Below are 280,631 nucleotides of genomic sequence, written 5' to 3' on the forward strand. Positions count from 1 at the left end.
ATATATTTTGTCTATTTTGGTGTTTTGACGTGTTTTGTGAGAAATGTGCATAATTGAGCCGAAAAAGGAAGCCAAAACGCAAAGTTTGGAAATCTGGAGTCAGACGGCGACCGCCGGCGCCCGGCGGGCAGAACAATGCAGCGGTCCGCCTCGGAAAAATACGCTTGGAAGAGAAGTCTCGTCCGGCGACCGCCGGAAGTCGTGCGGCGGTCCGCCGCCGAGGGAACAGACTCTCTGGACTCCAACGCGGCGACCGCCGGCCAAGGTGCGGCGGCCCGCCGGAGAAAGACGGCGAATCCGAGAAGCCCTAGATTTGCTCCAAGATTTACCATATTTTCGAGATTTTTTCCTTCTACAACAAGGATTGGCTTTCCCCTATAAATAAGACCTCAAGCTTCATCAAAAGAGAGAGCTTCTACTTGCAAAATAATTCATAGAGATCAAGAGCTAGAGTACTTCACTTGTGCAAGGAGTTGGAGAATGATTTCAAGAACATCAAGAACGACAAGGATTCAACCTACGGGTTTTATTTGCTTTAGTTTTATGTTCAAATTGTCTTCCCTTCAATCTATGTGTTTAGCTTATTTCACCATGTGTAACTGAACTCATAGGATTCAATGGATGTGTTAGTAACGACTTTGGTTATACAATTCTTTTTTTTTTTCTATTTAATATTCGTTTTGTTTTTACTTTGTTTCTTCCCTAAGTACTCTTGATGCTTCATGATTGAGTGACACAATCGTGTATGATTTAATATAGCTTGCTTCATAACTGTGACAGAGTTCTAGCGAGTTAGATCCACTTAGTAGACGCTACAGTTAGCTTCCTTTAAAACGACACTGTTAATTGAGAGTGAGGACTTTTCAAGGGTCTTAGGAGCTTTATGGAGTTACGTGTTAGGATTGACAACCCTAATCTTGTAATCAACGTTTGCATCGCATGAGCATAAGCTAGGTGACTCGTTCTATCAAAGTAAAAATTGTGCTAGAGTATTGTAGTCTGAAATTTGTATAACCATAACTGTGAACGCACATCTTTGGGATTCCCTTATCTCTATCGCTTATCTCCGTGTTTTATCTGCATTTAGTTGTTATATGTTTTTATTTGTTTTCAGTTTTCAAAAGTCTTCCAAATCCCTTTGTTTTTCCAGATAGTAATTGAGTCTTAGTAGAGGATAGACGCTTTGTGTTTGCCTTCCCCGTGTTCGATATTCCGGTACTGACCTTTAGCTATACTAGATCTACTCTGTATACTTGCAGGTATTTATAGTGCTAATAAAATTGCATCACTGAGACCTTCTCACCTGTGGCCATGATTAACACCGTATTCTCAATTGCGGCCAACAAATACTGGTCACTTCATCAGTTTGATGTGACTAATGCCTTTTTGCATGGAGAATTGCCAAAACCTGGTTACATGGAACCTCCTCCCGGGTTCACTTCAGAATTTCAAGATGGGGAAGTGTGTCAGTTGAAGAAGACATTATATGGGTTGAAACAGTCTCCAAGGGCATGGTTTTGAAGGTTCACAGAAGTAATGAAGAAATACGGGTATAGACAGAGTAATACCGACCATACTTTGTTCCTCAAGAAGAAGAATGGAAAAATCATGTGCTTGATTATATATGTGGATGATATGATTATCACTGGGGATGACGAAGAAGAAATGACCGAACTAAGACGAAATTTGTTTAGTGAATTTGAGATTTGGGACTTTGGACTTCTCAAATATTTTTTGGGAATAGAGGTGTTGAGATTGAAGAAGGGGATCTTTATAAATCAGAAGAAGTATATACTAGACCTCCTCGCTGAAGTTGGGATGCTAGATTGCAAACCAGCCGACACTCCAATGGTTCAAAATCATGGATTACAGATAAAATAAGAAGGAAAGCCGGCAGACAGAGAAAAATATTAGAGATTAGTCGGGAAGTTGATTTATCTAGCTAATATCAGACCAGACATTGCCTATGATGTAGGAGTTGTGAATCAGTTTATGCATGCTCCTCAAGAGGAACATTGGGAGGCTGCTTTGAGGATTGTTCGATATTTGAAAGGGATACATGGATACACACTGATGCTGACTGGGCGGGAAATCTGAATGACAGGAAATCGACTGCAGGGTATTTTACCTTTGTAGGAGGTAATCTCGTGACTTGGAGAAGCAAGAAACAAAAGGTGGTGGCACTCTCTAGTGCAGAAGCAGAGTTCCGTGGGATTAAGAGTGGATTGATGGAGTTGTTATGGCGAAGGAAGCTTATGAGGGAATTAGACCTTTGTGCATCTCGATCGTGCAGACTCTTTTGTGATAACAAGGCAACTATTAGTATATCAGAAAACCCGGTCCAACATGATCGAACCAAACATGTGGAGGTAGATCGACATTTTATCAAGGAGAACATTGAAGCCAAGATAATTGAAGTGTCGTTTGTCAAGTCCGAAGATCAATTGGCTGATATCTTGATGAAGGCGGTGAACTCAAAATCCTTTCGAGAAGTGTTATGCAAGTTGAGTATTGGCAACCCCGTTACTTAACTTGAGGGGGAGTGTTAGAAGAAAATCACGGAAATATTGGAAGATCACGGTAGAATAGGGAGACGATATGCTATTATTATCTTTACTAAGAATAGGAGATATGAAATTAATGTAAATGGGTTTACTTATATAGATATTACTAGTCCTATATAATAATGTACTAGCATGTATAGATATTACTAGTCCTATATAATAATGTACTAGCATGTATATTTTTGAATAGAAATACAATGAAACCTTTCCCCCAACCTTTAAATAATTTACATGGTAAAAAAATCTGCACATATAATCTGATGATAATTTTAAATATTATACTGGTATCTATTTGTAACGTAGGATTAGGTAAGAAAAATCAAATAGCATATAAAATCACATTTCTAAGTTATGTATCCATGATATAAGTATTGCACAATCACGTACGATATCGGTTTTACAATCCTTTATTCTCTTGTTATTTCAGGGTAATTTATAGTTTTATTTATGGCAAATTAGTTTCAATTGATATATACCAAAATTTCAATTTCTGATAAAAAAAATTTAATATGAGAGCCCTTTTCAATGAAATGTACATCTGAATTTATATACCCGTGAATTATTGTTGCAATCATTTATAAATTTATTAAATCACTAAAAGACCGGGATGAATTCAATCGTTAACCATATTCCAAGCTTTTGATAATCTCTATTATTAGCCTTAATTTTGTTTTAATTCATATCTCACTTGAAACATACATTACGATTGGGAAATCCGTAACCTTGAGTAATAAAATATAATTACTTCATACATCTCTTAAAATCATAAAAGTAAATAGTCTCTTAAAAATAGCTTAAAATCATAAATGCATTTCACCAATTCGTATAATGTCAAAGGTCAAAACTCTTATACTCCCTCCGTCCACGATTAAGAGTCACATTTCTAAATGGCACGGATTTTAAGAAATGTTAAGAAAAGTGGGTGGGAGAAAGTTAGTGGAATAGGGGTTCACTTGTATATATTAATTTTAAATGATACGTGAGTGGAATGAGTTAGTAGAATGTTGAGTCTCTTTACTATTTATGGTAATTATGAACCGGGACTCTTATTCGTAGACGGACCAAAATGAAAAACGGGACTCTTATTCATGGACGGAGGGAATATATGCAAAGTAAGAATTGGAAAGTAAGAAGAATGATATGATATATATCTTATATCTTATGCGAGCTCCTAATAAAATGGAGTACTCCATAAGTCCATCTAATTTATGTAACCATGATAGATAGCTTTTCTTCACTCAGTCACGCAGAATTTAAAGTATCCTTCCAACCATTTTTATGGCAAGGTAGTTTCAATCGATTTACCAATTTTCAATATTTGACAAAAAAAAATTACTACGAAGCCCTTGTTGAGAGTAAACTAATGTTGGTTGTTGCAATCACGTAAGATTGTGATATATCTGGATTATTTATTATCCGCCTCAATTATTCTTACAATCAAATACTCTAAGAAATTAAACATTCCACTTTGAGCCTAGAGTAGTGGATTTTCAGAAACATAATAAATAGATTAAAAAAATTTACTAGAACATTAGTATTATTTTTATATAGTAATATTAAGTTTATAATAAAATATTAGTAAAATGAGGTAGTAGAATGTCAAATATATTTATCAACATAAAAAAGAAATAAACGAATTTTAATGATTAACATTACAAAATTGTAATTTAAGACATTTAATAGTGAACAGAGAAAGCATATTATTGTATCCTGTCATAAAATCTTTTAGGATATATCTACTTTAAAAATTGAACTAAGATATATATAAAAATAATATTGCACCCTTCACAATATTAGTTTTGATTATGGATGATACATTTTAAGACAAAATTAGTTAAATGGAGGCGATGTAGTCTAATTAGGATAGTTTTACTTATGCCCCATTCTAAATGAAGTATTTCTTGTTCGTTAATGAGTTTTTATGTAATGTTATTTTATTAGTTAAGTGAAGAGAAAATTAAATATAAAAAAATATATTTTCACTTTAGAAAATAAATAAAGCAATTAGAATGAGATATTAGAAAAGAAAAATATGTCACTTGACTAATTGGGATAAATGGAGTATATGTTAATTCACCATTTACAAAAAGGAAAATTTGGGTATCTCAAGATTTTAATAAGCTCTATAATAAATTAATTTTGTTTGATTCATATTTTATTGAAAGATTGTGATTATAAAAATTATAATAATGAGTGTAAAATAAAAATACTCAATCACCAACAGAATTATTATTTTACTTTTATGATAAATATGAGTGCTGAAGCCATGACTCGATGGCGGGCTAAGTGCCCAATAGTACAAATGAACCACAAGTATTATTTCTTGACCAATCTTCACCACAAAGATGATGAATATACTAATATTATTTCTAATACCAAAAACCAACTATTGAGGTGAAGGAGAAGCAGGAGCGTTTGGGAGCAAGTCAATGGCCGCATATGCGGATAACCCAAATACTTTCACAAGTTGGTTACCTTGTACAATAATTTTGTCTTTAATTACTCTCGAGGCCACCACTTCTTCGCAAATGCGAATGTTGTCCGACCCAACCAGAAGTAGATCATACGTTGCCGTTTAATACTCTTTTATTTCTACTTCGCCTAGGGCACTGTTGAGCGACACTATGACCGAGTCATACGACGCCTTGCATTTTCCAAGTGCAACTTTCAAATTGGGATTCACGCCGTTCTCCTTGAGTAGGGTTTTGATGTGGTTGAGCATTGTTTTTGACTTTGTGATCCCCGATTTTATGATTTCGATGGAGAGTTCGTATAAGTTTTTCGCGGAGGCCAATCTTGGTTCGGATTGAAGAGCTTTCTCACACGTTGTGACGCTTATCAATTTTCCGCTAGCGCATACTTTCTTGATCAAAGGTGGTGGAGAGGCGGCTTGGGGTGTTGAGGATAGGAGGAAAATGGCGGATATAAAGACGATTGAAGCAATTGAAGAAGACATTGTTGTTGTTGATTTTTGTCTAAGGTGAGTTAGCTAGGTTATATAGTTTTGTTGCGAGTGATAATTTTGTAATAAGGAGGCAAATAGTGATTGGTTCTTTCTCTCGTAAAAAGTTTGCATATGATTAATTATAGAGAAATGAATTTTAGATATAATATCCCTATACCATAATGAACTTATTTTTTTCCCCATAGTTATATTCGAACTAATCATTAGATGTAGAATTAATGGAAATCAAATTTGTTATAAAATTTGAAAAATATCACTTAATGCAGAGTCATAATACTGTTTTTTATATTTAAAATTACACTATATGGATTTGAATTGTTGAAAACTCTGAGAATTTTAAATGATACTTAGTACTTAAATGATTTTCATAATCAAAGAGTCAGTATTTGGTTAGTAATAGAATAAATTAGATGGTAAAAAAATCTACACATATAATCTGATGATAATTTATTAATACTACTTAGTATCTATTTGTAACGTAGGATTAGGTAAGAAATAAATACTAGCATATAAAATCACATTTCTAATTTATGTATCCATGATACGGGTCTTGCACAATCACGTAATACAATATCGATTTTACAATCCTTTTATTTCAAGGTAAATTTTAATTTTATTTATGGCAAGTTAGTTTCAATTGATATATACCAAATTTCCAATTTTTGACAAAAAAAAATTTAATGTGAGAGAGAGCCCTTGTTCAGATAAATTATATGTAGTCCTTTGATAGGCTTGATTCATGAAGATGATACATCTATTGACTATTATTATTGCGATCAATTATGAATTTATAAAATCACTAAACGACCGGGATGAATTTGATCACTAACCCTAATTCCAAGCTTTTGATCATCACAATTATTAGCCTTAATTTTGTTTAATTCATAATCTCCTTATCTTTTGAAACATTACGATTGGAAAAGTCGTAATCTTGAGTAATAGAAAAAAAAATTACGTCATATATCTCTTAAAATCATAGAAGTAAATAGTCTCTTAAAAATTGTTTAAAATCATAAATGCATTTCACTAACTCCTATAAATACTCCCTCCGTCCCCCATTAGCAGTCACAGTTTGACCGGACACGGGTTTTAAGAAATGTAAAAAAAAGTTGGTTGAAAAAGTTAGTGTAATGTGAGACCCATTTTTTTATATTGGTTTTATAATAAAATGTGAGTGAAGTGAGTTAGTGGAATGTGGGACCTACTACTATTTATGGTAAAAATAAAGTGTGAATCTTAATTGGGGACGGACCGAAATGGAAAAGTGTTACTCTTAATCGGGGACGGAGGGAGTAGAAGAATAGGAGAAAAGGAAGTATTCTTGCAGCAAAATTGCTCTTCTGGGCCTTTTGGGCTAGATGGATACAAATCAGTCCAAGAGAAGCCCGATTCAGTTAATGGGCTCTAATCAAGTCGATTTTCTTTAATTCATACAGATAAATGCGACGTCACGTTAGTAGGAGAATTAATTATTTTTAGTGTTCGCATTTAAATTAATATTCATTATTTTGGTATCATTGGTTTTTTTAGTTCAAAGAATACATCAAACTATAAAATTTAAAGAAATTGCATTAACTTTTGTTTTTCTGTATTGACAAATTACATTAGTGGGAGAATGGACAAGAATAAGTATGTATACGTATTATACTCAAGCTAACAGGTGTCAAATTTTGATTGGTCGTGAGTGTGGAGGCCCATCTGTCACCCACTACAATGAACAACCAATCAGCTTTCGTCTTCTCCATTGACAAGAAACCTTATCTATTTAACAATAATGCGTACAAAGGCAACTATACTACAATAATTAATACTCCCTCATTTTTATAAAAAAAATTAAATAAATTACAAAGGTCGCATTGCATTCTAGATTCTAGAAGCTTCAGAGTTGCACAACAAAAGCCTATATCCTCATCTGGTTGTCCTTCTCCTTCCTTTGGCCAGTCATTCTAGGGAAAAAAAAACTTCAAAATGGCTAGCAGCCGCTGGATCAGACCTGAGGTATTCAAGATCCGTCCTTTTTTTTGCTGATTTGAGTTGATTTACTGTAAACTTCTATTCAGGTGTAAAAATTAAGGGGGATTTGCATGTGTAGGTGTACCCACTGTTTGCAGCTATGGGAGTTGCTGTTGGCATCTGCGGCTTCCAGCTGATCCGCAACATCACCATCAACCCTGAAGTCCGGTACTTTCTCTCTCTACAAATTATGTATTCTGATGAACATGTTTGATGAGGAAAAGGTTAATCGCAAATTAGATCTAACTTATCACCGGTTTTTCAAATTGAATCCTAACTTTAAAGCGTTGCAATTGTCAAAACCGTTCGATCCGTGCCAAATTCTAGTATTTTGATTTTCGATGTTTTCTATGTGTTTAAATCTCAGATTGGATGCTATTGCCATGTTTCAAAATTAGGGTTTAATTTGTTAAAATACTGAATGATTGAGATTGTATTTGCAAACTTCTTGGGCTTGGTAGTGATTCAAAGATTGGGATTGCTTTCTTCACTTAGTTTCGACTTAAGAACACAGATTCAGCCTTGAGGGTAAATTAATTGTTCAAGATGTTAGTATTCTTGCTTGAGTTGCTTCTGTCTTTTGATTGCTCTGTTATGTTATCATTGGTGTGTTTATTTGAATGGTGTTCTTCGGATTTTATCAAGAATGGTTGTATCAGTTTCTTGATTGGCATCTACATCTATAAACTGTAGTGATAAATAAAAGGCATACGATTATATCTCCGGTGCTCCAACTTCAATAGCTGAGAATTCTAATTGTGTATGTAGTGTAACTGAATTAACACAAATGTGTTGAGGGAGACATCTTGTTCATTGTTTTTTCTTATTCAAATAGATCAATCATCGTAGAAATGGGGTTATCCTGGTTGAGTTTTGTTGCCTAAAATCTTTGGTGATTGTAAATAGGGTGAACAAGCAAAACAGGGCTGCCGGAGTGTTGGAGAATTTTGAGGAGGGGCAGAAGTACTCTGAGAATTTTCTCAGAAAATTCGTTCGCAACAAGAAGCCTGAGATCATGCCGGACCTCAACAGCTTCTTTTCTGACCCACAGAAGAACTAAATGCCTTGCTTGGCTGATCGGAACGTGAAGGTTTCTATGTTCCATAGATGTGGTCGCTCATTCGTCTGTCAGAGATTTGTATGTCTTTTCTTGGCTTTGAGTGAGGATTAATGGTGTACCCTAATAAACTCATGGATCTTACTACCTTTTAACACATGTTGTGATATTTCAGATTTTAATGCTATCATTGAAATTTCATCTTTTGGTGAAGAACAATTCCAGCATTTAATAACTTTTGATATAAAGAAAGATGAAGATTTCATTTATTCCAACCTTAAAATGCACCTTCCAATAAGATCTCAATGATCAGATGAATAATTGATAAGAAGAGGATACAAGCATCTAAAAGTCGAAGATGTGTCAATAGATCACCACAACTTGTTGAAGATCTCACAGTATAATTTCTTCTTGAACACTGACATTCATAGTCTTGTTTGGAAGAACAATACTGTTGATCACCACAACTTCATCTTCCACTGTCACCGATTCACCTGGTTCAACAACTTGTTCGTAAGCTATATATGGAAAAGGAGAGGACAAAAGCCCGTTCAATGAAGAAATATGAAAGGTTGAAGTACCTAGAATGGTGACCCCAAGCTTTGCGTTATGGTCACCTGAGGCCTGCAAAATATAAGATGAACGTTATAAACATGCTGCACGGAGCAAGAGACATGTGAAGGGCCTCTTTCAATGTGGCCAGCGCAAATGAAATGAAAAAAAAGGTAGAACTTGGAAGTAGCAGCAGAGTTAGGCTGCATATTGCTGAGAAAAAATGTTGAATAAATAGGCATACCTGGACTCTAGACCACCTTCCGATGGACGATTTCCATCCAATAATCGCATGAATCACCACCGCATTTTCCTTATAGTCAATAGGATAAATGAGTTTAAATACTCAGAGATACAGATTTCATCACGAAATTTGAGTGATGAGTAGTACCTTGATTTCGACATCATCAAGAATAATGCAGTTGACAAGCCTCACACCAGCTCCGATCCTAGCATTAGCTGAGATTGAAGCGTTGGGACCGATCTGTTTCACATCAAATAACACTGAATCAGAAACGAGGGAGTATGCGTAAGTTTCACAGATAACACTATTGATTGCAGCCTACCTTAGCAGTTGGATGGACTTTTGCTGATGGATGGATGTATACGTTGCCAGAAATTGCAGCATTCTTCGTGCCGTCCCCACTAGCCATGAGATGTGGTGAGGTGCGCCTGAACTGGGCGAGGTACAAACCTGAGCATCTCAGGGACATTCTGCACGACACCATACCACGTAAGATAGGATCCAAAGGCACAAGACTCATGATAGAAGAAGAAATAATAAATACGGAGTACTATCTTTAGCTCACCCTGGAGTTTTGATTTGTTCCCAGTAATCTGTCGTTTCATACACATAAAACTGCTTTTTTCCAGCAAGTGGTGATAGAATGTCCTGATCTAGTCTTACAAAATCTGATGGGAGACTCCTGTTTATGAATCGGCCATCAGAAACGAAGATCAACTGATTTTCTAGCCAAACAATGCAAGCATTTTTCCATGAAAAAGATTCACAATACTAGATATTCTACCTGTTTGCTGGTTGAAGTGCTTCAAAACTGGATATGCGCCTAAGGGTAGCTATAAATACGAAGAACGGCCTAATTAATAAAATGAGGAACATACACCTCGTTACAATAGTTTTAATGCTACATGCAAGAAGATGAAAATAAGATTTCAAGAATCAAGAGTGCAGTGATCTACATTGTAAATCAGTAGTAAATAAGTCTAGAAGATAAAAAACACACAGATTTCAGATATTTCAAGCTTCTCATTCTATAATTAACGTGTATGTTTACATGGAGTATAAAACATTTAGAGAAAAGCGAAATTAAATAAGCCAAAATCACAACTGTCGCTAGTAAATAGCATCTGATTTTAAGGTGATACAGCATAACTAATGAAACCAAAGTAGAATGTGTACAATCCCATCCATTATAACAAAGAAGGCAGGGTATGACTCACCTCGGTCTTTTCTTTGGGATGACACGCCTTGAATGGCCGTGAATATATCAGGGGTAAATATATACACACCACAGTTGATCCGGTCGCTCACCTGTTTAATAGAGAGTTGGGTAAGTTAAGAAGTGACGAAGCACACATCAAAGGGATTAGCAAAATGTGAGCAGACACCAAGTCGATCTTAGAAATTTTACGCACAAAAGTTTCAGGCTTCTCCGTGTAATGCAACAATTCATTTGTAACGGGATCAGCTACAAGCTCCCCAAACTGGCTTGCAGACTCTGGAGAAACCTGCAGAAGACAAAAATGGAAAGCATCAGCCTCAATTGTATAGTGAATATGTAGTCAAGAATGATGAAGATTTGTTAACTATTGGCTGGACGGAAATTAGAGGTACCGACCTTGATCACCAAAATGGTCCCCATCCCACCATAGCTTGTATGGGCCTCTGTAAAATCAACCAAAAATTCAATACACAACCAAAAAACATCATCAAATGTAGACTAAATACATAAGTGATTCAGGCCTTGTGATGCACCGGATAAATAGCTAATTTAAACAAGCGAAAGAGTGAGAATTACCTAGCATCTCTGCAAGAGGAAAACTGCAGCAAACATCACAATTCAACAAAAAGATATGAGACTGCAAGGTTTAAATACACGTATATCAACAATATTGCCAAGAAAGATTTAATATCAAAAATCAAGCAACACGAGAATGGAGTTAGAATAGCAACCGGGCTCTCTTCCATGATTTGATCCCTGAAGTTATAAAGTCCGCCTGCTGAACCATGTGGCTTGTCCTCTTTCAAGTATCTATGAATTCAACACAACAACAGAAAGGTCACAATCTAACCTTTGCAAAAGAGAAAAGAGGCGATCTCATATAGCAATGGAAGTACCGGACAGGAACTCTGAGCTCATTGGATATTGATGACACAAACAATGCAAATTCACGCTCCTCATAGAAACCAATGAGGTAGATTTGAGCTAAATTCGGTATCTAACGCGAGCAACATACAATAAAAGGAATTAGTCAACCTCTTACCTTCACAATCATGAAGAAGGCAACACAATTCTTGTGCTTCCTTTCATTTTTACATGCTCTCAACTTCATTAATACCACAAATCAAAAGCAACTATAAAATGATGAAATGAATAATACGCCAACGCGCATTTGAGCATACCCTTTTACAAGCAGATATAGGATGATTAACCATTGGCTGTCCAGCCAATGGGAATAGGGGCTTTGGAGTATTAAGTGATAATGGCCTAAATCTGGTCCCTGCATTTGCAAAACCATCACCAAACAATCAAGAAAGAGGACTAAAGTTGTCATTATTGCCCAAGTTTCTCTCCTAACAAACTCACAGAATCTATAACATGGACATCAAAAGCATAAGCAATTCACAATTATACAAGACGCAAACATTGCTGATCAATCATCATTAGCCAAAGCTACCAGCATTAAGCAAGAAAGAAAAGCTGAAGATGATACCTTTAGTTGGGCCACCCACCATGATCACAGCAACAACTCTCTCTTCTGAACCCCCCATTTTCCCAAACACCAGCAAAAGAAGACAAGAATGAAAAAGGCCCTAAACAACCAGATCTCTAAACTCACTCCCAGATTAGTTCAACAACGGAACTTAGTATTTATTAAATGAAATAATCAATTTGCAATAAAACACTGCAACAGGACAAGAAATCCTTGAACCAATCTGTGAGCTGAAAAGGGTAAGAAGTGAACAATGAAAGAATGCTTCGAGATTGACTGAACAAATAAAAATCTAAACACAATTGAAGATAAAATCTGTCAGTCAGGTAATTTTCAACTGGGGTGTGGGGTGGGGTGGCATTGGCAAGCTTCCACCTTAAATTTCAAGAAAGAGAGAGAAATATGGGGTGGCACGTTGGTTGCATGTGGGGCAGAATGCATTGCCAATGACAGCTTAATACAAAGAACACATTTTTTGATAGTGAGTGAATGCTTCAGAGACAAGGGTATAATTCAGTTGGATTAAAGGCAAATCAAATTCAATTGATGGGATTTTGGGTTGCTGAATCTTGAATTATTGAAGGTAAATCTACGTCAACAATTATTGAAATTTGACGAAATTAAGAATTGGATTTAGAATTAAAAAGTGATGGATTAAAAAAATTGGAATTTGATTTGATTTGATGTGTGTATGTATTTAATTTTAATCTGTTATGAAATAGACTTTTTGTCTTTTTTTTGTTTTTCTTCTAAACAAACTTAATTTCGTTATGTCAAGAAACAGCCCTACTTAATGCTTAATTACTCTAAAATGTTCAATTGGATTTTTTTTTTTGGTTAATTAGCTGTAACACCGTTTAAGGATTCATTCGGACTAATTTTCAATAGTTGTTGACGTGATTACAAATTTACAATCATGATTTTTAAATAACAATAGTTATAAGTTGCTCTTGCTTTGTAAATCAATAGTTATAAGTTGCTCTTGCTTTGTAAATCATTTCTACTTTTTTTGAAAGCAACTCATATATCCACTTTTTGACATTACGAATTCACTAATCAATTGTCTTAATTGAGAGTAGTTAATATCAGGAATGAATCATGGAGTAGTAAAGATTTTGACGTTTTGTTTTGCATTTCAATTTTCAACTCTTTGTTGGTCTACCTATAATGTCCTGCTACAGTGACGAGCTTAATGAAATCATTTAATTCTGAAAAAGTGGCCACATTTCATAATTGAACAAAAATCTTGTGTATAGTTAATCAAGTGTTACATAATTTAGAAATTTGTTTTGAATTTATAAGTTCATAAAATTAAATAAGAAATTTAGAACGGATACATTGTACATTCCGTTACACATTATTTACAGCAACGTTTTATTGGTTTCTACTAATTTATTTTAATTTGACTAGTATTAGAGAAAATATAATGATTCCGTTACAATTATTACGACTAGGGCTGGGGAAAAATACCGAAATACCGGCCTTATCGTACCGAAAAATTACAGAAAATACCGAATTTTCAGTATACCGTGACTTTCGGTACGGTATGATACCTTACCGAAAGATTCCGGTAAGGTAACGGTATGAATTTTCAAATACCGCGGTATACCGCTGCATACCGAAATTCAGTATATACCGTAAATTAAGGTATATACCGTAAACTAAGGTATATACCACAAAAATATAAACACAATTATATATAAAATATATTTTATATATTTTTAAATTATAAAATCTATCATAAAATATAAATATAATTATGAATACATTATATTTAATTTATTTTTAAAATTATAAAATATAAATAATATTCTAGAAACTTTAATTTTTTATTTTAATTGATGTTGAAAGTCAGGTATACTGTAAAAGTAAGGTATACCGAACTTCGGTACGGTATACCGAAAATGAGATACGGTATTGGTATGGAAATTCGTCATACCGAAAATAAGGTATATCGAAGTTCGGTATACCGAAAACTTTGGTAAGGTAAAGGTATAACTTTTTCGCATACCGTATTTACGGTAAGGTATACGGTATGGTGGTTTCAGTAAGGTATACCGTACCTACCCACCCCTAATTACGACTATAGTCTATAATATGCGTGTGTTTGTATTTTAAACCAAAAAAAATAGCTTTGAAACCGATAATTTTGATCAATTTGTTAAATTAAAAAATGAAATTAAGGCTGGTCCAATTTATATTTAGATAAATATTTGATTTTATCCTATCATTTTAGTATTTCACGAAAATATCTTAACGGCTAGTTGCAACACCTACCTAGCATTTTAATTTTCGTATAAAAATGTCCTAAAAAAATTTTGGTCCACCCAAATTTGAGGTGTGAACCGAATTAAAATGTGCTTGGCTGAAATGGTGTTGATGGAAACACACACATCATTTAGAAAAGAAAAAGAAAAAGAAAAACTCATGTCTAACTAAATGTATAATCATATTTAATTAATCTCATTATAATTGATTGAACATGTATTATATTTGATTGATTAAATTAATTTCAAACTTAATTTTAAATGAATAATTATATAATAACGAGTCATAGTCACCATCTCCGACTAAAATAATCTCACAACTTAATCCTAAATAGATAATTATATTATCCTATAATGATGAATAATAACAATTGAATCATAACAACCGAACGATACCTAAATAGTCCTTTATCAACTTATTAATCATCGAAAGAGGCCCCAAATCCCTAGCACGGGCACTGTAACGCGACATTAGATCTAAACTCAAACATACAAATTCAAATGATGGTTGCAACAGACAAATAAAAGACAAAATAGAGAAGTTTTTTATTTTTTTTAAAATGATGAGAGATTCGACTTCAAACATTAGTTCTATAGACGAATTAAGGTAGTGGAACCTCTATAGAGCAATAAGGCTATAGCCGTATAGGAATCTTGCCATTTTGGAAGCTTCATTCTCCACTTTAAAGAAGCAATCACTCTTCAATCTGGGGGAAAATGCAGAAGCTTCTTCATAGCTTGGAAGGAGACTTGTACCAACCCCATGGCTCGTCCGAGATGTACTGCGTCACCTGCTTCACATTCAAGTAGTTGTCCAGTCCCCTATTACAGAAACAGATATTCAGTCATGCTAAATCAATGGGAGAATGAACGAAACGAAACGAGACGTGAGACGATAAGGATATTATGAATACCATTCCCCAAGTTCCCGGCCAAAACCGCTGCGTTTCCTGCCTCCCCAAGGTGCTTGGGAGAAGCATGGCTGTGAGCAGTTCACCCAGACAATGCCAGATTGAATTGCCTGTAAAAAAAATAATGACATTCAATATAATGCGTGGCGATCGTCGTTGTTTCTAGAGGTCCGTGTGAAGATACTCACCTTAGTCAGACGCTCACATCTTTCCAGATCTTTGGATAATACAGCAGAACCTAAGCCATATCTGAAAAGATAAATTCACACATGACAAATTTCAGATACAACAACCGAAAGAGGAAAAGTTAGTGGGTATTAGTTGCAGAGTGTGAGAGATGGCTCACTGGGTGTCATTTGCAAGTTCAATGGCTTCCTCTTCGGTTGCAAATGTTTTAACGCAAAGAACAGGTCCGAATACTTCCTCTCTCCAGATATGCATCGATGTCTTTACATCTGTTATTATAGTTGGAAGGACGAAATAGCCTTTCTTTAGATGCTGCAAGTTAACAATAAGGCTTAGTTAATTCCATTGCATGATGTTCCACAGGCACCCAAATGTTAAGGGAGTCTTGTACCTGAGGTCGTGAACCTCCATACAATATTGTGGCACCTTCCTCCTTAGCTATCGAGATGCACTTGAGCACTTTCTCATACTGTAAAATTACAAGATTTGAATACCAGAGTTATGTACTCTTTTTTCTCATGAGCACTTGAATACCAGAGGCAAGAGGGACAGACGGAGTTTTAATCCTAGACCTCATGATTCACACAATTACACAAGAGAGGTCCGCTATCGGTGACTGAAATAATTGGTCTCATGACATTACCCAATACACAAGAAATATGGATGGTTACTCACCTGTCCAGCACTAACAACAGGACCAAGCCTGCAGCCTTCCTCTAAGGGGTTAGATACTTTAATGTTCTCACACCATTTCACAAGCTTTTCCAGGAATGCTGCAGCAATGCTTTCCTGAAATATTTCCACAAAGTCGGACAAAAAGTTTATAACAAGAGCTAATTCGATATTTCGGGGGGGGGGGGGGGGGGTCTTTTTGTTGAGTGGGTGGGGTGGAGTTTGGGTTAATCAATATCATCTCCAAGCTTACATGCACTATGAGTCGAGAAGTAGCGCTGCATATCTGACCATTTGTCCAAAAGCAACCAAAGGCAGTCCACTCGGCAGCTGATTGAATAGCAAACATGGAAGAAAGAAAGTGAGCATCCTTTCTTGAAAAATCAGTGTATTAGGCCAGTTCTACTTCAAATAATATTTTTCATATAATTAAAAGGCTCAAACCTTTATCAAGATCAACATCCTCAAAGACCACAATTGGACTTTTTCCGCCAAGCTCAAGTGTTACTGGCTGAAATCAGGAATGGTTTCCATTTTCTTAGAATTCTGAGAAGAAAATCACACAATCAAAGATAAAATACTGCAATGAACATACTTTCACAAGCTGTGCTGCAGCTGTCATAATTTTGCTTCCTGTGGCAGTGCTCCCCGTGAATGCTATCTGTTATATCAAATATGAAAGCATGATCACCACATCATTGGTATTGAAACCCATGCAAACAAGTACTTAAATTCCATTATATTAACCTTGTCAACATGAGGATGAGAAGCCAAAGGAGCACCGGCTTCTGGCCCCAAACCAGTCAAGACGTTGAGAACACCAGGTGGAAGACCAACCTCCCTGCACACGTCGGCCAACTCCAAACACGTGCTGCAGTTGAAATAGTAGAGATTAATTTAGAGACGTCCAGCAACTAGTTGCTACTAGAAGAGTCTAACACTCTGCCTCAAATGTGGATCAAGAAATACAGCTACCTCGTTTAAATGTAAAAAACTTATGGTTATGGCAAAGTATATATAAAGTCATTTCCAAATAAGACTTTAAATATGTAAATACTACTGTATTACATATAGTGAAGGTATATATGTATATAGTTTAATAAATAAAGCATTGTAAATATTTTAAGTACATTCACCAGGATTACTGGAACTTATCATATCTAGATTTGGTTATTAAAATACAATAGATTCATTTTCAATACCTAAAGTGAACAGGTATGCTATATATCAACGAAGAAGGCGTACATGGATGCTAATTCGGACGGTTTGAGTATTGCAGCACATCCAGCTGCCAGGGCAGGGGCCACTTTCCATGTTGCCATCAGCATAGGGTAGTTCCTAAATGACAAAGCAGTGGTTCCAGAACAATGAGTACTATTGCTCCTCCATGTAGTATGAAATAGCCAATATAATTGGTCAAATTTAAACAATCAACACAACTGAAGAGTATTTAAAAAATTCAGAAAGTGACCTAAATGCATCTGTAGCAGTAAGAAACATAAAATTCACATTAAAAAATCATCAACACAAAGTTTATATCATTTATACAGTAAATAACATAAGTATAAATGTCAAAGTCTAAGACAAGGATTTGTACTACTTTAGAGATGAGTTTCTAAATTACTCAAATAGCTTGAATAAAATTCCATTCTGAAAACTATTGATCAAAATTCATGCTCACATAATTCACCGAGATCTTTACTTATCATCAAAAAATGATTTTTCCAGCTCTTTACCTGTCTAACCAGACAGCAATGATAATTTATATACTCATCCAGAAACATAAAAGGGGAACTTGCATGTATAAACTATCCCCTCAGCCAACTCAAAACTAAGCTAAACAACTAGTATATCTTAATCATTCAAGTGTGACCAGGAGAAGCCAAAAGATACTAAATGCTTGAAAATCATTCATAGGTCTCTCTCAAAGGGAAAATAATATAACATGAAACCAGTATTCCTTCTCTTTGTAATTTTGGAGAAATATAGCAAAATTCAACATACCATGGCGTGATCAAACCAACCACCCCAATAGGTTCTCTTATAACGTGACATTTAAATGTATCCATGGGCAAGGCAACAGGACTCTTCTGCTTTTTGTCCAAGGCCTCAGCGATGGCAGCATAGTATTCGAAACATCCAGCAACATCATCCTGAGTATGACTTTATATCAGCATATGCAGTGATACAGAAAAAACAAAGGCATTAGAAGTATACGATATCCCAAGCTGCTTCGTCAAGCGGCTTCCCAGAGTCGAGTGATTCAAGTTTTGCAAGCTCTGATTTCCTCTCCGTAACCTACATGTGACAAGATAAAGGTAAGCATCCAAACGCCTAGGGAACTTCCACAACTACCCAGAATATTGGTAAATATGTTAATTTTGAATTATAAACATCTAATACAAATCAGCAATCAGATAAAAACTCAAGGACCTTCGCAGCAATTGCTCGTAAATACTTGGCACGATGAGCACCAGTTGCAGAAGCCCAATCCTTCCCCCCATTTCGACTAAGTGCTCTGCGGGCTGCTTCCACAGCAATATTTACATCCTCCGATGTAGCTGCCGGAATATCCCCTGAAACACACAAACACCAGAGCAGAAAACATCTAAAGAATCAGACTTCAGCAGCACTACTAGACATCGATATACTGTTTGTATTCTTATTGGATCTACAGTGAATTACAAGATTTAAACTTAATTCACGCAGAAATTGTCCATCTAATGAAGCAGTAATTCACGAGATTTAAAGTTAACCGCGCAGTAAATAACCATTTGGCCGACTTCTACTGCTTCCGACTAACAAGCATATCGCTATTTCATTAAAACCGATCGGGGGTTTTAGTTTTCTGCTTAGCGCAATGCGAAAAAACCCAAAAAAAATATGCAATCTTGAACACAAATTGAGTTTAAAACAAAGAAAGAAAAGGAAGTAGAAGTAGAACTAGGAATATCAGAGCCAAAAATAGTTAGGGAAACATACCGATAATTTCTTCGGTGGCGGGATTGGTGACGGAGAGGCGTTTTCTGTTGACGGGCTCTCTCCATTCACCGTCGATGAAGAGCTGGCGGCGAGGAATTGGGATTGACATAGTTGAGCAGAGCTGTTGGATGATCACTGTAGCTGATTTTTTTAACATTGGTGTATATACTTTTATAATTTAATTTCTAAAGATAGCGACAAACAAAACATGGGAAATTGGGCAATTCGACACGTATCTCGTATTCTCAAATCTCAATCACTCCCTTAATTTTTTTAATCATATTGAAGCAGTATAATTTTTTAATTCATTTCTTACTTAAAAAATACTAACTCTGTCCCATTAAATATGCAATATTTAGAAATCAGCACGCACAGCACGAATTTTTATATAGAGTTATTTCATGAGTTAATGAAAAAAGAGGAAAATAAGAGAAATAAAAAAGTAGGGATAGAGATGTTTCCATTTGAAAAAATATTTTATTTTCAATGGAATAAACTAAAAAGGAAATCGTTTCATTTCTAATAGGACAGAGGAAGTAATATTGAAGCAGTATAAGTTTTTAATTCATTTCTTACTTAAAAAATAACGGATAGTACGGTTCAATCTACTCCATTACCCTTCCTTTTTAAGTATTTATAAATCTCATTATTATTTACTCTTTTCGTCTCATAATAAATGTTAAATTTGGGTGATGATACAAAATTTTAAGAAGATGTTAATTTATGTTAAATGATAAAAAAAAAAATAGTATATTTTATATATTGATTTGAGAATAAATTTCTTCTAAAAATAAAATATGACCTAAACTAAAAAGAACATGTTAGGAGACCGACGAAGTACTTATGCTACTCCCTCCGTATTTAAAGAATACGTAATTTGGATTCGACACGAGTTTAACGTAAAATTAGTAAATTAAGAGAAGTATGGAGAGAAAAAGTAATTAAAGTATTGTTAGTGAAGAATGAGTCCCCCTTCATTAGAGAGAAAAAAGTTTATGAAATTAGATAGTGTATATTTTTGTGGAAAAAAAAAAGATAGGAGTATATGTTTGTGTGGAATGGAGAGAGAATATTCTAACTGAACTAATTTCCTTTTAATGAAATTATGATATTCATTAACATAAATTATTGCTATAATTAGAGCCCCAGTTGTGCGGTTTGGCCCTGACTTCGGTGGTGAGTCTGAATCTTTTTTGTCATTGTTGTAGCCGAGTCTGACCTGGCCCACGACCTTGTACCCCAGCCAACACATCTCGCTAGTGTCATCTGACATGGCATCCACATTGCGAATACTATTGTCTATTTAGATAAGGACCGACAAATTTTTAAATAGCTACTCTATCAGTCTACCAATAGTCCAATTGTCCAATATTACGTTAATTTGACCGGGTATGAATTTTAAGAAATATAGTAAAAAATAAATGGAAAAGATTAGTGGAAAGTGGACCCTACTTTTATATACTTCCCTCAGTCGCACAATAGGAGTCACTTTTATTGTGGGAACGGATTTTAAGAAATGTAAATAATAGTGGAATATGAGACTCATTTTTTATTATACTAGTTTTATAATAAATGTGAGTGAAGTGAGTTAGTGAAATGTGAGACATATTTACTATTTATAGTAAAAATGAAGTATGACTCTTATTGTGGAATGACCAAAATGGTAAAGTGTGAGTCTTATTGTGGGACGGAGAGAGTATTAGTTGTAGTGAAATGTAATTAGAATAAAATTAGTAGAATATGGAATCTATTACTAAAATTAGTAAAAAAATAAATGAAATACTTTGTTATGGATGGATGAAAATAATAAAATGAAACATTTATTAATGGAAAAGGAATTGTTTAGAATTATAGAAACGTGTAATGTGTAGCTGTGTAGGCGGGTAGCGGGCCGTTGTGAGTTAATAGATTTTGACAACACAAGCCGACTTATAGAAACGTGTAATTGATGCTACATCAGTTATGTCTAAAACATCAATTATTCAATTTTTTCAAACTTAACTTTAGGATTTTCGGCACTAGTGTCATCGTCAATTTGCAGAAAATGGAAATAAATGAACTTGTTAATGGAGAATTTATTAGTAAGTACCACGTGATAAAATAAAAAACGAAATCCAGAATCAAACATTAAAAATTGGAAGGTTGTTACTCAATTATGCTAATATCCAATTCTCTTTGCTTCCATTTCCCATGTAATAAAAAATACTAGTAATAAAAATTTCATTCTGTATTCAAACTTTGAACTAATTAATTTATTTTCAAACAAATACAAATTGAGTTCTGCATGAAAGCAACATCGACATATATACGCGGCACAATCTCCCCCAATAAACACACCCACACCCACACCCACACCCACACGGCACGCCAACTTTGTTTTAGAAAAATGGCCTTGCTTTTTTACGTACTTACTAGTATAATACTAGTACTCCGTTCCAGGGAAGATAGACCCATTTATTGGGTGATATAGGAATTCATGCAACTTTATTTTATATGTAAATAAGAGAGAATAAAGTAAAATAAAGAAAATAAAAGTGTTTCCATTTTTAATAATAGATCATCTTTGATGGGATGGAGGGAATACTACAAACCGTTCTCTTTCCTTCCCATCAAAATATTAGGAGTTGTTTTCTTTTTTTTATTTTGTTCTCCCTCAAAATAATCACATCTATTCTTTCAACTTTTTAATACTAGTAGTAGTTTTCTTTTTTTATTTTGTTCTATCCCATAAAATAATCTCATCTATTAAGTCTTCTTTTTTTCTTATAAAATGACATTTATTTTTCACTAATAATTTTTCAACCATTTCTTCTTTCTATATATTTTCTATTTTACCATATTAAAATTTATGTCATTCCCAAAATTCTTATTTGTATCGGATAAAGGGAGTATTATTTGTATAAAAAAAATGATGATGCATAGTAAAGGATTGCCCAACAAGATCAAATCGTATCGATTTCGATTTTCCACCAAGATTCAGAGTGAGGTGGCCGTATGTCATCAAGATTACACAAGATCACTTTGAGCTGGCTGTAAATATTTAATACTACTAGTATATATGGAATTTATAAGAATAAAATAAACGCACTGCATAAAACTATCCTTCAGTTTTAAATCAAATCGCACCGATTTATTATCAACATAGGTTGAAATTATTGTTGAAAAAAATGTTTTATTATCAACCGCTAACGCATGATTATCATCTATGGATTAACAAAAGGCACGTGCCATTCATTTTTAAGGAAGTATCAAGGGCATCCTATTGTTCAAAGGGGCAGACACTACCGGGCTTGGAAAATTCAAAATTGTTTTAATGGGTACATGTTGAAGGGAATTTTGATAGCTTTCGAATTAAATTGATAAGCTTTTATAATAGCAAATCCAATTATTGATAAACAAATTTAAATTAAAACCTTTTAATATTTATTTTAGTAAGTGTTAAATAAAAGTTAAACTGAAAATGGGGCGGGTGTTGGGAGGCCCGCCTGAGCGAGTTCTGCAAAAGAGGCAGCGTCTACGCCTCGGCCAGCCTATAACCCCTCCATAAATTCATGCACCATTATTGGAGATGCGGCGGCCGGTTCTCACCTTCCGCTTTGTTTTCCTTACTCATTAGTTTAAGGCAATTTTCTTCCTTCTCCTTCCCTCTTTATTTATACCTCACTCACTCTTACAACACTCCTCTCCACTTTCGATGTGGGACTTAAACAACTTCTACTAATATTGTTCCTTCAAATACTTTTCATATAGCCACCTCGATATGTTGAGGGCGTCGCCGCTGCTACTGGTGGAGAACACGCCGCCGCCACTCTGCCACTCGTTTGTTAGCTTGATCCACTCCTTCCTCCACTCTCTCATCTCGAAACCCTCCCCTCTCTCCAGGCTCTGTATCATGAACTTGAAGTAGATAGCTGCTCGTGGGCCGTAGTAGCCGTGCAACATCCCGCTCCAGTACTTGTTCCCGTAGTCGCGGAGCAGGCTAGCTTCGTCGTCTGTGTTGTCGAACCACATTGTGATCTGAGTCCTTGCGTTCCACTCAAACTGCACGTTTTCGCAAGTTAAACGGACTGACTAGTTCAGGATGTAGGGGGGAGGATTCTTACCTGTCTCCTCTGTTGGTCGTCTTGTGCGAGATTCTTCGCGCTCTCCAGCCACGGCCCAAGGAGGAATCCGTCGTGGGAGGCCAAGAGAGTGTCCATGTCATCCACGAGTCCGAGGAACTTCCGGCTGAGACGCCTCACGCTGCGAAGATCACCTACCTGATAGGCTCCCACGACCTCTACGAAGAGGTGGTTTGCGTATTTGGCCAAAGCTTGTCTCGTTAGGTCCACAACGTCGTATCTGAAGTAACCGGATAAACGAGCTCACGGCCTGAAAACATTAGGAGGGTTAGGAAAGTGGAGCTACCTGTAAGTGCTGCTTTCCGAGAGCTGGTCCCCACCCACGATGAACATTTGCAGCGCACGGATTACTTCTGAAGTTGGATACCATAGATGAGGGTGAGTATAGTCGTAGCTATTTTGTTCATTGACAGCTCGGCTGAGACTTAGGCGACGCGCTACGTGTAATGACAGTAGGGATGAAGTAAAGATTGAATTAGGATCAACGTCTGGAAATGACACAATTACATCTCTGTTCTTGTCCTGTTACATAAATGAAAAAACACAAACAGTTGTTTCAGAATCATCACTCTAACAAACTCTATATTTGTGATTATGAATTGTTTATACTTACCATTAAGCCATCTGTGCAGTTATATAATGTTTGATGTAAGATTTTCCAGGCATCTTGAATCGATGGAACCAGCTTCCCATACCGTCGTTGGACATACGTGGCAATCCATGTCTGGAGGCAAGAAAAAGAAGCTGCAGTTACATTTCAATGCAAAGAGCTAATGATCTGCAGCATACAGATTAAAGTACCTTCACGTCAACTCTGTCCCATCGAAACGCCATTTCAGACATGAGATCATAAACAACGGGATTCTGCTCTATGCCTTCCATTGACATCCCAACACCAACCTAAAAGGTATGAACAAGGAAGAATCATGCTATGAAAGTGAGATTGGAAATAGGTAAGAAGAAAGAGAGGAAGCCCCAGAACAAAAGAAAACACTAGTTTGATTCGATGGACTTGCCATGGTTGAATTTTCACTAAGACGAGCATCTATAGGTCCGGATCCTACTGAGTCGACAAAACCATACATTTCAATGTTCCCAGCAAAGTTGTGCAGCATACACCTGAACACATCAACTTTCAAAGATATAGCCTCACATAACAAACGGAACATACACAAAATCATGAGGAAAGAACGTACCAGATGTAAGGTACGCCATAGAACTGTTCTGAAGTAGCCCAGACTGGTTTAACTTCCGCGAATAGATCAAGAACAACCAACTTTCCAAGAGGAACAGAATGCAAGAGTGCCTGTAAATGATAATGTTAATTGAAGGGGAAAAAAAGAACATATTATGGCGAAACCGCGAAGCCAAAGCTGCTGCATTCTATATTTTTTATTTAAGTCCTCACAGTACATGTTAAGGATTCCCACGTTTGTCCATATTACGCAATAGTGTATGTGCATGTTTTTCTGGGAAGTTAAATCAAAAGAAAAAATCTAATTAGTGAATAATTAGATTCTACCTTCATCTGTGGAGGCTTCCAAAATGGATCGTCAGTAAAAAGCCAACCCTACATAACACAAGTAAAACTTCTAGTCACGATGTATTCACTGTGGGCTCAAGGCATCGGAGTTACTTCCATCATTTTTGCTGCATTATAAAAAAGTGATAATGAGGCTTTTGTATCATACCTGCATCAGCCAAACAGCATCATCATCGCCACTTTCCATTCCCTTATAAATGGCAGCAGCTAATGAAGAGATGTATTCCGGGTCATCTACCGGAGGCGTATTCTCATCAAAGGTGTCGCTGCAATAGATATTATTGAAATTCAAGTAACCATAAAACTAGAATAGACAGGCTTATAGGAAAACACAACAAACAACAAACAACAATATAGAATCTAATGGAACTTATGTGGAGAGAATGCAGACTTCTGCTAATTTTATAACAATGAGACACAAAAGATTAAGGGAAATAAAAAGTGAGAGCGGAAAAAATAGCCTTGGCAAGTGCATGCAAACTTAAGCCTAATTTGGAGTTTACCAGTTATATATGTGACTGGTCCTTCCATATTCTGAAACAGATAAATATCCGAATAATCAGTAAGCCAGTTGATGTTACCTTTAGTTCATTTCAGACATAAATGCCCAACACAAGCTCAGATATGTAAGTAACTAGCTTGAATACCTGCCAACTGTTGTGTGATAAAAGCCCTCCCTATTTCGACAAACAAAGGATCTGTTGCATCCAGGAGATAGGTGCAGCACCATCTGGGGTCACTCCTAACAGTAAACCTGAAGAAGGTCAAGAAAAGGAACAACTGAGTTACATATAGTTCATTATTTTTGTTCAGTGTCAGGTTTCAAGAGTCATGTTGCAGGAAAATGCATTGCATGAAAATTTTCTGATCTTTTCACTTCCAGGAGAAATAAACATGAATGACTCTAGTCTATCTATTTCGAAACTAATAGTGGTGGTTTTGCTCAATATAATATGCTTTTGTTCAAATATATTACAGCAGCGTGCATTGAGATAAAAAAAAAATGCTCCGTATAAATAAAACATCCTAACAATGTACACACCAGTTCCCTAGACGAGTTATTTCTGCAGATGGATATACTCTTGTAAGAGCTGCTGGAACATTACCGGAGAAGGCTGGGAGAACTGCAATGCAACTCATATTTTCAGTTCAAAAAAGAAAAATCGTATGAAAAGTTATAACATGAATATTAAAATTCCAAATTTTTTGCAAGCATAAAAGGGGGTTGTGGTTCAGATCCTTATTGCGTAATTTCACAAGTACTCTACCATAGGTGACATATGTAGTTTGCTTGTCTACCGTATTAACATATTATTTGGGGATGGAGAGAGTATGAAATTGCATTTTGCATTCAACATTGAATGTCAACAGTAAGCATGGCTCACTCAATCACTGAAGCACCTGGATTCATTCCGAACTCGTACATTCTGTCAAGAATTCTCTTCTGCATCTCCAGTTGCTGATCCAACCAAGTTTGAGGCAATGGACCACCCCACCTGCAATTAAAGGCCAGTGAGACTAAAGTAAGATAAGTTGGCAAAAATGTCCAGAACATAAGCTCTTCTTTTAGTCAGACTACCCATGTAGATTTACAAGTTAGTTTAGGGCTGTAAGCTTACCCGTGGAGATTTCCCATACGTGACCACGCTAGAAAAGCTGGACCTCCGAAGAAATCATCCAAATCTTGAGCACTTATATTAAATTTCTGCTGAAGGATCAAAGAGTTAGTAGTAATACTAACAGAAGTCATATTTTGACTTGGCAGAAATGTTTTAAAACAGAAGACATGACTTGTAATTCAATTTTTTAAGTGTGGATTCATTATATTCTTTTTTACCAGTTTTTACTTTCCCCTATATGTTTTTATTTGCAATGTAACAGGATGCTTCATCTTGTTGGATTCATTCTATTCCTTACTACAGTGAACTTACAAGTTCATATCTCTCGTTTCTCTACGTAAGTTGTAATTTAGTTTGTTTAGTTCTTTGTCTTTTACCTTTGCCACTCTACAAGAGTGAATTCCAAAACAAAAAAAAACATTGAATTAAATAACATCATTTTAAAGAAAAAGTCATTATAACCTGGAAGACTTTCTGCCAGATGGCTTCTTGACCAGTAAACGCCAAAGGCAAATTGATACCTTGGAGTGCCATCCAATCAATTTCCTTCTCCCATCTTTCCCAGTCCCACCATGCAAACGAATCTGTAGCAGCGAATAACTGAATATGAGCATTGACTCGTCTAAGAGCATATGCAAGAACACGAAGATGAAACTATCACTTACAGCTAGATGAAACAGCATTCTGATAATAACTCCACGGAGTAGGTCTCGTTATAGTTATCTCAGAATCTTGAATACGGGGCAAAGATCCGGGTTCTGGTACTGAAGAAAGCTGTGATCCGCCAGTTTTGCTCCACGATATATGTGCACCACAGTAATACTTCAGGTACCAATGTAGACCAGACAATATCTCCACTCCAGTAGTTCCACTTATTCTGCGGGAAACAAAGCGTGCAACAGAAAATTAAAAAGATCGTTTCGCTACTTGATTTAAACACAAACTCATGTATGTGCGTATATACTGCAACAAGGGTCACAAGGCAGAAAAAAGGTAATCAATTTCAATATGATCAATTGACTATGTGTTTACTGGCATGTGAAGACAGACATTTATATAATGAAAAGAGGAATTCTACATACAAAATTTCAGGAGAACCACCATAACTGATAGCAGCATAATTGCTCAACTTAAAGCAATATTCTCCACCACAGATATCCTGCAAAATAACAAAAGGGAGGACTCAAAAAACATAGCCATATGCCAGAAGGGAAGAGAAGTTCCATAGTGAGAAATGGACACACAGAAACATCCCTTGACTAAATAAGCCTTTCTAAGTCATCATTTACACTTGCCTAAACCAGGAAGATAACTGATAAGTAAACAAGGAACTTACCAAAATGGTCTAGTCATTTCAGTTTCACATGCACAAAGAACTTTTAGAAGGCTTTAACCCAAAATATAGTCAGCCAAATAGCCAATCCAAATTAATCTATTTAACAGAAAGGGATAAAAAAAATGCAATTTTTTGGCAAGACTTGCTAATTTTGCATTAATTGCAGTAAGGGGACAAAAAGGGAAATCACCAGTCAATACCAGAATTAACTCAAAATCAGCAAAAACACATAACATAAAGAAAGATAGTGAGTGAAGTGATTTAGCTATAAAGCAAGAAAAAGAGAGGGAGGAGAGTAGAAGGGTGCCTTGGAGATGACGCGGAACTGAAAACTGGAAGAATGGGAGGGAATGAGACGGTTGAGGGCAGTGTGAGCGGCGGCGACTTGGACAGACGGCGGCGCTCTCTCGCGGTCTTGAATCTCCAGCAACCGTGAAATATACCCCACCCCGAGAGTGGAGGACTCGGCCAATGGCACGCCGTTGATAGAAACAAACAGAAAAATCAAGAGACTTATCATCATCATCGCGTTCAAATATGAAAAGGTAGTCATTGACTATTTGAGCTGCAAGGGGTTTGCGTATATATAGAAAAAGGGTGAGATTAGGCATCTTTTAGTGTGTGTAATGTGTGTATGAGTAGAGATGGAACGGGGTGAAGACAAAGTTGCCGGCCGGAGAGTGTGTGTGTGTGTGTTTTTCAGTGTCAATATTCAACTGCCTTTATTTGTCTGTTTCTTTTTAGAAGGGAAATAATTTATTTTTCTTTTTTAAAAATTGTTGACTTAGTTTCTGTCCTGTGCATGTGTCTGGTTGTTTTATTCAGTCATCTCTTAATTGTCCTAGAATCTTATATAAGAAAAAACTATGGCATAGTGTATTAGTGTTGGAAAACTAATAACTTCATTGACATAGAAAGAAAAATACAGCAGCAGCCACTTTCCATTCTAATACATTCAAATCCTCAAGAAAAATACCATACAAAATTCAATTTTTTCTCTTCTTGATTGATTAGTTGTAGCTTAGAACCGAAATTTTGGCTTGGGCTCCACCTTGAATGTAGACGAAAGAGCACTCCGAATTAGGCTGTAGTGTTTGAAGCCATTGTGGAAGCTCATAAGTATTCTTAGCCTGTGTTGGATTGAGTCCCCACAGTGATCCTGTAAGCCCCTCAAGCTGCAGCTTCAGCCCCCCTATAGGCTTCTCTGAGATGTTCTTCACCACCACTTTGTGACGGTAATACTTCTCCGTCCCAACCATCCACGAATTCGTTATGGAGTGGAGAAACTCAACTGGGACAGCTGGAGCTGATGATCCATGACGTAATTATGTTAGGATCATAATAAACTATAATATGAAATCATGTTATAGTAGTTCATGTTTGTTGATGTTACTTTACCTGCTTTGGGTTGGGGAACTGGTGCATGGTGTTGAGATGGAGAGCCTTGTGGTTTGTGGTAAGGACTGGAAGAGAGAGTGTGCAGTCTTGTGAAAACTCCAACAAGAGGGGCAGTTCCAGACAACGTAGGCTCAGTCTGGTCGTAAACAGATCTGTCATCCGTGAACTCATCGTTGGCATTAGGGCCACCCACAAGGGCTCCATGGATGACATTGGGGTTGGCCTCGTTGCGCTTGTACCAAGTCTCAAACCCCTCCACACATCCAACAGATGCGTGTAGGTGAGAGACGGGAGCGATGGAGGCGCCCCTGTGGTGGACATGGATTGGATAGCTCTGGCCATATCCCACCAAGTAGCTCAAGGACTTGGGGTTCTTGCCAAGAATGTAGTCAGCCTGCATTTGCAATGTTAGGGTTAATACAAGACAACAACCAATGATAGAAAACAGGGAAGTGGGAAAGACAGTAGTACTTGTGACTTGGCAAAGTTGAGGATTTGTTGAGGCTGGATTAGGCCATCTGGGCATTGCACGGACTTCTTGGCTGTGGTGAGGTAGTCGGAGTAGACGGTGAGGAGGAAAGAAGCTGAGGAAGAGTACTGCAAGTTGTTCCACTCACGTACATAGATAAGGCCACCTAATTAGCAATAACAACCAGTCAGTCAATAAATGCAGGAATTTTTTTAAATGGATTACGCATATAGAAGAATGAGGGCTAACCAGGAGTCAACTTCACGTTGTATCCATCGTTCTTTTGCATGCACGCGCAGGTGAAGTAGTCGGCCTTCGCCTGATACTGCTGCAGCGTGAAGGCGTAGCTTCCAGCACGGCCTTCCAGAAGGATCTGCAGGTGGATATCATAATTGTTGAATTAGTACATCATTTTTTCGTATGTGTTTGATGATCTTGGTTTACCTTTGTGAGAAGGATTTGAACTCCAGCGTACTTGTTGTCCCACGAGAATTCTTTGACGGCCCAGCCGGTTCCTCCAAAGGCAGCACAGTTGTCAACAACATATTTCAGGTAATATTCATCGTTTGTAGCTCTGTGTAGCCATGTTGCACCCCATAACAGTTCATCCTAAGAGATAGAATGTTATTAACTAATATTTTTAGAAAGTAAATGAAATACTATGTAAAAGATATGGAAAAAAAACTTACATAGTAACCAGATGATGTATAGAATTGCTTGGAGTTTCCAATTGAATCACTAAACAAGCCTCTGAATCTGTCTGCAAATGAGAAAATCTAGAGAGAAAAAAAGACACTCACTTGTCAAATATTGTATAGTTGAGTATATTTAAGTGTAGAAATTAAATAAGTACTACTACTAACTAACCTGTTTTGCATGTACTAAAAGAAGATTAGAATATGTAGAATCATAAGGCTTGAAAGCTAGAGAAGCGGCAGCCAAGGCGGCCGCGGTTTCTCCGGCTAGGTCAGACCCTGGATGCTCAGCGTCCAGCTTGTATGCGGTCCGAGACGTTGTCATGTCCTCCGCCCGTTGCCAGCAATAGTGATCCGACGCTCCATCTCCAACCTAATTAATCACATTAGTTTTACCATTGTTACACTAGCATTGTAGGCCTGCTAATAGTAGTATGTGTTTTGTTGAATGATATATATACCTGTCCCCATAGCACATTTTGTTGAGGGTGGCATTTGATGAAATAATCAGTTCCCCATTTGATTGCCTCCAAAACATGTCCCATTTGATTTAATTTAATGAAATCTTCCTTAAAATCAATAGCTGCCCATGACAACATTGTCACACTAAACGCCATTGGTAGACCAAATTTTACGTGGTCTCCTGCATCATAGTATCCTCCAACCAAATTCACCTAAAGTAAAAATATAAGTGAACACTTAACATCATCATATAATACACTATAAACCTATGAAATTAATTAATGTAGGTGAATATTAATTATTACCCCTTGCGAATAACCGTCGCCAAGGCCTGAATTACCGCGCCATTTTACGCGTTGGGTTGGAGGTAATTTACCGGATCTTTGCGCCTCCAAGAAGAGCAAGGTTTTATCGAGGGCGGCACTGTAATCGAAGGACTCGACTGCAGTGGCGCCCGTGGCAACGAGGCCGAGTAAGAGGACTAAAATGGCGTGTGCGGTTGCTGCCATTTCTTGGTTTTGGGTTTGGAAGATGTGATCATGTTTTTGTATGTCACGTCTATTTATATAATTTTAGAGGAGGGTAGGTAGAGTGACTTGTATAAATGTCTTGTGTGGAATGTGAATGAGTGGGAGGAGAACATAGGATGGTAGCCTCCACGTTCTTGTAAATTGATGCAATTAAAGATTGAGCTTCCCACGTTGGGTTTGACGATTTTAAATGATATTAATTCAATGAATTTTTTCTGTTGAATGGTTCTGAGGGGACAGGAGAATAATCTTTGTTTTGGATTTGATAGAATTATGTGTGTTGAGAATTGATCTTCTGGGCGACACTACGTGAGCGCCTGGTGAGCGATTAATGACCTGGCAATTATATTCATTAATTTTCTCTCCTCTCTCCTCTCATCGCTGGAATCTGGATCCCTCTTCCTCGCTTCCCTTTTCTTCTCCTATGGCCGTATAATATTATTGGATTTGCATCAACTCTCTCTTTCACAATCTCTCCTCTCTCACGTCATTCTCTCTCTTTTCAGTCTCAATTCTTTCTTCCCCAAATCACCTCACTTCTCGTTTTCAGTTCGTCACCCCCAAACTGGAACAGCCATAGCCGATTTCTTCCCTAGTCGCCGCCTGTTCATCGCCGGCGCGAGATAGCCTCCGTCCTCAACCTCTTTATCTATCTATCTCTTTCGTTCAACACAAAATCTCTAAATCGAGGCATCGACCATCCTCCAGCACCACCGCGCCGGTGAGCGGCGTCCAACGCCATTCGCCTGCCGAGATGGGACCACCGGTGCCGCCGGGTTCGAGCCGTAACAGCCGCCTTGTCACCAGACACCAGTTGTTTCTTCGTTGGCTGTCAAAGCTCTGGTTAGTGACTGGTTGCAGTCCGCCGCCGTCTAAAGGCGTGCATTCGTCGATGCCTTGGCGGCAATTATCCAGTTTTACATTCGAAGTTCGAAATTGTTCCTTGACGGTGTTCGAAATTCGAAATTCGAAAAAATTGTTCCGTCGATGCATCTGTAATGCCTTGGCGGCATTTCTCTAATTCTGAGAAAATTGTATAACAAAATTGATGCAGATTAGAAAATAAATCTCCACCGGGAGAGAGAAGGGGAGTGGAAGTGTTACTGGGATGAGAGAGAAGGGGAGATGGAATTACAGAGGAGGAAGAGGGAGAGAGAATTAGTGGGTAAATGAGAGGGGAGAAAGGAGAGAGGAGAGAGGAGAGAGGAAAGGAAGACAGAAATTGATGGTGATGTTGCCACGTCTTATCTCGCTCACCGGGCGCTCACCTAGTGTCGCCCAGCAGAACAATTCTCGTGTTGAGAATTGATCTCCTGGGCGACACTACGTGAGCGCCTGGTGAGCGATTAATGACCTGGCAATTATATTCATTAATTTTCTCTCCTCTCTCCTCTCATCGCTGGAATCTGGATCCCTCTTCCTCGCTTCCCTTTTCTTCTCCTATGGCCGTATAATATTATTGGATTTGCATCAACTCTCTCTTTCACAATCTCTCCTCTCTCACGTCATTCTCTCTCTTTTCAGTCTCAATTCTTTCTTCCCCAAATCACCTCACTTCTCGTTTTCAGTTCGTCACCCCCAAACTGGAACAGCCATAGCCGATTTCTTCCCTAGTCGCCGCCTGTTCATCGCCGGCGCGAGATAGCCTCCGTCCTCTACCTCTTTATCTATCTATCTTTTTCGTTCAATACAAAATCTCTAAATCGAGGCATCGACCATCCTCCAGCACCACCGCGCCGGTGAGCGGCGTCCAACGCCATTCGCCTGCCGAGATGGGACCACCGGTGCCGCCGGGTTCGAGCCGTAACAGCCGCCTTGTCACCAGACACCAGTTGTTTCTTCGTTGGCTGTCAAAGCTCTGGTTAGTGACTGGTTGCAGTCCGCCGCCGTCTAAAGGCGTGCATTCGTCGATGCCTTGGCGGCAATTATCCAGTTTTACATTCGAAGTTCGAAATTGTTCCTTGACGGTGTTCGAAATTCGAAATTCGAAAAAATTGTTCCGTCGATGCATCTGTAATGCCTTGGCGGCATTTCTCTAATTCTGAGAAAATTGTATAACAAAATTGATGCAGATTAGAAAATAAATCTCCACCGGGAGAGAGAAGGGGAGTGGAAGTGTTACTGGGATGAGAGAGAAGGGGAGATGGAATTACAGAGGAGGAAGAGGGAGAGAGAATTAGTGGGTAAATGAGAGGGGAGAAAGGAGAGAGGAGAGAGGAGAGAGGAAAGGAAGACAGAAATTGATGGTGATGTTGCCACGTCTTATCTCGCTCACCGGTCGCTCACCTAGTGTCGCCCAGCAGAACAATTCTCTATGTGTGTTATTTTACACAAGTTAGGAAACTATGGGGATATATAACGTTGGTGATTTGGTGTTTGAGTGTATTTATGGTTTTATTCAGTGATTGTCATCCTTTTTTTGCTATGGTCCTATATATATCATGGAAGATGTATCAAACTCCATTTGAATTTTGATAGTACTAAAATTTAATTTTGATTATCGTGTTACGAACGAAAATAAATCACTCCGGCTCATATTTAGTATTTCTATATGCTTTCGCATTGAATGCATCAATAAACAATAATTGTCATAATTGTGGGTAATAAATAACGTCTCCATTTATTTGACACATTAAAACTCAAATGGGATATAACATGTACTCCCTCCGTCTCACATTTGGAGTCACTTATTGTTATGACTCCGGTTTTAAAAAAGAGTTGAAGTGGTAATAAATGAAGTGAAATGATGGAGTGTGTAATAAATAAAGTGAGATGGTAGAGTCGGTTGAAGGTGGATCCCTTTTGACTTTTGATTTTTGTTTTAGTTTATTTTAATATAGATAATGACATTTTGATGTAATTTTGATGAAGAAAGGGGTAAAATTGTATGGTCAAATATGGAAAATTCTAAAAGTGACTCTTAAATTGGGACGGACTTTTATGGCAAAAAGTGACTCTTAGTCTGGGACGGAGGGAGTAGTAACAAAAAGTCACTAGTCAATTAGAACATTTCGTATAACTAGGCCTGTCAAAATGAATATCGGGTATTGGATACCCGATATCCAAACCCGAAAAAGTCGGATAATTGGATACCCAAAACCCGATTTTTCGGGTATCGGATCAGGATCGGGTAGTGAGAATTTTGGATTATCGGGTATTGGGTTACCCGATATCCGATCGGGTATACCCGAATTATCCGATTTATCCGATCTATTTTCTAAAATTAATAAATTATTTTTTATTATAATTAAATGTAATTTAATTTCTTAACTACAATTTAATTAATACTTAATAGTTAGTGTATAAGATATGTAATTTAATTTTTTTAATTATATTTTAATTTCATTGAATTGTGATATTTTGAATTTTTGATAATATTATTGTTAGATCTTGATTCTTATAAATTATTAAATTGTGAATTTATAAAGGTTGAATGTTTGAACTTATGAATTTTGATGGTTATTGACTTATTGTGGATGGATAAAAGATGTTAACATGTATAACTTACGAATTTTGTATTTTTCAAAGTTTGTAGTTATTTTCTTTTAAATTCGAACTATTACAAGAATTTTGTATTCCTATAAATTTATATAGTTATTTTCTCTTAAATTCGAACTACTATAAAATTTTGTATTTCTAAACGTTTGTAGTTATGTTTACTTGAATACTAGTACTTCAACTTTGTATTGAATTTGAATTAAATAATATTAAATAAATTCTAAAAGTTTGTAGTTAATTTTCAAAAATTAAAATCAAAATCAAAATCAAAATCACAATTGGGACTGAATACCTGATTTTTCAGGATTGGATACCCGAAATCAAATTCGGGTCGGATATCGGGTATTAGATTTTGGGAATTTCAGGATCGGGTACCCGAAAATTTCAAATCGAGTATCCGCGGATCTCCAATTTGACAGGCCTACGTATAACCATAAACTTGTTTTAGAAAAAGAGAACCCCTCATAAAAAAGGACTATATTTAGTTTTATGGGCAATTAGCAATAAAAAAATATCCGTCTAAAACACACTAATCAATGCAATAATAAAGTGCAAAATGAGAAAAGATATAAAAAAAAAGGAAGAAAACAACCCATTTAGAGTACTATTAAATTTAGAATTAAAAAAAATAAAAATAATGCAAAATCACTATTTAAATCCTATTATAAGAGACATTATTATGTCTCAAAATTATTTGAATAAAATTATATAAATATTATCAATAAATTAATGGAAGGGTAAGTAATGATGTACTACTATTATATTGTTAACTCAGAAGTGCGTTAAAATGACAACACCTTTTAAAGTGACACTGTGACACCATGTTAGACTGTAATATTATAAATGCTAGCCTGCAAATCTGCAATAGTATAAACGCTACACTGCAATCTATAGATTGCAGTCTAGTGTATTGGATATTACAGGCCTTGAAAATTTACACTTGAGCATTTTTTATGATTGCCACATGGCAGCTGATTATTCGTCCACATGTACAAATGATTGGTTAGGAATGGTGGTATGTTGTTATTTTAAGAGGTGTTGTCATTTTAACACAAACCGTTAACTCATCCTTAAATTGTTAACTACAACTAAATGATAGACATTAGATCTTCAAATCAAATGCTAAGATCATCCAATTCCGAGTATCAATACATTTAATAAAAAATATTAATTAAGGTATTTATGTCAACTAACAACAAAATAATTTTAACTAACTTTTAAATCACAAAAATTTAAATTCATATAACTATCTCAATTTAAATTATTTTTCCACACAACATATATCAAATTAAAGATTTTTTTCATTTGGATTCTAACAGAATCCCAATTGCATATGTTTGGATGTCAAAATTTAAAATATTTTAATGAATTTTTGGAATTTTTCGACAAACAGCTAAATATCAACATAATCTGTGTAGAATGTCAATATTAAATTGTGTTCACGTACACAAGACATTGTGTTAATATGTTTAATATACTCTACTTACATCAGATTCAAAACCCTATCTTTCGTAGTTATTCTTTTTTATTAATATTAAAAAATAAAAAATGAAATTACACATAAGACAATTTATAAATCATTAAATCTCTGAAATTTTATGTTCTTAAATTAGTTATATCTAGCAATTCATCGAATCTCATAAGTATATAATGAATAAAACTACTACTACTATTTTTTTTAAATCCATGAGCCCGTAATTGACATTCCTCCCCACTAAAATTTTCTTACCAACGTGAGTGAAGTTAGAAAGGGAATCCGTAGACAAGACTCAAGAGTGAATGAATGAAGAAACATCTTTTTCATCTTGGATATATGAATTAAGTCCTTCCCCAATCCCAACTAAGTTACAAAATTTTTGAGTATGAAAATAAAAAGTTATATTAAATGAATTAAATAAAATATGTATAATCACTTAATACGTAGTACTTCCCCTGTACTATAATAGTCGAGTCATTTTATTATTTTGGGACGTTTTATAGTAGTTGAGTTAAGTGTCGAAAAAAACCGAGTCCACTACCTCATATTGAGGGATATATGATAAGAATAGAAATTCGACGACGAAATTTTTTTAAGGGGATTAGAGTTTTAACTCCCAAAAAATAAAAATCAATAGATATAAATAGAAATAAGGTTAGACCAAAATTTCTATTTCGATAAAATCGTCAAATTGTGATTTATTAGTAATATATGAATTGATCATGGTAATATTGAATCTAGATGAATAGTAATATTAATATTTAGATAATATAACGTTTAATTGTTTGAATAAAAAGCTATAAAATTGAATTAGTAAAGAAGGAAGTTAGTATTTTAATTTGAGAAAATCACTCCACTAATAAAAGTTGTTGTATACTGCTCTCTCACTTTCTAGATTCTACTCTCTCCTCGCAGCTTTCTCTCTCTCTCTCTCTCTCTTCACACACACACACACACACAAAAAACAAACACATTAGAGCAACTCTCCTATACTGTGAATCAGCCCCTCCCCTGACTGTCGAACAGCCGACGTCCTCTGCAATCCCAGCAGCTTCGTGGAAATCAGCCGCCCCTGCATCTCGGTACACCTTCTTTCTCTCATCTCAATACTCTCCCTGTGCGTGAGTATTCAACCCCATTTCTCTCAAATGCTACATTTAATTTTCTGTGAATGGCCACAAATCTAGATTTGATGTTAATTAATTTAGAAGATAGCAGTAGTTATATTAGGGCATACTTGTCTATTCTCTAGATTTTAATTGGTATAGATAAAAGATGAAAAATTGTAGATGATGGCTGATTGCTTAGTGTATATGTATACATATCAGATTTGCATAATGGGTTTGGGAATTGTTGCTCGGGTACCTACATAATGAAATTAAATTCAAGGATATAATTTGATCTTTGAAATAAGCCTAAAGGTCTAAAACTGTAGACCTTGAAATTTAGATCAAGGACCCCAGACTTAGAATGTTAAGTACCGTGAATAAGATTGAAGGCTCTAGAAAAGTTAACAGTCTAATTATTCCTTAATGTATGATTTGATACTATTATCCTTATATGATTAAGGAAAAAGCTCATTGAGCGGTTCTCACAAGAATAAAGGGAAACCGAAGGAACAAAGGTCGACGAGCTTAGAAAGACGCATTTGAGGTAGTTTACTCTTTACGTTGAAGATTAATTTTAGAATAATTCTCTTAGTTAAATTATGTGTTCTTATATGCTCTTGTGTGCTAAAATGTCAATGAAAGATAAATGTTAAAACATGAAAATATACAAGAATGTTAATATATACCCATAAATTGGTAATAGGAGACTGATAATGCATATGATTATGAATACGAGTTTGATTTCATATGTGATGCCCCTAGCTTGGTCTCAATTTGACGTGACTTACCGTTTCGAGCACTTTGGTGTTCACCATTGACTAGCACTCTAATGCTTATCGTACATGTCATTGTCATGAAGTACTTACCATCTAACAGCACTAGTGCTTACCGTTTATCAGCACATCCGTAGAGATGCCCAAGGTTTACGGTTCCGCCGGTTAATGTGAAACCGAAACCGAAACCGTTGATTTTAGAACTGTAGTTGTAGTTCGGTTCAGGTTCGAAAATTTCCGAATCGAAATCGCGACCAAACTAGCAGTTCCAGACCGGAACCGCGAAAAACCGTGAAACCGAGCTGGAACCGCAAAAAGCCACCGAAAACCGGCGGTTCAGAATTGTGAAAAATCATAAAAATCGCTAGAAATCCGCCGGCAATTTTGGAACCGTAACCGTAACCGTGAAACACCCTCGTGGTTTGGTTCCGATTTGGCAATTTCCAAAATTGAAACCGGCGGTTCCGAATCGTAGATTCCGGAACCATGGGCATCTACACACATCGGTGCTTACCATTATAAGCACATCTATGCTTACCATTTACTTGCACATCAGTTCTTACCGTTATCAACACACTAGTACTTACCGTTTACCAGCACATTAGTGCTTACCGTTTATTAGCACGTTTGTGCTTACCGTATATTCGTCTATGTATCCATGTCTTGATACCGAGTTTACCATTGGGGCTTATATATGTACAAGGTTTATGTAACTTGTGTGATGCTGTGATACTAAACTGAAACACAGTATTATATGAACTAGATGGTGGTATCAGATTTACAAGAAGTGTATCTAAATGTTGACTATGTGCATAAGTTTTTTTTATTGATTTTATGCTGCCATAAAATGTTACAGGAAATTACTTGTTTGTACATGATGTTACATGAGAATATATACTGTATGTATGTAAGAATTTAGAATGACACGTTTTGCATGAAATTGTATGTATACAGAGATATAGCAATAAGAGACTTATAGACTCTATTAGTGGACTTGTGCAGAGGTACGGAAAAAACATAGAAAAGATGATGATAATAAGAATTCTGAACTAATAAATATAGTAAGATATATGAAAAGTATTAATGTAATACCATGATTAAGTGGAATAATTGAAAGTGTTTTAAATTTTATATTGGACAAATTAAATATTGAGAAGTATCATCATAAAATGATTGACATGTAGAATTTTGTACTTGCTATCTTAATTTCGGAATTAGTACTAAATGTTTAATATACTAAAGGGTCACAGGTTTATCAAATTGGAAATTCTAGTCGTCTTTCTCTATCGATCACGCTTTCTGCTACTTCCTAGTCGATCACTAATTCCAACTTTTGGCATGCGTACTGTGTTTTGTCAATGTGTAGCAGGTATAGAATTTAAACTTTTGAGATCCGAATTATGCCGTGTTGGAAATTATCCAAACTCCATAGTTTTGTTGATGTGTAAATATATAACTAATATACTTTCATATGTAAGCTTGAGTTTATTTTGTAAAAATAACAGATTTGATTTTAACATAGCTGTGATTACAAAACTTTTTGTCAGATCTTATTCGGTTGGTCGTTCGATCAGATAAGGGATGATACATTTGCAATGGAGCTCTTTAGTCGAGTTTATGGGACAAGGATGTAACAAAAAGACCGTTGGAAAGTCGTAAAGTAGACGATATAATAATAGTACCCGCCCCTCGGACTAGTGCTAAATCACCACTGGCTGTTTGGACATAGTTTTTTTTGATTGGGCAATGGTTAAAAAATCAGAGGCGTCGAAGGACATGTTATCGGTTGCCCCACAATCGAAAATCCAGTGATTATCTTTCTTTCCTACGACGGAGGTCGAGGAATTGGCTAAAGCTTCAAAAGAGTTTTTACATTCGATTGTGGGTTCAACGACTATGCTTTCATACTTGGGGTCATTAGGAATGGGGATATTGGATTTTGAGGGACTAAAATAGACATGGGTCGATTTTGAGGGCCCTGTTTGGTATATGTAGTGTGACTAGGGGTCTGTCTAGTTGGGCATTTGGGTAAGATTTGGGGTCTATTTCGAAATTGGGATAAGCTGGAGGGTGAATGGTGTGATCTTCGATATTTGGGGTTGGTTTGGGATTTATCAAAAACCAGGGGAGGGAAAAGATCTCTCCCCCCAAACCCTAGCGTTTTTGGCCGCCTCGCTTTCCACCCAAACCCTAGCTTTCTTTGCCGCCTCTCCTATCGTCGTCGTCGGCTTACCATCATTCCAAACTCGTGCTACTGAGACTGAGGCCACGGCTCTCTCCTCCTCACCATGATTTCTGGCAGGGGGCTAAGAGCTGCTTGAGACGCTGCTGCCCGTTGATTTTTCGGCAAAGGCGGTGAGGTCGCCCACCGCTACTGCCACCGCTGCTCTTCCTCCACCGCCACGATTCCGATTTTGTCTTCCCTTCTTCATTTTTTCCCACCAATCGGGATACCCGTGAATGTGGAAGCACGTTTCCTTGGTGTGTTTTCTCCCTCCACAGTGAATGCAAGAGAGACGACTTTTATCTTCCTCCCCTCTCTGTTCGGTGGTCGTGTTTCTGAATGGGATGTGTGGTCTAGGGTTGTTCCGGTTGATGGCCGCGAGACCAGTTCCGATGCACCTCATCTAGGGCATAGAGATATTGATATGTTCTGTGTCTCTGGGTTCGCTTGTACTTCTCGATTGATTTTGGATGAGTTATGTCGTTCGGATCTCTGGAGTCTTTGGAGATCCATAGGTCTTGAAATTTTTGCCTGAGTGCTTCGAGCGTCATGCTCCCTTGCTTCATTCTGCTGGCTTGTCGGTGCAGATCGAACACCTGGAGCGGGTCTCCTCCACTAGCGTATGTAATGGCTAGGCCTTCCCATAGGGCCTTGGTTGTCTCGTATTGTGAGACTTCATTCACGAGTTCTATCTCGATGTTATTGATTATCCAATTGAAACAACAGTGATCTCTTTGTTGTCATTTGTAATAATCGGGATCGGTTGTGGACAAGGGGTCCGAACCTCCAGAAATGTGAGACGTCAGACCCTTCCCTCCTATGGCTCGGTTCATGAGTTTCACTTTCGCCCAAAGGGGATTATGTTCCCCTTTAGGTTTGGCTTTGAGGTGGATTTCATCAAGGGATTCAAGTTGATTTTGGGTAGTTTTTGAGGTATTAGGTTTGGCTGATGAATTGATTTGTTTCACGAAATCAGCAAATTGAGTTGCCATTTTGATGGGGATACTGATGGAGGTTTGAGTAGTATTTGTGGTGGTTTCCGAGTCAGATTCTGACATTGCAAAAAGGGCCGAGAAAGGTATATGGGACGGTGATGAACTCTTTTCTGAGACCCCCACCTCTATATCATGCTCTGAAACCATCTTGATGATGGTTATCAAGAGAAGCTAGGTTTAGGTGGCTAGGCATATTGAAGCTAAAGGAATAGAAAGGATGTTATATTATTTTCTGATGTATTAGAATGATTTACAGCTCCTCTATATATAGGGAGAGATATTCTGTGTACATATGGAAACAAGATCATTCCTATTTTAAGAAATATCAACTAATCAATTACTGCTTCAATCATTGCTCCTCTGATTTGGGTGATTTATTTGTTTCCTTTCAATTGTTTGACAGGTTCCGTCCCAACCATCCATGTGTTCGTTATGGAGTGGAGAAACTCAACTGGGACAGCTGAAACAGATGATCATTGACCCATGATGCACCAACTTCTATTAGGATCATAATAAAATATAATATGGAATCATGTTACAGTACAAGTTTGTGATGTTACTTTACCTGCTTTGGGTTGGGGAACTGGTGCATAGTGTTGAGATGGAGGGCCTTGTGGTTTGTGGTAAGGACTGGAAGAGAGAGTGTGCAGTCTTGTGAAAACTCCAACAAGAGGGGCAGTTCCAGACAATGTAGGCTCAGTCTGTTTGTAAACAGATCTATCATCTGTGAACTCATCATTGGCATTAGGGCCTCCCACAAGGGCTCCATGGATGACATTAGGGTTGGTCTCGTTGCGCTTGTACCAAGTCTTGAACCCCTCCACACATCCAACAGACGCGTGAAGGAGAGAGACAGGAGCAATGGAGGCGCTCCTATGGTGGACATGGACTGGATAGCTCTGTCCATAGCCCACCAAGTAGCTCAAGGACTTGGGGTTCTTGCCAAGAATGTAGTCAGCCTGCATTTGCAATTTTAGGGTTAAGACAAGACAACCACCAATGTTAGAAAACAGGGAAGTGGGAAAAACAGTAGTACTTGTGATTTGGCGAAGTTGAGGATTTGTTGAGGCTGGATTAGGCCATCTGGGCATTGCACGGACTTCTTGGCTTTGGTGAGGTAGTCAGAGTAGACGGTGAGGAGGAAAGAAGCCGAGGAAGAGTACTGCAAGTTGTTCCACTCACGTACATAGATAAGGCCACCTAATTAGCAACAATAACCAATCAGTCAAAAAATGCAGCAATCTTGGAAATGGATTACATATATAGAAGAATGTGGGCTAACCAGGAGTCAACTTCACGTTGTATCCATCGTTCTTTTGCATGCACGCACAGGTGAAGTAGTCGGCTTTCGCCTGATACTTCTGCAGCGTGGAGGCATAGCTTCCAGCACGACCTTCCAGAAGCATCTGAGGTGGATATCATAATAGTTGAATAAGTACATTGTTTGTGTTCATGTGTTTGATGATCTTGGTTTACCTTTGTGAGAAGGATTTGAACTCCAGCGTACTTGTTGTCCCACGAGAATTCTTTGACAGCCCAGCCGGTTCCTCCAAAGGCGGCGCAGTTGTCAACAACATATTTCAAGTAATATTCATCGTTTGTAGCTCTGTGTAGCCATGTTGCACCCCATAACAGTTCATCCTAAGAGATAGAATGTGATTAACTAATATTTTTAGAAAATAAATGAAATACTATGTAAAAGAAATGGAATAAAAAAACTCACATAGAAACCAGATGATGTATAGAATTGCTTGGAGTTTCCAATTGAATCACTAAACAAGCCTCTGAATTTGTCTGCAAATGAGAAAATCTAGAGAGAAAAAAAGAAACTCACTTGTCAAATATTGTATATTTGAGTGTAGAAATTGAATTAGTACTAACTAACCTGTTTTGCATGTACTAAAAGAAGATTAGAATATGCAGAATCATAAGGCTTGAAAGCCAGAGAGGTGGCAGCCAAGGCGGCCGCAGTTTCTCCTGCTAGGTCGGACCCAGGATGCTCAGCGTCCAGCTTGTATGCGGTCCGGGACGTCGTCATGTCCTCCGCCCGTTGCCAGCAATAGTGATCCGACACTCCATCTCCAACCTAATTAATCACATTAGTTTCACCATGGTCACAATTAATTAACATTTTAGTATGTGTGTTAACATTAGTTTCACCATTGTTGACCTAGTATGTGTGTTTATTGCATGGCATATATACCTGTCCCCATAGCACATTTTGTTGAGGGTGGCATCTGATGAAATAATCAGTTCCCCATTTGATAGCCTCCAAAACATGTCCCATTTGATTTAATTTAATGAAATCTTCCTTAAAATCAATAGCTGCCCATGACAACATTGTCACACTAAACGCCATTGGTAGACCAAATTTTACGTGGTCTCCTGCATCATAGTATCCTCCCAGCAAATTCACCTAAAATTAAAAATATAAGTTAACATTGATTCATATGAAATAATATATAAACCTATGAAATTAATTAATGCAGGTGAATATTAGTTATTACCCCTTGCGAATAACCATCGCCAAGGCCGGAATTACCGCGCCATTTTACGCGTTGGGTTGGAGGTAATTTACCGGATCGTTGCGCCTCCAAGAAGAGCAAGGTTTTATCGAGGGCGGCGCTGTAGTCGATGGACTCGACTGCAGTGGCGCCCGTGGCAACGAGGCCGAGTAAGAGGACTAAAATGGCGTGTGTGGTTGCTGCCATTTCTTGGTTTTGGGTTTAGAAGATGTGATCATATTTTTGTATGTCACGTTTATTTGTATAATTTTGGAGGAGGGTAGGTAGGGTGACTATGTATAGATGTTTTATGAGGAATATGAATGAGTGGGAGGAGAGCATAGGATAGTGGCCTCCACATTCTTGTATATTAATGCAATTAAAGATTTAGCTTTCCACGTTGGGTTTTTAAATGATATTAAATATTAATTCAATGAAATTTTATGTTGTATGGTTCTGAGGGGACAGGAGAATAATCTTTGATTTGGATTATAGATAGAATGATTATTATTGTGATCAAACTCTATGGTCCTATATAGTAGTAAGTACTATATAATATAATGATTATTATTGTGATCAAACTCTATGGTCCTATATAGTAGTAAGTACTATATAATACTACATCCTTGTATCACAACTCTATTTAAATTTCGAAAGAATATTCAATTTTGATTTATCGTGTTACAATGACAGACTCCACTGCTGGTCCGTGAATACCTCCGAGAACCTCCTAAAATCAGTCGTCAACCCAGTGCTACACTGGCTCCGACCCCACACTATGGCTGCTTTGTCTCAATGGTAGAGAAATGAGGAAGAGAAATAGAAGAAAACATATTAGGGGATTGATGAAATAGTTTCACCGGAGAGAAAAAGCTTCATGAGAAAATTGAAAAGAAGAAAAATTGCATGAGTTTGGAAAAGACGATAACGGAGAAGAAGCGGCGCAGAGCTGTAATTTGTTTTAGTAAACCTAGGAATTTTATTTAATGAGTGTAGCATTATTTTATTTCTTTTTTTTTAAGTGTAAACGTAAATACTAATAGTAGTATCATGATTTAATATGTTTTATTAATAGTCCAAGTAAATTCTAAATGTGTATATATTTAAAACAATTGTTATTAGTATGATTCATAAATTTGATTTGATTTGACTCTTATTTTTATTTACAATTAAATAACAATAATATTTGTAAAATTACAAATAAATGTGTTTTTTTTTTTCATATTTTTAAAAATATGGATACTGGCATTAATAAATTATTGTGCTTAACAAAAAAAATGCAATATTTAACTTTTATTAATATATATTAATTATGTAAATATTATATTATGTTATTATTAATTATTTTTCGACCCATGAGTTTAATTTTCTGGATCTGTCATTGATATCATCGCCCACGTATCAATTCAGATCCAATTATCCACACTAAATACGATCTAGCATGAAAATAAAAATAAATACAATACCAAAATGAAACAAAATATAAATCACTCACCGCCTTCTCGCGAATCCCTGGCTCCACATGAAATCCACGCCTTGAGAGTGCCAGCGAATCATTTGATTTCTGTACAAATTGTCATACCAAACCCATCAAATTTTACAGCTTGATTATTTCCACATTTGAACACCACGATTAAAGTGGGGGAGAAAAAACCCAATTGAACCGGAGTGCGGAGAGAGCGGTTTTGTTGAGCAAAAGCGCCATGTTTTTCACTTCTTTTCCTCAAGGGTTCAGATTGAAGAGGCAGTTTGCTGAGATTTGTGCACAGTATATTGATGTGGGAGTTTTCTTCTCTCTATTTGCGAAATAGCCTCAATTGTTTCTGTATTATCACTTTTGACCCTTTTTAATTTGAAGTTGGGCCCGACCCGAATTCAGCGTCGCCCGCGAATCATTTGAATGAAGACGGTGGCGCCACGTAAGCACAAAACAGTTGGTAGCAACAGAAAACTCACAAGCGCACAAATATGGAAATTGAAAGCGCATTTCTCTATACGAAAGCAAGAATAATCGTTGATGGCGTTACGAGGAGCAATCTCTGTTGGAAGACGTTCAAACACCCGCCTCTTCTCCGTCCCTCGTTATTTCCCAACATCACACCATGTCTCTGCTTCAATCCCTTTGCTCAAGCCATCCCCAATTCCCCGCTATAAATTGGGTATGGACATATCATACATGTTTTCGATTTAATATTCTGTGCGGCTTTAATTTTTTGTCGATGTTGTTTTTTGGGTAAAATCTTCAATGATATGTGATAGTATGATTTTTCCTTTCTGATGACCAAGTTTGGAGTGTAAATTTGGAGAGTAGAGTTCGACAATGTTTGAATTTGAATTTTCTTTTCATTTCCAGGAGTGAAATTGTCAATTCGAGCAGTAAATGGATCAGCTATGGATAGTAAGCCTCTGGGATCATCTGAGAATTGGAAGGTTAAGATGCTTTATGATGGGGAGTGTCCTTTATGCATGAGGGAGGTAATCACAAAGTTGAAACGATATTTTTCTTGATCGTTGGATCGAATCATGATATATTATCTGATTTATTAGTGTTTTGAAAAGGAATTTTACTTGGAATCATGTTGTTATCAGGTTAATATGCTGAGAGAGAGGAATGAAGGATACAGAACTATTAAATTCGTGGACATAAGCTCGGATGAGTACAGTCCAGAGGATAATCAAGGCCTTGATTACGAAACTGTACGTTCTCCATCCTTTTTAGTTATTACTATATTGATTGGTTTTGTCAATCTTGCAAAAAGAATCTTTAGAGTTATCTGTTTTTGGCTTCAAGGGCATGAGCCAAGGTTTTCTAAAATGATGAAATGCAATGTTAGTTACAATAGACATGCTTCTTTTGATTCTGCTGTAGCTAACTTTTTCTGATTTTCCTCCAAATCCAGGTAATGGGACGAATCCACGCAATTCAGTCAGATGGAGCCGTTGTGAAAGATGTTGAGGTTAATATTTATGTGTTTTACTCTTTATAGTTCTAACTCTTAGTTTCATGTCAACTCCATTTCATTGTACATGTTCATGTTAAATCCTCCAATAATGGACTCCTAATACTCTCTGATGGTTGATATCCTGTCTAGTTTACTTGTGGCTTTAAGGTAGTTCACACGTTCCTAGATGTTTTTGAAAATGCTGTCCTGTGTATTGCCAGTCATGTGTGCAGACAAAATTTTATTTCATCAACTTAGAAACTACAAGTTGCAAAACCTCCTCAGAAACGGCATTCCCTCTTCATGACAAGTAGTACTATTAAATTTGATGAGTGTTCATATAACCTTATCAAACACTATTATGTAGTATATTTTTGTAGCTGATAGATGCATACAAACTTCTCATAGAATAGGTAGGTCCGAAAGTTAATTTTCCTGAATTTAGGTCGAGTTTGTTGAGTTACCTTTCAACTTTCAAACAGCATATAACACAAGAAATTTCACCTATGCAGGCATTCAGAAAACTTTATGAAGCAGTTGGTTTGGGATGGGTTTATGCCATTACAAAATATGAACCTGTAAGTCCATCTTCGACATCTTCAAATAATGTGTTGTTATCCTCTGTCTCTTTCCTCAACTTTCATCTATTGAGTGAACTGATGACAATGTGTGACACAGATTGCAAGCATTGCAGATGCTGTTTATGGAGTTTGGGCTAAATATCGTCTTCAAGTCACAGGTGCCTCTCCTGTCTTTCTGGACGCCTTTTCCACATCTCGATCTTCACTGATGTTGATGTCTTACAAATTCATTTGACATTGCACAGGCCGACCACCACTAGAAGAAGTTTTGAAGGCAAGGAGGAAAAAGGTATGCATGTGCTTGCATCCATAAATGATGCATCTTTTCAATCTCGTATATCATTTATTTTTCCATGCTATTTATAGTCGAATAAATGCCGCCACAGCGTGTAGGTCAGGCATACGAGAATTGAAGTGCATCACAAAAATCTGTATGTTTGAAACTACTAAACGACTGGATTTTGTTAACTTATTTTGCAGAAAGAAATGTGTGAAGACAGCAAGGTTTGTAAAATATAGATGCAAAGCATTATGATTCTCAGGCATTGGAATAACAGGGCTGCGTATTCGCTTTTGTATAAGTTAAAAGCTTTACAACATACGGATGTATATACATATAAATTAGTAACTATGTTACATCTTTTTAGTATTAAAAGGTTTCTGTTTATGTTTTTGTTTGATCTTTTTTTTCCATAAAAGTATTCCTCAAAGTGTTTTTCAAGTATATTGTGTAAGAGCATCTCTCTTGAAAGTTTTTGCAATATTCAAGAATCAATGATTTGTGTCAAATTGTGTTCAAAATTATATGTAGAATTTACTCATAGTTGCTCAAATATCATCAATGTAAACAAACAATGCATTGGCAACAAATAGAAGAATAATTCACACACATTTTGCATTGGAATACTAAAATTGGCTTGAATAAAGCATTGAAAGAAAGAATACCCTCATAACCAATCTGTTTTATACCAATAGTAGTAGAAATCTCTTCACCTTCAACCCCCTAAATAAATGAATGTCCATTTTCACCAACAATTATACATAAATGCTTCCATCAAACTTCTCTATAGATAATAACTGCGCGCAACATCTAGTCGGGCAGATCATTTTAACATTCGACAAATGAATGGTCACGACGAACATGTGTATATACCAACAACGGCATGTCATCAAGATATCAACCTAGCACCGGCTCTTCCTAGACACGATTCTTTTCACAAAGAACCGCCATCTCAATACGCACGCCAAAAAGTACCACCCTTTAGGACTTCTATCATTGGGACTCCGTAGAGAACAATCTGGCTCAAAATACTTTAAATGCTCGCTTTGGGAGAATGCCCCGGCCATGGTATCAGTGTCAGATTGAGGTGTCCATGACCTGATTAGGGAAACCTAGAGGCTGGTCATACCTGATTTCCATTGGGTCGATACCAGGAATAGTCGAAGCTATTGGAAGCTCCAAAGGGATAGAATGACTGCATAAAATCCGGGGAAGAATCTACTAGTTGAGAGTAGGTGGATCTGCTCATGTTCTGAGAAGTTGTTGAATCTTGCTGGTAACTACCCTCAGAGAGCAAGTTCGGGGAAGGTTCAGCATTGGATACGCATAGCGAGGAGGTAGGCATATTAAGGGCCGATTCGTCTATGACCACAATTTTCTCATGAAATCTAAATGCGGAGGTGACCAATCTGAACTTACGACTTCTTGTCCAGCTTGAATTATCCGTAAATGAAATATCACCCACAGATCCCATGCCATTGTTAAGGGTCAAGATCACATCTCTGGTTAAAAGAGGCTTTTTGCCTTCCCGCACTCTCACTATATTATTTGCGAATTCGTCGAGGGTCCAATTATCTCCCTCGTCACCATCAAAATCTCCTTCAAGTACTACTATTTCCACCTTTGCAGAGGACCAAGCAACATTAGAAACAACTTCCCCAGTATGAACGTCAACTATAGCAACTTCCACACTTGTGCCAGAGTTTCCCTCGATACGAGTGTTGGGGTTTGGTGCCCCTTGCACAACGGAAGACTTGTACAAAACAAATAAATCAGACGTGAGATCTATTTGACCGATTATGCGATTAATCAATTCACATGTTAAACAGATAATCGCATGCTAGAATGCATATAATTCATGCTCAAAGAAAGTAAATCCTAAAACATGAATTCTATGGTTTAGGGTTACCGATTTTGATTCTCGAAAGAATCGTCGATCGCTCGCGCCTTCTCCACGTGATGATCTTCAATACTAGACCACGGATCTTCTCTCTGGTTCCCGAACTGTTTCTCGATATCAGGGTGGGCTGATCTTATCAAAATACTAGGACTCGAATAAAGAAGACAGAAGAAATCCTTTTGGGAAAAGGAGTTGAAATCGAAATCTCCTTCAGCTGGGGGGGGGGGGGGCGAAAATTTCAAAATTTTCAAGTATGAAAATTGTGATCATTCCGTCTTCTTTATTCTCCTATTTATATTAAGTTCCTTATGGACCCAGACAGGGATCTATGAAAGGTTTTGGATATGGGCTCGCCCAATTAGCTTTTTACTAATTAAATTGAACCCACAATTTAATACAAGCTTATATTGGAATATTACGAGCAGCCACTACAGAAGTAATATTGAACTCTCCCCATCCAAATCCGAAATTATAAGTAATCCGGGTTTCCACTTTTATTATTTATTTCCCGCGCTTAAGATATAAATGTCCATTAATTAATTAATGTCTGCTATGGACTTAATTAATTAATATCTTATTAATTCTAAGAGTGGACTTAGCAAGAAACACTTATTTATTATTCATAGAGTAATAAAACTCCAACTGACCAGTTTTCCGAATAATAAAATCTTGTTCGAGCTCCTCTTGAGGACATTATCAAACGAGACTCACCTCGTGCACGTTTCAACATAATAGCAATCCTAGCACCGCTAGATATTAATCACCACTACCCAATATATCAGGATTATTGGGTTGCAAAAAACCCGCACCATGTGATAAGTCAAAGTAGTGCATAATCAATACCGTATGCTCAATGCTAACATATGTAGATTAAGAAATAACATTTTATCAAGACCTAGTCTTTCAGTAGATAGCATAAAGACACGTCTTGTTGTTAGATCCGTTCAGTGCTATACCACACCAATGTCAAAATTATTTCAGTAAGGCTTAGAAATATGCGGACTGACATTGCAACCTTTCACGATAGGTAGCCAAAGCCTATCTAGGTTGTGAAATTCTTCTTTTTCTTTTGCAAAGCATTGCATAGATCTGACCGTGTTACCTTAAAGTGGACGACGCCCACAACCGGTCTACTAAGCAAAAGACTTAGACTTTGTTTACTTCTTATGCATTTAAATGTTTGTAAAACATCTTATAAATGCACAAGCAAACACAATGTAATAATAATAGTGATTCTATTCGTGCGAGACTGCTCGAATAATACTGAATCGGGTTAAAAGTGGATTGTAGAGTTTTACGTATACAAGCAAGATTCTATTCGCGCGAAACTTGCTCGAAACATGCTTTTCAGTATACCAAACCTAACAATCTCCCACTTATACTCAAAACATGCTTTCGAGTATACCCACTGCCAAAAACTCTCCCACTTATACTCAAAGTAGGTCTTTGTACTAGATATATCGAACTGCCATTCATTTCACTAAGTGAAAGAAAAATCTACTTGGTTTTTCTCTGATAATATCTTTTTCACCATAATGTCTTTACTGCGTACTTGATCTTTAATTAATTTCATCCCCATATGTGATTGCTTAGCTTAATAAACTCGCGTGTCCCTTGAGTTAGCCTTTACTAGAGTAATCCAAAAATAATACTCGTAGGCGTACTCAAACTTACGATTAAAGCTATTAGGAAGATATTCCTAAGGTAAACACATATACAGAGGATGACTTACTCGATCACTGATTAGTCATAAAACTAAGACAGTGTAACCTCAAGGACATTACATGAATGACTGGTAAACTAGAATATAGTTACTAGTCTTTCTCAAGCACTAGGGTATATTCATTACCTCAATCAAAATCCTTTGCCATGGTTAATATGATATATTCTTGCTATGCATAAGCACAACTAATATCAAACTTAGTACACATTATAGCATATATGAGACAACTATCTCCGAAACTAGTCTCATAATTCTTGATCTCACTAGGCGTCAAACGACACTTGACTAGAGACAAGACAATTCCATCTTGAGAGGTATAAACCTTTTCATGGAATTTCTAATGCTTAAATGTTCCAAGCAATGTGTAGATATAAGATTCCTAAGAGAATGTCAACATTCTTTCTAGCATCTTAAAAGGACTTAGATGCTTAAGAATGTAATTAGTTTCTCTTAAATCATTTATCTTAAACTGGGTAGACGACCAGTTTCCTACGCCAGATGCCAATCTTAGTTGTTTGCAACTTTTATAGATTTCATCATCGTAGAGTACCAATAATACCACATTTAATGCACTTTCAACTTCCTAGTGCTTACAGCACTGCAATGGGCAAAAGCCAAATTCCAGACATTTGACAATTTTGATAAAACACATATACTCTGATTTAGATGCTTGCCTAAGACCACGAAGTTCTTTATAAGCTTCCAATCATGCGTTTCTTGCCCTTAATTACATATCCATTAGAATGTTCTAGTAGATGATTTCCTCAAGACTTCTATTTATAGAAGACTGTCTTGACAATCATAATACATACATTCTAATTTATGTAAGTTCTAAAAGACAATAGGATCAATTAAATCCTGGCACAACGATAGCGAGAAGATAATTCTCTTTGGGCATAACCCATTGTCATTGTCTAGCCTTTTGAGATCCATATTTACACTTGCAAATATACTAGCTCCCACTGACTGACACAGCCTATAGGTAGTTTTGCAAGTCTTGTAAAACATGTTGTCTATATTAGATTGTAGTTTGAAATCTATCACCTTTTCAAGGATGAATATCCAAATGAACCAATACTACATTGTAGTTAAAGGGATTATGTTCAAGTTGATCTAAGACTGAGTCTTACGACACTCTTAGACCCATGAACTTGTTGTGTTCCAGTGGAACGCTCGCACTACGATATGATTCTTACAATCTTAGATACTGAAGTTGATTTTATTAGTGCAAAAGTTTCTAATGGTATGACTTCTTGGTAATGTGGAAAATCCGATATCTCTCTCTTTATTTTGAGAGTTATCACGCTGTTAGGCTTGTAGTTCATCTCTAGATCTTCAAACAAGAATTATATCTTTGAAGATTACAGAACTTATAACCTTACATCATTTGGGAAAAACCTTAAAACATGCCTCAGTACACAACTCCAATTTCTTGGACACTTTTCCAACACGTGTTGGAACAACATTACACCTTGAGATGTGCTAGACTAGAGACGCTCTAGTCCACAACTCGTGTTTTGTAGAAGGTACTGATGTTGGTAGTTTCTTTAATGTTTATCCCATCAATGATAAGATTTTAATGAGTACAACTCATCACATAATCAAACTTGTCTTAGAAAGACTTCGATTCCTTCTTACATAACTATCCCATTCATTAGATGAATGCTTGGATTCGTTAATGGAGATTAGACTCCCACTACTGATCATAACCATTTGCTCGTCTTCTTATGGTGTAAACCATTAAGACTCGCTAGTCTTTCTATATTGCACTTCTATAAGTATTCTGAATCTCTTGAAAAATCAAATGATTGTAACTCATAGTGCATCAAATAGACTTTCTCAACTCTCAAGCTATTTAACGAAATGTTAAAATCTTGATAGTCTAGATCAGTTCGAACAATTTCTAAGTATTTTCTTGGCCTTAAGGCTAAGAGCCATAAATACTTTATCATTCAATGATTAAGAAGTTGATGTGTTGTTGAATACTCAACCTTGTCACACTTATATTATTTTAATACTATGATGCCTTAAGCATCAACCATAAAACAATAGTTGAGCATTAATAGCTCCCACTGCAACAAAAACCTAACTGGATCAAGATCTCTTACTTAGAAGTTGCATTGTCATGTAAGTCATTGTCCTTCTATAAAATAGGTCAATCCAACTCACAAAGCATCTTTTCTCGCTTTAAACAAACTTTGATGACAATCCAGGCTCTCCCATTCCATATCTAGTCTTTTGTTCAAATGAACTAGGACTTAAGAAAAATGCAGCCTTTATGAATTCGTCATCTATCATATTACTTTCCTCTAATAGTAACACAACGACTATTATTCTGAAGATTTTCTACTTTTCAGTTAAACCTTCTTATAGTCATTTCTTGTTACTTTAGGCGATGACTTGTGTCAGAAACTATTTGAGTGATCAAAAGATCCTCAAAACATTCTGTCACTCTAGGATATTTCAATCGAATCATCTTGACAAATTCTATAGATATCCATCTTTCATCTTCATTAACCAAGACTTGTCGAGCTACTTAAAGGAAAATAGCTTGACCTTATTCCTCAAAGAGCTTGTCAAGTACATGCATAATGCATTCTCGAACATTCTTCGTGGAATTATGTCGAGGAAATGGAGGACATGAATCATTGAGTATAAACTCCAAGCTTTCAGCGATGAGAATTTTATCCATTTTCGTTTCCGGTCTACATAATTTAGGCATTCGAGTTTTCTTTCTTTAAGGATCGCAGACAAATATTAAATGACATAATGAAGATTTGGCAAAGAAACTTATTATCACATACTCATGCTCAATACATAATCACAAATAACCACAAAACAATTATGTATCTTACAACTGCAAAATTAATAAATTGTATCCTCCTCTGGAGGTTAATACGCATTAAAATTTTGACAATTTTACTGGTCACAACACCGACGCATCAATTGCTTCCTCCTCTGGAGGTTGATACGCCTAATGTTGCCTAAGCACGACCATTAGATTTAGCATTACAGGATTTTATTTCTACAACACACTCCCATAACAATGTTCATGTGCTGACAACAAAACCAAGCTATCTCATAAATTCTGATTGAACCCTGAAACTCGCAGTTCCTTAGGATTTTTGTCCCCACTCTGCAGGTGGCAATAATATTGGGAACCACTTTCTAGTTCATTTTGTTTATTATGTGAGAAGTCCGCCCTTATGAACTTGCTGTTTTCGTAGGATTATTGTCCCTACTCTGAAGGTGGCGATAATATTAGAAAATCAGCTTCACAAAATTTGGCAGACCAACCGATGGAGACCGTATACAACACACTTGTTGTAATCATCACTTAGACATTTTGTATGGTTTTTGCATAATTATCACATAAGCAGATAAAACAGATAATCCACTTAAAATAGATAAACACCAAATAAACAGATAAATCTATTTAATGCATGACATTTTAAACACTCAGGATAATTAACGACAATTATTTAATCCAATCAAGGGAGAATCAATTAAATAATTAAGTTTTATATTGGATAATAATTATCCAAATTTATTTAGGATTTATCAAGATAGAGTTGACTATCTAAACCCATTTAGGATTATTCAAGATTTTATTTCGATAAAATCAAATCCTACAATTCAAGATAACGTTGATCTATGATTATCATTATTTAAATCGTACTAGGATATTACTAGATAGAAACAATTCCACCATTATCCATAAGATAAAAATAAAATCCTATCAACCAAGATTTATATCAATCTCAATTCTATTTAGAATAGACATCATGGATATATCAAACATTACTTAGGATTTCTTAGATAAATAAATTTATCTAAATCCAATTAAATAAGGATTTTCTTATATATTATCAATATCCTAATCTTTCTAGGATATAAATCCAAAAGATAAGGATAACTTGGATTAATACTTATTTTAATCCATCTAGGATTTGTCTTAATAGAATTAAATCTATTTAAATCCATAGGATAAAAATAAATCAATATTAATATTAATCCTAATCCATCTAGGATTTTACTTGGAGTAAATCCATATAAATCCATAGAGTTAAATAATATTATATTATAATTATTCAAATCTATCCAAGATTTATCTAGGAACAAATCCATATAAATCTATAAGATAAGAATAAAATATTGTATTATCACTATCCAAATCCATCTAGCATTTATCTATGAATAAATTCATATAAACTCATAGGATAAGAATAAAATAATATTATCATTATCTAAATCCAACTAGGATATACCTAGGGATAAATCCACATTAATCCATAGGATATAAATAAAATTAGATTGTCATTATTCAAATTTAGCTAGGATTCATCTGGGAATTAAATCCCTACAAATCCATAAAATAAGGATAAAATCCGCAATTAATCCATGATTTAATACAAAATCAAATCTTTTATCATATATAAAATCCACAAGATATATTCAAATCTTAATTCTAAATTGATCTTGAATTATTTCCAAAATTAATTCCAAGGGTTAGGAAACCCTAAATTAAATTTGGAAAGCCAAGTCACGAGATGAGACGATTCTTCGTTGCACATAGGGAAAACCCTAATCTAGCGCCATCGTTCTCCAACTCGAAATTCGCCGATGCTTCCTGCGTGATGACGTCGCTGCTGCGTCGTCCTCGTCACCGCTGCACGTACCTCATCTTCGGGCTCCCACTCAAACAAAAACTGTCGTTGCTCGGAGACGTCGCTGCTGTCACAAATTCGTGCACAACGCAGCCATCTCCGTCGATGTTCGAGCCAGGGAAACCCTCTCCGTTCATGGCTGCTACTGCGACGCTGCCTGCGCAGCGGCTGCTGTCTTGGCGATCTCCGACGCTGCTGTCGCACCCGTCGCCGCCAGACCGCCGCTGCTGCTGCCTGCAGTCGCTATCGGAGCTGCTGAATCCGTCGGCGCTGCTGCCTTGGTGTTTTTCCGAGCCCGGGAAACTGCCCACGAGGGGCTCCCACTCGAAACCCACCATTGCTGCAATGATCAATTCGCATGGAGTACCCAGCCTGATCGTGATGTAATTTCACGTCACAAGTTATATGTACTCCAAATTGAAACTAAAGCAATGTGACCCCATTACATACCAACATGAACAAATTAATTCATTCAACTAACGATTTATGTAATTCCAAATAATTCCACCATGTTATCATTACAAATAAAAGGAATTAGATGGGATCGCCACATGCCGACAAAAACTAAACGAAATTGGATGCGAAGTTCTTAGGCGCGAAACGAAACATGCATTCAAACAATTCACATAACCTGAAATTAATCCACATAATCAGAGCCAAAAATTGGCTCTGATACCAATTGTTGGGGTTTGGTGCCCCTTGCACAGCGGAAGACTTGTACAAAACAAATAAATCAGACGTGGGATCTATTTGACCGATTATGCGATTAATCAATTCACATGTTAAACAGATAATTGCATACTAGAACGCAAATAATTCATGCTCAAAGAAAGTAAATCCTAAAACATGAATTCTATGGTTTAGGGTTACCGATTTTGATTCTCGAAAGAATCGTCGATTGCTCGCGCCTTCTCCACGTGATGATCTTCAATACAAGACCACACGGATCTTCTCTCTGGTTCCCGAACTGTATCTCGATATCAGGGTGGGCTGATCTTATCAAAATACTAGGACTCGAATAAAGAAGACAGAAGAAATCCTTTTGGGAAAAGGAGTTGAAATCGAAATCTCCTTCAGCTGGGGGGGGGGGGGGGGGGCGAAAATTTCAAAATTTTCAAGTATGAAAATTGTGATCATTCCGTCTTCTTTATTCTCCTATTTATATTAAGTTCCTTATGGACCCAGACAGGGATCTATGAAAGGTTTTGGATATGGGCTCGCCCAATTAGCTTTTTACTAATTAAATTGAACCCACAATTTAATACAAGCTTATATTGGAATATTACGAGCAGCCACTACAGAAGTAATATTGAACTCTCCCCATCCAAATCCGAAATTATAAGTAATCCGGGTTTCCACTTTTATTATTTATTTCCCGCGCTTAAGATATAAATGTCCATTAATTAATTAATGTCTGCTATGGACTTAATTAATTAATATCTTATTAATTCTAAGAGTGGACTTAGCAAGAAACACTTATTTATTATTCATAGAGTAATAAAACTCCAACTGACCAGTTTTCCGAATAATAAAATCTTGTTCGAGCTCCTCTTGAGGACATTATCAAACGAGACTCACCTCGTGCACGTTTCAACATAATAGCAATCCTAGCACCGCTAGATATTAATCACCACTACCCAATATATCAGGATTATTGGGTTGCAAAAAACCCGCACCATGTGATAAGTCAAAGTAGTGCATAATCAATACCGTATGCTCAATGCTAACATATGTAGATTAAGAAATAACATTTTATCAAGACCTAGTCTTTCAGTAGATAGCATAAAGACACGTCTTGTTGTTAGATCCGTTCAGTGCTATACCACATCAATGTCAAAATTATTTCAGTAAGGCTTAGAAATATGCGGACTGACATTGCAACCTTTCACGATAGGTAGCCAAAGCCTATCTAGGTTGTGAAATTCTTCTTTTTCTTTTGCAAAGCATTGCATAGATCTGACCGTGTTACCTTAAAGTGGACGACGCCCACAACCGGTCTACTAAGCAAAAGACTTAGACTTTGTTTACTTCTTATGCATTTAAATGTTTGTAAAACATCTTATAAATGCACAAGCAAACACAATGTAATAATAATAGTGATTCTATTCGTGCGAGACTGCTCGAATAATACTGAATCGGGTTAAAAGTGGATTGTAGAGTTTTACGTGTACAAGCAAGATTCTATTCGCGCGAAACTTGCTCGAAACATGCTTTTCAGTATACCAAACCTAACAACGAGTCCCAGTGAAAACGGGAAGAGATATAGCATTCAAAATTTTTAACTGTAACTGTAACTGTATACTCTTTGGATTAGATGAGCATGGCTCTTTCCCAGAACTCCTGCAAATTTGATCCAAAATGCATGATGGTGTATGAATAGTGCGAAAATTCCTGATTAATAAAACTGTCTCTTTGAACCAAGGACTGATGGCATACCGTTTGGCGGAAACTATATACTTCCTTAATGCTGAGTCCACCTCCTCCTTGACTTGAGAGCTCGAGTCGAAACAAACTAAATATTAGTAAACGTCTTCCTTCATCAATCAGAACCTGTACCTTGAAAAGGAAGTACTAGATAGCCTACACATATTAGAAGTAATTGAGCACACAATTTTAAGTAGTTAATGATATTAATACAGGCATCTAATTGATGGAATCAGGAAAAGGTGTGCAACAAACAAGATAACATAATTTCAGACACTAAAACAAATTAGATGCAAGCAGATAATCAATTTTCTTGAGTGTTAAATAATATCTCGTTGTTTTCTGAAATATATGGGGAAAAATATAGGCTTTTGCCACCACGAATTTAATGACGAGTACGTGGTAACGATATCAACTGACCAAGTTATATATGCTCCAAATAAATGGAATGAAAAACTAAAATACAAGAAATGGTCAAAACAATGTTAATCACAGATATATGTAATGCAAACATTTCAATTATACTTACAACTCGACGAATCAGAGGCTCCAGCAGTGGGTTCATGAGATTTTGCATTCTTATCAAGTTGATCACTTCCAGCACTACACTATGAGAAGTAGCAAAAAAAGGAGAATCGGCAAACTGAATATCCTATTACTATCGATACTCAGACGAACCAAGATGCAGATCAATGAACTTTGTCTTAGGGAATCCAACAGTCCAACTTACCCCCTTCAAACACCATGAGTTAACACAAGCATGCAAATGCACATCTTAAAGCTCATTTTACCTTCTTCTTAGATGAGCCAATTCTTAAAAACTAGACTACTATTAAGTTACAAAAATTGATTCCTCAATTAAATCTCCAAAACTCCAAGACAGAGTTGATCACCTCAACATACAAATGACTTACACATAACCCTCAAATAGAAATCAACAGTCATGAGACTCCCATTACTAATTTTCCATAGCATAAAAAAATTCAAGAAATGGATCATGTGCCTAAAATCATCAAAAAATTTCCCGAGCCCTCCAACTACCTTCTAAAGGAATGAGATTTCCTCAAACGCTTCTCATCAATGGAACCACCTTCTTCCCGTCCGTGGCGCTTATGAGACACGTCGACAACTTCACCACCCACAAACCACGGCCTCTGACGCTTTAGAATTGCAAAAGCTGGTAAATATTGGGTACTGTATAAAACTATAAATACGTGAATATCTGCAAATAAAATAATCACGGGTGCCTGAGTGAGAGAATCGGAAGCAAATTTGCTTGTTGGGGGAACCAAAACACCAAACATCCGGTGGTCCTACGGAGAATTAAATTAATATTTTTGGAAAAACAATACAACTGTTACTAACAAAAATAAATCACTTCGGCTCATAGTAGTAGTTTTCTCGTATGCATCAATAAACAATAATGATCATTACTGTGATTATTAATTTACGTCTCCACTTTCTGCCGCATGAAACTCAATTGCGATATAAGAGCATCTCCAATGATTGGCTAGCGACCGGCTAGCCGATTCTTCGCGCTGGCCGATCGGCTAGCCGAACCATTGGAGGCGGCGAGCGGCTAACCGGCGAGCCGATCGGCGTGGGCTAGCCGATTGGTGGGCGCTGGCCCAATCGGCCAGCGCCGAATATATATTTTTTTATTTTTATTTTTTTTAAAAAAACCCTATATAAACGCGATTTTAGTTTCATTTTCATTTGCACCACTTGTTTTAACGAGTTTTCTCTCTCTCTAACTTTCTGTACAAGAGCATCATCGAGCGATGAGTAACGCGGGTGGTAGCGGTGGTGGTAGTGGTGGGGATGCTGAGGAGTACGAACGGAGGATGAACGAGGCTATGAATGCCTACATGAACCGCGGGATGGAGCGGTACATGCGTAGGGTGGAACAGCAGGCGATACCTCGCCCTCCACGGGTTATCCACCGCCGAGCAGTGATTGATCGGGATCACGCCGCTGCACATCAGCGGCTATACGACGACTACTTTTCAGAGAACCCGCGGTTTCCTGCCAACATGTTCCTGCGGCGTTTTAGAATGCGCAGGGAGTTGTTTATGCGCATCGTTGGCGCATTAGAGCGTCGATATCTGTGTTTCCGCTTTAGGCACGATGCGGCTGGCAGACCCGGCCACACCCCTATTCAAAAGTGCACGGCGGCAATCAGGCAGTTGGCCTACGGAGGCGCGGCAGACATGTGGGATGAGTACCTCCACATCGGTGAGTCGACAGCCCTGGAATGTCTGAAGGATTTCTGTGGGGGCGTGATAAACGTTTTCGGTGAGCAGTACCTTCGAAGCCCTACTCCCGAAGATTGTCAGAATTTGATGCAGATGCACGGGGAGAGGCATGGGTTCCCCGGGATGTTAGGCAGCATAGATTGTATGCATTGGGAGTGGAAGAACTGTCCGACTGCCTGGAAGGGGGCCTACACGACCGGCTACAAGTCAAAGAATCCCACGTTGATCCTCGAGGCCGTAGCTGATTACCGGCTGTGGATCTGACATGCGTATTTTGGGGTAGCCGGGTCGAACAACGACCTCAACGTCCTGAACTCGTCTCCCCTCTTCAACGAGAAGTGCCAGGGCGTCGGTCCAGCCGTCTCATTTGTGGCCAACGGCAACCGGCATGATATGGGCTACTACTTGGCGGATGGGATATACCCTCGGTGGCCGGTCTTTGTGAAGACGATCAGGCAAACAAGTGATGAAAGGAAGGCCTACTTTGCGGAACGACAGGAGTCGGCGCGCAAGGACGTGGAGCGCGCATTTGGTGTGCTCCAGTCTCGATGGGCGGCAATTAAGGGTCCAACGCGTTTGTGGGATGTCGGATGCGTTTCCCAGATAATGTACGCCTGCATTATCCTGCACAACATGATCGTCGAAGACGGAGGCGTACAACTGACTAGTTGGGCCAATGATGATGGGTCCAAGCCACGGAACGGCCACCCCTAGTGTACGACGTGGGGTACCTCTCGATGAAGCCGGCCGCCTCAAGGAATTTGCCAACATGCGCCAAGTGGATGGTGGATGCTCATATTCAACTCCAAAAGGATATAATTGAAGAGTTGTGGGCACGGAGGATTGCACGGCGATAGTTTTTTTTCTTTATTATGTACCTTTTTAAATGTAATTTTTTTTATCTATGTACCTTTTTTAAATGCAATTAATGAATTTTCCCGTATATGTCTCGTAAATTTAATTCCGTAATTTAATCGTAATTTTAATTCCGTAAATGTAGTATTTTTTGAATTATTTTTATTGCGGCTGGCCTATGGCTGACCTAAATCTGATGTGGCAGGTGGATTTTTAGTGCTGCTGACGTGGCAGGGGAGAAACTGCTGGCTGATTTCTGGCCGATTTCTTGCCGAAGTACCATTGGAGATGCTCTAAACAAAGAGTCACTAGTCAATAAAGAACATTTCGTATACCAAAAAAAATGTTTCGAAAAAAGAACCCTTATTAAAAAGGACTATGTGAACTTTATGTGCAACTATAGCAATCAATGCAAAAATATCTGTCCTAATAAAACACCGATCAGTGCAAAATGAGGATATAACATGGAAAGCCAATGCAGTGATGAAGCTTAGAAGTGTCTCTAGAAGTTTGATCAAACTTCAAAAGTTGGGACTGGGGAATCGAAGCCATGGTAGCTCTGATAAGCCAGACGAACTAAAAGATTCCTATATGGATCCTTTTCTCTTTTGTCCTTCAAATACTCTATGCATTTCTCTGTCTCTCTCTTTACCTCTAAATACACTTGTCTTGCTTTGTCTTTGTTTGTCAATACATCCTTCCTTCCTGCATCAACACACCAAAGCAAGACATGTTACTTTTAGCTTGATTCAGACACTATATATACTGCTACCTTCTGTGGAGATTGGCTCCCCGAACAAGAAATAAAATCGGCCAGGCAATTTCGGTAGAGCAACGGGACAGTACAGAAATTGCTTCCCAATCTCTCCTTCTGCATTACTCCTGTATCACCATTTTTACTCCCAAAAATGAATAAAGAGAGATAGATAATCGTAAACTTTTACTTCGAATCACAGGAAGACCATTGCTTGCATAAAAGATAGTATTGACTATTGACTTTACCTCAACCTGGCAGTCTCTTTAGTTAGTTCTTCTATTAGGGCCTTGAGAGGTGGAATCTTCATCTGATCATCACAGTCTAATAACAGCTGGTTTCAAAGAAAAAAAACAATTTGAAAATTTGAAAATGCATAAGACCAATAAGAGTGGTTGGAATCTTACTTGAAGAACATCATCCTCCCCAACACTACCAAAAGGCACAATTTTCGCCCCAAATCTAGCCGCCATGCGGACAAACTCTGGTTCGTCTGGCCAAATCAATTTGTGTTCCTCACCCTGAGGATGATGATTGAAAGATTGTATATGCCCAAAAAGTCGTACTCCTATATAATACGTCAAGCAAGTCATAAACTGGACGTACCTTACGATGGAGTGCTTCCCTCGCTCCTCCCGGGTACAGCAGAACATGAGACTTCAACGAAAAAAGTCTGTAGAGATTATTTGCTGAAACTGGAACTCCACCAGTCATCCTGACCACATCAAACAGTGGATGGTCTTGTATTTTTCCATCCTTTGTTTTTTCGAAGAATAATGGGTGAGCAATCGTGCGGAGTTTGATGTTCTCTTTAATCCAGAACCTGGACAGAATCGGGACAAGGTCCAACCCAAGAATCATATGGTTGCTAACCAATAACACGGGTCCTTCTGAAGGAATTCCTGCTAGCCCTTGAACTACCTTTCCACTCACAGTTGACAGCATAACGGGATCCACGGCCACATCCATCCATCTGAGATTTGTTTGTTATTCATACTATGTTAGTTTTTGTTGCATCATGTGACATTGACTATACTCTTTACCTAAATGGTTCACAAGCTGACTCCAGTTCAGAAGGGCTTGGTGGCAAGAAATCTGCCACATAATCTGCGGATGCTCCACGACGGTAACAACCGGCACACTTTATTGCTGCTACTAAATCAAACTTATGATCCTGTTTATAAAATGAAAATTAACAGTCTATGTTGCCACCATTGGGAAACCATAAAAAAGGACATTGTTTCCTTGCCGCGAATAGAGGATCATCGTTGCCAATAAACGAATGGGTCTGAGTATTTGGCAGCATGCTGCTAAGTCTTTCACCTTCTGTTATGCTTGTCGGGAGCATATCCCTCCCACTGCACATGTTTGATCATAACTTAGATTCATCAACTATGTGTGAAATTAGTGTGATATCTTATTTGAAACATGAAAAATCGAGACAGCAGTGAATCGAACTTAACCTTGTAAGTATCATTGTCTGAGCTTTGACATCATGAAGATGCGAACTCAAATATGTGTGCATCTCCTGAATCATCTTCAGCTTCCACATAACCGTTTCTGCTTTTGAATTCCAATGGTTAAAGCAAGTAAGAAAGTTGATAGAATTAGCATATTCAGATGATCAGTGTTGGTTAGTACTTAATAAGTAGGAAAACCTGGTATTGAGCTCATCCAGTTGGGAAATCCAGCATTGAGTTGGTTATGGATCATATTCGACAAAGGCAAAACACTCTGCACCAAGCATTTGCTTAGATTTGTAGCTGCCCTTATGCAAAACAACACAATACTACGAATGTTACCAATTTGTGTAAAGATTCATGGCTGTCTTGATGATATCTAACACACAACTCCCTACCTGGATTTGCCAGGATTAGAACAAAATCAATATCGGGATTTTGTGCAGCAACAAGAAGTGCAAGAGATGCTCCAAGGGACTCTCCAACTAGATATATTGGCCTTTTTGCTGATTGATCTTGCTCGTCCCTAACCGTATTCTGAACTAGCACCACTAGGTCTACAACATCAAGATATAAATGAAAATATATGCAGAAAAAAGTTATAGGAGAATGAGAGTGAGAGAGAGAGAAAGAAAGGGACCAGCCAGTGGCGTTCGATCTGCTACAGGAACGTGCAAGCACCAAATATCGAAAATCCTTTATACATGCAAAACATAGGAAGGATAACACATGTATGAGGTAAAGGCTTGATTACATATGTATGTAGTTGTATAGATGCTCATCAAGTGGAGGAAGAGCTTACTGTCCAAGTTTTTCATGGTGCAATGTTAGACCAAGTCCGTTGCCATCGATCCCTGTGAAACTACATCATCATCAAGCTACATATTCCAACATGTACAGGAGAAACAGAGAGACAGACCTGGTAAGAAGAGCAATAGAGGGGAGCTTGTCGACCTGCGACCACACTGCAAAGGCGAAAACCACCGTGGTGGACCACCATCTTCATCATAGTCCATCAGCCCTTTGGAGCCCAAACTATTATTAATCTTGAAGCTACTTGCATTGGCATACAAAGCAATTGAGGGGCTTCTGAAAGTTGGCTGAGAACTCTTGATGAGTGGCCGGAAACTGGTGGCGTGGAGACCATTTACTACAGTATTTGCTGCCATTGGGTGATACATGGCCATGATCATGAATATAGATGGTTAAACATCTTAGCACTCCCAACATTTCCCCAAAAAAATTATCGGATTGGTAATAGTTGCACGAAATTAGCATTTCAACTAAGACTTGGAACACATGATGCTTGCTCGCCTTGTGTCAAGGCTGGCATAACTTCTCTAACACTACTAGTATAATACTTGCTCTAATCAGATAGTTCAAATTAAATACTACTTACATAATAATTTTGGTCCGTTTGATCGATCAAATTAAATGCATATTTAGTCACCAGTAACTTGTACACAAACCTACTTGTATAACAAGTTTAAAGTTTATAGAGAAGAGTATTCTAATGGTTGCTTATAAGTGTAGGAAATTAGTGTTTGCCCCACTAAATTAAGTAAAAGTAAAAACAGGAAATAGCAAAGTTGTGTTTGCAATATGTAAGGACGAAAATGATATACAAAACCAAAAGTATTTTTTTGAAAGCCCACGGTTGTTGCTCTTTTGTAGAACAAACTAAGCCCATAACATAACTGCGGTGTCTTTATGATGCAATTTTCTCATCCTTTATAATACAAGGTGGTGAATTGACTGAGTAATGAAAATAAGGGCTGTTTATTTTGAATGATAGAATTGACTGATAAAAATATCAATTTAATACACATGTTTACATATATAGTTTGATGGATTGTTTAAATATAAGCTATAGTTTGACTGACCCCTCTATCTTTCAAATACTCATTATGTTTGATCAATCCATCTCAAAATAAACGTCCCTAAATACACATAAGATATCAATACGTACGAAATTCAAACTCATTACCTTTTAATCATTAATCCCATCTCTCCGAACTTATCCCCAAACGAGATGAATAAGTTTAATATCCAACAAAATACGAATACATGCATCCACATTAACTCAGAGTTATTTGTAAAAATATGTATATAAATTATTACTATAAATCTAAGCTCCTGTTATGTATAATTTGCAGAGTGCACTGAAAGTAAATGCTACATTAAACAAAAAAAAATATTATTTTTTCATCTTAAAATGTCACTTTCATAATATGATACTACTATTTGTTAATTTTGTTTTAGCGCACAATTATTATTTGTTATAAAAGAACAAATTAAGAAATGGTCCTTCTCTATTTTACTTTCTTTCTTAGAATTAGGAGAAACGGTCCTTGTCAATTACTAGTATTCAAATACAATTCCAATATAAATACCAATACAGCATAAAATCCGAAAGTACTAAATATTTGTCCTATAAAAATCTATCAAAGCCAACAAAATTGGTAAATGAGTGGGGTTGTATTTATCCCTAGGGGCATCCACAATGGGACGTGCACCGCCACGTCAGCATTTTATCCACCTCCTATTTCACCTGCAGTGAGACGGACTATAGCCCGCCCTAAGCGACGCCCTAAGCATTTTTCTGTTATTTGAATATTTAAATACTTCAAAATTTGGAAAACTAACTTCATTTCATTAAAATTCAAACATTACAATACGAAATAAAAAAACTATAATTTCTCAACGGCGGCGGTTGCGGTTCCAAACTTCTTCAATCATGTCGGTCATGAGCTGAGTATGGTCTTGTTGGTTGCGCATTGAGGCATGTCGCTGTAGAACCGCACCGAAGCCAGTCGGTAATCCTCGAGTGACCGGCGAGGTCGCCGTGCTGGAGCTAGATCCGGCTTCATCATCCACCCAATTGGTGACATGGTCACGTTCTTGTTCGACTATCATGCTATGCATGATGATACACGCATACATGACGTCGGCGATGACGTCCTTGTACCAGAAACGCGCCGGACCTTTCACGATTGCCCACCGCGATTGGAGCACCCCAAAAGCCCGCTCCACATCCTTCCGCACGGACTCCTGCTTTGCCGCAAACAAGATTCTCCTCTAACCAATTGGGATCGGCCAAGTAGTACCCCATATGATGTGTGCGGCCGTTGACAGTGAACTGAATGGCCGGACCGCGACCCCTGCACTGATCGGCGAATAGGGTGGACGAGTTGAGGACGTTGATGTCGTTGTTCGACCCGGCTACACCAAAGTAGGCATGCCAGATCTAGAGGCGGTGGTCAGCGACGACTTCTAGGATCATCGTCGGGTGGCTGCCCTTGTAGCCGCTAGTAAATTGGCCTCTCCAGGCCGTCGGGCAGTTCTTCCACTGCCAGTGCATACAGTCGATGCTCCCTAGCATCCCAGGGAAGCCGTGCACCGTCTCGTGCATCCGCATCAGGCTCTGGCAATCGTCAGCAGTCGAGCGTCGCAAATATGTGTCGCCAAAAGCCTTCACAACTAACTTTAAAAAAGTCTTGAGACATTCGCGGCCAGTTGTATCCCCGATGTGAAGGTACTCGTCGAACATATCCGCTGTTGTGCCGTAGGCCAACTGGCGGATCGCAACCGTGCACTTCTGCAACGGCGTAAGTCCGGGTCTGCCGATCCCATCTTCCCGATACTGGAAGTACTCATCACGGGCCTCCAACGTGTGCACAATGCGGAGAAAAAGATCTCGGCTCATTCTAAAACGACGGTGAAAAATATTCGGGCCCCACCTTGGATTCTCGGCAAAATAATCTGCGAACAGACGTTCGTGCGCTACGTCGTGCTCGCGGGGGAACAAACGTCCGCCGTCGTATCGGGCAAGGGACCCGCGCCTCCGCCACCGCCGCCTGCTCCCGGTGCATTTGTGCCAAGCATTCCGCCTTGGCTTCATTAACGGCATCGAACAAGGCTCTAGTCAAGGCCCGTCTGCAGCCATCCGATGTACTCAAATCGTAGTCGTCGGGATTCATTTTTTAGTCGATGAGAGAGAATAATTGAAGAGAAATTGAAGAGATGTGAAATTGGAGTGTGTGAAATGGTAGTGAATAGTAGAGTTTAAATAAGAAATTTTTTTTGAAAAAATTCAAAAAAAATAGAAACGCGTGCCCATCGTCTGCATCGTCCACAGTGGCGGACGATGCGACGGACGATGGGTATCCTCCTCGCATCGTCCGCGGACGATCTATCGGGCTCGGACGATGATTAACTCATCGTCCGCGATGCTGCAGTGGCGGACGATGCGACGGATGATGCATCGTCCGCCCCATTGCGGATGCCATAAAGTTGAAAGCTACATATATTGTTGCTTTTCCACCAAAATTGAGTTGGTTTGCACCATTGAAACAACTTGTACGATTACAACTGGATTTTCTTACACTTTGACTACAACTTTGGGATCCAAGGCACTTTTTCTCTATCTCTTCTACAACTATGTCGTTTTACATGCATGTATATTAACGATGATGATCGAATTGTTCTAATAGGGTGGCGGTGCGAACATTGTTTAGCAAAGATGTGATAAAATGCCTGATCCAACTGCAAAATTACCCAATACTAAAATTGTTTCTTCCAATTATATCTTTTCATATTTAATTTTTCAAAATAAAAATAAAAAAATAAATTTTTTTACATACAACATGGTATATACTCCTTCCATCCATTAAAATTGTGCGGGTTCATTGAGCTAGGATGACATGACTTCTCAAAAGAAAAGATGACTTCAAAATTAATTATTACACTTATAAAAAGTCTCATTTATATATGTGTTAATACTTTTAATTTAATAAAAAAGTCTTAATTTTATTTAAAGTTCCATTGCAAAAGTATTATACAATCAAGTGTAATAATAATTTATGAATAGAAAACATGAGAATTTTAATTTCAATAAAAAAAATAGAGAATTCACATTTGTTTTAAATTAAATGTTATTTATTTTTAAGAGAATTCACATTTAACCACAGGAAAGATGTAAAAAAAAAAAAGTTAAAATGTGCATATTATTTTGTATACGAACATATTAAAATAGCAAAATGTACATGATTTCATGGGATAATTTTGTGAGACGCATTAAAATAGCAATTCTTGTTGTAGGAGTATCATTTTATGGGATCGAGAGAGTAATTACATTGAATAACTATTCAGTTAAATATAGATTTTTATAAAAAAAAAAGTAAAGCTTATTTTGTTGGTTTTGCTAACAAAATATGTATATACTAGTATATATGCAGTAGTAGTACATGATAAGATGTGTACCGTGTATTCCTTCCGTTTCATAGTAGTGGAGTTGTTTCTCTTTTTAGTAAAAGTCAACGTACACATTTCTTCTCACTTACTTTACTCTTTCTTACTTTAATTTATTCTCTATTCATCTTCAACCTTTTTTTATTTCCTAATTATTCATTTACTTACCTCATTTAACACAATTTTTCTTAAATTGCGTGCCGAAAAGAAACGTCTCTACTACTACAGAACGGAATCGAGTGTCGAAAAGAAACGCCTCTACTACTACGGAACGGAGGGAGGATATATTTAAATTTCCAGCTGGTTTTATATAAAGTTGGCTGATATTTTATCTGTGTGTCACCTCCAGTACATACAATTTGCTGTTACAGATTAGATCAATCATTTCTGATAAAAAAAAAAGTTTTCAGTAGATAAATAAACTCTAGGCTCTAGCATCACCATTTGTTGAATATTGAATGATAATAATGGGCTGGAAAATGAATATGAAAGAGCTGTAAAATGTATAATTTGAATCAGCAACAATTAATGTGCATATATCTCTCTCTATATATAGACTTATGAATATAAAATAACTGTCTCTAATTAATATCATCATTAATACTGAACATGCTAAATAAAACTGCTCTAGTATTTCACAGGCCTAAGACCAAAAATGTACAGACGCAGTACTTGAGTTGCATTTATGTCTTTGATTTATTTTTCATTATTTCTGAAAATTACAAAAACAATTGTGTTTTGCGAGCACCAATTTGGCCTGGGAAATATTAGAGCAGTTTTATTTAGCATGTGCACTTTCATTTCAAATTTTGGGATAAGAAGATGAATGGAAACAAATTTTCAAGACTTAGATGTTGAATGATGATTGGTGTTTCTATAAATGGATAGCTTGTATAGTTATAACTTATAAGACACTTACAAGTATATATATCCAAAAGTTTTTTTTAAAAACTTTATACTTCAATAAATAAAACGCAGCATCTTTGTTGGTTATAATTTGTTGTCCGTGGTAATTGTCTAATTATTTGTTTTGATTCGCCTTCTTTGACTTGAGCATTTTGTACTTCATCTAGAAAAATGAAGTCAACTCCAAAAAAACTAGGGTTTTGCTTATAGTCGACTTTAGTTTAAAATTAAAAGTAAGGTCACTAGACTGGAATCAATTTTATGAAAACAATGAGCACCAAGTTCTAAAGATGAAATAATATCTCACCTCCACGGAGTTAATAGACTCTCTTCTTTTTTTGGGGTGTTATTTACTCCTACTTTTTAAATTTGTATGGAGTATTATCCTTTAAAATTTTCTTTTATTATAGTAGTCTTTTTTGATATTGGTGATAATAATAATATGTTGAACATTATTTTTTCTAAGAAAATAATTATCCTTCAAATTATTTTTTTTTCTAACAAAATAATCACCTTTCTCTTTTTTTGTGAAAGATGAGAGTGGGCTGTTTTAAATTGATGGGATGGGATGGGATGGGGAAGTAGTTTGTTGCCTTCATTAATGCACTGTTTTTTTCTATCATAGTATTAATATATGTAGGAGTACGATATTAGAGTAATCATTTATATATATTTTTAATAGCTGTAATATTCTGTGAGTTTTAATTAAATCATTAATATTATGTCACATGTCATGCCATGTATCAAAACTATCGTCCAAATATGTAGATAGCATATATTTGTTGGCATTAAATTTTTGTCACAGGGGCATCATTGTCAAAATGTAACAAATTATTCTATAAATTAACTACCATGAGCTGACTGAAGTTCATAACAAGTGATGGCTTCTAAACCGGTGTTTGCACTGATCTTCTCTCTCTTCTTGGTTGCTCAAGTAAAATATTTTATTTTTATTTTTAGTATACCTTTTAAAAATGAGATCAGTGTAAAAAAGAAGCCTAAGAATTTTAATAACATCGCCATTTTTTGTCATGCAGGTTTCATCTGATTCAAAGAAAAATGAAGAATCCAGCCATGTTAGTTCTAACACTTTATATTTTCTTTAGTTTATTTAATAATATCTGAATAATTTATTTTCCATTTTCAAATTATTTTTTTTTCTTCAGGTTTTCAGCGGAGGAGACAATGAACGAATGGACGAGGGTAAGTTAATTTATATTTACTACTCCATCTTTTATTTTATTATATGTCAATTCAATTTTGTATTTGCTTAATTAGATATGATATTTCACATAACTATGTCCAGCTCATTATTGTGATCCCCACCATATCATCATGAACATATATTTTTTGGTTCATTCAAATACCAATTTAATTGTTATTAATACATCAAGAAATAGTTTTGTGACCATGAACTTTTGAATTGTCACAATACTTAATTACAGTGCAATACTTCAAAGATGGGGTAATATCCCGAGACCTCGCCCCATCTCCGGCCCCAACCCCTAGTCAGGGGATCGACTGCGGTGGGCTTTGCAAGACGCGATGCAGCCTCCACTCGAGACAGAATACATGCTTGAGGGCGTGTGGAACATGTTGTGCTAGGTGCAAGTGTGTGCCCCCAGGGACCTTTGGCAATAGAGAAATGTGTGGAACATGTTACACAAATATGACCACCCATGGAAATAAGAGCAAGTGCCCATAATCAAATAAAATTAATTAATATCTGTGGGGCCCCTTTTTGCAGCTGGATCTTTTAATGGCTTCATTGTATTAGACTATTAGGTTAAGTTTGGTGGGACTGTTTTGTTTGGATTGAACTTATTGTTGTCCTTGTTTTCTTTGAACTTGTGTAATATATGGAGTATCTTTCAATGAGAAGTTGGGATACTATTGTTTTTTTTTTTTTTTTTGGATGTTTCAATAATACGGTGAAAATTTTAGGCGAAGGAAAATATATACTACTATTGCTGAAATCGCTGGGGTTATTAACTGCTTTGATCAATATTTTGTGGAATCAAAGCTGAACAGGGATAGATTAATTTACAGTAGTTAAATCTGTGAAAGTTTCAAATTAATGGTTGACAAGATGAGGCCACTATGAATTTAATTTACTACGAGTATAGGTAAATTATTGGGTGTGGGCTACAAAATTATTTATCGGTGTCGACATTTCTGGAAATAATTAATTGGGTAGCTATGTTGTACCTTGGCCCATCTCAAATGGCAATTTTACATTAAATTAAGAAGTTCAATTCATTCCGAGTGGCAATTTTTATATAGTTGCTATTTTATATATCTTAATTAATTTGCTTATATATATAATTAATTTTACATGAATATCCATACATAACTTCTTTTCATGAGGTTCCCAACCTAAGTTAGGCGGCATGTTATCAATTCCTTAGGAAAACACATGGAAATATTCCTCCGATCATAACATTAGTACCAAAGTCTGCTGGGAAATGTACCACTGAAAATGATTTGTTCAATAATATCTGACTCTTCATTGCAAAAGATACATTTATCATTTTCAATTCCGGGAATATCAATTTTGATGAGTCTTTCTTCGTTGTTGAGTTTTCCTTGCTGAACGAAACATGTGTGGATATATGCAGCCATGGTGGTCCTCATCCTCTAAACTCTGGAATTCTCATTTACAAGAAAAGTGACTGACAGTCTAACAACTTTACAATTGTAGTCTGATCACAATCTTTTGAACTCATTCTTCATCACAAGTTCATTGTAATGAATTTAAAGCATGGTGTACCACATTGAAATCTTCTATAAATTGCGATTTTTGCTACAGTTCTATCAAATCTTGATTGAAATGGGTTGAAGCAGGCCTATAAGCCCACACACTTTTATTTTTCATTTTTGGGAAAAAATAATATGGTTGAATTCAATAATAATAATTTTTCTTAAATTACTAACTTCAGTTGGGTGCGTTATAATACTAATTTTTCTTTTTTTATTAAATTCAATAAAAAAATGAAAGTATCTTTCTTTCTAAGAGATAAGATTCAATAGAAAAATATTCGCAGCGTCTTTTTTACTTTGACTCGTGGGAAGATACCCGACAAGGAATTTCGCTACCTTAGGACCGTTATAGTTACGGCCGCCGTTCACCTAGGTTTCGGTCGCCGGCTCCCCTGTCATCAGGTCACCAACTTCCTGTTGATGTAAAATGATGCTGTATTAATATAAAATTCTTACAATGAAAGAGATTCTCATATTTCCACAATTCTATTTTAAGTGGATGCGAGATCTAGCAATTTATTTTTCATGGTTGTAGAGGCAGTTTTTGTTCGAATCCCTCCTTTTAAATTGCTAACTTGCTAAGTCATCAATGCAGTGTATTAAAAATGTCAACACAAATTTGTGTTGACATTTTAAGTATCAATGTAAACACAATGTATTAAAATATCAACTAAGTTTATGTTGACATTGCAATGTGATCGTGTTGACATTTTTAATACACTGTATTGATGGATTAGCAGAATTAACAACTTAAAAAAAGGTTAGTAACTGATCGCACTTATAGAAGGAGATATATAGTACTTCCTCCGTCCCATAGTAGATGACATAGTTGAAAAATGGCGCGAGATTTTAGGATATGTTGTTTTGTATATTAAATAGAAAGAGAAAATAATATATTTATATTAATGTGAGAGTTAACTTTTTTCAGAAAAAGAAATATGTCATCTTTTGTGGGATAAACTAAAAAGGAAAGTGTGATATTTATTATATTGGATGGAGGAACTTATTTTTATTTTTAAATCAGAAAAAGTAAATTACTCTATCCGCTTCTTGGAGGAATTCTAGTTTCCAGCCCACTCGTTTCCAAGATTTTGTAAACTAAAACTAGAAAAGCCCACTATGATATTTTAATTAGATAGAACATTGTATTGGCTAAGTTCGTAATAAATAATCTCTTTATTTATATATTTGAGAAAAAAAATCTGAATCCAAAACAAGGCGCCTCTTCGTTAAATATTAAAGTCATTATGCTTTCGAAATCAGAAGAGCTGTTATTTTTTAGCATTTAACACAAAATAAATATTCTTCTCGTCCCAACTTAGTTGAGCCGTATACTTGTCTAGGATGTCTCAATTAAGTTGGATTTGACATTTTCCTTTAAAATAAAAATAAAATATCTAATCATTCGTATATTATTTTCTACTTTTACTTTACTCTCTTATCTCTCCTTCTTTATTTTTTTTTATTTACTATTTCATTTAACTTAATTTCTTAATCTTTTTGTCGAAAAGAAATGTCCCAACTAAATTGCAATGGAGAGAGTATTTTTGCGTTTAACACACTTATTTTTATAAATTTTAGAATATATCATGAGATTTTTTTAACTCAGTCCAATGGCGTTTTAGCTTGGAGTCCGACACGTGATTATGTTTATTAATACAGTGGAGTACTTTTCTATTTACTCTTGTTCTAATTTGAACTATCGACTTATTAGATTGGGGAGAAGTGTTTATTAACTGAGTGATGCTATAAAATTAGAGTTGTTGGTCAGAATATTATATGTTCATACTTTAAAATAAAGTTGAAAATCTTAATAGTTCTATTCTAGTACATGGATCGTGTCTGGAATGATGATAACTAGTTTAATTTGATAATTACTAGTGTTAACTCATACTCCATCTAATTACATGGAAAACCGAAGAATTAATGTCGAAACTGAAATTTATTGTAAAACATATACTCCCTCTGTCCGCGAATAGGAGTCCCGTTTTACTATTTTAGTCCGTTCGCGAATAGGAGTCTCGGTTCACTTTTACCATAAATGGTAATATGGTCTCACCTTCCACTAACTCATTCCACTTACATTTCATTTAAAATTAATATATATAAGTGGGACTCCTAACAGTGGACGGGGGGAATATATGTGTGAAAGCTTTTCGATTCTTTATTAGTATAGGAAGAACTAATGTTCAATCGCCACTATATATGTATCAATCTTCCCCTAGTTGACATAATAATAAAAGATAACATCAAAACTGAAAGGCACTAAACTAATTATACATGAAATTACAAATCACAAGTTTTTAAATCATAGTCGTCTCGTTAAAGCTGCTTTCTGCAGCCGATATAATTAGGTCAGCTTCCTAATGCATAAAAAATTGGAGATGGGCATGACTTAAGTTGATCATTTTCTATTTCTTATACTTAATTAATTAAAGATATAATTAGTAAAACAATTTAAGAATGCAAATACATGTATATTCAGGGGTCGTCTAGAACTGATTACATGCTGCAAGTATATTGCCTGGATATAATATGCTTGAACACTAAAAAATTTGTGATGAAATTGGGTTTCAAGTCTCTGTCTAATTAGCTAGATAGAGTGGATGTTTGGTCATGTGGTTGAGACACATGCTGTGACACCAGAACAAATCACATGTTGTCTCTGGTACAATTGATGATGAATGGTGGTATACTTTATTAATGAATCATTGGATGTCATGTACTCATATGTACATAATTAGGCTCTATGTGGGTAAAACATAGCTCTTCTACAACTCAAATTATTAGTACTCCTATAGTTTTGAATACATAAAATCAGTCTTCGATAATGGTTGGCAGCTGTGGATATTAAAAAATGTTTAATACTACAGATTATGATCTTTAAAATTAATTATTAGTGTTGAACATTCGTGAAGCACGTTGGTTTTTTCTATTTTGCGATATGTGTCATGCCAAATCCAATGGTGCAGAGATTTGAAAGCATATTCTATGACATGGAGTACTATTATATTATTTGTATTTCTCATTCATTATTTGTTAATAATTCAGCATTCATCTAGCATGCATAAGGATTTACACTACTTGATTGAAGTTTATACTAGTAGTATATAGGAGTATTGTAAAATCATCGATCTAAGCTCATTTATTAATGCCAAATGAGTTATATATGTTAGTATATTAAAAAAATATCGTGAATGAGGTCTAGTTCGAGTGGTTAAGTAGAGTTACATACCAAAAATTTGCTTAGCGAGAGGTTTTTGATTCAATTTTGCTTGTATCCTAACGTGCGTTGTTTTTCCATCTTGTGTGAATTGTGATGGTGTGTGTATATATATGTATGGTGCAGTGCAAAAAAATATCAAAGAACATACACATAGGAAGCCCTAAATTTCTGAAATGCAAATTGTGTTAACGAAAAAAAGAATGATAATATGATAATATTAATTAATGTTTGAATTGTCTGTATTGTGATGGAGATAAGCTCATTAATTCTACAAATAAAATGAACCAAACAATTTATTTACTATATTTCAAAATGAAAATGAGATTATTATCAACAGTTGGACAGAATTTTTGTAGCACAAGCTACATTCCGATTGTCAGTGTCAAGCAAGATCACCAAAAAAACAAAATAGATAAACGAAAATCGAAGAGGAAGCTTCGTAGAAACTACAATGCTTTTGTCACTTTGGAGACAATTATTTGCTATTTTCCATTGCATTGTTTTTTGTTTTAAATTTCTCACAGTAAATCACGAATAATAAGGAATTTTACATCATGCAGAAATAAAATAGCCGGGATTAGTGCAGGAATTTAAAATTCACCTAGTTATTCGTGTAATTTTCACCAAATAACTCATTTATAATAAACCATTTTTAGGGTAGATATCAATATCATATAAGTATATCTAAAGAGTAATTAAGACGTAGGAAACTGAATTTCGATTTCTTTCAACAAATATGAGATTTAAATTCTTAAACAAACGTGTACGTAGTTGATAGTATAGATATTGCCTCATCGCTCTTATTGAAATCAATATCAATGAATATAAGAGTATAAACTATTTCAAGATATGAGTCCATGACATGAAACCTTATATCCGATTTTGGGACGAATCATCTACGTTTGAATAGCTCGAGTTTGAGGAACAATTCACCATATATATATTCAACTCTAGAATTGAATTAGAGCGGTCCAGTGTTCGCGACGTGCGCCCAACGAGGCAATGACCCATCACCTGATGCACACAGATCATGAAAGAGAACATGACATGCTTTAAAATGGATTATTCGGTACTATTTAAAAGGATCATATATATGAATATGATTACGTGATATTCCTCCGTCCACAAAAAATAGACAAGATTGTGAATGACATGGATATTAATGTATAATTGTTAAAGTAAGAGGGAGATAAGAAAAGTACAGAGATGGAGGAAAAATTTAGTGAGATGAGTGTTAATGGATTGTGGGGTCCTTATTTAGAATGATGTGTAGGGTTAATATTGGTTGAAAACTTTACTTTTTGAAATGGACCAAAATGACAAAATTTGTCTATTTTTTGTGGACAGATGGAGTATTATTTAGAGGGATGCTAATAGTGGATACTGTGATTCCGATTATGCTTCAAACCTACAATACATATTATTCTTGCACTAACACTATGCTTGTATGTCCTCACTTCTTATAATCTCTATCTTTTACTATGTCCCTCCACAAAATTTTAAAATTTCTGGCTAGTTCTCTCTCCGTCCCGCATAATTCGTCTCACTTTGATCAGACACGAATTTTAAAAAATGTAATGAAAAGTGAATTGAAAAAGTTAGTGGAATGTGTGTCCTATTTTTACATATTAGTTTTATAATAAAAATGTGAGGAGGAATGAGTTAGTGGAATATGTGATCCATTACCAAAAATGGTAAAAAGTGAAATAGAACAAATTATGTGGGATGAATCGAAATTATAAAATGGGACAAATTTTTCAGGACGGAGAAAGTACGATACAACACGACACAACACAAGTTTCAATAAAAGAGATCCGTCTAATATGAGTAGAGAACGAGTCTCATATTGGTGGTAATGTTAGTAATGATTGATAAACATGCATATTGTAAACGAAGAAAAAATTGATGGGTAATATAATGGAGGAGGATCCTCTAATAAATAACACAAGAGAGGATGTTATGCATAAAACGCATAATATAATGAATGTAACGTAGGCTCGCGCGTACTTTTGTTCTATTCCTTTTTCCCTTAGTTACCCGAAATAGAACTAATCCAAATTATCACCACCGCCTAGCCGCTTTCCACCTTCTCTCTCACATATAAACAGTACGGGTATTAAAAATTTATATAAAAATAAATAGCCTATTCATTGTGTATGAAATTCAGCATTCAGGTGTATGAATTACAAATTTGTTATTTTATGTTAATTTACTCTCGCGTTCTGTATATACTATAATAAGAGTATAATATTTTAAGGGAGATAAAATAATGGAGTAGGTTTTTTGTCAAATTCTTTCACAATAATCTAGTAATTTGAACCTTTAAATATTTTGATATAAAATAATCATATCTTAATTTCTATAAATCAACTTAACTTATAAATTTTTAGTACATAATAAATATTCATTACTGATTTTTATGCTGAATAAAATTCCTAGCACTTGGAATAATATTTTTATGATAATATATTTTTATATTCAACAATACTTAGTTGTATAACAAATACATCTATTACTATAAATATCAATAATGTAAATTCATTTAAGTAATAGTGACAAAATAATATTACACAACTTTTATATAAATGTATTTATAATACAAACTTTTTAGTAGGAGTAATAAGCATTAACAAAGTAAACTCCTTAGACCAACATTTATATAAAAATATTTACATATTAGTATATCTGTATATGGTAGAGAGTGGCCGAAGTTATATTTATATATTATTTGTGAGAAAGTAGCAGGCGGGTGGGGGTGGTAATTTGGATTAGTTTTACTTCAAGTAATTAAGGAAAAAAGGTATAAAGCAAAAGTACGTGTGAGCCTCCTTATTTATCACAGCAGAGGATCCTTGCCCAGATTCTAATGGGTTGTAGTAACCACCAAGACTTAATTAGTGAGTGTCAGTTTAGAAAGAAGCTGATTCAGGTCATAATCACTAATGAATGAGTGTCAGTGTGTTTCAGCCTTTCAGGTCATAAAAATTTGTTATATTTATAAACTTTTTAGATTAAAATGATGTTTTTTTCCCTCACGACATTATTTTTTGGAACAAAACGATGGTGGGGAAGCGACTGCAATTAACAATTAATTAAGAGTTAGTTAGTTAAATAGGGATTTGATTGCAGTTTTGATTAGGATCAGTAATTTAAAATTTAAATTCTAAATTATTCGGAGCAATACACTGTGTTGTGATGACGGTAAGAACTATATATACATGATGATTTTGGTGCTCAGAAATAAAATTAAAAAGAAATTATTGGAAAATATTTAATCAAAATGTCGTTGTTACATCTCCACAGTGGGGATAGACTGACATCGCTTACCAATCTCGACGTTAGACACTAATTTTGGAAATTCGTAACACAAATAATTTTCAATATTCACAAATTTGACTAATAAAGGCGATACAATCTTACAGCTTAAGAATTGTTTTTAATAGTAAATTAATAAGAATTGTTTTTCATATTAATAAGAAATGTTCTTCCTCCGGCCGAGGACGGGTCTAGTTTTGACATGGTCTATTATTTTAATTTATATTATTTTGGGGTGGAAATATCAATAATCTTATGGAGGAAATTTATAGATAAGATTTTAATAGTTGATGGCATACATATAACACATCGTGCTTTGTAGTACTCCCTCCGTCCCGCTTTAGCAGTCCCATTGACTTTTTTGCCATCTTTTTGTAAAAATAATAAAAAATAGTTAAAGAGGAGAAATGGTAAATTAAGAGAGAGAATAATATAGAGAAGAGTCTTATCTACATTATTGTCTCTCTTACTTTACCATTTCTCCATTTTAACTATTTTTTATCATTTTTACAAAAAGAGGGCAGACAATGGGACTGCTAAAGCGGGACGGAGAGAGTATTTGTCTAATATAGGAAATATGAAAATTGAATATTACGTAATCGTAACTGTTTTTGCATTTTTGTTTCGGTCTATATAAGTATTTTTTTTTAGTATATATCTCAATTGGAAACAAATTAATTTAAAGAATAAAATAATTTTTATATCTAACGTAAATAAATAATTAAAAAAAATAAGATCTCTATTCCTCTATGTAATATTTGAATCAGAGTAATGGCCCAAGCCACTCCATTATTATATATAGACCGATCATATCCGAATTTTTTGGAATGTACATTTATATAATTGTGACACTATAGTACTTTATTTATTTCGGACAAGAATAATGTTTTTGCACATGCAGACCTCGTCCAGTCTATTCAAATCCCAGTACAATAAGGTTTGAGGGTTAAAAACGAAGTAGTAATATCAAATTGATTCAAATATACATAGTGCAGTCCTATTCCTAACGCAAATTCAAACAACACACAAAATAGTAAATACAAATAAGGGCATTCGCATCACTGTCTCGGTCTCGTCTCGACGAGACGAGACAGCGTTGCAACACTCGTCTCGTCTCGACGAGACACGACATCTCTTCGCGCGATGCGTGCCGGCGAGACGACGCGCGCCCCACGTGGCGCGCGCTGGAGGGTGGCGTGATGCCCACTCGCCGGCCCGCGAGTGGGCGTCGGTGTTTCGACGTAATATTTTTTTTTTATAAATTCGAAAAATTTGAATTTAATAAAAAAAAATATATATTTTAAACGGTCAAATGACCGTTGGCCTCAAACGGTCAAATTTTTTTTTAAAAAAAATTTCTTTTATTATTTTATAAATATACTCCATACTCCATTCACCATTTTACACACAAACACTACTCTCATTTCTCTTCCGTTCACTACACTCATCTATTCTTTTCTCTCAAATTGTTGAAATTATGTATTTTTTTTATTTTTTTAGGTATTTAAATTGTAATTTTATTTTATTTAATGAAGTGTGTTTTTTATTAATTGAATTTGTTGGAATTAAAAATAAAAAATGAAATTGAATGAATAGTTAAGAGATGGTTAAGAGATGGAGGGATGCAGGTGCTGTCTCTTAGTTAAGAGATGAGCTGAAAAGTACAGTGGAGCCCATGAATAGTTAAAAGATGAGACGGTTAAGAGACGGATAAGACGGATAAGAGACAGCGTTGCGGATGGCCTAAATTCTCATAATTATAGTAGTATAATAAGTTGTATGTATCCAGCAGATATTTGACAACTGATATTTGATGAGTAACCAAAAAGTTTTACTACCCAATTAATGATACTACTAATTAACTCATTTAATATCATTAATTGAAGATAAATAGAGCAATAATTATAAAGTAGTACTGAAATTAATCATGCTTCTAATCACCGCATTTATGTCTTTATTATCAATTTGAGTTAGGTAAAACGTAATTTATTTGCCTAACTTAATAGGTAGGTTGTGTGTTTTCGGATATACGATAACGCTATAATATTGTATGATTATTAGTATAATACTAATAATTAGTCACGTCTATTAAAACATCATAGTACTAATTATTAGAGATGTCAATTGGGCTAACTAGTTCGGGTTCGGGCCAATCTATTGGGGTTGCCGGGCTATTTGATACGGGCTATTCGGGTTATGGATTTTTCGAGTTATAAATTTTCAACCCTAACCATAAGCCGCCGGATTTTGGGCTAACCCATCGGGCTATTCGGGCCTAAAAGCTTTCGAAAATAATTTCTTTTATCGAAATTTTCTTCTATAAATGTTTTTAAATTTTAGATACTTTTTTCTTTTTAGTTAGAACCATATTAAATCTTCATATTTTCATAGTATTCTACAATAATACTTGGAAAGAAGCATTTCATCTCGATCAACTACAACATAAATTAAAGCTTGTATTCGTGTCATTATTTTGGCATTATTTTGATGGTGGTAAGACACTAGTGACAGATGATGGGACGGTGGAATAATGAGTTGAGGTGGAACTTGAAAGCTGATATTGTGGGATCAAGTGGAAAAATATAGAATGAAGATTGAATAAGACTAATGATTATGTAGAAAGATTGAGGACTCAAAAATATATATAAAAAAAAACTCCTAAAATTTAATAATTTTTAATAATAAGTTGCAACTCATCGGGCCGACCCGCAACCCGTTCGGGCCAACCCGTTTAACCTGCCAACCCAGTCAGGCCAACCCGTTTAGCCCGTTTTGTATTCGGGTAATAAAATTAAAACCCTAACCCGCTCATTTTATCGGGTTGTTCGGGCTGGCCCACGGGTTTCGGGTTGAATTGACATCCCTACTAATTAAGTACTATTAGATACAATTATTCATTATTAGGCATGTTACAAATCAATCATACTATATGATAAACTCTTTACCAGCATTATTTGAACACGTACAATTAGACAGGTCTATCAAAAGATCACACAATTATATACCATTATTAATAATTAGGCATGTTACACATCAATCATATACAGACTATTTACCATCATTATTTGAACACGTATTATACACGGATATATAGATTATAGAATATACATATGAAAAATCGTAGTCACTCACTATTTATTTATTTATTTTGCATGAGCAATCAGGTTTAGGGGAAAATTAATTTCTTTAGGCACATCTATTTGTATTTTACGTAATTCTTTTGGTGTGTTTTATATTTCACGTCTCCAAAAAATACTTCGCTATTTTAGTGTTTGTACAAAAGTGAATCCGTTATATAGACACAATTTTACAACTCGACCCTTCCCCTTAATATATCAATTTATTTAAATTTTAAATCATACTATTATATTGGGGAGGATCCTCTGCTGTGATAAATAATACAGCAGAGGATGTTGTGCATAAAACGCATAATATAATGAATGAAACGCAGGCTCACGCATATTTTTGTTTTATTCCTTTTTCCCTTAGTTACTTGAAGTAAAACTAATTCAAATTACCACCACCGCCGCCTAAAACAAAAGTATGCGTGAGCCTGCGTTTCATTCATTATATTATGCACAACATCTTCTGCTGTGTTATTTATCACAGCAGAGGATCCTCCCCAATAGAATCTTGCTCTCCAAAAATAAAATAAAAATCTTTCATATTATAACTTAACATAAAATTTTGTTCTTAGAGAATATAAATTGGATAATAAATAGACTATACATACTAAAATACATATATTCTGATATTCCATCGGAATACGTAAGCTCTCATGCTGACTAAAAAGTGGGTTCCACACGCTTTGGTTACTCGAGCTCTCCACCTTCATTAATCCATCAAACTCCATGAAAATGAAGCTATAATCACTCTGCTAAACCTAATTCGAAATCTCATTTTCAAATTTGTACTGATCCCTAAAAATCAAATCTTTTTTGTTCAATTTACTGGTCTTTCTTGGATTCATTCCCACCCTTCCATCCCCTAAAATTAAAAAAAAAAAAAAAAAACATCCAAATTCCAAACCAATTAACTCACCAGTAGTAATATGCCGATGATGCTTCTATTGTGATAGTATCGGTATTGTTTTTTATTGTATTGTTATTACTAAAATATTAATTTAATTGTAACACCCCGAATTTTTCTATCTTTTTATTTATTCTTGAAAGGACGTTGCTTGTGCACCCGAAAATTTTTATCTTTATTCCTTTTGTCGAGAGAAGAATTACTCCCTCCGCCCCGCTTAAGATGACGCGTTTTCCTTTTTAGTTTGTCCCAACTAAGATGACACATTTCCTTTTTTGGTAACTTTCTCTCTCATGAATACACTCAACCACTTTTTCTCACTCCTATTAAAATATCCATCTATCTTCATCTCTCTACTTTAATACCTACACTCACCTTCTCTCTCTCTCCAATTAAACATTTTAACCAATAACTCCTAAAATCTCGTGCCGGCTAAGCAATGTGTCATTTTAGCCGGGGACGGAGGGAGTATAATTTTTGAGCCGAAATAATTATTCTTTTGAGGAGCGCAAAAACCAATTATTTATTCCAAATTTGCAGTTGGTCAAATATATTTCTCCCAACTCCATCACCAAACCGTTTCTCCGTATCTCCACTATCTAAAATCTCTCCATCAAACCAAATCTCCGCAGAATTTATTATATATCTCTTCCCACAATTCTCAGCAAATTTTAACGCCGTCCCAGTGCGGTTTCTCATCGTTTCTGCAAAGCTTGAACCGAGAGACTGAGATTTTCAATATCCTTTGCTTCTGCAAGTTTTGCTTCCTCCGGAAGGTATAGTCCTCTAAATTCTGATTTTCCTTCATGTCTTTTTCCATGGCATATTCCCACAAATTCAATAGTTCACTCATGAATTTAGTAAAGCACGGCTGAAATCTTTTTGAGTAACACATCAATAGTCAAAGCTTCAATCTTTATACTGAAAAAGTATGTTTGAAACCGAATCAACTCCAAATTCTTTAAAAGCAAACTCGAAACCGAATGAATTTTAATCTGGGGAAGAAGGGGAATTACTTACCGGCGTGAGAAGAGAGAGGACAGCGGCTGTTCGGCGTCGGCTGCTGGAGTTTCCGAGGCGACGACGGTGGACCGAGGCGGTGGCAGCGGCTGCTGGTATAGGAGCGTTCAGAGAGAGAAGCCCGACTTTGTGAGGAGAAGCTGAGAGAAAAAGGTGCCGAGGTGAGGTAGAAAGGAGAGAGGATGAGGCTTTACAATTTGGGTGTATAATCACTGATTTTGGGGGAGAAATCGTGAGACAATGGCGGGTGAGCTGCAAGAGAGAGAAAGAGAGATGATGATGGAGGTTGATATCCGTGTTTGGTGATGAGGGAATATTTTTAGTTGGTTCTTTACTCTTGGTTGTAATATTTGGGCCATTTGTTTTATTTCTTAAACTTAGGATTGGGCCAAATAAATGTAAGTGTGAAGGTTGTTTTTAGATAGTGGGCTTTTTGTGACTGGCCGTGTGAGTACAGAAAAACAGTGAAGCATAATAAATCTTGTTTAATAGGATTAATTCATGTAGATTTTGAGTATGTAAATAAAATGTGAGAATTTTAGATTTTGTTATAGGAAAGAATAAGAATAATTTGAGCGCACAAACATGGGATGTATGCATTGTTCCCCCAATAAGCAAATTTGCTTCCGATTCTCTCACTCAAGCATCCGTGATTGATATTAACGCATTTATAGTTTTATACAGGACCCAATATTTACTAGCTTTTGCAATTTTAAAGCGCCAGAGGCTGTGGTTTGTGGGTGGTGAAGTTGTCGACATGTCTCATAAGCGCCACGGAAGGGAAGAAGGTGGTTCCATCGATGAGAAGCGTTTGAGGAAATCTCATTCCTTTAGAAGGTAAGTTGGATGGCTCAAGAAAAAATTTGAGGATTTTTGGCACATATCCGTTTCTTGATTATTATGCTATGGAAAATTAGTGATGGGAGTTTCATGACTGTTGATTTCTATTTTAGGGTTATGTGTTAGTCATTAGTATGTAGAGGTGATCAACTCTGTCTTGGAGTTTTGGAGATTTAATTGAGGAATCAATTTTTGTAACTTAATAGTAGTATAGTTTTTAGGAATTGGTTCATCTAAGGAGAAGGGTAAAATGAGCTTTGAGATGTGCATTTGCATGCTTGTGTTAACTCATGGTATTTAAGGGGGTAAGTTGGACTGTTGGATTCCCTAAGGCCAAGTTCATTGATCTGCATCTTGGTTCGTCTGAGTTCCGATAGTACTAGAATATTCAGTTTGCTGATTCTCCTTTTTTGCTACTTCTCATAGTGTAGTGCTGGAAGTGATCAACTTGATAAGAATGCAAAATCTCATGAACCCAATTCTGGAGCCTCTGATTCGTCGAGTTGTAAGTATAATTGAAATTCTTGCTTTACATATATCCGTGATTTACATTTTTTGCCCATTTCTTGTATTTTAGTTTTTCATTCCATTTATTGGAAGCATATATAACTTGGTCAGTTGATTTCTTTAGTGTGTAAGTTGGTTCAGGAGAGTAATCGTTACCACGTAACTCGTCATTAAATTCGTGGTGGCAGAAGCCTATATTTTACTCCATATATTTCGGAAAACAACGAGATATTGTATTGTTTAACACTCAGAAAATTGATTTACCTGCTTGCATCTAATTTGTTTTAGTGTTAGAAATTATGTTATCTTGTTTGTTGCATGCCTTTTTCCTGATTCCATCAATTAAATGTCTTTATTAATATCATTAACTACTTAAAATTGTGTGCTTAATTACTTCTAATATGTGTAGGCTATCTAGTATTTCCTTTTCCAGGCACAAGTTTCTGATTGATGAAGGAAGACGTTTATTAATATTTAGTTTGTTTCGACTCGAGCTCTCAGGTCAAGGAGGAGGTGGACTCAGCATTAAGGAAGTATATAGTTTCCGCCAAACGGTATGCCATCAGTCCTTGGTTCAAAGAGACAACTTTATTAATCAGGAATTTTCGCACTATTCTTACTCCATCGTGCCTTTTCGATCAAATTTGCAGGAATTCTGGGAAAGAGCCATGCTTTTCTGATCCAAAGAGTATACAGTTGCAATTACAGTTAAAATTTTTGAATGCTATATCTCTTCCCGTTTTCACTGGGACTCGTATCGAGGGAGACTCTGGCACAAGTGTGGAAGTTGCTTTAGTTGACGCTCATACAGGAGAAGTTGTTTCTAATGGTGCTTGGTCATCTGCAAAGGTGGAAATGGTAGTACTTGAAGGAGATTTTGATGGTGACGAGGGAGATAATTGGACCCTCGATGAGTTCGCAAATAATATAGTGAGAGAGCGGGAAGGCAAAAAGCCTCTTTTAATCGGAGATGTGATCTTGACCCTTAACAATGGTATGGGACCTGTTGGTGATATTTCATTTACGGATAATTCAAGCTGGACAAGAAGTCGTAAGTTCAGATTGGGGGCTAGATTGCTAGATGATGCTGGTGGTCTCAGAATAAGAGAGGCCAGAACAGATCCCTTTGTTGTCAGGGATCATCGTGGAGAATGTGAGTTCACTCCCTTTATTTTCTCATCTCTCTTATTGTCATTGTTATACATTTGTTAAGGCGGATGAAAGTGGAAACATAAGAGTTATATATGTAGATGTCTATAATGTGCAACAGTAGAGTGAATATTGGGGCCATGTTGGTTGACCTTTTTTCCATTTTGTATTTCGCCTTTCAAGTGTACAAAAAGCACCATCCTCCATCCCTGACTGATGAAGTTTGGCGGCTGGAGAAAATTGGAAAAGACGGAGCATTTCACAAACGCCTGAGCAAGGAAGGAATTAGGACCGTGCATGATTTCCTGCTCTTGCTCTCCTTAGACCCCACAAGGCTTCGAAACGTAATGATACTATCAAAATCATCCTGTATTCATAATCACGAGATATGTTTAATATACAGTTACATTAAGATCCATAGCAAGTAATAGTAAATGTTGTTGAAATTCCTGCAGATCCTCGGGAATGGCATGTCCACTAAGAAGTGGGAAGTGACTATGGAGCATGCTCAGACATGTGTACTGGACAAAAAGTTGTACATGTACACCCCCGCACCTCCAGGACAAAATGGTGTTGTTTTTAATGTAGTTGGACAAGTGGTCGGGATATTCTCCGATGGCCAGTATGTGGCTTCTGATAAGTTGTCCGATGATGAAAAGGTTGTCGTATGCTATTTATTTACCTTTATAGTATTGATGTATAATATCTTGATAGGATGAATTACTGATTACACTGTAATTGCATTTTGTGTTGAGTTCAGGCAGATGCTCATCAGTTGGTCACCTCCGCATTTAGATTTCATGAGAAAATTGTGATCATAGACGAATCTGCCCTTAACATGCCAACCTCTTCGCCATGCGTATCCAATGTTGAACCTTCCCCGAACTTGCTCTCTGAGGGTAGTTACCAGCAAGATTCAACAACTTCTCAGAACATGAGCAGATCCATCTACTCTCAACTAGTAGATTCTTCCCCGGATTTTATGCAGTCATTCTATCCCTTTGGAGCTTCCAATAGCTTTGACTACTATCTTCCTGGTATCGACCCAATGGAAATCAGGTATGACCAGCCTCTGGGTTTCCCTAGTCAGGTCATGGACACCTCAATTTGCGATACTGATACCATGGCCGGGGCATTCTCCCAAAGCGAGCATTTAAAGTATTTTGGGCCAGATTGTTCTCACCGGCGTCCCAATGATAGAAGTCATAAAGGGTGGAACTTTTTGGCGTGCGTATTGAGATGGCGGTTCTTTGTGAAAAGAATCGTGTCTAGGAAAAGCCGGTGCTAGTTTGATATCTTGATGACATGCCACTATTGGTATATACATGTGTTCGTCGTGACCATTCATTTGTCGAATGTTAAAATGATCTGCCCGACTAGATATTGCGCGCAGTTATTATCTATAGAGAAGTTTGATAGAAGCTTTTTTGCATAATTGTTGATGAAAATGAGCATTCATTTATTTAGGGGGTTGAAGGTGAAGATATTTCTACTACTATTGGTATTAAACAGATTGGTTTATATGAGGGTGTTCTTTCTTTAAGTGCTTGATTCAAGCCAGTTTTAGTATTCTAATGCAAAATGTGTGAATTATTCTTCTATTCGTTGTCAATGCACTCTGTTTATATTGATGATATTTGAGCTACTATGAGTAAATTCTACATACTATAATGAGCACTATTTGACACAAATCACCGATTCTTGAATATAGCAAAAACTTTCAAGGAGATGCTATTACACAATATACTTGAAAAACACTTAGAAGAATACTTTTATGGGAAAAAAAGATCAAACAAGAAACATAAACAGAAACCTTTTAATACTAAAAAGATGTAACATAGTTACTAATCTGTATATACATCCGTATGTTGTGAAGTTTATAATCTATGCAAAAGCGAATACACAGCCCTGTTATTGCAATGCCTGAGAATCATAATGCTTTGCATCTACATTTTACAAACCTAGCTGTCTTCACACATTTCTTTCTGCAAAATGAGTTAACAAAATCCAGTCGTTTAGTAGTTTCAAACATACAAATTTTTGTGATGCACTTCAATTCTCGTATGTCTGACCTACACGCAGTGACAACATTTATTCGACTATCAATAGCATGGAAAAATAAGATGATATACGGGATTGAAAAGATGCATAATTTATGGATGCAAGCACGTGCACACCTTTTTCCCCCTTGCCTCCAAAACTTCTTCTAGTGGTGGTCGGCCTGTGCAACGTCAAATCAATTTGTAAGGCATCAACATTAGTGAAGATCAAGATGTGGAAAAGGTGTCCTGAAAGAAAGGAGAGGCACCTGTGACTTGAAGACGATATTTATGCTGGAATCTATGCCCGGTCAATGAACTTTGACCAATTATAATTTCAACGAGATATTTAATTTTGTGAAATTAAATAATATAGTGTCGATCTACGTTCGGAGTAGATGACCGTGGTATATTTATTTTCTCAAATCCGATTCCCGGTGAGTGAAAAATAATGGATTAAAGTTGTGCAAAATTGCAAACTTAATGAGTTATGAGAGAAGCTTAGGGAATAATTAAGAGAGTCAATTATCCCACATTGGAAGTTACAACCTTATTAAACTAGTATTTAATAAGAAGGATTATTACATGTAATAATTATAGTGGACTAAGATGGGCTGTAAGAGCCCACACGCGCGCACACGCGCGCGCCGCCCGCTCCCGTGCTCGTGCCCGTGCCCGTGCCCGTGCCCGTGCCCTTGTCCTTGTCCTTGTCCTTGGCAATTGGTCTTTGGGCTGTTCTTTGGGCCTGGTCGTGGGCTTGGTGCTTGGGGCTAGTTGCGGGCTTGGCCCAAGTCTACTGGGTCTAGTTCTTTTTAGACCACCACCGTTTCCACGTCAGCGAGCCAAGCGGGATGCCACCTCGTCAGTATGACGCGGTAAGCCAACGTGGCTGACACGTGATAGTCCACGTTGTGAACGAATCTAGAAGCTTCTAGACTCAGCCTCTCTAGCTCAGAGCGTGTAACGGCTCGTAACGCCCGAACGTTACAGCTCGTAACTGACGACCGTTACGGTCTAGCATTAATGACGACCAATATGGCCGTTGACCCCCTGCAGTGGACCGAGCCTATAAATAGGCTAGCCATTCCATGCATTCTACACACATCAAACACTAGAAAGCATTCTGCATCATAAGCTCTCTCTCTCTCTCTGCATTGTTCTTCTGTCGATGCTCTGCCCTCTCCTCCATCCAGTTCGCCGGAGCTCTGCTGATAGCGGTGCTGCTTCACCAGAGACGCAGCCGTTTTATCTTTGGGGACGAAACGCCAATCCGAAGAGCACTACCGGGGCGTATCTCGTCTTGCGGAAAGAGGCCTCCTCGGCTATTTCCTGTTCTACAGTTTGTAGTTTCGATTTCCATTTGTATTTTTCGTTTCAGTTCTTTTCTGTATTCCTTCTTGGGTTGTATTACGCCCTATTATCTCTTGTAACTCCCTAAAACCAACAATCGCAAGACGAGATAGAACTTGATTTTGAAGGGATTTGGACCTAAAACTGAAACTAAACCTTTCAAAACTATAATCACCTTTGCTGGAGATGTCGACCGAATCAAACACTGCCGCTTCCACCACTCCGGCCACCACCGCCGCCATCATTTCCTCCACCATGGCATCCACCACGATGATGCCAACCCCCGGGCTCTATCCATCTTCATCAACAATCCCTTGGGTGCATACTAATACCCAGGGGCTCACTGGTGGATCCACCTCGAGTGGGTCGGTTGGTTCCACTTTTAGTGGTTCCTTCGGATCCTTTAATGGATCGAGTGTTGGGGCCTTCGGGTCTCACACGAATGCGGGGACCTTCGAGTCTCACGCGACTGCTGGGGCCTTCGGGTCTCATGCGAGTGTTGGAACCTTTGGGTTCAACACGGGCTTTGGCTCCTTCGGGACCAATGCGACCATGGCGGGCTCTACGTCCAACATGAATGGTGGGGGCCCTATGCCAACCATGTTGTTGGCTCCTTCGGGGGCAACATGAATGGTTCATTCCAAGGACCAAGTGCGGCACCGTTGGCACCTAGAATGATGCCACCCGCCGAAAAACCACCTAAATTTGGAGGAGCTGACTTCAAGAGGTGGTACCAAAAGATGTTGTTCTACTTGACAACATTGGGCATCGTCAACTTCCTCACGGAGAACGATCCGCCCGCGCCAAGTGATCAAAAGACAAGTGTTGAGGTCATGGCGGACTATGAAGCATGGCGCAAAGGAGATTATCTTTGTAAAAATTTCATTCTAAGTGCTTTAGATGATAGCTTGTACAATGTATACTCCCTTGTAATCACATCCAAAGAAATGTGGGAAAGCCTAGAAAAGAAGTATAGTATAGACAATGCAGCCGGTACGAAACATGTTGTAGTATCCAAGTTCATGGACTACAAAATGGTCGACTCTAGACCGGTCATGGAACAAGTTCAAGAGTTCCAAATGATCATCCACGGACTCGCGGCTGAAGGGATGAATTTGCCCGACAACTTTGTTCGGTGCATACTTATTGAGAAACTCCCTCCTAGTTGGAAGGACTTCAAGCACTACCTCAAGCACAAGCGAAAGAAGATGAGTCTTGAAGACTTGATCGTGAAACTGCGCATTGAAGCGGATGTGCGCAAGATCGATCTAAAGGCTAAGAGCTTTAGCCCACTTGATGCCAAAGCCAACTTGTTGGAGCGGGGCGGACCCTCCAACAAACACCCCCGCCCAAATCAGAAAGGCAAAGGGAAGGGCAAGCAGCCTGCAAAGAAATTTGAAGGCGAGTGCTACAAGTGTGGCAAAATTGGCCACTTTGCCTAAGACTGCCGCAGCAAGAAGAAGAAGCCGGCAGCCCACGTCGTTGAGAAAGAGTTCAAGGACTGGAATGAAGATGACCTCGTTGCCGTGGTCACTGAAGAAGTCAACATTGTTGACAACAAGGGAGGCTGGTACATCGACACCGGCGCTACTGCTCATGTTTGCTCCGATAGGAGCAAGTTTGCCTCCTACACTGCTGTTGAAGGGAGGAAGATCAACATGGGAAATCAAGCATCATCCGAGGTCCTCGGCATTGGCAACGTGATTCTCATGATGACCTCTGGCGTCACTATCACTTTGAAGGATGTGCTGCATGTCCCGGACATCCGCAAGAACCTAGTGTCAGGATCAATACTAGTTAATAAGGGGTTTAAACTTGTATTCGAGTCTGATAGGTTTGTTTTGTACAAGTTTGGGAAGTCCCTCGGAAAAGGTTATGTAACCGACGGACTTTTCAAGCTTAGTGTGGCTACACGCCTTGTTCCAAAGCCTTTGGCTAACAACAATAATAAAGCATCTACTTCCTCCTATTTGACCGAGTCTTCAAATTTGTGGCATTGTAGATTGGGACATGTAAATTCAAAAGCCGTTAAAAGATTGGTGAACTTAGATTTACTAAAGGCAATTGAAGTGGATAGCCAAGACAAATGTGAAATATGTCTTGAGGCTAAAATGACTAAGTTACCATTTCACTCAGTTGAACGAAAAACAAAACCCCTTGAATTAATTCACACGGATGTATGTGATTTAAAGATGGTGCAAACTAGAGGTGGTAAAAAGTACTTTATCACTTTTATAGATGATTGCACAAGATATTGCTACATTTATCTTTTAAGAAGTAAAGATGAAGCAATTGAAGCGTTCAAAAATTATAAGAACGAAGTTGAGAATCAACTTGGTTGTAAAATCAAAGCGATTCGAAGTGATAGAGGAGGCGAGTATGTAGCCCCGTTTGAGGAGTTATGCAACACAAGTGGTATAATTCATCAAACAACTGCTCCATACTCACCACAATCTAATGGTGTAGCAGAACGCAAAAATCGAACTCTAAAAGAGATGATGAATGCGTTGCTACTAAGTTCAGGATTACCCCAGAACATGTGGGGGGAGGCTATCTTGACAGCCAACTATATGCTAAACAAAATTCCACTCAAAGGAAAAGACATCACTCCTTATGAATTGTGGAAAGATAGGAAACCATCCTACAAATACCTCAAAGTGTGGGGGTGTTTGGCCAAGGTGATGGTTCCCCCGCCCAAAGAAGTTACAATTGGCCCTAAAACAGTCGATTGTATCTTCATTGGATATGCACTTAACAGTAGTGCATATAGATTTGTTGTTCACAAGTCTGAAATATCGACTATTACAATAGGAACAACAATCGAGTCAAGGAATGCCGTATTTCTCGAAAATACATTTCCTTGCAAGGACAAAGAAGAAGTCCCAATCAATTCCGAGACAAGAATTGAAGATGGGGCCACTAGTTCTAAAACAGTGGATGAAGCCACTAGTACTAAATCCGCGGATGAAGAGCCTAAATCGCGCAAGCGAGTAAGGCATGATCCAAGTGATGCAGTACTAAGACGTGGTAGTAGGGTCAGAACACCAAAAATATTTGGTCCTGACTACTTAGCTTTTATGTTGGATGAAGAGCCAACGTCAATAAAAGTAGCATTCGATGGCCCAGACGGGTTACATTGGAGAGAAGCTGTTCAAAGCGAAATTGACTCAATTATGCTAAACCACACTTGGGTGTTGGTTGATTTGCCCGAAGGTGCGAAACCTTTAGGGTGCAAATGGGTGCTTAAAAGAAAATTTAAGGCCGATGGAACAGTGGATAAGTATAAAGCCCGACTAGTTGTAAAGGGTTTTAAACAAAAGGAAGGACATGAATTCTTCGATACCTATTCATCTGTAACGAGGATTACATCTATCCGAGTGCTTCTCGCGATTGCTGCATTGCACAATCTTGAGATTCATCAAATGAATGTTAAGACTGCGTTTCTAAATGGTGAACTAGAGGATGAAATCTATATGGAACAACCCGAAGGGTTTGTAGTGCCCGGACAAGAGAAGAAGGTATGCAAACTGGTTAAGTCCCTCTATGGATTAAAACAAGCGCCGTTGCAATGGCACTTGAAGTTTGATAATGTGATGTTATCAAATGGGTTTAAAATCAACGAGTGTGACAAATGTGTCTATATTAAGAGCACTAATAATGGGTACGTTATAGTGTGTCTCTACGTTGATGACATGTTAATCATGGGGAGTACCACTCAAGTGATTAACGAGACAAAAGCCATGTTAAAGAGAAACTTTGACATGAAAGACATGGGTCTAGCCGATGTAATTCTTGGAATGAAAATTCTAAGAACATCCGATGGAATCATCTTAACCCAATCTCATTATGTTGAGAAGATATTGAAGAAATTCAATGCATATGATGGCGTGCCGGTTAAGACTCCAATTGAACTTAATGTTCACTTGAGCAAAAACAAGGGCGAACCCGTTGCACAAGAAGAATATGCACGGGTCATTGGGTGCATTATGTACTTAACTAATTGCACTCGGCCGGACATTGCCTGTGCCGTGAACAAGTTGAGTCGCTACACGAGTAATCCAAGCAAAGAGCATTGGAGAGCCCTAGTAAGAGTTTTGAGATATTTAAAACATACTCAAAATCATGGGCTACACTTTTCGAGATTCCCCCCGGTACTTGAAGGGTACTGTGATGCGAATTGGATATCCGACAATAAGGACTCACTTTCAACAAGTGGATACGTCTTTACTATTGGGGGTGGTGCTGTCTCATGGAAATCCACGAAACAAACATGTATAGCCCGTTCAACTATGGAATCGGAATTCATAGCTTTAGATAAAGCCGGGGAAGAAGCCGAGTGGCTTAAGAACTTCCTTGAGGATATTCCAGGTTGGTCTAAGCCAGTGCCACCAGTGCTGATTCACTGTGATAGCCAAGCCACTATCGGGAGGGCGAACAATGGCTTCTATAACGGCAAGTCTCGACATATTCGACGACGACATAATACCGTGAGACATTTGATCACAACAGGCGCGATTACAATTGACTATGTGAAGTCAATAGATAATCTAGCGGATCCGCTAACCAAAGGGTTAAACCGTGATCAAATGAATAAGTTGCTAGAGGGAATGGGTTTGAAATCCACAAACTAAAGAATTGTCATAGTGGTAACCCAACCATGATGACTAGAGACCCCAAGAACATGGTTCAATGGGAAAACTAAGCTATGAGAGTTCGTGAGAAACACTCATCGACATCTATTCCCTAGAGAGCAATAGAGTGTTTGAAAACTTGCCTTGTGGTGAGGATAAGTCTATGACTTTTAATGATTTCTAAGGATCTCAAGGAGATTGAGTTCTCAAAGAGACCGAGTAGGGCAAGATACTCGAGTAGGAATCACCTATGTAAGTGTGAAGTGTGGCCGCTTCAAATTACACACTTATGAATTCAAAGTGGTGTCCAAGGCCGCAAAGGACACAAAACGTGAGAACGGATGAGTTTGAGGTGTTTAAGTGTTAACACCATTGTCTCGGTGCACGTCGTGGGGGACTAGTTCAAAGCATCGCGCTACTAGGCCGCCTGTGTATCCGATGGCGTTGACCATGGAAGGTTCAAAGCTAAAAGCTACCTATCCTTATGCTTATATACCTCTCGAGGGTTGAGCTTGTGTCTGCATGCATTTGCATTTGGCTATTTCCACTCATGTGGGGGATTGTTGGAATCTATGCCTGGTCAATGAACTTTGACCAATTATAATTTCAACGAGATATTTAATTTTGTGAAATTAAATAATATAGTGTCGATCTACGTTCGGAGTAGATGACCGTGGTATATTTATTTTCTCAAATCCGATTCCCGGTGAGTGGGCAATAATGGATTAAAGTTATGCAAAATTGCAAACTTAATGAGCTATGAGAGAAGCTTAGGGAATAATTAAGAGAGTTAATTATCCCACATTGGAAGTTACAACCTTATTAAACTAGTATTTAATAAGAAGGATTATTACATGTAATAATTATAGTGGACTAAGATGGGCTGTAAGAGCCCACAAGCGCGCACACGCGCGCGCCGCGTGCCGCGAGCCTCGAGCCTCGAGCCCGAGCCCGCGCCTACGCCCGTGCCCGTGTCCTTGTCCTTGTCCTTGGACTTGGACTTGGATCTTGGATCTTGGCAATTGGTCTTTGGGCTGTTCTTTGGGCCTGGTCGTGGGCTCGGTGCTTGGGCCTAGTTGCGGGCTTGGCCCAAGTCTAGTGAGCCAAGCGGGATGCCACCTCGTCAGTATGATACGGTAAGCCAACGTGGCTGACACGTGATAGTCCACGTTGTGAACGAATCTAGAAGCTTCTAGACTCAGCCTCTCTAGCTCAGAGCGTGTAACGGCTCGTAAGGCCCGAACGTTACAGCTCGTAACTGACGACCGTTACGGTCTAGCATTAATGACGGCCATTATGGCCGTTGACCCCCTGCAGTGGACCGAGCCTATAAATAGGCTAGCCATTCCATGCTTTCTACACACATCAAACACTAGAAAGCATTATGCATCATAAGCTCTCTCTCTCTCTCTGCATTGTTCTTCTGTCGAAGCTCTGCCCTCTCCTCCATCCAGTTCGCCGGAGCTCTGCTGATAGCGGTGCTGCTTCACCAGAGACGCAACCGTTTTATCTTTGGGGACGAAACACCAATCCGAAGAGCACTACCGGGGCGTATCTCGTCTTGCGGAAAGAGGCCTCCTCGACTCGGCTATTTCCTGTTCTACAGTTTGTAGTTTCGATTTCCATTTGTATTTTTCATTTCAGTTCTTTTCTGTATTCCTTCTTGGATTGTATTACGTCCGATTATCTCTTGTAACTCCCTAAAACCAACAATTTAGCCCAAACTCCATACACAGCATCTGCAATGCTTGCAATCTGTGGGTCACACATTGTCATCGGTTCACTCAATAGATGAAACAAGCTTCCAGTTGAGGAAAGAGACAGGATAACAACACATTATTTGAAGACGTCGAAGATGGACTTACAGGTTCGTATTTTGTAATGGCATAAACCCATCCCAAACCAACTGCTTCATAAAGTTTTCGGAATGCCTGCATATGTGAAATCTCTTCTGTTATATTCTGCTTGAAATTTGAAAGGTAACTCAACAAACTTAACCTAAATTCAAGAAAATTAACTTTCGGACCTACCTATTCTATGAGAAGTTTGTATGCATATATCAACTACAAAAATATACATAAATGTTTATTTATGCATTCAAGCATCGACCATAATAGTATCTGATAAGGTTGCATAAACACTCATCAAATTTAATAGTACTACTTGTTGTAAAGAGTGAATGCCGTTTCTGAGGGAGGTTTGCAACTTGCAGTTTCTAAGTTGATGATATAAAATTTTATCTGCACACATGACTAGCATTACATAGGATAGCTATATCAAACATCTAGGAACGTGTGAACTACCTTAAAGCCACAAGTAAAGTAGATAGGACATCAACCATCAGAGAGTACTAGGAGTCCATTATAGGAAGATTTAACAGGAACATGTAAAATGAAATAGAGTTGACATGAAACTAAGAGTTAGAACTGTAAAGAGTGAAACACATAAATATTAACCTCAACATCTTTCACAACAGTGCCATCTGATTGAATTGCGTGGATTTATCCCACTACCTGTATTTGGAGGAAAATCAGAAAAAGTTAGCTACAGCAGAATCAAAAGAAGCATGTTTGTTGTAACTAACATTGCATTTCATCATTTTAGACAACCTTGGCTCGTGCCCTTGAAGCCAAAAACAGATAACTCTAAAGATTCTTTTGCAAGATTGACAAAACCAATCAATATAGCAATAACTAAAAAGGATGGAGAACATACAGTTTCGTAATCAAGACCTTGATTATCCTCTGGACTATACTCTGCTGGGGTTTGGTGCTAGAACGCAAATAATTCATGCTCATAGAAAGTAAATCCTAAACATGATTTCTACAGTTTAGAGTTACCGATTTGATTCTCCAAAGAATCGTCGATTGCTCGCGCCTTCTCCATGTGATGATCTTCAATACTAGACAACGGATCTTCTCTCTGGTTCCCGAACTGTATCTCGATATCAGGGTGGGCTGATCTTATCAAAATACTAGGACTTAAATAAAGAAGACAGAAGAAATCCTTTTGGGAAAAGGAGTGGAATTCGAAAATTCCTACAGCTGGAGAGTTTGAAATTTTTGAAAAATTTAGAATAAAAATTGTGATTCTTCTGTCTCCTTTATTCTCCTATTTATATTAAGTTCCTTTTGGGCCCAGACAGGGATCTATGGAAGGTTTTGGATATGGGCTCCCCCAATTAGCTTTTTCCTAATTAAATTGAACCCACAATTTAATACAAGCTTATATTGGAATATTACGAGCAGCCACTACAGAAGTAATATTGAACTCTCCCCATCCAAATCCGAAATTACAAGTAATTCGGGTTTCCGTTATTTATTATTTATTTCCCGCGCTTAAGATATAAATGTCCATTAATTAATTAATGTCTGCTATGGATTTAATTAATTAATATCTTATTAATTCCAAGAGTGGACTTAGCAAGAAACATTTATTTATTATTCATAGAGTAATAAAACTCCAATTGGCCAATTTTTCGAATAATAAAACTTTGTTCGAGCTCCTCTTGAGGACATTATCAAACGAGACTCACCTCGCGCACGATTCAACATAATAGCAATCCTAGCATGCTAGATATTAATCACCACTACCCAATATATCAGGATTATTGGGTTGCGAAAAACCCGCACCATTTGATAAGTCAAAGTAGTGCATAATCAATACCGTATGCTCAATGCTAACATATGTAGATTAGGAAATAGTATTTTATCAAGACCTAGTCTTTCAGTAGATAGCATAAAGACACGTCTTGCTGTTAGATCCGTTCAGTGCTATACCACACCAATGTCATCTTATTTCAGTAAGGCTTAGAAATATGCGGACTGACATTGCAACCTTTCACGATAGGTAGCCAAAGCCTATCTAGGTTGTGAAATTCTTCTTTTTCTTTTGCAAAGCATTGCATAGATCTGACCGTGTTACCTTAAAGTGGACGCCGCCCACAACCGGTCTACTAAGCAAAAGACTTAGACGTTGTTTACTTCTTATGCATTTAAATGTTTGTAAAACATCTTATAAATGCACAAGCAAACACAATGTAATAATAATAGTGATTCTATTCGTGCGAGACTGCTCGAATAATACTGAATCGGGTTAAAAGTGGATTATAGAGTTTTACGTATACAAGCAAGATTCTATTCGAGCGAAACTTGCTCGAAACATGCTTTTCAGTATACCAAACCTAACATACTCATCCGAGCTTATGTCCACGAATTTAATAGTTCTGTATCCTTCATTCCTCTCTCTTAGCATATTAACCTGATAACAACATGATTCAAGGTAAAAGGCCTTTTCAAAACACTAATAACTCCGATAATATATCATGATTCGATCCAACGATCACGAAAAATATCGTTTCAACTTTGTGATTATCTCCCTCATGCATAAAGGACACTCCCCATCATAAAGCATCTTAACCTTCCGATTCTCGAATGATCCCTCCCCACTTTCTCTCAGCATATTAACCTGATAACAACATGATTCGAGGTAAAAGGCCTTTTCAAAACACTAATAAATCCGATAATATATCATGATTCGATCCAACGATCACGAAAAATATCGTTTCAACTTTGTGATTATCTCCTCATGCATAAAGGACACTCCCCATCATAAAGCATCTTAACCTTCCGATTCTCGAATGATCCCTCCACACTTTCTTTATTCAGAGGCTTACTATCTACAGTTTGTCACACCTCAACCCTTATAACTTATACACTTACTATAAATAAATTCAAAATTTAAAATAAATAATCCACGTGTCAACTACATAAAATCCACATACTCCCTCCGTCCCAGAAAGATTGTCCCATTTATTTTTTGCACTCATTTTGCAAAAATAATAATAAATAGTTAAAGTAGAGAGAAAGTAAAATAAAAGAGATAATAATGTAGAGAATAGTCTTACCTACATTATTCTTTCTCTTATTTTACTCTCTTTCAACTTTACCTATTTATTATTATTTTTATAAAACGAGTGTAAAAAATGAACTGAGACAATCTTTCTGGGACGGAGGGAGTATTATATAATTTCAAAAACCACTATTCATCGAGTACATATTTCAAAACATTCTAAACCGTAGTGGGACCCTCTCACCACTCTATATACTATACATTTATCTATATGCAAAAATGATGAGGAAGAGAAGTTGCCAAAATGCGTCAGCCACCGACCCTTATAATAACTGTAACTCACATCAACCCACGCATCATTGATATCTTATTCCTTTCCTGAAAAATATTAGTGGTTTATATGAGCCACAACTCAGTGTATATAAACCTTAACTTTAATTTCACACAAAAATATCAAACTCATTCTTTCACCAAAATATATCACCGGAAATAATAAATATCACAAACAATTTAATATTCATATGCATATGCCTCTCCATTCTTTTTATTATTTTGTGACAGATCAGGCCTGGTATCTGCCCGAGATTTCCGTTGTATACGACCCGTAGGTCCATTATATTTATTTGACCTTTCCACGAATGCCCCTCTTTGATTTGACCTTTCCACGAAGGTCCCTCTTTGCATATTTTCTTCGACCCCTAGGTCCATTATCATTGTATATGACCCGTAGGTCTATTGCCATTGTATATGATCCGTAAGTCCATTGTCATTGTATATCAGATACAGAGCAAGACCGTCACATATCCTTTTTAATCCCATGATTCAAATAATTCCAATACCATACATCAAACATATTCATTGCACTAATTACATATCCATATATTCCATCAATAACTCCAATACTGTAGATAAACATATTCATTGCACAAATCACATATCTACATTATTTACAACATCAATATCAAATAACACATACCATTTTAGGCTCACATCATATAATTCAAATATTCACTCCAATTTAACACATAACAATCAATCACATAAAATATGTAAAATTAAAAATGTGATTTATACACACCTGATTAAGATAGGTACTTTAATCGAATCTCCAACTCCTCCTGATTTGCAATTTCGATCGTATATAAATGCTACGTATGAGTAATTCCTCCTCTCAAATTTATTTTATCTATTTCTACTAAATCGCTAAACTCTCATAGCTAGTTTCCCTTTTCTATCTCCTAACTTTTTTTTTCACCTTCTCATACAACATATCTCCCATTTCTCTCATGTAATATGTCGGTTTTACAGACTCCTCTCCTGACCAAATCTAATCTCCTTTCTAATATATATGGCCGATATTTTTACTTAAAAAAAATCATGTTTACTATTTAGAGAATTAATTTATAGTTAAATTATATATGCACACGTGTAGTTCATGTGTTCTTTGAGGTTAATAAGTTGCCGCAATTGCATATTTATATTTCTTTCCATGTACTGATGTACACATATTGGTATAATTAGTTTAATACATTATACTATACGTATATATCATTCCACTATTATTACTTAAATTGCTTACTCAATTATACAATGTATGATTTATATATTCTATTATTCTTATAATTAATAACTAGATGAATATGTCTACCATATCAATAACAATAAAATATTTTAATATACAAATTAATTTTGGATCAGGGATGTTACACATACTCCCATGCACACCTTATACCTTTTTAATATTTATGTAACATATATAAATATCATATATATAATATTTATTATACAACTAATAACATAAATATACAAAGATAAATAAAAATATGTCAATATGCAAAATGATGCATGTTTCAAGTTAGGGATGTCACACAGCTGATCCATTTGCCGCTCGAATTGACAATCTCACTCTTGGAAATGAAAAAAAAAATTCAAATTCAAACACTGTCGAACTCTACTCTCCAAATTTACACTCTAAACTTGGTCATCGGAAAAGAAAAACCATACTATCACATTATAAACTTTGAAGATTTTACCAAAAAAAATAACATCAACAAAAAATTAAAGCCGCAACGCAGAATATTAAATCGAAAACATGTATGATATGTTCATACCTAGGGGTGAGAAAAAAAACCGAAAACCGAATATCCGAACCGAACCAAACCGAAATTTTGAAATTCGGTTCGGTTTTTTCGGTTTTGAAATTTGAAAAATTTCTGTTTTTCGGTTCGGTTCGATTCGGTTCGGTTAAAAAAAAACCGAAAAACTGAAAAACTGAATTATATATATATGCTACTATTATTTAATTATACTCGAAATTAAAACCCTAAATTGAAAGTTTGAAACATCAGTTGTTCAGTCCGCCTCCACCCCCTACTCTCTCTAAGATTGTAACCCTAAATCCCGCCACCTCTCCACCACCAAGCCGCAAGCCGTCGCCCTTCCGTCGGCCAGCTCCGGCCAACCTTTCTCCACGCCGTCAGGGAGAGACCTCAGAAGGTTTGTCTCACGCACCACAACGACGTCGACGCCGTTCCACAGCACCACGCCGTCGCACCACGCCGACGCCACCGTCAACTCTAGGTAAAACTTACAGCTGCAACTTCAATTGCGTGAGCCTCCCTAAACCCACAGTTGCATCTTAAATGGTAGCCGCTGCTGCAATTCTGCAAAGATGAAGAAAGAGATTTGATATACTGCAATTCTACAAAGATGAAGAAAGGGATTCTGCAATTCAGTGCAGTTGTGCTTGCTGAAACTTTATGTGTTCTTTTGTTTTCGGATTTTTGGTTTAGAATATTCGGTTTTTCGGTTTTAGATTTTACGGTTTTTCAGTCTTTTATATAACTAGTATTTATATAACTAGTATCACACCCGTGCTATGCACGGTCCATTTATTTTCTTCAAAAATATGAAATATTTATTTGAAATAGAAAACAATATTATTATATAGGTCTAAAATTGTAAATATATTATAAACGTGTACAACAATACATTTGATAAAAGTAGTAAATTTTATTAGTGTATAAATATTACTTATTCTTAATAAATCTATTTAATAAAAAATAATTATTTAATTTACTGATTCTAAATTCTGGTTGTGTCATTTTATTTTATTTTTGTCTAAAATAATATTTATTTTCATATGCAAAATGTCTATTTTTCATTATTGTCACAAAATTTAAGAGTCTTCCACATATTATTGCTTAAGATAGATTCCAATGGCATTAAAGATCAAAACAAAAATTATAATATAATTGAACAATAGTTCTAACATCACCAAAACAAAAAATCCTAAAGAATGTATAATTACCACTTCTCCTAATGAGATTTAAGATATTGTTTATCAAAAGCTATAATTTAAGATTGCACTGGTGAGACACTTCCTAGTCGAACTTCATTTCATTGCATTATAGTGACCCTTTACACTAAAAACTCAAACCTTGAAACCTAAATTCTAAACCCTTAACTTTAAAATATATTTACCATGACCAACAAATGAGCCAAAGATTAATAAAATTCTCCCTCCGTCCCAGTTCAATTTTACTTTGTTGATCACTTATTCTATTTTGGGGGATTTTAGATCTATATTCGATATCTTACATTGGGTCGGCCTACTTGATAATTCTTACTGATAGTAGAGGTTTTTTTTTTACCTGAATCTTGGCTGCAAATCTGTTTATATGCTCATATCAAAAAAGTGTTTTACAATATGGCTATGTGAACGGTAAACAAAAAAAAGAATCTTGCTTGCATTCATCCAAGCATCTATTCACCCAATGGTATTATTTATTGGAGCCAGAAGTAGTGTTTTGTTGAAGGTGGACTTGTATTCTATCTAATCGAATAATTATGTTTCACAGGTGCTAGGAATGTAATAGAAGGAATGAAATACATATATGAAGGCTCAAATAAGTTATTATTAGATGTTTTATTATTTTTGAACTATACATAATTTAACATTAGTATATTTGTTATTAATAATATTAAACCAAACAAATAATTAAATTAAATAATCATCTTTACTACTCCCTTCGTTCCCTATTAAGAGTCACACTTTTTCATTTCGGTCCGTTCCCAAATAAGAGTCACACTTCATTTTTACCATAAATGGTAAGTAGGTCTCACATTCCACTAACTCAATTCACTCACATTTTATTATAAAACCAATACAAAAAAATGGGTCCCACATTCCACTAACTTTTTCAACCAACTTTTCTTTACATTTCTTAAAACTCGTGCCCGGTCAAAGTGTGACTTCTAATAAGGGACGGAGGGAGTAATTTTTAAGTGAATCACAACTAATTTATATATAATAGAAATTGTCAAACATGAATAATAGTGTATTGTTTAAAAAATAAAAAACTAAAACAAATTTGAATTTCTTAATTATAGTGTTCTGTTAAAACTAATTTGTTTTATTTTTAACATTAAATGTAACTAAGGAAACTCAGAGTACAAATCTCTATTCTGAAATCTCTAATTACAAAACTACAGGCAATCCTCTCATTGTTATATTGATCAAGATTAATACGGACCATTCAAAAAGTGTACGAAATCTCTATTAAAATTAATGATTGAGAATTGTTGGTTGATTAGCAATTTAGCATCGATTATGATCAAATAATACATGTCCCTAATATCTAGACCTAAAAATTGTTTCCAATATTGCATATATAAATTGTTGTTTTTTAAAAATAAAATATCCCTATAATATAGCCTTAAAAGATGCCTCTACCATTACATATATTTCCATGATGGAATCTATTCATATAATCAGCCACTAATTATACAATTATACACGTTTATAATTCTAACTCATTTGTGCAATGTGGACATTTGATAACTTTATTAGCCGATATATCCTAGCAAAAAAAGCTTCCATTCTCATCTTCTTCGTCAAATATTTACGTGGCTTTTTTTTTGGGACAACAAACATCTTCACACCCAAACTTTACTCGTCGGCCAGCTCAATTAGTTACTTCTCTCCCTTTCTCTATTCAACAAACAAAGAAGCAATAGTGCAAATGAAATGTGCAACATAAGAAAGACAAAAAAAAAAAAAAAAAAAAAAAAAAAAACATACTACTCATTTGAGATTAGTGCTATAGTTCAACATAATAAACATAGATAAAAAATAGCAAAAAAATGAAATATGATACCTTTTGCAGAATGGTTGGAGCTAATTCAATCTCAACAATGAGTTGACGTATTGTTGAAGTTGCCCCTAGCAAGAATGAATTTCCATCAATTATTCAAGCTTCTTTGCTTGGTAGAACTCAATTATTTTGTAGAACAAAGTCGAATCAAATTTCTTATTTCCATTTCAGTAAATCATCCTTATACAAGTCAAATGTATAGAAAACGGGTAGCTTTTTGTATAGTTAGTGAATTTAATCCAATATTATTTGTTATAAATTTAATTAATAACAAATGAGTTACAAATTGTTTGACCTTTCACGTTATAATCTGCTAGTAATAAAAAAGGATTTGAATCAATTGATTTTGTATTGTTGCTGCCGGTTTGTGTATAATTGCACCATAATGATGAAAACTTATTTTCTCCAATTAAAATGAGGAGAAAAATGCTTTTATTAGTGTGTAATCCATATACTATTCCAAGCCTTTTATAGGCACAAAATGAGAATATAGAAAGACATGAAATTACAACATCATAAATAATAAAATTAAGATAATGGAGGTTATTAGAAGTGAAAAGCCAAAGGCTCCCATGATCACCTCCCATTACTCACGCATTATATTTCAAATTTTCAATTTGGGATTCCTTTTTCATTTCATGAAAAGCGTATTAATGGAGTATTTTAGTTTTAAACGTTTGTGTAAATGAGTTATAACTATTTGACCCTTTTAAATAATAAATATATTTTTAATAGATAAATAAACTTTTTTAACTAAAATGTCATTATTTTAAATTTTTTGTAAGATATATAGATAGGTTTGTGTTAAAATGATAACCCCTCTTAAAATGACATCGTGACACCACTTATACAGCAATATTATAAACGCTACACAACAATATTACAACCGCTACACAGCAATCTATAGATTGTTGTATAGTGTGTCGGATATTGCTAGATAAGAAATATTGCTAGTTAAAAGACCAGCAAATTGCTGACCGTCTTTTTCCAGATTTTTTTTTTGCCACGTGGCAGCTTATTATTCGTCCACGTGTACAGATGATTGGCTAGGAATGGTGGTATGGTGTTATTTTAAGAGGTGATGGCACCCTAACATGCCCCTATATAGATATAGATAACAAAACAATAAATAAATGTATTTTACTAATGGTTGTAATATCCCCATTTTTTATTCATTATAAATAATGAATAACATTTATAGGGATTGAGCGAAATTAAAACACTAAATAAACGTATTACTCATTAGGGAATATGTAGCGTCCTTGACTCTCTAATATGCATGGAATTGAAGTTTAATTATATATAACTAGGTAAGATGCACAATATTAATTATAAAATCAGGTTTAATTCAATTATATTTTTAATTCCAAATGGCAGTACTGTAAATATCTCTAAAACTCCCCTTTTACATATGTACAGATTTCAGTTTTTCGGTTTAATTCGGTTTTTTAGGTTTGGTTTTCGATTTTTTTATTTTCGGTTTTTCGGTTTGGGTTCAGTTATAGTTTTAGCCTAAATTCGGTTTTTCGGGTTTGGTTCGGTTTGGGCGAAAAACCGAACCGAAACCCGAATGCACACCCCTATTCATACCCGATTTATAGCGAGGAATAGGGGATGGCTTGAGCAAAGGGATTGAAGCAGAGACATTGTGTGATGTTGGAAAATGACGAGGGACGGAGAAGAGGCGGGTGTTTGAACGTCTTCCAACAAAGATTGCTCCTCGTAACGCCATCAACAATTATTCTTGCTTTTGTATAGAGAAATGCGGTTTCAATTTCCATATTTGTGCGCTTGTGAGTTTTCTATTGCTACCAACAGTTTTGTGCTTACGTGGCGCCACCGTGTTCATTCAAATGATTCGCGGGCGGGGCTAAATTCGGGTCGGGCCGTATTTTGCCAACTTCAGATAAAAAAAGAGAGGGTCAACAGTGATAATACAGAAACAATTGGGCTATTTCGAAAATAAAAAGAAGAAAGCTTCCTACATATACTGTGCACAAATCTCAGCAAACTGCCTCTTCTATCTGAACCCTTGTAGAGGAAAATAAGTGAAAAACATGGCGTTTTTACTCAACAAAACCGCTCTCTCCGCCCTCCGGTTCAATTCCCAGGTACATCTACGAGCTTCGCATTTCAATTGGGTTTTTTCTCCCCACTTTAATCGCGGTGTTCAAATGTGGAAATAATCAAGCTGTAAAATTTGATGGGTTTGATATGACAATTTGTGCAGAAATCAAATGATTCGATGGCGCTCTCAAGGCGTGGATTTCATGTGGAGCCAGGGACTCGCGAGAAGGCGGTGAGTGATTTATATATATTTTTTCATTTTGGTATTGTATTTATTTTTATTTTCATGCTAGATCGTATTTAGTGTGGATATTTGGATCTGAATTGATGCGTGGGTAATTACATGATTCTATTTTTATGATTGATTGTGAATTTTTAACCGAAATTAAGAGTTTCAGCTTTTGGGTTTACGGAAAATCTTTTCATTCTGTGCGATGTTAGATGTTTCATCTGTATTGAACCAACCGAATATGGTTCGAGATGGAAAATAAGAAACGATAAGCAATTAGTTGATTGCCTCGTATTGATCATAGTCTGAAGTTCAAGATCGAATTTTGGATTGTGGATATAATTAGAGGATTTGAATTTGTATTGAATCTATTGATAATATTGAATTACAAAAGGGTTTGTTGTTTTACTTGTGCCAATTCTGGTTCTTATTTACAAAATTACAATGATTACAGCAGTGTTATGTTTCAGCTGTGGTAGTACGCATTAATTAATGCTTCATTTATAATTGTTATGAGTGTTGATGCTTTTCAGTCATAATCTACTGTAGAAAAGAAGCAACATAATTTGATTAGTTTATTTTTCTCCTTGAGATATCCTATTTTTGTTATTGGAGCTGGCTGGGGGATACATTCTTAATGGGCATTTAGCATATCTAATGATTATCTGTTTCTTTGAACTTCGATATTCTTGATTTTTTTTTTCTATTCATCCCTCAAATAGTTCTTTTTTTTTTTTATAAATTTCCAATAAAATGTTTTCTGCCTCGGGTCCCTATCACTTTGTTGTATGCATCTTCCATGTTTCAGTGATCACTTCTTTCTTTCTCTCCATCTATATGTATTTGGAAATTATATCGAGGGTCTGAATTAGTATGTTTTATTGCTTGCAATGTGGTATGATTGAGTTGATAAGATTCCAGAAAGATTTGCATGATGATATCTTTTTCCTGGCTGTTGTATATTTCACCATGCATTTGTGGCTTTTGTCCCATGTGGTATTTACCATATCTTGAATGATTCAATTGTTTTTCAGCTCTTGGCAGAGGACTCTTCTCTAAAACGCTTCAAATCACATAAGCAAGGAGTACGGCGACTCAAAGTTGTAGGAGATATTCTCACCATTGTAGTTGTAGCTGGTATGTTTATCCTTTAACACCAATTCCCCATACGATTGTATCTACTCCTTAGGCTCTATAGCTCTTTCTTGTATGGTTTTCTCCTTCTAGCAGTTTATTAATGTAGTTGACCGATAAACCTGAAACATGTCGTTATCAGCTATCCCGATGATTTTGTACTGACACTAGCAATGCTTCTAAATATGAATTAACTTGATCACCTAGTCTTCTAAAACGTTTAGCTGGGATTATGACTGACAAGCAAATCCGTAGAAATGCTTGTGTTTCCAGCCTCATATATTTGATATATAGCATTACGAAAACTTACTCTTAGTTTTACTGTAAAACAGCTCAGTGGAAGTGTTTTGGTATTTATGTATGCAATATAATATGCTGCAAACCTTTTGTAAAGTACTCCATTATCTAAGCAGTCATCAGTTGTATCAAGCCATAAGGACTTTTGCGTTCTACTCCATTTGAAATTCTTACTTCAAGAGGGGGAATCGTTTTACTGTGGTTTCGATTGTTGAAAAGAGTTACTATGCAATAAGGTTTGTCTAGCTTCTTGTCATTTAACAGGGTATCTGACCTCTCTCTCTTCTTTTTTGTGATGCTTGTGCTCAGGATGCTGCTATGAGATCTATGATAGAGCAGTTAGGCGAGAGGAAGCTCGTAAGAAGGCGACTTAAGAGTGTGCGCCTGCCCGATCAGTCAGTTTGATATTTTTGCTCAAGCAACTTGTTCGAACTCTATTACTTGTTTGAAATAAATGCAAAAAAACTCGGTTGTGCTTTTTAGCTACAAGATTGCAAGTTGAAGATTTTCTGTATCGTATTGTATTGTACAGATCTACAATTTATTGCATTAACTTGCTTAATATCACAAACTATAGTATTCCATTTTGTGTTGAATCTCACTCCAGAAATATCTCAAATGACTGTCATCCTAGTAATATCACAAGGCTAATACATCCATTTTTCGATCTAGTGATTATGATTTAGTTATTTATATATCACTACCATAATGTGAATAGATTATATATCTAACATTTCAACATGTCATTTGAAAATTTATACTAGTACTAATGTCATTAACGTAATTTGTAATGTTAAATGCCGTGTTGAAATTATTAAATGAGTCAACATTCGGCTATAATGTGACTTATGAGTGATTATTGGTGCTTGATGTATGAAAAAAAGTTTGGTTTTTTATTTAAATTTGTCCATTAAAATTAATTCAATTTTATTTGTAGAAAAATTCATTAGTACTTGGTCTATGTTAGTATTTGTTCCTTAATTTATTAGTTAAACAAACTTCCAACGCTTGTCATCTTCTCAACCGATTAATGGCGGCTTACGCAGCTCTACTTTCTGTAATGAATACCGTTGATCACATCCAAAACCACCCTCAACTTTCAACTTCTCTTGATCATTCCCCAATTCAGTTACTCCGCGGAAACATCTGCTTCTTCCTAGATTTTTTGCTCATGGAGGTATCAACGAACCTGCCGATGATTTGGAGAACCAGATTGCAGCTGCAGCTCATGTCGCTGAAGATGTGTCTTCAGCGAGATTTTCTAGATCGAGGACCCTATCAACTCTCCCGCCGTTGAAAACCACCTTGCCCTCAAGGTGGAACATCCGAATTGCAATATTGTGTCCATAGGAATTACTAAGATGCTGCCGAAGTCTCCATAAACTCCAATCACCATCTCCACTAAGAGCTTCAATATCATTCAACTCGAAAATTCCTGGATCAAATATGCGAACCCCAGAGAAGAATCTATATTTGCTTCGCTCAAGGATATTGCAGAAATCCACAGCCGCTGCTCGCATGTGGAGAAATATTGACAACTTGATCTCGTTCCCTAGCCACCAATTGGTATCAAAATTCTCATTTTGTATTGAGCAATCATCATTGGGAATAAGTTCCATCGAGATTCCCCATTTGTTGGTCCAAAAACCAAGTGTGATTTCATTTATCTCATCAACTATCACAAGTGTAGACAATTGCAATTGTTTATCTCTGTCGAAATCGGCATACCACCCTTTGGGCTCGTTGGATGAGTGACTTCTGATCAATACAGTGAGTGGTGGTCCAGTCCCTGAATTTTCCACTCCATCCAAACATTTCTGATTTCCTTGGCCAGCTGATGCATTGAATTGCGGAGATGTCACACAACATTCTCTGATTGCCTCCGCCAAAGCTGGTATGATGTCTGAAGTCCACAATCCAACAACACCAAATTTTGCACGAAGGGATAGATCCTCCAAACTAGGAACCTTGACTTCCCCAAAATAAGCTACCTTGTCCTCCTCAGCAACATCGAAGCCCAAACTCTTGATCTTTAGTTGCTCGATATTTGGAATCACATGGTGGGCAGCCATGGCAATAGGAACACCATCGCACAATGAATTTCCCCTCAATTGCTTTACATCCGCCACAGTCTCCTCCGTCAATTCCGGAGCCAAATGAGGATGGACAGCCACCAAAAATTCCAAGCTTCGGATTGCGTTAGCGTCGTCCATCATCTCATCAAAGTTCCCAAGTGGGCAGACATCGCAAGGGAGCTCATCCACCGAAAATGTGCAAGTATCATTACCAATAACTACAACATACTCCCTACCAGGAGCAACTAGTTTCCCTTCAACGTCTATTTCCTCACTTTTGGTCCATCTATCCTAAAGGAAATGGGTTGTTGGTTCAAGGCAAAAGAGAGATCAGCCCCGTCAATGACATCTGTAGAGGTTTTTCGCAGGGTTGTGCTGGGGTTTGGTGCCCCTTGCACAGCGGAAGACTTGTACAAAACAAATAAATCAGATATGGATCTATTTGACCGATTGTGCGATTAATCAATTCACATGTTAAACAGATAATTGCATGCTAGAATGCAAATAATTCATGCTTATAGAAAGTAAATCCTAAAACATGAATTCTACGGTTTAGAGTTACCGATTTGATTCTCCAAAGAATCGTCGATTGCTCGCGCCTTCTCCACGTGATGATCTTCAATACTAGACCACGGATCTTCTGACCGGTTCCCGAACTGTATTCCGATATCAGGGTGGGCTGATCTTATCAAAATACTAGGACTCGAATAAAGAAGACAGAAGAAATCCTTTTGGGAATAGGTGAAGAATTCGAAATCCTCCACAGCTGGAGAGTTCGAAATTTTCGAAAATTTTGAGAATAAAAATTGTGAGAAGAAATCCTTTTGGGAATAGGTGAAGAATTCGAAATCCTCCACAGCTGGAGAGTTCGAAATTTTCGAAAATTTTGAGAATAAAAATTGTGATCATTCTGTCTCCTTTATTCTCCTATTTATATTAAGTTCCTTTTGGGCCCAGACAGGGATCTATGGAAGGTTTTGGATATGGGCTCGCCCAATTAGCTTTTTGCTAATTAAATTGAACCCACAATTTAATACAAGCTTATATTGGAATATTACGAGCAGCCACTACAGAAGTAATATTGCACTCCCCATCCAAATCCGAAATTACAAGTAATCCGGGTTTCCATTATTTATATTATTTTATTTCCCGCGCTTAAGATATAAATGTCCATTAATTAATTAATGTCTGCTATGGACTTAATTAATTAACATCTTATTTATTCCAAGAGTGGACTTAGCAAGAAACACTTATTTATTATTCATAGAGTAATAAAACTCCAACTGGCCAGTTTTCTGAATAATAAAACCTTGTTCGAGCTCCTCTTGAGGACATTATCAAACGAGACTCACCTCGCGCGCGATTCAACATAATAGCAATCCTAGCACCGCTAGATATTAATCACCACTACCCAATATATCAGGATTATTGGGTTGCGAAAAACCCGCACCATTTGATAAGTCAAAGTAGTGCATAATCAATACCGTATGCTCAATGCTAACGTATGTAGATTAAGAAATAGTTATTTATCAAGACCTAGTCTTTCAGTAGATAGCATAAAGACATGTCTTGCTGTTAGATCCATTCAGTGCTATACCACACCAACGTCATCTTATTTCAGAAAGGCTTAGAAATAATCGGACTGACATTGCAACCTTTCACGATAGGTAGTCTAAGCCTATCTGGGTTGTGAAATTCTTCTTTTTCTTTTGCAAAGCATTGCATAGAACCGACTGTGTTATCTTAAAGTGGACGACGCCCACAACCAGTCTACTAAGCAAAAGACTTAGACTTTGTTTGCTTCTTATACATTTAAATGTTTATAAAACATCTTCTAAATGCACAAGCAAACACAATGTAATAATATACTGATTCTATTCGTGCGAAACTGCTCGAATAATACTGAATCGGGTTAAAAGTGGATTATAGAGTTTTACGTATACAAGCAAGATTCTATTCGAGCGAAACTTGCTCGAAACATGCTTTTCAGTATACCAAACCTAACAGGTTGCTAGTCGCCCTTCATATGGATCAGGGTCAAATCGCTCCTTGACTGGCAATAGAAAATCATCCCAACTTTTTCCGGTATTATTAACCGTCCAGTTTGCCATCCATTCTGACGCCGAGTGATCGAACAAGTACTTTGTGAGATAAAGGCGATCATCGAGTGGAGTGTAGTGGTGGTTATAGTACCTTTGGATCTTACCGATCCAATCTAGGACATGCTCTCCGTCAAAACGTGGTGGTTCGAGGCGTGGCATGGAATAAGACTTGAAACCCATCAGTTCCTAAGTGACTGACGGAGGGGGCGACCAACGCTGCTGAGGTGAACGCTCGTCAAGGCTTTCCGGAGCCTCTTCGGTATGCTCTCGAACTTGGCTAAAAATTCTCCATGAGCAGCGACTAGACGGCGTAAGTCCATGAGAATCTCGAGAGCGTGTTGTTGTGATTCCATAGTTTGTCGAGATCTGGGGAAAGTGGATCGGGGAAACAATTTGGAGAGAGATTGAGCGTAAGTGTGACTTGGATAGAATGGTGGGTTGAGTGTGTGAGGGAATTGAAAAAATGAATTGAGGGAGAGCGGTTTAGAGAGAGAAGAAAAAGAAAAGGCGTTCGGATCTGGCGTGAATTTGGAGAGGGAGAAATCGATTTTGTTAGAGGAAGAGTAAGCAATGAAAGCACCAATTGATAGAACCTTGTTTAATCGAATTAGAGCACGGACGTTTGAAGTGAAAGAAGAACAAGATAAACCCTAGTTGAGGTGCTAGGGGGCGATTTCCACCAGAACCGGGAATGAGAATAAGTAATTAACTTTATTTCTCAATGAATGAAAATACTGAGAATTCTATTATATAGAATTCTAAACCCTAACATATGTCTTGCTAATCAAGAAACATATATGCAGCGACCGCCTCACCTGGGCCATCTATGGGGACGGGATGGTCCGGCCGAGACCAGTGACAACCCTATCAATTGGTGCTTTCAGATTGGAGGGAATATTGGGTGGAAACTAACAAAGGTAAGAGTTGGGATGATTTCTTATTAGCCGTAGAGCAGCGGTTCGATCCCGAATTTTATAAGTCCTATGCAGCGACCGCCTCACCTGGGCTATCTATGGGGACGGGATGGTCCGACCGAGACCAGCGACAACCCAACCGCACATCAGCGAACCCTGTTGCATACCAGAAACCTGATCGCCAGCCACCGCATCGAAACGAGGAAGCCATACGAGTAGTTGATGAAAATCTGTGTGGTGTTCAGCCTTTGGACGTTGTCTGTCACCACATTGCTTCAGAAATATTGGAAGGGGATTTACAAATGGAGGATCATGTACATCAAACGGATGTTATTTCCTATGCACACAAGGTACTCAGTTTGGAATCTTCGATTCTAGGGTCCGATATAGAATTGGGATGCACAAATATTGTCAACAACACAGGCTCGCTTTCTAGGCTCGAGGTGATCCCTGGCAAAACTATTCCTGTCGGATACTTGGATGAGACCAGGGACGAGGCTATGGAGACTCACCCAAAAAGAGGAAATTTTCCAGATCAGGAAAACGAGAGTTCAGATGATGTTTATTTTAAGATAAAGATGGGGATATTGATGCCCCTTTTTCATTTGATTCTAGGCAACTTGCTTCTTTTGAGATAAGTAAACTAAATGATGATGTTCACTCTCACATTCATTATGAATTTTCTGCCAACACACATGCTATTCCTACTTTTGATTTCCCACAAGTTATAAACCATTTGTTTGAATACACTCCTACACCAACCTATATGGGGTTTTGCCCAGAGACACAAAATTTTTATTGTGTTGACAAATATGATTTGTTTCAATTGGATCATCCAACCAGGCTACATCAGTTAATAGCGACTGCTACCGATGCCCGTTCGATCCCATTGCTAGATGTTGTTGCTTTGACTACACATATTGTTGCGAGGCAGGTGCCTACTTCAAGGATTGCTTTGGCATTCGTGGTGACCCATCCTCAACTGGTTCGTTCCCTAGTGACATATTTTGGAGATAGCAAATGGTGGTGTGAAAATCTTCGATTAGGTGGAGTCAAGGGAGTTCACATATTTGACCCTGGAGCTCTCGGGGGGGTTGAAACCATCCAAGTTACATTTAGCGTTGTTGAATCTAGGGTAGATGCTTCTCGTTGCAGTGTCACAGTGCTAGATGCGACTGAAATGGCGGCTATGTTCTGGATATTGTTGTGCTAGATGCGACCATGGTGGTTTTGAAAGTAATGAAGATAACGATGGATTTTTCAAGAAGTTGGCCTATAAGGAAGATGACGAAATGGTGGCAATTGCGCCTATCATAATTGATGGATCAGAGTCGGAAGCTTTCATAACCCCGTCCTCACACTCCGGCATTGCTATGGATATCCAAATCAAGTCACTCGTGTTCTTGTTTCATGACCCACCTTGAGGTCAAGGTGGTTTTCAACGGTGGGAGAGTTGATAGGTTCCTCGATTTAGCAAATCTCACCGAAGATCATCTTCAATATCATAGTATCTTCTATTTTAGTTAGTTACCTTTATTTATTTTCCATATCTTTTATATGCTTTTATTTAATTATCTTGCTTGATTAACAAGATATGTGTTAGGGTTTAGAATTCTATAAATTATAAAATTCTATAGTATTTTGAATCATTGAGAAATATAAAATAAACTTCTATTCTCATTCTTGTTCCAACAACCCTAGAACTCATACTAGGGAATTATCTCTTTTGCTCCGTTCAATCTTCGCGTGCTCTACAAACCTCTCGATAGGGAACTTAGACCCTATCACAATACATACTAAAATACGTATATTATGTTATTCCATCGATATACGTAAGCTCCCATATTGACTAAAGTGGGTTCCACGCGCTTTGGTGACTCGAGCTCTCCACCTTCATTAATCCATCAAACTCCATGAAAATGAAGCTATAATTACTCCGCTAAACCTAATTCGAAATCCCATTTTAAAATTCGTACCTATGGATTAAGTTGATCCCTAAAAATCGAATATTTTTTGTTCAATCTACAGTCTTTCTTGGACTCATTCCCGCCCTTCCATCCCCTCAAATTCCAAAAAAAGAAACATCCAAACCAATTAACTCACCAACAATAACATGCTGATGATACTTGTATTGTGATAGTACCTGTATTGTTTTTTGTTGTATTGTTTTCCCTAAAATATTAATTTAATTCTCCGTAGGACCACCGGATGTTTGGTGTTTTGGTTCCCCCAATAAGCAAATTTGCTTCCGATTCTCTCCCTTAGGCACCCGTGATTATTTTATTTGCAGATATTCACGCATTTATAGTTTTATACAGTACCCAATATTTACCATCTTTTGCAATTTTAAAACGTCGGAGGCCATGGTTTGTGGGTGGTGAAGTTGTCGACATGTCTCATAAGCGCCACGGATGAGAAGAAGGTGGCTCCATCGATGAGAAGCGTTTGAGGAAATCTCATTCTTTTAGAAGGTAGTTGGATGGCTCAAGAAATTTTTGATGATTTTAGGCACATGATACGTTATGTGTTAGTCATTAGTATGTAGAGGTGATCAACTCTGTCTTGGAGATTTAATTGAGGATCAATTTCTGTAACATAATAGTAGTATAGTAGTTTCTGAAAATTGGTTCATCTAAGGAGAAAGGTAAAATGAGCTTTAAGATGTGCATTTGCATGCTTGTGTTAACTCATGGTATTTCAAGGGGGTAAGTTGGACTGTTTGATTCCCAAAGGCCAAGTTCATTGATCTTCATCTTGGTTCGTCGGAGTTTCGATAGTACTAAGATGTTCAGTTTGCTAATTCACCTTTTTTGCTACTTCTCATAGTGTAGTGCTGGAAGTGATCAACTTGATAAGAATGCAAAATCTCATGAACCCATTGTTGGAGCCTCTGATTCGCCGAGTTGTAAGTATAATTGAAATGTTTGCTCTTCATATATCTGTGATATACTCCCTCTGTCCCATTAGAAATGCAACGTTTTCCTTTTTGGATTGTCCCACTAAAAATGAAACGTTTCCTAAAATGGAAACATCACTCTCTCTACTTTTCCCCCTCTCTTACTTTACTCTCTCTTCATTAACTCACAAAACAACACTTGCATAAAATCCTGTGCCGAAAACTAAATGTTTCATATTTATTGGGATGGAGGGAGTATATTGTTTTGACCATTTCTTGTATTTTTGTTTTTCATTCCATTTATTGGGAGCATATATAACTTGGTCAGTTGATATCGTTACCACGTAACTCGTCATTAAATTCGTGGTGGCAGAAGCCTATGTTTTACTCCATATATTTCAGAAAACAACGAGATACTCTATTGTTTAACACTCAGAAAAGAGATACTCTATTGTTTAACACTCAGAAAATTGATTATCTGCTTGCATCTAATTTGTTTTAGTGTCAGAAATTATGTTATCTTGTTTGTTGCACACCTTTTCCTGATTCCATCAATTAGATGTCTGTATTAATATCATCAACTACTTAAAATTGTGTGCTCAATTACTTCTAATATGTGTAGGCTATCTAGTATTTTCTTTTCCAGGCATAGGTTTTGATTGATGAAGGAAGACGTTTACTAATATTAAGTTTGTTTCGACTCGAGCTCTCAGGTCAATGAGGAGGTGGACTCAGCATTAAAGAAGTATATAGTTTCCGCCACACGGTATGCCACCAGTCCTTAGTTCAAAGACACAGTTTTATTCATCGGGAATTTTCATACTGTTCATACACCATTATGCCCTTTGGATCAAATTTGCAGGAATTCTGGGAAAGAGCCATGCTCTTCTGATCCAAAGAGTATACAGTTACAGTTGTTGTTAAAAATTTTTAATGCTATATTTCTTCCCATTTTCACTGGGATCCGTATCGAGGGAGACTCTGGCACAAGTGTGGAAGTTGCTTTAGTTGACGTTCATACTGGGGAAGTTGTTTCTAATGGTGCTTAGTCCTCTGTAGATGTGGAAATAGTAGTACTTGAAGGATATTTTGATGGTGACGAGGGAGGTAATTGGACCCTCGATGAGTTCGCAAATAATATAGTGAGAGAGCGGGAAGGCAAAAAGCCTCTTTTAACCGGAGATGTGATATTGACCCTTAACAGTGGCATGGATCTGTGGGTGATATTTCATTTATGGATAATTCAAGCTGGACAAGAAGTCGTAAGTTCAGATTGGGGGCTAGATTGCTAGATGATGCTGGTGGTCTCAGAATAAAAGAGGCCAGAACAGATCCCTTTGTTGTCAAGGATCATTGTGAAGAATGTGAGTTCACTTCCTTGTCAATATGTTTTTTATTTATAACTCTCTCTTATTTCCATTGTTGTGCATTCGTTATGGCCGATGAAAGTGGAAACATAAGAGTTATATATGTAGATGTCTATAATGTGCAACAGTAGAGAGAATATTAGGGCCATGTTGGTTGACCTTTTTCCATTTTGTATTTCGCCTTTCAAGTGTACAAGAAGCACCATCCTCCATCCCTGACTGATGAAGTTTGGCGGCTGGAGAAAATTGGAAAAGACGGAGCATTTTACAAACGCCTGAGCAAGGAAGGAATTAGGACCGTGCATGATTTTCTGCTCCTGTTCTCCTTGGACCCCACAAGGCTTCGAAACGTAAAGATACTATCAAACTCATCATATATTCATAATCATGAGATATGTTTAATATAAAGTTACATTAAGATCCATAGCAAGTAATAGTAAAAGTTGTTGAAATTCCTGTAGATCCTCACGAATGGCATGTCCACTAAGAAGTGGGAAGTCACTATGGAGCATGCTCGGACATGTGTACTGGAAAAAAAGTTGTACATGTACAACCCCGCATCTCCAGGACAGAATGGTGTTGTTTTTAATGTAGTTGGACAAGTGGTCGGGATATTCTCCAATGGCCAGTATGTGGCCTCTGATAAGTTGACCGATGATGAAAAGGTTACCTTATGCTATTTATTTACCTTTTTATTATTGATGTGTAATATTTTGATAGGATGAATTACTAATTATATTGTAATTGCATTCGGTGTTGAGTTCAGGCAGATGCTCATTAGTTGGTCACCTCCGCATTTAGATTTCATGAGAAAATTGTGATCATAGACGAATCGGCCCTTAATATGCCTACCTCTTCGCCATGCGTATCTAATGCTGAACCCTCCCAAACTTGCTCTCTGAGGGTAGTTACCAGCAAGATTCAACAACTTCTCAGAAAATGAGCACATCCACCTACTGTCTACTAGTAGATTCTTCCCCGGATTTTATGCAGTCATTCTATCCCTTTGGAGCTTCCAATAGCTTCGACTACTATCTTCCTAGTATCGACCCAATGGAAATTAGGTATGACCAGCCTCTAGGTTTCCCTAGTCAGGTCATGGACACCTCAATTTGCGGCACTGATACCATGGCCGGGGCATTCTCCCAAAGCGAGCATTTAAAGTATTTTGAGCCAGATTGTTCTCTACGGAGTCCCAATGATAGAAGTCATAAAGGGTGGAACTTTTTGGCGTGCGTATTGAGATGACGGTTCTCTGTGAAAAGAATCGTGTCTAGGAAGAGCCGGTGCTAGGTTGATATCTTGATGACATGCCGCTGTTGGTATATACACATGTTCGTCGTGACCATTCATTTGTCGAATGTTAAAATGATCTGCCCGACTAGATGTTGCGCGCAGTTATTATCTATAGAGAAGTTTGATGGAAGCTTTTATGTATAATTGTTAGTGAAAATGGGCATTCATTTATTTAGGGGGTTGAAGTTGAAGATATTTCTACTACTATTGGTATAAAACAGATTGGTTAATGAGGGTATTATTTCTTTCAATGCTTGATTCAAGCCAGTTTTAGTATTCCAATGCAAAATGTGTGTGAATTATTCTTCTATTTGTTGTCAATGCATTGTCTGTTTACGTCAATGATATTTGAGCAACTATGAGTAAATTCTAAATACTATATAATGAACACAATTTGACACAAATCATTGATTCTTGAATATTGCAAAAACTTTCAAGGAGATGCTATTACACAATATACTTGAAAAACACTTAGAAGAATACTTTTATGGGAAAAAAAGATCAAACAAGAAACATAAACAGAAACCTTTTAATACTAAAAAGATGTAACATAGTTACTAATCTGTATATACATCCGTATGTTGTGAAGTTTATAATCTATGCAAAAGCGAATACCCAGCCCTGTTATTGCAATGCCTGAGAATCATAATGCTTTGCATCTACATTTTACAAACCTTGTTGTCTTCACACATTTCTTTCTGCAAAATAAGTTAACAAAATCCAGTCGTTTAGTAGTTTCAAACATACAAATTTTTGTGATGCACTTCAATTCTCGTATGCCTGACCTACATGCTGTGGTAGCACTTTTCGACTATAAATAGCGTGGAAAAATAAGATGATATGCGAGATTGAAAAGGATGCATCATTCATGGATGCAAGCACATGCATACTTTTCTCCTCCTTGCCTCCAAAACTTCTTCTAGCGGTGGTCGGCCTGTGCAACGTCATAAATTTGTAAGGCATCAACATCAGTGAAGATCGAGATGTGGTAAAGGTGTCCAGAAAAAAGGAATGCACCTGTGACTTGAATACGATATTTAGCCCAAACTCCATAAAAAGCATCTGCAATGCTTGCAATGTGTGGGTCACACATTGTCATCAGTTCACTCAATAGATGAAAGAAGCTTCCAGTTGAGGAAAGAGACAGAGGATAACAGCACATTATTTGAAGATGTCGAAGATGGACTTACAGGTTCGTATTTTGTAATGGCATAAACTCATCCCAAACCAACTGCTTCATAAAGTTTTCTGAATGCCAGCATAGTGAAATCTCTTGTGTTATGTGTTGCTTGAAAGTTGAAAGGCAACTCAACAAACTCAACCTAAATTCAAGAAAATTAACTTTCGGACGTACTTATTCTATGAGAAGTTTGTATGCATATATCAGCTACAAAAATATATATAAATGTTTATTTATGCATTCAAACATCGACCATAATAGTACTATTTGATAAGGTTGTATGAACACTCATCAAATTTAATAGTACTACTTGTTGTGAAGAGTGAATGCCGTTTCTGAGGGAGGTTTGCAACTTGCAGTTTCTAAGTTGATGATATAAAATTTTATCTGCACACATGACTAGCATTACATAGGATAGCAATATCAAACATCTAGGAACGTGTGAACTACCTTAAAGCCACAAGTAAACTAGATAGGACATCAACCATCAGAGAGTACTAGGAGTCCATTATAGGAAGATTTAACAGGAACATGTAAAATGAAATAGAGTTGACATGAAACTAAGAGTTAGAACTATAAAGAGTGAAACACATAAATATTAACCTCAACATCTTTCACAACAGTGCCATCTGATTGAATTGCGTGGATTTGTCCCACTACCTGTATTTGGAGGAAAATCGGAAAAAGTTAGCTACAGCAGAATCAAAAGAAGCATGTCTGTTGTAACTAACATTGCATTTCATCATTTTAGACAACCTTGGCTCATGCCCTTGAAGCCAAAAACAGATAACTCTAAAGATTCTTTTGCAAGATTGACAAAACCAATCAATATAGTAATAACTAAAAAGGATGAGAACATACAGTTTCATAATCAAGGCCTTGATTGTCCTCTGGACTGTTCTCATCCGAGCTCATGTCCACGAATTTAATAGTTCGGTATCCTTCATTCCTCTCCCTCAGCATATTAACCTGGTAACAACATGATTCAAGGTAAAATTCCTTTTCAAAACACTAATAAATCACATAACATATCATGATTCGATCCAACGATCACGAAAAATATCGTTACAACGTTGTGATTACCTCCCTCATACATAAAGAACACTCCCCATCATAAAGCATCTTAAACTTCCAATTCTCGGATGATCCCTCCCCACTTTCTTTATTCAGAGGCTTACTATCCACAGCAGATCCATTTACTGCTCAAATTGACAATCTCACTCCTAGAAATGACGAGAAAATTCAAATTCAAACGCTGTCGAACTCTACTCTCCAAATTTACACTCCAAACTTAGTCATCGGAAAGGAAAAATCATACTATCACATAGTATAATCGAAGATTTTGCCAAAAAAACAACATCGACAAAAAATTAAAGCCGCAAATCACTCACAGAATATTAAATCGAAAACATGTATGATATGTTCATACCCGATTTATAGCGAGGAATAAGGGATGGCTTGAGCAAAGGGATTGAAGCAGAGACATTGTGTGATGTTGAGAAATGACGAGGGACGGAAAAGAGGCGGGTGTTTGAACGTCTTCCAACAGAGATTGCTCCTCGTAACGCCATCAACGATTATTCTAGCTTTCGTATAGAGAAATGCGGTTTCAATTTCCATATTTTTTCGCTTGTGAGTTTTATGTTGCTACCAACAGTTTTGTGCTTACGTGGCGCCACCGTCTTCATTCAAATGATTCGCGGGCGTCGGGCGGCGCTGAATTCGGGTAGGACTGTATTTGGCCCAACCCAACCTCATATTATAAAGGGTCAAAAGTGATAATACATAAACAATTTGGCTATTTCGAAAATAAAAAGAAGAAAGCTTCCCACATCAATAGTGTGTGCACAAATCGGGGTAAGAGCATCTCCAATAGCGGCTAGCCCACCGGCTTGCCGATTCGCGTCGCTAGCCGGTCAGCTAGCCGAACCATTGTAATCGGCCAGCGCCTTTTCGGCGAGAAAATAGGCGAGTGCACGCCGATTTGCGAGCGCTGGCCACCATTGTGGCGTGCCGATCGGCCAGCGCAATTTTTTATTTTTATTTTTTTGAAATTTTGAAAAACTATATATACGCGATTTTAGTTTCATTATGCACCACTTGTTTTAACAATTTTTCTCTCTCTCTAAATTTCTGTACAAGAGCAACATCGAGCGATGGACAACAACAACGAGTCCAGTCCGGCGACAAGCGGATCTCAGACTCCCACGGTACCCGTGGGGTGTGGATGGGGCCAGATGGGCGGGATGGGGCCAGATGGGCCAAGGGTTTAACATCCCTTGGCAACAGTTGATGGGGTTGATGGCGGGCGCGCAGGGGGGATGCAGTGGGGGATGTCGGGCGGGGGGCAGGCCAGCGGCGGGCAGGCAAAGCCGGGGTGGGGAGGTATGCCCCAGATGCCGCAGCAGATGCTGCAACAGATGATGGGGATGATGTCGGTATGGCAGGGAGGGATGCAGCCCGGGATGCAGGGGTCACCGGGGGGGGACACGGTCTATCGCCCACTCTTGATTTTTTTGACGGCTTCATCTCACACGTCGACCCCAGTGGAGACGCAGTTCATTGGGGATGACCGGTTCTCATTGCATGAGCTGGGGATCGATATCGGGGAGGCGGACACTGCCATTCCAGCGGGGGAAGTAGGGGGGTTCGGGCCGCGCCGAAGAAGAAGAAGACCAAGGGAAAGAGCAAGGTGGTCGGCGAGTCGTCGCAGCTGGCTGTTGACGACACCCCCACGCAGAGGAAGTGGACGGAAGAGGAGTACGTCGCCCTAGCCAAGGCGTGGTTGTCGGTTTGCGACGATCCGCTGGTTGCGAACAACCAGCGGATCGTCAACATGTGGGCTAAGATTAGAGCAGCCTACAGGAGGTACTTCCCGCACGGAAAGGACTTCACCGGGGAGGAGTGCCGGAAGGAGTGGGAACGCATCAGGGCCGCGGTCGGCCGATTTTCGGGGTTGTACGCCAACGCCCTCCGCATGATGAATAGTGGGCAGATTGAGGAGGACGCCCGGAGGATAGCGGAGAGTCAGTTCCCCAAGCCGGGGGTTTATAAGGAGTTCACCTTCTGGGAATGTTATCTGGTGCTGAAGGACTCCGAGAAGTTCTGGGCGGGGGTCGACGCTGGGTGGACGAAGAAGCAGAAGCTGAACTATTCGGCAATTACAGTGGCAGCAGTGGCGGTTCCCACGACCTCCCGCCGGATGCTGAGGAGTTTCCGTCTCCTCCATCGTTTGCTCGCCGCACTCGCCCGGTTGGCCAAAAGCGGGCGCAAGGGGTAGCGAGGGGATCCCCCCCTATCGCCCCAGGAGGTCCAGTCGGCACCCCCCACCCGCGTAAACCTTATTCTCGGGTCAAAAAATGCGGGAACAGATGTACAAGGTCTTCCAAGATTGGAGGGCCGCAACTGACCCCACGGAGAAGAGTTTTCTTCACTCGATGCTCGAGAGCATGCGGGTCGATTTGGATACCGCGAGGGCACAGATGGGGGGCTCAGACGCGGGCTCAGATGCCACCGATGTGGAGGTCCCAGATGGCCGCGGCAACGGCGGCGACGGCGATGAAGAGTAGAGAGAGACGGGGCTCGTGTGTGGAAGCCCGATTTTTTTTTAATTATGTACTTTTTTTATCTATGTACCTTTTTTATTTAAATGAAATGAATGCATTTTCCCGTGTATGTCTCGTAAATTTAATTCCGTAAATAATCGTAAATTTAATTGCGTAAATGTAGTTGTTTTTGAATTATTTTTATTGCGGCTAGCCTGTTGCTGGCCTTAGGCTAGCCTATTTGATTAAAATGATGATGTGGCAGGTGGAATTTTAGTGCTGATGACGTGGCAGAGAGAGAGGCTAGCCTGTGGCTGGCCTATTGCCATTGTGGATGCTCTTAGTGTTCCAAATTGATACGTTTTGTCAAATTCCTTTAACACCGTTACTTTCTTAGGAATATTTTCTCTTTTTTTTATATATATATTCACTCCCAAATCTCCATCCATTTTAATATTAGAATCAGAATTCCCCTAAATCTCCCACCATCTTATATCTATAGACATAAAGACGCAAGAATATAAGCATAAAAATGTTCTTGACTCAATATCAGTATGAAACCTTATTCGTACAAAATATTCGTATGAAAAGTACTCTTATCACATTTTTGCCATTTGCAATAGGAGAGTGATCAAATGCTAACTCATCATTTAATTACTAACTACAATTAATTTAAGGCTATAGAATTTTAAAAAACGTATGGTCTACAATTTATCACGTGTAATTTTCGTTTTTATTAATTAAATCAAAAAAGATAAAAAAAACTCCAAATTAGGATTTTGGATGAAAATGTCAATACAATGTTTCGAAAATATTAACACAATACTTTGAGAATGTCAACCCAATGCTTTAAGAATGTGAACTCATGGCTAATATTGGCATTCTACATGTATTATATTGACATATTTTGTATAGTATGTTTACATTTTCTGCTATACGAAAAAATTAAAAATTTTTGAATTTTTTTAAAAATTTTGACGTCGGAACATATGCATGTAGGATATCGTTGGAATCCTTATAAAATTATCTTTAATTTGATATATGTTATATGAATTTAAAGTTTTGGGATTTCTTTTAAAAGTTAGTTATAACTAAACATGTAGTTAATTGACATTAATACCCCTATTGATATTTTTTGGAATTAATTATATAGCCTTATTGACGTTTTTCGTTGATGGTATTGATATTTAAGAATTGGTGATCTAAGCCTTTAATTTAAATATAACATTCTCCACCATCTATATAACATTCTCCACCATCTATCACTGCAAGTCTGCAACACTTCCTCCTCTCTTGCTCTCACACATACAAAGCAGCCCACCAATCTCCATCTTTCCCCTTCCCTTTCTTCCCAACAAAATTTTTTATCGTATCCAATTAAGTTTTTTCAAAGCTTTTGTAAAAGTTTTATAACTATGCATTGACAGAGAGCAATAAAAAGAAAGGGAAGATCCATGAATCTGGAGAGAGAAAAGAACGATCTTGAGTTCTTTGGAGTTCTTCATAGTGATTTCTAGCAATACACAGTAAGTCATCTTCTTGCTTCTCACAGTGATACTAAATTAATTTGTAAATGGGAAGAAAAAAGAAGAGAAGTAACTGTGTTAAAGGGATTTGACGGAATGTATTAATTTGGAAGACTAAGTAAATATTTCGTATGAAATATATAATTTAAAATTTATTGTACTAATTGAAGCAATAGCGAAACAAATCTCAGCAAACTGTCTCTTCTATCTGAACCCTTGTAGAGGAAAAGAGGTGAAAAACATGGCGTTTTTGCTCAACAAAACCGCTCTCTCCGCACTCCGGTTCAATTCCAGGTACGTCTATGAGCTTCGCATTTCAATTGGGTTTTTTTTCTCTCGTGGTGTTCAAATGTGGAAATAATCTAGCTGTAAAGTTTGATGGGTTTGATATGACAATTTGTACAGAAATCAAATGATTCGCTGGCACTCTCAAGGCGTGGATTTCATGTGGAGCCAGGGATTCGCGAGAAGGCGGTGAGTGATTTATACTTTGTTTCATTTTGGTATTGTATTTATTTTTATTTTCATGCTAGATCGTATTTAGTGTGGATAATTGGATCTGAATTGATGCGTGGGTAATTATATGATTCTATTTTTATGATTGATTGTGAATTTTTAACCGAAATTAAGAGTTTCAGCTTTTGGGTTTGCGGAAAATCTTTTCATTCTGTGCGATGTTAGATGTTTCATCTGTATTGAACCAACCGAATATGGTTCGAGATGGAAAATAAGAAACGATAAGCAATTAGTTGATTGCCTCGTATTGATCATAGTCTGAAGTTCAAGATCGAATTTTGGATTGTGGATATAATTAGAGGATTTGAATTTGTATTGAATCTATTGATAATATTGAATTACAAAAGGGTTTGTTGTTTTACTTGTGCCAATTCTGGTTCTTATTTACAAAATTACAATGATTACAGCAGTGTTATGTTTCAGCTGTGGTAGCACGCATTCATACTTCATTTATAATTCAGTCAAGAGCTTAATCTACTGGAAAAGAAGCAACATAATTTGATGAGTTTACTTTTCTCCCTGAGATATCCTATTTTTGTAATTGGAGCTGGCTGGGAGATACATATTCTTAAAGGGCATTTAGCATATCTAATGATTATCTCTCTCTTTGAACTTCGATGTTCTTGATTTGTTTTTCTGTTCATCCCTCTAATAGTTCTTTCTTAAATTTCCAATACAATGTTTTCTGCCTCGGGTCCCTATCACTTTGTTGTATGCATCTTCATGTTTCAGTGATCACTTCTTTCTTTCTCTCCATCTATATGTATTTGGAAATTATATCGAGGGTCTGAAATAGTATGTTTTATTGCTTGCAATGTGGTATGATTGAGTTGATAAGATTCCAGAAGGATTTGCATGATGATATCTTTTTCCTGGCTGTTGTATATTTCCCCATGCACTTGTGGCTTTTGTCCCATGTGGTATTTACCATATCTTGAATGATTGAATTGTTTTTCAGCTCTTGGCAGAGGACTCTTCTCTAAAACGCTTCAAATCACATAAGCAAGGAGTACGGCGACTCAAAGTTGTAGGAGATATTCTTACCGTTGTAGTTGTAGCTGGTACGTTTATCCTTTAACACCAACTCCCAATTAGTTTATCTACTCCGTAGGCTGTATAGCTCTTTGTTTTATGGTTTTTACCTTCTAGAACTTTAGTAATGCAGTTGACCAATAAACCTGAAATGTGTCGTTATCAGCTATCCTGATGATTTTGTATGACACCAGCAAGCAATGCTTTTAAATATGAATTAACTTGATCACCTAGTCTTCTAAAACATTTAGCTGGGATTATGACTGACAAACAAATCCGTAGAAATGCTTTTGTTTCCAGCCTCGAATATTTGAAAAGTAGCATTGGTTGAAAAACTTACTAGTTTTACTGTAAAACAGCTCAGTGGAAGTGTTTTGGTATTTATGTATGCAATATAATATGCTGCAAACCTTTTGTAAAGTACTCCATTATCTAAGCAGTCATCAGTTGTATCAAGCCATAAGGACTTTTGCGTTCTACTCCATTTGAAATTCTTACTTCAAGAGGGGGAATCGTTTTACTGTGGTTTCGATTGTTGAAAAGAGTTACTATGCAATAAGGTTTGTCTAGCTTCTTGTCATTTAACAGGGTATCTGACCTCTCTCTCTTCTTTTTTGTGATGCTTGTGCTCAGGATGCTGCTATGAGATCTATGATAGAGCAGTTAGGCGAGAGGAAGCTCGTAAGAAGGCAACTTAAGAGTGTGCGCTGCCCGATCAGTCAGTTTGATATTTTTGCTCTAGCAACTTGTTCGAACTCTATTGCTGGTTTGAAATAAATGCAAAAAAACTCGTGGTGCTTTTTAGCTACAAGATTGCAAGTTGAATTTTTTCTGTATTGTACAGATGCAATTTATTGCATTAACTTGCTCACAAACTATATAATACTTGTGTTGAATCTCACTCCGGAAATCTCTTAAATGACTGCCATCCTGGTAATAACATTATCTACTTGGAAAATGGTTTTCTTAATGAAAGTCTAATACATCCATTTTTCGATTTAGGGGGTGAATTATATTGCTAACTATTTAAGTTGCTAACTCTATTAACTTATCAATACAGTGTATTAAAAATGTCAATACGGTGACATTAAAATGTCAACATTAAATATCAACACATTATATTGAAGTTCAACAAAATTATGTGTTGATATTTTAATGTCATCATGTTGACATTTTTAATACAGCATTGATGAGTTAACAAGTTAGCAATTGATTACACCCCTTCAATCTAATGTTTAAGATTTAGTCCATCGTGATTATGATTTAGTTATTCATATACCACTACCTTCAACAAGTCGTTTGAAAATTTATGCTAGTAAGAATGTCATTAACTTAATTTGTAATGTTAAATGCGTGTTGAAATTATTAAGATTAAAGTCCAATTTTGGTCCCTTACATTTGCCTTAAAATTCTTTTTGATCTCATACATTAAGTTTGTGACCTTTTGGTCCCTAACATATTGTTTTGGTCCCAAACAAGATCACAAGCTTAATGCATGAGATCCGAAAAGAATTTTATGGAAAATGTACGGGACCAAAATTGGAGTGTAGTTCTAGATTATAATTAGTTATTAAGTTGATCAAACATTTTAACTGTTAATTTTAACAGAGAATGTTTATTTTGAACTAAAATAATATATTGAGGACCAAAATATACTAAAACAATATGATAAAGACCAAAAGATCTTAATGTATTAGACCAAAAAGAATTTTAGAGCAAAAATTGATCTTTAGTCGATTATTAAATGAGTCAACATTCGGCTATAATGGGCCACTACTATATCTAGAATTTAAAAGACTCTGTTGATTAGTCGCGACTTGTGAGTGATTAGTGCTTGATGTATAAAAGAAAGTTTAATTTGTCCATTAAAATTATCAATAGAAAAATTCACTACTTTTTTCATGTTTGTTTTACCTATTTTTTTCCTTCTCTAATACTCCCTCCATCCCCGATTAAGAGTTACACATTTCCATTTCGGTCCGTCCCCAATTAAGAGTTACACTTCATTTTTACCATAAATAGTCAATAGGTCTCACATTCCACTAACTCAATTCACTCAAATTTTATTATAAAACCAATATAGAAAAATGGGTCTCACATTTCATTAACTTTTTCAACCAACTTTTCTTTATATTTCTTAAAATTCGTGTCCGGTCAAAGTGTAACTTCTAATGGGGACGGAGGGAGTAATTTCAAACGTACAAACGCTTTTAAGTTTTAACAGTAAACTAATTTGATTTTGTCATCTTCTCAACCGATTAATGGCGGCTTACGCAGCTCTACTTTCTGTTATGAATACCGTTGATTACATCCAAAACCACCCTCAACCTTCAACTTCTCTTGATCATTCCTCAATTCAGTTACTCCGCGGAAACATTTGCTTCTTCCTTGATTTTATAGAAACTTATTCTTCTCATGGTCATGGAGGTATCAACGAAACTGTCGATGATTTGGTGAATCAGATTGCAGCTGCAGCTCATGTCGCTGAAGATGCATTCGAATCCCACGCCATTTCTCAATTTCGTGATGGTGGTGACTCTCTCGATCTGCACAAGGTAATTGTAGCAATGGATCTTCTCAGAGATAAGACGTTGAAGGTGAAAGAGGAAAGGGGGCTCAAACATCATCAGCCAACACCTAATTCATCAAAACCCCCAATTTCTGGAGAGACAATTATGGTTGGATTTGATGACAACTTAACACAACTCCTGGATGTGCTTACCGGAAATGAGTCCAGCCGCCAAATCATCTCAATCGTCGGCATGGCCGGAATTGGTAAGACTACACTCGCCAAAAACACTTTTGAGAATTCAATCATTATTAGACGCTTTGATGTTCGTGCTTGGGTGTCTGTTTCCCAGGATTATAATTTGTCAAGTATTTTCCTAGGGCTTCTTTCTCCCCTAAAGGAACTCACTAGCAATATTGAATTGGTTGCCAATGAAAGAGATGAGTATCGATTAGGAGAGCAATTGTATAATACTTTGGTGGGTAGGAGATATTTGGTTGTGTTGGATGACATGTGGAGTGTTGAAGTTTGGGACAAGATAAAGTTCTACTTCCCTGATGATGGCAATGGGAGTCGCCTCGTTTTCACTACTAGGTTTTCAGATTTGGCTGTATATTGTAGTTCGGTTTGTGTTGAGATGAATCTTTTAAATGAGTATGAATGTTGGGAGCTATTATGTGTGAGGGTATTCGGACATGTAGATTGCCCTGTTGAACTAGAGCTAATTGGGAGAGAGATTGCTGCAATGTGCAAAGGGCTTCCTCTGTCAGTTACTGTGATTGGAGGGCTTCTTCAAAAGTCAGCTAAGACAGTTGAATATTGGCAGGATGTATTAGTGAATATAAGATCAGTTTTGAGTTCCGGAGAGGGTGATCATTGCTTAAATGTGTTGTATTCTGGTTATACCCATTTGCCTGCTCATCTAAAGCCGTGTTTTCTTTACATGGGGACGTTTAAAGAGGATTCAGAGATTCAAGTCTCGCAACTCACCAGACTTTTGGTTGCAGAGGGGTTTCTAAAACCAGAAGGTAATCGAGTCTTGGAAGAGGTTGCGGAGGATTACTTGAAGAATCTCGTTGATAGGAACCTTGTTGTAGTTGGTAAGTTACATAAGAATGGAAAAATTAGATCTGTTCAGATTCATGATCTTGTAAGAGATCTATGCATAAGTATAGCAGAAAAAGAGAAGTTTTGTCCTGATGGGAGAGTTTGGTTTACGAGCAAGGATTCTTGTGTAGAAGATGTGTTGCAGAAGTGTAAGCTGCGGTTCTTTGCTTACAACACACTGTCTTTGAACTCCTTGTTCGTGCTTCCTTCTTCAATATCCTTGCTTTGGAATCTGCAAACATTGATTATTGGAGGAATAGGATATTGTCTAGTTAATGCACCAGTTGAAATTTGGAATATGTCACAACTTAGGCATGTTGTGTGCAACAATATTCATCTACCCGATCCTCCACCAAGTGACGGGGGTGATGGCTTTTGCATTTTGAGAAACTTGCAAACACTCGTGGGAGTAGTGAATTTCAGATGGAGCGAGGAGGCGTGCAAGAGAGTCCCCAATGTCAAGAAATTGCACGTGAGGTTTCATGATAGCTTCGCAGGTTATGAAGATTGCTTGTACCTAGTCTATCTCCAGAATTTGAGGTGTTTACATATGCTTGAATCACTGAAGATACAGTTCCCTTTCTGTATATTGCAATATCCTATGGATCTGCTGAGCAAAAGGCTCAGTTTCCCCACTTGTCTAAACAAGCTGCATCTGATAAACTGCAGTCTTACTCGAGTAGACCTGGCAACGATTGGTTCGTTGCCCCATCTGCAAGTTGTTGAGCTAGAACACATTTCTGTTTTGGGAGGTAAGTGGAGCGCTGTGGCTGGTGATTTTCCTAGTCTCAAGTGTTTGAGAATCAACAGCTGTGATCTCGTGTATTGGGGTGTAGAGGCCTCTGCTTTTCGAGTCCTTGAGAGGCTCGTTGTGGAGGATTTGTGGCAGTTGAAAGAGATCCCTGCAGAGATGGGAAAAATATATACACTTAAACTCATTTATTTGCATCACTGCTCCGAGTCTGCGGCCATTTCAGCAATGGAGATCAAGAAAGAACAAGAGAGCTTTGGGAACGATGACCTTTTGATTCAAGTCAACATCTCTTTCTACTCCAGTTATGGTTTTCTGGTAAGGGCGAAAGAAGAGGGCTTACCCATCGATGTTATGCGATACAGGCCCTTTTGATTATATTAGAAACAGCCTGTTATGTGTGCACAAGAGTTACAAATGGCAAATGTACTCAATAAATTTGATGTATGTTTTGTCCCACATCGAAAGTGGAGAGGAGTGTTGTATGAGTGAATCAGGTATAAATAAAGAGGGAGGGATGTGGAGGAAAATTGCCTTAAACTAATGAGTAAGGAAAACAAAGCGGCAGGTGAGAACCAGCCGCCGCATCTCCAATAATGGTGCATGAATTTATGGAGGGATTATAGGCTGGCCGGAGGGATTATAGGCTGGCCGATGCGTAGACGCTGCCTCTTTTGCAGAACTTGCTCAGGCGGGCCTCTCAATACCCACCCCTATTTCAGTTTAGTAATTTTAATCTTATTAATTAAATTATTAATCTTTAATTAGCCTAATTTAAACTGGAATATTTGTTTTTAAACCATCATATACTTTTGTTGATTACTTGATTTAATCATAAAATATACACTTAGTTGATTTATTAATTTCTCTACATAGAATTTAGAAATTATATTTGTTGTTGTATATTAAGTTTTGAATGAAATATTTTGTCCGGTTAGACTTCAAATCCAAATACAAACCAATGTCACAAATAATAAGGTGGAGTAATAAATTATACTCTCTCCATCCACCGAAAAATAGTCCTCAATACTAATTCTCGGCTATCATCTGCAACAACTAGTCTATGTTCAACTGACAAATGGAATATACCAAAACTTAGGCATGTCGTATGCAAAAACATTCATCTAATCAAGTGATGACTTTTGTGTTTGAGAAACTTGCAAACAGTTAAAGAAAGTAGTGAATTTCAGAAGGAGCGAGGAGGTGTGCAAGAGAATTCCTAACATCAAGAAAGTGCACGTGCCTTTTGATGATTGTTTGTGTTTAGTCTATCTCCACAATTTCAGCTGTTTTACTTAAGCCTGGATCATTAAAGATAAAGAAGCAATTTCAAGCAGACTTGAACTTCAGCATCATCTATCACTATACTGTGCAAAGCAAGCACAAGGTGCACATCAGCTACAAATGACAAATTTACTCGTGCCAACCAAACAAAACAGCTGTAATAAGTTACGGAAGAGTATATTCATCTGTATTCATCTATAGTCCCATCATCCGATATAAAATCATCACATGGTTGCAATCAAAATTTCTTCATCAGCACAAAGATGACAGGTATTTGAGTATGGCTGCACTACAATGAAAAGGCAGTGTACAGACCCGCAATACCAGAACGAGGAAAGATAATAAAAAATTGTATCATAATTACGATGAACCCCACACATACACATGAATGGGGAAAATAAGGATATGAAGATGTTAAAAGGGGAAAAATTTAAGGCAAGTTCAAATTCCGAAGGGCTTCAGTTCCATCGGTACTAAGACCAGCCTCCTCAGAAAAGGTTAGTACGTCGTACCAAAACTACTTTTAATTACGACCTTCAGTACCTAGGCGCCAGAAGTTTATGTTTTTTTGCAGTAAGAATATCTACAGAAGGCATGAGTATATGCTGCCTAGAAAGAGTAGGGGGAGATTTGGACATTAAAGACCTACTAGCAAGCCATCAGTCCTCTCAAGAGAAATCATGAAGATGATAGTAAATTGGCTTCCGAAACTGCAAAAGCAAACCCCATGTCAAATTCACTACGCAAGAAGACAGCATCCTCAGAATATGGAAAATTAGTACATATTCACCTATCAGTGTTAATTCTAGAATCAATACTTCCCCAAGTCCAAAATTCCTAATATACTAAAAATTCTCCTCAGTCACTTCAGATCCTTATTAAATTCCCTGAAAATGAATATTTACTTAATGCAGTCGTCTGTATAATACATTCAAATGATAACACAGATGTGGCACCTTCAAATTAACTTAACCCTCATTATGTAGCCATGTTAATGCCCATCACATATTATATTTTCTTAATGTGACTGCAACTGAAGCCTTGATGATCACCAATCTGAACAAAAGAGCTGTCTAATATAATCTATTCCATTCCATCAGGAGAGAAGCTTACCTACAGTAACAGCAACACTGACGAGAACCAGCACTTCACCTCACAACATTGACAGCCTCCTGCAAAATCAAATCATAACATCAGCCAAAAGAGTTTAAAGGAGTAAAGTTAATTTTTGTCCATTCTCCATTGATGTTACTCACTTTGTCATAGTACTAATTTACAGAAATTTACATATGATCACCATTTTAATCTTGCACATTTAAAGATATATGCAGAACAGGAATAGAGAGACAGTACCAAAACTAATTCATACAATAAAACATAAAAGCTTATATACTTTAAAGTTATAACTTCATATTTTGGTGACGGTAAGCATGCTGTAGCAGCTTATTAACTGCATTGAAGTGGCAAAAAGCCCGTACAGTGAACTCAATTTCCAAAAGAAGCAATTTTAATACTACTAAATTGGATAGTCCTCCCAAATAAACTGAGAGAACAGAGGTATTTCAGCTCAGGCATATAGATCCAAGCAGTAGGACAACTATTTTCTCACATCCAAGCAAGATCTTCCTAAATTGGATAGTCCTCTAACAATGATTTAGCACAAGAAGTTACCAATTACAAATTTAAGTTAAACCTTCCCAAATCAACTAGTATTGCGTATTGGTACTGGGATGCATAGAAAAACACTTACAGGATTCTACAAATTGTTATGTTCCAGATGTTTATACTCTACTGCCATGAAGACTGCTTGCGTCTGAATGACTCATTATCCCAGTCTCCGTCGGGCTCCTTCCTTTTCAAAATACTGCCTGAAATGGAAAAAATCCTAGCCTGATCCTCTGCTAGACCTTGTGAAGTGGAAACAGCATGCTGGACAGACGAAAGAGGCAACATCTCCTCCCTGACTTCACTTTCCAGAGGTCCAGGGCCTGAATTAAGGTCCAAACCCTGTCTACTCCACTGCCTGTTGCTCTCTAGCATGCTGTTATTACTAATGCCAGGAAAGGTAACCATAAATGGCCTCTGAAAAGGTGATGTCACTGAACCAACAGGTCCTAGATACTGTGAATTCACTGGAGAGGCAAAAGGCCTTACAGTAGAAGAATCTGCATATGAGGCTGACCCAACAGAAAATGTGGCTGATGGGAGAGGAATGGAGGTTCCGTAAGGATATAGAGGTAACTGGAAAGGACTGGATGGGTATGGCACTGCAGGCGATGATGATAATACTGATCCACGGAACACCTCACGGTTATATGGAGCAACACCAGTAGGCTCAAATGTTCTCTGGGCCGCACCAGGTGGATAAACAGAAAAGGGTTGCTCCCCTCGCTCGGGTAACATTGATGGGATTGCCATTGTTGAGTACGCATTTCCAGGAGGAAACCAAGATGAGAAATTGCCCATAACTGAACTGTTTGTTCTAAGACCAGCAGAAGGCAACTGAGATGTACCACCACCATTAACTAGCTGATTAATAAATGGGAACTCCTCAGCACTACCATCATCGGCTAAAGGTCCATTGTTGAGATCAAAATCCCTCCAAACATGCAAACTATCTAAATGTTTAGCATGGAGTGCAGATACCTTGCCTTCAGGATTGCTGCTCGCTGAGCAGTGCACAGCATCATTTGCATCAACTGTATTCAAATCAAGATCTAGGCCACCACAACCATGAGAAGTCATTTCCTCCAGAACTCTTTCATCTGGAACATTTAGATCAATATCCAAAGGGATGCGCTCATGTTTAGTGGTAGAAACATCAGGGCAAGACAAAGTTGTCGGACTTGATGAGGTTTCATGAACTTTTCTGGGCTCAGCAGGTCGAAATGCACTGGTGGCAGCAGAACCCTTCCATCCAAGTTGCACTCTACTTTTCAATAAGTCCTGTGGAGGAACAAATGGGCCTTTGGCAGCTGCAGCTACAGTAATGGAGGCAGAATGGCCACTTTGGATAGACTTCACCGAAAATGGTAATGAGTTAATGAGCTGAACAGTTGCTGGTCCTGAGGATGTTGGTGTAATGGACTCCCCATATTTCCCATCATCAGCACAAAAACCTTCGTTCAGGTCAAACTTCAATTTTGTACCTGGATCTGTTTCCCCTGCGGCGGGAGAAGCATTGCCAGAACCAGTGGGAGCATATTTGTTAGCCTCTTCTGGCTGAATGCTCCCAGACTTGGATCTTCTCAAGTCAGCTTCGCCCTGAGGTTCATTCTCTGCTGCATCAGAACATCTGCTCTCAGACACTGATAGATGATTTGGAATCACCTGGTTTTCTACATTATCATCTACATGATGAGAGTTGAGATCATGAGATGTGGAAGACAAATCAGACATGGTATGACTTTCATCAGCTGCATCCTTTTCCCTTCCAGGCTTACTTGCAGAACTGTTTGCAGCCCCATAATTGAGTTCTCGGACTTTCTCTGCATCATCAGCTTCTGGCAGTAATATCCGGTCACTTTCAGCTTGGAGTAGATTTTCACAATTAGCTGTTTCCGCAATTCCGGACTTAACAGTTGCAGCAGTCAGCTTCTGTTCTGCATCTGTCTTGTTCAATCCTTCATTTACAACCTTACCGGATTCACCTTGATCAATTGGCTTTGGCTTTGATCCTGCTACATGAACCAATGGCTTACACTCACCAACTCTTGAAATATCACCGTGTTCTTCTCCAGGTACCAGGACATCCCCTCGGCTATGTATACAGTTCAAGTTACTAGTAGAACCATTATCCATAGCAGCCTTCTCCTTGTTGACTCCTTCACTTGTATCATCACTGTTTCCTGTCTTTTCATTTGGCTTCCGAGTAGACTCCGAGTCATGGTCAATACTGCTTCTCAAATCTATGTTAGTTGAACTAATTTCTTTAACTTGGTCTCCAGCATCAATACCTTCGGAAGAATGAGAAGCAACACTCGTTCGATCACCGGAAATCTCAACTGGTGCAATAGCCTGTTTCTTTCCATCACAGTCAGATTCATTGAACTGTGATTGCACCACCAAAGAGCATTCCTCAGGGGTAGACTCAGATTTTGCCTCATCACCAACACAAACTTCCTCATCCACATGTACACCTCTTTCCATAGAATCAGCAGGAGAAATTACATCAGATTTAGACATTTCTCCAGCTGCCACACTAGCAAGTAAGTTCATTCCAACATCATCTTCAAGTGATAAGGATGAGGCTGCTTCTGAATATTTTGCACAGCTCTCAACTAATGCATTCATAGGGCTAAAAGAAGATTTGTGTACTTTTTCTGAATTTAATTGGTCTGTTGGAAGTCCCTCCACTATTCTCTTGGAGTCTTCAGAGGCCATGCCTTGTTCCTCACCAGAAAGAACAGCAGGTGACTCACTACTCTCCTTTCCATCAAATTCAACTCGTGGATCTTTATTTTGCCATGCATTCGTGCCTGCAGCAACAATGCAACGATTTGCATCACTCTTCTCCTTTGAAGCATGATCAGACTGCGAGCTTTCGTTCATAAGAACAGGAGAAGAAACTCGGCAGCTCATTAAGGTAGGATCTTCCAGGGATCCTTCATTCATGCCATGGGCAGGACTTCTTACACGGTTTGGTATCTTAACAATTAGTTTAGGACTGCTCCCTTCGTAGATGGGCCCCTCAGCAACATTGTTGTGTGCTGAAGAAACTTTGCTGGAGTTGTTCTCTTTTTGACTTACAGATGCTGATACCCTTGGAGAACCACTAAGTTTTCGATTACGAGCACTACTACTTGAAGTCTTATTAACAGTAGCCAAAGCTGAAGTGGAACTTTTCGTGTCATCCTTCACCGAGACAGACTGACCATAACTATGAGACTGGTTAGAACTACTGCTCCTATCCTCCCTAATTTGAGGAGCATCCGCACTGCCTCCAACAGAAGCGTTGGGTTGGTTATCCTTTCCAGAAGAAAATGGCGTAGCAGGTTTCACAGCCCCAGGCGAAGAGGCTGCATACTTTATGATACTTTCCCCGTGTGAAGATCTAACTGAAGTAGTTTTGGCAGCAGAATTTTGAGAAATTGAGCTTTTCATGGCAATATCAGACCCATTAGGGATTTTTCTTCCACCATGAGCGGCCTCAGGGAGACGTGATTTGGATGGCCATGCATCTGTAGCTTGGGTTGAGCCAGACTTTGCATCAATCATGTTCATTTCAGCCTCAACACGTTTCTTCCATGTGTCAACTAAACTTCGTGCTTTTTTCTGAATTTCTACATTTTTATGTGTTCGTAAATGATTCACGGACCTGCCAATGTTGCTCATTTGCAGGGCATGAAGATTAACAGGCAGTTTATCTAGAGCACTAAGTAAAACCAACAGAAATTCTTCCACGTATTTATCACAATCCTTTAGATTACTACAATCCATGTGTTTCCCTTTCTGAATATCCTGTAGCCATTCATCCAAAATAGGTAAACCCTTGAGTTGCACAAAGCGATTGAGGCAGTCATCCTTCTCAGTGGAAGCCATTACACTGGTAAGCATGGAACGGCTAGCCAAATCTATTTTTCTCTCCATTCCATTTACCAAATCTATTTTTCTATCCATTCCATCCAGTTGCATCAACTTGATGAGCTTATCAACCCCTTCAAAATCAACAACTCCACCTTTTTCTGTTATTCGAGCAATCTCATTTTTCAAACTACTCTCATTTTTCCACTGAACTAGATCACCATCATCAATCCTCGATGAAGAACGTTCTCTTTTGACAGGATCTGCACCATGATCACCTCTTTCCCTCTTCTTTCCCCTGGCTTGAGAATGAAAAGAATTCCCATTATTTTGACCATCATCAGAAGCAGATTTAAGTTGTGAAGTTGAAGTTGGACCATTAACTTGCTTTGGGGAACGACCACCAGGCTGCAGAGTCACATGCATCTCTGTCTTAGTTTTGAATAAAAGCTGATCTACCTCTTCTTTCTGCTCCTGGAAACAATCTATTGCATGTGAGAATGAAGAAATAAAGCACAATAAATGATAAATTTCATCCAATCCCCTCCTTACCATACACCCTCCCAAGCAAAATAAAGACTGGAAAATAAAGAATTCATTTATATGTAGAGAACATAACAGGAAAAGAAAAGAGAAAACTTTTTCTGGCCATGATTACTAACATTAAAGCAATCTTGATCAGTTAGCCACCACAAACGCTTGTTTGAAATGTCATAGGCTCGTCGACAAACAAAAGCAGCTGTCCCCACAGGAAGTTCTACGCCTTTAGGAAGAAATGCAACTTTGCATGGATGGAGTAAATATGCAGCAGAAGTTTCGTCCTTGTGAAAGGAATAGAAAATTTCGTTTGGTGCGGCGTCGAACAGATGGCCTTTTCCCAGCTTCAGTTCAGATGATCGATAAAGCCAATTCACACCTAGCTTCAATTTCTTTTCTTTGTCAAATGCTAACCAACGAATTAATCCAATGGATGGAGGGGAACTTTTAGGAGGTTTGAAAAGAGCACAATCACCAACAGTAATTTTGCGACCGTCCTGCAAGGCAGAAATAGGGAATACCATGTATAAATGCCACAAAGAAATTATTGCATCCATATACCCACCAAGCTTTTCACAATATTAAAGGTTTGAAAGCACAAAGGAAGAAAAACTACTCCATAACCTTAATCCAAATAACAATGACCAAGACCAATTCACTGGTATAAAGTATAAACGATACAGTTACACAAAATAATCATGTCACAGGGCTAAAAGAACGTACATTCTTTCTTATGTCATTAGTAAAAGCAAAATCATAAAAGACATAAGCAAATACAAGAAGTAAACATCCCAAGGGGTTAAAAGAAAAGGTATGAATTCGTGAAAGGAAATACAGCACAACCCATCAAGCCAATACCTTGAAGAACGAATCGCCAGTGGTGGAGGTCGTGATGGAAGAAGCAATAGGAGAATGATTATGACCTGCGGCAGTTACCTTTGTCGCCGATGGAAGGACTGGCCGCATGTGCTGACTGTTACTCCTCCTTAAACTCTTACAGCTCTCGCTGTCCCGCTTGACCCTCCCATGCATAATAAAGCAAGGTATTTTGCATTTTCCCCAAATTCAAGCGTCAAATTCTTCCGATTCGCCCTCAAATGTACACCTCAATCAAAAGCGCCAGTACCTATGCCTCATTCACAATCCCCAGAAACTCTAGGTTACCTTATTTAAATCCCTGATAATACTTCCTAATTCCCCGATCAAGCCACTGAAAAAACCCTAGATCGGTCCAATTCTACAAAAGCCCATATTTATTGCGCCTTATTTCATTTCTATGAGCTTCTATTCCCGGATCCCATAACCTATCAAATACAAGTTGGAAAGTTTCAGATCGAATAATTAAACCACATCAATCAAACAATCGCCAAAGAAGAATGCAAAGCAATGACAAATTTGGAGCCTTCAAAATCGCGTACACAGACGAAAATACACATACATCCACACGTGCGAGTGGATACAGAAGAAAGAAGGAAGAGAGATAGACCTGGTGATTTTCTCCAATCAGAGATACAACGAGAGGTTTGAGAGAGAAAAAGCGGCGAGATATAGAGATAGGAAGCTGTACGTACAGAGAGAGAGAGAGATGAAGAAGAAAAGGAAAAACGATGTCGTGACGACTCGGCATAAACGTAGCGGTCTAATTTGAGTTGTGAGTTCAGTCGAGTCAAGCGTGTGAGTTTGCTGACGAGGTCTAGGGCGTATGGGTATAACAATACTGATGTGGAATATGTATTTTTATTTATTATTTCACACACTAATTCAATAGTATTTTTATTTATTATTAGTATATATAACTAATTATAATTTGCAAGTTTTATGATTTTAATTGCTAATAAATATTTTGTAAAATGTCTTGTAAGGAGAAAGAAATGGTCTCATTTGATTAGATATAATTTTAAATGAATAAATGTCACTTGATAGCGTCATCGGCCGAAAATGTTAATTTAACACAACACACTCCAATATAGTAGAGTAACTCATATTTACACATAAATCAATGTACGTACTTAGGGCCGAGGGAAAATACCAAAAAAATGATATATTGCTCATATCGTATTGCAAAAAAATCAAAAAATTATCGAATTTTTGATATATCGTAATTTTCAATACGATACCGTATCGTAAGTTTTCGATATGATAACGATGTGAATTTCTTTATATCGCGATATATTGTTTTATATCGAATATACGATATATATCGATATATCGTTTTATATCGAATACACGATATACATCGTAACATATTGAAATTCAATAGTACATATTGAAGTTTAAAATTATAAATATATATAAATCCATTTAATTTTTATGTTATTTTTCAATTTTGAAATTATATTCTTCGATATACAGGTGTTCGATACGATAACAATATTTAGATATATCGTTCTTAACGATATACCGAATGTCGATACGATAATGATATTGATATTATCCATATCGAAAGTTTGATATATCGAAACTTTCGATACGATAACGATGTGAAATTCTTTCATATCGATATTTTCGATACGATACACGATACAACGTTTTCGATACGATATATCGTATGGACCCACCCCTGTACGTACTATCAAACTTGTTGGTCTCTTTTCTTTATTTTACTTAATCAGAGTTAATATTTATGTATCTTACTTTTTATAAAAATATATTGTCAAGAATAATATATGGAGTACATATGTTCTTTGTTTTAACTAAGCAATGGTCAAGTCAGTACAAATTATATCCATGCAAGGGTTCTGTAAATGTATCAAATTAGTACTACTACATGAAATTTACAAAGTGAACAAAAACAGAAAAAATCTTGTACTAATTGTATTTTTTTAATACTCCATGTAATTTCGAATATTACATATTAGAATTTAGAGTTGAGAGATGTACTCAGACTTGTCAATTATTTCTCTCCAACTTTTGTCGACAATAACTAGCTTAGGTTGTTACACATAATGTCCAACGTTATTGTACGATTGTTGATGAATTATAGACTTATATCACACTAATTAAGAGTTTGACGATAATTGTACTACGAGTGTATTATTTCAGCTTTTCTTCAATTTTTTGTTTTGGTTTATCTGATGGCTGGTTAAATTAGTTGATTATTTTGTTATGGGTTTCAAAATGTGTAATGAACTTTAGTATAGAATTGATTGTTTCACAAGTATTTATAATAACTTAAAAATATCCAATAGGTAGTTTTAAAAATATACTCCCATTATATTCACATAGCGAGACTAGATGAATGAGCATAAAGATGAAAAAAAAAATAAGCCTACCAAATCAAATTCGGTTATTTTGGCCTGTTTCGAGTAAATTTTCAAATTATAAAAATTATACCGGTTCGAATAGATTCAATTCAATAATTAGTTTTATCAGTTTGATACATTAAAAAGAAGAAGAAATCAAATTTCAAAAACAAAACAAATCAATATCCTATTAATTAAATTGGAGAAATAGTAATTGGTTCCATGTTGTAATTCTATGAATAATTAATTTCTAAGAGAAGAAATTATAATCATACTCCTCTCATCCACAATTAATTGACACCAATTTCCTTCTTCATTCGTCCACAATTAATTTACGCTCTTATTTTTTAGGCGGATCCAGGATCCTAAAAGGGAATGGACGAAATAAGATTTAACGGAAGCTAACGGAGGGGGAAGGGGCGACGTCGGAGCTATTGGAGGGGGCGTACGCGTCTATGGAAAATTTACGTCCAGGTCCATGGTAGCGGGTCACCAGGGAGGGGCGATCGCTCCCTCATGCCTCTCCCTGGATCCGCTGCTTTTTACTACTTTTGGTAATAGACCTCACATTCCACTAACTTATCACACTAACATTATATTATAAAATTAATATATAAAAGTATGACTCACACCCCACTAATTTTTTTAACCCACTTTTCACTATATCAAACCGGCACAATTTATCGTGGACAGAGAGAATAGTAATTTTGAAAACTTACTACTACCTTCGTCCCCCAAAATTTGCTACACTTTGACCTGACACGGGTTTTAAGAAATGTAAGGGAAAGTGAATTGAAAAAGTTGGTGGGATATGGGTCCTACTTTTAAAGTATTAGTTTTATAATAAAATATGAGTAGGAATGAGTTAGTGGAATATGAGGTCCACTACTAAAAATGGTAAAAGTGAAGTGTATCAAATTTTCAGGGACGGACCGAAATGGTAATATGTATCAAATTTTCAGGGACAGAGGTAGTAAATTTTTGTAAGTTGAGTTTGATAGTAGTGAAAATGTCTTCTCGAACTCTCAACATGAAACGTTTGGCTCACATCCAAATTGTGATCCGCACAAACTCACATCCAACTTGGCTTCATCAACAACAAAATAACATCTCCTCGCAAGATCTCTGTCGATGGAGTGGAGCTTCCCTTAAAATCTCGGCTCTGTTAATTGAACCGAATCTTCCAGATCGAACAAAGAGCTTCCGAAAGAGCTGCTGCAGCTAACTCAGGGAGCTATCAGAAGCTTCTAGAACGCGAAACCGAGGAAAACGGCGTGGAGCTTTTGGTTTAAATTACGTTTGGAGCTTTGACTATAATTAATTAGGACAAAACTGGGATTAATAATTTTTGTAAAATCTGCAGATAATGTACAAGAAGGTACAAAAGATGATTAATCTGACACCGCAGAATCTGAAATTAATCTGACAATTAATGAAGAAACAGCCAATGGGAACAGATTTATTTAATTTCCAGTTGAGAATATCAAGATGTGGCAGAGATATGTTTTTATCTTGCAACAGAGAGCTGACATATAAAATGGGAATCTTATTCACTTTCACTATGTGCAATGTGTGTAGAGAGAATGTGACAAAAGTGAGAGCCATAACTGATTGCAAGTGGGAAATGAAGGATACGAGACAAGAATTGGAGATTTCTGTGGATGTCGTTTTACTTCTGTCTCTTGTCTCCTCTGAAGATGCCTGAGACGTCATTTTCTCAACTAAATGGGACTTTTTTTTTATTCTTTTCTAAGATTTTCCAATCATACGTATATTGCATTGGAAAAAAATAATTGATGCATGACGCGCACCTCCTTTTTTTAATTTCTTTCACATTGAATTGAACCACGTGGGAATTTATATATATTGAAATGGAGTATAAAAAAGAGCAGAAAATGAATATATTTTTCGTTGCTACTATTAATTTTATAATGAAACGGGGGTGAATTTATTTAATCAAATACTATGACACATACTTATTAAATGAGACATTTTATGGCTGATGGATCAAAATGAAATATACTAGTACTACATACTTACTAAATGAGAATATGATTACTGTGTTTTAATTAATTAAGCATGTGGTAAAATAGAGTTTAATGAATAGGAATCAAACTATTTTACATACAAATAAATTGGGCTATGAGTTTAGTCGAAGCGAAGCTGTATGTTTTGATTGCATAAATTTTATGAGTTTCATAAATCATACTAATAGTAAAAGCCCAATTACATAGATAGAGAGACTAGGGCTGGGTAAATATACCGAAAAAATGGTATATCGATCGTATCGTATTGAAAAATATCGAATTTTTGGTAAACCGAAACTTTCGGTACAATACAATACCGTATCGAAAGTTTTCGGTATGATAACGATATGAATTTTCTTATACCGCGGTATACCGTTTTATATCGAATATACGATATATATCGATATTATCGGTATACCAAAATATATCGAAAATCAATACGTATCGAATTATCGATACATATCGTTTATACCGATGATAATGATGATGATGATAATAATAATAATAATAATAATAATAATAATAATAATAATAATAATAATAATAATATTTATTTTTTTAAGATTAAAAGTTTAAATCATAAATATATCCATATAACTTAATTATATATTTTTTGATTATGAAGATGGGGACAATGTTTATTTTATTATGTTAAAATTATATCAATTTTGGTTTTATTTTTCGGTTTTGAAATTATATTTTTTGGTATACAAGTATTCGAAATGGTACAAAATTTCGGTATATCGTATGAAATATCGATATACCGTTTAGAACGGTATACCGAAGTTCGGTACGATATACCGAAATTTTGAAACGGTAACGATATAGTTTTTTTCCATACCGAAACTTTCGAAACAATAACGATATGAAATTCTTTCATATCGATATTTTCGATATGATAACGAAACAAAATTTTTAATACGGTATATCGTATCGACCCAGCCCTAAGAGAGACACGTTCAGAAGCAAAATTTGAGATAGTAGTGAAGATAAAATGTTCTCCGACAATATATATCAATAAATTCTACTCCCGTACTCCGTATTCGTTCTTTTAACAAGGGAATCAAATAGAATAATGCCGGCAATTTGGACAAAATCTAATACTCATACAACTCTTTAAAATTCACCAAGGAATGGACCCAAATTAAATGATCAAACAAATTAAGTCTTAGAAAACAATTAGAGCAAATTTCAACTTTAATGCTCAAATGACCAATCAAATTATGTCTTAGAAAACAATTGAGCAAAAGTTAGATGCGGAAAATAAAAAAATAAGGCAAATATTGTATTTTTCTTGTTGGTGGTTACCCATAAGCCATAAGTCACATACGAAGACTAAACAGTGTCATTCTTTAATTTTCCTTCCAAAATAATACCCTTCCAAAATAATACTATCATTCTATTTTGAATTACGTCACCATGTTTAATAATACTCCCTCCGTCCCATAAAAGTTGAGACAAAACTTTTGGACACGGAGATTAAGAATTTATATTAAATAAATAGGAGAGATAAAAAAAATAGGAAAAATAAGAGAGAGTAAAGTAAATGATGGAATAAAATAAGAATGATTAGATGTTTTGTCTTTAGTTAAAAAAGGAAATAACTCAACTTTATTGGGACGGACTAAAAAAGAATACGACTCAACTTTTATGGGACGGAGGGAGTAGTACTTACTATGTAATTCGTTACTATAATAAAACTCATCGTATATAAAGCCGGGGAAAAAATATAAAATACTAGCAAAAGTGATTGGGCCGGCTTACCAGAAAAGATTTAATTTGTTGAGAAAACAAGTGACGACAAAGTTCAAACTTTAAAATTTGCTTGACTAGTCGGAAATTGGTTTATTTCGATCCAAATTCTTATGTCACATGAATATTTATTTAAGATTTTCATTTCCATCTCAAATAAATTACTACTCTATATTTAATGAAAATATATAAACTTAAACCGTGTGAAGACTTTTTAGGCCAACAAATTCCGAATTTTCTATTCTAGTAACAATTTTATATGTTCAGAATTTTCAAAAAATATTTAATGATAAAAAAATAATAAGAACGAATTAAATCGCTTTTAAGTTAACACTTAATAATACTCACTCCGTTCCATAGTAATAAAGTCATTTTGACATTTTGGTACGTTCCATAGTAATAGTCATTTCTTTTTTTAGTAAGAGTCAACACATTTTTCCACACCTACTTTACTCTCTCTTACTTTTTTCTCTCTTCATCTCTCAACCTTTTTCATTTTCCACTCTATTCTCCTTTTACTTAACTCACCTAACATAATTTTTCTTAATCTCCGTGCCGAAAAGAAACACCTCAATTACTATGAAACGGAAGGAGTAGTATACTCCACTACTCTCTCCATTCCACTCGGTTTGACTTAGTTCGGCTTTTGAGAAATATAATGAAAAATAAATAAATAAATTAGTGGAATACGATGTTTGCCAAGTTAGTTTTACAATAGAGTATGAGTGGATAAAGCTATAAAACGTGGATCCTAATTTTATATAATAATGAGATAAAATTGTGTTTATAAGTAAAAATAGTAATGAGACAGTTATTATACATATTTTATTTACATAACATGTAACTAGTTTTTCAATATAAATAAGTTTGTAATTAGTATTTTATTTGTTTAGCAAGTGGTTATTTCCCACGATAAACTAAAAAACACAAAAACAAAGAATGCCATGTACGATCCACATCAAATGGCCAAACACAAATGCAAACTGGAAATTCCCCAAGCTTAATCCTCAGCAAACTTCCAAATCTGCTAAAATGTGATCATCGTGAATTCACAAAGAATCAAAAGAAGCAGATTTCTCCTCCTGCTCCCTTATAGAGGCAATCACACGAGCAACTTCGGCAACACTAGGCCTGAGCTCCGATGATCTGTCGATGCATTTAAGCGCCAGCTGCAGCAGCATCACCATCCTCTCCTCGCTCGCTCCTTCCACCACCAGCGCCTTATCGAACACCTCCACCGTCCACTCCTCCCTTATCGCCGAGTTCACCCACCGCGCCAGCTCCATCCCGTTGTTCTGCACCACCTTCCCCGTCAGGAGCTCCAGCAGCACAATCCCCATACTCGAAACGTCCGTTTCCATAGACGCGTCGTGGATCCCGACCCCTGCCTGCAGCCCGTACTCGCTGATCAGGGGCTCCATCTCCTTGCTCAGAAATATGTTGGAGGATTTCAAGTTCCCGTGCACAATTCCATCTCCCTTCAGCCCTTGGTGCATGTACGCTAGCGCTTCCGCAATTTTCGCCGCCAGGTTTAGCCTGCTTCCCCAGTCGAAGCTCTCACTGTTTGCAGGTCCTGTAACCAAAGAATTGAAAGATCTTAAGTCTTCTTACCTAACCTTTCGATAAAACCAACTGACTGAAGTACGAAAACATAAAGTTGACGAGAGAGAGGAAAGAGTTTATTTACCATGAAGGAGGTTGAAGAGGCTGCCATTTTCTTGAAAATGATACACCAAGAGCTTCTCCTGCCTAGAACAATAGAATGCAACAATCGGCATCACATTCGGATGCCTAAACTCATCAATCCTCTGCATTCTCATCTTGAATTCATTTCTCCCAATCTCCCAATCCCTAATCCTCTTCACCGCCAAATTCACGCCCTCGTCCACCGTCACCTTGTACAGGCTCCCGTGCCTGCCGCGGCTGATCATCTCCGCCGGCGACCGGAGCAAATCCTCGAATTTCAGACCATTCATCAGAGGGCTAGACAATACAGTCAGCGACGACGAATTCTTCCCACTCTCCGGAGTTATCGAGAACTCCGACCTGTTCCCGCCTCCCGCCTTCGAATCGCTCGACGATCCGCTGATCTTGTCGTGCCCACTGTCTCTCCGGAATCCGAACCCCTTCGCCGCCGCATCTTTCTTCTCTCTCCTCGCCTTCTTCTTCATGAGTTTGAAGGCGATGAGGAGCACGACGATCACGCCGATCAAACCGTAGCCGGAATAGATAAAGTAGTCCTTTTTAGAAGAATCGCTTTTCTTTTTTGGCGGAGGCGGCTGAGGAGGCAGAGGCGGGCAGGCATTAGGCAACGGCGGCCCACACAGCAGCGGATTGCCTAAAAACCTCGACACGCTTAACCCCCCGGCGCCGGCGGGGATCGCGCCGCTGAGATCATTGTTAGAGACGTTGAATTCCTCAAGATTTTCGAAGTCGAAGTTCGGTATGCTTCCATTCAACCGATTATTCTGAGCTAGAAAAGTTAGCAGGCCGGAGATTCTCGAGATATCCGGGATGCCACCGGAGATTCCATTATCGGAGACGTCGAGTCTCTTGAGATTCTTCAGCCTGGAGAGGGAAGTAGGGAGGCTTCCGGACAGCCTGTTTCCATGGAGATAGACATGGGTGAGTTTGGTGCATTTTGATATATCCTCCGGGAGATCTCCGGTGACGCCGTTGGAGTTGAGGCTGAGGACGGTTATCGAGGCGGCCGCGCAGAGGGAGGTGGCGTCGATGGGCCCGGTGAGGTTGAGCTCGTCGAGGATGATTTTCTTGACGGTGGCCCCGTCGCTGTAGCACGTGATGCCTTTCCAAGCATCGGTGCATGGGTCGGAACTCGCGTTCCAACCCCAGTTCGCCTCTCTCGGGATGTTACTCCCGAGAGAGAGCGTTTCCATGAACAGGGCGAGCGCGGTTCGCACTTGCTCTGTTTCAGCGCTTGATGGGGAAGTGAGGATGCATGTGGCTGTTAGGATTAGCCAGAAGTTAATAATCATCATGATTGGATGATTTGCAAGAATATGGAGTTATAGCAACAAGGTTTTTTTTTTGGTAAAGAATGGGGATGAGTTTACATTGAGTTGGTAGTTAGTGAAAATGAAAAGGACTAGGAAAACAATGAGTCCTAATATAGATATATAGAGGGAGAGTGATAGGGAGAATTATATATTTGTGCCGGCTAGGGGGAGAAATAGTCAATTTGATCATGTTAAAAGTAGTATAAAAATGTTAGATGAAGATCTGCTGATATCTGAGTGTTTGTGAATAGGAGAGGGGATTTTGGAATTGTCATATTATGACTTTTGTTCTTTTCTGATGAACTCATTCCATATGGTTCATTCAGGTATTAATCAATTTGTTAGTTGGAGAATCAACAATTTAGTACACGAGATGTAGTCAAGTATTGTTATGTATACTACTATGAAGCAAAATAATACATTCAGGTGGTGTTCGGTTTGCTAGATAAAATAATACTCCCCCCATCCCAGATAATTCGATTCAGTATTTCATTTCTGGCCATCCCACATAATTTGTCCCATTTCATTTTTACCATTTTTGGTAGTAGACCCCATATTCCACTAACTCATTCCTACTCACATTTTATTATAAAACTAATACTCCCTACGTCCCACTTTAGGAGTCCTGGTTTACCATTTTTGGATGTCCCACTTTAGGAGTCCCGGTTAGAATTTTTCATAAATTGTATTAGGCCTCACATTCTACTAACCATTTTCCACTCACATTTTATTATAAAACTAATATAAAAAAGTAGGACCCACATTCCACTATATTTTTTCACCAACTTTCCTTTACATTTCTTAAAACCCGTGCCGAACTCAACCAGGACTCCTAAAGTGGGACGGAGGGAGTACTTTAAAAGTAGGACTCACATCCCACCAACTTTTTCAATTCACTTTCCATTAGATTTCTTAAAACCCGTGCCGGGTCAAAGTGTCCCAAATTATCTGGGACGGGGGAAGTACTAAGATATAATATAGGATTGAGTGTGAGATTATTTTAGTCATAGAGGGTTAGCTATGACTAATTATACCATGATTATCCATCTAGAATTGAATTGTGGGATTGAATCTCATGAACCAAACACCATATATATTTAATACGAGATACGGTCTTACAAACCGAACACTCAGGGAGCATTCGATTTAAAAGACTGTGTCTTAAATTAGTCATAGCTAACTTCATTCAACTAAAATAATTTCACTACTCTATTCTAAATCCTAAATTATATCTTGATAATACTATTTTATCTAGGAAGTTGAACACCACCACGGATGTTAAATGATCTCTTTATCTTTGCTGGATATTAAGTTTTGGTATCCACTTATGAATATTTATGTAAGTGTAGGATCTCTTAATATGATCGTTTATCTTGATATGAAAAGTTAAGAGAATGTAGCAAAAATGAAGTTTGTTCCATTTTTCTACTGCATACGGAGTATGTTACAAATAAGAGTGATAAAAAGATCGAAAATGAACGGCTGTTTATTACGATTTAAATTAGATTACCTATATAAGCAACAAAAAACACCATGGCCATGTTTGGTTGACGGGAAAGTAAAGTTGGCAAGGAAAATGATTCTCAGAAAAATGAATCCACGGAATGTGATTCCTAATAACTTTGCTTTCCTGTGTTTGGAAAATAGCAAGATTTTAAATTTTATATTTGATTTAAACACTAACTAAAAATATACTTATTATTATTTTTATTTATAAAAAAGAATAACAATATAAATTTTTTAATAAGTTATTAACTATAAATGATAATAGTTACATTATTATATTTATTATTACTATGGATAGTTTAAATATGAATCATCCATCATAATATATAATAATATAATTGTATTTTTAGTTACAAGGAGTATTATAATATAATCATAAATAATTATAATAATATATTTAATTATTATTATTATAACCAAAATATTTAAAGATATAATTTTTAAATTTTATAATTTAAAATTTTAGTACGATTTTATTGATTAATTATGAATTTATAAAATAATTATTATTATTTATTATTGTATGATTTATATTATATAATTATATTTTAATAAATTATTATTACTATGATAATACATTATATTTAAATAGTATAATAATATAGTTATAATTATGATAATATTAATAATAATATTTACTCCCTCCGTCCACCAAAATTTGTCTCATTTTTCTATTTCCGTCCGTCCCCAAAATTTATCCCATTTCACTTTTACCATTTTTGGTAGTGGACCCCATATTCCACTAACTCATTCCTACTCACATTTTATTATAAAATTAATATATAAAAGTAGGACCCACAATCCACTAACTTTTTCAACTCAATTTCCATTACATTTCTTAAAACCCGTGCCCGGTCAAACTGGGACGAATTTTCGTGGACGGAGGGAGTATTATACTAAAATTAAGTATGATATATAATTTAAATCATTTTTGGAACATTCATTAATATAATAATAATAATAATAATAATAATAATATAAAAAAAAAACTATACTATATTGCATTAAACACGTAAGAATCTAAAACTTGGAAAAAGAATACTTAAAAAAAGTTAGGATTCAGAATCCTGGAAAGTTGTACTAACTTTCCTTGTTCTGAGATTCTGATTACTTTCCCAGTTTGACTAAAAACCAAAACAAACACTGGAATTAAAATTTAAGGAATCAGATTACTTTTCCAGATAGAATCCTGACGATCAGCCCCCATGAGTAATCAGTAGTTAATTCCAATTTTGGTAACAAGTTAATGTTCGTAGTTAGAGTGGCAATTCAGATTTCAGCATTTCTATACAGTATGTTAATTTGTTGTTTTCTGATTTAATCTTTGGGATTCTGAATAACAAATTAATCTCGACTCTTGATATTTGCGTATATATTTCTAATTTCTGTCATTCATTCAACGTGCATTCTTATGATGTTTTTCATGGATTTCAAGTCAAATTAATGTTAATATCTACACAATATTACGCATGTTATTGTAATTAAAACAAAATCACATCTTATTGCATTATTCAAATTAAATACTATTAATCTTAGGATTGCAATATCAATTAGCTAAGATTGATGACACATGACAAACAAATAAATTATGGAGTGATGATAATATCTGTTAATATAACAATTAGTTGTGATAATACCCTGATAATTTATATATTTGTCTTATTAAAGTTTCTGTTGTTTTTTGTTCTTATCTGGGAACTTGTTCATCCGGATTGTTTGTGTTCTAGACAACTCAGGGCATTATAAATGTTATTTAAATAAAAAAAATTATTTATATCGCAACAATTTCGATTCTAAAACATGTCTAAAACTAGCTCGTTTGGTAGATCATAAAATCCCATACAGCCAAGCAAAAGGGGGATTTTTCTCAAGCTATCTTCTCTTCTCCACAGTTTGGTAGAGGTCGATTTTATCGGCGGACCCGGAACAACATACCCGGATCTCGGGGAGTTTCATACTAGATTCGCCGATCGTTGCATTTCCTTATCTCACAAATCTTGAGGTATTATATTTTCTCAACTTCTCCGACTTCGATTTGTGCTGCTGCATACCCAATTTGCCCTCCTAATTTTCGTTGTCCACAACACAGCGGCAGTACAGTAAGTTCGTCGGCAGCGGTTAATTGAGTTCACCGACAATCCCAGGTACGTTGTGGCACTCTACGCTGATTGAATCATTGTTCGAACCAATTAGGAAGAATGCCCCTTTTTTGGGTTTTGTTACTTCTGTTGTGTAAATTGTTGTCTGGATATCGTGTGTGAGTTTGAAAAGGAGATCTGGGTGTTGGTTTGAATTGGGTATTCATGGGCTTTGTTTGGCGGAGTCAAATCGCAATTCATGATTGAGTCTGCATACTATGTTGTTGTAGGATGCTTAACGAGAGGCTGCGTAAAAGAAAGGAGACGGAGGCCGTCGTAATAACGGTGGAGGAGGCTGTCTGTAGGCAACAACAGGATTTGTTTGCCTTATTGAACATGGTCCGCGTGATGATTTCTTCCAAAAACAGGGGCTGGGGTTATCGGGAAGCAGTCGGGTACAACCTCAATGACAAAGTCCCTGCCCACTTCTTGCTCCTCGCGTCGAGTCCAAGACCGCCGAGTTCGGTCACACTTAGCCTTGTCAGCTTGTCCACCACTCCCACAGCCTGCGAAAATAAAGTCTTATATGCAGAGACATTTTACGACCGAGAAAGGAAGATTAATGAAATGGATACATCGATACCATTGGGACTTCCGTCGTAATTGAGCTTACGGTGCTCCTTAGAAGCCATCGGAAAGAATGCAACAGGAGTATGAGTGTCGTCGGCTGTGAGTGATGCAATAATGGGAGGGAGCACGTGCTTATATGGAGGAACTCGTCTGGAGATGGCGCGAATCCAAGAACCAGAGGAGCAAGGACGGCCGAGGGGTTAAATGTCTTTTAATTTTGTAAAGTAGGGACAAGGATGTCTCCACAATCGTTTATACAAATATTCAGCATAGTCTAATCTGCGTACCACACATTGTAATAACCAATAATGGAGTTTTACCAAACGCCCTACTAATTGGGATTAATTATGTAAATCTATAGGATTAACATTAATCTAAGAATTTGGGTAAGAATTTGTAATGCCCGCCATTTTCCTTTCTTTTTGGAATGATTTTTTTTTATCATCCTTATTTTGTTTCGACAATCAATGGGTATGTTTTACGAAGGATCGGCGAATGTTTTGAATTGTGTGGTTGGAATCTCGAGGAATGCTATGGATTATGTCGTAGAAAAATTAGAAGTTGCTTTCGCGAGTACTTGGGATAACAACAAAGTACTAAAAACGATATACTATGAATTAATTAATTTTCTTCGTTGACAAAATAAAAGAGAAATAAACTCAATGTTTAGGCCTATCATTTTTTTTATCTATCTTGTTATTGTCATTTTTTTTTCTTTTAGTTGGGACCAATTTTAAGAAGCCCAAAAATCAATTATTTATTCCAAATTGCAGTCAACTACTTGGTCAAATATATTTCTCCCAACCCCATCACCATACGGTTTTTCCATATCTCCACTCTCTAAAATCTCTCCAACAAACCAAATCTCCACAGAAATTGTTATATATCTCTTCCCACAATCTCAGCCAGTTTTCAACGCCATCCCGATTCAGTTCCTCTTCGTTTCTGTAAAGGTAATCTTTTCCTCAACCCTATGAGTATGAAAAACCTCCATGTATTAATCCCACGGCAAATTTTCTTGTGATATCACAGCTTGAACCGAGAGACTGAGATTTTCAATATCCTCTGCTTCTGCAAGTTTTGCTTCTCTGGAAGGTATAGTTCTCCAAATTCTGATTTTTCTTCGTGTCTTTTCCATGGCATATTCTCACAAATTCAATAGTACACTCATGAATTTAGTAGAGCACGGCCGAAATCTTTTTGAGTAACACATTAATAGTAAAGCTTCAATCTTTATTCTGAAAAGTATGTTGTGAACCAAATCAACTCCGGATTCTTTAAATCAAACCCAAAACTGAATGAATTTAAGGGGAGGGACTTAACCGCTTGAGAAAAGAGAGAGCAGCGGCGGCCGGAGCTTCTGCAGCGACGACGGCACACCGCGGCGGCGGTGCGAAGGTGAGGCGGCTCCAACTCGGCAGTGGTGAACGGAAAACAGCAAATGTTGTGAGAGAGAGAATCTGCTTTGGGGATTTTGTGTTAACTTGGGGATAGAGACGAGAGTTGAGGGAGAGTTTGTTGCTGGGTGTTCTTGCTGTCAATTTGAATTATGCAGAGGGAGGGCGTGAGAATTTGAGACGGAAGAGAGAGATTAGAATGTTGAGACAGTAGGGTGCATTTGGGAGTAGGCTTGTTTTGGTGATGGAGTGTATTTATTTTATTTATAGTAGTTGACGGCAGGGAGTATAGGTTTAGTGTTGAGGGAGTAATATATCTTTATGTTAAATAAAGTAGTAGTGTTGAGGGAGTAATACGTTTTGGCTGGGAGTTTAGGTTCTAATCCTTTTTCTTTTCCTTTGTTTAATAAAAGTGTTGGAATTTTGGTGTTTAATTAATGAATCTGTTTATTATATGAGAACGAAGAATAATTTGAGCACACACTCAGATGCATGCATTGGTAAATTCATTTATTTTACAAAGTCTCATTTTAGCAAATCATATTATTTCAAAGGGTGAACTTTGCACGTGGTTTGTGGTTGGAGAAGAAAGTGATTGAGGAGCTAAGAGAAACGAGGTGGACTTTCTTTTTATATAAGGGCAATGCCCTAAGTATATTTTTATGTGAAAATGATGTAAATATTTGTCATGCCGTATTTTGTTTTATTCTATGGAACCTATCTGATGTGGCTTTTGCCATCTATGGATAATCGAATTCGGGTCTGACTAGGGAGTGAGTCCCTACTCAAGCTAGTGTACACCAATGGGGATCGTGAGCCGTCTTTTGGGTCGGCCGGTCTAGTGACTTGGAATGTGGCCACATTCCTTGTCATCAATGGATCAGATATGGTAGACATCTATGGGAAAATGACTGCGCAGTCGCTAATTTTACGATGGAAAATATTTTAGTGTCTTGGGCATTTTTCAAAGTTAAAACCCCGAGTTCACTCAATGGTGGCATGATAAATACTTTTTATAAAATGTTTTCGGCATAAGTCCACTGAGTGCATCAAGTACTCAGCCATGCATTTCTTTTTAAAAATGTGCAAGTTGAGCTGTGACGAGCGCGGTGGGTGTTGAGCAGAACTAGTGAAGATTTGTGTTTTGCTTTTAAATGTTCAGAATATGTTGTGTCTTCATACATAGCATTATTCTACTCTCGAATGCTTCCGCTAAACAGTATTCCTTTTGAGTTCATTTATTGAATAGATATACAATATTGTATCCCTTTGAGTTGTCATTTATTGTTGAGATACTCTGATTTTATTCGAGCTATTCCCATTTATTTTGAGCTATGGCAGAGTTTTGTTGTTTCCCCCTTTCTTTTCCGCTTCTTTAACCCACCCATAGTCGCGATCAACCGTGTTTTCTATCCTTAGAAAATGCGGTCGTGACAGAATTAGTGGATTCTTTAGTAATTGACTATATCTTCTTACAAGATTAAACTAACTAATTCATTTATATTTCAGCATTTGGGAAGGAATTTCTAAGTAGTGGAAAAGGTGGGTTGTAAGCCATCACCAGGCGTTTCTGTAAAAATGTATAAATGAAACGGGGATTCAAAGCTGCTAAATGGATGTTTTTATCGTCTTCTTGATTATAAATCCCAATATATAATTTCATTCAAATTAAGTTTCTTCATAAACCGAAATAAGTTTATACTAGTAGTACCTATCATTAACCGATAACAAATGGCTAAACTCACTAAAAAATGTTTATGTATTAGTGGGCTAAAATTTTGGGCCTTATAACCAGTATTAATATTGGGCCTGTATTGAAAAAATATATTGGGCCTCTTCCCATCCCCTCTTCGATTTTCGGTTTCAAATAGAAAATAAATGCTTAAGCTCCAGGTTGAGATTATTAGTAGATATTGGGCGATGATGAAAATAAATTAAATAAACAAAAATTTAATTTCATAGTCCTTCATATTTTGTGGTTTCGTATCATTACTTATAATCAAATGCAAAAATGGGAAATATATGTTTGATCTCTAGTCGGTAAAAGTGTTTCATCTCTAATTAATAGATTGTGATTTGATTCCCCTAATTATGAAGTAAATAAGAACTACTACTGTATTATTTGTTATCCTTAGAAAAAGCTCAAAATTTTATTAATCCATGTAACTTTTTTAAAGTCAACCTTATACACCATATACCTTGTGGTGATGCAAATTTAATTTATCTCTAGTCTCTTTCGTTGCTTTATTTCTCTTTTCGTGGTTAATTTCAACCAAATAGGCATCTTTTATTGAGTTGCTTAATCTTTACTTCAGCCATATGCCTACCCACAACAAAAGGGTCTTTAATCAAAAAACCTTTTATCATTTGCCTAGCTTCACATTATTGCTTTTGAGCTGTCTTCAGCCCCATACTATTTTAATATACCAAAATATTTGTGAACTCGATTATATCGAACCTAATTACGAGTGTTAAAAAGATTATTCATCAAGATCTAGTAATTATTGTCAAGATCTTAGATATTCTACAAAAAATCATTCATAAATCTTGCTGATTATTTCATTTCAAATAAGTAAATAAGTCGATATGTTAGATTTTCTTTTAATTTTAGTATTTATTTCACGAGCCCTTTTTTTCGATTTGCGTGCCATATCTCACCTGAAGAAGTGAGATATGATAGTACTATATATCTGTATAGTTTAAATCTAGGAAATGAGATACTAGTAATATTTATTGACTCCATCTTCTATACAAATTTCTAAAGTAACAACTTGTATTGTAATGATTACTTAGTTAATTAATAACTTCCTTTTTCTACAATTCTTGAATGCAATCACTAAATATCTAGATTCCTATTAAGCTTTGATTACGTTACCTTTTTAGTTTTCCCATTACATATTTTAATTTACACTACATTTTTGCTTGATATGGTGAGAATAAACAACTCTTGCTCAAATCCGTAGCTACCAAATAACATGATTTTTGTGCAATCCATAATGATCTATACCTAATATACCACAACATGCCCTCTCCATTGCATACCAAACTATGGCATATTAGTCTGAAATTGTTTTGTCTAATCATGTACTTATAAGTTGTTGCCTTGTTGGTTTTACATTCCTACAATCATGAAACATAATTTTATTTTATTTATTTATTTATTTTTGCAATGATCCGTTCATTGCAAGAAAGAGCCAAAACAACTACTCACTCACCTCAATAATATTATGGGATTGTGACGTGCCTTTCATAATCCATGTGCATGTTTCTCAATCCAAACAAAGAACTTCTTAGTAATATTTGATGTGGGCCTAATTCATTTCGAAATTCGAATATTTTGTGATTTGTGACTCGTGTATAGGACATTCTATGTGTGACAAGGTATATTAAATAATATCATTTCCTTCAATCAAGATCGATCGATTGAATAATTGATAGATTCATTTGATGATTTATTTATGATAAATGTGTATATTTGACTCGTCACAAAATGATAGACCTTATTTTATTTATGTAATTCTTGAAAATTTTCATTCTCTCGTTACATAAATCAAGGCTTGATTTATTTGATTATACCAACAAACTAAAACGGTACCCTTAGTTTTGAATACTTAAGTTTAATTTCAACTACATATATAACACACCCACATAAATATATGGGGTACAATTTCAGTTAGAATCTAATGTTTAGAAATACTACTAAAGCAACAAAATCTTGACTAGTCCAAGTTCCTATTTGAGGAGAATTAATGGCAACCTGGCTTCCACCCACCCACCTCCCTGATTACATGCTATGTTGAGAAATTTTGCATTAAATGTAATATTAAGAAATATGCACATAAATACATTTTTTTCCCTTGTATAGAGGAACAATTTTGTTAAAACAATTATTTATACGTATTATTATTCCTAGCATCATCACGAATTTAGTCCTGGCACAATCACAATTCAAGCAACACAAAACTCATGAAGCCTCTTCTAGAAAACCCAAAGAAATGCAACTCATGAGTTTGCAAAGTGTAATGTACAATATTTTCATAAATCATGGAAAAACAATTGTGGCCCCTTTTCTTTCTCTAATAGTCAATTTCCTCTTTCTTCTCTAGATTAATAAAAGAAAAGAAATACTTATAAACTGCTGAGAAAGTAATTAATGATTCTTATACAGCACCACCTTGAATGGATTATTCCAAAATTGAAAATTAATTTAACCTTATCAGATCACAAGATTTATAGTAAATAATTTATTTATGATAATTTTGAAGGGCCCACGCACTGACCATGCAGTTCCAGAAATTTGAGACTATTAAATATACTGTTGAACAATGTTCAATTTTCTCATGCTCAGACAACAAAAAACAGCCAGAAAACTACTTATATAAAATGCACATATAACAAATTCTTGTCTATTTAATTCATTTTGCAGAGTTTCAATGCAACCAACTTAAGTTGCAACAATCAATTCCCATGAGGCAGAGGCAAAAAGGGGCAGTCTTTAAAGCGCCACAGCTTAAAATTGATTTAAAGCTTCAACAAACTCTGCTGTAAAAAAAGGTTATTGTATTGATAAGTATCATGTGACCTAGGCTTAGTTGACTCTCTCTCTCTCTGGCCCATATAAAATAGCCTCTTTTTCCAACCATTCCAACTACCAGGGCCGTGAAAAAGTGCAATCTTTTTACTGTTGGCTTTCTTGGTTATCGTCATTGACTACCATTTCAACAGTTTTCTTGAAAAATCGGTGTGTGCGGTGATGCTACAATGTCTTCAAGCGTTTCAAGATTTATCAAGTGTGTGACTGTGGGTGATGGTGCTGTTGGCAAGACTTGTATGCTTATTTGCTACACCAGTAACAAATTTCCCACTGTCAGTCCTCTATCTCTCTCTTTGTCTCGAAACTGAAGTGAAAGAATCGTGTTCTTGTTGGCAAGATTTATATTCGTTGATGGATTTATGTTAGTGTTTATTGGGATTCTGGGATTTGCAGCTTTTTCTGTTTCTATCATCTGTTTTTTATGCAAAGACAAAAGGGCATATCTTGATTTCATCCACTTCTTGTTGTAGGTATCTTTCTTGAAATTTGTGATCTAGGTTTCAGCAAGCTCAGTTTTCTGATTAAATATTTGGCTGTTTAAAATCTTGGGCGATTCTACTAATTTTGTTTCTTTTAATCTTTTTTGTTGGGGAAATTAGGACTATATACCAACAGTGTTTGATAATTTCAGTGCAAATGTGGTAGTTGAAGGAACTACAGTCAACTTAGGCCTCTGGGATACAGCAGGTAATTCATGTTCCCAGCTGAACTTTTGATTGAATATGGCTTTAACACATGAAACATCATGAACCATTTCTTGAAGTTGAGAAAATAAAGTAGTTTTTGTGATGTGTGATCTTATTAACAGGCCAAGAAGACTACAATAGGTTGAGGCCTCTGAGCTACAGAGGAGGGGATGTGTTTGTCTTGGCATTTTCATTAGTCAGCCGCGCAAGCTACGAGAACATATTTAAGAAGGTGAAGATCAGTGTAGAGCATTGAGATCTGTGTATGTTTCTTGGTATATCCTTCTTGAATTAGCATTTAACTTGACATTATTTTGGCAGTGGATCCCTGAACTTAATCATTTTGCTCCCGGGGTTCCAATTGTCCTTGTTGGCACCAAACTAGGTATGTTATGCTGAGGAAATTGCACCATTGAAAATTGTTGAATTTGTTCTTGTTGGAAATTCTTGATATCTCATGGATGCTTGTAAGCATTTTCTCTGGACACACCTAGATACTTGACTTATGTGTGGAAATGAGCACAAATCTCTTGTCTACAGAGCCTTGCTAACCTGATTGATTCAAGTTAGCTAGCCTGTGGTATAAGCACAAACATGGTACTGGAAAATGTTGCTCAAATTGATAAATGTGTATAAGAGTTCTTATGCTAATAACTGTTCTTGCTCTCACTATCCAATGTTTTTTTGCCTCACTCTCCACGTGCTGCCTCTGTCCCTCTGTTGTGTGTTGTAGACACACGGTTGGGGCACGGGTTGAGGGACACAGAGTCTTTAGTAGTGCTGGGCTGCTGGCCAAGGAAAACATATTCATCTGGGAAAAATATCTATTCATGAACCTTATCATTCTTTTGCATTTTCTCATCTTTCTTTCAAGCGATGCTTCACATGTTCATCTGTTATGCTATATGTTGAATGTAAAAAGTGTCTATGTACCGAAAACAGATCTACGCGAGGATAAGCATTACTTAGCTGATCATCCTGGATTAGTTCCCGTTACCACTGCACAGGGGGAGGAGCTCCGCAAGCAAATTGGTGCCGCCTACTATATTGAATGCAGTTCAAAAACTCAACAGGTAGAAGTCATCAAATTGATTTAATTATGTGATTAAGTACTCTTGTTTGTGAAACATAAGATTGAGTATTTGAAGAATAAGATGGTCAAACAAGCTCAAAATTAATCAACCCATCAAAGTAAACAGGCATTAGCTTGGATTGTTTTTATCAATCCATTCTCTCATTCAAAGTAAACACCACCTAAAAGGTTACAAATTGAACACTGTCTTCTCAAATAATCAGCCAATTTCACCCTCTCTCCCCATTCATTGTAATCTCCAAATGTTGAGATGTGGATAAATGGTTTCTGCTTTGTTTGCAATGTGCAGAATGTGAAAGCAGTTTTTGATGCTGCTATCAGAGTAGTCATCAAGCCTCTGCAAAAGCAGAAGGAGAAGAAAAAGGCACGTCAAGGATGTCTTGTGTAAGTACATATACTCTTCCAATCATGTTTGTAGATTTTATTTTCCATCCTTTGACATTGATTTCTCATTTGCTCACCTAATCTGCACGATCGTATAATGCCAACACAAAATTTATATGGCTTGTCCATGCATAAGTCAAGTTAAAGAAAACAACATGAATTCTCGTATACTATTAGCTCTTGTATCCTGAGTGAACTGCTTAAAGCTATCTTCACCTGTAGATGCTGCTCATACACTGAATTAAAATGGTCTTCAGTTAGAAACATGATTCGGTTACTCCCTCAAATTTCTGCTACTATATTCTATATCCGATTTACTAAACTTGCTTGTGGTAAAAATTTAAGCTCATGATCTGGAAAGAAGTTTTTTAACAAGATAATATAGTGTTTTCATGTTGCTCTGAATATAAGTACACTCTGTTTATCTTGTTTTTCCTTCAATTCAATTGGTTGCTCGCTCGCTCTTTTTTCATTGATGTTATGAATCTGAATTTGCAGGAATATCTTCTGTGGAAGAACGGTCTAGCAAGAAAGAAACGCTTCAAGTCCACTGTTCCATCTGGTGTACACGCTAACGAGGAGAGAGATGTTTATAGTATTAGTGTGGTAGACTAGTCTCTCCAGGCACAATTCTTTTCATCTGAGAAGACTGAATCCGATAAGTCGAGAACTAATGTTTTTTTTTTGGAGTAATGTAAAAACCTAGTAGTAGTAATTACTACACTGATTCTGGGTGCAGATATATATAGATTACACAAATGAACTGAATTGATTGCATTACTGAGGGAAACTTAATCAAATTGAATATTAGTAGAATCTAGTTGACTAAACATCTGATTTCTTCAGCCTGGGGTACGTATTCAAATGCTTTGAGCACAAATGCAAAGAATACCTTGTGATTTGGTAATTTAGGACCCGAATGTAGATTGGAATAAAAGCGAAAAAACTGCTAAATGCTACAGAATCACCACAGGCCAAAATGAAATTGTAAATGACATTAATACATTAGTCTTCATGGCAATAAGATTCCCATCATCACCACAAAACCAGTCCCTGCTAGAGCAACAACATGAGTGTATATGCAGGAGATATAGATAGGCCAAAAATATGAACAGAGAACGAGCAGAGCTCGTTTCCTCAGGAGGGTCAAAATCCAATCTATCGGTCCAAAACCATCTGCCTGTGGATAGTGGGGATATCGCACCAAACTAGTCACCGTATCAAACTTCCATAACTAGGCTGCGAAATTAGTGCATTCTGCAGCAATAACATCCACAATTGGGACAAACGACTACAACAGCCATGAAACTCTGCAGCAATAGACCTAGCAAGCAGATGAAGGGATGGGGGTATGAACATGCAAAATCTACTCATAAGTCATCAATCTATGTTAAAAGTAACCACCAAATCATGTTTAATTGGGTCAAATATCAATCAAATGAACAAGCCAATAACCAAAAGAGACTCACACGACTACAAAACACAGCTGCATTAATTATAACAGTATAAATAAGGTCTACATCAGTATTGTACATAACAAGAGGTGTTAGGTGGAATAATTCACCGGTTAAAAAATTACAACGGTCTAAGCTACACACCATTACAGTCACATGAAATATCTATCCCTTTAAGGAATCAGAAGAGATGACAAATATAAAAACATGGTTGTCAAATTTGCAACAATGCAGATTTCTAAGGTATAGCATTGAAAAGTAAAACAAGTAGATAAAGCATTGGGTATGATGCCATACATCCCTCCACTTCTAGTAAAGCCATACATGCTCCATGAGAAGCACTTAATGAATAATTCAATCAGATAGGATCATGTCACGTTGCTTCAGGGGTTGTGTTCATAAAGTGATTTGGACCCCAAGACAATTGAATTCTAACAGCACAAACATCTGTTTGTGCTCAAGATAAGACAAATTATACTCCCCAGATAACCTATCATCCAAACTAAAAATTAATAAAGAACTTGTTGTCAGTTGGCAAATCAAGTCAAAAGCATGAAGACCAATATCCATCTCATCTATTATAAACTGAAAAAGGTGTTGCTTCAAAAGAACATTAATATCATACCAAAATTGGAGTTAGCTTCTCCCAAACATCATCTATTATTTATTACGCACTGCACTGGAAAAACTTACAGCATTTTGGCAACTGGTATATTCAATGTTACATTCTACTGCAAAGAGGGCTGCCTATCTCTGAAGGTATCGTCCCAGCTCCGATTAGGCTCTTTCCTCTTCTAAATATTACCTGAGGTAGAACATCCGGGCCTGCTCCTTCAGTAGAGCCTGCGAACTGGCAACAGAAAGTTAACCAGATGATAGAGGCAATATTTCATCCCTGACTTCACTTTCTATGACCCCAGGACCTGCATTAAGGTCAAGAGCCTGTCTACCCCACTTTCTGTTGCTCTCCAGCCCACCATTATTGCTAATGTCAGGAAGGCTGATCATATATGGCCTTTGAAATTGGGATGCAAAAGAACCAATGGGACCCAGATATTGTGAATTTACTGGAGGAGCAAAGAACCTTGCACCAGAAGAGGAATCCACATATGATGTTGCTCCAACTGTAAAAGGAGTTGAAGGGAGAGGATAAGAAGTTCCAAAAGGAAAGACTGGGAATTGGAAAGAATAAGGCACTGTAGGCGACGAAGACAACACTGATCCGCGGTACATATCAGGATTGAATGGGCTGACACCTGCAGAGCCATATATTGGCTGGGGTGCACCAGGTGGAAACATTGGAAAGGGCTGCTCCATTCGTTCAGGTAATATTGATGGGACTGTTACTGTAGAGTAAGTACCACCAGAAGGAAACCAGGATGAAAAACTGCTCAGCACTGGACCGTTCATTCTAACACCCGCAGAAGGCAGCTGCGATGTGAAATTACCATTGACTAGTTGATTACCCATAAACTGGTTCACACCAGCATTATCAGCCACAGGTCCATTGTTGAGATCAAAATCCCTCTGAACATGAAAACCACCTAATGGTTTCTCAAGCATAATAGAAGGCTGTCCATCACATTTGCTGCTGGTGGAGCAGATCCCAATATCATTTGTTTCATCAACTCTGTTCAAATCAAAATCCAGAACGCAAGAACCACGGACAGGCAAAGAATCTGATGCATCATTAGCAAAATTGCTTGCTGGCTCAGTTGTCGAGGCAACTGCCAAAGCAGAACCACCAGAAGCCATTTCCTCAAGAACTCTTTCATCTGCTACATTTAGATCAAAATCCAGTGCAATACGGTCATGCTTACTGGTGGAAGAATCAGAGCAAGACAAATTAGTTAGATCTAACGGCATTTCAAGACTTCTTTTGGGTTCAGCGGGCCGAAATGCACTTGTAGCAGCAGATCCCTTCCAGCCAAGTTCCACTTTACTTCTCAACAAGTTCTCTGGGGGAATGAATGGACCTTTTGCGGCAGCTGCTATGGTAACAGATGCAGAGTTTCCATCAATTATAGAGCTCGTTGGGATTGCCAATGAGTTCACAGTGGACGAAGTAGGTGATGATTTATTGAGAGAATCCCCACATTTCACATCCTCACTACTAAATTCGTTCAAGTCAAACTTCATTTTTGCACCTGGAACTGCTGTTCCTTCAGCAATACAAGAAGCAGCCCCATCACAAGTGGAAGCAAACTTGTCTGCCTCATCTTGTTGTTTGCTAGCAGATGCAAACCGAATTAACTCAACTTCTTTCTGGCCTTCAAAGTCCACAGAAATAGGACACCTTCTCTGAGGAGGGGAAATTTGCTCCAGAGTTGCCTGGTTTCGTACATTGGTCTCTTCAACATTATTGTTCAAATCATGTGATATTGAACAGACAGCAGCACTATGGCTCTCCTTAACTGCACTCATATCAACATCCAGCTGTTCAGATTTGCTCATGCAACTCTTAGCATCCATGTCATCTGGTTCTCTTACTTTTACAGCCTCACCAAGTTTTGAAACTGGTTTATGGCACCATCCAGTTTGGTACAGCTTTTCATTACTCTCTCTATGTTCAGGCTTAACAACTGGCGCTGTTACTTTCTGCTGAAAATTGCACCTGCTCAATCTTTCATTCTTTAACTTGATGCAGTCACCTTCAAGCAAAGGATCTGATTCCTCATCTCCAGCCATTGGCTCACACTCACCAGTACTAAAATAACCAGCACCGCATTTCTCCTCGGTAACCATGACATCGGTTCCACCACTACTGCATTTTGGAATGTCAGAGATCCCCTTGCAGGTAGTGGCCTTTTCCTCATGATTACCTTGACCAGATTCACTATCTCTCACCTTCTCCAAGAAGATGGGAACGGCAACTATCTTTATGTTAGGCTTCTCCTCAGCCTCCAACTTAACATCAGCATTACTTCTCAAATCTGTACTTGAGGAAACAAAGTCCCTTGTGCCTTCTCCAGCTGATACATCTCTGGAAGAACATGACGGCGAACACTTTCTGTCACCAGAAAATTCAGGTGATGCATTTATGGACAAATGTGATCTATCATTTGACCAGGAGCAACCTTCTACACCAGCATGTTGTTTGCCCTCACAAGCAACAGAATCTTCAACGGAAAACTTAGATTTTGCTTCACCGCCATTGCAAACTTCATCCGCAATAGGTCTACTTCTTTCAGTAGAATTAGCAGGAGAACCCACATCAGATCTAGATAACTCACCTGCAGCCACACTAGCAAGTAAGTTCATTCCAACGTCATCTTCACGCGACAAAGAAGAAGTTGCTTCAGAATATTTAGCACAACTTTCAATTAAAGCATTCATGGGACTGAAAGATGAATGCGACTTCACCAACTTCGGTAAAGTTGCAGTAGGGCCTTCAATTGTTCTCTTGGAGTCTTCAGTTGTCATGCTTTGCTCTTCATCAGGAGGAACTGCTGGCGACCCAGCACCTTCTGATCCAGTCAACGCGTCTTTTAGATCACTGGTCTGACAAGTCTTCATGTCCGCAACAGCATTACATTCATATAAACCATTCTCGCCCTTTAAAGGATCATCATGCTGCTCGTGCTTAAGCACAGGAGAGGAAGCTCGACTGCTCATAACTGTAGGAACTTCAAGAGATCCCCCTGGGGCACCTTGTGCAGGGCTTCTTATCCTGTTCGGTATCTTAACAATTAGCTTATGGCTACTTCCTTCATTGGTAGGCCTCTCAACAACCCTTTCACTAGTTAATGCCGAGTGAAACTTCTGTTTAGCTGTGCTTTTGTGTGCAGAAGAATTCTTCTTAGAGTTTGTTTCTTTCAGACTTCCAGATGTTGATCTTCCTGAAGAACTGCTAAGCTTTCGATTACGTGTGCTAGATGATGCTTTATTAACCGTCCCCGAACCAGAAGCAGAACTCTTTAAATTTTCCTTGGATGAGGAAGATTGACCACAATTATGAGACTGGTTTGAGCTACTACTTCTGTCCTCTCTATTTTGATGGGCATCGGTAGTACCCCCAACAGAATGTCTGGACTGGCTCTCCTTTCCAGATGCAAGAGATGAAGCTTGCTTCACAGGCCCAGGGGACGAGACATACTTTGCGGTAGTTTCCCCATGTGAAGATTTTACAGGAGTAGGTTTTATAGCAGAGTTCTGCGTAATAGAGCTTTTCATGGCAACATCAGACCCACTAGGAGTAATGCATCCACCATGAGAAGCGTCTGGGAGTCGTGATTTGGAAGACCATGCAGACTTCGTATCGATGCTCATCATTTCAGCTTCAACGCGCTTCTTCCATGTGTCGACTAGAGTTCGGGCCTTCCTCTGAATATCTGTATTTTTATGTGATCTTAAATGATTCACGGATTTGCCTATGTTGCACATTTGGAGGGCATGAAGACTAATTGGGAGTTTATCCAGTGCACGAAGTAAAATCAAAAGAAAATCCTCTGCAGATTTATCACCATTAGGAATCTTCCCTTTATGAATATCCTGCAACCACTCATCCATTATAGGCACACCTCTTAACTCCACAAACCGATTGAGACAATCAGCCTTATCGGTGGAAGCCATTGCTCTTGCGAACATGACACGGTTAACCAAGTCAATTTTTCTCTTGGTTTGATCTGATTGTATCAACTGAACGAGCTTCTCAACCCCCTTTACATCCGCAACCCCACCATTTTCTGTTATTCGCGCAATCTCATATCTTAAATTACTTTCTTTTCTACACTGACCAGAATCACCTTCATCAGTCCTAGAGGACCGTTCTCGTTTTACAGGATCTGCACCATGATCAACTCTTCCCCTCTTCTTTCCCTTGTTTTGAGACGGTATAGAAGTCCCACTATTTTGACCACTATCAGAAGATGGTTTCAGTTGTGAGGTTGAGGTTGGAGTTGTGGCCTGCTTTGGAGAACGGCCACTAGGGTGTATTGTCACATGCATCTCTTTTCTAGTTTGGTATAAAAGCTTATCTACTTCTTCTTGTTGCTCCTGCAATACCAAACATCCATTGGTATTTAAAATGAAAATAAGAAAAAGAAACAGAGAAGAGCTACTCAAATTATAACTAACATTAATGTAGTCTTGATCTGTTAGCCACCATAAAAACTTCTTCCCAATGTCATAGGCACGTCGACAAACAAAGCAGGATGTCCCAGTAGGAAGTTCTGCACCTCTAGGAAGAAAAGCAACTTTACAAGGATGGAGAAGTGATGCAGCAGGAATTGTTTCCTTGTGAAAGGAATAGAAGATCTCGTTTGGAACACTGTCTGGTAAAGGCCCTTTTCCAAGCTTCAGCTCAGATGATCGATAAAGCCTGTTTACACCTAGCTGCAGGTTATTCTCTTTGCCCAATGCCAACCAACGTATCAAACCAATGAAGGGTGGAGAATTGTTAAGTGGGTTGAAAAGAGCACAATCTCCAATGCTAATCTTACGGCCGTCCTGCAAAAATAAATTAGACCAAAATTAACAGTACAGTTGAAATCAAGATCAGGCATCCTAGTGTGAAAGTTGCTTTAATGGGAATGCATCCCAAATAACAGAAAATTGCTTTAACGGGAATGCATAAAAGTTCTGACTCTGCTGGGAAAGGGTGGGCAAATTCCTATTGTCGTTTTTTAAAACAAAAATGACATAATAGTACAAAGAAAGAGAAAATTATTGTTGGACAAGGCAGCTGGACATGGTGTAGGGAAGTAAGACTGCTTATTTTTAACCTGAATAATAAAACTCTTTCATTTTGTTCATTAAGATTAAGGCATGCTACTTTTCAGCAGTTGCAAATTATAAATCCTAATGTCATCTCACAAATTCTTGCCAATATATCCTCATCCTTACAAGATACCAATGGGTGCCATACTATTAAAAAACAGAGCACTATGAATTTGTTTGCAATACTATTCAAGGAAAAAGGGTATGACATTGCACGATATGATCAGATTAATAGAATTCTAAAAATATCAATAGGTGATCTAATGGACTGAAAAAAAATATATACAAGTTGCTCCAAAGTCTTTAAAATGTTATACACCTAGCATAAACCTTTTTGAGGGGAAAAATAACGAGCAAACTCTACAGCCCAAATAAACATCAGCCATAATTAGGGAGTCAGTCCACAACAGGTCAAATAATAAAATGGAAAGAGCATCAACCAAACACAGTAGTGCACCATAAATAGGAAGTTAATCCACAATACTTGAGCGAATTTCAGAATAGGAGAAACACAATACACCCCACCTAGTTGCAGCAAACAGATGCAATAAAAAACAAAAATTTCAAAAAACCACCAAATCAATACCTTGAAGAACGAACTACCAGTGGTGGAGGTTGTGATAGAAGAGCCAACAGGAGAATGGTTATCTGCGGCGGAAGCTACAGCTTTATCGGCAGTCGACAACGGAGGGACTGACCGCATATGCTTACTACGACTCCTCTTTAAACTTCTAGACCTCTCGTCGTCGCGCTGAATCCTACCATGCATAATAAGACACTGTATCTTGCATTTTCCCCAATTCTTACACCACCCGTTTCCCCAATTTCAAGCATCAAACCCTCGGATTACAATTGCTCACCAGATTAACACCCTCCATCAAAATCCCCAATCTTCACAATATCCAGAAACCCAAATCGCCAATTCAGCCACCGTGAAACAGATCCCTCCAGTTATAGAGAAACCCTTATTCACCAACCTTTCAAAAGCTGGAACAAATCCAATTCGAGTGTAAAACCTTCAGATCGGAAAACAAAACCACATCAATCAAACAATCAGTGATTAAAACCACAGTAAACGAGAATACACACCGGAAGATTAAAAAATTCGCACACACGTGCGGCGTAGAGAGCGGAGAGAGAGAGAATAAACCTGGGGTACTTTTTCGACAGAGATGGAGAGAGAGCAGCGGGATACAGTAGAGAAGGGAGAAATTAGAGAGCGAGAAATTAATTGGGAACGGCGTCGTGTTGAGTTTGATTGGAGGCGGGCAGATCGGGCAGAGGGATGTAATAATAATGTCGCCCCTCAAGGTAGTTAGATATCACTCAATGTCTCAATGTGACTGCACTTTAGTTGACTCATCACATTTGACTTTCACCTTTTTTTCCTTTTTTTTGTTATAATACATTTTTTTCCTTTTCTAAATCGAAAGTTCTTAGCTTGGAGTTGGTGTCATCATCACTGTGCTGACATACACCATACGCAATAAACTCATTTTAATTTTACATTATTTATGGATTTCATTATTTCATACCTTCGTTCTTAATCACTTAACTCTATTTAGTAGTGTTATTTTTATTTTACATAATTTATAGTAAATCGTGGAATAGTATTTATTTCTTTGTATTTTACATGATATACAATTAATTGAAATATTTATCCTTCAATGGATTGAATCTATATCTAATCTCTAAAGAATGCAAAGGTTAGTAATATGTTTGGTAAAATATGTATTCATGCGGGCTGAATAAAGTGATGAAGTTGTTGTGTCAGAAGGCAGAGGTAGTGCAGTGATCTTCGCTAATAATAGATGGCTGACGAAGAATGAAAGTGAACCTCAATTTTAAAGAGTCGCATCGTGGGTCAACAACAGCTGGAAGACCAAATTCAATTGAGTATTATGATTGTCGACGATCTACGGTGCATGGTGCAACAAGTAATCATATTGTCATGTCAAGCAACCAATTAGTATAATATGAGTGCTGACTCCCTTTATCTTGTTTTGCTCTTCTTTTCTTTATATTTGTCCTTCTTTTGTTAAATTACTTTATCTTTGTTTTTCTAATTTTGAATAAACTGTAAAAGTGTTGATAATTTGTTATTAAGGTATTTTTGAATTAAATTTGAGATGCTGAGATGGTAAATGGTTCATAGTTATGTAATAAGGGGTGCGTTATATTGTTAACTTTTTAAGTTGCTAATTCAGTTAACTCATCAACGCAATGTATTAAAAATATCAACACAGTATATTAAAATATTAATAAAATTATATGTTAATATTTTTAATACATTACATGAGTTAATAAAGTTAGCCACTTAAAAAAATTAGCAATTAATTGCACCACCCTTATCTAACAATATAAAAAAAAGAATTAGATAAAAAAAATCGTCGGACGTGACATTAAGGTTGTCTCTTGGAGTCTTGGTGCAGTTGATCATGTGCTTAGGAAAAGTTTTGAATAAAACAAAGTTGTTGGCCCATTACAGTTTACTATGTCAGCACTTCTCATTAAATTTGAAAAGTTTTGCATAAAACAAAGCTGTTGGCCCATTACACTTGACTATGTATGTTTGCCCCCCTCATTTAATTCTGAGGACAAAAATATACTGTGGGTGTTTTTTTTCCTTAAAATATGGTTTTGCCCTTTGTGTCTTGCGATAGATACTATTCATAAGAATCAAAACTCTTTGATCAAATAAAGACAAGTTAGGTGATAGAGATTTATCAAAAAGTTCTACTTATCGTGTCGGGATCAATATTGTTTATGTCAAGTGGTGTTGTAATTTGATTGTGTATCAATTTGTATCACCTAATAATCTTGCACTAGCGTATCGAACAATTTAAAACATGCAAGGTTTATCTATGAATCCTAATCATAAATATTATGGTTCTAATTAGATATCAAAATGACAATATTATTAATTAGGTAATGAAACAACTAATTAATATGATTATAGTGAATAAGTTTTGTATTAATAATAATAAGTACTGGTTCAATATGTCATAGGAGTATTATTATTTCACTCTTTCTCTCCACCTTGTCTATAATTATCTTTCAAAGTCCACTGACTTGAAACAAAGGCTGACCCAATAAAATGGGCTTAAACAAGAGAAAACTAACAAAATCTTGATCTCACATCTCAGATGGAACATCGGTTGCTGCGCAACTGAAAATTTTCTTTTGTTAGAGGATCGACAATGATTTTCCATCTACCTTTGTGATGACTCGAATACCGAACCTATTAATTAGAGAAAAAGCGTCTAATCAACTGAGCTGCGCAAGTGAAATTTAAAAGACGTGTTTGTGTAAGAAAAAATAAGCTTTGAAAGCCAAACTGAATAACATTTTGTGGAATCAATAACCGAAGAGTAAAATAGTTATGAATATATAGCCAAAAAACTTATGTACATGCAAACTATGCATATTTTCACTCAAAAACTTGCATTTTCAGATGAGCTAGTATAATGTTTTCGACGTTGCAAAGATATCACATCCTTTCAACTAAGATCCATTGAATGCTTTCACGTAGCTGTCATTGGTGGGGAAAAAAAACAAGAAAACAAAAAGAAGTTGAAAAAATGCAACGCTAGTAAACACAGAATGAAAGTTGGTCTTCACTCTTCTGTCCATTTCAAAAGGGAATTCTGGATTTAAAATCGATGGCAGCTTATGCGGCTGTAGCCTCTCTCTTGAATAACATCGATCACATTATGAATCACCCTCGCTTTTCCACTTCTCTGGACCTAAATCAGATCCAATCCATTGAGGAAAAGGCTGCTTTATTGCTCGATTTCATCCAGGGTTATAGCCACGGAGGAGTGATTACTGGAGAAGCACAGGATCTGGAGAGGCAAATCGCATCTGCTGCTCATGCGGCTGATGATGTGATTGAATCTCACATCGTCGATCAAATTCACGGTGATGAAAGGAAAACAAGTTACTGTTTCTCGCTCAATATACTGAAACAAATTCGTGGTGGAATTGGATCCAGCCAATCAACTTCGACCTACTTGCTCGATCTGCAACAGATAATTGAAGACATGGATGCTGTGTTGAGAAATGCTTATGAGTTGAAAGGGAAAGAAGGATTGAGAGAGGAGCATCCCTCACGTTCAAATTCAACACCTGCTATGATTGGATTGGGAGAGGAGCAATTGAGAGGGACAATGGTGGGATTGGAAGACGATCTGATTCAGCTCATGGATGACCTCACCAATCAACAGTCCAGCCGCAACATCATCTCAATTGTTGGGACGGGAGGTTTGGGTAAGACTACTCTTGCTCAAAATCTTTATCAAAGTTTACTCATCAAGCAATACTTTGATATGCATGCTTGGATTACGGTATCACAACAATACAATCTTGAAGAAATGCTCTCACAACTTCTTTCTAGCCTAGGAAAATCCTCCAGTGCAGCATCTGTAGATGATTTGGGGGAGATGATTCATAAGACTCTGTCAGGTAGGAGATATTTGATTGTATTAGACGACGTATGGAGTGTCCAAGTTTGGGATGAATTGAAGCATTTCTTTCCTGATAATGGAAATGGAAGTCGTGTTGTTCTAACTACTAGGTTGTCGAACGTAGCTAGAAGCTGTCATTCCCGGTCTTGCTTAATGATGAAACCTCTAGATGAGCAAACAAGTTGGAAACTATTTTGTAAAGAGGCATTCAAACAAGAAAGTTGCCCTTATCCTGAACTTGAGGAAGTTGGAAAGGAGATTGCTAGATTGTGCAGAGGACTGCCCTTGGCCACTGTTGTCGTAGGGGGCCTTCTTCTCAACTCACCTAAGTCTAAAGTCTCTACAGTTCTGGGGGAGTGTTGCTAGAAATATCAAATCAAATCCTAATGCTAAAGAGAAAGAAGAAAGCTTAGATATATTATCTTTAAGCTATAATCACCTGCCTCCTCATTTAAAGCCATGTTTTCTTTACATGGGAGTTTTTAGGGAGGATTCAAATTCGTGTCTCCAAAATTATTGAGCTCTGGATTGCTGAGGGGTTTCTTAGACCAAAGGACGCCCAGGTTTTAGACAAGGTTGCAGAGAGTTATTTGAAGGAACTGATTGACAGAAACCTTGTTTCAGTTAGAAAGCATCGTCATAATGGAACGATAGGTTCTTGTGGCATTCATGATCTTGTGAGAGACTTATGTTTGAAACTAGGTGAGCAACAAGGTTTTTTCCATGTAAGTGAAACAGAAATACAAGAAAATGAGTTTCGCCATTCCTTGCATCGCTACATATGTTCTGGTTGGGTTAATATACAACATAATGGACCATCGCAAGGATGCTCCATGTTGTCAAGGGCATTCATCGGCTTGAATCACCATAAGTTGTTGAGAGTATTGAATGCTGAAGGTTCTGTTTCAGAACACCTATATGAGAATGCTAATTTGCGCTACCTTGCTTACAGTCCCCTGTTTCATTATCAGTCAGTGTGGAAGCTTCCTAGTTCAATATCTCATATTTGGAATCTGCAAACTTTAATATTTCATAAGTCAAACCGTGTAATTGTTGCACTGACTGAAATTTGGAATATGCGACAACTTAGGCATGTCAAGTGTTTTCTGATGTATGTTCCTAACCCTCCTCGTCAAAGTAATGGTTTGGTAAGGATGGATAGCTTGCAGGCTCTTACAAAAGCAGTGAATATGAAGGTGTCTGAGAAAGTGTGCAAGGTAATCCCAAACATCAAGAAATTGCATCTATTGTACACTACACGATTGAAGGGATATGATGATAGTTTGATAGAGTGTCTGTGCAATCTTGATCGTTTGCGCAAACTTGAGTCCCTTAATTTGAGTATCCAAGTAGGAAGATGGCCAACTCGAAATCGAGAGTTTTATAAGGTAGTGAGATTTCCCATCTCGCTAAACAAGTTGTCGTTTCGAAGCTGTTTAAGGCCACAGATGGATAAGATACTCAGATTCCCCATTTCATCAAACAAGTTGAGCTTGAAAGGCTGTCACCTTGGGTGGGAAGATGTGTGGATGATTGGTTCATTGCCCCAACTCCAAGTTCTCCATCTAGGAAGTAACTCTATTACAGGGGGAAGAAAGTGGAGTCCTGTTGAAGGCCAATTTCTGTGCCTCAAATTTAATCAAAGATTTTTTTTACACGTATTCTCCCGTTCAACCGGTAAGGATATAATATAATAAAATAATATTATAATTATAACCAATTTTAATAAATGATGATGGATTATTTTATTGTGTTGTGAGGGGTGGACAAGGAGTGAGTAGAGCAGGAAAAGTGGACGAGGAGATCCTTACTGCCGTTCAACAAGTACTAGTACAACAAAACAAACCGTAACCGCAGTAGTATCTCGATCCTCTGCAAGATTTGAAGGATTTGAGATGGCAGCGTATGCAGCTCTAGCCTCTCTGTTGAACGACATTGAACATATTACGACTCATCCTCTCATTTCCACTTCACTCGAAAAGTATCAAATCGAAATCGAGTCCCTATTGAAAACGGCCGATTCATTGCTTCATCTCATTCATGCCTATCATCATGGAGGAGGAGTGATTAGCAAAGAAGCAGAAGATCTGGAGAGGCAAATCGCATCCGCAGTTCATGCGGCTGAAGATTTGATCGAGTCGCACATCGTCGATCACATTCGTGCTGGATCCAATCAATTAAGTTTTACCTGCTCACTCAATCTGCAACAGGTAATTCAAGAGATGGATTCTATCTTGAAAAGGGCTGCAGAGGTAAAGGAGAAACATCCAATCAGAGAAAAGCAACCTACAAATTCAAGACCTCTTATGGAGAGGGGAGACTCTGCTATGTTAGGGTTTGATGATGAGGAGTCTCAGCTTTTTGGTGATGTCATCAATCAGCAATCCGCTGGCCGTGTCATCTCCATCGTTGGGATGGGTGGTGCTGGTAAGACTACACTTGCCCAAAATCTTTATCAGAATTCACACATCAACAAACACTTTGATTTTCTTGCTTGGGCAACTGCATCTCAGCAACACACTGCACAAGAAATTCTTTCACAGCTACTTTCTGGTAGGGGGGGGGGGGGGAATTCCTCTAGTGGAAATGTAGGTGATTCAGGAGAAGAGTTGCATAAGACTTTGTGGGGTAGAAGATATTTGCTTGTATTAGATGACATATGGAGTATCCAAGCTTGGGATGAAGTTAGGCGTTTCTTTCCCAATGATGAATCTGGAAGCCGTATTGTTATCACTACTAGGTTATTTAATGTGGCTAGAGACTGTTGTTCTAGTTCTTGCGTCACGATGAAACCTCTAGATGAGCGTAAAACTTGGAAATTGTTTTGTAGAAAGGCTTTCCAGCAAGAAAATTGCCCTTATCCTGAACTAGAGGAAGTAGGGAAGAAGATTGCTAGATTGTGCAGGGGACTACCCTTGTCCACTGTTGTCGTTGGAGGTTTCCTTTCCAAGTCACCTAGGTCCCTACAGTTCTGGGAGAATGTTGCTAGGAATATGGAATCAAATCCGAATGCAAAAGAGAAAGAAGAAAGCTTGGATGCATTATCTTTGAGCTATAATCACTTGCCCCCTCATCTAAAGCCATGTTTTCTTTACATGGGAGTTTTTAGGGAGTATTCTGAGATTCGCGTCTCTAAAATTATCAGACTCTGGATTGCTGAGGGATTTGTAAGACCAAACAATTCACAGACTTTAGAAGTGGTCGCCGAGGGGTACTTAGAGGAATTGATTGACAGAAATCTGATTTCAGTTAGGAAGCATCGTCATAATGGAAAAGTAGGATCTTGTGGCATCCATGATATGCTAAGAGACCTATGCTCGAAAGTAGCTAAGCAAGAAGAGTTTTTCCATGAGATAGATGGTCTAATACAAGGCACAGAGCGTCGCCTCATGTGTTATTCAAGGCGCCCAATACTACTACATGGAGAACACTCAGTTGTGCGCTCTATGTTGGCAGGGGGCAGCCTAGAGCAGCCGGTTAAACATAAATTGCTGAGAGTTTGGGATAGAGGTAGTCTTGAATCAGTTGCGGAATTATATGGGAACGTTAACTTGCGCTATCTTGCCTGCCACTACACGTATTATTCCATGCCGGTGCTTCCTAGTTCAATATCCCTTATATGGAATCTGCAAACATTAATCATTTCAGATACATTGGTTACTGCACCGACTGAAATTTGGAAGATGCAACAACTTAGGCATGTCAAGTGCCATAGGATTTATCTCCCTCCTCCGAGTGATGGTTTGCTCGTGATGGATGATTTACAAAGTCTTACAACAGCAGTGAATTTGAGGCTGTCTGAGCAAGTGTGTAAGATAATCCCCAACATCAAGAAACTGTATATTAATTATAGTAGTCTGTGGGAGGGATATGAGGATAGTTTGAATGAGTTATTGCTTAATCTTGACTGTTTGTATAAACTTGAATCCCTCCGTTTGTATTGGCCTATTCAGGATAAAGAGTTGAATAAGATGGTGAGATTCCCCATTTTGCTAAACAAGTTATCCTTGATTACAAGTAAAATTGGGTGGGAAGATCTGTCTATGATTGGTTCGTTGCCCCAACTCCAAGTTCTCCATCTAAGAGTCAAGTTTATCACATGGGGAAGAAAGTGGAGTCCTATTGAAGGCCAGTTTCCGTGCCTCAAGTTTTTAAAAATCCATTGTCGTGATCTACAGTACTGGGATGCAGACAAGTCCCATTTCCCTGTTTTGGAGAAGCTTATCCTTTCACAGTTGTGGTGCTTGGAAGAGATCCCGCTAGGCATCGGTGAAATACCAACGCTTAAACTCATTCATCTGAATCACTGCAGCAAGTCTGCTGCAGTTTCAGCAGTGAGAATTAAGGAAGACGAGGTCGAGAATCATGGGAACGATGCTCTTCGAGTTGAACTTAGAATGCCCCAATCAGATGTGGAGAGTTTCAAGGAAATGGTGGAAGCTGGGGCGCTTACAATCACTCATGTTCAGTTAGAGACATTCTGACGAAAATTGTACTTTTGTGAGATTGTAATGTGGGATATTTTTCATTGTGCTTGATTGCCTTTTCTAGTATTTGAAACATATATCTTCACTGGATATCGAAAATGGCAACTACTATATTGCTATTATCAATATTGTTCCAATTCATTGAATAACTCTTTTAAAGATACTAGTAGAGTTATACTTAGTATTGTGTATTGCACCTAAAAGGATTGCATTGAACTAACAAATTCAAATGTAAAAAATTGATAAATCCTATCACATGAACATTAGAGCAGAATCCAAATCGGCACCTCATATAATGATATTTCGGTCAAAAATGGCTTATTTCTCCATTTAGAAACGCCTCAAAAGACAGAAATACAGGCGACATGTCACAGCCAAATCATCCATAATGTAGAGAGGCAAAGGACCTAGGCACCTAGCAAAGAATCGAGGACAGAAGCTCGAATCAAGATGAAAACCCAACACTAAGTTGAAAGTTATAAGGCATTGACCATCCTCTTCATCTCAGCGGACCTCCTCGGATCCGGCTCGTCAATGGCCCTCTCAGTTAGGACATGCTTGATTCGGCACATCGACTTGCGTACCTGTTCAATCAAACTTGAGTAAGCACAAGAAACAGAACAACAGAGGCAAAAAAATTAGGGATATTCATGGCAATCTGACTCTGTAAACAATTGAGTGAGAATAAAATTCAGATTAAACAGAGGAAAACAGGGGGACTGAAATAAAAAAAACAAAAAAAAAAACATGAATATGGAAAACCAAGTAAATATACTTCAGAGAAACTTCAAATATTTGGATATGCATATTTCAATCTGCAACAATATATATGGTCTTGAAATTTTAACAGTCTAGACAGGATAAAAACAATATAGAAAGATCATTATATGAAACCTCAAACTACCTGCATTAAAACAGAAGTATGGAAGCCAAGCTAAGGAGATTCCGTCGGACTTCTTTAGTATACAAATCCAACCCTATGTGGAGAATTTGGGTAGGTATTTAAAAGGCAATGCTAATTTCTATGTGCCGTATTTATTTAAGCATTTCCTTACTGATCTATGTACGTAATTCATGTTCGTCGGGTTTTCCAGCAGGAAAGGTTACCCAGTGGTAATACTTTCCCGAATTCTCATAATATCAGCCATACTTCTCCAAGTGAATGATTTTAAGGTTTTATAAAAAACCATTAGAATTGCCGTAAAACCTGGCACTGCAGCCGAAAATTAGAAGGATAGCATGATGACAATTATGCAATGTAGGCAACTCATAATACATTAATCAATTTCATGAGGTTAGCAAATAAGCTTGACATCAGTCTTAGGTACAGAAAGGCTGCAATAACAGAGTAAACAGAAGTTTCTATTTTGCAAGCAAAGATCCTATGAGAACGGGCAGTAAAGCCATCATCCTAGCTTAGAGGAACCAGATGCAACTTCACACTAACAAAGAACATGAATGGATCGAATATAGTTGGGTGCGAATTAGTGGCATATAGATTTCAGAACTGAAGTTAGTGGAAATTTGCAGTGCATTATATAGATTCAGAAATACTAATATAGAGTATAAACTAATAGAGATTAGAGAACAGATAGAGCACCTTTGAAATACGCTCGGGACTGGGAAAGTTCAAGTTCTGAGCATTCAGCATCTGTCGCTGAGTCATCAGCATGTTCTTTTCTTTCAAAAGAACATACCAGAGCTTATTAAGATCATCCCAAGACTTGAGACGCAGTTCAGAAGCCTTCCAACTCCGACCTGAATAAAAAAATGATGGCAAATCACTTTAAACACACATTTATTTGTTCAAATAATGAATAGTGGATTTCTTAATAACCAAATGAACAAAAAGTAAACTTTCTGAAGAAAATCTACAGACAAAAAGGGAAGTATTGTGTCAAAACAGTATTCACTTTGAGCTGACTCCGTCAAAAATTACAAAATACATGAGAAGTAAGTGGATACGTGCAACTCTCTTACATTATATTCATAGGAACAAAGCTTTCACCTTTTTTTATCAAGCTATGGTCCAGGTCAGGCAAACCCTCAGAAATAGATCGACAACATGGACTAAAATCCTAAAAATACACCTAGAAATCTTCCATATATCTTATTGACCAAGTAGCGTAACAAAATCATCAGATTCTAATGTAACAACTACAAGTTCGAAATACCTTAGGCAGCATAAGGATATGGAAAAATAAACAATGCAGGAATATACAAAGAAAACGTATTATTTTTACCATAGACAACAGGCGTGTCATCATCTGGTTTTCTATCAGCCTCAAAGAATTCCTCGAGCGGGTTGTGTGCAGCAGTAGAAAATGCAGCAGCTGCGGCAACCGAGGCCTCGGATTTGGCTGCAGCACCAAATAGGGCCTTCCCAAAAACCCTAGTTAAGAACATTGTGGTTCACAAAAATCTAACAACTTTCTGCAAAAAGAAGAAATCAAAGAACCAATGAATAATACTAAAATCTATTAAGCACAAATCTGGACATTGATCTGACCAAATGATACTGGATTCAAGATCACGCTGTATAACACATAGGGATGTCAATATGGCCAGCCCAGTAGGTTTCGGGTCATCCCCAAATGCCTGAATGAAAATGCAAACAGATTCCATTTTCCCTTTTTTTTGTATTCTTGAAAAATTAAGATCTATTCAAGATGGTATCATTTTAAAATTCATGAAATGAAATTGGTCATTCTAGTTCAAGATGGTATCACTTAAAATTAATTTAATGAAATGATCCAGTAGAAAGCGGTCAATTTTCTCATTTCATTTTGTTAACAATTCAAATTGCCACGATGTTTCCTTGGATTAAGAGCTCTGTTCAGACTAGAGTGAATCAGTGTTACAAACTCAGCACAAGCAAGCATAAATTCATCAATTCTACTACATAAATTCTCATCCAACTGTACATACAATTTATGATTATATGCAGCTGATTACTACTACAAGTGAACACATTCTTTCAAATTACTAGTCGCCTCATTTCAAACAAAGTCTCAAACCAGAATATTCAGCAGCAAACGCACTAATCTAACCCTAGAAGAGATGTAAGCATTTATCAAGATTCAAACCTGCTAATTAAATCCTAGCATCATCTTAATTCTCAAAGCGAGACGGCGAGAGGCAGAGAAACTGACCTTGAGAGAGCTCAGGAGGAGACAGGAGAGTGCGAAATCGATGTAGTTAAAAAAAAAAACCCATGAAACTCAATTTGAACGGCCCATCATATTTTGGGCTAATAACAACTTATATTCGTCAACTAAAATAGGCCCAACATTCAGCGTTGAATAAATTTGTTAAACTAAAGCAAATCAAACCCTACACCCTTTATAGTGTGATTATAAATTAAATTTTTATTCAGCCAGGCCCATAATGAACTAATGGCTTCATGTAGTATTTGGTTTTATGACTATCGAGTTTTGTGTTGTCAGAAAATATTCTAAGTATTGGAGGCGAAGGATAATATACAAGGGTATGATTAACACCACCCGATATAACAAGCTCTTTGTTCATCAATATTAAGTGATTAAATTTAGTCATGTTTGGTTGTCAGAATTCTATCTGATAAAGTAATCTAATTCTTTAAATTTTAAATTCATGTGTTTGTTTCGGTTTTTAATCAAAGTGGGAAAATAATTAGAATCCCAGAACAAGGAAAGTTAGTACAACTTTCCAGGATTCTGAATTCTAACTTTTCTTACATATTCTTTTTCCAAGTTATAGGATTCTTACATATTTAATGCAATATAGTATAATTTTATTATTATTATTATTATATTAATTAATGTTGAAAAATGATTTAGATTATAAATCACACTTAATTTCAGTATAATAAATATTATTATTAAAATTATCACAATTATAACTATATTATTATAATATTTAAATATAATGTATTATCATAGTAATAATTAATAATTTATTAAAAATTAAAATATAATTACATAATATAAATCATACAATAATAAATAATAAGTATTATTTTATAAATTCATAATTAATCAATAAAATCGTACTGAAATTTAAAATTATAAAATTTAAAAATGATCTTTAAATATTTTGGTTATAATAATAATATACATTATTATAATTATTTATAATTATAATATAATACTCCATGTAACTAATAATACAATTATATTATTATATATTATGATGGATAATTCATATTTAAACTATCCATAGTAATAATAAATATAATAATATAATTATTATCATTTGTAATTAGTAACTTATTAAAAAAATTATATTATTATTCTTTTTTATAAATAAAAATAATAATAAGTATATTTTTAGTTAGTGTTTAAATCAAATATAAAATTTAAAATCTTGATATTTTTCATACACAGGAAAGTAAAGTTATTAGGAATCACATTTCGTGGATTCATTTTCCTGGGAATCATTTTCCTTGCCAACTTTACTTTTCCATCAACCAAACATGTTAAAGTATTTTGCTACAATTTATAAAAGGGATATATTGACACCTAATATTATGGAACTTTCAAAAAGTTGGGTTTTTCCCACGAACTTTGATATTGACAAATAATATCATGAACTTTATCATGAGCTTGTTATTTCCCACCAATGCAAAAATTCCGGTAAATAATACCATTTTTTTCTTAATTTCTCGACAACAACTTGAGAGTTTCAAGATTTTCAATCTTTGAGAATAGTTTTTCTTGAAGCACACCCTCCAAATTTGATCTTCAATCTATTAATATAGCCGAAATTTTTTCATTGGTGGGAAATAACAAACTCGGAGTAAAGTTCGTGATATTAATTGTCAATTTCAAAGTTCGTTTTGAAAGTTACATGATATTTGGTGTCAATATCCCTCTATAGAAAAACTTGTGTCATGTGTATATTTGAACAAAAGAATAATCTTTTGAGAGTGTCGGTCAATTTTCAATGCGATTATTATATAGGAGTACTATTAATTCAGATTGGTGAGTTTTACGCAATGGAAAATATATAAAGAAGTCGTCGTTAACTTCAAAAGAAAGAGACGACTCTAGTAGGGTGAAGGTTTTCTTGAATTTTAGGCAAAATCTGATATTTTTCGCAAACTTAAAACTTGGTCATTAAAATCATCAACTTCATAGTGGGGTTAAATAAAGATAAATAGGTGGTCATAAAAGATAGGAACACCAAATATTTGACGATATCCCTAGCTAGTTAGAAAGGTTTGGAATATAAATAACAAGAAAGTAAAGGCTTCATCAACTTGGAATTGAGGGTGGTCCCTTTTTGATTTAGAATCAAAAGATCAAAAGAAACCCCCCCATGTTATATCTATTTGTCACTTTTCTTTTTTCCTTATCATTCACACATTATATATCTTTTCTTATAAAACTATAACCCAAGTTCAACTAAATTAAAAAATAGATGTATTATTTGGTTCTCCAATTAGACTAGGTTGAATGATATGTTTCAAATAGAAACTTTTATGTGCCAATAATATACTCCTTATACTACTATCTCTTTTTGATGTTACTTAAAATAAAGAAATAATGCGAAAGTTTAAAAATATAGAGAGGAAGGTGTGTGATACTGTGAGATGGTGATGTTTGCATTTGATGTTAATAGCAGCCATGTTAAAATTGGAGAGAGATTATTAATGTATCAAAAAATTTTCTCCATTTTGTTTGGTTATATTAGTACTTTTATGATAATTTCAGATTCATTTTATATGTATGGGGATTGATGGAGACGGTTTGCCGAGTTTATTTATATATTTCTCAATAAGAATTAATATTTTATCCTCCAATTTGTTGAATTTTTTTAATTTGCTTTCCATATGTAATTAAAACTAAGGGAGTGTTATGCATTATATCATTCGAACAAACATAGTAATCTTGTTTTATAATGCATCTTTCCAGGTGTGATTGTTATATTAGTATATTATATTTATCAATTTAGATTTATAGAGTCGTATTTGGCAATGACAGATCCAGGAAATAATCCGTGACATTAGGCATATTAAAAAAAGTTGTTGCTAGTGTCGGAAGGCAGTGTGGCGGCATCTGATAATAAGATATAGGATGAAGAACGAAAGTTAACATCAAACCTGAAATTTTGGGTCATCAAAGTTGTCACCCGATCAAGGGAGAAATAAATAGTAAGTATATACTGTCTTAGCATACTTTTGTTGATAGTGCATCTGGACTTAAACTTCTTTTCGCCGCATATATACTCGAAAATTCCCATTCCGAGTTCAAATTAGGGGTGGGTCGATACGATATATCGTATCGAAAACGTTGTATCGTGTATCGTATCGAAAATATCGATATGAAAGAATTTCATATCGTTATCGTATCGAAAGTTTCGATATAAAAAAATTTCATATCGTTATCGTATCGATATATCATTAAATATCGATATATATCGATATATCGATATATCGAAAATTTTCAATATATATATCGATATATATCGAAATTTTCGATATATATCGTATTTTCGATATAAAACGATATATCGCGATATAAGGAAATTCATATCGTTATCGTATCGAAAACTTACGATATCGTATTGTATCGAAAATTACGATATATCGAAAATTCGATAATTTTTTGATATTTTCCAATACGATATGAGCGATATATCATTTTTCCGATATTTTTTCCCGGCCCTAGTTCAAATACATTGCTAATCCATAGCGAAAGAAGTAAAATAGAATAATCGTCCAATAATTATTCTTCAGTTTTTAATACCAAAATAAAAGAGAGAGAGCCCAAAAAGTTAAAATGAGAATGAGAAAAGTGACAAAATCTAGGTAGGCCCATCACAATTAGATTTAAGTTGGTTTAATTACTTTCAAAGGTTTTTATAGTGGTGACAACTTTATATTAGCTATCCACCACTATAAAATAAAGCAAACTATTGTCCAAGTAAATTTCAAGCTGCCATGATTGAAACATTATGCATTTTTTAGAAAAAAGGCAACTGCACAAATTATATAATGTTGCACGCATTAATGTGTGTAAAAATCTTGAATAATAAGTAATGAATTAATTAATTTGGTTATACCTTCATTATATGAAAGAGATATTTCATAATGAAATAATAATTTTTTTGCTTTCTATCTGAGTAGTTGAGTTGTTTGTCGGAGAAAGAAGTAATTATAGTATCTTTTTTTTTATGTTGATAAACTCAATTTAATTTAATCTCACTCACAACTTTAGGGTATCAAACAATTTCATCAAAACAATCATAATGATACTTTTCAGCCATTTTTTGTCGTGACTAATACTGAAGTACTTTTGTTTGGTAAATATAACTATAGGTAGTTGATACAAAATCAAATTTGTAATAAATTAAATTTATTTCGCTCCTAAATGAGGAACCTAACTCTTACAAGCTAGGTTTCCACTCTTTAGTTGTGAAAATGACACATGCTTGCCTGTAATTATTAAATATGCGTCAATTATCTCCTACCTTAAATTTCAATGATTTAATAATTCAGTTTTCTTTTTTAGTGATTGGCTTCCACAAAAGTATCGCTCACATGATTAGTTTATTAAATTAATGTGATATTAACAACAAACTATAAATTTAATGTATACAAAATAGTGTGTGTTATATGATTCATTTCTTACGTAAATAATAATAATACAATAATATAGTACTACTAATTAATAATAAAACTATAATGCATTTATGATTCAATTTCCCCCATGTTTTACGAGGTGGTCCTGCAACATTGATTTATTGGGTAAATCAAGTGGATGTAATTATTGTGTCTTTCATTAATTTGGTGACGAAAAGTACTGATTTCGACCTATTTAGTTTCGTCTTTAACGAATTACGATCAATATGCTTGTACATATATATTAACTCTGACGTTATTTTCTAATTATATGTAACCAATATTGTATTTGTCTGTATATAACATTTTACGCTATCAACATGTCGGTGACATTAGAAATTGATGTTATCTTTGTCAGTCTTCACTATATTTACTTATTTAATTTCACTCTTTTACGTGCAGTTGAAGCGAAAAAAACAGTTTTAAATTTTTAGAATTTGTTATTCACGAGCATCACTCATTTTTTTTTATTTTACAAATATAGTAAGATTAAATTATTAATAATTTAAGGTATTAAAATTAAATATTTTCAGACATTCAAAACACCCTCTTCGCACCCATGAATGCATAATTGCACGAAAATTGTCTGGAACATACATTAATGAAAAAACTAAATTACTGGGAATTGATCATTGGTGAAATACGAAGAGAACAATAATAGTTACACAGAAGGAATGTTGGTTTGATGGGTCCAAGCAGAATAATCGCACGCAAACGGTAGATGTTAAATACGAACAAGGAAAAACTCGTCAAGAGTCAGGGTAGCATAATTGTTTATACATAATTATCAAATCATTGACAAATTATATTAATGCTTGCACTACTAGATTTGTTGATTGTCAGATTGTCATTACCAACTAATTAGTGTATTTGTTACATTTAGTTATTATTAGAGGCATCAGCAATCCACGCCTCCCGCCACATAATTATCTCTATTTTTTTTATGTGTCAAACCACAACTTTCATAGTTCACCACTCCTTCTCACACCATAAATATTAATTTTATACTATCAACTATTTTAGTCGTAAAATAAAAAACAATGATCAAATATATAACAGAAAATCCATCCATTCATTACAAAAATTAAAAATTACAAACCCTAATAATTGAAAAATTACAAATCCTAATATTTAAAATTTTACCCAAAAAATACTTCTTTCTTAGTTGGCGGGAATGACAACGATCATGTCATTTTGCATCTCACACTGCATCTCCGTCTTCGACAGCGTATCTTCCATCAGCAACTCTCTCAGATAGCTGACATGTATTGCGATACTCATGGAGCTCATAGAGTCCAACATCTTATCTAGCGAAGGATTGAGTGGCTGTGGCAGTATTGTGATTTCTAGGGTGCAAATTAGGACCACAAAACAATAAATCTCTAAAAAGTACTCCCTCCGTCCCAGAGAAGTTGGCACACTTTCCTTTTTAGTTTGTCCCACAAAAGATGTCACATTTCCCTTTTTGGAAAAAGTTCTCTCTCACATGAATATAAAAATTATATTTTCTCTCTCCATTTAATACACAAAACAAAACCTCCTAAAATCCCGTGCCATTTTCAAAGTATGCCAACTTCTCTGGGACGGAGGGAGTACTTCTGCAAGTATAAAGACGTGCAATATAGTATAAAAAGGTGTCGAATCCATAAGGAGGAGATTAATTGCTAAGGCTATTCAATCTAACTAAAAAACAAATAATTTGTTTGATTTTGGTTTTTTTATCAGAAGGCGAGTGAAAGACAAATCGAGAAAGCGAATGCAAGAGAACTACGATAAAGAAGGAAGACTACTCCTAGATTGTTCTAGGGCGCTTGTTCACATAAATCCTAATGTCTAGTTAATTTCCATTATGTATCGGGATCGTGTTGATTTTACGCTCTCACACAGCTGATCATTGATCGTGGAATTTTACACCTATGATAAGATGATCACGTCTCCTAGGCTCTATTCACCAACTTCTCGCTCCTACAAGACGGATAGTTAGCTTGAGGTTAGCTTCGAAAGTTCAACACCGAAGATCCACCCTAGACTATTCCCTGATTAGTTTAGCCCTAAGGTTTCTTATCTATGTCAGCTCCCTACTTCAAGTTAAAGAGACATTGAAGTTAGGGCCATTAGCGGATTAAGTTTGCTAGCAAAACCCAACATGGTATGAAATAAACACATAGACAAAAACACAAATACATAAATCAATCAAAACACAATCACATGTTCATATTTACAAGCTTCCATAACTAACTATGAGTAATCCCTAAAATCTAACCACTCATAATGGACAAAAATACAAGAAAACAAGTAAATGTTACCATATGGGCAAGATTAGGGAAGGATTAGCCTTAAACATCTTCTTCTTTCTCCTAAAAATGGACTTCAAGCCTCTTTCTCCCTTTAAAATTGTCTCTAGCCGTCAAAAGATCGTTTTGGAGTGGTGCCCTAGCTATTTAAATAGTTAAGGCTTGAAAAATAGGCACATACACATTTTGTCCGATCAGGCTTTTTTTGGCTCGTAAAACGCTCGACTCGCGCGTTTTTTCTGACTCGCGATACGCCTGAATTGCCAGTCGGGCGTTTATAGTTCAAAAATGCATGTTTTTTTCACCACAATGCGCAGTCTTCGTAAACCAACCATATCTTCTTTTATCGAACTTCGATTGAAGCGTGCGAGGTATCTACGTGAAGCTCTTTTGGAGATGAATGTAACGGCGGACTTCTATAAGTGTTTGAAATTAATCTTGGCAGGCTTATTACTGTTCAGATTCATACATTTTTTCTTTGTCCTCTCTTTGTTATTAGAGCTCGTTTTTTTGCCCTACAATATATCAAAACGAGTCAATTTTTCATCTAAAATATGTGTTAAAATATGCAATAAAGAACTACAATGTAATTCACATCAGGTGGCGACAACATACTACACCCAGTTGTAGTAGCCTTCCCCTTCGCTTTTTTCTTTGCCGCTTTAGTCCCCATCAGACGGCTCTAAGTGCTGGGAGATGACATGTCAGGCTCCTCCTCGGCATGTTGAGGTCGATAAACGGAGCTCCATCGCTCGTTGTGTAGTTTCTGTTAGCGGAGAGAACAAATATAATTTTTATATTAATATGAAAAAAAATATTTTTCTAAAAATAAATTCATGGCATCTTTAATTGAATAAATTAAAAAGGAAAGTAAGATATTTTTGTGAGATGGAAGGAGTACATGGTCAGTATAATTAAATGCAATATATACTATTCTTGATATATGTTGTCTCCGTCTCACTCAAGATGTCCACATTTTTAAATAGCACGATTTTATGAGGAGTTGTTGGGTAGACTAAATATAGAAAAAAATAGTTGAATATTTTAATGAGGATAGATGAGAAAAATATTTATTTCTAAATATAAAAAGTTAATATCTTAAGTGAGACATATTATAAAAAAAAAATTGATTATTTTGAATAGGATGAAGGGAATACTTATCTAATAATTTAAAAATATTAAAGATAAAAGCATAATAAATCACCTTTTTTAGGTGAACAGTGTATATAAAGTTCATAGTGTATGAACTGAAAAATAAAATTCTAACTTTTCAGATTAATTTCTAGGTTGATTTGACAACTTTGATTTCGACTTTTTTTACATGATCAGGAGTCATCGATTAAAACATGACATTTAAGAATAGATAGAATAGATATTTCTTACTCTACATAGTGTAAACTTTATATGGGTGAAGATGACATACTAACAAGGTTAAGGGATGGAAATAGAATAAAACAATTACAGTTGAAGATTGCGATGAGCATGAAAAGGCCAATTCACCAAACCACAATCAATCGTTTATCTAATGACACAAAGCGCCCCCCACATATTAATAAATAGTACCAAACACATACTCCAATTATTATTTTTTATTTTTTGTAGTGCCACATGGCTTACACAAGGCACTAGAATTCATACAATTTTGTGGTGTCACGTTTTTGTTAGTCAATCTTAGCACATGTCACTTGATCAATCATATTAAATATAAATTGTCCTAATAAACAAATTAAAACTGAGGCAATTATATGGCTCCAACCATTTGAGTTAACGTTCGTATATATTAAATTAGGCAATCTTAGGGCATATCCAAATGCTAAATAAAAGTAAAACTCAAATTAAGTACTAGCAGTCTATTGGTTTTTGTAATTGAGTGGTTAGATCAATGCTACACGTTATCTAATAATGTAGATTTATATTCTAACAATGTAGTTCGGATAATAATATAATATTTTAATATAATAATATAGATTTTTAGTCTAATAATATAGACATTTTAGTATAATAATGTAAATTTTTAGTCTAATAATATAGCTCGATTAATAATGTAAACTTTCAATACAATAATGTAGCTTATCACAACCATACAATCCAATGATCCAAGGGCTATGATTTGTGTTGTGTTTGACACTGAGAAGCTATTAGGACCCTAATATGCTCCTGTATTAGTATATGATAATGTTAATGCGCGGAGCGTTACACTTCAATTCATTGACACTATAGGTTAGACTTAACTCTACTAGAAAAATCATCAAATTAAAACAATTTATGATTAATTTCATAATATAAATAAAAAATCAATTATATTGTATAATTTTTTCAATCGTTATATAACAACAACAACAACAAAAAAATCAGTTCTCTATACATTTTCATAAATAAAGTTGATACAAGCATAGTACTCCTACTATACATCTATTATTGAAGATGTATAGGAGGTCGATTTTTTTTTAATCCCGAGATAATTGAAAACATTATTAAAATTATGAATTGATTATTTAAAAAATTGCAAAATTGATAAATTTGACAATTTTTTCGGCAATGTGAACTATTTTTACATGTCAAATACTACTTCCACTTATTTATGTCGAACCATTATTTATTGAATGAGATATAAGAGAAATCAACATAAGAGATAAAGAAGAAAATATAATACTCCACCATATACATATGGTAGGTATTAGTAGGGAATAAAAGCGCCGCAGTGCTGGAAATTTGCTGGAGTTATATTTACCTAATATTATAGCCTCTATATCGGTATTGAAAATAATGAAGATACTGAAAAATGTCAATTGTAATGAATGAAATTGTTGAAACTATAAGCATAACAACAATGACATGAATTTATTCTCTATCTCGACTTACACACAGTCTATCCACATTCATGGGCTAAATTAATATTTTAATTGTTTACCCTTTTATAGAGTTTTTATGTATAGTTATATAAAAATCTTTATCAATGATCGAAGGAGAGTGATTAATTGCTAACTCTTCACTTAATTGCTAACTACAATTAATTTAAGGCCATAGGATTTTAGAAAACGTGTGGTCTACAATTTGCCACGTGTAATTTTCATTTTTATTAATAAAATAAAAAGATAAAAAAAACGTCAAATTAGGGTTTTAGATGAAAATGTTAATATAGTGTTTCGGAAATATCAACACAATGCTTTGAGAATGTCAACACAATGCTTTAAGAATGTTAACCCATTGTTTATATTGACATTCTACATGTATTATATTGACATATTTTATATAGTATGTTGACATTTCTGCTTTACGAAAAAATTGAAAAAATTTCGAATTTTTTTTCAAATTTTGACGTCGGGACATATGCATGTATGATATCGTTGGAATCCTTATAAAATTATCTTTAATTTGATATATGTTATATGAATTTAATGTTTTGGGATTTCTTTTAAAAGTTAGTTATAACTAAATATATAGTTAATTGACATTAATACCCCTATTGATATTTTATGGAATTAATCATATGCCCTTATTGACGTTTTTTGTTGATCGTATTGACATTTCGTGGTTAATGATCCAGGCCCTTAATTTGAATATCTAATAGCTATTATTTAGTTATAGTTAGCAATTAGGTATTGAGTTAGCAATATAACACCCCAATGATCGAAATTATCTAAAAATACTTAGCATTTTGAAAATACAACACCTACTAGTAATATCTATTTATGCATTCTGATAATGACCGCGGCTGAATTATCGTATATTCGTATGTGAAGTTAATATACGTATATATGGAGTATTTCAAAACAATACAAAATTAAAGCAAAGCCTATATGTACATAAAAATGCAAGTTGCTAAATAAAAAATGGTATGAAAAGAATGTGTCGGTGTGCATTGTTTGGTATCCCTTAGCACAGTCTCACTCTCTCGTTTGGGCATCCCAATATTCCCTTTCGAATGTAGCTACAATTTTTATCAATTGGTCAATCACCCCTAAATATTTTATTATCGTGAATTCATATTCAATACTAAAATAGACTTTGGAAACATTATCGATAGTACTTTAGAAATTCTATTCACCATTTTTTACTGCAATGGTTATAAAATTTTGTTAAAGAAATGTATCTTCACAGGAATATTATTTTGACCAAACTATACAAAACTAAAGCTTGAATAAAAAAAGTTAATAGTATGAAAAGGTATACTCATTGCACTCCATATTCTTAAGTTTGAACTTAGATCGAAACTGCACACTATTACATTGATTAAAGTCTTTATTTTCAATTTGAATTACAGTAGTCATTTAAATAAAATCAAGTTATTTGAAACTTCAGATCACATGAATGGACCCGATTTAAAAAAGATCTTAATTCAGATTAAATATACTAAGTTCTCTTAATAATATTTTACTGACATTAAACACTCTTATCCTCTGCCAGAAAAGGAAACAAACAACACAGAAAAAGGAAAAGAGAAAAAACAAAGCATTAAACAAACCTTTGTTAAGAGATTCTCTTCACGCCGAGATTAATGTTTTTCTGCATTCTTTACCTTTGCTTTTTCTAAAGAGGGTTTGACAGTTCACAAGCCTTGCTCGGTGCAGGTGATTCTTTTTTTCACATTTTTTGTGCACACTTTTCCTTACCTTTGCTCAAGCTTTCTGCTTTATTTCCAATTTTCTTTACTTGAGGTGGGGTCGTTCCATCGATTGACATTGGCTCACTTCTACACCCTCACTTGATTTTCCCCTTCTTCAAAAGTTTCACTATTTAGGTGCCTTTCTTTTCTCTCCTGTTCATCTTTTTTTCCTGCTTTTTTTCTGTTTATAATACTGATTTTCTTGCAATAATGACACTTCTTTAACACACACACACACACACACCTTTCTTCTGTTGCACCTTCATTTCCATCCTTATCTCTTCCTAAATTTTGCGCTCTTCGATTTCTTCTAGCTACTGTTAGCTCAGATAGGTTGGTGTGTGGTGAGCTCTCTTTTTTTGTGTGGTTTTCCCTTTTTTTTCTCTCTTGAATTGCAGCACTTTTGAAGGTTATTGATCTGGGTATTTGCAGATTTGGGGCTTTTGCATTTGTTGCTTATTTTAATTTTTTCTAACTAAGTTTCTTTTTTTGTTTTTGTTGTTACCCTTTCTTGTGCAAACATTGAAGATTAGAAGAAGCAAGACATGGCAGGCGGAGGTCCACCACCGAAGGCCGACGAGCCGGCGCCGCATCCGCCGAAAGATCAGCTTCCCAAAGTTTCCTACTGCATTACCAGCCCTCCTCCATGGCGTCAGTATCTCATGAATTTGCTGCTTTTGTCACGTTTTTAGCATATTCTGTTTTTAAATTTAGTATGGGTGGTTGGGGATTTGCTGTAGCCCTATTTTTATACTTTTTCTCTTTTAGCTTGAAGAATTCTTGGTGTATATTCTTTGAGTCAATTGTTTTCTGGGTTTTGGTAGAAAGTGTTTGCAGAATATTGGGTGGAGCCAGTTGCTCCAACACCTATTATTTCTGCTTCCTTGTTGATTGATTCTTGTGTGGCCAACTAGCATCAAATATTTTCTGATTCTGTGATTCCTTTTTCTCTTATTACCCCAGCTTGCTTTTACTAGATGCTTAATTTCTTACTCTGTTGTGTGTGGGATCTTTATTCATTTTCCTTAAACAGATGTTTGCACTTACTAATTGGGTTCCACCATATTATTTGCCTTTCCATTTAAAATTTGAAGTTTTAGAGTGCTATGCTGCATTTCACACGCACTTCACTATTGAAGTCTTGATTGTATACTCCGCAACTTGTCTAGCAGTGGTGTACCTAATTGATTTGTCATAAGATTCTCTAATTTCTTGAATTTAATCACCATTTAAGATTCAATACCCACTATCTTTCTGCAACAACCGGATGATATTTCTTTGCATGCACTGATATGGGCTGGAAATTTTCTCACTCTGTGTGGTTGATATTGTTCAGCGGAGGCGATCCTTCTTGGATTCCAGCATTATCTGGTGATGCTTGGCACGACGGTCATCATTCCCACTGCCCTGGTTCCTCAAATGGGTGGTGGAAATGTGAGGCATTTTTATGATCATTTCCAGTTATACTGCTGCTGTTTGGTTCTATTTGCAATGTAGTTAAGCTTGGCTTCTTTCAGGAGGAGAAAGCAAAAGTTATTCAGACGCTATTGTTCGTTGCGGGGTTAAACACACTGTTGCAAACGTGGTTTGGCACCAGATTACCTGTTGTAATCGGAGGTTCATACACGTTTGTCGCACCCACAATATCGATTATTCTGTCTGGTAGATGGGATGACCCTGATCCTGTATCGGTTCGTTTTCTTGATCCTGTTGCTGTTGCACCTTTGATCTTCTGAAGATGCATTGAGTCTTGTGTTCAAGCAGTGATTGTAATGCAAATTAATTTTTTAATTTTAGCAGTAGTATTTCCTTAATGTGGTTAACTTTAAATGGACATGCAGAGGTTCAAGAAGATCATGCGGGCAACACAGGGTGCACTTATTGTTGCTTCAACCATTCAAATTGTGCTAGGATTCAGTGGTCTATGGCGTAATGTTGCAAGGTGCAATACCTTTATCATACGCATTCTGCTTGATTTGTCCATGGTTGAAGTGCTTCAAGTGCTTTAATTAAACTTATAGGTGTAGCAGCCTGTCTGCTGACTGAAATATCTTTAAAACCGTAGCCATTTTTAAAGTCATTTCATTACTCTATGTCGTCCAAAAACCCTAATCGTATCTCTTCTTCTGACATGGTTTCTTTTTCTTCCTTTTTGGTGATGAGGAATGAGGTTCTTGTACAAGTTAGGTTTACTTTCAATACATACTCTGTGAAATTGATATAGAAGTCTATATCTACCATGTAATTTAATTGTGCCAATGTTTATGTGTTACTAATCCATTAATTTATTTGTTATCCAGATTTCTGAGTCCGCTCTCATCTGTACCTCTAGTTGCTCTTGCTGGTTTTGGGCTCTACGAGTTTGCTTTTCCTGGGGTGCGTGCAATTCCGTGCAGCTTCCCTCTCTTTCACACACCACACACAAAAGATGATATCCCTCTCACTCTCAAGGATGCTCTGCTAATACTTGCATCTTAGTGCTTTGTGATATTAACCCTTTCAATCTTGAATTTCATATTTTTCCTTGGTTTAATTAGGTTGCCAAATGCATTGAGATTGGGCTGCCAATGCTCATTGTCTTAGTTATCTTTTCTCAGGTAAAGTTTGAAAAACCAGTTAACTTTATTAGCCACATCTGTATATTATTGCAATATTCACTGACTTTATGCACTCTTGTAAAATCAATCGTATGTTTCCTGCAGTATTTGGTCCACTTTGTCAAACCAGGGAAGGATATCCTAGACCGCTTTGCCGTTTTATTCTCGGTGGTAGTTGTATGGATCTTTGCCCATATACTTACTGTAGGAGGGGCCTATAACGATAGCCCGCCAAAGACCCAAACAAGTTGCAGAACTGATCGTGCAGGACTCATTGATGCTGCTCCATGGTAGGTTTAGCAGTTATACTCAACATTAATGCTTATCGTGCTTATGCACCCAGTGCTCTAAAATGAATGATGTGATGTGAATAATATGATTGGGGATAGAAACATTGGATTAGGTACCTAAGTGTGAAAGATAAGGGAATGACTGAGGTTTGGGCACCATAGGGGACGGAGGGGGAGGTAGAAAGAGGGAGGACGAGGAACGAGATAATAGAAAGAAAAGTGAAAAGGAGCTTCCAAAAATTATACGGAAATAGACACCAAGTGTGTATTGTTTACTAGATGAACTAATGTTGTACTGTCTCGCATCTCATCTTAAAAATTTAATAGAGGATAGATTTTGACGGCAACATGGTCAAATGATAACTTTACTTTAGAGTTTCTACTTGAATGAGCTTCGTGGATGTCTTTACTGTTATGGAAGAAAATATGTGAGAGTTGTAATTAATGTTATACTAATGTGTATCTCACTATCTTGGGCTTGTTTATGCAGGATAAGAGTTCCTTATCCCTTCCAATGGGGAGCTCCGTCATTTGATGCTGGTGAAGCCTTTGCCATGATGATGGCTGCTTTTGTTGCTCTTGTAGAGGTTTGTTTTCATGCGAATCACTCTCACTTTGGTGTGTTACTCTCATTCAGATTATGTGAGTTGGAGATCCCTATGTCATCTAAGATGTCAGAATATTCGCTTTAAATTTCTTTCCCAAAAGTGAAGTTATCTGTTTTTGATCTGTGACTCCTATTTTTGTTTTAAGATAACTCCATCTTTATGTTAAATGCAGTCAACTGGTGGATTCATTGCTGCAGCCAGATATGCGAGTGCAACTGCTACTCCGCCATCGATTCTCAGCCGTGGTGTTGGCTGGCAGGTAATCCTTGCACACTTGTTTCTCTTAACAGAGAGAGAGAGAGACTTATTGTCATCATACATATGCTGTACATGTGCCATTTTTCTACAGGGAATTGCCATCTTGTTATCTGGGTTGTTCGGAACTGGCAATGGGTCATCTGTATCCATGTAAGCACCTGATAATAAATTTGTGCAAAGTTTTTTTTTATTGTGATTGATTCAACCACAAAAGTTAACTGCCTCTCTCCATTTCTATGTAGTGAGAATGCTGGTCTATTAGCACTGACGCGTGTTGGAAGTCGAAGAGTAGTCCAGATATCTGCTGGATTCATGCTTTTCTTTTCTGTTCTTGGTAAAAACAGTTTCTTTTAGTGCTAATCTCATTCTTTCCCATGTCAATCTATGCCTTAATCTACAATTATCTTTTCTTCACAGGGAAATTTGGAGCAGTCTTCGCTTCAATTCCAGCACCTATTGTGGCTGCTCTGTACTGCCTCTTCTTTGCATACGTTGGTGCGTACACTCCATTGAGCTCATTCCTCATATTTATTGAATCTACAATATAGCTTAAATTTGGACTGCGAAATCTACACAGGTGCGGCTGGTGTGAGTTTCCTCCAGTTCTGCAACCTCAACAGTTTCCGAACAAAATTCATCTTAGGGTTCTCCATCTTCCTGGGATTCTCGATCCCCCAGTACTTCAACGAGTACACAGCTATACAGGGATTCGGTCCCGTTCACACCGGGGAGAGATGGGTATCAGCTTCAATTAAAACTCGTGTATATGTTCACACCTAATGGCATCTCCTTCGTTCGCTCATTTTGGTTGATCTTTTTTCCAGTTCAACGACATGATCAACGTGCCCTTCTCATCGGAAGCTTTCGTGGCGGGCATACTGGCATTCTTCTTGGACAACACCATGCACAGGAATCCGGAAGTAAGGAAAGACAGAGGCAAGCACTGGTGGGACAAGTTCCGCTCGTACAAGACCGACATGAGAAGTGATGAATTCTACTCCCTTCCCTTCAACTTGAACAAGTATTTCCCGTCTGTGTAACTACCTCTGCGCTCGATGGCGAGGGGTTTTCGTTGGAATCCGTGGTCGGTCGGTCGTCAAGTAGAAGTAAATGCTCTGTGACCACACCACTGTGTTTCTTTGACTTGTGCCTTTTGTAACCTGGTTATTGGGGAGATGAAATAGCCTGACATTTTGAAATGCCTTTAGATTATTTATTTGTATGTTTTTTCATGTCTCTTTTTGTTGTAAATTTATTGGTTATATATAAAGTAGCACAATGCAAATTTGCTGCTTTTAGATTTGAGTTTTTCAGTTTCTGTAATTTGAAAACTGAATTAATTAGCTGCAGAAAGACTAGAATCTTAAAAATTTAGCAGATGCTATAATTCATGAGTTGTGCATTTTTTTTTACCAAATTAACTTTCATAACTGTTACAGTACTTTAAATACGCTTCGTAAAGATTATTATTTCTATGTTGGTATAATGCTGTTTGTTGTGTTTTGAATTTTAATTCTTAACAATTTTGTTTTAGATTCAAGGGAACCAAGTAAAAAATGAATTATGACTCATTTTATATCATAGATGGAACATTTCTTTTAGTGCAAGAACTTTGCCATACTATCATTTTTAATCCATGACATTTGAAAATATTTTTTTAGGTCAATTAACTTTGGCTTAATATCATTTTTAATCCATAACATTTGAAAATATTTTTTGAGGTCAATTAACTTTGGCTTAATATCATTTGAGCTACTTATTCATTTTCTGAACATAAATACACTCATTGCCATGAAGTATAACTTAGTCTATTTACTCTCTCTTCTTTATTAAAATAATTTATTTCTCTTTTCTTTCTATCTTCTTCCTTCTTCCCTGCTAGAATGGCCACACGAACGAGAGATGCATCTCCTTCTGTACCTTAGCTGCGATCACATCTGAATCCTTCCTATTGGTGTGATAATCGACTTGGACTGGGACGATTGAGATGGGGAAGAAAAGAGAAGCGTGAAGGGGAAAAAGAAAGAGAGGGTAAATTAAATAATTTTAACGAAGAAGAGAGAACAAATTATTAAATTATCCTTCATGGACATAAGGGTATTTCTGTCAAAAAATAAAAAAGCAACTCAAATAATATTAAGTCGAAGTTGACGGATCCTAGAAAATTATTTTCTAATATTACAAATCAAAATGATAATTTGACAAAATTTGCTGACTAAAATAATATTCCCCCTATAATTTACCACAATATTACCACAATATTGAAAAGTTGGTAATTGAGTAGGAGTACAGAATTTGTACAGAATTTATATATCTATTTTGTAACTGCAAAGGAGGTAGATTAATTGTCAACTTTTCGAAGTGCTCTGAAATTTCAACATAAGTCATAGTTGGTGAGCTGGTGCATTATATAGCAGCTTTCATTTCATTTATTCCCCTCTTTTAAAAAAGATAATATAATTTTTCTATTATAGTTCGTCTATAAAAATTAGTACTGTAGATATTTATATGGAAACTTTTCACCACTTTCACTATTCTCCCTAAACTTTTTTCCTACTTTATTTACTGTATGTTAAAGAACTCAAAACTCATACTCCCTCCGTTCTATAGTAATGGAGACGTTTCTTTTCGGCACAAAAATTAAGAAAAATTGTGTTTGGTGAGTTAAGTAAAAGGAGAATAAAGTGGAAAATGAAAAAGGTAGAGAGATGATGAGAGAAAAAAGTAAGAGAGAGTAAAGTAGGTGTGAAAAAATATGTTGACTTTTACTAAAAATAGAAATAGCTTTATTACTATATATAAAATGTACCAAAATGACAAAATGACTCTATTACTATGAAATGGAGGGAGTATAATCTACAAATAAAATTATTTCTTTTGGATTGATACATTCCGTTTCAAGAACATAAATTTCAAAAACTACAACATCCAAGTCTAGAGCCCTACTTATTGTGTCTCACATCATGTGACAGCTACTAAAAATTCCCCTCTAGGTAGAGAAGACCAGAAGTAGTCAGTTTTGACCAAATTGAATGGTGATAATTTAGCTAACAATAAATCTATATAACCAAATTTTATACAACCAAATTCTTGTTTATTTGACAAAAAAATAGGTTTATTTATGAATTTAATTAAAATATTAGATACATATATAGTACATGGAAAGTGCATAATATTGTGGTTATATATTTATGATTTTTTATAATTTTTTTATTTTTTTAGAATTATATATGTAACTAGTGCCTACTTTAATTCAAATTTTAAAAATAATAGAAAGAAAATTCAAATATAAATATAAAAAATGAGGTTAAAGGCTAATAAGTCTTTTTAACTTATCCACTTACTATATTTATAATTTTAATATGTAACTAATACATCAAATTATTAATATAACTTTAGCTAAGGTCAATTTATATTTTTTCTTTAATTTTAATTTACATCGTATTATGTAGTAAATTGTGTCAAACTGTCGATTGTTGATCATACTCCCTCCGTCCCACATAATTTGGAACACTTTAGTCCGGTACAGATTTTAAGAAATCTAATGGTAAGTGAATTGAAAAAGTTGGTGGATGTGGGTCCTACTTTTAAAGTATTAGTTTTATAATAAAATGTGAATAGGAATAAGTTAGTGGAATATGAGGTCCACTAAAAAAAATGATAAAAGTGAAGTGTGTCAAATTATGTGGGACGATCCAAAATAGAATACTAGGTCAAATTATGTGGGACGGAGGGAGTATCAATTTTTGACTAAATTGAATACGCATAAGCTATTATAAATTCTAACATTCTCCAATCTCCTTGTAAAAGACATATTAACATTTCGATTTCAAGAATGACAAATCTCATCAATCACTTTTAAAGTAGTAGTACTTAGATAATAATTTATTTTTTAGTACTATATTAATAAAGATCACTTATATTTTTAAGATGTAGTACTAATACATGAGCTACTCTATTCTAATGTACAATGTACATTGTATTTTCTATTATGAAGGTGCACTAAGTGACTAAACAATCATAATACATTAAAGTGGCAACTGTTGTACTAGCCACATGAATTGTTTATCAATAGTTTAAAACGAATAAAGAACCGAGATTTGAGAAAAGTTATACCTAAAAGTGTTAGCAACACGATTAAATAATTATTGAAAAAATTATTAGTTTATATTATTAGCCTATAATTAACAGTAGTATGTCTGTTTTCCATATTCCTACTCCTCTTTCGCAAAGGGCACATGATAAAGGATTGAGATCTGCTGACCACTTATGTAGCATAATTCATTATAATAATTTTAATGGATCAATTTTAATTTTAATTTTCTTTATTCTGGTACTCTTATTTTACTATGAAGTGATAATACACTGCATATATATGATTTGATACAGTAATGAGTAAATTAAATAGGTTACACACCCACACACAATTAATGTGAAAATAATCAATAATGTACGAATATTTAACACTAGAGTGTTGAACATATATCTATGTCACAACGTGTAATTATATAGGTCAATAGAAACTGTAGAAAATGAATAATACTACTACTCTACTACTGAATGATGATTGCCAATCCATGGACAGGTGAGGTTATACAAAGAGAATGTCACTTATTTTCATAATTAATTTTTATCAAATTATAAAAAGATATATGAAAAAATATCTATTTATGATAAGATGAAAACAGAGAAATTAAATATAGGCGTTGAAAATTGAGATGGGTTAAAATGTTATTAATGCAGTGGCAGTGAGAAGGGCCCAAAAAATAGATGTTTTGAAAAGAGTTGAATGCATGAAAATGAAAAGGAGTTTATTGCACACCACTCATTGGTTATTAATCAGAGCACAATACATTAGAAAAGCTGGAAAAGTAATTTGTGATTGGCCATTAAAACAACTCATATCATCCCTAATTCATATGCAACACATAAGCCCATATATTTGAAAAGTATAGGGGTATTTTAGTATTTTAACTATTAGATATATAAAAAGGGGGAGATAGAATATTTGTATAAAATACGATTAATTTCCCTATATTTGTTTATACGATTAATTTCCCTATTTGTTTATTGGCAATAATATTTAACAATCTTTCTTAGAAGTAAATAACTACATTTCCACAAATTTATGACACAGGATACACCATAACTATGTGAAAAATAAGTGATCCTTCACTAAAAGTTAAATGTGGTGTTTTAATTTTTCTTCTTCTTATTCTTCTTTTAAAAGAAGATCAATATATTTATTCCTGGTAACTCAAATTTCTGGTCTATTGATTAGAAGAAAAACGTCTTACCTACGGATCTGTACTTTATTGCTGGTGTTTGGATTCATTATAGTGTTAATCTTCTTGGATTCATTAACTTATGGTGTCACTTAGAATTCAAATTTATGATAGGTTCACATGCAAATATGTATCGCTAGGGAGTCAAAACGACAGACCAATCACTATCAAGAAATATTCAATAGTAGTACTCTAATAAATAAGTTTGGAAAATGGTATATATATTGATCAAGTCCCTCACCATTTCACTCGTTTCCATATTTGAATTTGTGTACCGCAAGATATGATGGATCTTGAAAATCAACGGCATTAATTGCATAATTGACAAGGTAGGAAAGAAATCATTTATTGGTAGCTCCTACTCTTTATTATTTTTATGTGATTTTCAATTTTTCACACACAATTATATCTATATAGTACATGTGATTTTCACACACTAGTACTATAAAACGCCCATTGTAATAATACACCGCCATTAATATTATTATTCGACTTATAATTAATTTAATTAGCTCAAAATGATAGTGTAATTGGTTTGCCGAGTAATTTTAAATGACAAGACCTAGCTCCAAAAAGTTGAGTATAATTAACTGACTACTTGATCGACAAAAACTAAAAAAGAAAACTAATTGTTATATATTTAAAGAGACATTCCAAAAACAATTAAGTAAAAGTAATAAAAACAAAATTAAAAGGTATAGGACCACTATGCCAAGAAATTGTGATTTTGACGTTGGTCTTTTATTTAGAGAGAGAAAACATTATTGATCTGTTATTCCTTATTTGTTTTCCCTGCATTACTCAACATCATAATAACACTCTTTTCCTACCTGGTTTGATTCTACATTCTTCATTATTGGAACTGCTCATTTTGTTTTTATATTTTTATTCCCCCTCTTCATTAGGAAAATAAATTTATAATCTCTTTGCATATTATTTAGTATGTCATGCTTTTATTTCTTGTCTGAGGGTGCAATTTTTTGTTCATTTTTTCCTCAAGGAAGGGTTCATGCTGTTTTCCAACTGAACACATTGAAACACCAACAAAAATATAAATTAAAATATCATTACATGCGATATTTGCATCTGCAGTAAGTAAACGATTTGACTAATTTTGACCTATAAGATTTTAACATTTTTATTATACTATAATCTCTATAAAGTGAGTGTCAATTTTCGCTAACAATATTATACCTATTTTTTTTCTCTCTCTTTTACTATGCTAATTTTCTATAAAAATATGGGAAGCTCACTATTAATATTATTTTTTATTGATGGATAAAGTACTGGGATGTGATCAGATCAATAAGTGAAATTATGTCAAAATCAAAGCAAATCTCAGTCATTGGATCTTGTAATGTAACCGTTAGATTAATGACACATGACATCTAATAATGTAGATTATGTAGTATAATAATGTAGTTCGGCTAATAATATAACATGTATTATTGTAATAATGTAGATTGTGTACTAGTCTAATAATGTTGCTCGACTAATAATGTAATGCTTTTGTTGTAGTAATAATGTAGCTCGAATATTATTATCACAATCATCCAATCTAAAGATCCAAGGACTGAGATCTACTTTAACTTTTGCAAGAATTTCACTTATTGAACATAATGCGCCCCTATATTAATACCATGCAGGTGCCAACGATTCACGAACATAGTATATGCTTTCGGTAGGAGTCACGAGATGCATACCTCATTCGTCAATCCTTTGTATATTAATTTGAAATTAGTGTTTGGTGTCCTTATTCATTTTGGTGTAACAATTTAGCTATAATTAGGAGAATACATTTGGTTTGATAAAAAGTTGATGTTGTATTATTATGATGAAACTTGCTCCATCACACATACGAAAATTCGGTAATTAATAATCGAAGTAAAGCGAACTTTTAATTAAATAATTACAAAATCTTGTGCTAAAAAAAGTAGGGCCTCTGATTTATGTGCTCTTACTAAGATATTCAACTTTACAAATCACCCTGCCATTTTCCAAAATGAAAATTTGAAGACTAGTTTTCAACTTTCGATAGTAATGCAGGTAGGAAAGTGATCAATTGTTAATTACAACTAATTCAAGGTCATAAAATTTTAGAAAATGTGTGGTTTACAATTTGCCACGTGTAATTTTCGTTTTTATTAATAAAATAAAAAAAGATATAAAAAAAACTCCAAATTAAGGTTTTTGATGAAAATGTCAATATAGTGTTTCGAAAATATCAACACAATGCTTTGAGAATGTCAACACAATGCTTTAAGAATTTTAACCCATTGCTTATATTGACATTCTACATGTATTATATTGACATATTTTATATAGTATGTTTACATTTCTGCTATACGAAAAAATTAAAAAATTTTGATTTTTTTTTTCAAATTTTGACGCCGGAACATATGCAAGTAGGATATCGTTGGAATCCTTATGAAATTATCTTTAATTTGATAATATGTTATATGAATTTAAAGTTTTGGGATTTTTTTAAAAAGTTAGTTATAACTAAACATGTAGTTAATTGACATTACTATCCATATTGATATATTTTGGAATTAAATCCTATAGCTTTATTGACATTTTTCGTTGATCGTATTGACATTTAGGGATTAATGATCTAAGCCCTTAATTTGAATATCTAATGGCTACTCCCTCCGTTTCAGATAATTTGACCCAGTATTCCATTTCGGACCGTCCTACATAATTTGTCCCACTTCACTTTTACCATTTTTGGTAGTGGACCCCATATTCCACTAACTCATTCATACTCACATTTTATTATAAAACTAATACTCCGTACTTTAAAAGTAGGACTCATATCTCACCAGCTTTTTCAACTCACTTTCTATTAGATTTCTTAAAATCCGTGCCGAGTCAAAGTGTTCCAAATTATCTGGGACGGAGAGAGTATTATTTATTTATAGTTAGCAATTAAGTTATGAGTTATAAATATAACACTCCCCAATGCAAATATTCTCAAAATTCACTATTTGAAGTATTTCTAAAACTAAACTCTGTGCTGATTCAAATTTCAAAGAGGAAATATGTAAGTAAATCTATTAAAACTTCGGATATAAATTCTGAATCATAAATTAATTAGGCTGAATAATAATTCGAATTGTTGACCAATAAAACCTTTTTTTTTCTCTAATAAAAAAGAAAAATTTCGAATTAAGTAAAAATAAGTTGTAGAATAAATGTAAAAAAATAACTGAAAAAAGTCCATGCCTCCATGTAAAAAATAGTTGTGGGGTTACTTTTGTGTTCCATAAATGGGAAGCAAAATTTGTATTAAAGTCAGTGAAAATAGAGTAGTGTCACCAATAATTGGAAATGGTAGTATTAATCCTGATAATGGCAGGAACATATTGTTATAGATGGCAAAATATTCAGACAAAACACCAGCATTTAATTTACAATTATTTTAGTATGTGATGATAATGATAGAATAAGGGTAAATGAGTGCCCAAAACATTCACACGCGACAACTACTTATTACTCATGTGTGGATTTTATTGCATGCTGTGTTCGTGTTTTGGACCCTACAAATAAAAAGCTTATCTTCGAGAGAGATAGATCAAATTTTTTACATTGGCACTGATAAAATTTTGGGATATTCCCATCCTTAAGCAATTAAAATGTGACATCATCAACTATTGATATTCAAAACTTTGAAATTGAAAAAGAAAAAACAAAGTGGAATATAGGAAGATTTTGCCACATTTAATCCAATTTCACGCACAATTTGCAATACTTCATTTTTCACACATTTGTCGGTTCTTTCGACGTCAAGTTGAGTTTCTATTTCTCATTTTCCAGTTATTTCTAGTTATCTCTTTCTTAGCCCTTACTGCCTGCATCGTATATGCTTGCAGTAATATCTAACATAAAAAAAATACTACCCCCAAACTTTGAATAGAATAGACCCTCAAACATCAAAATCTTGGCTAAGGTATTATTTTACCTCTTTTGACACATAAAAACCATTTAGTTAGGAGTATATTTTATAGTGATATTATAAGTTCATAGCATGTTGATATTAAATATTATATCCGTTGTACTTGTTCATAACCGGTGTACTACAGTTTTTTAGACAAAGAATATTATGATTAATATGTACACGTGATCTTTATTCCGTTGCTTTCTGCAAACCAACTAGTTGGTAAAAGAGTTTTGTATTGTTCTATCGAGCAATAGATGACTCCATCATCAGATTAAAAAAGGATCTTGCTAACGTTATATTACAACATAAAAGATCATTTTACCTTTTCTTTCGCGGTCTTAATTAGAGTACCTTTTTTTCACAAAAAATATTTTCCCCTTTTGGGTTTTGTTAATAATGGAGTAGTTTTTATGCAATACATATAGTAGTACAAACTAAAAAAAATGTAGCTAATCATTGTAATTAAAAAAGAGTAAAATTTCATAGATATTCTACTGCAAGGTAAGAAGCATCCTCAATTTCCGATAAAGTTAAACTCCTTTTACTTTTACTAAAAGAATTGATCCTACTTCGCCTTTTGTCATCAGATATATAGTACTGAGGTAAATAAAGCTTCACCTCTCCCTTTATACACGACCTGCTTTTTTATTACTCCCTCCGTTCCCTAATATTCATCGCCATTTGACTAACACGAGTTTTAAGAAATGTAATAGAAAATAAATTAAAAAAGTTAGTGATACGTGAGTTCTACTTTTATATATGAATTTTATAATAAAATATGAGTGAGAATGAGTCAGTGGAATGTGACAAAAAAACTCGTGTTAGTCAAATGGCGATGAATATTAGAGAACGGAGGGAGTAATAAAAAAGCAGGTTGTGTATAAAGGGAGAGGTGAAGCTTTATTTATCTCAGTACTACATAGCTTTATGTCCACTATCAAAAATAATAAAAGTGAAAGGTGAGAAATTTTTAGGGATGGACCAAAATAGAGATAAGCGTTAAATTTTCAGGAACAAAAGAAGTAGTAATAAATTACGTATTCGAAGTAACTTTTGCATAGAGAAAAATATTAATATATGCATCAAAACTTCTACATTTATACTATATAACAAATCTAAAATTGTTAGTTGAATTGAGGACCATTTACTTAGCATTAAATATTGCAATATTCAACTAAAAAATACTACTATACTATAAGCAGGAGTAGTATTTGCAAAAGGGAATCTCATCGAGAAAAAGTCATTCTCCATTACTTGTCATAATAAAATGAGGTGGGTGTGGCTATAAAGATGGTGGTGCAGCAACAATAAAAACTCTCCTTTTCTTCTTCCTGTGTCAAACATTATCATCACCCCCAAAACACGCAGCAAAACACACACAGTTCAGAAAAAGAATAGGAATGGGGAACTGCCAAGCTGTTGATAATGCAACCCTAGTTATCCAACACCCAAACGGCAGAGTTGATAAGCATTTTTTCCCCGTCTCCGCCGCAGAAATCATGAAGATGAACCCCGGCCACTACGTCGCCCTCCTCCTCACCACCACCCTCTACTCCTCCAACACTAGTAGTAGTACCCAGCCTCTTCGTGTCACGCGCATCAAACTTCTTAGGCATACCGATTCTCTCCTTCTTGGCCATGTTTACCGCCTTCTCACCTCCCAAGGTTGCTTACTTCATTCCTCTTTCTCTCTTATATATATTTGTTCAAAACTTTTTTTGTTATTTTTTCAGAGGTGATGAAGGGATTATTGGCAAAAAAGCAAGCCAAGATGCACCAGAAAAATGGAAATGTTGCAGAAATAAATACTAATATTTCAGATTGTGAAGCGTTGGGAAGGAAAAAAGATGATGTGAACAAGAATACGAGTACTAATAATCAGGTAAATATTTTTTCTTTTTTACAAGATTATAACTCTTTTTTTTTTTTTTTTTCCTGTGACAAAGTACTGTTGAGATTCTGTAAAACAAAAAAAAGGAATAAATTATTTCTTAATTATGCAAATATAATGATTTCAGAATCTTGAGATCTTGAACTGGCCTGCTTGAGTTATTATTACTACTATTATTCCTCCATCAATAATTTTTAGCGCGTGTGAGAGCTAAAACTAGTCACACACTTTATTGAAATATAAATTCTATAATTTGTGACAGCTATGAAAATTGAGAGGATAACAGAGGACTTTTCCTGGCCATACATCTTGTAATGTAAAATATCTCTCATATTTTTATCTCATGATCAGTGGATAAATGTCGATTTCAGGAAAGGCACAGGTCGAGAAGTAACACACAAGTTAACTCTGTGGCATCCAAATCCAGAGCATGGCACCCAGCACTAATGAGCATCTCTGAGGCTGGAAGATGATTCTTCTTTTCTTTTATTTTATTTAGTTATTTATCTTTTCTGAGCATGTATTAATTAGATCGAGATTTCTGCAAAGTCCTTAGTATAGAAAAAAATTGTGAAAAGGGCATCTCAATCTGAAAAGGCAGAGATCCAGATGAGAACATGTTCTGTGTTATGCAAACACTCAAAATTGAACATTATTATTAGCTAAATTATAGACCCCTCTTTCTGTTTTTAATTTAAATCATCACATGTTTTTGGGAGAAATATGGAGTTCTAATTTCTATATTGCAGTTTGCAATGGGTGGTATGTGAAACCAAGAACGATTATTAAGTTATGTTGACAGATTTTAACAATTATTACAGACAAAACGATTTAAAAGTTGCATTAAATATGTACTACCATATGTTTCATTTATTACTTAATTAATGAATTTTATCATTTTAACTACTAGAATTGGCCCCTGATTAAAATCTCTTATTTTACTCACCTCCTAATAAATTGGATATCTCGCTCTTGCAGTCTTGCTTATAAAACCATTTTTTATAGAGAATTATAGAGTAATATCAATCTTTAAATCGGTGTAATTTTCAATTTTCCACCCTAATTTGAATAAGTAAGAAGCCCAGTAAAAAAAGAGCACAAATCTACCCCTCCTTTTTACCGCCGCCCGCCTCCTCCTCCATCACCGCGTTTGTGAAGAAGTGGGCTAAATCTCGTTTTTCAACTCAACTCAACTCAACTCAACTCAAGGTAATAATTTTCGATTAATTTGTAACTATTTCAAAAGATTGTTACTGGTAATTTGTGCCGATACATGTACATAAATTTCTGGTGTTGCTAGTAGTGTACTGCTCAATTTCTGGAATACGGTGTCGTTTGTTGTAATTGTTGAACTCGTGCACTGCCTTTTTTTGTTGGGATGGATAGGCATTGCATTCTTTTGCAGTCTCATAGGGTTCAATTGCAGTGCAGTTGTGTTTTTGCAACATCACAGTTGCTTTGTGTTTATTGCCTCTTTTTTTTTTTTTTTTTTATCAAATAAAGCATGTGAATATTCATGGATTCGTGAAGATATTTAGTGTGATGATCTCTATAACAGTTGCAAGGCTAATATATTGGTATTGAATCATTTCCTTAATTGGGGGTTTTATTAACATCTTAAACTAATTTTGCTAGCAGCCTGCGGCTAATTTTGTGTGATTTTTTTATTAATTTGTGCAACTTTTGCTGCATTACTTCAATAGATGCAGCTGAACGAGACTACAGTTCAAAAACGAAGGAAGGAGAAATTGAGGCAGATGAATACAAGAGAAGATGTTGACAAAGCAGCTGTAGCCCAAGTCCACAAGTATATTGCTCGGTTTTGGTACCAAGCGGGCTTACCATTCAACTTGATTCAGTCGCAGTACTTTAAAGATATGGTCGAAGCAATTGGTGCCTATGGCAAACATCTGCCTGCTCCGAGCTTTCATGACATTCGAGGTCCACTTTTAAGCAAAGAGTTAGAGTATACTGATTCATTGGTGAAGCCTAAGAAGAAAGAATGGAGTAGGCATGGTTGCACTATTATGTTAGATGGATGGACTGATCAGAGGCAGAGGACTATTATTAATGTTTTAGTTAGTTCTATCCGTGGAACAATATTTGTGAAGTCTATTGATGCAACATGCTTTGTCAAGACGGAGAAAAAATTATTTAAGCTGCTTGATTCGCTTGTAGATGAGATTGGCGAAGAACATGTTGTCCGAGTAGTAACGGACAATGGGAGTAATTATGTAGCAGCCGGGAAGATGTTGATGGAAAAGAGAAAACATCTTTATTGGACTCCGTGTGCAGCTCAATGCATAAACCTCATGCTTGAAGACATTGGTAAGCTTCCTTTGATTAAAGAAACAATTCAAAAGGGTATAAGTCTTGTTGGCTATATTCATAGCCATACTTTTACCTTAAATTTGTTGGGAACTTTCACAAACAAGAAGGAATTGATGAGGCCAGCGGTCACTCGGTTTGCTACATCATTTCTAACATTAGAAAGGATTCATGAGGAAAAAGACAATCTTAGGAGAATGTTTACTAGCGTTGAGTGGGTGCAAAATACGCTATCGAAGGATGCTAAGGGGTGGGAAGTAACCGAGATTGTTATGATGACTTCTTTCTGGGAGAATGTGGTATACATTCTCAAAGTCATGGAACCCCTTGTACGAGTTCTTCGATTGGTGGTTGGTGAAAAGAAATTAGCAATTGGCTACATATATGAGGCGATGGAGAAAGCAAAAGAAACAATCGGAGGGTCTTTTGAAAACAATGAACAAAGATATGGAGATATTTTCAAGATCATCGATGATAGATGGAATTGTCAACTCCATAGTCCATTGCATGCGGCTGGTCACATTTTGAATCCGGCCATCTACTATGATAACAAGGGATTGGAATTTGATTTCAAGGTAACTAAAGGGTTACATGATTGCATCGATAGATTGGTACCAACCGAAGAAGACCGGAACAAGATACTTCGAGAGTTGAGTATTTACGAAAAGGGTGAAGACTTGTTTGGTATTGAACTTGCACAGCGACTAAGGAAGGACATGGATCCAGGTGAGATATTTAAAACTTAGTCCATTCAAGTCTCTGAATTCTAATTTCTAATTTAGTAGGTTTGTATCATTTGGCTTTGTAGCTCAATGGTGGGAGTCGTTTGGCGCCTCAGCTCCGACTTTGCAACAACTTGCTATCAAGATCTTAGGCTCAAAATGTAGTGCTTTTGGGTGTGAACGCAGTCAGACTGTATTTGAGAAGGTAATTGATTCAATTCATTTTTAAAATACATATTAGATTTTCAGTTCTAAATTTATAATATATTACTATTTATAATTAACATACATATAAATATAATTATGTTGCAGCTTCATTCAAAAAAGAGAAACAGTCTCGAGCATCAGAAGATACATGATTCGGTTTATGTGAAATATAACCAAAAATTGCATGAGAGGTACAAACACATAGATACAAGCGATCCTATTATGCTCAATGACATTGATGAGTGTAATGAGTGGTTAGTTGGAGAGATGGAAGATGTGGATGGTGTTGGTCGTGATTTGGTTTTGAATGAAGATTCACTTGATTGGGACACTGTCAACGACGCTTTTGGAGCCGGAGAGCCTAGAACACCTACTAGGTCTAAAAAAAGAAAAGAATCTCCTACATTATCAAGTTGTGTTAGAGGTTCTAAAAAGGACACAAGAGCTGCATCCACATCTAGAAAAGGGAAATGCAAGTTGGCGATGCTGGTTGAAGAGAGAGAGCTCGTAGATGTAGAATCAGAAGACAGAGAATCTGAGCAAGAACATGCTGGAAATATTGATGTGCCCAACTGTGATGAGGAAGAAGGATCTTCTTCGTTGGATGCCAATGACGATGTGGATGAGGATGAGGATGACTATGTTGGGGAGGATTTTGGTGGAGACGAACTATATATCGTATGATATCTTTAGATTTTAATTGTCGAGCTAAGACTTTTAATTATTAGAGCACTCCCAATGGTCTCCCTTATTTCTCCCTAACTCCTGCCACATCAGCGCCACATCAGCACCAAAATTTATCCCTAGTTTTTAGCCAACTTTTAGCCAACCTCTGCAATGGTTTCTCCCTTATTTCTCCCTTATTTCTCCCTAACTCAACATTTCATTTTTACATCATCACTAATTTAATTGTTTTATTTTTATATATAATAAGCTAGCTTATTTAATTTATAAGATAAAACAAATAATAGTACACATCAACAAATAAAGTTCGTTGTATTAAACACGGGTACACATTACAACGAAGAAAAAAAAAAAAAAAAAGTACACGAATGGATAAAAAAAATCAAAAAAAAAATTCAAGGGCGGTGGGCGCGGTTTCTATTTGCCCACAATTCTTTGATGATATCGTGTTGTAGTGCTTGATGGGCCTCCTTCTGGTGTATGTCCATGAACGCCTGGAACCGTTCATGTTCGTTGTGCGGTACACCCTGGCGGGCGGACTCGGTTGAGACACCGTGACTCGATGATGCAACACTTGGGTCGTTGGTGACGTCGAGGACGCCTTCGTGTTCATCTTCGATGATCATGTTATGCATGATGATGCACGCATACATGATATCGGCAATATCCCCCTGGTAGAAAAAGCGCGTCGGGCCCTTTACCAGTGCAAATCGCGATTGGAGCACCTCAAATGTCCTCTCCACATCCTTGCGCGCAGACTCTTGCGCTCGGGCAAAATACCTTCTTCTATCTCCGAGTGGGCATCTGATCGTCTTCAGAAACACGGGCCATTGCGGATAGATGCCGTCAGCCAGGTAGTACCCCATGTTATGCACATTGCCATTGGCCGTGAATTCGATGGAGGGGCCTAACCCGTTGATCCGCTCGTTGAAAAGGGGCGAGGAATTGAGAACATTTAGGTCGTTGTTCGACCCGGCTATACCAAAATAAGCATGCCAAATCCAAAGCCGTTGGTCGGCAACGGCTTCAAGAATGATGGTGGGATGCGTACCTTTGTAGCCGGTAGTGAACTGGCCTCGCCACGCGGTTGGGCAGTTCTTCCACTGCCAGTGCATACAGTCGATGCTGCCGAGCATCCCCGGAAAGCCGTGGGTCCTCCAGTGCCAATCCAGTAGGAACTGGCAGTCAGCTGCGTCCGGCGAGCGAAGGTAGTGCTCCCCAAATATCTCTCGCACGCCCTGACAGAAATTCTTCAGGCACTCGTTGCCAGTCGTCTCGCCGCATTGCAGATACTCATCGAACATGTCGGCGGACCCTCCGTATGCCAACTGCCGGATGGCAACAGTGCATTTCTGTAGGGGCGATAGTCCGGGCTTCCCTGCTGCGTCTCGCTGGAGCCGGAACTCGGGGTAACGCGCGGACAACGCATTAACAATGCGCAGGAAGAGGGAGCGGCGCATTCTGAACCGGCGACGAAATACATCTGCCGGATAACGTGGTTCCTCCGCGAAATAATCGGCGAACAGTCGATCGTGCGCACCAGTGTGGTTGCGAGGGATGTATCGGCGCCGCCGGCGGATTGGCCGTTGGGGGGGTGGCTGCTGCATTCGAGCGATCTCGCTTTGTATGCGGCGGGAGATATAGTTGTTGATTGGGTTGTTGGCGAAACCCGCTACATCCCATCCGGTGGGAGCGGGAGGTACCTCTTCTTCGGAAGAAGAATGTGATATTTCCTCGTCGGACTGAGCACGAGACGATGAATCAGAACTCATTTAATAAAGATGGAGAGAAAAAAGATTGAAAATTTGTGTGAATGAAGTTTGTGGGTGATGAATGGAGGAAGAGGATGAAATATTTATAGGGGTGGAATTTAAAATATGACCGTTGAAGGAAAAAAAAAAAAAAATTTGATCATCGCCGGATTATCGCCGAACAGCTCCCCACAGTGGCCGGCGATGATCCGGCGATAGCCCGGCGATAAAACGCCGTTTGGCGTGAAATCGGTAGGAAATTCGCCGAAAAATCGCCGACCTCCTCCCAATGGCCGGCGATAAGTCGGCGATATCCGGCAAAAAATCGCCGGATTATCGCCGTCGCCATTGAGAGTGCTCTTAGACATATTACGGTGTTATGCTTTATTTATTTATCTATCTATTGGTGTTGGGATCACTTTTCTTGCTTCGGAATTGACCTTGTTCAAAATGCACAAAATGGATCATTAAAAAGTTACAAATGGATCTCATTTTATGGAAATAAAATTATTGCATTCCATCATTCTTTACGAAAAAAAAAATAATGACTTTAATTCCAACTTTCCTAATATATCTTCTACTACCATACTAATATAAAAATAATAAAGTTCAACTTTTCCAAATTTCATTAATTTTTAAATTTAATATAATAGAAATAAGATAAAAAGAGTAATAAAATTTATCTCAAGCTGTAAAAGATATTTTCTACTTATTGCTATGTATTTATTTTACAAATTAAGTTTGTATAAGTATGAATTCGTATCAATTTTATTATAACGAATCATCAATACATTCGTACTATTAATTTACATAAAACTTATGTAATCGTGCATAATATAATATAATTTTGTTTTTCTATTTTCTGTATTGTCATAAGTATAAATTATTTTATTAGTATTCATTTCATTCAATTAATAATATCATTTCAGTTGATTAATTTAGAATTTTAAATTAATATTTTTAAAGATGGCCTTTATCGCTCAAATTTTTTACAGTTAATTTATTTATACTTTGAAATTAATTCAACGACATATGAGCAGTTTTTACAAAAATAAGAAGGGACTAAAATTTCAGTATTCCTATATTAATAAAATGTGATAAGTGTAAATTTATTTCTCTTTATTTTTAACATAAAAATCAATGAAATTTGGAAAAGTTGGAATTTTATTTTTATACTAGTGTAGTAGTAGAATATATATGAGGAAAGTTGCGTAAAGAATATGTCCACATGGAATGAAATAATTCTATTTTTATACATAGCAATTGGGCTTTAATGGCCCAAGTTACAAACCCTCTTGCTTTTTCTGAAACCGAGCGTTTGTTCCTCGAAAAATAAAGAACCTCAAGCAAAAACAATGCTAGTAGGAACTTCCACATCCATGTATTCCCTGAAATTGAAGAGTTTTGGGAGGATTGCTAGATGCTTTTCGACAACCTCATCGTCTCCTCTGCGAATTTGTGTAGTAGGTAGTGGACCTGCTGGGTTCTACACAGCTGAGAAGGTATGCACAAGTTGTTAATAAATCGCCGTGTTTTTTCAATTTTATTCTATCAAACCCTTGATTTGTACGTTGAATTATGGAAAAGGCTGAATCTTTAGCTTTGTAGTTCCTCTGAGCTGTAATGCCTTTGTTGAATTATTGATTTTTTTTGTAGCTTTTGAAGGCTCATGAAAGTGTCGAAGTTGATATAATTGATCGGCTGCCAACTCCCTTCGGATTGGTTCGGTCCGGCGTCGCACCGGACCATCCTGAAACAAAGGTTACTTATTTATTTGATTGAATGAAATATAGATCTAATGTTGTATAAGATGTAAGTATTTTAATGGGGTTTAGATGTAGTGTCAATGTCTGTAATTGTAATTGCTTTCAAGTGGGATATGCTTCCAGATACCGTATTTGGGTTCTGGTGATGGTTTTGGAAAATTGCTGTAGGTAGTGATCAATCAGTTCTCACGCGTTGCACAAAATGAACGTTGCTCTTTCTTTGGAAATGTGTCCCTTGGATCCTCCGTGACACTGCTGGAGCTTCGTAACATGTATAATGCTGTAAGCTACTAGGTTTCCTGAAGTTTTTCGACAAAAATAGTTAATTCTATTGTTTTTGTTTAGTCCTGGTATGTGGCAATTTACGTTTGTACTGTGGCAGGTGGTGCTTGCCTATGGCGCTGAAAGTGATAGATCTCTTGGCATACCAAAGGAGGTTTGTAGAACATTTTATAATGCCATTGTGGCATTTGTCCTGTGGTTTAAATGTTTAATGCATTGCCTTTTTTTGTGGAAAATTCTTTAATTAGGATTCGTGCTCAACATTTTAGCATTTTCTTTTAATGCAGGAGTTGGCTGGTATATATGCTGCTAGAGAATTTGTTTGGTGGTATAATGGGCATCCGGACTGCAGAAATCTTGCTCCAGATTTGAAAAGCAGTGACACTGCTGTTATTCTTGGTCAGGTATCTTTGATTTATTGATATATTTAATTGGGATTTATGATCAGATTGTACCAATTGACACTTAGTGAGCCTGAGCTAATGTTTCGCATCCTAATTCTAATTTCATTCGGGAAAGATAGCATAATTTGATTTGCGTAGTGGATACTATTGCTTATGCATATGCAGCAGAAGATATAGTAAAAAACCGTCCTCTGTTTATACATTAAAATTAGATTGATATCTTGATCTAAGAAAACAATTGCATTGACTGCATATTGTGTTTGCATTAGGGAAATGTGGCTCTTGATGTTGCTCGAATTCTTTTACGGCCAATAGAGGAATTGGCAAGAACAGATATTGCCTCCCATGCATTGGCTGCTCTAGAAGAGAGCTCAATAAGGTTTGTTAGATTCTACATGATATTAGGGAAATGTGGTTCTACGTTTTGTAGATGATCTGCTTGGTTAACAACTACAATTATCAGGAAAGTTTACTTGGTGGGAAGACGTGGACCGGTACAAGCAGCCTGTACGGCAAAAGAACTACGAGAAATTCTGGGTAATAGTTCTGGCTCTTTCATTCTGTAGGATATTGGATTATATTGTAATACCATTTTGCCTTATATGCTGTCATCTCCCCTTGCTCTCTAAATCTTAACATTGGCTATATTTGTTCACATTCCATAATGGTAAGAGTGGAAGCTATTATAAATTTGGCCCCATGGGCAAAATGGTTCTCCTAGTAGTCGACCTGAATTAGGCTTTATGTTATAAGCTTTGATGCTAGAGTCATTGCACCTATATCTGTGTATATTAGGGCTAATATTTTTATTCATATTCATGGAATTTATTTAATAAAATCAAACAGAAAAGAACACTGTAATAAGCTTAGTTGTTTTGCAGGAATCAAGGATTTGGGTGTCTATATTAAACCAGCTGATCTAGTTACAACACCAGCTGATGAGGTATATTTACTAATTACATTAACTGCCACTCGGATACTATTTTCCTTGTTTCTTATATCTTGCTTGCTTGGGCAAAGATAGAAATGAAGAATAGCAGGATCAGGAGGCGAGTGCATGAATTGCTCTCGAAGGCAGTCACACCAGGGTGTACTCCTGTTGCCAGTCAGCGCGAACTGCACTTTGTCTTCTTCCGCAAGCCTGACATGTTTCTGGGGTCAGATGACAAAAGTGGTCATGTTGGTGGCATTCGGCTTGAGAAGACTGCACTTAAAGGTAAGAATGCTCACATTGTTTTAGGAATTTATATTCTTTATGTTCATTCCGAAGTTGTAGAATTAGTTTTTGCACTGGGAAAGTATCTGTATCTTTTCTGATGTCTGTATGTTGAAGTCCAGTTGGAGTCATGTTTTGATTTTTTATCACATCTAAATTTTACAAACTTTTAAAGATGTAGGAGATGATGAATTGGTGAAGCAGGTTGCAGTTGGCACAGGAGTGTATGAGGACATATCATGTGGGCAAGTTCTTTGACATTCAATAAAAGTTCTTTGTTTTCTTGTTATCTTTTGGTGATTGAATGACATTACAAATTATATGATACAGTGGCTGGTTTCGATTCGATAGCCTTTGGCATTGCTATTATATTTATATCTTAATCTATTTAGTAATGAAGATATAAAAAAATTCATACGTAGTTATAATGTTTTTGTACAGGGAGTAAAATTCTTTTTCTTGACCCGGAGTTTGTAGCGGTATAATGAGGCGGACTTTGAAGTAATTCTAAAGTTGAGAGATTCGACTCTTGTTTTGTAGGTTAGCTTTGAAGAGCATCGGTTACAAATCAGTCGCTGTGGATGGTTTACCCTTTGATACCAACAAAGGTCTGTTCAAAGATTTCTATCATCGATAGTTTTGGAAACTGCATAGTCTTGGACTTCAAATTTACATTCCGTCTTCCTAATTGCGGTGTTAACATGCAAATGATAACTATCATTTCTCTTTACTTTATAGGTATCGTCCCAAATGATAGAGGGCGTGTACTAGCTGATGCTTCACATGGTCATCTACAACACGATATAGGCTTATACGTGTGTGGGTGGTTGAAGAGAGGACCAACCGGGATAATTGGTACAAACCTTCATTGTGCTGAAGAAACTGTGAGTATAAACGAGAATTTAATGTTTGCTCTATCTTTCCTATGAGGCTATGGTGAGGTTGAGTTGAGCGATCTTTAAGGCTGCATTTACTAATCTCGGGTTACATTCTTACCATGACATTTTCCACAGATCTCATGTATCTCGGAAGACCTAAATAGAGGGGCTTTAGCGTCTGCTTCGACAAAGCCAGGAAGAGAAGGGCTCAGGCAAGTGTTAGACAGTAGGAACACTAGAGTTGTCCCGTTCGATGGCTGGGGAAAAATTGACTGCGAAGAGCGAAGGCGAGGGAGTTTAAAGAACAAACCTAGAGAGAAACTTGCAACATGGGAGGAGCTACTGGAAGTTGCCTGCCGATGAGGTAGTTTACAATGCAGATAAACATGCCAAATTTTGAATTATGATACATCATAGTACTACTAGCTTATAATGGAAGAATTTGATTTGAATTAAGAGTTTAAGAATTTATAAAGTAAAATTAATAAAACAGTGGGAAAATGTATACTGGATTTTCAGAGCTGATTTTGGTGACTTGACTGCAAATTTTACCTTTTTGATGTAAGGATATACTATCAAGATATAATTTAAAATTGAGTACTGAGATTACTTTAGTCATAAACCAAACACACTACAAATTTAGTTTGGGATACAATCAGGCAAATCGAACACCCAGTTATAGTATATAACAAAGCTGCTAAAGGAATATCATCAAATTCTTGCTGCATATTTTTGACTTTGAGAAATCACTTTAGCAGCCATCTTTATTGCTGTGAAATCATTGTTTCCAGCCCATGAATCCATTAGATATAGATTTTTCTGATTTGCTCCATTTTAATAGTCCCACTTCAACAAAGTTGATATACTACTATGTCGACTTTTGTTTTATTCTCCATCACTGTCTGCTGAAAAGAGCAAAGAGCATTCGAGAGAGAAATTCAAATTTATTATGCAATTGGAAAGATTTCATTTTTAATATAAAGATTTGGAACTGTTCAAAGTTTGCAACAGGAATCAAAAATTGCTTTTTGGATCACAAGCATTAGATTAGTGTGCATGTTAATGGGAATTTTTGTCATTTTGAACACTGGATGAAATCAACATTTTTATTCGTTTCATTAATTTAGAATATTGTTATTTGAAAAGTAATTTCAATACACAAAAAGATGCTCCACTAGATGCATTTTCTTACTAATATGTACATTTTAAATTTTATACGAAATTATACTGAAAATAATCTAATTAGTTTTTCTAAAATGAGAGTTTAATTCAGGAAAAATGGTGCTCCATGACACAGACAAGAAATGCAATAAGATGCCAAAACATCTCATTTCTTATGCTTCAAACTCAATATAATCATAATAACACCAACAACAAAAACTAGAAACCAAAGCTGAACAAAATCACACGAAAACTGAAGTTTCTCACTCAATGCTGATCATCTCTCAAGTTCGTTATACATAGAAAGGCGTCGAACGCCATTAGATTTCATGGCTTGTACGTATCGAAGTTTAGGCTGCATCTCCATTCTGCACCGTTGCTTGATCGTGCTTATCTAGTTGGCTGAAGTTGCCCTTCTGCTTGAAGAGCTGAGTGTGGTGGTGCCTGCAGTAGAGCTGATGCTCGTGGGCCACATAATTAGAGGGGCTTATCGTGCAACCGCCATGGCTGCACTTGAAACAAGCCCTGTGATACGAGCTGCCATCGACTGCTACCTGTTAATGCACAAGTCATCGACCATGTTAGACCTAATTGGTGAGGATTGAGGATTTTGATTTTTGGTATTAAAACTTAAAGAGTACCTTTTCAATGGGATAAACTGTTTTGCTGCAAGCAACACATTTATCTTGAGTTCCTGCAAACATACTCGAGACTTTGCTATTTGCAAAACCGGGTTCAGAAGATCTGTCGACTCTAGCAGTTCTCGGAGCATCTGTGAACAGTATAGATATATTGGATGAGGCAAGAACGAAAACTCAAGTCAAACAGTGAGGTTTTTGAGTTTTGATTCAACCTTCGAAGCTCTTATCAAGGCTGCCAGTCATCTTGAACAGTTGGTTGAAATGAGGTTTGCAGTATAGAACCCCTTCATAGGAAGAGTAGTTACTCAGCTGCAACAGAAGTTAATGAAACATGAGCAAATGCAACGTGACACGGTGCTAAAATGGACGCATCCTATTTGTATGATGTTCATAGTAATATGACATGAAAGAACTAAAGTTTTAACAGAAGGAAGAAAAAAAAGATATCTCATTAACTTCCCTTATTATAGCATTATGTAATGGCACAGAAAGTGTAGATGGAATTAGAGTTGGTCGGTTGTTCGAAGTAGCTAAACATTAAGAAGGCAACAAATTAGCCTACTTTCCTCCTACTGACTACACGTGTGTTTCTTTGTTAACCAATGATCACCAATTCAGAAGCTAATTGTTGTGAGAATCAATTCAAAGTTCTTTAAACTGAGATAACATAATAAAAAGGATGTGCAGATATTAGAATTTTCAAGACACTAAAAGCAAATATGAAAATTGAGCTTGATGCTGAGATTGAATCAAGCAAACACTTAAATGGTGAGGTTTACCAACTTGGTTTCACAACCACAACACGACAATTAGCGCGATATTTAGCAAGTTCCGAGAATTTACTGAACTAAAAGCAAGTTTCTTGGAAACAGTAGGCAACTACCCTATTATGAGAATGAAAACCAAAACGCAATGCTCAAAAACACCCCCTTCTTGGCGGAGTAACACAGCAAATGCTCATCTTCACTTCAAATCAACAGAAGTATAACTATAACTACGTCAACAGCAGTACCGCATAATAATCCGATAAACATACACCAAAGTCACCAGCTCTCACCCTCAAAGCATGATCTCCCAGTAAAAAGAACTCCAGTCATCAAGAATCAATCTTTAAAGCCAATTATGCCACCATTCCCACCCAATTCAACAAATTCAATGATACAAAACTTGTCCTAATACACATCACAGATCAACAACCTCAATCAACCAAAAGCCCCATCAAAATAAGACGAACTCAAACATATAATTCTTGCAAAAAAACATTAAACCAAACAACATAAGCATCAATAAATCAAGAACCACAATCAAGAACCATAAAGAGCCAAGCAAACAAATTATTCCATCACTCATACCTAACTCAATAACCCCATCACAAATCAAGAACAAAATCAATCACAACACAACATCATCTGTTCACACAAAACATCTAGAAACAGCTAAAGCAGGCATAATTAAATCAAGAAACAGAGAAGGGCTGTGATAAAAATCGAACCTTTAGAGTTCCTTTGCAATGATGGCATCTAAAACAAGCCTTGTGATACACTTTGTTGTCAGCAGTGAGCTCATCCACCAAGTACACTGTTTTCTCACAAGCCTTGCATTTCTGTGTTGTTCCTGCAAAACTAGCCATTTTCTTCCTTTAATTTTTAACTTTTCTTTCTTCCTTCTAAAGCTTAGATCTTCGATCTTTGATGCTACTCAAAAAGAAAAAGTTTGAAAATCAGTAGTTGGTAAGAAAATCAATGCTACAAATTTTAAATTTATTCCACTCTCCATTTTCTCTCTGTCATCACTGTTTTGCCTTTTTTTGGAGTTATTTACAGGTCAGCTAATGTTTCAAAAAGTGTACACGTGTCATCTATTCAAATTTTTGATATGTATAGTAGGAAAATTTAAAATCTAATGATCTTAATCTGTATTCCAGCATTCAACTTTAATTTCCCTTAAACAATCAACAAAGTAGTAGTAGCAATAATATTGAACTTAATGAAGAGGTGAAAAATGATGAATATAATGTTCTATCAATAGATAAAAGAGGTTGATTTTACTGTCACAATTGGATGGCCCAACTTCATTTCTTCAAGATTTCTTTTTCTATATAAAAGAATAAGCACTAGTAGTATTATTCAATTTGTGAGCTGACCATGGAAATTGAATCAATCCAGCTCCAACCATCAGGTTTGCAAAATCGCAGGTTGAAGTTCTTTAAAGCAAATGAGTTACATCATCATCATTGAAGACAGGGGCGTAGCCAGCATGTACGGAGCAGGGTCAAATGCCCCCCTCATGCCTTCAACTCTATTGTATTTTTATATATAAATTCTCAACTATATTAACAAAATACACTAAATGCCCTCTTAAATAAATAAAAATTTTCTACAAGTATATTTTTGCCCCTCCTCAAGTGAAATTCTAGCTCCGCCCCTGATTGAAGAGACCAACGGTTTATTCATGTTTAATGGCACTTATGTGCACCAATTTTGAGTGCGTTCTGATTAATTGTTTCATTATAATTTAAATGTCAAAATTTTATAACAAAGTACTTCTTAATTTAATTTAATTTAATTTATAAATACTTGGATTTGTTAGTTGAATTAAAATTATAATATTTCTACAATTATGATTGACTGAACACCACATGACAATATGTTCGAACCATTAAATTTTAAGTCAAACTTATGGCCTCACAGAAAATTTTTTTGACTGCTCATGGTAACAAGTTCACTTGAATAAAAGACAAAAGCAAGAGCAGAGATACTTACAAGGGTACATCGATAATTCAACATTATTATATGGATTGTTGAATTTTCTAATTAAACCCATATTTGGTGGCTTTATTTAGCAACCAAAACATGGAAATCAGCACTGGAGAGGAGCTACCACGGGGCACCAAAATTATTTAACTCACATATGACATACGGTTCCTCAGTATTTTTTGTGTGTTTGATCTCGGTATATCTTTCACAAAAATCACCCTCTTCAACCTCTTGAATGGTGCAACCTAGTTACACACAACAACAACTAGAATTAGATACAAAAATGTAACTTTTGTTATTCGTCTAATCGTCTCAACTTGATTGAATTACTTATTCATCTGTGATAAGCTGTTGAACACGTAGTCTTGTAAGGTGGCGTTCGGTTGCCATGACTAATTATCATTAGATTATTCATCTAGGAATTTATTTTTGTAGGAGGAGGCAATGCCTAATAATCATAAAACTATCCATCTAGGATTAAGTTGTGGGGGTCAATCTTATAAACCAAACATGATACATATTTAATCATGAGATTTAGTCGTGCCAACCGAACACCCCCTAAGTGAACTGACCACTGAGGCATGTTCTCACAACATATGCTATTGGAATTTCACCAGCTTCTACATCATCTAATCTATAACTCTCCGTCTGCCATTAGAGGTCTCATTTCATGATGGTACTGGTTTTAAGAAATGTTAAGAAAAGTGAGTGGAAGAAAGTTAGTGGAATATGAATCCCGTTTATATATATTAGTTTTAAATGAAATATGAATAAAATGTGAGACTCTATATAGAAGTGAATCGAAACTCTTATTTGTGGACTGACTAAATTAAAAAAACGGGATTCTTACTTACGGACGAGGGAGTATAAAGCAATCATGAAGCCAAGGTCATGAAATAGAAGTAATAATTTTTCGCGGTAAAGTTTAAGGACTAAATTGATATTTTATGGAATTGACAGGGGTGTCCTGAACCCTAAACCCGAACAAACTGCCTTGTTGTGCAATTAATCCAATGTTTTCCCCCAATTTTGCGAAGGCTATATAACCCATCGACGAATCCACAATCGAAGATAATCTCTGTAAGTTGATTCACTTCTTTAGTTTTTAATATTCTCTTTCTAATTCCTGTATGCTGGCGCAATTTCTACGGGAATTAGGGTTGCTAGGTTCTATACTGGAATTTTGTTTTTTTTCGCTGATTTTTTTTAACTTTGTTATATCTTTTGAATTGTAAGTTGAACTCATGTATAATTGCGTGGCAGGCTGAAATGGCAACCGAAAAAGTAAATCCAGCTACGGACGAAGTAAAGATGGATCTGTTCGAAGATGATGATGAATTTGAGGAGTTTGAAATCGATCAAGGTTGTTAGATGTTCTGTTCATTAACTTTGCTAGCAAGAAATTTTATGCCGCCTTTTTTTCTGATTATAATCTCTTACTTATTATTATTGCCTAGAGGAAAATACATTTTCATGATAGTATCTAGATCTACCGGGGTGTTGGTTTAGTAATTTTGCGATTTCTCTGTCAATAATTTTTTGCGTATAGCAGCACTTGAATCCCCAATGCATAGAGCTACCATTTTGAATCTAGCCAATTGCTCATAAGATCAATGCCTTCTCCTCATATCTAAAATTTATGTGCACAAACATGTTTGGTACTTCATGAGTTGGTCTTTCATAAATGGTGTTTAACTTATGTGAGAAGACTAGAATCATTAGACAGGCCTATTAGTGTGTATGTGAACTTATAGCATATGTAGCTTCATGATTTGTAAGCACATTGTCATTCAGAATAAGTGACTTTAATTGACATAACAGACTCGAGATGGTGTGCTAGTTCACGAAGTTCTAATTTATTGAGCCTTTTCTTAGTGCGAAAAGTTTTGCTTTATTTTGTTTTCCACCCTGCACCTTCTGCAATGGCAGAGAAATTGGGAACCAGATAGCAGCTTCCATACTTCTTGTGTATCTTTATTTAATGTTGGTTTCATCAAGTAAAATAATAATGTAATTTACGTAGTCTGTTTAGCTGGATTTTCTTCCTCAAGCATTTTAATTTAGAACTGGTGAGATAGCAGAAAATTTGAAAACTTGCTTCCATAATCCTTGTCTGAAGAGACTGGATTCTTAGAGTATATCTTTTCAACTGGTCGTTCTTAATTTATCATCAGCATATCTTGGAAATTGTTTATTGGAGTCGGTCTTTTATGTACTTTCTCTGATTCTTCTCAGATTGGGGAGACAAAGAGGAAGGTAAAGAAGTAGCTCAGCAATGGGAAGACGACTGGGATGATGACGATGTCACTGATGATTTCTCCCTGCAGCTCAGGAGGGAATTGGACGCCAATGCTGAGAAGAAATAGGCTTAAGTTGAGTTGTGTGCTGTATGTTTGGGATTTATAACTTTGATTTTAATCTCTAGTTTAATGACTTGTTACTGATGATTATCTTTAATTGATCAAAGAAATCTTTTCATAGCTTGTATTTCTGGTATTTTAGTTGTTAAAGAAAATGGAATACAGTATACGACTATCACATATATAAGAAACCCCTTCAAAAGAATAAGAGAATCAAATCGATTAATAATGATATTTCAGAAACTTTACAACACCATTGCAAGAGGAAATGCTCCAATCCCATTCAGCCTTAATAAAAACAATCTGGATCAGGAGTTTTCTGTTCTCTCTTTGCATAATCGAGTCTGAGAATATCGTTCCATCTCTCTCTATGCATAAACGAGTCTGAGAATATCGTTCCATCTATCATTGTAAACTGATGCTCTTTAAGGGCCACTGCGCTTCCGAAAACAGATTCCTCCACCTTTAGAAGTGTCGGTAGCCTCCAACATGGTGACCACCTAGTCCATTTCTGGTCTTCTGTCAGGGTTGGCGTCCCAACATCGCTTCATCACGTTGGCAAGTGAGCTTGGGAAACATCTGGGTATCTCCGGCCTCAAGTTCTGCGAGGGAAAACATTGTTTAGGGATAGAACGAGCTTAAGACATGGCTCGTTTGTTATAATCCTAGAAAAGTAAATATTTACCTGGCGAACGACTGCTGAAGTCACCTCCGAGAAACTAATGTCCGGATATGGCATATCACAACAATATAGAAATGTTGATATTGTCAAGAGGTGGAGTGAATGATGTTGTTGAAGGAGGGGAGCGATCGGCTTGTTTTCACGACGGCCATGGCACTACCCATAGTGCTAAACGACTCTCAGTATGAAATCGACTAATGACATTCCTCTGCTGGGGGAGCCAGAGCCGGAGCCATGCTTTCGATTTGCTAAGTTGAAAATTGAAGACTCACAACCGAATCAATGTCATACTGTAATTAAATAATTGTAACATTTTATTATTACTAGTATCCACTCTTAACATCATTTTATTATGAAATGAATTTGGAATTTGAAATTTGAAATATAATAAATGTGGAGTACGTAATAAGAGTTTGTATAGCGGATCCTAGCGGCGCGAAGCTTATACATTATTGTATAAGGTGCCGAGTTCGAGCCCTCTTGAAATTATTTGTAATTTCCTCTTTTATATACGAGTTTATTTTAAAAAAATACAATACAAATTATACTTCAATATATACATTATAAAATTTGGAAAATATTTTATAAACAATGATAGATAGAATAGAAAACAATATCAACGATATTATTATAATAATGTTAACATAGCAATCATAATAGCATATACAATGTCAATGCTAAATTGTGTTAACATATTCAAGGAATTGTATTAATATTTTTTATATACTATATTAACGGTTTCTCCAAAACCCTAAATTTAATGATTCTTCTTATCTTTTTAAACTTAACTAATAATAAAATGAAATTATATATGCCACTAAATCTCTACAAATCTTATGATTTTAAATAAATTGTAATTAACAATTAAGAGGTGAGTTAGAAATTGATCACTCTCCTAGATATTATTAAAATCTAGTTTGGCATAGATAAACCCTATCTATATAGTACTACTCTGTGCAAACAATAATTTAAGTATATCACAATAAATTTGATTCACTAAATACCAATACCAATAAAGTGATAAAATTTAGTACTCCACCTTTTTTTAATAAAGGATTACCAAATGCTACTAGATTGTGATTTCCATTTTTTTTAACCAAAACAAATGAATAGACTGAAGCCTTCTAATACTAAAATTATAAAAGCCTTCGAATAATATCCACAAATCATTTATAGCTAAATATGCACAACGCAGAGGCAAGTTAGTCATCCAAATAATAGTGATATCCAGCGGACTTTTGCTCTCTATCCTCGGCCGACTCGAGTTTGTTGAATCTAGGCAGGGAATCTGTAGCATCCCTTCTGCAAGTGATATCCAGGTGCTACATATCCACAAAATGGGCTACAGGTTATTTGGAAAATTTTATTAAAAATAGATGTGAAGTGGACTTACGGATAAGAAGAGGTTCATTCCCGTCAATAGTGATTGAGGTGAATTGGCAATGCAATTGACGGATGGCTTTCCTTGGTACACAATCACCCTATCAGCAAGGTATGTTGCCATGATGAAATCATGCTCCGCAACAAATGCAGTTTTCTTTGTTCGACGAATGCATCTCTTTATGACATTTGAAACAACAATACGCTGCTCTGAGTCAAGATATGAACTTGGTTCATCTATCAAATATATATCAGCTGGCTGCACAATACCAAACAGAACACAGATTATATTCAACAAATCATAACTCGACTCCCATTGTAACATTAACCTCACCTTTCCAAGACACACAGTGAGAGCAACCTTGTGTAATTCTCCAAGAGAAAGATTCACAAGCTTTTTATCCATCAAGTTTTTAATCAAGAGAGGCTCCATCACATCAGATATAAATTGAGGATCCGTGTACACATCACGAATTCTTGAATACAAGATACTTCTCACTTTACACTGCAATGTAGTACCGAATTTCTGTGGCTTGTAAGAGACTCTGAACTTTGGAATTTCCACATCTGAATCAGGCTTCAAAAGGCCAGCCTACCATACGGAAGGACAACATCGTTGATTCAGCAATAAACTAACATGTTTTTTAAAAGTAAATAAACTATACAACAAATGTACCAGCATATCTAGGAAGGTTGACTTTCCAGTCCCATTTTCTCCAAGCATCACAATAATTTGAATTCACCCTCCAACACCTTGAGCCTGAAGTTGCCTAGAGTCATAGTCATGGTTGGATACTTGTACCTTGCACATGCTTCAATTTCCTCGTGTGAGGACTCTGCAACCTGCAAGGAGAAGTGCATTTTATGGGAATCGACATCTCAGTTTCAGTTTCATGTTAGGACTTACCTTAAGCGGTTCATTTCTAAACCGAAGATTTTGAGTTGGCAAAAATCCAGACAGAAATATATCAATTCCTTCTCTGACAGAGAATGGAAGAGTAGCTACCCCATATTTACCAGGTCTCCCATAAAGGCAGCATATATAGTCAGACAAATATTCAAGCACACAAAGATCATGCTCTGCCACAATCACATAGCTGAAAACAAAGATTGCAAGTCATAACCATGAAATTATTTTCATACTTAACAAAGAAACTGAACCTCACTAACTTATTAGGTCGAACCAAGGATCTGATAACTTGGGCAGCTTTTAATCTTTGTTTAAGATCTAGAAAACTTGATGGCTCATCAAACAAGTAGATATCTGCATTGCATTGAGCAGCAAAAGCTATTGCGAACCTCTGAAGCTCCCCACCAGATAAATTTTCCAACTCACGGTCCATAATCTGAATCAACTCAAGGTCAGCAACAAGTTGTTGTTTCATATTATCTCCAGCATCCACCTGAGAAAGAAGTTGCCCAACGCAGCCTTGAATAACTTTAGGGATGTAATGGACGTGCTGGGGCTTGACCAACACCTGAAAATAGATGTGACAGATTAATAAACTAGAGAGAAATAAAGACATAAAGACATGGAAGTAGAAAAAATAGATTAATTAAGTTGCAAATAAAAGAAGATTACAAGTAGTACTCCTGTTAGCAAATAAAATCCCATCACCATTCATTATTATGTTGATAAATGAAGATTAAAGACTCAATTTTTAAGATAAGGTCAATCCATAATTGTTATTTGGGATATCAAAGCAACATGAGCTCACTTTCAAATCTTGTACACGAATACGGTCGAAGTAAGTTTGCAGCTCGGTTCCTTTAAAATGATCAGAAATTTCTTGCCAATCAGGAGGATTCTGCAAAAAATAAGGATAGAGGAAGATGATAAGTGAAGGAAGACGTTGAATTGGTGAATAGGAAAAGAAAGTTACATTAAGGCGTCCCAAGTTAGGTTTGGCCTTCCCAGACAAAGCTCTAAGAGCAGTGGACTTTCCAATGCCATTATTCCCCACGATGCCCAGAACTTGCCCAGGTCTCGGCACAGGTAACCTGTGAAAATGTTAAAAGCCAAGCAAGTAACACTGCTATGAATGAAGAAGAAGCAGAATAAACAAACCTAAGCAATTTAAAGGATTTAGGGCCATAACAATGAGTTGTATCCTTGTTGGAGGCGATATGCGTCCATTCCTGACCCGACATTGATTTGGGATTTAAACTCAGAAAGAGATATCGAGAACCAACAAATTTGAAATTGAACAAGAAAATGGTAACCCGAATTCAATTCAAAAATTTACAGCCTTTTAATATGGGCCTAAAAATGTCGACCATGGCGCCATAGTGTACCATCATGGGCTTGATCCTATTCACTTGTTCCATCTCTTTGACTCTGTCAATCCACCATGGCTAAGAACTCCAAGAAATGTCACGTGATTAGGCTTGGTGGATTGATTCCTCATCTCCCTAAACGTAAACCCAGCGATCATGGAGCTCCATGTCCACACATTTGGATGAACCATCCTATTAAATACATTCCTTACATGTCGACGACAGCTGTTCCCAATTATACCATTCGCAATCACCTGAGAATGCCACCATTGTCCACACTCCTCATTTACATCCATCATCAAGTTCCCAGTACACAAGAGTTGTGTTTGACATTTCATCGAATACCCTGTACAAAATGAATGGGTCCGACTCCCAATCGCCGCACATCTCATGGGAATTGGAAATGGCGTAGGCCGTTATTAATACGCCCCTTATCAGCAATTAATTTGATTCGTTTTCCCACTCTCACCAAGAATTCCACGTATCCTCTGCGCACCCTCCTCCCTCTCCCCACCCCATCAATTTGCAGATCAAGATTTATTCTCAGGCTCAGGTATTATGGGGCGAGGAGGCTGACCTCATCGATGTCCAAGATTCACAAGAGCCAGCACAAGACGGATTGGTCATTGCGACTATCACATCATTATGGCTTTAGTCCGCCTTTATCTTTAATCAATACTACTAACCGAACTGGGCCGGGCCTTAGAGCATCCACTATAGGAGAGCCGCGGCTCCCTATAGTGAGTCGGATGGGCGGACGTGGCGGGGGGCGCCCACGAGAGCGCCACGGCGCTTGGGCATGAGCCGCGGCTCCCCTAATTTTCGATTTTTTTTTATATTAATATTTTTTACACCATTCCAATCTCCACTCTTTTCATTTTATCACCAATTCTACTTTTGAAAAATGAGTTTCGACGATGAGTTCCAACAATTGGTGGATAGGGAGTTCGATGAACTCGTTCAAGAGGTGCAACGGGAAGCAAAAGAGGAGGAGGAGGCAGTGGCGGCGGCGTTCGTTCGCCCGTTCTATCATCGGCGGACCATCCGCCGTGACCATGTCGGGGCACACCAACGGTTGATGGAAGACTACTTTGGCGATAACCCCCGTTACCCAACAGAGATTTTCCGTCGCCGATTTAGAATGTCGCAACGGTTATTCATCCGTATAGCGACTACATTGGCGCAGCGGTACAAGTGCTTCACACTGCGCAGTGATGCTAGCGGCCGACCCGGGTTGTCGACATATCAGAAGTGTACCGCTGTAATTAGGCAGCTTGCCTATGCCGGACCGGTCCGCTGACATGTTCGACGAATACCTACAGTTGAGTAAAACAACTGCCCTAACGACGCTGAGACAGTTTTGTAATAGTATCCAGGCCATCTTCTGCTGGATAAAAGAGGTGAAAAATGACCAATATAATGTTCTATCAATAGATAAAAGAGGTTGATTTTACTGTCACAATTGGATGGCCCAACTTCCTTTCTTCAAGATTTTGTTTTCTATATAGTAAAAAAAATAAGCACTAGTAGTATTATTCAATTTGTGAGCTGACCAACAAAATTGAATCAATCCAACTCCAACCATCAGGTTTGCAAAATTGCAGGTTGAATTTTTTTAAAGGAAATGAGTTACATCATCATCATTGAAGAGACCAACGTCTTCATGGTTAATGGCACCTATGTGCACCAATTTTGTGTGCGTTCTGATTAATTGTTTCATTATAATTTAAATGTCAAAATGTTATAACGAATGCTTATAAATACTTGGATCTGGTAGTTAAATTAAAATTAAAATATTTATATAATTATGATTGACTGAACACCAAATGACAATATGTTCGAACCATTAAATTTTAACTCGAACTTACGGCTTTACAGAAAAATTTTCTTGACTGGTATCCAGTTCACTTGAATGAAGGACAAAAGCAAGACAAGAAACATATAAGAGTACATCGTTAATTCAACATTATTATATGGGTTGAATTTTCTAATTAAACCCATTTATTTGGTGGCTTTATTCAGCAACCAAAACATGGAAGTCAGCTCTGACTAGCGTTGTAACTTGTAAGTGAACTGACTACTAATGGATGATCTCACGACATATGCTATTGGAATTTCACTTAGAGCAATCATGGAGACAAGGTCATGAAATAGGAGTAATAATTTTTTGCAGTAAAGTTTAGGGACTAAATTGATATTTTAAAGAATTGACAGGGGTGTCTTGAAATATAGGGAAAAACCCGAACAAACTGCTTTGTTGTGCAATTAATCCAATGTTTTCCCCCAATTTTGCGAATGCTATATAAACTATCGACTGATAATCGAATCCACAATTGAAGATAATCTCTGTAAGTTGATTCACTTCTTTAGTTTTTAATTTTCTCTTTCTAATTCCTGTATGCTGGCGCAATTTCTACGGGAATTAGGGTTGCTAGGTTCTATACTGGAATTTTGTGTTTTCTCTCTCTGATTTTTTGTTTAAGTTTGTTATATCATGTTTTGAATTGTAAGTTGAACTCATGTATAATTGCGTGGCAGGCTGAAATGGCAACCGAAAAAGTAAATCCAGCTACGGACGAAGTAAAGATGGATCTGTTCGAAGATGATGATGAATTTGAGGAGTTTGAAATCGATCAAGGTTGTTAGATGTTCTGTTCATTAACTTTGCTAGCAAGAAACGAATTTTATGCTGCCTTTTTCTTATTATAATCTGTTACTACTTCTTATTATTGCCTAGACGAACATATATTTTCATGATAATATCTAGATCTAGATCTACCGGGCTGTTGATTTAGTAATTTTGCGATTTTTCTGTCAATAATTTTTTACAATAGCAGCAATTGAATACCCAATGCATAGAGCTACCATTTTGAATCTAGCTAATTGCTCATAAGATCAATGCCTTTTCCTTACATTTAAAATTTATGTGCACAAACATGTTTGGAACTTCATGAGTTTATCTTTCATAAATGCTGTTTAACTTATGTGGGAAGATTAGAATCATTAACAGTCCTCTTTAGTGTATAATTGTATGTGAACTTATAGCATATGTAGCTTCATGGTTTGTAAGCACATTGTCATTCAGAATAAGTGACTTTCGTTGACATAACAGACTCGAGATGGTGTGCAAGTTCATGAAGTTCTAATTTATTGAGCCTTTTCTTAGTGCGAAAAGTTTCGCTTTATTTTCTTTTCCACCCTGCGCCTTCTGCAATGACAGAGAAATTGGGAACCAGATATCAGTTAATAAGATGCTTCCATACTTTTTGTGTATCTTTATTTAATGTTGGTTTCATCAAGTAAAATAATAATGTAATTTACATAGCCTGTTAAGCTTGGATTTTCTTACTCAAGCATTGTTAATTTAGAACTTGTGAGATAGCAGAAAATTTGAAAACTTGCTTCCAACATCCTTGTCTGAAGAGACTGGATTCTTAACTATATCTTTTCAACTGTTCTTTCTTAATTTATCATCAGCATATCTTGGAAATTGTTTATTGGAGTCGGTCTTTTATGTACTTTCTCTGATTCTTCTCAGATTGGGGAGACAAAGAGGAAGGTAAAGAAGTAGCTCAGCAATGGGAAGACGACTGGGATGATGACGATGTCACTGATGATTTCTCCCTGCAGCTCAGGAGGGAATTGGACGCCAATGCTGAGAAGAAATAGGCTTAAGTTGAGTTGTGTGCTGTATGTTTGGGATTTATAACTTTGATTTTAATCTCTAGTTTAATGACTTGTTACTGCTGAATATCTTTAATTGATCAAAGAAACCTTTTCATAGCTTGTATTTCTGGTATTTTAGTTGTTAAAGAAAATGGAATGCAGTATACGACTATCACATATATAAGAAACCCCTTAAAACTAATAAGAGAATCAAATCGATTAATAATGATATTTCAGAAACTTTACAACACCATTGCAAGAGTAAATGCTCCAATCCCATTCAGCCTTAATAAAAACAATCTGGATCAGGAGTTTTCTGTTCTCTCTATGCATAAACGAGTCTGAGCATATCGTTCCATCTCTCTCTATGCATAAACGAGTCTGAGAATATCGTTCCATCCATCATTGTAAACTGATGCTCTTTAAGGGCCACGGCGCTTCCGAAAACAGATCCCTCCACCTTTAGAAGTGTCGATAGCCTCCAACAGGGTGACCACCTCTGTCCATTTCTGGTCTTCTGTCGAGGTTGGCGTCCCAATATCGCTTCATCACGTTGGCAAGTGAGCTTGGGAAACATCTGGGTATCTCCGGCCTCAAGTTCTGCGAGGGAAAACATTGTTTAGGGATAGAACGAGCTTAAGACATGGCTCGTTTGTTATATAATTGTATGTCAACGTATAGCTCATGTTTAGCTTCATGGTTTGTAAGTACATTGTCATTCAGAATAATTGACTTCCATTGACATAACAGACTCGAGATCGTGTGCTAGTTCTTGAAGTTCTAATTTATTGAGCCTTTTTTTAGCGTGAAAAGTTTCGGTTTTTTTCTATTCCACCCTGCCCCTTCTGCAATGACATCGAAATTTGGAAGCAGATAGCAGTTAGTAAGATGCTTCCATACTTGTTGTGTATCTTTATCCATGTTGGTTTCATCAAGTAAAATAATAATGTAATTTACATAGCCTGTTTAGCAGAAAATTTTAAAATTTGCTTCCAAACTCTGGATTCTTGACTATATCTTGTCAACTGTTCTTTCTTAATTTATCATCACCATATCTTGGAAATTGTTTATTCGAGTCGGTCTTTTATGTACCTGCAGCTCAGGAGGTTATTGGACAGCAATGCTGAGAAGAAATAGGCTGTCTGCTGTATGTTTGGGATTTATAACTCTGATTTCAGTTTAATGACTCGTTGCTGCTAATTGATCAAAGAAACCTTCATCTTCACAGTGTGACTGCTGGAAATATACCTATTCTCATACCTTTATTAGGCTTAATCAGTATCTCATCACTTATTGTTGACATGTTAGACTAGGACTCAATAAAAAAAAGTTAGAAACACAAGATGGTTAAAGAAGGGGAGAAAAGACTAAACCAACATTTGTATATCTAGTATTTAAGTTGTTAAAAGAAAATGAAATATTAGACTATTTCTTTATGTTGTATAAGAAACAAAAAAGAGAATCAAATCGATTAATAATGATATTTCAGAAGCTTTACAACAACATTGCAAGAGGAAATACTCCAAATCCCAGTCAGCCTTAATAAAAACAATCTGGATTAGGAGTTTTCTGTTCTCTGCATAAGAATGTCGTACCATACGTCTGATGTTCTTCAAGGGCCACGACGCTTCCGAAAACAGAGACAGCTTTGGGCTTGATCATTAGGAATCATCCCTCCTCCTTTAGAAGTGTCGATTGCCTCCAACATGGCGACCACCTCATCCATTTCTGGTCTTCTGTCAGGGTTGGCGTCCCAGCATCGCTTCATCACATTGGCAAGTGAGCTTGGGCAACATCTGGGTATCTCCGGCCTCAAGTTCTGTGAAGGAAAACATTGTTTAGGCCTTAGGAATAGAAATATTGTTTTAATTCTAGGGAATTAAACATTTACCTGGCGAACGACTGCTGAAGTCACCTCCGAGAAACTAAGGTCCGGATATGGCATATCACAACAATATATCTCCCACAAACAGATGCCAAAACTGTATACATCACATTTCCTGTTGTAAGGATTTCCATTGAGAACCTGCAAATTATGGTCTTAGCTCGGTCTTAGTTCTTTTGTAGAGAGAAAACGACTTTTCTTTTACCTCAGGAGCCATGTAACCAAGGGTCCCAGTCTCCCCCGTCATGTCATTAGGATTCGAGGCTTCAACACGAGCAACACCAAAATCTGCAATTTTGACTGTACGTGTCTTATCTAAAAGCATATTTTCCGTCTTCACATCTCTGTGAACAATCTTCTCAGAATGAAGGTAGCTTAACCTGAAAAGTGAGAAAACAAAAAACGCATACCATTAGCTGCTTCTCCACTCGACTCTCAATCTGATTGCGAAGAAACAGAATGAATGTATAGCCGTACCCTCTAGCAAGATCGAGTGCCATTTGCACAACTACTTTAAAAGCTAGCTTCTTTCTCCTGTTCTTTATGAGGTAAGATTTTAAGGCTCCTCCCGGAAGATACTCCACAACGACACAACATATATTACTGGGCATGCCTATATGACCATTTTCAGTTTGAATGTTAAGATCCGTAGCGCCCATCGTTGCCCCTATAAACTGCAAACAGGTTTAGATAAACGTTAGAACAATTCAAGGAAATGTTACTCTAAATGTAGGAATTAACAAATAATCAGATACCATAACAATTTGATGCTATTGTTATCCAAGCTATATGGAAAGAAATATTTACCTTTGTTACGTTAGGATGATCGAGTTTGTGCCACACAACAACTTCTTGAGTAAAAGCTGACCTTAGAGCTTGTATTTCAGCCTCTGTCCTGTGGCCCTCTTCTCCCCAGTCCAGCAGTTTAACTGAGAATAGAAAGAAGCTACCAAGATGTTAATGATAAGGAACATTAATTCGAAGTACACTAACGACCAAAGGGGGCAACGACTAGAAGTGGCAAAGCATCTAACTGTAAGGAATTAACTTCGAATCACAGTGAAAATAACTAGAAATCCATCCACCGTTAACATACTGTGATCTTGTTCTCGACTGATTTTCTGGTTGAAGATAGTATATATTTTCATATCAATCTTTCATCAGATTTCATTTTTTTTTTCTAAAGTTCTTTTGTTCAATACACAACACCATGGTTTCTGTCATTAACAGGGTATAACGTTTTAGGTAAGCCAACAAGAAAGTGGTTTCGACATATTCTCCCAATACTATAGAACGCATAAATGGAAGGAAAAGTCCAACGTATGTGGGCACCGAACCTAGAAGCTCGTAGTTTTCAATCTTAACAATCACCACTAGCTATAACTAAAGCTACTTTTGGATTTAACTTTTTGTGGATCTAGTGATAATCATCAGGACTTTCTGGTTGAAATAGTGCACCCATCCTTATCAGGAGTTGGTACCTCCACTTCGTTTTAGTTATCACCTTAGGCCGGCAGGCAGATCAATCCCTTTCCTCTTTTTTGAGTTAATCAATGATCATTCAATAAGTCAATTCCATAAAGTACGATCAGATTGCCATGAAATGAATAATACCCAAAAGATGAAGTAAAAGCCACACATTCTTGAAGCCTTCGAATGGGGACCGCACAACCAAGGTGATGTTTATCTTGGGTAGGTTTTGTGACAGCCGACTTTTTGAGATCAAATTTTACATCCCTAAATCCTACAGAATGACAACATCCAACCAGAAAAAAAACCTACATTGGTTAGATTTTCATTGTTTCTTTCCCCTTAATTACACAAAGCCTATGTTAGATCATGGCTAAAAGTGCTTGCATCTCAGTAATCTTCAAGGTGGAAACTTTACAAACTGATGGAATCACAAGAAAGTTTTCAACAATTCAATCCAAACCCGTGCTATGAGTCACGGACTCCATAAGAATGCATTGATTTCTCTACTCCACCCAACCACCCCACAAACGAGGCATGAAGCATTAAAACTAGACTTGTCAAAAAAGGCAAATTGGATTCAAAACACTATCTTCCACCACTACAGTTTAATCAGCCATCAATAAACTAATACAAAATCAAATCTTAGATTACTTTTTATCTAAATTCAATCAGATTATAACTAGAAACAAAACTAAAACCAAGAATCGCTTTTGATGCATTATTCCACTTAAGTCACTGATTCATCAAGAGTTGAAAAATAGTGGTAGGGCCAAAAGGGAATGGACAAAAGGGGCAAACACCCCACAAAATGACAAAAAGATTTGATTTTGAAACAAGGGTTGAGCTTTAAAACAAAAGGAAAAAATTCAAGAAAGGCGGTGGTGACTGACCGGCGACATCCTGGCCGTCGTAAACGCCGCGGTGGACGGTCCCAAAGGTGCCACGAGCGATGACGCTCTTGATGATGAGTTTGGAGGGGTCAATCTCCCACTCCTGGCGCTGCCTTCGGGAGGTGGTGGTGGTGGTGATTGCCGGAGCGACGGCGGCGGAGGTGGTGGTGGCGGTGGAGTAATCTTCTTGATTCTTCCTCTTGTTCTTCTCCATTGTCCACGCCCTGTTCAAATGGCGCTCCAGCTGCTCGTCTAAGCTCTTCAAATCAATTTGATCCGCTCTCACAAACCCATCGCCGCTCTTCTCCATTTCTTCTTCCTACTGCGTGTGTGTGTGTTTTTTCAAGATTGGATTTTTATTGCCGGAATGGTGAGGTATAGATACAGAAACACCTGTGTATATGCATGCGGCTTTGTAGTTTTGTTGGAGTGTTGAGTTTGAGGGAGCAGGTTGAGAGAGAAACGGAGCAAATTATTGGATGTGGAGGTGGGAAAAGTGTGTGGGTTTCTTGGCTGTGTTCGACCATAAAACAACTTTTGATTAACTTATTGTTTTTTAATATTTTTCTACGGAGTACTATTTATTAGAAAAATAAACTAATAAGAAAAATCCAGGTCTAACAGATGAATCGATAGGGACGAGGAGTGTTATATTGCTAACTCAATGCTTAATTGCTAACTACAACTCAATAATAATTATTAGATATTCAAATTAAAGGCCTAGGTCATCAACCACGAAATGTCAATACGATCAACAAAAAACGTCAATAAGACCATATGATTAATTCCAAAAAAGATCAATAAAAGTATTAATGTCAAGTTAGTTATAACTAACTTTTAAAAGAAATCCCAAAACTTTAAATTCATATAACATATATCAAATTAAAGATAATTTTATAAGGATTCCAACGATATACTACATACATATGTTCCGACGTCAAAATTTGAAAAAAAAATTCTAGAATTTTCGTATTTTTTGTACACAGGTTAATGTCAATGCAAGTAAGATAAAATGTCAATATAAAGCATATACAATGTCAATCCAAAATTGTGTTGACATTCTCAAAGCACTGTTTTGATATTTTCGAAATACTATATTAACATTTTCATCCAAAACCCTAATTTGAAGTTTTTTTTTATCCTTTTCGATTTAATTAATAAAAATGAAAATTACACGGATAAATTGTAGACCACACATTTTCTAAAATTATATGACCTTAAATTAGTTATAGTTAGCAATTGATCACTCCCCTAAATCGATATACTATTATATGGTATGTTTGAATTGAAATCGCACACTGATACTGTGAGTAAAATTCTTTGTAACAACAAAGATCGAAAATCTTCAAAGTTTTGCAAAATTTAATTTATGCAAACATCTATTAATCCCACATGTAATTTGTCTATATTCTTCACATGAACTGGAATATCATTATCAATAAATCGAATTATTAAAAAATTAAATTCCCCCCAAGAAAAATGATTAAATGAGTCAATTTAAATTTAAATACACCCAGACAAGAAATGGGCCTAGTATATCCATTACGTATGGGCTTTAGGGGCCCAACCTACAAACTTAGAAAAATAAATTCTTACTACTTGATTTGCTGTGTGTATTTGCAATTGTGGGGCCTTTAATGCGTTTTATGTTTTTTGAATTGTGAGTGAATTATTGGAGATGGTGAATAATTTGATTATAAAAAAAATATTTATAACAAGGTAATATAGAAAAAATTGCTAAGAAACTCAGTAATTTGGAACTACATCTAAATTAAAGTACGCAACTATGCAAGGCCTTGCCTGTAAACAATTGTCCCTAACTGGACCGGGCTTCGAAGATGAATTGGGCCTTATTTATAACCCTTCAGCCCAAACTCTATTACGAATTTACGAGGTTGCGATAATTTAATTGAAATTTTTTGTGGGCTATATATAAATATATAATGTGCGGTTCTTTAATACCACAACTAGAAAAACCATTATTTTAATATTAATATAATACTTTAAAAAATTGAATAGACAAAGAATGATACAAAAGTGAAGCACAATGTAATGGATCATGGAATGTCAAAGTGTATTTATCCAACACGAACATGGAGTACTTCATAAGACACCTTGGTGATTTCTAGTATTTCTATTATAACACATTGCCTGCAATTCATACCGTATAGCGTAAGAAAACTTGGAAATAATATATTAGTGTGTTTGAACTCTATTTAATTTGAGTTTTGCTATCTGTGAAGATTTAATCCAAAATGATAATATCAATTAATGTGAAGTTTGGATTTGGATTGAAACCAACAGAATAACCTGTATATTTCAAGAATGACACGGAGTCGAATGTGAACCTTAATAAGGTTCTTCAGACCCCAGCCAAGTCAAATTTATATATGGAGTGTTATATATTCATATAATATTTCCTAAAGTGTAATACTGCAACTGGTTTCCAAGTGAGACTAGTGTCTGAGATATTTGGGGTTTGAATCCAGTTGTCGCCTTTGTTGTTTTTCTCATTGCTATTTTGTACACTATTCATTTATCTATCTTTCTGGATTTTCTATTCATATCTTTTTTTATTTTCTTACACAAATTAATTTTTTGTTTTTCTCATTGCTAGATTAATGATTCATTTTTTATTTTCTTACACAACTAGATTTTTATTTTTCTAATTGCTAAACTAATTCATAATTCATTCTTTCAGATTCTCATGGTTAATTTAGTAGCTAATAGTTAATGATTTTTATTTTTTCTTATACTAGTAATTTTGTATAATTTTTTTCTCTAACCAGTAATTTTGTATAAGTTTTATTTTTTATTTTTTTATTTTCCTTCTCATACTAGTAAATTTTTATAATTTTTATAATTTCCTTCTCATACTAGTAGTTTTGTATAATTTTTTAAATTTTCTTTCACATACTAGTAATTTTGTAAGGAGTATATTTTTTATTTATTTTCTCATTTATGTAAATATGTTTATTGTAATATCACAAAGTAATGTTCTTTATAATCTAAGAATAAAATATAACTATTTAGCTTCATAAATATGCATAAATATCTTAATATAATTTAAAAGTTATGTTTAAAAAATATATTCTTCAATTATTTTAACATTGTCATTGTATTGTATGTATCTTTAATTTATATTGCTCATTTAAATTCTCTCATATTTCTATTTTTCTCGGCTTTATATTTCATTTTGGGATTCTTTCAATTGTTGTTGACACTATAAATATACAACATCATGTTTTACCACGTGGGTTTTACTTTTGTTGAATTGGGTCCATATAATTTTAAGGTTGGTCGCTTGGAAACAATTTACAGTTTGGTACTACTTATTACTGTAGTATAGTACTATACATATATAGGTGCTTTCGTTGTGGACTAGTGGCTTCATAAGGAAACAATTTATAGATTGGTAATGGTATTTACACACATAGCTCCTCTATCCCAATTCCTAACTATACAATTTTCGTATGACTTATGGTTAATGCTTATGTCATACTAGTACATATGTTATTTTATTTTAATTACGTACAGTACTAAATTTAGATCGGTCCCAATTTCGGAAATTTTGAATCTCCTCGTGTCCAATTTGTTCAACACATGCCAAATTCCCGACAGTCATTCTAAACGCTTTTAGTTGTGCATCTTAATCTTATGTGGGTCCCATTTGGTTCTTTTGTGTTGACATTTTGTCAAATTCGGCTGTCATTTCTTCTCATTTAACAACTTTTGAGTCGACATGCTGCCTTCCATTTCATTCATATATATATATATTCATATAGCTATCTAAATTTAATTGGTTAAATTAGCAGTCATTATTTTGAAGTTTTAAAATAATTTTTTTTTTTTATTTCGTTACCGATGAAATCTTGTGTGCTTACGTGCACAAATTGTAACGAGTTAACGCTCACATGTATTAATATAGGTGATTTGATTGATTCTGTGCTATAGACGGAGGATATCATTTTGATTATTTTATGAAGTGAAAAAAAATAAAAAAAATTCATATTCATCTTCTATCTCCATAATCCTACACATTTAACCAATCTATATTTGTATGCAAGAAACGATAGAGTGTGATTAAAAGGTGATAATTTGCTATGAATTTGCTTCAAAGAAATCGAAGGCCAGTGGCGGATCCAAGGAGAGGTAGGAGGGGCTGACCGCCCCTCCCCGGCGACCCGCTACCATGGACCCGAACTTAATATTTTCATAGACGCCCCCTCCAATAGCTTCCGTTATTGCCGCTTCCCACTCCGTTAGCTTTCGATAAATTTAGTTCGACCCTTCCATTTTGGAATCCTTGATCAGCCAACTTGTAGTTGAGGGTGAAAAGGGAAAACAGATACTCCCTTCGTCCGCGAATAGGAGTTCCAGTTGAGTTGGGTGCGGGTTTTAAGAAAAGTTTGAGTGTAATAATTTAAGTGTGTGATAGTGGAATGTGAGACCTATTTATATTATTATTTGCAATCAAAGTGGATTAAAATTAATTACAGCTTCTAAATTAAGGGAAAAGTGGGGTCATTTTTTATACTCCCAAGATAAAATGTCTAACCGGGACTCCTGATGGCGGACGGATGAAAATGGCCAACCGGGACTTCTATTCACGGACGGAAGGAGTACTAAAGATACAATTAAGTCCTAGATATTAACGTTGATTAATTTGCAATGATCTAACAATAAAAAAAATTATTTCAATGAAACATATCGTTTTGAGCATTACTAAAACTATATTACTTTGTCGCTTGATATTTTGCCAACCTAGGATGTTTCGACTCTCACATCACTATAGATTTCACCAAAAATATATTGGTAGGACAGTTGAAAAGAAAGTACTACTACTGTAATTTAGTTTTCTTTTGAAATTTGATGGGACTGGCGAAAACTTGATCAAATTTCTTAATTTAAATGTTTTCCCCTACATACAAATATATTAATTTATATATTTATTGTTATAATACTATTTCTTAATTTAAATGTTTTCCCCTACATACAAATATATTAATTTATATATTTATTGTTACAATACTGTGTTACATGGTTGATGAAAGAACTTTTTCACTATAGTAAATAAGATTAATACATGACTAGACAACTGTTGTTGTGCGAACATCACATATTTGGCTCATTGATTGTCCAAACATAATTATTACCAGAAAATTTGATTTCAACCTCTAATTTCATGTTTGCTCTACCAAAATAACAACATATATAATGTCAGCATAAAATGAGTATATAGTACTCATTTTTTAGGGTTAAAACAGGATTTGCGGTCCTATTGGGAACCGAATTCCTTAAACTAGGTTTGGCATCGCCAAAACGGGTAACTCTTCCTTTTGATGGAATGGAATGTAGTTTTCGAGTTCTGATGAAATGGTTGACGTAGTTTCCAAATTTGACTGAACTCAAATATAGCAATTGCTTAATTAATTGCTTTTGAATCCGGAGTATCTTTATTCGTTCATTAATTTTATGTACTTCTTCGTTAATTTTATGTACTTAATTATTCGTGTTATATATATATTTGAACAAGTAGGGTTAGTAAAAAAAAGGGGATGGAATCACTTAAAATATTTGTCAAAACGTGTAAATTTGCCCAGTATTTGTATGTGTGTGGGAATATAAATTTAGGAAGTTCTCCACAAACATCCTGCATTACATTTCAGTTATTTTATATGCGTGCTCCCTACTATATAGAAACTCATTTTCACTTAAAATAATGTATTGTACTTTCTTCTTCATGCGATATTCAAGTGCAACAATTATCTCATTTTTCAAATTGTTATAACAGCCCGACATTTCTAGGGTATAATAAATACGACGACTGTTAACTAGGCGAACTTAAAGCGACAAGAATGTGGACTAGGGTTTCCTTTAAAGAGATTTGACCAAGTGTTTAATGAAGATCAAGGAAATAAGTCAACGGCTTTAAATACGAAAATAAGATTTAATAGCTAACATAGGCTAAGCTCAAAAGTCAAAGGTTTATTGTAGCTCCAACAAAACGCAATATTTCCCAATATTCCAAATCAAAGAAATAAGTTCAAACCAACCAAAGATAATAAGTTTCAAAATATTCAGCGGAAGCAATCCAAGAGAAAGCGAAGCCATGTATGAAGACACGACTACACTCAAAGTTCCAAACATCCATTTTATTCGATTCACTGTCTCAACACCACCGACCGCCCATCGCCGCTCAACCTGCACATAGGGAAAACACATGCATGGCTGAGTATTTTAAGCATACTCAGTGGACTCATGCCAAAACATTTTATAGTTATGCCACCCTTACCATAGTGAACTCGAGGTTTAGCATTTAATTGAAAAGATAGCATCGAGTATCACAAAATATTTCATGGACTGGCCAGTCAAATAATACCTCCCATTTTCTCATCAATCAACATTTCATATGGTGCGATGAAGTGTGGCCACACTTTCGCCCACAAGACCGGCCGACTAGCAAGGACGGCTCCCGATCTCCCGTGTACACTAGCCTGATAGGGTTTGCGGCCCTACTCAGACCCGAATTCGTTTATATAGCCCTATAGCCTAATGGAGCGCACTCGCAAACTAGGCATCAGGCACACACAATATCCAAAATAATCATAGACATGGCATAACAGTTTAATCCACCCTTATTGCTCCACTTTCATAAATTTGCAACATAAGAAAGAGTTTAAGAATAAAGCCCACCTCGATTTTCTTCGATTTCAGATGCGTACTTCTTCTTGTTATCACACCGAGAATGCGAGCTATCACCTTTAGTTCTTGTATTTCAAATAAGTCTCAATCATGGATCAAAATTATGCATGTTCTCACGTTTCCCTTTCCCATCGATTATTTTCAATATTCCCATTCAAAATCAAAGTGCGATTATCATATCATTTTTATTCACACAACAACTCTAGATTTATCATCAAAACGTGCCACGCATGAGTGTTTCCCACACACAACACACGCACACACACACAACACACGTACACGCCTACCGAGGCATGCACACACACACACACACACGGTCACACACACATACACATGCATTCCAAAATCACCGATCAATTTCCCCCTTCACTCGATCTAAATGCATGTGGGGGAGGCGTGATTTGTGATCTAGGGTTTATATCTTCTCTCTTATTTATAGAGTGCAAGATATAACATCTTTAATTAAATAAATTAAAGAGTTGGAAGAGATATGGAAGAGAAGTGGCGTTAATTTGGTTGAGAAAATAGGGGATTTCGAATTTCTAGGCTATTTAATTAGCGCCTATGCTTAAATTTGAATATTTTACGGAGTAGAATAAAATATCACGGAGCAAGAAAATAATAAATATTCTCCCCAATTAAATATAAAAGTGGCGTGTTGTTTAGCTTCTTCAAAAGGGATTTAATTAAAATCCTATTTAAATTAGGATATGGTAAGATCTCCTTAGATTTGGCAAGATATGCTAGGATATTTGAATTTATTTATGGAAGAGAGTAAACAAGGGATCAAATAATATAATAAAAATAAGGGTTAATTGCCTTAAAAATCATAAACTTTCACCATATTCCGGTTTTTCCCATAACCTTTCTTTGTAGCATACAAAATCATAAACTTTGTCGGAGTGCTCCGTTTTCCCATTTCGGGTTTTCCGGCTAAAAAACTAGATGACGTGTCGTTTTAATCCTACATGGCAGCTGACTAGACATAAAACTTTTTTTTATTTAAATGCAATTTTAATAAAACTTCTCCCATATTTTACCCCCAAAATTTACCCTAATCTTATTCACCCCAAAATCACTTCCGCCGTCTTCTCTCAATCTCACTCTCAATCTCACTCCACTTCACTCCCAATCACTCCAATCGCAAATACTCAGTGGTGGCGACGATGACTTCAGCAGCGACGGCGTGACCGGTGACGGCGTGAACGAAGTTAGAAACGAGAACACGGATCGTAAGGCTTCTCCAACAACTGAATGGCGACGAACCTGTAAGTGTCCAGCTCCTTGTTTATTGCAAATATTCTAAGCTATTGGAACTCTAATCTCGTTTTTTTTGCAAAGTTTTTTTATTAAATGGTCCCCATGGGTTTAGGGTTTTAATATTGGTTGGAATTTTGGGTCCCTGCTTACATTTTTTAATAATGGTCACATGGTCCCCACTTGCATTGTTTTTGCTCGTTTTTTCCCTCGGATTCTGTTTGATATTGTTTAATTTCATTTTTCAGGAAGCCTTTTGGCCTTCGAATATACCATGGGGGACATTTCGTACCAGATGGAGTGAAGTTCGAGAAATACATAGGTGGGAAAATGTCAGATATAAATGGTTTGGATCCAGACAGGTTTGGCTATTTCTATTTAGTGGATGAATTGAATAAATTAGGGTTTGATAGCTGGAGTAGGCTTAGCTATAAGAAAACATTGGGAATGGACCAAATTGATATAAAAGGTGATGCTGAGGTGATGAATATGTTAGCACTTCTAAATATGGTGAGAGCTCAGATTTGTCATGTATATGTTATTGATGGGAAAAAAGAGAGTGAGGGTCTGGATAAAATTGTTCAACACAAATCTATTTGTGGGGGAGAGGGTGATAAAATGGCTGGTGTAACTGTGATAGAGACTGAGTTTGAATCTGTGAAAAAGAGTAGAGTTGAGTCAGTGAGGAAGAGTAATTTTCAGTCAGTCAAAAAGAGTAAAAAGGAAACAACTTTGAAGGGTAACTTACAATCTGCTGAAAAAAGTGTTGAGAAGAGTGTTGAGAAGAATGTTGAGAAGAATGTTGAGAAGAGTTTTGAGAAGAATGTGGTTCATTCTGTGCAAAAGAGTGTGGGTGCCTCTGCAGAGAACAATGCAAGTGAAACTGTTTGCATGGATAAGAGTGTGAATGATAGTGATTGTGAAAAAGGGAGAGGTGGCTCAGGTGTGCAGGGATGTGATGAGGGTTTGGGGGAGAGATTTGATGACAGTGATGAAGATGGAAGTTACATACCATCTTGTGAGGAAGAGGAAACTGATGATGACATGGATGCTGAGGAGCTTGTGTCCGAGGATGAAGAATACACTCAAGCCAGGTTGAAGAAGAAGAAAGAAAAGGAGGTGTTTGTCATAACTGATGATATATTTTATGGGATAGTCAATGGAGGACAACAAAGTGAATATGTATCTGAGTATGAGAATTCTGAGGAGGGGGATATATACTCTGACTCAACTGATTTTGAAGATGAAGGGAGAAGAACCTGAGACAGACATGCTAGAGTTATGTACAATCCAAGGTGTGACCATAAGGCGTTGATAATCACAACAGGCATGTGCTTCATTGATGGTATTCAAGCTAGAGATGCAATCACAGATAATGCCGTGGAGAATGGTTGGCAAATCCATTTTAAGAGAGCAAGCAAGAAGCATGTTGAAGCAGGGTGTAAAGAACCTTGCAAATGGAGATGTTATGGTAGTGTAGTCAATAAGTCAGGTGATTTCATCATGAGGAATGTGAAAGGAGTCCACACTTGTCCCAGGGCAATGAGGAATAAAATTGTTACCTCTAACTGGATCGCTAGAAAGTACATGGAGACATTCAGAGTTAGACCTCAACTAACTTGTAAAGAGTTGGGTTTGGACCTAATGCAGAGGTATGCCTTTGAGGCCACAAGGTGGAGGTTGTATCATGCTAAGAGGAAATCCATTGACTTGTTGAGGGGATCAGTGGAAGAACATTATTCTAAGCTGAGGAGATACATACTTGAGTTATCTAGAGCTGACAAAGAGGGGAGGTTCGAACTACATGTGGATGTTGGTGCTGTTTTCAAAGCAATGTATATTGGTTTTTCTGGACTTAGAAAGGGTTTCAAGGAGGGGTGCAGGAGGGTAATAGGCCTGGATGGGGCTTTTTTGAAGACATATTTAGGTGGGATTTTGTTATCAGCAGTAGGAACTGATGGTAACAACCAAATGTACCCTATAGCTTGGGCTGTTGTTGAGATTGAGAATGAGGTTTGCTGGAGTTGGTTCATTCTAAGGCAAGAGCTGAACTTGGGAGAAGGAGTTGGAATTACAGTCATCAGTGATCAACAGAAGGTATGATCATTCACACTTATCATTTTCTATGATACAAAACTAATATTTTCAATTTGAATATATGAAACTTGAGAATGCAATCACACTTTTCCTTTTATCAGACACAAAACTGATATTTTAAATTTGAATTTAGGGACTTGAGAATGCAGTCAAAGACCTAATCCCACTGGCCGAACATAGAAATTGTGCAAGACACATCTATGCAAATTGGAAAAAAATTCACAAAGGCCCAGCATTGAAGCAACTTTTTTGGAAGCTTGTTAGAAGCACATACATGGAGGAATATAATTTGGCATGCAGAGAGTTGGAGAATGAAGATGGTCAAGCATTTGCAGACTTGATGGACAAGAACCCTAGCAAATTCTGTAAGGCTTTCATCACTCCAGTACAGTGTTCTGATTCCATTCTGAACAATGTATGTGAATGTTTCAATGCCTATATACTAGAGGCTAGGAGTAAACATATAATAGACATGCTTGAAGAAATGAGAACTAGATTAATGGAGAGGTTGTACAAGAAGTATGTAGATATAGAGTCCTATGAGAGTACTTTACAGTCACACTTATGTCCAAAAGTGAAGAAGAAAATTGAAGCCATGATTTATGAGAGTAGAAATTGTACTACCATTCCTGCAATAGGGGGTAGATTTGAAGTCAGTCACTTTGAGGATAGATTTGTAGTGACTCCATCTTTAAAGCAGTGTGGATGTAGGAAATGGGAAATAACAGGAATACCTTGCATACATGCATGTGCGGTTATTAATTATCTGAAGCAGGATGTGGATGAGTATGTACATGAATACTTTTCAGCTATAGGCCATAATTTCTCCCCATTTAAAGCTGGCAGCCCGTACCCATAAGCCACCACCTGTGCGGAGTATGCCAGGCAGGCCTAAGAAAGTGAGGAGAAGGGACCCATTCGAGAAGGATCCAGCTAGACCCGAGAGGCTGAGAAAAATCTGTGTGATGACTTGTCAGAACTGCCTCCAAGAAGGCCACAACACCCGAACTTGCAAGAATGAAACTGTTCACTTGCAACCTAAACCAAAGGTATTAACTTTGAACACACATGTTTTTATGCAAATAGTGAATTAATGAATTTTATTTCAGCTAAAAAGGGGGAGGCCTCGAAAGGAACTAATAGCTTCTACATCGCACAGTGGTCTCACAACTGTTCCAGGGAGGAGAGGTAGAGGTAGAGGAATGGGAAGAGGAAGAGGAAGAGGAAGAGGAAGAGGAAGAGGGGGGACTCAACCTGTGGAAGGGTCTGGCTCAATTCCTACTCAGCAAAGTGGCACATGATTGAGGACTCAACTAGTGAACTTTTGTTTTGTCATTCTGGGCTTTTGTTTTGTCATTGTGTAATATTTTGGTTACAATGGGTATTTGGAACAATCAGTAGGTTTTTATGTAATTCGAATTATGTTAAGTATCTGGCTAAGTGGTTGGATGATGGAGTTTAAACAATATTTTGGCTTGTGTAATGTTTTGTAAACAATCTTTAGTAGTTAAGATTGATTTTGCTGTTCATGGACTTAATGTTTTTTTCTTGTGTTTTTTCTTACAGATTGCTTTGTATGCTTTTATAATGATCGATTTTGCCATTTATCTTGCAACTGGAATGGATACACAAACTCTGATTTAGTTTTTCATTGACATTTAATAATGTAAGGCATGTTCCTAGAGAATCACTGCAATGTGTTTAGCTGATGCCATGAGATAGTTAGTTGATAAGATGAATGTCATTGGTATTATTACTTTTTCTATGAAGTTGATAGAATCTGGTATGATCATTTCATGAATTTTCTTTTATTTAGTTTTCGTTTTTGTGCAGTGATTTTTTTGAAGATTTTGATGCATTTTTGTTGTAGAATCTAAGAAAAATGTGATTTCTTTTTTGGATATAATTCCTAAATTTCTAGATGATCATATTTGTGTGGTGAAAAGAGAAAAAAAGAAGGAATTATCTGATCTATAATGCATGTAATGCATGTAATGTTGTAGTTTCCTAATGAATGGTCAAAACTAACTGCAACTTTTGAATTTCAATAAGTATAGGAAAAACAAAGTAAGAAAAAGAGGAAAGGAAAAAATCTAGTTGGATTGGATTCTTGAATTGAGTGAGAATGGCTGAGTAGTATCGAAATGTTCTGCAAATATTTAATTTAGTCTCTAAACTTGCAAAATCACCTCACCAACACTGATACTACCATTTATGTTGCCCTTTTGTAGAGTTAAAAAGCAGAAACTGGAGGCACATCAAAGAGGACGAAATATATTTATTCAACCAAAGAGATTCTCTGCTGCTAGGAACTTTTCTTCTTAAGACATTGAAACACATCACAAATCACAACAAAATCCATTGTCTAAAACATTACACGTTCGAGTCACATATTCTACTAAAACATTACAAGTTCGAGTAGCACATTCCATAGTTTAGTACAAACAAGGGGTAGTCTACATAATCTAGATAAGTAGCCATAGCACGATACATAAAAACATAATGACAAACTTCAAAATCTGGTTTTGGCGTCGCAAATTTTCAACAACGGTTTGGAGCTCTTCAACTTCATCAGTTTTTGAACGGATTTTCTCATCGAGCATATCTTGCATAGCAACTCTTGCTCTCAAAGCCTCTTGCATGCTGTCCCTCTCCATCTTCATTTTTTGAAAATAGCTCTCTTGATTCGGTGACAACGAGGGATCAATCCAACGAAAGAATTTGCAGTCGTCATTCTTCCATATTTGGCAACGATAGAAGCGTCGCCCGGGATTTGCTTGTGTCTTCGATGTCACAACCTCAGCTTCAAGACCATGGTCACAAACCACGGGTTCAAACCTTGGCCAAGTCCACTGACTCGAATTCTTCGACGATGTGGACATTCTAAGCAAAAAATCAAAAATTTAAAATTTTCAAATAGCCCAAATGCATATCAACATTGCAGTCTCCATCAACAACATTGCAATCAAAAATATTTTTTACAAAAATTAACCCTACACTTATCAAAAAAACAAATTTGAGATCCAACAAATTGAAAAATCAATCGGTAAACAATGACATCTCAAATTCAAAGCAGAAACCTAATAAAAAATGAATTAAAAATCGCACATTGAGAAACGGAACCCAGAAACTCACGTTCCAAAATTGAACCCAGAATCTCACATTCAAAACCATAAACGAGAATGAGAATTGAATCGATTATTACCTCGATATGGATTCCAATCTGAAGGAGTTGATATTGCCTACCAAGCTGAAGCTCAATTTCGCGACGGGAGAGGCTGAAATTGAAAGTGAAGGTTTTAATCCCCAATTTGGGTTTAATTTGGGGATTTGATGAAATTGATGGTTTTCAGCTGTAAAACGACGACGTTTTGCATGTATGAAACGACGTAGTTTTGTAAATTTCCGGCGTATTCCACGTAAGAACTCAGGCATGCCACGTCCGCGTTATTTCTGCCGGAAAATTCATGGGTCGGGTCGAAAGGGAAATTTGCACACTCCGACAAAGTTTATGATTTTGTATGCTACAAAGAAAGGTTATGGGAAAAACCGGAATATGGTGAAAGTTTATGATTTTTAAGGCAGTTAACCCTAAAATAATCCCTTCTCCCATAATAAGAGATTTTCAAAAATCTCCAAGAAATAATAGGGGTTTCGAATTCTTCATGGAATAAATAAGGAATAATCGGACTTTGGATAATAATCCCAAACAATAATTAAATCCAGAAAAAATAGGATTTCTTTCCAATAAATAGGAGGGGTCGAAAATTCCACATAATTAAATAATGCTCCTATTAAATTCTCTCTCATCCCTTAGGAAGATAATTCACCACAATTATTATTTCTCCCCACATTAAAATATCCACATATTCGAATTTCACCTCCACTTCACATTTTCCAACGACTTTGACCATTCCACGGCCACGTCATATTTTCCACAATATTGACTATTCAATAGTCACGTCACATATTCAACAAGTTTGACTATTCAACTCAAACTCAACTCAATATCGCAATTAAGTCACAAAGAATATAGCAATAATCACTCATCATTTAATTCCACATAATCATAGCATTAAAAGCATTTAATGCAAAAATTTCCACGTCACAAAAATTAGGGTTCGAAAAAGCGGGATGTTACAATTGTAGTACTTCCTTATTCTTAATTTACTTTCCCAATTAGTACCCCTTATTGTCATTATCTATATATTACACAGTGTTGTTGGATGGAGAGAGTATTTTTAAGATAATTAAAATAATGATACATAAAACATATGTAATGACTCTTTTGTAAAAATAAATTCGACCATAATTCTAGGACAAATGTAAAAAGAACATTCAAATATTTTCATGGGATTTATATGATCATATGATTTTAACGAAATCATATGAAAATGAAATATTTTAATAGTTAATTATTTAATGTTCACGATTACAAATTCAACGGTTTCGTTGCCTAATAGGTGAAATCACATTCGTCCGATCATTACTAAGTACACAGCAGTCAACAGGAGAGATGTATAAGAAATATTACAAACATAAAAAATTGAATAATGTAAACAAATTTGTAATGGTCTGACTCTCACCCTAGAAATGAGATTCTGATATCCTTACCACTTACCCTAGAAATTTATAATTGCATAAACATTAATGATCTCAATTCCTTTTAAAAAAGAAATTTTACAAGTTTGTAGAAATGATCTCATGTATCCTATCACTTATTCTTGAAATGTCCACTCCAACCCTGCAAATTTTAGCCTGCCATAAACATTGTAATACTTGAATTACATACTCATAAAATATCACATGAGTTAATATAAATGAAGCTCCATTTAATGATTGATCACCTGAGCATGGAGAGTGTGGATGATGCTGTCGCCAACACGAGAAACGTTGATGGTGAGAACTTGAGCCGCTTCTTGTTCGATTACGCTAATAACTTGACTTAGAAAGAAATTCTTGTTGAGGCCACTGATCAACACCACCTCCACACCATAACCTAACTCCCTCACTGTCAGAACTGGAGGCTTTGAAGAAGTTATAGCCACGTAGTTTGTCGTCGCGCCATGATTTATGAGTTGTGCCTTTCTTCTATTCAATGCTTCTATCCTCTCCGTCAAGATCTTGATGTAAGCAGCTGCTTCATCTATCTGATCTTGTTGTGACAAGAATTCCTACACACAATTTAAATTAACATATAATGTATATGTATGTTTTAAGAAATTCAAACCCTTAAAGGAAACCCTAACGAATATTAAAATTCAATTTTTTTTCTAACATATCTAAATTTATATGAACATTATCATTCATGAACTCATGAAGCATTGTATGAAAAATGAAGACATATATACTAATATACATACCTTGGGTTGGCTGAAATGGCGATCGGGAATGATGGAAACGAGCTTAATACTAAGAGCTTTCATTTGAAGCCTTCGATTTTTTTCAATGGTTTTTCTCTCTAGTTTTTTCTTGGGATCAGGCTGGCTTCGCTTCATTGCAAACCCTAGATCGAAGAAAAATTAATTAAAAAAATCGACGAGGAAATTAATTAGCTTGTTATGGATTAGAGCTTGTATGAAAAATGAAGACATATATATACACACACACATATTTATATATATAGAGTGAGAGTTGAGTCCTTTAATTGGAAGCAAAAAGGCAGTGGTCCTAGCATATTTTTTCAAAGATGAGTAGATACGCCTCTTTAATTGAATATTTTATTGATAATATAGGTAGAAGGAACTTGGAATTTGCATTGTTCATGTACAAAGCTATTGTCCTCGGCTCCATTAATGCGTGACAAAAAAAACGGCTGCATTATTGCTTGCATCAAGTTTGGTATTTACTCAAGACTTTTCATGTTGTAGGGTGGTTTATGAACATTTTTAATTACTTTGCATAATATTAAATTTAAGGCTATTGGTTCTTAAAATCATGAATTTTGGTCAAATTCTAGTATTTCACACACACCTTAAAAATTGGTCTAAAATAATAAACTTTACATTCTAGGAGTATTTGTTATTTTTTCAATCGAGCCCAAGTAAGATATTACTATTATGCAAAAACTTATTCTTTGTGATTAACCATGAAACAGTTATGATATAATTTTTTTTATGACATGACAAAATTAAATTAAATTAAAATTATTAGTATCTTATTTATAGGATAGTAAAATGGGGAAATATCCTACCACGTCATCAGCTCTCTCATCGCCCTCCCAAAAGTCTTTCAATTTAATTCATTTTAATCGTTGGTGTTTATCAAATATTAAAAAAATGAACAATGAGTTGTATGTATAGGTTGAAATAAAAAAAAAAAGAAAAATTTGGGACGGCGCTCTCTCGGCGCCTATTGCGCGCCCGCCACCGCCCTCCCACATCTATGCCGGTCCCCTTGGCGACCGCCATCCGCCCACATCTATGCCCAACCCCCCTCTATTATGAAGACTCGCATATGCATATTATTCACACTCGTGGTTAAATCCATTCGATAACATCATAAAATTAATTAGTCCGCACACGCAAATCATGAAATATCTTTAGTTATTGTAAATCTTTAAGACAATAATTAGTGATATAGTGTTCGAGTACCACGGCTTAAAATGGCTTTACGGAGCACCATATTTCCTCAGTTAAATAGTATATCACTTTCTGAGCCACGTGATCTTAGCACAAATGTGTAAATCCATTGTTTATGAGTGCTAAACACCCACAAATGTGAAATCCTAAAATTTAAATAGGAGTACTACTATTTTTAAGGGACGATCTAGCACACTCACTATTATTAAAACATGAATCACATTTCATTAACTGTTTCCTTTCACTTTTCTTACTAAAGTTAAACAATTATGTAAAACTCATACTCCTAGTTAACTACTCCATAAAACAATTAATAACGGAGGAAGTAATTAATAACAAAAAATGATTATATCTATCGACTTCAAACCGATCTAGCTAACTGATTATAAAATTGAGAAATAAATTTTTTATTACTATGATTTATAAACATAATTTGGAAAAATATACAGATTAATTAATTCACAATTGATGCCCGAGAATGTTTGTGAAATAATTTAGCCATCAAGTTAGGGAGTATATGGCGTTGTATGTTGTTCGCTTTTTCTTATTATATCTGGCCTTTAAAACAGAAAGTCAGAAACTACTGTATTTCCATTTTTATTCATCTTTAAAAATAAAATTTATAAATTTTCTATTTTCGGAAAATTTTGAACCTATTATCCCTAAAGTATTTATTTACAACTTATACTAATTATATGGACTCCACAATCCACTTTCATTAGTACCTTTTCACTTCCTCTTTTTTATTTACCTATTTTTCTCTTTAGTTTTATTTTACAAATCGTGTATTAAAACTCGTCCTGTTTTAAAAGTTTCTAATTTAAAAACAAAAGGTAGTAGTACTGCGCAGGAGTATGATTTTTTACCCAACCAAAAGGGTGTATGCCATAACCCATAAGAGTTAAAGTTTGCCTTTTTGATGGTGGCCTAGTTCACATTTGCTTTTCCGGTCGCTGCCTAATTCAAATTTGTTTCTTGTGATTGAGAGCGATGGAGATGAAACCCCTAAATTTTCAATTTTCTAATTCAATCACGAAAAAACAATCTAGAATTCTTTATGAGTAAATTAGAAAAAAAAAATATAAAAATGCATTCAATTTGTAATTCAACGATGGAAACGAACAACTTATGCATCGTTTTATAAGAGAACAAACATTCTTAGTGTTATTTTAGCAAAACCAACACAACATAACACGACTTTGTTTCATTCTTTTGATTAGGTATTTGTTAGACTAGTTTTTTTGCAAAGAACATTTATGCATTTTTATAATATTTGTGATTTTCTATATAGTTAGAAGTACTAATATACTAGTATTATTTTTTATATAATCCATATATATCGATTATATAATGAAAAGTATAATAGAGCACCTACCATAATATAATTGTGTCTTTGTCATTTACTAAGCTAATGTCATGTGGCTAAATTATTGGAGGTTGAATGATGAGAAAAGGCATATGCAATAGAAGGGAAGTCAACAGTGTTATTCCCTTTTAGAAAGGGAAAGAATGATTGTTGTTTTCTCAAAGTGAAGAAGTTTCTTGCTTCTGTCAAGGTCTTATCACTTTCACAAGTGATTCACGTTTTCTAAAAAAAAATTATGAAAAAAATTGTTTTCCTCTTTATTTTTTCTTTTATTTCCATTTAATTATACAAAACTTGTTTTTTTATGACCCATAGTAGGCGTATTACTTTATTAAGAGAATAGTAGTAAGTAAATTCAATCAAGTACATTCTAAGTTGATATTTGAGTGAGAGAATATTTAGATTAAAGATATTGTTGACGTGGAGCACTATGGTACATCCTTAATTAGAGTCACAACGTACTCTCAATCTCATATTATCAATTGGCACGTAACATGCAACATTGTAAACAATAACATGCAATATACATTTGTTGAAGTTGTAGATGAATTTCCATATTTTGCATTATTATTATAGGCAGATTGCATTTTATGTTGTATTGCATTATAAACATAAATTGTCTACAATGCAAAATAAACTTTATATAAATACTATTCGTCTACATATATAATGCAAATTAAACGGTCTATGTCTGCAATGCAAAACTCAACAACATAAAATGTAATATGCCTATAACTACAATGCGATCTGCTGAAATCCATCTACATCTACTACAAATGTAGTATATTGCATGTTACGTGGCAGCATGGGATTTAGTACATTGCAACTTTAAAATTAGGTTCTTTAAGCACATCCCCATTGTCTATTAATTAATTAGACATATGCACCTGGAAACAAATATGCTAATATTCTTCGATAAAAGAGATTTTAAAAAATGACATGATTGGAATATATTATGTTAAAAGATTAATAACAAATATACTTTATAGCATTTTCAATTAATGAGAACACGCAAAATTTAATTATCATCATTTTAACAAAACAAGCATATTTATTAGATTATTTGTTTACTCCGTTCATAAGCATAAATATAAAGAATTCATATTAAGAAAATGATATCAATAGTTTTTTTTGTGTTCACTTCTATTTACAAGCAGAATATCGTTATTTTTTTAAATATAAACACTTCGTTATATTTATGCTTGTGAATAGGAGTGATAGAAAAAAAAAAAACTATTAGTATTATTTTCTTAATATGAACACTTTGTATTCAATATAGTTTTGGAACGGTTTTGAAATTTGTTTTTTCAATTATTCATATATGGATTAAACTAAAATATATAGATATAACTTATTGCAGATCATATATATAGTGTATAGTATATAATTATGAAGGGAAAAAAATGTGTGGTGGATGCTTGTATAAGGTTAGTGCTGTTGACCCGTATTTCCTTTAAATATATATCCTAAAAAGTTTCATCGTTTAAACCCACATTTGAATAGAATAGTAATGGGTTTTAGTGATTTAAATCCTAGTAATGATTGATGTCTACGAATAATGTTTGATAATTGCACAACTGTTGGGAAAGGCATGCTTATTAATTTGGGATAGCGATAGGAGTAATTGTAAAGCCGCTAATTTATTAACTTATACTGACAAATGGGGTGATAGAGATAGTCTCTTAAAACTTAAATTTCTATAGTTTTGAAAACGTACACGTGCGAGTGATGTATAATGTGAGCGGACTTGGTCTTTAGTCTATTTTGCCAGCATTAGTATAGTTTTAAGCTGTGTTCATGAATATATAGAATTCTTCTCAATAAACTTTAACACGTATCATCATATGATAATATCTAATTATATTTTTTAAATGCCAGCATTAGTATATAGTTTTTTTTATCAATAACATCCTCAAAATGTGTACATATTCAATGTGTATGCTAATCAGACCAACTCCTCCAATCATACTTAAAAATTCAAATTGAAGAAACGAAATTGCTCCAATTCTACCGCATTGCGTGATCAATGATTTTTAAGTTGGATAGCTCCTGATCCTACAATAATATGCTCTCTTTTCGTTTTAGTACGTCCCACAAAAATATGCACTTTTCAATTTTGGAAAATTTTTCCTTTCTAAAGAGGTGAGACTCATTCTCCACTAACAATACCCATGTTTGGTTGTCATGATTCTGTCTGGGAAAGTAATTTGATTCTTTAAATTTTAAATTCTTATGTTTGTTTCGGTTTATAATCAAACTGTGAAAGTAATCAGAATCCCGGAACAAGAAAAGTTAGTACAACTTTCCAGGATTTAGAATCCTAGCTTTTCTTAGGTATTCTCTTTTCCAGTTTTAGGATTCTTACATATTTAAGCAATATAGTATAGTTTTATTATTATTATTATTATTATTATTATTATTATTTACAATGTTTTAAAAATAATTTAAAATTATAAATCATACTTACTTAATTTCACTATAACAAATAACTATAATTAAAATTATCATAATTATAATTATATTTATAATAATTCATAATAGTAATTAATAATTTATTAATAATTAAAATATAATTATATAATATAAATTGTATAATAAATAATAATTATTATATTTTATAAATTAATAATTAATTAATAAAGTCATAGTGCAATTTGAATTTATAAAAATTTATTCAATTATAATATCCGTAAATATTATAATTATAATATAATAATTATTTATTATTATAATAAAGGAGTATAATACTCCATGTAACTATAATTATAATTATTATATATTATGGTAGATAATCCATATTTAAACTATCTATCATAATAATATAATTATTATTATTTATAATTAATAATTTATTAAAAAATTTACAATATTATTCTTTTTTATAAATAAAAAATAATAAGTATATTTTCAGTTTGGTGTTTAAATTAAATATAAATTTAAAATCTTGATATTTTCCAAACACATGAAAGTAATGTTACTAGGAATCATATTCCCGGGATTCATTTTCCCAAAAATCATTTTCCTTATCAACTTTACTTTCCCGCCAACCAAACATAGCCTAATTACTTTTTCTCTCTACCCTTTTGCATTAAAATCCATGTCGAATCCAAAGTGCATATTCTCTGAGGACGGAGGGAGTATGTTTTTAGTTTGTATAGATCCAAAAGATCTTTATCTTTTTAATTACATTTTTTTTAAAGTTAGTACTATAGTTTTGAAAAAGTTAAAATAACGTTCTGGCAATGACCCGTTAGGATAGTGATAACAAAAATCTATCATGTTATATTTCTAAAACGTTAGGTGTAAACATCTATTGAATAAACAATAGTGATTTTTTTTAAATGCAGGCAAAATGACATAAAATAAAATACTCCATATTATATTTTTTAAAAGAAAAAGGAAAAAATAATTAATTAATTTGTGTGTTGTAATGGAAAAAATTGTCAAATCAATTGGTTCATCTTTTTCTTTTGTTCAAACTTACGTAACCATCTCCGGACCACAACATGTCCATTTAGATCACATAATTAAATTAAACTAGATTGCGAAGTGTATCTATCTCTATATGTGCATTCAATTTCATAGTACTATATCTAATGTCATTTTCTTAAAATTTTAATGGTATGGTAATGCAAAATCCAACAAAATATTACTTAAATGTATAAATATGATAAGAATTTATGCAATGTATCCCTTTCTTGGACGAATATGCAGGATCTAAGTTTAAATTTTACAAGATGTGGGAATTTTATTAAAATCCATTTTCTTAGAGTATAGTAGTTAATTAAACTGTGATTGTAGGGATTTCTTACAGTATTATTTTTAGTATTATTAGTTTTCACAATATGAATCTATAGGGATGTAATCAATTGCTAACTAATTACCAATCCCAAATTGAGACCAATTTTCAACCATTAGATTAGAAGATCTCGTGATTAATATAATGCTAAGTGTAATATATTTAAAATTTAAATAATTATTAATTAAATTAAAAAGGTATTAATGTCAAATCCTATATGTAGTAATTATAACTAACTACTTTCTCTCTCCTCAAAATCATCTCAAATCTTTAAATTTACGTAACTCTCTCAATTTAAATTATTTTTTCGCAAAAAATATATCAAATTAAAGATAATTTAATAAGGATTCCAACGAGATCTCAATTGCATATGTTCCGACGACGTTCGGATGATGAAATTTGATATTTTTTATTTTAGTTTTCGTAAATGTTGATATCCAGATTTTTATCAATAAATACATCAAAAAATCTCAGTAAAACCATGTAAAAATCTCAATAAATATGTGTTGATATTTTCTTGTACTAATGTTGATATTCTTATATCATATTGTTGATATTTGTAATACACAATGTTGATATAAAAAAACACCCACGAAAATTATCATATGATAACATAATGACGATATTACCCTTTTGTTGATATTTTGTTTACTATTTATTGAGATTTGTGAGCTTTAATCTCATCCACTCATTTTAAAATCCAAGGGTGGAGATTTAGTCTTGATTTTGGATTAGGGTGCTATAAGCATTAGAATAAGACCCTGAATCTATATATTAAGTCACCTCTCTCTCTATATATATATATTGCATTCTATGTATGAAGTAAATATATTGACAATTAAATTAACTGCAATCGTAAAATATGGAAATAAATTAAAATTATGCTATGTTTGCAATTTGAATAATAATGTTGTACTTATCCAATTAAAATCTCACGATGAATGGTGAAAATAGTTACATCTTCTTTTATTAAATATAGTTTTTCATTTATTCGTAGCTAAATTAACTGCACTTGAAGAAAATGAAACTAAATGTTCATTCCACTTCTTAAGAAATTTGAACCCGAATATTGCACAAAGAATGAACTGAAAAGTAGTCCTTTACTGCTAGCTCAATGAATTTGTTTTGCAGATCGATCGATAATATACAAATTGCAAGTTTTGGTTACAAATATTACATGCATCGTATTATCACCGCAAATCTACCTAATATCATTATGCCATATTATTAATAATGATTATTTCATTTACATGTAAAACCCATGAAACAACAAAAATGTCTCAAAATTAGTGTATTATTTCAACTCTCGAACATAATAATATTTCCAAGGTTGATGATAAATAGTTGGCATGGCTATCGAATAATTAATAGTACTACAATATTAATTTACACTGTTACACACACATATATATAGTCACATATGTACGCATACTCATCACATTTTTTTCTTTTAATTGCAACAACTCGACAAGACGACAACTATGAGTGAATTGTCAAAATTCTTCGTTTTCTTTCATAATTTACACCGTCTATATTCTTTCATTTTCTTTCATTGAATTGTGGAGGTTCCAATCAACTGTGACTTTTTTGTATTTCTTAGTTTTTGATTGGTTGAAACTTGAAAGATTGAATCATAGAGAGCAATTAATCGAATGGATCGAGTCAACACAATTTAGTGAAGATTTTCTTGATTCCAGCTTCTAGGAAAATTGTGTTGAAATTAAATAAACAAACTGGACCATGATTTTTCATTATTTAGCATGAAACATGCAAATTTAGGACCATTGTATTGTGCCACAAACTTGTACTTTAGAGTTCTTGTGCATGAACTATTTTTTCAACGAAAATATGCCTCGTCAAATATAAATATTTGTTTTTTTCGAGGAATTTACATAGAGACAATGTTCTCCATTACGGGGCGTCCGTTTTGGTCTTGTATGCGAGTCCGGCGTGCTTGTGTTGGCTACAAGCGACATATGCAAATTAATTGGTTGTGTGACATTTCGATGCCTCGACCAGTTGTCCGCACAATCCTATCCACCTCGTTTGACTAGCCTTTAATCGCTTCAATTCATGTCTAGTGTGTCAGGCTGGGGTCACTAAATTTTCAAAAATTTGCAATTTTCAATGTTGATTTGCCTTTTGTCTCTAAACCCTAAACATTACCGCTCACAACATATGCCACAAGAAAATTTACTTATTATTACACTAGAAAATATAACCAAAAAATATATTATGACACTTTATCTATGATGATTGCCATTTGGTGAAATTGTCATATTAGAATGTGTACAGGTGAGTATGCAATAATAGAGTCAATGTTACCATCAAAGTGTGAAATATGGTTAAGATTAAGACTACATTCATTTACTACAGCTGAAAATTTATAAAATCGCCAGCATACTAGAAATTATTATTAACATAATATTAATTGATTTACTTCATCCATTTAAACCTTTTCATTAATTATTATTTATTTTTTTACTTTGGATAACAAAACAACTAAGAATTCAAATTCAGGGTCTGTTTTAGTGTAATTTCGATGACACTAACCAAAAACGTGAATTGTTTTCTAAATAATGTAAATACTATATGGAGTAAGGGTGTGTTATATTGCTAACTATTTAAATTGCTAACTCTGCTAACTCATCAATACAGTGTATTAAAAATGTCAACACAGTGACATCAAAATGTCAACACATAATATCAACATATTATATTGAAGTTCAACAAAATTATGTGTTGACATTTTAATGTCATCGTGTTGATATTTTTAATACACTACGTTGATGAGTTAGCAAATTAGCAACTTAAAAAAGTTAGCAATTGATCACTCCCCATTTGGAGTATATATACATATGTTTTATTCCTTTTTAGATTTGGCTCAGTACGTGGCATTTGCACATGAGTCGACAAGTGCTAAGATATATTAGCCGCATAATTAGTCAAACAATGGCACTAATATTCAATATTCCAAGTCATATTCATTAGCATATTTCCTTGATTGACTTTTAACATTTGACGTGGAAAAATTACATAAGCTATATTATTCATATATTGAATTTAGAGTTGAAAGTGAGTGTATCATGTCTAACTAAACGTATTGAACCCAAGAGCTATAACTCGGCTTTGGATTATATTTGAAACATTAATTCATGTTCATTTATAGACAAATGATCACAGAAATATTATCCTTGATCAATAAATTTATCTACTATCATTTAAACTATATGTCTGATCACTTTTTTAATCACAACATATTTATAAATTACAATTAACTAAATATGGATGACCAGACATGTCCAATTTTAATTTCCTCACAACATCACTTCATCATTGAACAATTTTTACATAGTCAAAAATCAAACAATGAAATCAAAATTGCCATCAGGCTGAGTTCTTCAAACAAATAAATAATATGCTTGAGACCATCTCTAACCTATGTCAATACTATCAGCTATAAACCTAGTGAGTCCTCTTCCTTACCTTTCCCTCAATGGAAGTTGTTTTCAATGGCGCTTCTCGATTCTGACTAGTCATCAGTGCGTCTCGTAGACTAAAAGACCGACTAGAGTCAAAACTCAACTGCTTACTTTAGGGGTCTTGAGAAGATGTACGCTCTTCACGAATCCTTTGCCAAACTCACCCACAGCTTTTAGTGTGTCAAATAGATCTTTATCCTCGCCAATGTCATCTCTATCGCGCTTCTGCAGGCATTGTAAGTGCCAGGGTTGAGAGATTAAGTGTTGCTTTTAGCAAACCACACAGAGATGGTACCGAATAATATAGTAATTTCTTACCTTTGAACTGCTATTTGCACTTGTAAGACCAATGGCATCGCCTCCAAGAGAATCACACCAAACCTTGAACGTGTCGGGGAACTCTCTGCATCATGGCACAAAAAACAGCTCAGTATGCACGCAGCACGGTCAATAAGACGTCGGTCAGCAAAAATGAACATAATTTTGTTACTCGCCTCAATTTCAGAGATCAAATGTTTTTGTGGATCGAAGCCCACCATCAGCTTGTTCTTCAGCTCGTCCGTGTTCATTTTCATCTCTTCCTGCAGTAGGAAGGGTTGGAAGGCTTTGCTAGCATTCCCTCGTACCACTTGCTTTGCCAACACAGAGTAACATACAATTACAACCAGAACTGGATTGTTTTTTCAAATATGTTGTGCAAAGTAAGCACCACCTTAACCGGTAAGTCCACTCAAGAAACCAAAAGGAAGGATGGAGACTCCTAGTTTGGCAATGCTAGAATCTATACTCTAAGGGGGAGAGGGTTAGAATTGTTTAGAAGTAGAAATTGCAATATACTGCTAAGCAAAGGGCTTCCTTCAAAGAGCCTAAGAAGCTTTCTTGACCATGCTAAGCTGGGATCAGAGGATTCGCATGCAGATTCTACTCAGCAAAAAGGAAATACTCATCTTTGGCAAGCATGTGATCATGTGAGAGAGTTGCAACAACATTGGGATATAAAACAGGAAAAGAAACCTGAATCCAGAGGCTGTACACTAGATATCCTTAGGGGAATGTCAGATGCTTCGACAGGTCATCATAAGCCTTCATTAAATACGGGATCTGAAAACAAATTGCAATTGTCAATGATTACTTCTTCAAGCTTCTGAAAACCATACCTTTGTTGCCGTGGCGTCGTCATGATATTTTGTTTTTCTCTAACGAGCTTGGTTCTTCCTCTCAGTGCTTCATCAATGACACACAGTACCCTCGATCTGCTCATAAGACCTCCAACATTCATCATCCAACCAATATCCAGAAACATGGAAATCATGGTTGTCCTTTAAATTCAACCTAAAAGGTTGCAGGTGAATATGAATATAAATATTGTTTTTTCGTTTAGTGGGTCATTGACATAAAATTCTAAGGCCATCCGCAACGCTATCTCTTATCCGTCTCTTAACCGTCTCATCTCTTAACTATTCATGGGCCCCACTGTACTTTTCAGCTCATCTCTTAACTAAGAGACAGCACCTGCAACCCTCCATCTCTTAACCATCTCTTAACTATTCATTCAATTTCATTTTTTATTTTTAATTCCAACAAATTCAATTAATAAAAACACACTTCATTAAAATAAAATAAATATTACAACTTAAAAGCCTAAAAAATAGAAAAAAATACATAATTTAAAATCCTAAAAAATAAAAAAAGTACATAATTTAAAATCCTAAAAAATAAAAAAACTACTCTGCCGGCGAATCATCATCCCCCGAAGTCGGCGGTACAACTATACCAAGTTGAGCTCTCATATACTCAATTCCGGCCATATGGGCTGCAACTTGGCCATGATTCATTTTTGAGAGGTCCGCCATCGTGGCGACTAGGTACATGGACATTAGTGTGTGCGAGCCCGTGCCCGTGCCGGAGCCCGAGCCCTCGCCCGCCTGGCTTGGTCCGCCGCGGCCCATCCCTCTCGCTCTCGCTCTCCCCCTGGCTCTAGCCGCCTTCGCCGCCTTGGTCCCTTGCGGCCGACGTCGTGCACCGGAAGAAGACCCCCCTACATCATCGGTTGGCGTGCCCTCACGTGAGGTGTTGCCTTCGCCGCCATCACTAGACGAGTAGTGGCCACGCGCCGTGCGCTTCGTGCGTTTCGATCCCGAGCCCGACTCGACACCGCCAGCCCACCTGTCAAGGTGGTGGACTTGCGACCAAACATCGACAAGCTTGAAATCTTTGCCGACGTCGTCTTTGAAGACCCGCAACGCCGCTCTCAGAATGTCGGCTCCACTGGCTCCGCTCTGATAATTCGCCTCTTCTCCCCTGTATATCGCGCAAAAAATTTTGACATCTTTGTCGCTTCGCTCCCAATGACTGCGGAGCATCTTCACGTTGCGGGGAACGGTATTCGTCGGCCTTCGTGCGTTGTAAACTTCGGTGACTTTTAGCCAAAAACACTTGTGGGTTTGTTGATTCCCGACGATAGGATCGTACGAGACGCTGATCCAAGCGTCGTACAGAGCCAACGTCTCGGCTTGGCTGTATGCATGACGGCTGCCGTCTCCACCAGCCGCTGCCTCCTCTTCCTCCTCGGCATTGACGCCGAGACTGAGGTTGATCCTGCCGGAGCCGGAGCCGGAGCCTCCACCAATTGGCCAGTCGGGCAAACTGCGTTCCGGCGCCAAAAAATTCTCCGGAATTTGAGATAATCCCGGTGATTGCCCGTACCTCTGGGGGGGGAGGGACGATAGTATGCATCCACATCAAAATGTGGTGTTTGGTACGCCGGCGGGGTGGTCGAGCCTTGGGTGCCCGGCGACGAACCGGGAGTACCCAAACAGTTGTACATGCTCGCCCAATCGTCGAACGAGTTCAAGTCGAACCCGCCGGAGTGCCGCCTGCCGGAGCCGCCGCCGCTGGAGTTTCCATCGCCGGATATTTTTTCAACAATTTGAGAGTAGTGTTTGTGTGTAAAATGGAAGAGGAATGAGGAATGAGAGTTGTGTTTGTGTGTAAAATGGTGAATGGAGTATGGAGTATATTTATAGAAGAATAAAAAAAAAAAAATTGAAAATTCGACCGTTTGGTCCCCAACGGTCATTTGACCGTTTGAATTTTGTTTTTTTTATTAAATTCGAATTTTTCGAATTTATAAAAAAAATAATAATTTATTACGTCATAATTACGACGCCCACTCGCGGGCCGGCGAGTGGGCGTCACGCAACGCTCCAGCGCGCGCCACGTGGGCGCGCGCGTCGTCTCGCCAGCTCGAGGCCGGCCTCGCCGTGTCGCGTCGCGCGACGAGATATCTCGTCGCAACGCTGACTCGATGCTGGCTCGTCTCGTCGAGACGAGACCGAGCCAAAATCGAGCCCGCGTTGCGGATGCTCTAAGTCGGCCGACATGTAACTTTACTATGAAATTTTTTTACCACGTGGGTATTACTTTTGTTGAATTGGGTCCATACTTCCTTCCTTCCATCCCAAAAGAATACGTACCCTTTCATTTCTAGTTTGTCCCACAAGAATATGTACTTTTAAATTTTAGAAATTCTTTTCTTTCTAATGAGGTGAGACCCATTCTCTACTAACAATATTTTAATTATTTTTTCTCTCTATCTCTCTCTTACATTACCAATTTGACATTAAAATTCGTGCCAAATCTAAAATACATATTCTTTGAGTACGGATGAAGTATAATTTTAAGGCTTGTCACCTTGGAACAATTTATATATAGTTTGGTAGGTATTACTAATTGGTCTCATATACTCTCTCCGCCCTTAAGTAATTAGACAAAGTTGTTACAATGTGTAATTGATAAAGTAATAAAGGTGGAAAAAAGTTATTGGAAGCAGCAGTACTATTAATCTTGAATCTCCTCGTGTCCAATTTGTTCAACACATGCCAAATTCCCGACAGTCATTCTTTACGCTTTTAGTTGTGCATCTTAATCTTATGTGGTCCCGTTTGGTTCTTTTGTGTTGACATTTTGTCAAATTCGGCTGTCATTTCTTCTCATTTAACAACTTTTGAGTCGACATGCTGCCTTCCATTTCATTCATATATATATATTCATATAGCTATCTAAATTTAATTGGTTAAATTAGCAGTCATTATTTTGAAATTTTAAAATAAAATTATTTTTATTTCGTTACCGATGAAATCTTGTGTGCTTACGTGCACAAACTGTAACGAGTTAACGCTCACATGTATTAATATAGATGATTTGATTGATTCTGTGCTATAGACGGAGGATATCATATTTGATTATTTTATGAAGTGAAAATAAAAAAAAATTAAAATCATATTCATCTTCTATCTCCATAATCCTACACATTTAACCAATCTATATTTGTATGCAAGAAACGATAGAGTGTGATTAAAAGGTGATAATTTGCTATTAATTTGCTTCAAAGAAATCGAGGGCCAGTGGCGGATCCAAGGAGAGGTAGGAGGGGGTGACCACCCCTCCCCGGCGACCCGCTACCATGGACCCGAATGTAAAATTTTCATAGACACCCCCTCCCCAAATCGGGGTGGATCTCCTACTCCAATAGCTTCCGATATTGCCGCTTCCTACTCCGTTAGCTTCCGATAAATTTTATTTCGCCCCTTCCATTTTGGGATCCTTGATCAGCAACTGGCACTAGTACTTAAGACTTGTAGTTGAGGGTGAGAAGGGGAAACAGATACTAAAGATACAATTAAGTCCTAAACATTAAGGTTGATTAATTTGTAATGATCTAACAATAAAAAAAATTATTTCAATGAAACATATCGTTTTGAGCATTACTAAAACTATATTACTTTGTCGCTTGATATTTTGAAAACCTAGGAAGTTTCGACTCCCACATCACTATAGATTTCACTAAAAATTGCATATATAGGTAGGACAATTGAAAAAAAAGTACTACTACTGTAATTTAGTTTTCTTTTAAAATTTTATGGGACTGGCGAAAACTTGATCAAATTTCTTAATTTAATATTTTCCCCTATATACAAATATATTAATTTATATATTTATTGTTACAATACTGTGTTATTTGGTCGATGGCTTAACTTTTTCACTATAGTAAATAAGATTATTTCATGACTAGACAACTGTTGTTGTGCAAACATCACGTATTTGATATTTGGCTCATTGATTGTCCAAGCATAATTATTATCAGAAAATTTGATTTCAACCTCTAATTTCATGTTTGTGCTACAAAAATAACAACATAGATAATGTCAGCATAAAATGATGGGGGTAACTCTTCCTTTCGATGGAATGGTCGACGTAGTTTCCAAAATTTGACTGGACTCAAATATAGCACTTGCTTAATTAATTGCTTTTGAATCCGGAGTATCTTTATTTGTTGGTTGATTTTATGTACTTCTTCGTTAATTTTATTTACTTAATCATTCGTGTTATATACTCCCTCTGTCCCATTAGAAATGCAACGTTTTTCTTTTTGGGTTGTCCCACTAAAAATGAAACGTTTCTTAAAATGGAAACACCACTCTCTCTACTTTTCCCACTCTCTTACTTTACTCTCTCTTCATTAACTCACAAAACAACATTGGCATAAAATCCTATGCCAGAAACCAAATGTTTCATATTTATTGGGACGGAGGGAATATATTTGAACAAGTAGGGTTTGTAAAAAAGGGGATGGAATCACTTAAAATATTTGTCAAAACGTGTAAATTTGCCCAGTATTTGTATGTGTGTGGGAATATAAATTCAGGAAGTTCTGTTGGATGGAGAGAGTATTTTTCAGGTAATTAAATAATGATACATAAAACATATGTAATGACCCTTTGTAAAAATAAATTCGACCATAATTCTAGGAAAAATGTAAAAAGAACATTGAAATATTTTCATGGGATATATATGATCATATGATTTTAACGAAATCATATGAAAATGAAATATTTTAATAGCTAATATTTATTGTTCATGATTGCAAATTCACCGGTTTCATTGCCTAATGGGTGAAATCACATGAATTTACTAAGTCCACACAACACGAGAGATGTATAAGAAATATTTAGAATAATATCACCATAAAAAATTAAATAATGTAAACAAATTTGCAATGGTCTCACCCTAGAAATGAGAGTCTGATATCCTTAACACTTAAACCCTAGAAAATTATAATTGCACAAATAATGGTCTCAATTTCCTTCAAAAAAGAAATTTTACAGGTTTGAAGAAATGATCTCATGTATCCTATCACTTATTCTTGAAATGTCCACTCCAACCCTACAAATTTTAGCCTGCCATAAACATTGTAATACATGAATTACATACTCATAAAATATCACATGAGTTATATAAATGAAGCTCGATTTAATGATCGATCACCTGAGCATGGAGAGTGTGGATGATGCTGTCGCCAACACGAGAGACGTTGATGGTGAGAACTTGAGCCGCTTCCTGTTCGATTATGCTAATCACTTGACTTAGCAAGAAAATCTTGTTGAGGCCACTGATCAACACCACCTCCACACCATAACCTAACTCCCTCACTGTCAGAATTGGAGGCTTTGATGAAGTTCTAGCCACGTAGTTTGTCTTCGCGCCATGATTTATGAGTTGTGCCTTTCTTCTAATCAATGCTTCTATCCTCTCTGTCAAGATCTTAATGTAAGCAGCTGCTTCATCTATCTGATCTTGTCGTGACAAGAATTCCTACACATATGTATATACTATGTTTTAAGAAATTCTACATCCAAAACCCTAACTAGTATTGAAATTCAATTTATTTAAATTGCATTCTAAACATATCTAAATTTATATGAACATTACTATTCATGAACTCTTGAAGCATTTTATGGAACATGAAGGCGTATAATACATACCTTGGGTTGGCTGAAATGGCGATCGGGAATGATGGAAACGAGCTTGAAACTAAGAGCTTTCATTCTAATCCTTCGATTTTTTTCAATGGTTTTTCTCTCTAGTTTGTTCTTGGAATCCGGCTCGCATCGCTTCATTGCAAACCCTAGATCGAAGAAAAATAAATAAAAATAATCAAAGAAGAAATTATTTAGCTGGTTATGAATATGAGCTCTATGTTCATAGACAGTATATATATACAGAGAGAGTGAGTGGAGCCCTTTAAAAGCATAAGATCATAACATATTTTTTCAAAGATAGGTAGGGTCAAGGTTGGAATAAATAATACGTCTCTTCGATTGTATATTTCGTTGAGAATATAGGTAGGAAGGAACTTGGAATTTGCAAATTAAGCTATTGTCCTCGGCTCCATTAATGCATGACAAAAAAAGAACGGCTGCATTAATATTGCTTACATCCATTTTGGTATTTAGTACTCCCTCCGTCCCAAGGTATTAGACCAACTTTCCTTTTTGGGATGTCCCAACATATTAGACTCGTTTCCTTTTTTAGCAAAAAGCATCTATCTTATTTTATTCTCCACCTACTTTTTTCTCTCTTCTCTCCTCTACTTTTTCCCTCTCTCATACTTTACTCTCTCCACTTTAACTATTTAAATATTAATTCCTTAAATCATGTGCCCAAAAGAAGTGAGTCTAATACTCTGGGACGGAGGGAGTAATACTGTTCATTTAGCATGGCTCTTGTGAAAAGATGACACGCATAAATCGAAAAATATATAATATTGTTTATATTTAGGGGTTTTTTAATGAACATTTTTATATACTTGGCATGTATATGCAATTTATTGGTAAATAAAACAAAACAAATATTGTTGAAAAAAGAGAACTTTAATGATAAAGCGATCAGAATAATTTCAACTCCTCACTCCAACATGCACTTCGGAGGGTTTAAGGGAGGATATTCGCAAATGTAACAAATAAATATCTCATATAACAAACTGAAATCCCTATATAATTAAGTCCATCGAGTGGTATTTAAATATAGTTTGTAGCATGTATTATGTTTGTATATGTTTCTTTGGTGGAGCAATTAAAAGTAAAGAGTAGAAAGAAAAATACGTCCCGTTTCTTAATTAGTAGCATGAAATTTTTTCCGATCACCACTAATTTCGAAGGTAGATTTAGAAAATGAAGCAAATTGTAGAATTAGAATATGAACACGTGTGGTGTGACTGGTTAATAATGAATAATTTGACTTTGTGAAGCTACGATTAAGATGGAGCGGTCCTAACGAATTGATTTTTGAATGGTATTCCAATTCCACCTTTGAAACACCAGTTGTATTAACATGTGCTAAAAGCGGAATCCGTACCATAACTTATTTAAAAAGATATTTATTGAATTCGAGTGAAAAAAAAATAAAGTTTGAGAGAGCAAACAGAGAAAAAAAAGTATTGAAAAAAATAAAATAAAAGAGAATAAATAAAGTAAAAACTAGAGAGAATAAATATTTAGTGTATTACTAAAAAAATCAATCAATTGCAGTTAGACAACCTAAAAATAGAAAGTTTACTACCTACAATGTGACAGAGATAGTTTAGCATATGCATATTTTTCTTTCTCAGTTAAATCCATTCGATAACATCATAAAATTAATTAGTTTGCACATACGAAATACTACCTCCGTCCCCCAAAATTTGCTACACTTTGACCCGATACGGGTTTTAAGAAATGTAATAGAAAGTGAGTTGAAAAAGTTGGTGGGATGTGAGTCCTACTTTTAAAGTATTAGTTTTATAATAAAATGTGAGTAGGAATGGGTTAGTGGAATATGGGATCCACTATCAAAAATGAAAAAAGTGAAGTGTATCAAATTTTCAGGGACGGACCGAAATGGTAATATGTATCAAATTTTCAGGGACAGGGGTAGTAACATTTATACTCCACCCGTTCCACTATAAATGAGACGTTCCTTTTCGACCGTTGTTTTGCGAAAATGATAATAAATTATTAGAGTAAAGAGAAAGTAAAGTAAGTAAGCGAATAATTTACATATGACTATATGCTGTATTATTGGCTCTCTTATTTTACTTTCTCTCCACTTTAACTATATATTATCATTTTCGCAAAACAACGGCTGAAAAGAAACGTCTCACTAATAGTGGGACAAAACGAATACAATTTTATAAATTTTTGTGATTTTGATTTTCTATGTAATAGTAATAGTTATTATTTGATTACCCCCTACATTATAATATATAATAGATCCCTATCAAAAAATAACTGTTTAATATAAAAAATTGAAATAACAAGCCGCAGAGAGACACAGCTTACCGACGAAGACCTTTTTGTTGCTTCTGAATAAAAGTGTTACTGTATTCTTTTAGAAAGTGAAAGAACGATTGACGATAGTCACGATAATAACGGCATTATTTTCTTAATATGAACACTTCGTTGTAGATTCAATATACTATGGAAACAGTTTTGAAATTCGTCTTTTCGATCATTCCTATATAGTTTAAAGTTTAAACTAAAATACTGTATAGATATAAATAATTGCATACTAGTACTATTTAATGAAGAAAAGAATGTGTGATGGATGCTTCATGGCTCATGCTTGTATATTCCCATTAATGATTGATGTCGATGAATAATGAAGCGTTAATAATTGCGCAATTGCTGGGAAAGGCATGCTTATAATTTTGGGATGGCGATAGGAATAATTGTAAAGGCAAGTCCTAAACTATTAACTTTGGACGAGTGCAATATCTATTTTACTCTTCATCATATTCTATCTATCTAAATTAAATTAGACAGATGTCGTTAACACTCCCAGTCAATCTAAAAAATACTCTTTTGCTCACTATTTCTGAATGATTTGAGCCTTTCTTTAAATTAAAAATAAAATAAAACTCCTAGCTAGTCAATCTCAAAATAGTCCAACAATTCAAATGAATTAACCCAAATCCGAGCGGGTTACGTTGACTTGATCGATATCTCTAATTATAATTATACATACCAACTATCAATTAATATGAAACTTTATATAAGTGTCATTTACCTTGAAACTAATGCTAAGATTTACGCTTGTGATATGAGTAGGAAATTTAATGATCCGGACGCATTATAAGATTCTTAATGTGTGTCCAGTCTCAATCACAATTTTCTTAGAAAACAAAGAGTAGAGAATATTTATAATTAATTGGACATATTATATGACAATATGTATGGACTATTAATTTTTTCTTCAATGTATTATTTGTAAATAGATGTTTTAAAGTTGCAGTTTGTTAAAATGAGTCTAGAGATTGTAAAGTTATATTCATGAATACATAGAATTCTTCTCAATTAACTTTAACTTGTATCATCATATATATGATAGTGTTTAATTATATTTTTTAAATGCCAGCATTAGAGTAGTTTTAATTAACAGCATCCTCAAAATGTGTATATACTAATCAGATCAACTCCTCCAATCACACTTCAAAATTCAAATTGCAGAAACGAAATTGTTCCAATATTTCTACTGCAAAACGCAACAAAAAATATGTTTTGATGTATTTTGCGTTTGTATTATATTCATCCTTTTATCTTCAACACGTTGCATATAAACCCCAAATGATTGTGATTTAGAAGAAAGAAATTGTTATCTTTGTAATTACATTTTTTAAGTCATACTCCTTCCGTCCACATAAAATAGTCTCACTTATAGTCTCATCTTGTAATTTTTAACTATCCACTCAAATTTGTTTCATACTAAAAATAAAAAATTACTTTCAATTTATTATAAGTAACTGTTTTATCTTTAACTCTTATTTTATCCACAATTTTTTTTCTCTTTACTAATTTAACCATTTTATTCTTTTTTCTCTCATGCTAACTAATTTTGTTATTAAAGTATATGTTGTTTATTAATGAGACTATATTTGGTGCATGAAGGAGCATGGCGGACCCATATGGAAAACACTAGGGGCTAAAGCCCTTCATGAAATTCCTTTTTTCTAAAACATTTTTCTATTAATTTTTTTTAAAATTTATTCAAATTTAAGGTAAATTATTGTATAATAGCCCCTGCAAATAATGTAAATTATCTAAAAAAATATACTTTGTAATGAAATTTAGAAATCATAGCCCCTATATATGTTTATTTCTGCGTCCGCTCCTGTGAAGGAGTATAAATTTTGTTGTGGGCCTCTTTACTTTGATCTATTGATTACTCCCTCCGTCCCAGATAATTCGTCTTAATTCCTTTTTACACTCATTTTGCAAAAATAATAATAAATAGTTAAAGTGGAGAGAAAGTAAAGTAAAAGAGAGAATAATGTAGAGAATAGTCTTATCTACATTATTGTTTCTCTTATTTTACTTTCTCTCAACATTACCTATTTATTATTATTTTTGCAAAACGAGTGTGAAAAATGAACTGGGACGAATTATCTGGGACGGAGGGAGTATGTTTTAGCTCAACTATTTAGGCTTAAAATGATATAGTTTTGATCAACATGGCTAGAAAAAACAAGTACTCCCTCCGTCCGCCATTAGGAGTCTCATTTATAAGCGGCACGGGTTTTTAAGAAATGTTAAGAAAGTGGGTGAAAAAAGTTAGCGGAATAGGGATCCCATGAATGTGAGTGGAATGAGTAATTGGAACCCTATTACCATTTATGATAAAAGTGAACCGAGACTCTTATTTGCGGACGAACTAAAATGGAAAAACGGGACTCCTATTCGCAGACGGAGGGAGTAATTTTCTATATTAGTATATGTGTAAAATCCAAATATCCTTCAGGCAAGACCTGTTAGGATAGTGATATCAAAAATCTATCCCGTGATATTTTTGTACTATTTTCTAAAACGTGAGGTGTAAACATTTATTGAATAAACAATAGGGATTTTTTTATAGAGAAAAAATATATGTACATAAAAATGTACGTGTACATAAGTGAAGTTAATTAAAAACTAGTTTTGCTATTTATTGTATTACATGTAGCAATAAGAAAGAAGTAATGTAGAAATTTTATGTTAAATCGTAACATGATTTCGAGCTTGATTCAAATTAAGTAAAAAAAATTTAATAATTTTTTTTTCACTTAAATATACAAATATTTAAGTTAAAATTTCAATTTTTTTCGAAGTGTTGCAAAATGATTTGTATAAAATTTATTTTAAATCAATTAATATTTGTAAAACGATTCTCAAGATAATTTTTTTTTAAAAATATTTGATAATGTACGCACAATTATGTACATTTTTTTTAAATGCGGACAAAAGGACATAAAATAAAAGTTTATTACAGATTTCTTTATAAGAAAAAAGGAAAGAAGAATTAATTAATTTGTATGTGGTAATGGCAAAAAATACTGTCAAATCAATTGGTTTTTCTTTTTCTTTGTTCAAACTTCAAAGTCATCTCCGGACCATTTGGACCACGTAGACTTTTGTAAGTATAAGATTTTAATGGTCCAGCATTACAAATATTCACCAATATAAATTTAATTACATGTATAAATCATTAGATGATGAACACTTATGTAATGTATCCATTTCTTGGAAGAATGCAACATCTTATAAGTTTGAATTTCATAAGAGAAGTGAGAAATTTATTTAATTTCATTAATTCTCTTATAGTACAATTTATTTAATTGTTATTGTATGGATTTCATAAGAAGTGAGAGTCTTGGACGATGGTAGTGAAGTGAATTCATACAAGCATTCTAAATTTTTGGGATAAAAATGAATATAATTAGTCACCCTCTATCCATATTTAACTCATTTTTATCGTAAAGACTAAATATATTGCATATTAAATCTCAATTTTTAATAGCTGCAACTCAAGCTTAATTTTATAATGTTGTAGTAAATTAAAATGTTTCAATTTTTTTATTGATAAATGAACATAAATTTAAAGACTGTGTTACTACGGACTTGAACCTGAAACTTTTGTCTTGGGCATTACCCACTTTATCAGTAGGCCAATACACACGATTAAATGTTTCAATTGTTAAGCATGTATGTGGAATACTTTAAGACTTCGATATTTATCCGACACTGGAGCTCAAATCTATTTACGAAGATTAAAGGTTGTTCCCATATTTTCAATTTAATCGTTGTACGCTTGCAGTTGCAATCTAATCCATCAAAAAACTTTAGGACATTTCGATGATATAATTGAGAATGTAAAAGGAAAACCTCCCTAAACAATGGATGTTGAAAGCCTTCGATCAATTTTGAGCTAAATTCTATCAATATCAAAAGTTTAGCTCCTGATACATTCTAAGAAACAGAAGGGGAGCTAACAAATGGAAAATTGAATTTAATTTTGTACTATAAGGATTATTTTACATGTAAAACTCTTGTCCAAAACTTAAAATGTTACAAGCGTATTATCGTGTATTAAAATTTCCTTTGGATTATATTTCAACTCGAACATATAATGTCACATACACATCATATTTTTTCTTTTGATGACGACAGGTAACAACTACGAGTGAAGGTCTTCGTTTTATTTCATATTTCACACAGTAATGTTCTTTGCCTTAACTCATCACATTCCGTTTTCTTTCATTGAATTTGGAAGTTCAGATCAACTATGACTTTTTTGTGTAATATACTTATTTCTTAGTTTTTGATTTGTTGAAACTTGAAATATTGAATTATAGAGAGCAAATAGAATGGATCGAGAAGGCAGTCAACAAAATTTAGTGAAGATTTTCTTGATTCCAGCTTCTAGAAAATTGTGTTGAAATTAACTAAACAAACTGGACCATGATTTTGCATTATTTAGCATGAAACATGCAAATTTGGGGTCATTGTATAGTGCCACAAACTTGGTACTTTAGAGTTCTTGTGCATGAACTAGTTTTTCAATGGATATATTCATTATTGTCAAATACTCCATAATTAAATACTTGTTTTTCTCGAGGAACAAGCAAAGTTATTACATAGAGACGGTGATCTCTATCCCGGGGCGTCCCTTTTGGATGTGTATGCGTGTCTGCAGTGCTTGTGTTTTGGCTTCAGGCACGGGTGCAAATTGGTTGGGTGCCATTTCGATGCCTCAACATGTTGTCTGCATGATCCCACACGCCACGTTTGCATAGCCTTTAATTGGTTCAGTTCATGTCTAATGTGGCATGCTATGGTCACTAAATTTTCAAAAAAAATGCAATTTTCAATGTTGATTTGCTCTTTATCATTTATAGACACTACCGCTCTAAGCATGTGCTACAAGAAAATGGACTTATTATTACACTCGAAAATTTCACCAAAATTACTTTAATTATGACACTTTATCGATGATGGAGATGGCATTTGTTGATGCAATTGTCATATTAGAAAGTGTAATATCAGGTGATTAGAGCATCCACAATGGCGGCGAGCGGGCCGGCTACCCGATTCCCGGCGCTGGTCGATCGGTCCGCTCGCCGAACCATTGTGGCCGGCTAGCGCCAATTCGGCGAGAAAATAGGCGAGCGCTGGCCGATGTGCTCGCCGCCATTGTAGGCTGGCGATCGGCGAACGATCGGCCAGCTGTGTTTTTTATTTTTTTTAAAAATTTTCGAAACACTATATATACGCGATTCTAACGTCATTTTCATTTGCACCGCTTGTTTTAACGAGTTTTTTCTCTCTCTGAATTTCTGTACAATAGTAGTAACGCGGGTGGTAGTGGTGGTAGTGGTGGGTATGCTGAGGAGGAGTTCGAATGGCAAGTGTTGGAAGAGTTAGAGGCTATACGACCCGCGAGGCAGAGCGGCTGTTAGAAAGGGCCTTGCAGCCGCGGGTACCTCGACCTCGACCCGTTGTCCACCGCCGAGCAGTGATTGATCGGGATCACGTAGCTGCACATCAGCGGCTATATGACGACTACTTCGCAGAGCAGCCGCAGTTTGCGGACAACCTGTTCCGGCGGCGTTTTATGATGAGCAGGGAGTTGTTTATGCGTATCGTTGACGCTTTGGAGCGTCGATATCTGTGTTTCCGCTTCAGGCACGATGCGGCTGGCTGCAGACCCGGCCACTCAGCTATTCAAAAGTGCACTGCGGCAATCAGGCAGTTGGCCTACGGAGGCGCGACAGACATGTGGGACGAGTACCTCCACATCGGTGAGACGACTGTCTTGCATTGTCTGAAGTTTCTCTGTTAGGGCGTCATTGAAATATTCCGTGATCGGTATCTTCGAAGCCCTATCCCCAAAGACTGTCAGGATCTGATGCAGATGCACGGGCAGAAGCATGGGTTCTCGGGGATGTTAGGCAGCATAGATTGTATGCATTGGGAGTGGAAGAACTGTCCCGTTGCCTGGAAGGGGTTTGATAAGTCGTATTCTAAGCCTTGGTTACTGGTCAGTATGTCCTGATTTGCATGTATTATCCGCAAAATAGTTGCTTAAGTGTGCAGGATAAATGGGTCCAAGTCAGTAGGAGACGGTTAGGACGACGCAGGTGAAAAGAGCACTAGAAGGGTGCAATACTGACCAGGATGCATGCCAGAGAAAAGGCTCGAGATGGAGAAGAAGGATAGCTGGGATGATCAACCATAAACAAGGGCAGAAAAGTTAATTCGCAAAAGAAGTCTACCCTAAAAGTAAGGGCAAGCCTCCTTATAAAAGAAGCCACTTGGAGAGAGAGAAGAAGTTCGCAGCTCTCGATTCTCATTCGCCACTACACTTAGTGAGAATTCTCTCTAAGATCAGTTCCTTCAGCAGTATCCACATTCTTCTCGTTCCTCGCCACAACCATGGTCACCTGAAGTCCAGACGTCTACCGGAGAGTCATCATCCACCGTTCTAGCCAGTTTATTTCGTAGCAGTAGCAGTTTCATTGCCTGGAGTGGCATAAACAATCTTTAATCGCTTTCCTAGTTTAATTTTTACTAGCTTTCTTCGTTTGATCTGTTGCAGACTTGAATCTTGTTGCCTTTTGAAGTATTTCGTTAAGATCCAAACGATTTAATTATGAAGTTTGTTTTTCGCATCTCTCTTTGGTTTGAATTTGTTTAATTCTGCCTAGAAAAGTTAGATCTAGTTATCGCTTTTATTTGCTAAGTGTTTACGCATATTTTCGCTTGAGTAAGCTAAATCTGGAGTTGTTAATCGGAATTTCAAGTTTCATGTTTCAGTTTAAGTTTTCGTGCATGAGTTCCTTATTTTGTATTGTCATTACCACCTTGCATGTTGCCAGTAGAAGTAATCTGCAGTTATTAGTCGTTAATCTTCGAGTTTAAGCTTTTTAATTGATGGATCTTGCGTTTGAAGTTGAGAATCTGAGTTTATCCATGGAGTTTGTGTTCATATAATTTCTGTCGATACTTGTTGAGGAAGAAAACATCACAATCCACTTTTGCTTTGGACCACTTTTGCTTTTTAGTTACTTTTCACTTTTGTCCTTTACTTTAAGCTTGTACCCTCCAGATCTGTCAGAGTTGCCACCCAGCCACCAAATATACCCTGCTGTTCTATATTTCCTCAATTAGTAATTGTCTACTTTCTACATGTCCCTGAGATACCTTGTCCCCTATTTTCACGTACACAACCACATGTCAGTCACTTTCACGCCCACTAGTCAGTAGAGTTCCATCTTTAATTTCCCTCTAGGTAGAATCTCAACCCAAAAGCGTGGTAGCTAACCAAAACTTCCCAGATTATCACCACAATTATCCGAACGTGTCCATCTCTATGGGATTCGACCCTTACCTCCACTATACTAGCCAGTAGAAGTGGGTTGAGGAATTTATTTGATACTAGATTCTGGTCGTCGTGCCAACGACTCAGCTAGGTTGGGATTTGTATCCTGATCAGTTGGAGGCACCCTTAATTTAACAAACACAACACAGACGGCCTGAGCCGACTATCAGGGTTCTACACCACCGGCTACAAGGGAAAGAATCCCACGATGATCCTCGAGGCCGCAGCTGATTACCGGCTATAGATTTGACATGCGTATTTTGGGGTTGCCGGGTCGAACAACGACCTCAACGTCCTCAACTCGTCGCCCCTTTTCAACGAGCAGTGCCACGACGTTGGTCCGGCCATCAGTTTTGTCACCAACGGCAACCGGCATGATATGGGCTACTACTTGGCGGATGGGATATACCCTAGGTGGCCCGATCAGATGCGCAAATGAGGACAGGAAGGCCTACTTTGCGGAACGGCAGGAGTCGGCGCGCAAGGACGTGGAGCGCGCATTTGGTGTGCTCCAGGCTCGATGGGCGGCAATTAAGGGTCCAACGCATTTGTGGCATGTTGACATACTTGGATTTTACATGGTTTTAGAGGATGGTTTTGTATGAATTTGAGCATATTTTGTCTATTATTAGGCGTGTTTATATCTACTTCTCTATTATGTTGGTATGTTGACCATTTTGTTAAGAATGTGTAGAAAAAGGTACAAAATATGTGGATGTGCAGCAGCCTTGGTTTGAGACAATATTTACTGGAGATTTTGAAGTCCAATCAGTCCCTACTTCATATCAATCTCTTCGTCTTCGAAAGAGCTTCGCGTGGGTATCTTGCACGCCTCAATCGGAGTTAGGTAGAGGAAGTTATAGCCGTTATACGAACACTGCACTGTCTAGAAAATCTCACGCGGCCGGGTGAATTATTACCCTATATTATAATTCCACCCGGCCGGGTGGCGTAATTAAGCCTGCGAGACTCCAGAGAGTACCGAAGAAGTCCCACCCGGCCGGGTGAATTTCCAGCCGGGTCCGTTATTTTGGCGTTTTTAGAGCTGAAACGCAATTTTTTGAAGAGAAAATAAGAAGGAAGAATTAGGTCAATTTTAGGCATTCTCTACCGCCGTGAAACACATAAACCATCTCTCTCAAGCACTCTTGGAAGAAGATTGAAGATTCAAGCTTCAATTCCTCCGCCAATTGTACTCCGTATCATATTTTCCATTGTTTTCTTTAGTTTAGACTTGTTTTCTTCCATGAATATGAGTAGCTAAACATCTTTTATGTAGAATTCTTGGTGAAGATGCATTGATTCATAGTTTTAATCCAATTGACTTCGTTTTTATCTAGCTCTTGTAATTGTTTGGTTTATTCCTATGCTTTTTTCTGTCAATTGCTTGATCACCAATTGGTAGTGTTAGGGTTTCTTAGAGTAATCGGGAGGTGAAATAATTAATCTTGAAAGAGGGATAATTCACACCTTAATTCAATAGAACTCGGGAGAGTTGAGATTCCGAGTGGGATCATTAATCTAATCAAGCTGTTAGGAGTTAGGTCTAAGAATTAGAAGGGGACTTCAATTATTACACCTAATCTACGGATTTCTCACCTCGGGAGGGGGTTTAATCTATATTTGTGATTGATTCAACAATTCTGGAGACTTTAAATGGTAAATCAGTTTCAATTGGGTTAGGCTATGAGTTGTGCATCAGATCCTTGGATTCTGCATATTTCTCTATCATTTCTACAACTTGCTTCTTTATTCTCTTGTTTAAGTGTTTATTTTAATCTCTTAATTTATATACTTTTCGTAGTTGTTAGAAAAAAATCCAAAACTCTTGCTCGTCTGAATAGTAGTTGAAATTTGTTCGTGGTACTTAGGTTTACACTTAATTTTCTCTGTGGGATACGATATACTCTTGCTTGCTGTTTGCTACGATAACCCCGTACACTTGCGGGTATTATTTGGATAAAATAAAGTTGAGTCACATGTCGACTGCATTGCTAATATAATGTACGTCTGTATTATCCTGCATAACATGATTGTCGAAGATGAAGGTGTACAACTGACTAGTTGGGCCAACGACGATAATGAAGCCGGTCCAAGCCACGGCGTGGCCATCGCCAACGTACGACGGGGGGTACCTCACGATGAAACCGGCCGCCTCCAGGCACATGCCGACATGCGCCAAGTGAATGCTCATATTCAACTCCAAAAGGATTTAATTGAAGAGTTGTGGGTACGGAGGACTGCACGACGATAGGGTTTTTTGTTTTATGTATTTTTTTTAATTATGTATTTTTTTTAGGACACACTTTTTTAATTTAAATGAAATTATTGCATTTTCCCGTATATTTGTCGTAAATTTAATTCCGTATTTTGTGTTTAATTCCGTAAATTTAGTTATTTTTTAATTTTGATTGTTATGGCTAGCCTATTGCTTGTCCAGTTGCTTGTCCTAATGATGTGACAAGAGGAATTTTAGTGTTGATGATGTGGCAGAAGGAGTTTGTGGCTAGCCTAAAGCGATTGTGAATGCTCTTATGCAATAATAGAGTCTATGATGGGACGACACGGGCTCCTATTCCACCTATTGTATTATTTTATTTTTAAATTATAATATTAAAATATTAATATCTTTTATTATAAATTAATTTGATTTGTGTGTGTATAATTAGGGTTGGGGAATTATACCGAAATACCGGAATACCGGACTTACCGTACCGAAAAAATACCGAAAATACCGTTTTTTCGGTATACCGTAGTTTTCGGTACGGTAACGGTATTAGATTTTCCATACGGTATACCGAAGATTCGGTATATACCGATGCATCGGTATACCGTGGTATACCGGTATACCGATTGATATATATAATATATAAATATATATTTATATAT

The 280,631-nt window shown here is 36.1% G+C and overlaps 31 protein-coding genes, 2 long non-coding RNA genes, 2 other non-coding genes and 6 pseudogenes across 65 annotated transcripts; 21 read left to right on the top strand and 20 right to left on the bottom strand.

Moving 5' to 3' along the window:
* Nucleotides 1-7,366: 7,366 nt before the first annotated feature.
* LOC125205847 (uncharacterized) lies at nt 7,367-12,585 on the bottom strand. The gene is made up of 15 exons (XM_048105003.2): nt 12,107-12,585; nt 11,796-11,893; nt 11,511-11,611; nt 11,346-11,424; nt 11,191-11,251; nt 11,011-11,057; nt 10,808-10,900; nt 10,613-10,703; nt 10,180-10,228; nt 9,961-10,077; nt 9,718-9,865; nt 9,543-9,635; nt 9,396-9,464; nt 9,181-9,223; nt 7,367-9,093 (listed from the first exon to the last, which is right to left on the bottom strand). The coding sequence occupies exons 1-15, from the start codon at nt 12,162-12,164 to the stop codon at nt 8,993-8,995; spliced, it is 1,248 nt and encodes a 415-aa protein (XP_047960960.1). The 5' UTR covers nt 12,165-12,585; the 3' UTR covers nt 7,367-8,992.
* On the top strand, nt 7,388-8,781 carry LOC125205848 (uncharacterized). The gene is made up of 3 exons (XM_048105004.2): nt 7,388-7,527; nt 7,622-7,710; nt 8,449-8,781. Exons 1-3 carry the CDS (start codon nt 7,498-7,500, stop codon nt 8,600-8,602), a joined length of 273 nt encoding a protein of 90 aa, XP_047960961.1. The 5' UTR covers nt 7,388-7,497; the 3' UTR covers nt 8,603-8,781.
* A 2,310-nt stretch (nt 12,586-14,895) lies between the features above and the next one.
* On the bottom strand, nt 14,896-19,282 carry LOC125207327 (aminoaldehyde dehydrogenase 2, peroxisomal). The gene is made up of 15 exons (XM_048106619.2): nt 19,125-19,282; nt 18,576-18,718; nt 18,360-18,440; nt 18,147-18,295; nt 17,388-17,480; nt 16,890-17,013; nt 16,738-16,803; nt 16,587-16,653; nt 16,396-16,472; nt 16,146-16,259; nt 15,862-15,939; nt 15,631-15,782; nt 15,473-15,533; nt 15,288-15,394; nt 14,896-15,195 (listed from the first exon to the last, which is right to left on the bottom strand). Exons 1-15 carry the CDS (start codon nt 19,279-19,281, stop codon nt 15,105-15,107), a joined length of 1,560 nt encoding a protein of 519 aa, XP_047962576.2. The 5' UTR covers nt 19,282; the 3' UTR covers nt 14,896-15,104.
* Nucleotides 19,283-22,509: 3,227 nt separating this feature from the next.
* LOC125204611 (alpha-N-acetylglucosaminidase-like) lies at nt 22,510-28,490 on the bottom strand. 4 transcript variants are annotated; one of them, XM_048103317.2, is made up of 18 exons: nt 28,051-28,479; nt 27,490-27,566; nt 27,073-27,284; nt 26,870-26,991; nt 26,408-26,496; nt 26,190-26,284; nt 25,831-25,912; nt 25,436-25,542; nt 25,292-25,322; nt 24,937-25,054; nt 24,768-24,815; nt 24,442-24,551; nt 24,262-24,364; nt 24,047-24,145; nt 23,859-23,969; nt 23,532-23,767; nt 23,228-23,465; nt 22,510-23,165 (listed from the first exon to the last, which is right to left on the bottom strand). In XM_048103317.2, the coding sequence occupies exons 1-18, from the start codon at nt 28,294-28,296 to the stop codon at nt 22,842-22,844; spliced, it is 2,448 nt and encodes an 815-aa protein (XP_047959274.2). In that variant the 5' UTR covers nt 28,297-28,479; the 3' UTR covers nt 22,510-22,841. The 4 variants fall into 4 exon arrangements, with proteins under 4 accessions (XP_047959274.2, XP_047959276.2, XP_088916235.1 ...); XM_048103319.2 differs by having other exon boundaries at nt 26,408-26,493; nt 28,051-28,478; XM_089060109.1 differs by lacking the exons at nt 22,510-23,165; nt 23,228-23,465 and having other exon boundaries at nt 23,528-23,767; nt 28,051-28,490.
* On the bottom strand, nt 22,598-22,750 carry LOC125208700 (U12 minor spliceosomal RNA). The gene has a single exon (XR_007174182.1). It is a non-coding gene; the product is annotated as a U12 minor spliceosomal RNA (small nuclear RNA).
* Nucleotides 28,491-28,626: 136 nt separating the features above from the next.
* On the bottom strand, nt 28,627-31,421 carry LOC125204892 (endoglucanase 5-like). Of its 2 annotated transcripts, none has more exons than XM_089060111.1 (9): nt 31,073-31,421; nt 30,767-30,979; nt 30,478-30,678; nt 30,300-30,386; nt 30,055-30,219; nt 29,860-29,983; nt 29,613-29,776; nt 29,142-29,535; nt 28,627-29,043 (listed from the first exon to the last, which is right to left on the bottom strand). In XM_089060111.1, exons 1-9 carry the CDS (start codon nt 31,274-31,276, stop codon nt 28,754-28,756), a joined length of 1,842 nt encoding a protein of 613 aa, XP_088916237.1. In that variant the 5' UTR covers nt 31,277-31,421; the 3' UTR covers nt 28,627-28,753. The 2 variants fall into 2 exon arrangements, with proteins under 2 accessions (XP_088916237.1, XP_047959614.2); XM_048103657.2 differs by having other exon boundaries at nt 28,627-29,049; nt 31,073-31,416.
* A 5,741-nt stretch (nt 31,422-37,162) lies between these two features.
* Nucleotides 37,163-43,535, top strand: LOC125205014 (uncharacterized). Of its 4 annotated transcripts, none has more exons than XR_007173692.2 (4): nt 37,163-37,354; nt 37,842-37,925; nt 41,777-42,957; nt 43,280-43,535. It is a non-coding gene; the product is annotated as an uncharacterized LOC125205014 (long non-coding RNA). The 4 variants fall into 4 exon arrangements; XR_007173691.2 differs by having other exon boundaries at nt 43,297-43,535; XR_016132426.1 differs by lacking the exon at nt 43,280-43,535 and adding an exon at nt 39,702-41,456 and having other exon boundaries at nt 41,777-42,976.
* Nucleotides 41,580-45,698, bottom strand: LOC125205012 (endoglucanase 5-like). 2 transcript variants are annotated; one of them, XM_048103800.2, is made up of 10 exons: nt 45,532-45,698; nt 45,373-45,441; nt 43,577-43,789; nt 43,259-43,459; nt 43,097-43,183; nt 42,850-43,014; nt 42,656-42,779; nt 42,410-42,573; nt 41,939-42,332; nt 41,580-41,833 (listed from the first exon to the last, which is right to left on the bottom strand). In XM_048103800.2, exons 1-10 carry the CDS (start codon nt 45,580-45,582, stop codon nt 41,748-41,750), a joined length of 1,554 nt encoding a protein of 517 aa, XP_047959757.2. In that variant the 5' UTR covers nt 45,583-45,698; the 3' UTR covers nt 41,580-41,747. The 2 variants fall into 2 exon arrangements, with proteins under 2 accessions (XP_047959757.2, XP_047959756.2); XM_048103799.2 differs by adding an exon at nt 43,881-44,659 and having other exon boundaries at nt 45,373-45,654.
* A 41-nt stretch (nt 45,699-45,739) lies between these two features.
* On the top strand, nt 45,740-48,073 carry LOC125205013 (uncharacterized protein At5g50100, chloroplastic-like). Of its 2 annotated transcripts, none has more exons than XM_048103801.2 (8): nt 45,740-46,036; nt 46,231-46,352; nt 46,467-46,574; nt 46,778-46,834; nt 47,332-47,397; nt 47,498-47,558; nt 47,646-47,689; nt 47,881-48,073. In XM_048103801.2, exons 1-8 carry the CDS (start codon nt 45,895-45,897, stop codon nt 47,917-47,919), a joined length of 639 nt encoding a protein of 212 aa, XP_047959758.2. In that variant the 5' UTR covers nt 45,740-45,894; the 3' UTR covers nt 47,920-48,073. The 2 variants fall into 2 exon arrangements, with proteins under 2 accessions (XP_047959758.2, XP_047959759.2); XM_048103802.2 differs by lacking the exon at nt 47,881-48,073 and adding an exon at nt 47,787-47,828.
* Nucleotides 48,074-48,582: 509 nt separating this feature from the next.
* LOC148923424 (uncharacterized) lies at nt 48,583-59,698 on the bottom strand (annotated as a pseudogene).
* Nucleotides 59,699-61,848: 2,150 nt separating this feature from the next.
* Nucleotides 61,849-65,054, bottom strand: LOC125204473 (phytyl ester synthase 2, chloroplastic-like). 2 transcript variants are annotated; one of them, XM_048103137.2, is made up of 13 exons: nt 64,638-65,054; nt 64,521-64,572; nt 64,359-64,414; nt 64,117-64,275; nt 63,917-64,021; nt 63,722-63,818; nt 63,508-63,616; nt 63,302-63,432; nt 62,865-63,231; nt 62,666-62,779; nt 62,507-62,592; nt 62,277-62,386; nt 61,849-62,209 (listed from the first exon to the last, which is right to left on the bottom strand). In XM_048103137.2, exons 1-13 carry the CDS (start codon nt 64,909-64,911, stop codon nt 62,019-62,021), a joined length of 1,851 nt encoding a protein of 616 aa, XP_047959094.1. In that variant the 5' UTR covers nt 64,912-65,054; the 3' UTR covers nt 61,849-62,018. The 2 variants fall into 2 exon arrangements, with proteins under 2 accessions (XP_047959094.1, XP_047959093.1); XM_048103136.2 differs by having other exon boundaries at nt 63,722-63,821.
* A 5,668-nt stretch (nt 65,055-70,722) lies between these two features.
* On the top strand, nt 70,723-71,783 carry LOC125204474 (snakin-2-like). The gene is made up of 4 exons (XM_048103138.2): nt 70,723-70,808; nt 70,912-70,950; nt 71,041-71,077; nt 71,320-71,783. The coding sequence occupies exons 1-4, from the start codon at nt 70,755-70,757 to the stop codon at nt 71,577-71,579; spliced, it is 390 nt and encodes a 129-aa protein (XP_047959095.1). The 5' UTR covers nt 70,723-70,754; the 3' UTR covers nt 71,580-71,783.
* An 11,957-nt stretch (nt 71,784-83,740) lies between these two features.
* LOC125203374 (Calmodulin binding protein-like protein) lies at nt 83,741-88,263 on the top strand. 3 transcript variants are annotated; one of them, XM_089061301.1, is made up of 8 exons: nt 83,741-83,980; nt 84,899-85,061; nt 85,491-85,569; nt 86,073-86,125; nt 86,222-86,724; nt 86,904-87,064; nt 87,176-87,379; nt 87,481-88,263. In XM_089061301.1, exons 2-8 carry the CDS (start codon nt 84,982-84,984, stop codon nt 88,006-88,008), a joined length of 1,608 nt encoding a protein of 535 aa, XP_088917427.1. In that variant the 5' UTR covers nt 83,741-83,980; nt 84,899-84,981; the 3' UTR covers nt 88,009-88,263. The 3 variants fall into 3 exon arrangements, with proteins under 3 accessions (XP_088917427.1, XP_088917426.1, XP_088917428.1); XM_089061300.1 differs by having other exon boundaries at nt 84,909-85,061; XM_089061302.1 differs by lacking the exon at nt 83,741-83,980 and having other exon boundaries at nt 84,921-85,061; nt 85,496-85,569.
* Nucleotides 88,264-88,666: 403 nt separating this feature from the next.
* Nucleotides 88,667-106,492, bottom strand: LOC148923425 (uncharacterized protein At5g50100, chloroplastic-like; annotated as a pseudogene).
* A 207-nt stretch (nt 106,493-106,699) lies between these two features.
* LOC125204264 (succinate dehydrogenase subunit 7A, mitochondrial-like) lies at nt 106,700-109,070 on the top strand. The gene is made up of 4 exons (XM_048102862.2): nt 106,700-106,858; nt 106,978-107,046; nt 108,078-108,180; nt 108,784-109,070. Exons 1-4 carry the CDS (start codon nt 106,805-106,807, stop codon nt 108,846-108,848), a joined length of 291 nt encoding a protein of 96 aa, XP_047958819.1. The 5' UTR covers nt 106,700-106,804; the 3' UTR covers nt 108,849-109,070.
* A 6,703-nt stretch (nt 109,071-115,773) lies between these two features.
* On the top strand, nt 115,774-119,121 carry LOC125206442 (calmodulin-binding protein 60 A-like; annotated as a pseudogene).
* Nucleotides 119,122-119,635: 514 nt separating this feature from the next.
* Nucleotides 119,636-121,879, bottom strand: LOC125204010 (uncharacterized protein At5g50100, chloroplastic-like; annotated as a pseudogene).
* A 3,223-nt stretch (nt 121,880-125,102) lies between these two features.
* Nucleotides 125,103-127,824, top strand: LOC125204708 (succinate dehydrogenase subunit 7B, mitochondrial-like). Its single transcript, XM_048103424.2, has 5 exons — nt 125,103-125,375; nt 125,598-125,673; nt 125,781-125,849; nt 126,850-126,952; nt 127,557-127,824. The coding sequence occupies exons 2-5, from the start codon at nt 125,617-125,619 to the stop codon at nt 127,619-127,621; spliced, it is 294 nt and encodes a 97-aa protein (XP_047959381.1). The 5' UTR covers nt 125,103-125,375; nt 125,598-125,616; the 3' UTR covers nt 127,622-127,824.
* Nucleotides 127,825-129,167: 1,343 nt separating this feature from the next.
* LOC125204863 (putative late blight resistance protein homolog R1B-16) lies at nt 129,168-132,149 on the top strand. The gene is made up of 2 exons (XM_048103619.2): nt 129,168-129,698; nt 129,813-132,149. Exons 1-2 carry the CDS (start codon nt 129,185-129,187, stop codon nt 131,663-131,665), a joined length of 2,367 nt encoding a protein of 788 aa, XP_047959576.2. The 5' UTR covers nt 129,168-129,184; the 3' UTR covers nt 131,666-132,149.
* LOC125208709 (U12 minor spliceosomal RNA) lies at nt 131,821-131,993 on the top strand. Its single transcript, XR_007174191.2, has one exon. It is a non-coding gene; the product is annotated as a U12 minor spliceosomal RNA (small nuclear RNA).
* Nucleotides 132,150-132,735: 586 nt separating the features above from the next.
* On the bottom strand, nt 132,736-140,275 carry LOC125204059 (uncharacterized). 6 transcript variants are annotated; one of them, XM_048102599.2, is made up of 6 exons: nt 140,121-140,247; nt 139,493-139,938; nt 138,760-139,131; nt 134,325-138,565; nt 133,688-133,746; nt 132,736-133,284 (listed from the first exon to the last, which is right to left on the bottom strand). In XM_048102599.2, exons 2-4 carry the CDS (start codon nt 139,664-139,666, stop codon nt 134,363-134,365), a joined length of 4,749 nt encoding a protein of 1,582 aa, XP_047958556.1. In that variant the 5' UTR covers nt 139,667-139,938; nt 140,121-140,247; the 3' UTR covers nt 132,736-133,284; nt 133,688-133,746; nt 134,325-134,362. The 6 variants fall into 6 exon arrangements, with proteins under 6 accessions (XP_047958556.1, XP_047958554.1, XP_088917254.1 ...); XM_048102597.2 differs by having other exon boundaries at nt 134,325-138,571; XM_089061128.1 differs by lacking the exon at nt 139,493-139,938 and having other exon boundaries at nt 134,325-138,571; nt 140,121-140,275.
* A 6,429-nt stretch (nt 140,276-146,704) lies between these two features.
* On the bottom strand, nt 146,705-148,567 carry LOC125206443 (putative inactive receptor kinase At5g58300). The gene is made up of 2 exons (XM_048105697.2): nt 147,343-148,567; nt 146,705-147,228 (listed from the first exon to the last, which is right to left on the bottom strand). The coding sequence occupies exons 1-2, from the start codon at nt 148,550-148,552 to the stop codon at nt 146,705-146,707; spliced, it is 1,734 nt and encodes a 577-aa protein (XP_047961654.2). The 5' UTR covers nt 148,553-148,567.
* Nucleotides 148,568-153,678: 5,111 nt separating this feature from the next.
* LOC125208418 (uncharacterized) lies at nt 153,679-155,614 on the top strand. The gene is made up of 3 exons (XR_007174112.2): nt 153,679-153,839; nt 153,919-153,981; nt 154,838-155,614. It is a non-coding gene; the product is annotated as an uncharacterized LOC125208418 (long non-coding RNA).
* Nucleotides 155,615-158,715: 3,101 nt separating this feature from the next.
* On the top strand, nt 158,716-161,808 carry LOC125205795 (rac-like GTP-binding protein ARAC10). Of its 3 annotated transcripts, XM_089061074.1 has the most exons (8): nt 158,716-159,149; nt 159,271-159,347; nt 159,509-159,564; nt 159,686-159,795; nt 159,885-159,948; nt 160,506-160,636; nt 160,946-161,040; nt 161,539-161,808. In XM_089061074.1, the coding sequence occupies exons 1-8, from the start codon at nt 159,045-159,047 to the stop codon at nt 161,564-161,566; spliced, it is 666 nt and encodes a 221-aa protein (XP_088917200.1). In that variant the 5' UTR covers nt 158,716-159,044; the 3' UTR covers nt 161,567-161,808. The 3 variants fall into 3 exon arrangements, with proteins under 3 accessions (XP_088917200.1, XP_047960881.1, XP_047960880.1); XM_048104924.2 differs by lacking the exon at nt 159,271-159,347 and having other exon boundaries at nt 158,725-159,149; XM_048104923.2 differs by lacking the exon at nt 159,271-159,347 and having other exon boundaries at nt 158,738-159,149; nt 159,477-159,564.
* A 204-nt stretch (nt 161,809-162,012) lies between these two features.
* LOC125205794 (uncharacterized) lies at nt 162,013-169,505 on the bottom strand. Of its 3 annotated transcripts, none has more exons than XR_007173854.2 (5): nt 169,363-169,505; nt 168,799-169,228; nt 167,571-167,942; nt 163,188-167,489; nt 162,013-162,364 (listed from the first exon to the last, which is right to left on the bottom strand). XR_007173854.2 is itself a non-coding variant. In XM_048104920.2 (4 exons), exons 2-4 carry the CDS (start codon nt 168,979-168,981, stop codon nt 163,359-163,361), a joined length of 4,686 nt encoding a protein of 1,561 aa, XP_047960877.2. In that variant the 5' UTR covers nt 168,982-169,228; nt 169,363-169,505; the 3' UTR covers nt 163,048-163,358. The 3 variants fall into 3 exon arrangements, 1 of the variants encoding a protein (XP_047960877.2); XR_007173856.2 differs by lacking the exon at nt 162,013-162,364 and adding an exon at nt 162,515-162,984; XM_048104920.2 differs by lacking the exon at nt 162,013-162,364 and having other exon boundaries at nt 163,048-167,489.
* Nucleotides 169,506-171,829: 2,324 nt separating this feature from the next.
* On the top strand, nt 171,830-174,567 carry LOC125206444 (putative late blight resistance protein homolog R1A-4; annotated as a pseudogene). The gene is made up of 2 exons (XR_016132735.1): nt 171,830-174,355; nt 174,439-174,567. The product of XR_016132735.1 is annotated as a putative late blight resistance protein homolog R1A-4 (transcript).
* Nucleotides 174,372-177,255, top strand: LOC125205755 (putative late blight resistance protein homolog R1B-16). Its single transcript, XM_089060955.1, has one exon. It carries the CDS (start codon nt 174,574-174,576, stop codon nt 177,160-177,162), a length of 2,589 nt encoding a protein of 862 aa, XP_088917081.1. The 5' UTR covers nt 174,372-174,573; the 3' UTR covers nt 177,163-177,255.
* A 181-nt stretch (nt 177,256-177,436) lies between these two features.
* LOC125205756 (uncharacterized) lies at nt 177,437-180,384 on the bottom strand. Of its 2 annotated transcripts, none has more exons than XM_048104861.2 (4): nt 180,318-180,384; nt 179,409-179,598; nt 178,766-178,923; nt 177,437-177,749 (listed from the first exon to the last, which is right to left on the bottom strand). In XM_048104861.2, exons 2-4 carry the CDS (start codon nt 179,569-179,571, stop codon nt 177,642-177,644), a joined length of 429 nt encoding a protein of 142 aa, XP_047960818.2. In that variant the 5' UTR covers nt 179,572-179,598; nt 180,318-180,384; the 3' UTR covers nt 177,437-177,641. The 2 variants fall into 2 exon arrangements, with proteins under 2 accessions (XP_047960818.2, XP_047960817.2); XM_048104860.2 differs by having other exon boundaries at nt 180,252-180,347.
* An 11,134-nt stretch (nt 180,385-191,518) lies between these two features.
* LOC125205446 (nucleobase-ascorbate transporter 6-like) lies at nt 191,519-196,719 on the top strand. Of its 4 annotated transcripts, none has more exons than XM_089060895.1 (15): nt 191,519-191,633; nt 192,197-192,319; nt 193,005-193,102; nt 193,186-193,359; nt 193,510-193,610; nt 193,969-194,044; nt 194,206-194,265; nt 194,371-194,555; nt 195,046-195,142; nt 195,336-195,422; nt 195,513-195,571; nt 195,664-195,755; nt 195,839-195,916; nt 195,999-196,159; nt 196,246-196,719. In XM_089060895.1, exons 2-15 carry the CDS (start codon nt 192,214-192,216, stop codon nt 196,459-196,461), a joined length of 1,590 nt encoding a protein of 529 aa, XP_088917021.1. In that variant the 5' UTR covers nt 191,519-191,633; nt 192,197-192,213; the 3' UTR covers nt 196,462-196,719. The 4 variants fall into 4 exon arrangements, with proteins under 4 accessions (XP_088917021.1, XP_047960337.1, XP_047960335.1 ...); XM_048104380.2 differs by lacking the exon at nt 191,519-191,633 and adding an exon at nt 191,716-191,803; XM_048104378.2 differs by lacking the exon at nt 191,519-191,633 and adding an exon at nt 191,835-192,012.
* Nucleotides 196,720-205,893: 9,174 nt separating this feature from the next.
* LOC125203926 (uncharacterized) lies at nt 205,894-207,204 on the top strand. Its single transcript, XM_048102442.2, has 3 exons — nt 205,894-206,311; nt 206,380-206,528; nt 206,909-207,204. The coding sequence occupies exons 1-3, from the start codon at nt 206,047-206,049 to the stop codon at nt 207,008-207,010; spliced, it is 516 nt and encodes a 171-aa protein (XP_047958399.1). The 5' UTR covers nt 205,894-206,046; the 3' UTR covers nt 207,011-207,204.
* A 119-nt stretch (nt 207,205-207,323) lies between these two features.
* On the top strand, nt 207,324-210,950 carry LOC125204718 (uncharacterized). The gene is made up of 4 exons (XM_048103433.2): nt 207,324-207,746; nt 208,241-209,591; nt 209,674-209,792; nt 209,900-210,950. The coding sequence occupies exons 2-4, from the start codon at nt 208,241-208,243 to the stop codon at nt 210,476-210,478; spliced, it is 2,049 nt and encodes a 682-aa protein (XP_047959390.2). The 5' UTR covers nt 207,324-207,746; the 3' UTR covers nt 210,479-210,950.
* Nucleotides 210,951-213,517: 2,567 nt separating this feature from the next.
* LOC125205221 (Pyridine nucleotide-disulfide oxidoreductase family protein) lies at nt 213,518-217,298 on the top strand. 2 transcript variants are annotated; one of them, XM_048104046.2, is made up of 13 exons: nt 213,518-213,731; nt 213,886-213,990; nt 214,164-214,277; nt 214,378-214,431; nt 214,565-214,681; nt 214,951-215,060; nt 215,145-215,218; nt 215,563-215,624; nt 215,702-215,897; nt 216,073-216,142; nt 216,438-216,505; nt 216,636-216,781; nt 216,911-217,298. In XM_048104046.2, exons 1-13 carry the CDS (start codon nt 213,585-213,587, stop codon nt 217,136-217,138), a joined length of 1,491 nt encoding a protein of 496 aa, XP_047960003.2. In that variant the 5' UTR covers nt 213,518-213,584; the 3' UTR covers nt 217,139-217,298. The 2 variants fall into 2 exon arrangements, with proteins under 2 accessions (XP_047960003.2, XP_088916131.1); XM_089060005.1 differs by having other exon boundaries at nt 216,073-216,138; nt 216,443-216,505.
* Nucleotides 217,299-218,080: 782 nt separating this feature from the next.
* On the bottom strand, nt 218,081-220,341 carry LOC125205222 (LIM domain-containing protein WLIM1-like). The gene is made up of 4 exons (XM_048104049.2): nt 220,070-220,341; nt 218,790-218,886; nt 218,578-218,708; nt 218,081-218,490 (listed from the first exon to the last, which is right to left on the bottom strand). The coding sequence occupies exons 1-4, from the start codon at nt 220,205-220,207 to the stop codon at nt 218,287-218,289; spliced, it is 570 nt and encodes a 189-aa protein (XP_047960006.1). The 5' UTR covers nt 220,208-220,341; the 3' UTR covers nt 218,081-218,286.
* Nucleotides 220,342-222,275: 1,934 nt separating this feature from the next.
* LOC125205223 (protein DELETION OF SUV3 SUPPRESSOR 1(I)-like) lies at nt 222,276-223,820 on the top strand. 2 transcript variants are annotated; one of them, XM_089060548.1, is made up of 3 exons: nt 222,276-222,413; nt 222,597-222,696; nt 223,569-223,820. In XM_089060548.1, exons 2-3 carry the CDS (start codon nt 222,603-222,605, stop codon nt 223,697-223,699), a joined length of 225 nt encoding a protein of 74 aa, XP_088916674.1. In that variant the 5' UTR covers nt 222,276-222,413; nt 222,597-222,602; the 3' UTR covers nt 223,700-223,820. The 2 variants fall into 2 exon arrangements, with proteins under 2 accessions (XP_088916674.1, XP_088916673.1); XM_089060547.1 differs by having other exon boundaries at nt 222,407-222,500.
* A 1,590-nt stretch (nt 223,821-225,410) lies between these two features.
* Nucleotides 225,411-226,616, bottom strand: LOC148923426 (ABC transporter E family member 2-like; annotated as a pseudogene). Its single transcript, XR_016132527.1, has 4 exons — nt 226,432-226,616; nt 226,090-226,347; nt 225,769-226,014; nt 225,411-225,697 (listed from the first exon to the last, which is right to left on the bottom strand). The product of XR_016132527.1 is annotated as an ABC transporter E family member 2-like (transcript).
* A 1-nt stretch (nt 226,617) lies between these two features.
* On the bottom strand, nt 226,618-228,795 carry LOC125205220 (ABC transporter E family member 2-like). Its single transcript, XM_089060478.1, has 6 exons — nt 228,051-228,795; nt 227,824-227,894; nt 227,639-227,756; nt 227,474-227,563; nt 226,926-227,233; nt 226,618-226,852 (listed from the first exon to the last, which is right to left on the bottom strand). Exons 1-6 carry the CDS (start codon nt 228,081-228,083, stop codon nt 226,618-226,620), a joined length of 855 nt encoding a protein of 284 aa, XP_088916604.1. The 5' UTR covers nt 228,084-228,795.
* A 1,431-nt stretch (nt 228,796-230,226) lies between these two features.
* LOC125206007 (protein DELETION OF SUV3 SUPPRESSOR 1(I)-like) lies at nt 230,227-231,822 on the top strand. Of its 2 annotated transcripts, none has more exons than XM_048105260.2 (3): nt 230,227-230,380; nt 230,571-230,670; nt 231,571-231,822. In XM_048105260.2, exons 2-3 carry the CDS (start codon nt 230,577-230,579, stop codon nt 231,699-231,701), a joined length of 225 nt encoding a protein of 74 aa, XP_047961217.1. In that variant the 5' UTR covers nt 230,227-230,380; nt 230,571-230,576; the 3' UTR covers nt 231,702-231,822. The 2 variants fall into 2 exon arrangements, with proteins under 2 accessions (XP_047961217.1, XP_047961218.1); XM_048105261.2 differs by having other exon boundaries at nt 230,379-230,467.
* Nucleotides 231,823-233,097: 1,275 nt separating this feature from the next.
* Nucleotides 233,098-236,458, bottom strand: LOC125206005 (serine/threonine-protein kinase 52-like). The gene is made up of 6 exons (XM_048105258.2): nt 235,947-236,458; nt 234,391-234,512; nt 234,061-234,257; nt 233,789-233,963; nt 233,590-233,724; nt 233,098-233,517 (listed from the first exon to the last, which is right to left on the bottom strand). Exons 1-6 carry the CDS (start codon nt 236,254-236,256, stop codon nt 233,311-233,313), a joined length of 1,146 nt encoding a protein of 381 aa, XP_047961215.1. The 5' UTR covers nt 236,257-236,458; the 3' UTR covers nt 233,098-233,310.
* Nucleotides 236,459-245,237: 8,779 nt separating this feature from the next.
* LOC148923427 (uncharacterized) lies at nt 245,238-247,310 on the top strand. Its single transcript, XM_089061490.1, has 4 exons — nt 245,238-246,005; nt 246,139-246,813; nt 246,866-247,054; nt 247,185-247,310. Exons 1-4 carry the CDS (start codon nt 245,238-245,240, stop codon nt 247,308-247,310), a joined length of 1,758 nt encoding a protein of 585 aa, XP_088917616.1.
* A 3,275-nt stretch (nt 247,311-250,585) lies between these two features.
* On the bottom strand, nt 250,586-251,503 carry LOC148923428 (transcription factor bHLH168-like). The gene is made up of 3 exons (XM_089060067.1): nt 251,369-251,503; nt 250,853-251,179; nt 250,586-250,763 (listed from the first exon to the last, which is right to left on the bottom strand). The coding sequence occupies exons 1-3, from the start codon at nt 251,501-251,503 to the stop codon at nt 250,686-250,688; spliced, it is 540 nt and encodes a 179-aa protein (XP_088916193.1). The 3' UTR covers nt 250,586-250,685.
* A 15,808-nt stretch (nt 251,504-267,311) lies between these two features.
* LOC125206445 (transcription factor bHLH168-like) lies at nt 267,312-268,225 on the bottom strand. The gene is made up of 3 exons (XM_048105699.2): nt 268,058-268,225; nt 267,561-267,887; nt 267,312-267,472 (listed from the first exon to the last, which is right to left on the bottom strand). Exons 1-3 carry the CDS (start codon nt 268,190-268,192, stop codon nt 267,395-267,397), a joined length of 540 nt encoding a protein of 179 aa, XP_047961656.2. The 5' UTR covers nt 268,193-268,225; the 3' UTR covers nt 267,312-267,394.
* Nucleotides 268,226-280,631: the final 12,406 nt, after the last annotated feature.

The sequence above is a fragment of the Salvia hispanica genome, chromosome 6 (genome assembly GCF_029641045.1).
Source record: "Salvia hispanica isolate PSC_SH4W2 chromosome 6, Shi_PSC_v1, whole genome shotgun sequence".
NCBI classification, from domain to species: Eukaryota; Viridiplantae; Streptophyta; class Magnoliopsida; order Lamiales; family Lamiaceae; genus Salvia; species Salvia hispanica.

Bases quoted from the DNA above. Each gene is read 5' to 3' on its own strand.
- LOC125205848 (XM_048105004.2), top strand. From the start codon at position 7,498: ATGGCTAGCAGCCGCTGGATCAGACCTGAG. The intron at 7,528-7,621 runs GTATTCAAGATC...TTGCATGTGTAG, and splicing joins GCCGCTGGATCAGACCTGAG to GTGTACCCACTGTTTGCAGC. The intron at 7,711-8,448 runs GTACTTTCTCTC...GATTGTAAATAG, and splicing joins ACCATCAACCCTGAAGTCCG to GGTGAACAAGCAAAACAGGG.
- LOC125203926 (XM_048102442.2), top strand. From the start codon at position 206,047: ATGGGGAACTGCCAAGCTGTTGATAATGCAACCCTAGTTATCCAACAC. The intron at 206,312-206,379 runs GTTGCTTACTTC...TTATTTTTTCAG, and splicing joins CCGCCTTCTCACCTCCCAAG to AGGTGATGAAGGGATTATTG. The intron at 206,529-206,908 runs GTAAATATTTTT...TGTCGATTTCAG, and splicing joins ATACGAGTACTAATAATCAG to GAAAGGCACAGGTCGAGAAG.
- LOC125205222 (XM_048104049.2), bottom strand. From the start codon at position 220,207: ATGGCTAGTTTTGCAGGAACAACACAGAAATGCAAGGCTTGTGAGAAA. The intron at 218,887-220,069 runs GTTCGATTTTTA...CTTCTGTTGCAG, and splicing joins ATTGCAAAGGAACTCTAAAG to CTGAGTAACTACTCTTCCTA. The intron at 218,491-218,577 runs GTACTCTTTAAG...GTGCATTAACAG, and splicing joins CAGTTTATCCCATTGAAAAG to GTAGCAGTCGATGGCAGCTC.
- LOC125205446 (XM_089060895.1), top strand. From the start codon at position 192,214: ATGGCAGGCGGAGGTCCACCACCGAAGGCCGACGAGCCGGCGCCGCAT. The intron at 193,103-193,185 runs GTGAGGCATTTT...GGCTTCTTTCAG, and splicing joins CTCAAATGGGTGGTGGAAAT to GAGGAGAAAGCAAAAGTTAT. The intron at 194,266-194,370 runs GTAAAGTTTGAA...TGTTTCCTGCAG, and splicing joins TCTTAGTTATCTTTTCTCAG to TATTTGGTCCACTTTGTCAA.
- LOC125207327 (XM_048106619.2), bottom strand. From the start codon at position 19,281: ATGTTAAAAAAATCAGCTACAGTGATCATCCAACAGCTCTGCTCAACT. The intron at 15,395-15,472 runs GTGAGTATCTTC...TTTTTTTTACAG, and splicing joins GATGTGAGCGTCTGACTAAG to GCAATTCAATCTGGCATTGT. The intron at 15,196-15,287 runs GTATTCATAATA...TTTCTGTAATAG, and splicing joins GGCCGGGAACTTGGGGAATG to GGGACTGGACAACTACTTGA.
- LOC125204718 (XM_048103433.2), top strand. From the start codon at position 208,241: ATGCAGCTGAACGAGACTACAGTTCAAAAACGAAGGAAGGAGAAATTG. The intron at 209,592-209,673 runs GTGAGATATTTA...TTGGCTTTGTAG, and splicing joins AAGGAAGGACATGGATCCAG to CTCAATGGTGGGAGTCGTTT. The intron at 209,793-209,899 runs GTAATTGATTCA...ATTATGTTGCAG, and splicing joins GTCAGACTGTATTTGAGAAG to CTTCATTCAAAAAAGAGAAA.
- LOC125206007 (XM_048105260.2), top strand. From the start codon at position 230,577: ATGGCAACCGAAAAAGTAAATCCAGCTACGGACGAAGTAAAGATGGAT. The intron at 230,671-231,570 runs GTTGTTAGATGT...GATTCTTCTCAG, and splicing joins GGAGTTTGAAATCGATCAAG to ATTGGGGAGACAAAGAGGAA.
- LOC125204474 (XM_048103138.2), top strand. From the start codon at position 70,755: ATGGCTTCTAAACCGGTGTTTGCACTGATCTTCTCTCTCTTCTTGGTT. The intron at 70,809-70,911 runs GTAAAATATTTT...TTTGTCATGCAG, and splicing joins CTCTCTTCTTGGTTGCTCAA to GTTTCATCTGATTCAAAGAA. The intron at 71,078-71,319 runs GTAAGTTAATTT...ACTTAATTACAG, and splicing joins CAATGAACGAATGGACGAGG to TGCAATACTTCAAAGATGGG.
- LOC148923427 (XM_089061490.1), top strand. From the start codon at position 245,238: ATGTGCTTCATTGATGGTATTCAAGCTAGAGATGCAATCACAGATAAT. The intron at 246,814-246,865 runs GCTATAGGCCAT...CGTACCCATAAG, and splicing joins ATGTACATGAATACTTTTCA to CCACCACCTGTGCGGAGTAT. The intron at 247,055-247,184 runs GTATTAACTTTG...CAACTGTTCCAG, and splicing joins ACTTGCAACCTAAACCAAAG to GGAGGAGAGGTAGAGGTAGA.
- LOC125204863 (XM_048103619.2), top strand. From the start codon at position 129,185: ATGGCGGCTTACGCAGCTCTACTTTCTGTTATGAATACCGTTGATTAC. The intron at 129,699-129,812 runs GTAAGACTACAC...GTATTTTCCTAG, and splicing joins CGTCGGCATGGCCGGAATTG to GGCTTCTTTCTCCCCTAAAG.
- LOC125204708 (XM_048103424.2), top strand. From the start codon at position 125,617: ATGGCGTTTTTGCTCAACAAAACCGCTCTCTCCGCACTCCGGTTCAAT. The intron at 125,674-125,780 runs GTCTATGAGCTT...CAATTTGTACAG, and splicing joins TCCGGTTCAATTCCAGGTAC to AAATCAAATGATTCGCTGGC. The intron at 126,953-127,556 runs GTACGTTTATCC...GCTTGTGCTCAG, and splicing joins TACCGTTGTAGTTGTAGCTG to GATGCTGCTATGAGATCTAT.
- LOC125205012 (XM_048103799.2), bottom strand. From the start codon at position 44,084: ATGGCAGCAACCACACACGCCATTTTAGTCCTCTTACTCGGCCTCGTT. The intron at 42,574-42,655 runs GTTAGCCCACAT...GTTGCTAATTAG, and splicing joins CAACGTGAAGTTGACTCCTG to GTGGCCTTATCTATGTACGT. The intron at 41,834-41,938 runs GTAAAGTAACAT...CATCTGTTTCAG, and splicing joins AGTTCCCCAACCCAAAGCAG to CTGTCCCAGTTGAGTTTCTC.
- LOC125204473 (XM_048103136.2), bottom strand. From the start codon at position 64,911: ATGATCATGGCCATGTATCACCCAATGGCAGCAAATACTGTAGTAAAT. The intron at 63,433-63,507 runs GCAAGGAAACAA...TTTTATAAACAG, and splicing joins ACGATGATCCTCTATTCGCG to GATCATAAGTTTGATTTAGT. The intron at 62,210-62,276 runs GTAGCAGTATAT...GTGTTGATGCAG, and splicing joins GGAGCCAATCTCCACAGAAG to GAAGGAAGGATGTATTGACA.
- LOC125205795 (XM_089061074.1), top strand. From the start codon at position 159,045: ATGTCTTCAAGCGTTTCAAGATTTATCAAGTGTGTGACTGTGGGTGAT. The intron at 159,565-159,685 runs GTAATTCATGTT...TCTTATTAACAG, and splicing joins AGGCCTCTGGGATACAGCAG to GCCAAGAAGACTACAATAGG. The intron at 160,637-160,945 runs GTAGAAGTCATC...TGCAATGTGCAG, and splicing joins GCAGTTCAAAAACTCAACAG to AATGTGAAAGCAGTTTTTGA.
- LOC125206005 (XM_048105258.2), bottom strand. From the start codon at position 236,256: ATGGAGAAGAGCGGCGATGGGTTTGTGAGAGCGGATCAAATTGATTTG. The intron at 234,513-235,946 runs GTCAGTCACCAC...TTCTATTCTCAG, and splicing joins CGACGGCCAGGATGTCGCCG to TTAAACTGCTGGACTGGGGA. The intron at 233,518-233,589 runs GTAAATGTTTAA...TTTCCTTCACAG, and splicing joins CTTCAGCAGTCGTTCGCCAG to AACTTGAGGCCGGAGATACC.
- LOC125204059 (XM_048102597.2), bottom strand. From the start codon at position 139,666: ATGCATGGGAGGGTCAAGCGGGACAGCGAGAGCTGTAAGAGTTTAAGG. The intron at 139,132-139,492 runs GTATTGGCTTGA...TCTGCCTTGCAG, and splicing joins CTGGCGATTCGTTCTTCAAG to GACGGTCGCAAAATTACTGT. The intron at 138,572-138,759 runs GTTAGTAATCAT...GATTGTTTCCAG, and splicing joins CTGATCAAGATTGCTTTAAT to GAGCAGAAAGAAGAGGTAGA.
- LOC125203374 (XM_089061301.1), top strand. From the start codon at position 84,982: ATGTCTCATAAGCGCCACGGAAGGGAAGAAGGTGGTTCCATCGATGAG. The intron at 86,126-86,221 runs GTATGCCATCAG...TCAAATTTGCAG, and splicing joins TATATAGTTTCCGCCAAACG to GAATTCTGGGAAAGAGCCAT. The intron at 87,065-87,175 runs GTAATGATACTA...AAATTCCTGCAG, and splicing joins ACCCCACAAGGCTTCGAAAC to ATCCTCGGGAATGGCATGTC.
- LOC125205847 (XM_048105003.2), bottom strand. From the start codon at position 12,164: ATGGGGGGTTCAGAAGAGAGAGTTGTTGCTGTGATCATGGTGGGTGGC. The intron at 9,465-9,542 runs GTACTACTCATC...ATTGACTATAAG, and splicing joins TTGATGATGTCGAAATCAAG to GAAAATGCGGTGGTGATTCA. The intron at 9,094-9,180 runs GTACTTCAACCT...TTGTTGAACCAG, and splicing joins GCTTGGGGTCACCATTCTAG to GTGAATCGGTGACAGTGGAA.
- LOC125205755 (XM_089060955.1), top strand. From the start codon at position 174,574: ATGGCAGCGTATGCAGCTCTAGCCTCTCTGTTGAACGACATTGAACAT.
- LOC125205220 (XM_089060478.1), bottom strand. From the start codon at position 228,083: ATGGAACAAGTGAATAGGATCAAGCCCATGATG. The intron at 227,895-228,050 runs GTACACTATGGC...ATGTCGGGTCAG, and splicing joins ATAGGATCAAGCCCATGATG to GAATGGACGCATATCGCCTC. The intron at 227,564-227,638 runs GTAACTTTCTTT...TATTTTTTGCAG, and splicing joins CTAACTTGGGACGCCTTAAT to AATCCTCCTGATTGGCAAGA.
- LOC125206443 (XM_048105697.2), bottom strand. From the start codon at position 148,552: ATGGAAACGCTCTCTCTCGGGAGTAACATCCCGAGAGAGGCGAACTGG. The intron at 147,229-147,342 runs GTAAATAAACTC...CTTTGGTTACAG, and splicing joins CCTCTTCAACCTCCTTCATG to GACCTGCAAACAGTGAGAGC.
- LOC125204264 (XM_048102862.2), top strand. From the start codon at position 106,805: ATGGCGTTTTTACTCAACAAAACCGCTCTCTCCGCCCTCCGGTTCAAT. The intron at 106,859-106,977 runs GTACATCTACGA...CAATTTGTGCAG, and splicing joins CCCTCCGGTTCAATTCCCAG to AAATCAAATGATTCGATGGC. The intron at 107,047-108,077 runs GTGAGTGATTTA...ATTGTTTTTCAG, and splicing joins CAGGGACTCGCGAGAAGGCG to CTCTTGGCAGAGGACTCTTC.
- LOC125205221 (XM_048104046.2), top strand. From the start codon at position 213,585: ATGCTAGTAGGAACTTCCACATCCATGTATTCCCTGAAATTGAAGAGT. The intron at 213,991-214,163 runs GTTACTTATTTA...AAATTGCTGTAG, and splicing joins CGGACCATCCTGAAACAAAG to GTAGTGATCAATCAGTTCTC. The intron at 215,898-216,072 runs GTAAGAATGCTC...AAACTTTTAAAG, and splicing joins TGAGAAGACTGCACTTAAAG to ATGTAGGAGATGATGAATTG.
- LOC125204892 (XM_048103657.2), bottom strand. From the start codon at position 31,276: ATGGCAGCAACCGCACACGCCATTTTAGTCCTCTTACTCGGCCTCGTT. The intron at 30,387-30,477 runs GTTAGTTAGTAG...TTTTCTCTCTAG, and splicing joins TTTTAGTACATGCAAAACAG to ATTTTCTCATTTGCAGACAG. The intron at 29,050-29,141 runs GTAAAGTAACAT...ATGGATCATCAG, and splicing joins AGTTCCCCAACCCAAAGCAG to CTCCAGCTGTCCCAGTTGAG.
- LOC125205794 (XM_048104920.2), bottom strand. From the start codon at position 168,981: ATGCATGGTAGGATTCAGCGCGACGACGAGAGGTCTAGAAGTTTAAAG. The intron at 167,943-168,798 runs GTATTGATTTGG...TTATTTTTGCAG, and splicing joins CTGGTAGTTCGTTCTTCAAG to GACGGCCGTAAGATTAGCAT. The intron at 167,490-167,570 runs GTTAGTTATAAT...TTGGTATTGCAG, and splicing joins CAGATCAAGACTACATTAAT to GAGCAACAAGAAGAAGTAGA.
- LOC125206445 (XM_048105699.2), bottom strand. From the start codon at position 268,192: ATGAAGCGATGCGAGCCGGATTCCAAGAACAAACTAGAGAGAAAAACC. The intron at 267,888-268,057 runs GTATGTATTATA...ACATATGTGTAG, and splicing joins GCCATTTCAGCCAACCCAAG to GAATTCTTGTCACGACAAGA. The intron at 267,473-267,560 runs GTGATCGATCAT...TGTTTATGGCAG, and splicing joins TCCACACTCTCCATGCTCAG to GCTAAAATTTGTAGGGTTGG.
- LOC125205013 (XM_048103801.2), top strand. From the start codon at position 45,895: ATGGCGTTACGAGGAGCAATCTCTGTTGGAAGACGTTCAAACACCCGC. The intron at 47,559-47,645 runs GTGCCTCTCCTG...GACATTGCACAG, and splicing joins ATATCGTCTTCAAGTCACAG to GCCGACCACCACTAGAAGAA. The intron at 47,690-47,880 runs GTATGCATGTGC...CTTATTTTGCAG, and splicing joins TGAAGGCAAGGAGGAAAAAG to AAAGAAATGTGTGAAGACAG.
- LOC125205223 (XM_089060548.1), top strand. From the start codon at position 222,603: ATGGCAACCGAAAAAGTAAATCCAGCTACGGACGAAGTAAAGATGGAT. The intron at 222,697-223,568 runs GTTGTTAGATGT...GATTCTTCTCAG, and splicing joins GGAGTTTGAAATCGATCAAG to ATTGGGGAGACAAAGAGGAA.
- LOC148923428 (XM_089060067.1), bottom strand. From the start codon at position 251,503: ATGAAGCGAAGCCAGCCTGATCCCAAGAAAAAACTAGAGAGAAAAACC. The intron at 251,180-251,368 runs GTATGTATATTA...AATTGTGTGTAG, and splicing joins GCCATTTCAGCCAACCCAAG to GAATTCTTGTCACAACAAGA. The intron at 250,764-250,852 runs GTGATCAATCAT...TGTTTATGGCAG, and splicing joins TCCACACTCTCCATGCTCAG to GCTAAAATTTGCAGGGTTGG.
- LOC125205756 (XM_048104861.2), bottom strand. From the start codon at position 179,571: ATGTTCTTAACTAGGGTTTTTGGGAAGGCCCTATTTGGTGCTGCAGCC. The intron at 178,924-179,408 runs GTAAAAATAATA...TTTTTTATTCAG, and splicing joins TGACACGCCTGTTGTCTATG to GTCGGAGTTGGAAGGCTTCT. The intron at 177,750-178,765 runs GTGCTCTATCTG...TTGATTGAACAG, and splicing joins GTCCCGAGCGTATTTCAAAG to GTACGCAAGTCGATGTGCCG.
- LOC125204611 (XM_048103317.2), bottom strand. From the start codon at position 28,296: ATGACTACCTTTTCATATTTGAACGCGATGATGATGATAAGTCTCTTG. The intron at 26,497-26,869 runs GTTATAATGACT...TTGATCCTTCAG, and splicing joins TCTGGCAGAAAGTCTTCCAG to CAGAAATTTAATATAAGTGC. The intron at 24,816-24,936 runs GTATGATACAAA...TGTGTTATGTAG, and splicing joins ATGCTGTTTGGCTGATGCAG to GGTTGGCTTTTTACTGACGA.